The sequence below is a fragment of the Rhipicephalus microplus genome, chromosome 6 (genome assembly GCF_043290135.1).
Source record: "Rhipicephalus microplus isolate Deutch F79 chromosome 6, USDA_Rmic, whole genome shotgun sequence".
In the NCBI taxonomy this organism is placed as follows: domain Eukaryota; kingdom Metazoa; phylum Arthropoda; class Arachnida; order Ixodida; family Ixodidae; genus Rhipicephalus; species Rhipicephalus microplus.
Window position 1 is genome coordinate 121,000,382 of NC_134705.1, and position 288,358 is coordinate 121,288,739.

At 46.6% G+C, this 288,358-nt stretch overlaps 7 protein-coding genes across 10 annotated transcripts; 6 read left to right on the forward strand and 1 right to left on the reverse strand.

The window, feature by feature from the left end:
* The first annotated feature begins 4,701 nt into the window (after window positions 1–4,701).
* On the forward strand, window positions 4,702–6,874 carry LOC119168485 (E3 SUMO-protein ligase PIAS1). Its single transcript, XM_075865453.1, has one exon. It carries the CDS (start codon window positions 4,774–4,776, stop codon window positions 5,848–5,850), a length of 1,077 nt encoding a protein of 358 aa, XP_075721568.1. The 5' UTR covers window positions 4,702–4,773; the 3' UTR covers window positions 5,851–6,874.
* A 39,236-nt stretch (window positions 6,875–46,110) lies between these two features.
* LOC142765460 (uncharacterized) lies at window positions 46,111–51,537 on the forward strand. The gene is made up of 2 exons (XM_075866499.1): window positions 46,111–50,194; window positions 50,523–51,537. The coding sequence occupies exons 1-2, from the start codon at window positions 46,276–46,278 to the stop codon at window positions 50,849–50,851; spliced, it is 4,248 nt and encodes a 1,415-aa protein (XP_075722614.1). The 5' UTR covers window positions 46,111–46,275; the 3' UTR covers window positions 50,852–51,537.
* Window positions 51,538–54,166: 2,629 nt separating this feature from the next.
* On the forward strand, window positions 54,167–77,202 carry Rpt4 (Regulatory particle triple-A ATPase 4). 2 transcript variants are annotated; one of them, XM_075866501.1, is made up of 12 exons: window positions 54,167–54,290; window positions 56,525–56,604; window positions 57,494–57,533; window positions 57,660–57,780; window positions 58,685–58,799; window positions 60,048–60,197; window positions 64,229–64,352; window positions 66,960–67,021; window positions 67,435–67,555; window positions 68,161–68,241; window positions 72,203–72,274; window positions 76,998–77,202. In XM_075866501.1, the coding sequence occupies exons 1-12, from the start codon at window positions 54,182–54,184 to the stop codon at window positions 77,114–77,116; spliced, it is 1,194 nt and encodes a 397-aa protein (XP_075722616.1). In that variant the 5' UTR covers window positions 54,167–54,181; the 3' UTR covers window positions 77,117–77,202. The 2 variants fall into 2 exon arrangements, with proteins under 2 accessions (XP_075722616.1, XP_075722615.1); XM_075866500.1 differs by lacking the exon at window positions 54,167–54,290 and adding an exon at window positions 55,592–55,767.
* A 3,227-nt stretch (window positions 77,203–80,429) lies between these two features.
* Window positions 80,430–99,421, forward strand: LOC119168482 (uncharacterized). The gene is made up of 10 exons (XM_037419883.2): window positions 80,430–80,728; window positions 80,800–80,961; window positions 81,037–81,086; window positions 81,436–81,521; window positions 83,349–83,509; window positions 85,041–85,062; window positions 85,899–86,096; window positions 93,016–93,409; window positions 96,758–97,550; window positions 98,850–99,421. The coding sequence occupies exons 1-10, from the start codon at window positions 80,575–80,577 to the stop codon at window positions 98,978–98,980; spliced, it is 2,151 nt and encodes a 716-aa protein (XP_037275780.2). The 5' UTR covers window positions 80,430–80,574; the 3' UTR covers window positions 98,981–99,421.
* Window positions 99,422–101,603: 2,182 nt separating this feature from the next.
* Arp2 (Actin-related protein 2) lies at window positions 101,604–115,369 on the forward strand. 3 transcript variants are annotated; one of them, XM_037418866.2, is made up of 7 exons: window positions 101,604–101,761; window positions 101,940–102,050; window positions 104,691–104,979; window positions 108,774–108,910; window positions 110,092–110,241; window positions 111,150–111,428; window positions 114,897–115,369. In XM_037418866.2, the coding sequence occupies exons 1-7, from the start codon at window positions 101,714–101,716 to the stop codon at window positions 115,071–115,073; spliced, it is 1,191 nt and encodes a 396-aa protein (XP_037274763.1). In that variant the 5' UTR covers window positions 101,604–101,713; the 3' UTR covers window positions 115,074–115,369. The 3 variants fall into 3 exon arrangements, with proteins under 3 accessions (XP_037274763.1, XP_075722618.1, XP_075722617.1); XM_075866503.1 differs by lacking the exons at window positions 101,604–101,761; window positions 101,940–102,050 and adding an exon at window positions 102,267–102,380; XM_075866502.1 differs by lacking the exons at window positions 101,604–101,761; window positions 101,940–102,050 and adding an exon at window positions 103,894–104,022.
* Window positions 115,370–119,247: 3,878 nt separating this feature from the next.
* Window positions 119,248–141,249, reverse strand: LOC119167392 (protein FAM98A-like). The gene is made up of 10 exons (XM_037418865.2): window positions 141,094–141,249; window positions 137,244–137,389; window positions 136,631–136,687; window positions 136,421–136,498; window positions 135,022–135,101; window positions 132,597–132,707; window positions 124,826–125,023; window positions 124,015–124,114; window positions 122,351–122,524; window positions 119,248–120,129 (listed from the first exon to the last, which is right to left on the reverse strand). Exons 1-10 carry the CDS (start codon window positions 141,129–141,131, stop codon window positions 119,759–119,761), a joined length of 1,353 nt encoding a protein of 450 aa, XP_037274762.2. The 5' UTR covers window positions 141,132–141,249; the 3' UTR covers window positions 119,248–119,758.
* A 233-nt stretch (window positions 141,250–141,482) lies between these two features.
* Rpn12 (regulatory particle non-ATPase 12) lies at window positions 141,483–160,809 on the forward strand. Its single transcript, XM_037418864.2, has 7 exons — window positions 141,483–141,635; window positions 141,957–142,029; window positions 143,199–143,301; window positions 149,485–149,578; window positions 153,374–153,472; window positions 159,221–159,406; window positions 160,077–160,809. Exons 1-7 carry the CDS (start codon window positions 141,528–141,530, stop codon window positions 160,206–160,208), a joined length of 795 nt encoding a protein of 264 aa, XP_037274761.2. The 5' UTR covers window positions 141,483–141,527; the 3' UTR covers window positions 160,209–160,809.
* The last annotated feature ends 127,549 nt before the right edge of the window (window positions 160,810–288,358 follow it).

A 288,358-nucleotide genomic window follows, 5' to 3' on the forward strand; every position in this document is an offset into this window, starting at 1 on the left:
TCCAACATCAGGACCCCATGGACCTCGTTATCGTAAAACAATAATAAAGTGCTGTGATCTGCAACAGATGGTTAACCAGCGAAGCTGGATGATGATGCGGTTTGGGTGTTCGCGACGTAATCCTGATCGTTCATTAAATTCTTTCTAAATAACTATACTTATGGCTGCCCAGAAATGCTCACTGATGTTTGCAGCCTGTTTGTTGTCTCTATTTCATGCGCATCGGTCGTGAGTAGTGCGGCTTTCCCCAATTCTTCCGGCAGGTGCGTCCTGTTTCTGCGCGCACATGTAGGGCGGAAAAGCTTCGCTACAAATGAAGTATTTTACCAAGTACGCAAAGGGCCAGTAAGGTCAGTCATACAAGCGAAACGCGTGTATTTTATGGCACTACTATAAACAAACTTTCGCAAAAATTAATCGCAGTGGACTTGAACCTTAAGCCGTTAAGACGGTATATGTGCAGAATCATGGGTACCGCTTGTTTTTGTTATATCAAATAGGGCCTACAAAAGGGCATGATATATCAAGGTTTGAATGAATTGAGCCCCATACCTAATAGGTCTGCATACATTTAACTTCTCTTTGCAATGCACTTGTTGCATATGGTCACTTTGTTGAGGGCACTGCCACGTTCAACGAGTCGTTCGACGGGTCGCTTCCTGCGAGCTATTGGAGAAAAAGTGCAGTTTTTATTCGTTCAAAATGAACATAAACAAAAAAATTAATTCCCGCTATACTTCTGTACCGATATTTTATTCTATTTATGTCCAAACAGAGCATTAATTACTTCAGAATAAGTAGGCTTTTAATTGCATTTAGTTAGGATTACTTACCACTACACACACAAATTGACATCGGTGGGCTGCACATGACCCATGCGCTCGACGTCTATATCGGCTACATCCTAGATACAAAAAAACGATCACAGATGTGCGTGCATGTTTCGTGTTCATGAGCGAGTGAGCGCATAGCTTTCTGAAGTGGCTCCGTGCACCCTCTCAATATAGAGAGGGCGAGGCGCTGCGTCAGGAATTCATGCGCTGCAATGCGTGCGTGTGGACAGGCTTTAATGATGACTATTACGTCATCATGACGTGCTGCATCGGCTGAAGCGTGGTGACGGGAGGAAAATAAGAGGGTCATTGTCAAGTTACTTTCGAGAGTGTGAATGTCGTGAGGTGTGGCATTAACACTCGATCAATCGTGCTTGATTGCTCACGAGAACTTCAATACGTGTATAAAATACGTTCAAGCCGTATTCGCTGTTGGTATTTTGGAGATCATATACGCATACTCATGAGAGTCGATTCCACAGGCTACCTCGCCCAGGATATTTTGTGTCCGTGCCCCTTTAAAGGCAGTTTTCTTGTGAGCACCGGAACGGTTGCGCACTTGATGGAGCCGACAGCAACCGTGCCGCTTCTTTCAGTCGGACCTCCGATATGCAGCATGGGCAGTGCGACTGAGCCCAATGTTATTCCTAGGAATACACAAGGGCACCTGAATTGTGACGTGTGAGTGCCACTGCCAGGCGCCGACGTCAACTTGTGAGTGCTTAGAGCCTCTCAGAAAATTACCAGGTGGGAAGCTTTCGAAATTTCCCGCGTATGCATGCTCATTCCATATCTTCGTTTCGCCTATGTACAGAGCGTGGTCATGTAAGCGTTTTTGTTCCGAAAGAGAGAGAATAATGGACAGTATCAAGAAAGGAGGGTTTCCCTGCACACGGATGCTTCGAAGACATTATGCTTCCGGCAGGGATATGCGAAAGCAAGCGACTAAGATACTCCAACGTTTTCTACGAGATACAGGATTAAGCGATGTATGGTGAGTGAAACTACGTGAAAAGAGTCGCTCAAGCGGCAAAATCGCCTTCCAAGTGTGCCAGGCTAACCCCGCCTGGGGCAACATCACCCCCACCAACAGTGACAGTGCTGGACAGTATCAAAAATACGTTTATCTGAGATGCTATCTTAGATACTTTTTGGGTATCTTGTATCTCGATCTTGATACGTCGTGCGAGACAAGTATCTGTATCTGTATTTCCGTTACATTCGATAATGAATCGTGTACCTTAATATACTAGATACTGCCGTAGCAATGCTATACTATGCAAAACATTCGTCGCTGACGGAACTCTGGTGCTCAGGCTGGCACTAGGGGCACTAAACCACCTGAATAATGCTAAGGGCAATGACATCAATGTATATTTTCATCCGACTCCACCAGTCAGAGCAGGCGATGACGTGTGCGTGTCAATCAATCAATCAATGAAACTTTATTTTCATGAATAGATATATGCAATTACAGGGATTATTTGGACCGATAGCCTAAAGTGGCTAGTGGACGGTCCAATACAATGTGCAACATAAAAAAGTGTACAGGTCAGCTCTGAGTAACAACATCAAAAAAAAACAATTATATCATACAGATAACACAGTAATACATTTTTCCTGCAGATATGCATACTTATTAGCTTGCAGCTAGTTTCTATAGATAGGCACTTATTAAAAAATACAATGAAAATCGAATCAAACACACACATGCTTCCCTTTCAGTGAAGCAGAACAACACGACATAGCTCACGTGGTCTCGACAGAAACTACGTGTGCTTGCCCACTTGTCTTTTGTTTTCAAAATATATTCTTTCTTTACTTGTGTCAGAACTATGACACTTACCCTTAGACACTTGCAAGCGCTGCACCCCAGGATGCGTGCGGCGATGACCACACAAATTCTGATACCGCTCTCCAGTGTTGAACTAATCACACCCTGGTACTGATGCTGAATATAGTAGAACAAGCCCCTACCTATGAAACGATATCTCGGCATACCATGCCGCTTTCTTTCTGCTGTTTCTATTCAAAGAGCTGTTGAAATGATTATATGATTGTTATAACAAATGCTTTAGATTTGGGCAACTATGCTGGCATGCACTCTTGTTTTTTTGCCATGTTTCGATCGGGGCTAAATCACACACAAGAAATTTATGACCACTCGGCCCTAGCGGCCCTCAAAGCATTTTAAACTTTGAGATTGTTCTAGATTGCGCTGTTAAGATTACACGCAAATTGGTTTGCGGCAGCCGCTTGTCGATGGAGGTGAAACGCTAAAGGCACATGCAAGTACATAGATTTGATTACACGTTAAAGAACACCACATGGGTGAAATTTTCGGAGCCCTACAGTTCTTTGCTCTTAATAACTAAATCGTATACGCTTAGGACGTAAAAACTGAATAGTGATTAGTGCAATTACGCAGAGTACGCGTACTCTTGTTATTTCGCGAGATTACGCGTGCATCAGTTATAACGCTGCAAGGTGCGATCACTGCTTTAAATACAGGACTCTTCTGCCGATGATCAGATTAGCGAAGGCCAACGACACTTACTGCTGCTATCGTAATATTGAGTGTTTTGGTTGCACTTTGAGTTACTTGGTTTTCGCAGTAGATGTTGGCTAATTATAGAGTTTCACTTGTAGCAGAGGGGAAGTCACTTCCATCATGTGCACCAACACGAGACAATACAATAGGTATGAGGTTTTTCTGAGGTGCAATGCCACCTCGCTCAAAAAAATATATTACATGTCACGGGGTACATAAGTAACGAACGCTTTACGCTGGCCAATAAGGAGAATAAAAAAAATAATAGCAGCTTTGTGCGCTCCATAGGCTTGCCTATATACACAATGTTCCTCAAAAATGTCGGTACCAGCGTTGTCGCAACCCTACACCAGTGAATTCGGTATTGCAAAACAGTCGTTTATGAACAACCTGCAACAGCAGATCACTATTTTCGCCATCGGGCAAAGATTTTTATTCAAGTTCGTGTGAGCAACTCGCTAGCTGATCGGCAAGCTCAGAAGTGACTCCCATCAATAAAATAAATGACAAGCAAGGACCACGGCCGCCGAAGTTTCTCCAAAACAGTCCTGTTAAGAACCTAATAAGTTCTTTGGCAGTAAGCTAGTTTGCTTTGGGACAAACCTTTTGAAATACCAACAAACATTTCATCAAAATGAAATTAGGCACATTTCAGAATTTTTAAAGTCGTCATTTTTTTTGTACGGGCATTTGATACTAGATTATGGTCGTCTATATCAACAGTTTCGCTAATGTATCTAATTATCTTAAGATACAATTGGTACGTATCACATCGCATACAATTTTCCCAGCAGTATTTTGTATCTGTATCTCCAATACTTTTTTGTCTGAGTATCTTGTATCATATCGTGATACAATTTCAAGGTATCTTTATCTTGTCTTGTCGTCTAGAAGATCTTGACTCATACCTACAAGGCGAATTGCCCACACTGTACCTTATATTGTAAATTTTTTATACAATGCTTGCAAATAGAGAGAAATATCAGATAGTAACACATAAGGACAATATTAACGTTCATTTAAAAAAGAAATAAAACATGTGAAAATGGCAAAACTTTGAATAAACCAAAGTATATAAAACACCAATTGAGATGACGACAGCGACGATGTGGCACTGACACGCAGCAGAAGATTTTTAATGAATTAAGGTGGGTTTGATTCAATGTAATTAGCATAATAAAATAATCTAACTATTCTAAATTTATTAGTAACAAAGTTTTATGTGATCACTTTTACTGATAAATTATTCATTTGTTGGGCAACCCCGTCGAGTCGGTGTGAGCCACACATAGAGGCTATTACCATCATCACCATCGCTCTGTTTACCAATGCGATGAGCAGACTTGAGGGCCTTCCGCTACGTTGAATCACAGGACCGGGACGGCCAAGATGTCGCGCGCTCGGTCGTCCCCGGTAAGCAAGCCTGTGCGCTTCAAAAAGGAGCCCTTCTTCGACGTCCTGGCCACGCTCGTCGAGCCGAAGGGCCTGAAGACCTCCGGGCGCGAAGGCTGGCAGCAGGCGCACATCGCTTTTCGGTTCGAAACGCAGCACGTGCACCTTCTCCACTCTACGCAAGCGGACTCGAGTCAGGAGTGCAATGTGCAAGTGCACCTCCGGTTCGGTTCGCTGAATGCGAAGAGCGAGCAGGACGACCGCTACCCTTCGGATCTGGCTGTGGAGGTGAACGATCGGTTCGTTGCACTGCCAGAGCCGGTTACCTTCAAGATCACCGGTGGAGCGACTAAGCGGGTGCAGCTTCCGATCAACATCGTCTCATCGTGTTTCGTGAGCTCAACCGTAACTAACGTGCTGGGTGTGACCTGGCGACCCGTACGTGGCCACGAATTTGCCGTCGGCCTGTTCCTGGTTAAGAAGCGCAGCGTAGCGACGATTGTGAGCGCACTGCAACGGGAAAAGACGCAGCGCGTGGCTCTGACGACAGCCATGGTCAAGAAAAAAATGGAGCGCCGAGCCAGTAGCGACGAAGTCGTTGTAACGAGGCTTCACGTCTCCCTCACGTGCCCCCTGAGCCGGACACGGATGAAAGTTCCGTGTCGCGCGCGATCGTGCAAGCACCTGGACTGCTTCGACGCGTTCAATTATCTGCAGGTCAATGAGTGGAGGCCCGCTTGGATTTGTCCCGTGTGCGGCAATCGGGCCGCCTTGTCGTCGTTGGTCGTCGACCAGCTGTTCGTGGACATCATTGCTAGCGTTCCCGATGACTGCAAAAGCGTCATTTTCCGCGAAGACGGCTCCTGGACTCGATCGACGTCGCAGAGGGACTCCGAGAACGACACCACGAATTCCGTGACGCTGTCTTCGTCAACGGCTTCCACTTCAGCACCACTTTTGGAGCCCTCGTCCATCGAGCTGGTCGGGCGGCCCAGCAAGCGGCCTAGGCTTGAGGTCATTGACCTGACCGACTCCAGTAGCGATGACGAGCGGGACACTCATCGTCGAGTGTAGCGTCGCCTAAAGCTTGTGCGAAATACTCTAGAAGTATCACCTTGGGCCTGGTTTCATATAGGAACCTACCCGCGGAACTGGTGAATAAGTCCTGTCTTCCTTGCATCGTTCTAGACTACTCATGGGGTGTCAACTGAAGGGATTTCCTAAGTATACGCAACTGGAGAGATTGCCGAGTGGTTGAAGTAGCAACTAGTGTGACATATAACGTCAGATTATTATGAATGAGCAGACGCAACGCATTGTCTTCTAACTCAAATTTGTTATATAGCGCCGGCTCCAACAAATCGCAAGAACATTGTCGTGTCTTATCGTCTATACGATTCATTCGTATATTTTCTCAACGGAAAAATTTTAATATAAGTGCCTGGCAGCCATTTTTATAAACAAGACCTTTCTCACCACACGCGCAGTGCAGCACATTGCTTTTGTTTACCTCTAGGCTCTACGCAGTCTTTATTCCATTGATTTCATCATGTATGATGTTCAAAGCACTTTGCAATTTTTCAACAAAGTTGCAAATACTTTGCAACTTTGTTGGAAAAGGCTAAAATAAGATGTTGGCTGTAATCTAACTTATTGTATGATACCCTGCTGTTATTACGCAAAAACAAACCAAATGAAAAGCATAGGAAATACGTCTTTCACCTCTCATAAGCCAGAGAATTCAAAAGTATGGCGCATTTCATCCTTATCGATAGAAGAGCATGTGTGCATCATAGGAGACGTCAACATTGACCTTTTGCGTCCCACTGTAGGCCTCGTTGCTGATTATCTAGACAGCTTTTCTAAATGGGGCTTAGAGTGCCGAATAAATCAAGCGACTCGAGAGGAATTTTTGGCTGGCAAGCTCGTCGTGTCGTGCATTGACCACGTTTTCGTGCATGCGCAGAACCTGCTCACAAAAACCGCAATAGTACAGACGAAGATAGCTGACCATTACTTTGTTTGCAGCTCAATCAGCTGTCCACATATGACTACGATGCGAACCGATACAAAAAAACTAATTTCGGTGCTAGATTAAAAAAAATTGATAATCTGGTAGCTAATTATGACTGGAATTCTTTAATGTCAATAACGTCTCCTTGTGATCTCTACGATAAATTTGTAGAAGCATTCATAAGCTTAAAAGAAAGTGCGACGCGAACGATACACATTAAACAACGTAAATTGGATAATAAATGGATGTCAACAAATATACTCACTGCAATAAAAGAAAAGAACTTGCTTTGGACACAATGTAAGCGTTATCCTAGCTGTTCATACTTGCGAGCCAAATTTAAGCAAAGCAGAAACAAGGTTAATGCTATGATTCGCTCGGCTAAATGAACCCATTTCCGAGCCAAGTTTAAGGATGCCAGTAACAGCAGCAAAAAAAACCTGGGCGTTAATTAACACCTTTAGAGGCGCAAACACTCGCGTCAATATTTTGAATAACTTTTTTTCGAGTCAAGCCAATAACGCACAGGAGATTGCTGATGAATTTAACAACTTTTTCTCTAGAACAATTAAAAACACAAATTTCCAAGTAGGCCCGTGCAGTTTACGGCACAGTTAGCGAATCGGCTTATCTACCTTCAATATCACATGAGGACTTACGATCTATCATTTTCAGTTTTAAGTGTAACAAATCTGCTGGTATTGATGGTGTTTCTATAAATTTTTTGCACCGTACATTTGAATACACCCATGAAGTTCTGCTAGCACTAATAAATCGCATTATTTCTTGTGGAGAAATTCCCATAAACTTGAAAACATCAATAGTTACACCTCTACACAAATGCGGTGCGTGCGATAAACTTGAAAATTATCGTCCGATATCAATTCTGCCTTCTATAGCACAAATACTAGAAAAACGTTTGTTGTTAACGATGACAAGCTTTCTCGATAGTCATAACATCTTACCGCCTTGCCAGTATGGTTTTTGACAGGGGAAAAGCACTCAGACGCTATTGGAAGACTTCTTTGATCAGTTGAACGAGGCGTTCGATAACAACAAAGTTACCTGTGCGCTCTTTCTTGACTGCAGCAAGGCTTTCGACAGTGTCCATCATACCTTGTTTTGGGATAAACATTTTCAGTTAGGGTTTAGGGGTGCTTTCTGGTCTTTGTTGGCAAATTTCCTCCAAGGCAGGCGTCAACTTGTATCCGTTGAACAATCTCACAGCGCGTTCCAAATAATCAAAACCGGCGTTAAACAAGGATCAATTCTTAGTCCGCTGCTATTCAATATTTTTGTAAATGACCTTCACAGCGCGATACCGTTTTCTCTATATCAATACGCCGACGACACTGTGATCGTGACGACTGCAAACAACTTTTATGAGGCGATTACTCTTCTTCAGTCATCTGCCACTAAAGCCATGGATTGGTTTTGAGATAGCATTATTAATATAAATGTGACTAAAACTAATCTAATCTGCATCCACAATCCATTGAAGAAAGTAACCCTTGGTTATCCTTTCATTTTGCATTGCTCTGACTGTTCATCTTGCTCTTGTAGTCCATTACAATATTCATCTGTTGTAAAATACCTTGGCTTATGCATTGACAGTGACCTTTCCTGGAGTAGTCATCTCGCCTATGTTTGCAAAAGACTTCGCGCCGTGTCATGTCTGTTATATAACATAAGATACAACATGCCGTTTTCAGTACGTAAGATGATAGCACACGCTTTAGTTTACAGTATACTGCGTTACGGAATAACCATTTACGGACACTGTGCTGTCCGTTGGCACAGTAGAATAAACAGAATATTGCGTTCGATATTAAAAAATATATTTTATGACCTGAACATTAATTCTGAGAAAGACATTTTCAAAACGCTGTTTATGCCAAACTTAAATTATCTGTTGATTCACGCGGTTGTTTTAAAACATTTTTGCTCCAAAAAATGTTTGGTTCCGTATGTGACTTCTCGTTCTTTAAAGCCCAAAGTACGTTACTGGAGGCCGCGGTGTTCAACAAAGTATGGAACTAGAATACGAGCCCATTATGTACCAACCTATTTCAATGTACTTTCCCCCAGCATTTTTCGCACAAAAACGAAATACAAATTAAAGAAACTGCTACGGCGTATCTGTCTACAGTTGTAATGCATGTCGCGTGTTATTTCATATAGACTCATTCGCAAGCATGATGCTCCACAATTATCAAGTGTGTTACTTTGCTTAAGAAGCATTTGCTCTAATTATCTTTTTCTTCGATTACATCTTTTCACTTTCAATTGCTGTAACTATTGTATAATGCTTGTAACTATTGCTTATATGTCCTGTTGTTTCTAATCTCATATGCACGTTGTTTTTCGTCCTATCATCCCTCTTGGGCCATAATACACAGTCGTGTTACGCGTCCGGTTGTTTTGCTGACTGTCAGGCTCTGCTACTCAAGCCACCGATTGGCTTTGGCAGGCCTAGTCACATGTACTGTTTTATTTGAAGAAATAAAAGGTATTATTATTATTATTAATATTATTATTATTATTATTATTATTATTATTATTATTATTATTATTATTATTATTATTATTATTATTATTATTATTATTATTATTATTATTATTATTATTATTATTATTATTATTATTTACTGCAAAGCGCACGCTGTAGATTTCAATGTGGAACATGCCCATAGCAGCCGACTAGGGGGTCTCTTGGGTACGAATCTCGACCCAATTTTCGAGGGACCGTTAGCAAAGTTGAAATGTTGAAAAGAGAAAATATATCCAGGAAATTAGAAAAAAGGTTACCAAAATGTAGCCAACGTGAACTAAAGGCAATAAATGTTTACAAAAGTAGCCACGCTTGTGTGCAAACAAGTACGACGTTTTTGTTTGACTAAATGCTACAGCCTTTTGATGTAAATATTAGCAAGTACAGCGAGAACCTTTCGAAATCCTAATTGTAGGGAATAAAGCATAAGTTTTAGGGTGCTAAAATAGTGAAATTTAAAACCAAATTGACTATGTATTGCATTGTGGTCATAGTGAAACGAATTAAAATATGTGCCGAACACGGTTAAGACAGTGTTCGGACTGTAAGGCAAGCATTTAAAATTTGCAGAATGCGTCTAGAATTCTGCAACTTTTTATTTCAAACAAATATTGCCAGACTTTAGCATAGTGACATTACCGTTACGTTTAACCAGCGAAAATAGCACAATTAAGCTGGTATACAATAATGAGCATAGCCATAAGGTTTCTTTGTTGTAGAATGAATACAGCAGTGACTTAGGTACTCGAGGCGGTAGTTATCCACCAGCTTTTATATTTTACTAAGACCTAAAAGTGAGTGTGATGGTTACGGGACGTTCGTCACTATGTTTGCTTACAGCGGACGAGAAAGGATTAACATGAACTTTTTATTTCATGGCATGGGTGGAACGGCTGACGGCGCACGGATACGCTACCGTGTGCAGCGCCGTTGAGTCGGACGTCGCGGCCAACCCAGCAGTCCGGAGGTCCAGGATCAGGCCACGGCTCACGAGGACCACACCCGGGAGGCCTCGCCCACGAACCTGCTCCCGGCCACTGCAGCCAGGCAGGAGCCGTTCGGCAGGTCTCGGCCTTCGACATTGAACAGACACACCGGAGCTCGACCTGGCCGACACGTACGGGTCTCACGTCCGGCTCACGAACGCTGCCAGGAACTCGTCCTCTCGAGCGGTGCACCGCTTCCTCTGCCTTCGTGGCCTCAACCCTCGAGCTCTCTTTCCGCACGTTCCTTCTTCTTGGCCAGGGCACCGCCAGGTACCCTCGGGCGCACACTGCAGCTCATGAGCTCGTGGCCCACGTCCGAGTCTGGCGCATCACTCGGCACCGCTCGGTGATCCTAGATTCAGCCAGCAACTTCCCTGGCACCTGGATCCTCGGCCACCCTGGACCTCGCCCAGTTCCGTGCTCCTCTGTGCGCACTCCCGCATCTCGCCCGGCAGAACGTCTCGCTCGTCCCTTGCCGATGTGCGACGCTCTAGTGACACCGGCGCTTGATGGCATGGGTGCGACTGCGAAGCAGTCGACCCGCATCGGAGACGCGATGCTCCATGCGGGGAATGGCCAGCCCATCCAGCGATAAGCGTGTGCCGAGATGCGATGCTCGACGCAACCGTGACCATTAGCCAGGCCACGTCCATCGCTGTGTCGTACGGCTGACCACGGAGACGCCTCGCCGAGATCCGCGATGCCCTCAGCAAGGAAGAGAACAGCAGACCAGGCCGCGCCCCGAGATGCAGTACTCGTGCCGGCAATGCCGCCCAGCTGGTGGTTGGACGGCAGCAGCGTGGACGGCCGCGTTCCCTGGCCGGAACCTGGATCGCCGGCGTCAGACGCTTCGGCCCGCTGTCTCCCGTCTGCCGCTGCTTCGGCTCGTCCCCAGTCACAAAGCCCACTGCCACGTGATGGTCGCCCGTGGCCCAATCGTGGCACGCCACCTCTATGGGCCACCACAGGTCATCAGCTGATTCGCTGACACTCACGCGCACATTACACGCGCCTTGCCCCGCACTTCCGTCGTTGTCGTTTTCTTCACTCATCACAATAACCCCCCGCACAAGAAAGTTGTTTCAGTCAAACAACTTTTCTCACAATACACAGTGATGAGGAAGAACAGTCCCGTGGACTCACGACTCTCGAGCAGTGGTGGAGGAGATGCCTGGAACAGCGCGACCTCGGGCCTCGTTTCCGAGCTCTCTGGTCCCTCATTTTTTTTTCTAAGCGCTCACCCATGCCAGCAAAGCCTCTCCACTCAGCCCCATCTCCTTTCCTAGCTCAACTAGCTTTCTCTTGTCGTCCATTCTCGTCGGCCACACACAAACAACGTGAGGCTCTCAGATGTAACGCGAGAGCTTAATGCTGGCAGGCTCGCCATTTATTGTGATGGTTAAGGGACGTTCGTCACTATGTTTGCTTATAGCGGACGAGAAAGGATTAACATGAACTTTTTATTTCATGGCATGAGTGGAACGGCTGACGGCGCACGGATACGCTACCGTGTGCTGCGCCGTTGAGTCGGACGTCGCGGCCAACCCAGCAGTCAGGGTCGCAACTCCGGAGGTCCAGGATCAGGCCACGGCTCACGAGGACCACACCCGGGAGGCCTCGCCCACGAACCTGCTCCCGGCCACTGCACCCAGGCAGGAGCCGTTCGGCAGGTCTCGGCCTTGGACATTGAACAGACACACCGGAGCTCGACCTGGCCGACACGTACGGGTCTCACGTCCCGGCTCACGAACGCTGCCAGGAACTCGTCCTCTTGAGCGGCGCACCGCTTCCTCTGCCTTCGTGGCCTCAACCCTCGAGCTCTCTTTTCCGCACGTTCCTTCTTCTTGGCCAGGGCACCGCCGGTACCCTTGGGTGCACACTGCAGCTTATGAGCTCGTGGCCCACGTCCGAGTCTGGCGCACCACTCGGCACCGCTCGGGGATCCTAGATTCAGCCAGCAACTTCCCTAGCACCTGGATCCTCGGCCACCCTGGACTTCGCCCGGTTCCGTGCTCCTCTGTGCACACTCCCGCGTCTGGCCCTGCAGAACGTCTCGCTCGTCCCTTGCCGATGTGCGACGCTCTGGTGACACCAGCGCTTGATGGCATGAGTGCGACTGCGGAGCAGTCGACCCGCATCGGAGACGCGATGCTCCATGCGGGGAATGGCCAGCCCGTCCAGCGAAAAGCGTGCACCGAGACGCGATGCTCGACGCAACCGTGACCATTAGCCAGGCCACGTCCATCGCTGTGTCGAACGGGTGACCGCGGAGACGCCTCGCCGAGATCCGCGATGCCCTCGGCAAGGAAGAGAACAGCAGACCAGGCCGCGCCCCGAGATGCAGTACTCGTGCCGGCAATGCCGCCCAGCTGGTGGTTGGACGGCAGCAGCGTGGACGGCCGCGTTCCCTGGCCGGAACCTGGATCGCCTGCGTCCGACGCTTCGGCCCGCTGTCTCCCGTCTGCCGCTGCTTCGGAGAAATTCATTTTAATCATTATTTGGGAACATTGTATAATAGTACAGCCCAATAAATACGTGTACCAAGTTTTCACATTTATATACCTGAATTATTGAAAATACAGGTTTGTGCTAAATATGGCACACATTGCGGATCGGTGAGCGATGTGGCTGCCGTGGTTTGCAAACAAAGTCACGTAATTGTGACGATACAGCAAGCTTTCACGAAGTGCAAAGTGTTGGACTTGACGACGAAGGGTTCGTGAACGTAGGGTGCGGCCGTGTGGAGAGCCCGAACTGCGAACGTTGCCAAGTACGCGAAACGGCGGAGCATTTATTTTGTAATTGCCTTCTTTACGTGTCGCAACTAAAAACACTCGCTTCAACGCTGGCAGGAATAGTTGCGGCAATGCCTATTGAAAGTGTCATTTTATCAGCAATGCATAGTCAGACAACATCGGAAACTGCGATGAGGGCTGCGATAGGCTTCCGAAAAAGTACAGGACTGCAAACTAGTCCCTAGCAAAGTCGCAGTGCTGCCTGCTTATCGTATATACGCATAACTTGGTTGGTTGGTTGGTTCCTCGGCACCTTGGCGCAACCCATCTAGGGGGATAGGCCATGAATGGGACGGTGCCTTGCTTTTCAAATTAATTCACTTCTTGAAAGGGAGGTTGGATTAATTAGGTAATATAGGTAATAAACTTGTTTCTGTCCCCATCGTCCTCCTTCATCACTTTTTTTTCACCCTGTTGTTCTTCCCTTGCGCAGGGTAGCTAGCAGGTTTGAGTGAACTAGCTCAGGCTGACCTCACTGCCTTCGAATAAATCATCTCTCTCTCTCTCTCTCTCTCTCTCTCTGAAAGAATTTTTTTTTAAATAGCCTGATGAGTGGAATAAAACAGAGCAACTGGTTCGTGTGTTTTGGCATAATTAATCACGTTATGTGTGGTTTCACGTCCCCAAACTACAATATGATTCTGAAAGGTGCCGTAGTTAAGGGATCCGGAAATTTTAACCATCTGGTGTTATGTGCACTGACATTGCAGAGTACGGGCATTTACCACTTCGTCTCCTTCAAAATGCTGCTGCCGCAGCTGGATTCGAGCCCACGACCTTCGAGTCAGCATCATGGCATCGTAGCCTCTGATCCACTGTGACAGACATTAAACATGATCTTAGCGCATCTTACCGTCGACATATATGTGCACGATGGCTGCTTACGCCTTTCCCTGCTCGCCTGGTTCTTCATCGCTATACTTTCCTATGCGTATTACCAACCACTGACTTGTGGTTGGCCGAGTCAGTTGCCGAAAAAATTGAAAAAGAATCGAGAAAAACCCAACTTGCATTGGTTAGAACCCAGTCAGTCAAATAATTTATTAAAAGCTATTGGGGAGTTCAAGTTACTAGCAGCCACTAGTGTAGGGGACGCCCGAGTCGGGGCGGAACTTTGGCCGCGTTTCAACACTTTTTAGGCCTGCTGGACTGCTATTAGTTGGTGGTGGAGCTCGGGGCGCCTGTGTGGATCTTCACGGCAGAGTCAGAGGCTTCTGATGTAATGCGAGACTTTGCCAGAGCATGCAAGAGAGTAAGCAGTACGCTTCCGTGCAGTCAAGGCATTGTGAATTTATGTCCGAGTTGTAACGTCTGATTCGACCTCGTGATGGGTACGATCTCGCTTTACAGTGAACGCTGTTATGAGATCGCAACTCGGGTCATGCGCAGTTGTCCGCCGCCGTCACCGCCGCTGGTGTCCGTTACTTAGCACCAATGACACAGTGGGGCTTGAACCCAGGTCCGCTGAGTGCAAGCCCAGTATTTTAGCACTGAGCTACGCCGGTGCTTGTAACTTCTTGGCAAACTTGCCTTGGGCAGGATTGATGTCAAGAAAGCATTCGCGTTATTACGACGTATAAAGCGTTTTAAAAAAGCGAAAGAACAACCAGTCGTAGCACAGTGCGAATAACGTCTCGAGTGTGCCGTCCGATGCTCCAACCCATTACGAAAGCTTGTTCTTGTTCCCCTATTTTTTGTTTGTTTGTTTGTTTGTCCCTGTTATTCTGGCGCAACCCACCATGGGGGATTGGCCATGAAACGAACGCTGGCTTGCTATTTAAAAAAATGTTCATATTTCGAAATGTTAAATTTTTAATGTATATGCTTGATTTTGATAACTTTATTACCAATAAACTTAGCATTGAATCCCTCTCGTCTTCCAAAGGTCTGTGGCGCATACCCACTTCAGCCATAATTCTTCATCGTCGTCAGCCACTGCATGAACAAATGGCAAAAAATTCCTTACAAGCCCTCACCAGATACCACGCTTCTCAGAATAATGACGAAAAATCGCAAAGCTAATGCCGGCTAACTACCCAAAAAAATTATTAATAATGCCCTAGAGGGTATCAAGCAAGTGTGCTTGCCGTAGTTACTCTATGAGTGTTTTGAAAAGGCTCTGAAAGGCCGCTCTTCTAGCTTTCGCTATGACTGTGCTGTGCCTTCCGCGCAGGCCTGGCGTGTTATTTTCTTATATATATATATATATATATATATATATATAGCACGTGAAAGGCTACCTCTGGCTTGCGTTCGAGCTTTGTATGTGGTAAAAGGTATTGACTACTGTCACTTCGGTAATGATAGGTGACTTCGTGTAAGGTCGGTTAAGAGTCAATAAACTGTCTGGGCCCAGCTCTTTGGTGGCTGATTGGTCGTCACGGCAGTTCAGTTCTGCGAGCGTGCTAATCTCTATGCGATGCTAGAGCGAAGTTAAAATAATGCACCAATTTAATAGCATATTCTGACGCTGCTGGTTTCCTACATGGTTCAATTAGTGCGGCCCATCAAGTTTCATTAAGAAACTCTGGTGTGGCCCTACCCCCGCCTTCTTAGGGTATTCCTGTTTGTGGGCTTGAGCCATTGTACAGGTATCACCATCATCAGCCACAGCACCACGCGAACGCCTTGACCTCATATCTCTAGGCCCCGTTGCAGCGATTGTCATGATCACAAGGGCCAGCGATCGTTTAACATTGAGCGCAACGAGTGCTCAAACTATGAAGCGATCGCAGTCTGGTGCCAGGGAAACGGCACAGGATGACCGCTCGCGACGCAATAATGACGACCAGAAAAGAATTTCCGATCAATTTCCAGAACCTTCGACGAACGTGACTAGGCGATCTTTCGCTCAGGAAGGTACAATACGACCTGAATACTCACCCGACGAAGCAATCATCACGAGACATACGTCGGCTGAGACTTCTCGGGCGCTGCACTCCGTTCATCGCCTGGAGGAACCAAGGCATCCCCGATACGCACAACACAAGTTCACGTCTAGCATGGCCTCGTCACCACCTGCCCGCCCTTGTCCCTCCAATATGACTGAGGAGATCATCGTATGGTCTGGCATCGCAAAGCATCGCTTGACTTCACCGGAGAACGAAGTACGTCGTCGTTCATATGAAAAGACAAAGCAGGCTACTGCGCTTGCTGCGCCTGAGGACCTCGAACACTACCTTGAGGACGTCTACGATGAGTCGCAATCACGTAAGCTGCCAAAGCAAGAGACGCCCGGGAGGCTTTCAATGGCGTCTGAGAAGCGCGGAAGGTACAAGGGTTCACACCTAGTGCCTGGGACCGGGTGTCTGCGACAACAAGAAGTTGCAGCCGCTTGCGTGTACGAGCAGTCAAGACACAAGGATTCTTCGCAGATGCAAGCGCCGCTACTCACAGGAGCTCAGGCAGTAAGCATGACCAGCAAATCACCGACCACGTTGGATCACTTTCGAACTCGACGCCGACCTGCAGCAACCTCGCGATTGTCAATGGGACCACCTCGAGACGCCAAGGACAGCGCATCTTCAACTGCGGCGTTTATCTTACCCGGCACTCTGCAAGGCGATGGCAAAACGAGGGCTGTTAAGGCAATGGGAGACGTGGTATGCTACACGGCACGTAGTTCCAAAATACAAATGGAGTCCACGACGACCTCGAGCCGTTCCAGGCGTCGTAGCTCTTCAGCAACCCGTAGCTCCCAAGATCTGTCCTCGCAACACTTCCCTTTGGTTCGTATGAAGAACAAGCCCCCTGCGCAGTCTCCTTCGAGCATACCATCGAGTAGTTCATCGAGCGTACTGCCCAGTAGTTCATCTACGGAGGAAATTCCCAAGCCCCAAAAATCAACGCCGCCGAGCGTAGTCGTGGATAGATCTACACCCTCACTGACCGGAGGTCTGGAAGACCGGCGCTACGTACCCTCTACCGATGACGACAGGCGACAGCTGGAGGTAAAGTACCGGTCTGTTTACGAACCATTTGAACAGTACCGTACATTGACTGATTAGAGAAAATACACAGGGCTTTTTTGAACGGCGCGTTTTCATAGAGGTACCAATCGACTTAGTGTCAAAGAAGGGGCATCATTGTCAAGAATTGATAGGTGGTATGGGAACAATAATTGGTCAGTTACCACGTGCTAATAAATATAATCACGTACTACCTGACGCTAAACAAGTTATAGAGGTTGTTACACACTCACCACAATGGCAACAGGTGGCGTGGACTGACGCTCACGTGGTTAAATACACTTATATAAAATGTAAAGTCGACGGTGGACGAACGCCATCATAGCTGAATAGTAGAGCATAGAACGCATTACTTAAAGGTCACAAATTCGGATCCTGTTAGTAGCAAGTTCTCCTTTCGTCCACTTTTTTTTCTTCACACTCACATTACAATTATTTCTAATAGCATCCCCTATACATTCCCTGGCATTACTGTCTGCTTTTTCTCATTAAGTGTGGAGGGTTAGGCCGGGAGTGGAAGCAGGATGACGACGATTCCTCGGACTGCACTAGGCAGCTGCACACTTCCATGCTTCGATGACTTTTCTGTCCCAGCTTACCATCCGGAGATATAACCCCGGATGCGAGCTGCGCAGAGCAACCTGCCATGATTTCTGGTGTTCTGACCTTTGCCACGGGGGATTGGGTTTATTTGGGCAATTCTGAAGCTGTGCCTCTCTACCTTCAAGTCTTCCACCTCTGTTGAAAAAAAAATCACAGCATATCTTCGGAGTGAATGATGATGAGTGGGGCGAAGCGTCCGTCAGCCTGTCCATGCTTCCGTCCGTCCGTGTGTCCGTGCATCCGTCCACACATCCGTCCGTGAGTCCGTACATCCCTCTGTACGTCCGTGCGTCCATCCATCCATCCGTCCATATGCTAGTCTGTCTGTCCGTTCATCCGTCCGTCCATGCGTCCATCTGGGGAACCCTCCGAGTACCGCCATCTCCCATCTCTCAACCCCTGTGGAACATACCCACTCTAGAGCGGGTATGTGCCACCGGTGGCTACATACATACATACATACATACATACATACATACATACATACATACATACATACATACATACATACATACATACATACGCACACATACATACATACATACATACATACATACATACATACATACATACATACATACATACATACATACATACATACATACATACATACATACATACATACATACATACATACATACATACATACATACATACATACATACATACATACATACATACATACATACATACATACATACATACATACATACATACATACATACATACATACATACATACATACATACATACATACGAAGGAGTGATAGACCCACACCACAAAGCTTCGCCCCTAAATAAGAAATAGAACTGCAGGCGCATAGGCCACCAACAGACGCAGGCGCCCTCCTCTGATCGCAGATGCGCGCACTCCTTGCCTTTTCTCTTTCAAGCCGAGGAAGGGCCTTCAGAAAGGCTGACAGAGGAGCCAACGCACGCGTTCACCGAATACTCATGCACAACTGCAGCGCCACAACTTAAATTTTGCCCTCTTTGTGGTACACGAAGGGGCCTTTGACAATTGAAGGCAAAATGACATTGGTTTCTTTGCAATCATACATGCAAGACACAATTCGTTTCCATAAATAAAACCACAAAACTTGAATAGAAACCACGTGCTGTATGATAACACTCCTCTGAAATATAGAAAGACGCGTTGCCGGTAAAAATTAAGTCGCAGATGCTTTGCACATCGCCCAATGGCTTCAATTGTTGTAGAATGACCCTTCTCTCTCACTGTGTGTTCCCCGCTTTCATATAAAATATAGATTCATCTAGCAACTCACAAGTGCATTCTAAAACCACCATGGTAGAACACGGATATTATGGACACCAGAAGAACACCGTGAATGCAATGCTGCACCAAAAAAAAAAAACAAATTTGTCTAGGTAAACATGGTCACGATCCAGCGCGGTCTACTTCGGGGAACACAGAGATAATAATTATCGCACTCCGAACTTATATTACAGCAATTCTTAAACATAACCCGACTCGACATACAAGCGCGTGGTGTTTGATACAGCTTCGCAGCACATTACCGTTCTTAAGGCAGGATTGCGGCCAATTGTGGCAGTAGAAATGAAGCGAGCCGATATTTTGTGCATGTGTGTGTGCGTGTGCGTGTGTGTGTGTGTGTGTGTGTGTGTGTGTGTGTGTGTGTGTGTGTGTGTGTGTGTGTGTGTGTGTGTGTGTGTGTGTGCGCGCGCGTTTGGGTGCGTTTGTGTGTGACGAAGTAACTCGTACTGAACAACCCAAAACTAAACGGTCAGAAACTTGTTTTAAGGCGTGGTTTAGTTGGCGACTGTGTGACATATCGCGCGTCATAAATTCTGCATCAATATCTCTACTCTAATAAACTTTTGTAACGTATCGACATCATAGAATAAGGTATGTGTACCTTGCGCGTGGTATTAAATGCAAAGCCCATAAAGCCTTCTTAAGAGTTCACTGTTGGGCCAGTTAGTGCATCGCTTTGAAATCATTGAGCAATTTAACACACTGAACAGTAGCACCTGTCCACAAGGTTTCTTCCTGTGTTGTGTTATGTCACTCAACAACTTCGCCAAGCCTTTCTTGCTAATCCAAGGACCAGTAAACTGTTCGGGGGGTGGAAGTAGCTATCTTTGTCACCCCTAAAACAACTTCATTCTTTTTCAGGTCTTTGTAGACATCACGAGGAGGCATCGCGCTGCAATGGCGGAACCAACTTTGGCAACGTCGAGCCGCAGTGACAGTTGGCCAGCTTCTTTCGTTGAGCACATCTCTGCTGCGGTGAGAATTCGTCGCGGTGGAGTTACCTCACCCAGAGGGCCATTGAAGCAAAGCGACGACTCTCAGTCTACCGAGAAACGAAAAATGTCCTTCGCAGGACACCCGGTCGATTTTCGCCGCTTCTTGCCCGAGTCAGAAGAAGCTCTTCCCTACACCGAACTGCTACATTACCCTAAACGCCGTTCAGAAGAAGCCCCAAAAGCATTCAAAGAGAGGCTGCCCTCCGAACCGGAAGTGGACCTTGGGCACTTCCTTTTTTCCTCCAAGGAAGCACTTCCCTACACCGAACTCCTCGATTATCCGAAACCTCCTCCGGAGAAAGCTCCCGAATCAGCGGAAAATAAAAGAGATTCTGATCCTAAAGTGGACCTTGAAAAATTCATGCCTCACTCTAAAGAAGCTCTTGCTTACATTGAATTACTGCAGTACCCCGAACGTCGTCCGGAGAAAGCTCCCAAAGCTGCTATGAAGGAAATGGAATCTCATTCTGACGTAGACTTTGAGCGTTTCATGCCTCACTCCAAAGAAGTGCTCGCTTACACTGAGCTGCTCGAATACCCAAAACGTGGATCGAAGATTAAGGCTCTTCCAGGAAAGAAGCCCAGTCCGCCGACGTCCCGTCGCACTAGCCTTGCGCAAACCATAGGGCCAGCGAAGCGAGAGACTACACCTCCGAAGCCTCGGTCTCGCATCCCTGATCACCCAGTTGCCAGCAAGCCGGCTGGACCTCCACCACGACCACCACCACCTACTTCAAGAGGCCAGAAAATAGTTTCCCTTAGGCCATATGTGGCTAGTTTTCAAGGAGCCGACAAGGGTGGTGAAGAAGCAGATACCACTCCTGACTTACCGCCCGCGTCTGCATTAACGGTGTCGATGAAGCCGCCACCAGACGACAGTCATGGCTTTATCCGGCCTTTTTACATGACAGTACAAGGCAATTTAAATGAACAGCAGCCTGCCCATGAACGACCCAAAAAAGCACCAGTAGAGCCACCAAGGCAATTGGTAGAAAGGCCACCCGAGAAGCCACTCGTGAAGAGAATAGAGAAACTACCAGAAAAACCTCCGGTCCCAGAAACCAGAACAGCTTCCGGTGTTCGTCGACGCTTACCATTAAAACTTCGGCCATTCAGGGGTGCCGTACATGACACCAACGAAACGACATCACGAGCAAAGCCTTTGATCACCGAAAAAAAGGTCGCCCCACCCGTGGCGAGGACAGCCGCGGGTGCCCCAGCTACTAGATCATTTGCTATGAACGTCAAGAGTGCATCAGGTGGACTCGGCCCTCGGCGAGTCTCCGCTACGAGGGTACGGGCCACCTCCCGGGGTCCTGCGAAAACTGCACCGATACACATACACGACTCGTCCATCAATATAACTAGAAATCTATCTGACACATCGAAACTTGCAACCCCTTCAAAGCCTTTTCCACCAGTCCCTCCAGGCACGCGCATTATATCAATGTCGACCGGGCCTGCAAACTTCCGAGAGACGATGCTTTGGGACTTCAGCCCCACACCACCAATGAAGGTGCCTCAGCTTCACTCGAAGCGAGTCCCCATCACGCCGACTGAGACTCCGAAAATAGGAACAATTGTCGCGTCGAAATCATTGCCAAAGGATACTCCTGAAGTCACTAAACCAGCAGGTGTCAAACTTTACCAAGGTAAAGGCTCTACGACCACGACAACCCCTACACTTTCGACGGTGGCACCGCCAGTAAAAACACAAGCTGAACCAGCAAAGCTAGGCACGAAAACGACTCCTGCACCAGAACAAGGCAAGGCTGGAAAGGAACAGCAGAAAGCAGCGGACAACAAAAGCGCAATCTTTGCTCCATCAACCACAAGAGCTTCAAAGTACACAGTTGCTGTCCCGGTGAGACCACCAACGCGCACTGAAGTGAGCCCTAAGAAAGACGAAAAGCAAGCATCCGCGCATCAGCGAGGAAAGCCTTCTGAGGAGGCGGTTACCGAAAAAGTACCTTCCGTTACATCAGCTGCTAAGGCTTCAAAGGAAACGACTCTACCTCCAGCGAAGAGGGCTGGACATGCTGAAGCGAACACTGCTAAGGCTGGCCGACCCACCTCCACTTCCTCTACCCAGAAAGACTCAAAGGAGGCCGCAGCACCTGTTAAAACGGCAGTGCATGCTACAGCTAGCACTGCTAAAACTGAGGAGCCGCTATCCACCTCAACAGTGGCTCAAAAAACACCATCAACCTCTTCCGCCGCCACGAAGGATGCGCTCAAACCAGCGGTACACGTTGCACCAAACTCCTCGAAGGCTGAAAAAGCTGCTTCAGAGGTCCATTCCGCTAAATCTTCGGCACCAGCAATTACAGGGAGCGTTGTTCCACCGAGCGTACTTAAGGACGCCAGTGCAACAGTTCTGAAGTCACAACAGCAACCCGAACATAGCGTGGCGAAAGACATCGACAAGCCACCATTCGCCTCATCTTCAGCGAAGCATCCTCAAGAGGCGGTTCCCAAGCCGGCCACAACAACAGCTACACCAGATCACACAACAGCGGCTACAGGAGTGATCACAGCAGCCTCAGTGGTGCCCGCTCCGGCGGCGACCACTGCAGCCACCTCTGAAAAAAGCCAACTTGAATCTAGTGCCAACATGCCGTTTAGCGAGGTAGTCTTGGCGCACGCGAAGGTTGAACCACCGAAACCGGCAACTGCAGCTACGCCCGCCAAAGCACCGCTAGTGAAATCTATTTTACATAAGCCTCCGTCGCAAGAAATCGTTCCGAGACGACATTCGGTAGTCACGATAGCCCCACAGACTACTCCACAGGAGCACGATAATGCCATCAGGGATGCCAAGATAGCTTCCAACGTCAAGCCGTCTGACAGAAAAAGGCGCCCGTCTTCATCGCAAATTGCCATTCGTGCGGTTGTGCGCACCACCACTCAAGGAGAGTCAAAAGCTCTTGTCCCGAGGCCAGCAGCAACACCTGCAAAGCAACTTTCTGCTGACGCCGAGACTGGCATGAAGCTAGAGGTCGAACCGGCGCCCGAGACTAAGGCTCCCCTGCCAGCCCAACCACCGATTCTATGTCGTCCCTACAAAGCATGCATCCAGGGGACAGGCACCGATGAACTTCCCAAAGAACCACAAAGGGAGGTGCATCCACTTCGTGTTCCTGATTCGAAGGCTCTTATTCCGTTACACGTGAAAAAATCCCCTGTGGTACCAGTTGAACAGCCCCGCGCGCCTCCTGAAGAACCTAGACCACCCCCACCAGCTAAGAAAGAACCTCCGAAACCACCACATAAACCATGTAAGCCTCCCCCACAACCTAAGGAAGAATTACCTCCAAAGCCACCGCCTGAAGTACCTAAAGAAGAGCCGGTTTCGCATCCAGTGAGAAATTTCAGAGCGATGGTAAAGAGTGCAAGAAAGCGCAAGGCTCAAGGCAGGCATAAGTGCGCCAAGCACAAGGACGAAACGTCGTCGCAATACGAGCGAAGAAAAAGCAAGGTGATAGCCAAGCGTAAGGCGAAAGCGAAGGCGGATGCATTGAAAAAAGCCGAGAAGGAATCACTTGAGATAAAGTTGCTGCGAGAAAAACTAAATAAAATGCACAAGTGCCGATGTGCGCGAAAGGTGAAGCAGGAACGGAGTGAGAGCACAGCCCAAGGGGATGACCAAAAGTCCGATATGACCAACAGAAGGAAGAAAGGTGACAAGAATACCGTTATGCATCGAGTACCATCCGAGAATTATGCTGAGAGGAAAACGTCTCCGTTTATTCTGTGTTGTGTGTGCCTGATTGCCCTGATTATTGTTGGTCTGCTGACGGCTCTCATCTGGCACGAGAAAGAGGCCGTAACAACCACGACTGGCAGCACCTCGGTAACACTTACTCCATCGTATACAAAGATATACTATTGTTCCAGCGACGTCTGCAAAGCCGAAGCAGGGTACATTAAGTCGCTTCTCAGTGCCAACAAAAATCCCTGTGATAACTTTTACGAGTACGTTTGCGATGGATGGAATAAAATTCACCCGGTTCCGAGCATGGGAGCTGGTGGTGCCCAGTCCGTGGACACAATCCTGCAGGACAAACTTTTAATCAATCTGGAACCCCTGCTTTTAGGTGTTCCGGACCGGGACGTCAGGGTAGCTGCCGATCTTTACGAGAACTGCCTGAGACGAGACCAGGTCGGAAACGATGGCGACATCGTCATTGGAGTTGCGCGGCAATTTTTTCGCGACTGGGCAATCAAGGAGTGGCCGGTCCTCAAGCCCGATGCAATCACAACTTCGGTGGCGTGGACCTTTGCGGGAGAACTAGTGCGTGACCTCAACGTGGCCGCTTTGACGTCCGTAAGCATCGGTGTCAGCCTCAAGGCGCTAGAAAGGGTGTCGATCGAACTTGACAACCCTCGCCTCCTGTTCTCCTGTAACGACGCGTCTAGGCCTGTCGTGATGTATCTGTTCAGCAGCGCCCTCACGGAGCTGATGAGTAGGTTCTCTGCGTCGTCCAGCAAGAAGAACGTCGAAGAGGTCATGAGGGTGTTCGTGAGAGTCGGTTCGTCTCCCGCAATAGCAGCCAGACCGGACAGTGGTCCTCTGTCGTACACGCTGATCAAGCTCATTGACCTGGACCACGGTTACACGCTGCTCCTCGAACGCGTATTCGGGGGCATAATCTCGATCGACGGCATGACCGAAGTGGTGGTCAAGTCTACAGACTACGTGCGTAACTACCTGACACAAGCCATGCAGGAACTGCCCGCGCACGCCGTGGCCAACTACTTGGGCTTCCTGGCGCTCGCCAAGATGGCGCCTTTCTTCCCGGAAAAGTTCGCGAGCTTGCGTCAAATCTTCGCCAAGGACGTACTCGACCGCACACTGCCCGACGTGTCGCAGACCAAGACGCTTTGCCTGCTGGCGGTGCAGCAGCTTCTGCCTAGGTGCTTCTCCAAGGCGGCCACTCAGCTTCGCGGTATGTGGGGCGCCATGCTGCCCCTGTCCGACTGGCTCGCGAGATTGCAGTCTTCGTTTAGCCGACACCAAAATCTGGTGGCCTGGATAGACGAGCTGTCCGCGCTTATTGTGCGCTACCGTCTGAAGAGGAACCGCATGGTGTCTCTTTCTACTGGTTATTCGGAACCGTGCGCTCCAGCCCCGAGCGAGATACCTCGGCGAAGCGAGCACCCGCTCCGCTTCTTCCACCAGGTGTCCATGCTGCAGGAGCAGAAGCGCCTGCAGATGATTCTCAAGGACGGCCGCGACGTGCTTGCACAAAGCGGTGAGCCGCGCTCCGAGCTCATGACGGTTCCAGACTACGAGGTGATGCGGCAATTGGTGCACGTCTCCATGGTGCTGTTCAACACGTCTGTGCCGACCAACGCCACTCTGTTCTCATTCCACTTGTCCAGGTGAGCTCAGTGATAATCGCACGTAAAGACACGGCTTTTATGCTATATCACGCGAGACAAAGGATGCTACCCTTGTTTTTGCACATTCTGTGCGTCAAGGTGTTGCCGCTTTAGAGGTCCGTCACAAAGCAGTACGCAGGCACATCTTATAATCAGGTTGGGTTTAGAAGTTTTTAGAAGTAAATCTTAAATTATTGTCCAGCGCAAGCTTCATACCAGCTTGCGCGTGATCACTGCAGACTCTAAGTGTACTCAGCCACTCGAGAGGGATATTAAACATTTTATTTATTTATAGAATACTGCGGACAAAAAGTCCAAGCAGGGTGAGCATACATGAAACACACTAAATAACAGTATGAAACAAGGTTGCAAAGCGTTTTCTACACAATTTCTTTGCATATAAGACAGAGGGGTTATGACTTTTTTTAAAAAGTAACAATTGAACAACAAGGTGATAATACAATTCTAAGGAAGTGATTGAAGTATAGTATTTGCACGAATGGTCAAGGGCGTTGAGAAAATGATTCGGTTAGTGTTTCCAATCATCTATTGTTTGTGGGAAGAAGGAGTACCGAAAAGTATCAGTCCTTGCGAAGATTGTAGGGAATAAGGATAGTGGTGTCGAGTGGGTCTGCTTAACAAGGGGGATACGTATGCTGCTGTGTCTAAGGATAGCCTGTGGTTTACTATGTCTGAAAGAAACTGTAGCCGGCATTTTTTGCTTCGAATTTGTAATGGTTCTATACCATTTGCCGTTAGTAATGCAGTGGGGGATTCGGTTGACATAAGTTTACTATATATGAATCGTACTGCTTTTCTTTGAATTCTTTCTAGGTTTTGAACGTTAATTTTTGTGTGGGGATCCCAAACTATGGAGGCGTACTCAAGTTTAGGCCTGATTAAGGAAAAGTAGGAGAGGAGTTTAACACTAGGCGGAGCAGTCTTGAGCTTGTGGCGGAGAAGGCATAATTTACAAAAAGCGGCAGAGCAGATGTTATGTGCAAATTTCAGGATAAGGTACTTGTTAACGTTAAGCCTAAGTATTTATAGGAGGCTACTTTAAGTAAAGATGCTTCAGCTAAATTGTACGTGTAGTCTAATGGGACTTTTTTGCGCGTTATGGGGAGATACACACATTCGCTTGCATTAAGAAGCATTCCCCATTGTTCACACCATTTTGATACATTGCCTAAGTTAGTATTAAGGTCACATTGGTCACTAATGCAGGTTACATCTCTAAACACAATCGTCAGCAAATAGACGAATTAGTACCGGGGTGCTAATTACAATGACAATGTCATTAATGTAGACCAGAAACAGAAGGGGGCCTAGTACGCTCCCCTGCGGAACACCAGAAGTCACCGGAAGGCAGCTCGATTGTTTTTCTCCTACCTGAACATATTGGTTGCGATTGAGTAGATAAGCTGAGATCCAGGAGATAAATAATTCTGGTATGCCAACTAACCGAAGCTTTATAATTAGTTTATCGTGTGGAACTGTGTCGAATGCTTTACTGTAGTCTAAGAATATTACATCAATTTGACCGTTAGAATCAAGACAAGCTGCAAAGGTATGAATGACAGTAGCCAATTGTGTTGTAGTAGAAAATCCTTTTTGAAACCCATGTTGATGATTTGTTAAAACTGAGCGTTTTTCTAAGAATTCATTTAATTTATGAGCAATTATGTGTTCGATAAGCTTACAGGTTGATGATGTTAAGGAGATCGGTCGATAATCTTGTAGTACTAGACGGTCACCTTTCTTGAATATAGGAACTATTCGTGCCGACTTCCAGTCATCTGGCAATTCCGCTGACAACAGAGAGACTCGAAAAATGACGAGTAAGTATTTTGCAACAGGCTCTACAAAGCGACGCAGAAATATGTTGGGGATATTGTCGGGGCTGCAAGAAGTCTTAGTCTTTGAGTTCAACAACATACCAACGACACCACAATAAGAAATAAAGTTTACATTTGCAGCATTGTCCGCATTTATGACAGATGGGGGAGCACTATGAGTAGAAAATACACTACGAAAATACTCATTGAGGTGTTGAGCAATGGCAGCCTGATCAGATACCATTGAACCATTGACAAAAACCTGTGATATAGGTTTCTTTTTTTCGCTGATGTAGTTCCAGAACTTCTTTGGATCATTCTTTATGAAGTTTGCGAGTGACGTATTGAAGTATTATTTCTTCGAGGTGTGTACGGCATGTGCAAGCTTATCTAGAGCGTCAGCTATAACTTTGGGGTCAGCATGCTTTTTCCTTAATCTTTTAACTTTACGCTTGAGATGAATGATGCTTCTCGTCATCCAGGGCGTATGTTTATGCACCTTTTTACAATTAGACGGTATAAATTTTTCGATACAGTAGAAGCATATGCGTTTAAATTGGTCCCACATTCTACAAACATCGGTAGCTACAAAATCTATCAGACAGGTTTCTACGTGCTCGATAATGCAAGCATCATTGGCATGTGTATAGTCTTTCACACAATGAAAGAACGAGTTGGCAGTTTCCGCTGCTGAAATAAACGCTGCTGAAATATTTTTAATCTATTTCTGTTTGTCATTTGAACAAACATTCACTGTTGTTGGACAAAATGAAGTCAGAGCGAGCCTTACTGAAATTTCACTTCTAAACTTAGCTCAGGGGTGACCATGTGACGTCGCATAATTTATGTCATAGCATTTCTATAATAAAGCGATGCGATTTACCATAACCGGTGAATGTTTCGACTCCCGGATTCTGTAAATACCGACGTCATCACGGTCAGATATGCAGTTTATTCCAACGTCAAACTTGTGGTAGAATTCACGGATTACTTTCATTCTCCTTGCCGAAGGGTGGCCGTGCGTGTGTACCGTGCCCTGGTGCAGCTCCTGTTTCCAAACATCTACGAGCGGGACGCCCCAATAACGCTCGGCGATGACGCGAGACGGCAGCTCGAGCGCCTCCTGTCGTGCTTCGAGGACGACCTGCGCCAACTACCGACCACTGTGCGCGGCCCCGTGTCCACCGACTCTGCCAAATCCAGGGGTGCGCTACTCCAGCACGTGGCGGCCATCAAACTCGCCCTGCGCGCCTTCGACGACAACTTGAACGTGCGTCGCATCTGGCGGGTCGACTACCGGTTCCAGGACCTGCCGAACGTCAGCTCGGACGCCCTGTTCTTCATCTACTACGCGCTTGACAACTGCGAGTCCGCGGACACTGTCTACGCCGAACATCGTGGTCACTGGCTCCCCGCGCACTATCGCGTCAACGCGGCACTACGCCACGTCGATGAGTTCGCGCGAGAGTTCGGCTGCACACCCGCGACCGATATGGCGTCCGGGACGTCCATGTGCAATGTCCTGAAGCGGCACTGACGCCAGTGCTTGTGCCAAGCATGACGCAGGAGAGCGGTATTTTTAGTTAGATGTATAGTCAACCGTCATCGCGAATAGCCAGAAACACTGAACGGGATGAAATTGCGCGAATAACTTCATATGTATATAGATTTTTAGTGCGTCCGATAGATATAAGTTCATGACGAGATGCACCGTTTTGTGTACGCTTTGACTGACATGTTTCGTAACGAATTATGGGGTCCTGCCCTTCGCACATCTCCACGAGTGCATTATTTTGCTCGTTTGCGTGCTCCATCCAACAAATTGATTCTCTTTAAGCAAGGAAGCTGTACCACGTTGAGCTGATATGACAATATTTAGGCTGTGCGATTTCTGCGTTATCGTTACGATGATTCTTTTATTAGTAGCTACGTTGCACTACTATAATATGGCACACTGTGTAGATTCCACTTTATTGTGTAGATTTAAATATTGAAATAAATTAGGAAGAACAGAAGGGAGTACAACAAGTTGCCATTGTCGTTTTAGAACAGTGGGTACTTCCCCATTGTTGTTTTTTATGCACTGAACTCGGTAAGTATAAGACCAATTTATCGATCTTATGCTGTGCAAGATGGAGTTCACGGCACTGACAATAATACAAATATGAAAGCGTTGTACGCCCTGGCGCGAGCCATTATACGTTGAAAAAGTGCGTCAGAGATGGGCGACTGTCACACCTGTCCCGTTAATTAGGGAGGCTATCGCCGGGCTAATTCCAAAGGCCGAAGTATCGGCCCCCCGAACCGCACCACGAAAGCGTGGACAATTTAGAAGTGGTCCTTTTTGGCGTGCCAGCGGACGCCGGCTGTGGCCCAAAGAGTAAGTCAGAGCCGAGAGTTGATAAACAAAACAAATTATATTCTCAACAATGGCAGATCGAAAAACAATACAAAAGAATGCACACTCCACAATAGTTACATACAATACGTCTCCAATAAACAACGTACTACACAGTACAATCAGCCACACTCGAAACAACGGGCACAGACAACGATACGCACTACAATGCAGTCGCAGGCATTGAACAACCAAGACACTTAAAGACTAAAGAGATAGAAAACCTATCCAGTCCAAAGTTCTTGGAACCAAAGTCTAGATGATACTCTTCCGAGAATCACTCACTCAAAGTCCAGCATTGTCGTCGTTCCGCAGCTTTCGAAGTTTCTCTTCCAAGAAACCTCGCCGAAGTTTCTCTTCCAGGAAACCTGCCGTCTTCAATAGGCCACTCTCCAAGCTTCAAACTTCTTCGCCGGAACACGTCGGCTTCACACACCCAGCTGTCGCCACGCGTCTTCGCTCGATAGCGGTAAACACACACTCTTGCCTGTAGCTCGAGCCTTCACCCAGCAGGTGGAAATCCTCTTCTTTTCCTGCTTTGTCGCTACCGACAAAACCTTCGCCGACTACACGGCGGAATCCCTACGCGCTCTGGCGCTAACTCCGTCTTCTCCTGATCTCTCATCTCGCCTGCTCGGTTAAATACCTTGCGCGCGACATTCCAGACTGTTCTCGTCATTTCGTCGGCGCGATACGCAGCGAAGGCTGGGAAGAGGGCGAGACGGTTGGAAAGCCCTCCGCGGCCGATGACTCAACTCGGTATGACCACGCCCCTTTCGTTCTGAAACTTTCGCGGGCTATCTCGGCCGCCGATGTGGGGCGAGGAGGTTCGTCGGCGAAGCCACGCTTCCGAGGGGAGAGCGCGCGCCCCCGGGGAGCCTTTAGATGTTTGTTTTCTTTTTCTTTTGACCTCGCGGCGCCTCTTTCGCACGTTATCGCAAGAATTTGGCGGCGCGCCCATTTTTAGCGCTCGTTCTGTGACACTGCCCCCCACTTTAAGAATATTATCTCATAATATTCCAAACCACACAAACGAGCGCGAACAGTCAACACACACTCTGAAAGACAGTAACACAAACCGTCGCTCATGATACTTCACATTCACAATAGATCCTCAATACAACTGTACATGGTAATTCAATTCCACGACACATGAAATATAGCCACAGGTACATGACTACAACACTTCATCACACATTCCAAACAATACAAATGTGTAAAGTTCTCTCATTACAACAATTACTATACTCACATCATTACTATTCATCACATTACCGAAACAAACATTTTGACTCACTCAACATACAGTTGCGACACAGGACAACAAGGACGTTAACACAACATATGGCACTCAGCCCTCCCAAACACATTCAGATTCGACCTCGACACCTATCCGGTGCATTCCGAGCGGCGCTTGCGCCCTTTCTTGCGGTGCGCGCTCGATCTCTTCTTGTGTTTCCACGTTCTTTTCCGGCGAGCCCTTTCCAACGACGATATCTGAGGCGGCGTCTCAGCCATCGTTGTCGCTTCCGACACCGTTAACGGGTCATAACTTTCAACGGGTCCTGTCTGTTTATTTACCAGCTTGTTCATGTCTCGGCATTGGGCTTGGCTGACCAACTCCGTCACCATTACACTGTCGGTCTGTTGGGGTCGTGCCGACGTACGTCCAGCTGCCCAGCACGTGAACTCGTTCAAGTCGATCATCTTCTCATTCGCTGTCTCTTGTGCCGCGGCTTCACCTTGGGCTCTAGTGAGATCCGTCACGGGATGCTCCTCCACTGTATCTCGCGGTCGCTGGGTTGGCGAGGGCTCTACCTTAGGGTCTTCTCCCAAACATTCCGGATCATTCGGTCCTCGCGCCCCGTCGATGTTTCCGATGACAAGGTCGTACAGGGGGGTCGTCATGCATAAAGCAGTAACCTTCCCACTGAAGTACGGGGTTTCAACCTCGATTTCTGCTTCGGGAAGCATCCGAACTGTACGGTCAATCAGGCAAACCGGTTTCATTTTGCCTGTTAACTCACTTTCCCGTACCAAATTTTTCCGCACGATAACAGTGGAGCTGCCGGTATCCCTTAACACTGTAATCTTTTTGCCCGCAACTTTTCCAGGCAGCGTTGGCATTCCTTTTGTAACACCGGTTGGCTGTTTTGGCATTACAGCACCCACAATAGGAATTTTCTCCCCATTCTTCAACTCTACGAATCCATCGGTGACGGCATTATTATCAGATTTCGGTGCCACTTGCACACAGGATACCTGGTGAGTTTGACTCACTCCGTTCCGACAAGCGTCTGCTTTGTGCCCAGTCTGACCACACTTGAAACATTTTACTGCTGTAGGGCTCGTAGAGATCGTTCGACAGTTTTTCGCGCGATGACCCACTCGGTTGCACAGAAAACATCGTGGAATGCTCTCGGGTGCACGCTTCTTTTCTTCGGGAGCCAATTTCTTCGAATCATCGGGACAATCCTTCTTGATCTTGGCCAAATTAGTTCCACCTTGCGCTTCCAAGAATTGATCAGCCAATTCAAGCATTCCTTCAAGTGACTCAGCCTTCCTCTCTTTCAAATACAGCGACAGGCTTGGGTGGCAACTAGTAAGAAATTGTTCTCTAATTAGGAGCTCTCTAAGTTCATCGTACTCCTGCGCTGTCCCTGAAAGTTCAATCCATCTGTCGAAATAATGACTAAGTCGGGCGGCGTACTGTGTAGACGTCTCACCATCAGCTGGCTTTCCTGTCCGAAATCTGTCCCGGAATCCTTCTACAGTAAATCTAAATCGCTTCAGCAAAGCAGCTTTCACCTTTGCATAGTTGGCTGCATCGGTCGGCGTCAGCCTATCGTACACACTGAGCGCTTCACCACTCAAGCAAGTACTCAAAGCAGTTGCCCATTGATGTTCTGGCCAATTCTGGCTCTTCGCAATCGTCTCGAATCGGTGAAGGTACGCGTCAAGGTCGTCCTTCCTTTCATCAAACGCCACGAGCAGCTTGCTTGGGTTCAAGCGGAAGCCATGATCTTCCCGTTCGCTGCTTTCAACTCTAGGTTGGACGGGAGTTTCACTTCGCTGTTGCAACCGGAGCCGCTCCAGTTCCATCTCGTGCTGCCGCTGCCATTCCCTTTCAGCCATCTCCGCTTCTCTTTCTTCTCTCGCCCTCTCAGCGGCCAGCTTTTCTCGCTCCAGCTCCAACTTCAACTGCTGCTCTCTTTCTTCTTTCAGCTGTCACTCCTTTGCCTCTCTTTCTTCTTTCGCCCTTTCAGCTGCCAGCTTTTCTCTCTCCAACTCCATCTTCAATTGTTGCTCTCTTTCTTCCTTCGCCCTCTCAGCTGCCAACCTCTCTCGTTCCAGCTCAGCTGTTTTTTCTTCCTTGGCTCTCTCAGCTGCCAACCTCTCTCGTTCCAACTCAGCTTCTTTTTCCGCTTTGGCTCTTTCGACCGCCAGCCTTTCTTTTTCCAGCTCCGCTGCCTTTTCTTCTTTGGCCCTCTCTTTTTCTTCTTTTTCCTTCTGGGTGACCCACTTCCGTAGTTCGGCGCCAGAAAGACCCATCTTCTCACCAAGAGCTACTAACTTTTCGAGATCCATGGTGTCTCGCAAATAAAGTCTTACCGCGTGTAAAAAGTATCTGACTAAATCAGTCTATTAGAACACTCCCCTGCACTCGTTAGCGAGAACACTGAACAACACACAAAATCGCTCCGATAGCACTATCAACAACTCGAGGCTCTTTCTCACTTCTTTGGACACACTGTGCACCAAAAAGTCCTGTGTCGCGGACGCCAGATTAATTGTCACACCTGTCCCGTTAATTAGGAAGGCGATCGCCGGGCCAATTCCAAGGGCCAAAGTATCGGCCCCCCGAACCGCACCACGAAAGCGTGGACAATTTAGACGTGGTCCTTTTTGGCGCGCCAGCGGACGCCGGCTGTGGCCCAAAGAACAAGTCAGAGCCGAGAGTTGATAAACAAAACAAATTATATTCTCAATAATGGCAGATCGAAAAACAATACACAAGAATGCACACTCCACAATAGTTACATACAATACGTCTCCAATCAAACAACGTACTACACAGTACAATCAGCCACACTCGAAACAACGGGCACATACAACGATACGCACTACAATGCAGTCGCATGCATTGAACAACCAAGACACTTAAAGACTAAAGAGATAGAAAACCTATCCAGTCCAAAGTTCTTGGAACCAAAGTCTAGATGATACTCTTCCGAGAATCACTCACTCAAAGTCCAGCGTTGTTGTCGTTCCGCAGCTTTCGAAGTTTCTCTTCCAGGAAACCTCGCCGAAGTTTCTCTTCCAGGAAACCTCCCGTCTTCAATAGGCCACTCTCCAAGCTTCAAACTTCTTCGCCAGAACACGTCGGCTTCACACACGCAGCTGTCGCCACGCGTCTTCACTCGATAGCGGTAAACACACACTCTTGCCTGTAGCTCGAGCCTTCACCCAGCAGGTGGAAATCCTCTTCTTTTCCTGCTTTGTCGCTACCGACAAAACCTTCGCCGACTACACGGCGGAATCCCTACGCGCTCTGGCGCTAACTCCGTCTTCTCCTGATCTCTCATCTCGGCTGCTCGGTTAAATACCTTGCGCGCGACATTCCAGACGGTTCTCGTCGGCGCGATACGCAGCGAAGGCTGGGAAGAGGGCGAGACTGTTGGAAAGCCCTCCGCGGCCGATGACTCAACTCGGTATGACCACGCCCCTTTCGTTCTGGAACTTTCGCGGGCTATCTCGGCCGCCGATGTGGGGCGAGGAGGTTCGTAGGCGAAGCCACGCTTCCGAGGGGAGAGCGCGCGCCCCGGGGAGCCTTTAGATGTTTGTTTTCTTTTTCTTTTGACCTCGCGGCGCCTCTTTCGCACGTTATCGCAAGAATTTGGCGGCGCGCTCATTTTTAGCGCTAGTTCTGTGGCAGCGACTCAGTAAACACAATGTAATAATTACTTTGTCGTAGATGGTCGATATATATGAAAACTAGCGATAAAGTGCTACTCATATCAGATGAAGCGGAGTTCGGTGCAGGAATTGGTTTCAGTGTGCTTGGTATTGCTTATTTGGTATTGCTTGTAGGTCGAAAGCGTCATGTTCGTGCTTTCAACCGTGCCCAATTTCACCCCCTAGGTGCCCATAAAAATCGAAAAAAGAAATTTCTAAACATACGAAACGGTAGTAAAACAGTACTAGTAGGGCTATTGGAATATTCGAGTTTAGAATTCTTTGACTCGAATAATATTTAATCAAAACTTTCAAAAACAGGACTAGAAAAACTTCAACAAGGCGCTATCACGACTGGTTAAAGTTCCTTTATTGGCTCTATAGCATACCGTTAGTATATTAAGTTCTTCCATCCGCATAATAGCAGCGGCTGTGAGCCGCTTCACTCGGTCTCTTCACATTGAAAAGCTGACCAAGCTGAAGTTCAGAACAAAAATTTTACGTGCTTTTTTTTCAGAACAATCGTCGAGTGGAGAACGCCTTATTTTCTATTGCTATTGAGCATCTCAACATGGATTGTTTTCTGTAAGCAATCAGAAATGCTTCATTTTTTTTCATTTCATTTCACTTTATTTTCAATTCCAAAATGATAGATTAAAAAACTGTTTGGACCCATAGCCAAAGGCTAGAATAGGGTTCAATGATTCAATACAAAATGACACAGTATTCAAACAATAGCACAAGGCAACAATAGCACATGTAGCAAAACTATAGTACAATGCATTGAACCTGGATACAAGATGATAAACATTGCGGATATAGTAAAAAGGGTTAGGCATTGTAGAGAAATATATATTCAGATACACGAACTTGGATAAGATGACAGAAACAAGTAATTTTTATACACAAACAAAAGAAAGGCAATGAGTAATAACAACTACGCAGTAAACTTTCACTAAACGTAGTGGTACTTATATACAAGGATTGAACGATTTTGTTACTATTAAGGGGGTTACAGAGTAAGGGCCACTTTGTTTGAAGCATCCCTGTGATGAGTGAAGAAAACGACAACGACGGAAGTGCGGGGCAAGGCGCGTGTAATGTGCGCGTGAGTGTCGGCGAATCAGCTGATGACCTGTGGTGGCCCATAGAGGTGGCGTGCCACGATTGGGCCACGTGTGACCATTACATGGCGGTAAGCTTTGTGGCTGGGGACGAGCCGGAGCAGCGGCAGACGGGAGACAGCGGGCCGAAGCGTCGGACGCAGGCGATCCAGGTTCCGGCCAGGGAACGCGGCCGTCCACGCTGCTGCCGTCCAACCACCAGCTGGGGCGGCATTGCCGGCACGAGTACTGCATCTCGGGGCGCGGCCTGGCCTGCTGTTCTCTTCCTTGCCGAGGGCATCGCGGATTTTGGCGAGGCGTCTCCGTGGTCAGCCGTACGACACAGCGATGAACGTGGCCTGGCTAATGGTCACGGTTGCCTCGAGCATCGCGTCTCGGCGCACGCTCTTCGCTGGACGGGCTGGCCATTCCCCGCATGGAGCATCGCGTCTCCGATGCGGGTTGACTGCTCAGCAGTCGCACCCATGCCATCAAGCGCCGGTGTCACCAGAGCGTCGCACTTCGGCAAGGGACGAGCGAGATGTTCTGCCGGGCGAGACGCGGGCGTGTGTACGGAGGACCATGGAGCCGGGCGAGGTTCAGGATGGCCAAGGATTCAAATGCCAGGAGAGTTGCTGGCTGAATCGAGGATCGCCGAGCGGTGCCAAGCCGTACCGAGAAACGTGCGAAAAAGAGCTCGAGTGTGGAGGCCAGGAAGGCAGAGGAAGCGGTGCGCCGCTCGAGAAGACGAGTTCCTGGCAGCGTTCCTGAGCCGGACGTGAGACCCGTGCGTGTCGGCCAGGTCGAGCTCCGGTGTGTCTGTTCAAGGTCCAAGGCCGAGACCTGCTGAACGGCTCCTGCCTGGGTGCAGTGGCCGGGAGCAGGTTCGTGGGCGAGGCCTACCGGGTGTGGTCCTCGTGAGCCGTGGCCTGATCCTGGGCCTCCGGAGTTGCAACCCTGACTGCTGGGTTGGCCGCGACGTCCAACTCAACGGCGCTGCACACGGTAGCGTATCCGTGCACCGTCAGCCGTTCCACCCATGCCATGAAATAAAAAGTTCATGTTAATCCTTTCTCGTCCGCTATCAACAAACATAGTGACGAACGTTCCTTAACCATCACAATCCCGTAACGTCACCCGCTTGCTTGCTGTTGGTTTTCACTGGGCTAGTGTTCGAATAAATAGTTATAAGCTTTAATTTTATTTTATTTTTGTTAGTGACAGCTGTTCACGAAGTTCGCGTGCGCCATAGTTGTCCGCCGTCGCTGCTGGTGTCCGTAAACACTATCGCGCAAATTAAGAAAAAGATGCTGAATAAGTTAAAAACACCAAGCACACAAGTGTCACGCCAGTGCTTGAAACTCCGCTGCAAACTGTCCTTAGGCAGGCTTGATGTTGGAATAGAGTTCGCGTTGATATGAGTAATAAAGTGTTTTAGAACAGCAAAGAAACAACCAGATGTCACACAATACGAATTGCGAAATAAAGAGAGTCTCTGAATACCACAACCCATTACAAAGGCTTCAGGCATAATTTTCATCTTCGTCAGCCACTGCATTAAAAATGCACAAAAATTATTGCAAGTACGTAGCGCATGCAGGTACCATGCTTTTCCGAATAATAACGTAGGATGTCATAGTGGATAATTCCTAACCACTAAAAAATTACGATGATTTATGGCGTAGTAGGTATCCTGCAAGTGTGCTCTTTTAAACACCCAAAGGGTGTTTAACAAAGGCTCTGAAAGGCCGCCCCTCCAGCTGCTTTTGATGCGACTGTGTTGCGCGTTCAGCAGACCTGGCGGTTTTTAATTTTTTTCTCTTGTGGCTACTGTGCGGCCTTGCTGCAAAGCTCTCAAACCAAGAGGGCATCAAGTTCGCCATCTACAGGGACTACATCACCATATAGAGTGTCGGTGGCTCGGAGGGCTCTTTGGAGAACTCTCTTCAAGAGGCCATAGACTGTGTTGAAGTCTACATAAATGAAATGGGCCTCAAGCTCTCGCCAGCAAAGTCCGAACTTCTCTTATATCGACCCACGAGACGGGGACCCAAACCCAAAAACTGGCAACCACTGGCTGACATCGACATTAGGCTGCACACGGCATCGGGGCAGCGTATTTCAAGGGTGGACTTCATACGCGTTCTGGGCATGATTATCGAGGCTAATGGACAGAACGGCCGCACGATCGACCGTCTGACTTCCAAGGCGGAAGGGGTCATCCGACTAATCTCACGCATTTCCAACAGTCAGGGTGGTCTTCGAGAGCACAACCTTCTCAAACTATTCCACGCATTCTTGATGAGCCACATAAGCTATGTCGCATCTATGCACAGGTGGCAACTCCATGAAAGAAATAAATTGAACATCCTCATAAGGAAAAGTATCAAGAAAGTTCTTGGCATTCCTATGCGCACAAGCACTGAGAACCTTATGAAGCTTGGAGTCCACAACACGCTTGAAGAGGTTATCGATGCTCAACAAACAGCACAGGTTGCCAGGCTTTCGATCACACCAGCGGGGAGAAAGATTCTGATTGACACTGGAGTCAACCCCCTGACGCTCGAAGTGCAAAATACGCCACGCGATGATTATATACGCTCTCGCATCAAAGTATGCCCCCTTCCACGAAATATGCATCCACAGTACAACGCGGGCAGGCGTGTCGCTCGAGCCTCCTCTCTTTTAGCTCAAGCTCACAAACAATCGTCTGTTTCATGCTTTGTTGATGCCGCCCAGTATGGCGTTTCCGCTCGCTTTGCGGTAGTATCCGTAGATACTAAGGGTCAGATTTTATCCTCGGCGTCGGTTCGAACCCCTTCTTCTTGCAAAGCAGAACAGATGGCTATTGCACTAGCACTCCTTGATCCACAAAGGATTGATATTTATACGGACTCTAAATCCACTGCTAGGGACTTCGCTTCTGGTTCCGTTTGCAAGGGAGTTTTGAGAATTCTCGCTCACAAGGAACTCACCCACCACACAATTATTTGGTTCCCTGCTCACCTTGGCTTGAGGGTTGGAGGCCTTCCCAATGTCAACGACCTAGCCCACTCCAAGGCGCGAGGCTTCACTTACCGCGCCGGGACTTGTGCTTCTCAGACAGAGGAGTCAGCCACCAGCCTTCATTTTAGGGACATTTTGACTACCTTCAACGAGATCACGAAGCATTATCAATTAGGCCGTAGGTCATTTCCATTGCCACACGAAAAGTTGTCTAGGGCACAGGCAATCTCTCTTCGTATGCTTCAGACGGGAACATACCCTAGCCTCGTAACCTATAGCCATTGCTCCGATATTTCAGAACTTTGTCCAGACTGCCAGAATCGCAGTGATTTTAACCACATGCTCTGGAGGTGCCCCTCTTTACAAAGAAAAAATGAAGAATTTTCTGAGAACTCCTTTCATTTATTGCTCACCAGTCCGGTTCTCATACAACAACTCAAGGCTGTCCAGAAGGTCCACGATGCGGCGGTGAGGCTGGGCCTCCCCGTCCCAACGTGGGAGCGGCCCGCGATCCTACCCCTATAAAACGGGGGTGGAATCCTTCAGGACCCCAATGAAAGTTTTTCATCCATCCATCCATTGTGGCTACTATGGATGTAAGTACTGATTGACGGGAAGGGGGGGGGGTTCCCTTGTATATCTTACCAATATCACTGCTTCGCAGAATGTTACTTCTTTTTTTTCTTCATATGTGCAATGCTATGCAATATTTCAAGCCTGTATTGTGTCCTTGTGCTGTGAATTTATGCCCCCTCCTGCCTAAGAGCTTCTTTAAAGGGTGGTGGTATGTTACAAGTAAATAAATAATTGATAAATTTGAAATTGGCTATAGAAGTAGTCGAAGTTTAGGCTAATTCAACAAGACGAATACCCAGAATGCAAAAAAGGCAAAGGTGCGACTAGGTACTGGCGTGGCTAAAACTAACGCTAACGCTGTCGCATTAGGTCTTTCATTAAAGATATGTTAAGGATACCCTGCCTCAAAAACAAGCATATATTTATTTTATGCCATTACCTTTTGTAAAAAAATACGCGAGAAAATTGGCAAGACATTCACAACTTTGCTTCCAAGACGAATGCACGGACTCCTGCAGTTCAGTCCCGTATGCCAGTGCCCCTAAACTTTTTGACCTTGGCCCGCGAAACCTTCGGTGATCGACTTAACCGGTGAAAAGTTGTTCGAGCTTCAAAAATACTTGAACGAGTCCTCGATCCCAAGAAAGAACGAGTTTTTAAATACTGGAAACACCGTGGACTTTATCCAGGTATCGCCGAAAATTGATTTGCGACACCTTCTCAGCCTCACTGCTGCAGTACCCGTTGAGCCCTTATTTTGAGCGGCAGTAAACGCAGTAGCACCACGGTGATATGGCCTGAACCCGGGTCATGTGGAACATTTCGTGATAAATTGAGACAGATGGCACAATAAATAAGAAAAAATGATCATTACCAGGAATTCGAGACATATGAACGAGGCCCCATCTCTCGGCGGCAGGAATGGCAGCCAGCATGACTGAATGGGAAATAGGTGAGAGAAAATCATATCTCTTCAAAAAAGCTATTTATAAGAAACGGCCATGGGTTAAATGTAGCAGAGATACACTGGTAAATTTTGGTGAAATCGCAGTGTCGCACTACGTATCATGTGGCTTCCCAGGACAATACCGCCCATAGAAACAGATGGGATTCCATTAAACACTCTGGGAAGCCACGCAGTTTGTGGTGCGACGCCGCAACTTTGCCAGACTGTTATATATATATATATATATATATATATATATATATATATATATATATATATATATATATATATATATATATATATATATATATATATATATATATATATATATATATATATATATATATATATATATATATATATATATATATATATATATATATATATATATATATATATCGGTAATTTGCCATTCAGTTACGGCAGGCTGCCGCTTTGGCCAACGAGAGATGGCGTTACGTGCAGATGTCCCCGAATTCTGGTCATGCGAGCACGCAAGTGCACTGATCGGTACAACCGCGTGATTGTTGCACTGTGCTGCCTCTTGTGTCAACAAGCATGCATTTGTTGACAACCTGCCATCGAGTGCATTTTTGCCACCATGTCGAAGAGTCGACGAATCGGGCCGCAGCGACTTTGTGTGCTACGGCTGTGAAGAACATCGTGTCAACTACCGGTCGCACTCGTAGGCCAAGCTCCTCACTAGTCTTCACAAAGTATTATTAAAAATGCGAATTAAAGGGTGTTTTGATTTGGGAAAACCTTAATGAAGTCCAATACTCCCAGCTTTACATGCACGCATATACCCTAGCTCACAAAAGAGGGAAGAGAAATGGATTATTTAGGAAGAAAAACAGGCAATGTTTTGTAGAATAGAGTCGGATCAGAAGGGTTTAAAAACAATTGTTGCACTCCTGCCGTTTTACGAAGTTGCTTTTATTTTGATTATCGATATTCAATGCGTAAAATGTCTCACAAATTTGTGTAATCACTTCTCGGCCAGTCCCCCTAAGTGGGTGTGAGCCATGTCTCACGTTTCACAATTATCATCAGGGATTCTTGCGTGAGCAAGGGTCAGCGCTAGGCTGAATTGAAGAACAGAACAGAATCATTCACCCCTTTCAGTCTATGGCGCATACTCTTGACCTCCGTGCCCTCAACTACACTCAATCTATGCAAAATAAAAAAGCTCACGATAACAATAAATTTAAGTGGAAAACAAATCGTGCAGGGTTATTTTGAAAATGCTGAAACAAAATTATGAAGCACAATTTTGAATATTATTGATCATTAGGATGCTTCAATTTTTCTCGCTGTCCTTGTTTGCTGTCTTGCATGAAAGACATAGAAGAAATAAATGAAGATATTCTCATATTCACTCTGTAATCCCGAATTACTCTTAATTCTGAGAATATGTATTCCCTTTGGGCTCCTTTGGGATAGAACAACAAGGACCTCTGCATTGTCATCTGCGAATTTTTTAAAAACACACGTCAGAATCCTGAATTACTTTTAATCTCGAAAATATCATTTCCCTTGGGGCTACATATATATCTACATCTACATCCCTTATCTAATTTGTGAATGATTCGTTTCGTGAAGTTTTCGAGCAACAACAGCAAATATCACTGTCCTCGGCGTCTCCTTTCATCATTTCATTTAGAGCTTGGGGCTCGTAAGTTCTAGCGGCCGAGTTATTTACCTCACAGTGACTCCGCTGCACTTCTGATCACAGTGCGGAAAAACAACTTTCACGGCTCTGAAATTAATCACTCCGGCCGCGATATGAAATCAGTTACAAGCCGGAGCCATACCAGGGCACCGGAAGTGAATTGGCCGGGTCTCATTCTTGGAACGTCCAAGTGCTTTACCATCGGTGTTTCCAGCTACCATGCACCAGTATGTCGTGCAAATGGTGTGTGCTTCGCCTAAAATTTTATTCAAAGAGAGCCTCATATTGTGTATCTAGCCACAGAAACGTAGTCCACTACCTTTCGAGTGAGTCTTCCGCGAACGCGAACACAGACTGAGTTGTAGTTTGCCCTGAAGGCTGGCGTGGCCTGCCGAGTCTGATCTTCAGGGGCCAGACTGAGACCTCTCACTGACATTGGAAATGATCGTTCGTAGAGGCTTGTTGTGTTCGCGGGTGGTGGTGTAGTTGACCTCTTAGCCTCACCCTGTATCCTACACATTTTGACAGTATTTTATACATGTATACAAGCAACGCGTACACGCAAGACGTCCGTGGTTTGAATCCCGCTACCACGTAATCCCTCCGCTCCCCGGATTTTCTTTTGATTCGCGTGTTGATGGAATTACCCACAGAAGCCTGGGGTACGACTTCCAACCGGTGACCTCGGTTGGTAAAGCCTTTCTTCACCTGACAAACATTGGCCACCGTGGTGCAGTGCTTGTCCACCACATCAATGGAGAATCAAGAAAGTTTATTTTCAACAGTAGTTGTCGCGGATCATCCCCGGCGAAAAGCAGCGAAAGTGCAGCTTGAGTGTGCCTGAGGGCCCGTACACAAGGTAATCATTACATAAGTGTTTGGTCTACATACGAGTACATGGTGAACAAAGGTCAAGAGTGATATGAATTGAATGACACGAACGACTATAAATAAAAGAATGGTCGTGCACAACCCCCTCTAAGATCAGAAGTTCTGATTTCGCCCTATAGTATTTGCTCGCGTCACCGCTAAGATCTATAATGACTGTTTAAGCGGGTAACATAGCTAACTAAAGGCCACGACGCTGTTCATAAGGAACTGTCCAGAAATAGTCTAGCACGTTTGTCTCTCAACTACTAAGAGGCTCTGCCAGTTTTTTCTGCGTCATCTGTCACTTGCGGTGGCAATCAAGTAATGCAGCTTATAGCGGCATAAAAGAAGAATGGTCGCACACTTGCTGGTAGCACACTGCTAGGAAACGTGTATGTATTTTCACAAGGAAAATCTGCCAGTATGACAATGTTAGTTTGTTTGTTTCTTTGTATGTTTACTTAAGGCTTACAGAATATGGCAGTCGTAACCTTCATTTTCCTTGCCCTTCTTCCACCTACCGGGTTTCCGTAGAAGTAATCTGTCAAAGTGTAGTGCAGTGGGGCTCTTCTATGGTTGATCTATTTTCCTCTGGTATATGCAAAACTTTTTCTGTGTTTTTCTCACATGCCAATTATATGTAAAGCAGCTTTCTGTTGGTTCCTATTTTGTGTGACCAGGTGCCTTACCTTGAAGCCATGCGAAGTGGAAGGCCTAGGACGTGGCAATGAAGTGGACAAAGAGGAAGTGTCAAAAGTATCCAGAATGATGCAAGAGATTTCTCTTTAATTCATCAAACGTGTACAGATCAAGACATATTTCAATAAATACCGACTCCCCACATATGCATCGAGCTCACCCGTAATTTTTGAATTCATCCATAACACCACAATGGAGTTACACTCGTTCATACAGGGCTAATCTGGCGCAATTTGGTTTCTGCCGTTTGTGTTTACGAATTTGAGATAATTTATCGCTCGCGTTCATTGTTTTGGGGACACAAGAAAGAACATTTGGGTGTCTTTTCTCGTTCTAATCGGGAAAGCCATTCATAGGTACACGCTGATCGCGAATTGCAGAAAGGTAATCCGCAGATCTTATCATAGGTTTTGTCTAAGGAGTAGAGTGTTTCTGATATAAGAACGTAGGCCTGCCCATCAATTCATGCTCCCTTTTCTGTCACGCCAGTTACACGAGATGCGATACTCTATAGCAATGTGGTCTAGTTCATAACCAGTGCGCTGATTCAAGAACGGTTGGGTTGAAATACCGTCGACACATTCCCATTCCCGACTATAGCAGATAATATAAGTACATACTTAATACGTTTTTCGGCCAATTACACTTTTTTGTGCCCATGGAAACATTTTCGTGGGCCTAACCTGGTCATATTTTTGCCCGGTAATGGATAATACGACCGCGAAAGCACATATTAAACTATATATTTAGAAATTCTGCATTTATTCTTCGGCGTAGTAGCTCGAAACCTCATTCCAACACACCATGATCGGCGGGTTGCAGAACCGCTGAAGCCGCGGCAGCGTCGTTGGTCATGTGGCTAAATTGTCGCTGCCAGGCGACGGTTTCGCCCTGACAGCAAACAAATGTGGTGCGAATTGTCCTGCTACTTCATTGTTGCTCAATAAAAGTGAGTTGATGACGGAGTGTGTCCAATTTCTCGGTCTTTTTCAATTTCATTGGTTCTTATGGTTTTTCGACAACACGCTTTATTTTCCATTTCCCGTGAGAAACATCTCAACGAGGTTCCACTGTACACAGTTATAACACGAAGGATACAGGCCTGAATAGCAACGCAGCTCAAGAAGCATTTGAGAAACAGTCAGCGAATAATGAAACGAAAATGACAGGCGTAATGAGAGATCAGAAAGCAGCAGGTTTCAAAAAAATGATAAGCAAGGGTGGCCGATATCCTATCTAATATTAAAGGGACCATATGACACGGTCACCCAGCCATCTGGGATTTAAGGCGAACGCTAGAAGTATATAGAGGGCCTATTATACCTACACACAAAATGGGCCATTAAAAATAGATAAGTTCAAAACAGGCCCTACAAGTCACCGGCTGTAAATCACGCCCTAGCGGCACGGTTGTCACACGTCACCACTACAGTAGCTCTTCCTAACCTTGGTACATTTTTCCGCATGACACCAGATTACTGCGGCAAAAAACAGTTAAGAAGCACTTTGCACGTGATAGGTGAAGGTAAGAAAGTATCAGAACCACTGTCTCAAAAACTTGCACGTAATATGACGTATTCCTGACACGTTCACTAGAATGAGGACGGGCCAAAGCGCTGAAAGTGGTAGTGGCTTTTTTTTCCATCAAGTTGGAAGACTTCGTAACGAAGGGTGCGATGAGATTGCAATGATTGACTTCGCACTGAGCAGCTTTTGTGGGACCATGGTTGAACATGTCTGCTGAGTGTTCTGAGTAAGTTGAGTATACCCCGTATGTCGCACGTACCAAAGTTCAACATCTGACGGCAGCATAGTGACTGATTTCTAACATTTCTTCCATTATTTCAAGCTTGAAAAAAAGGCAGCAATGTAGGTCATTTAAATTACCTACTTGCCATATCTTAAATTAATTAGGTAATTTAAAATAACTGATTGCCGCCGACGCATCCAGCGTCCTCACTGGTCTGTTCATTCTTTCCTTTCGGCATTTTGTTTTTTATCACACTGGAGATTCCAGCGAGCGCGGCTCTTTGCGAACGCGTCCCAAGTTTCCAAACTCTGCTCGAGACCGAGTGTGTTTGTTTAAGTATGTGTGCTCGGCAACAACTTTCCTTGGCGCTGAAAGGAAAGCTACGGGGGCGGAGCTTCTGCACGTGTATCACTACGCGAAGTAGTGCGATTTGGCGCGCGTCTCGTAACGCCGTGGAAAGTCGACGTAGACGCCGCTCAGCATTTGGGGTACGCGAAAAAAAGGCGAGAGTTTCTCGCGCTTTCAGTACCGCGAAGTCACAAGGAATACGAATATCTTACTGCGTCCTGTCTCAAATAGCTCCACGTAGAAAATAGAGGAACTTTTATATTTCACGTTCAAAATACGAGCTTTATCGAGAAACTACAATTACTGGCGGTAAAGTGCACGTGATTTGGCTCCGTAGCCTTCGCTTCAGTGCCAGCAAAAGTTGTCGCCGAGTTTGGAGGTAAAAGAAGTGACGAAAGTTTGACCTTTTGCCACGCGCAAGCGCCCACTTGCTCGCGGTTTTTGTTCGAGGCCCGCGCTCACGCCATGCACGTTCTCTTCTTCGTCATTGTCGTCTTCAAACTCCAGCTTCAGAGACGGCAGCCAATCAAACTCTGCCCAGTGGCAGGCGTCAGCGAACGCGACGCACGAGCCCGCGTCCACGAGCCATTCGTTCGAAACGGGGCGGCCCAAGCTGAGCACCTGGAGGCTCAGTTCCTTCTCGGACGCCGACCGACCCGGAGGTAGAGAAGTTGTCCCGCCACCACCTTTGCAACCCAGTCCCTCGCGCTGACCATAGCCTACACCGCAGTCCCGGAGCCGGTATGCGGTACAGCGGGCCTTCAAAGCGACGCAGGGAGGCGGTCCCGGGTCGCGTTCCGCCAATGTGGACTGGGAGACCTATGGCGGGGGGCCCGCTGTGGCCACCCAGGTATCCACCCATGGGATCTCCTTACTTCGTGCCTTTCCTGGGAGGCTGTCCACCTGAGGCGCCGGGCGCGTGCCTGGCACCCAGCGCGCAGGCAGTGAAAAAGGGCAAGGCGAACATCGTACAGTTCGAGTGGAACGGCTGCACATTCTACCGCTACATACCCGAAGGGACCAAGGGACCAACCAGCCGCCACATGATACCAGGTGAGCCACCCATACCACTACCGCCGTTCGCTCGGCCCCCATTCGAGTGGCGCCAACGGACGTCACGCTCTCAAAGCCGTCGAAGGAAGCAGCACCAAGTCTTCCCCCCGAGGGCCCCGGCACCGCTGTGGACCCCGAGACCACTGCCACTAAACAGGTCCGGAGGCGGTCCAGAGAGCACCAAGCAGTTCGCTGCGGTGGCTGTCGCCATGGGCACCAGCGGTGGCGGATCGGTACCGTACCGGCCTCGTGAACCAAACCCAAGGATCCCGCGCAAGGAGAGCAAGACACCGGCGAGCCACATGCATCTACCCCCGTTTCTGGCAGCAGTGTCGAGCAAGCCACCCACCAAGTCACCGTCGCCGAACACCGCGACGCGCGTGCAGGGACCTCCGAGGGCCGCTGCCTTCAAGACCAAGGACTTCGCGTCGACAGTACCACTTCCGTTTCCGCTGAGAGCTGCTTTCGCAGCCAAAGAATGCTGTGCCTCCCCGGCCCTTCCAAAGAGAAATGAGGCACCCGGTACCAACTCCGGAACCGGTCAAGGTTCCAGTGGCGGCGGCGGAAAGTCCAAGCCAGGCGGAGGTGGAAATACGACTGCGCGTCGATCCAACGACGGCGGTGGCGTTCGCGAGTCTGACATGCTAGGGGCCAAGCCAAAGAAGCCGCCTCGCATGAATAACATGACCTTCACAAAGTCATCAGAACGGTCAAGTGGAAACTCGTCGTACAACAGCGGCAACAAGGCGTTCAGCCGAGCGCCGCCATTTAGGAACAGCCCGAGGGTGTACAGTTCCACAGTTCTCAAAGATTTCAACTCTCCTAGCAAGCAGGACAACGGCCGCGGTACGGCGACTGACTACAAGCCTATGCTTTCAGTACCCAGGGAGGCTCCGCCGAAGGAGCAACGAAGCGCACGAAAGGAGAGAAGAGTCAAGTACAAGGCTGAGATTGTAGGCACTAACATCATCGTCACTCAAGAAGAACCAAGCCCAGAGAAGCCCGACACGACAGCTACAACCACTTCGGTCAAAGAGCCAAAGACCTCTTCTCAGGCGTCAGGTGGAGCTGGAGATAAAAAAGCAGTTCGAGGAATGTCTTCTAAGGTTCCCGCTTACACCCCGAATGTTGAGCGTACAGGCTGGAAAGATCGTGACGAGTCGGCCTTCCAGAGTCGAATCCTGCACGCAGCTTTGCTTCATGGAACCAGCGTGGCCAGTGAGGGACGATCTTCAGTGACCGCCGACGCCTTCACCCAGTTAACCACTTTTGAAGTCAATGAGCAGTTTGACCGGTTTCTTGCACCGGGTCCTACATGCGTCAAGCAAGAGAACGCCGCGTTGGCGTCAAACCTCAAACCACCATCAGGCATTAAGTGGTGTGGCAAGTTTAGGAGCGTGCCTGCTCAAACGGATGAAATGCAGGCCAGAGCCTGCGAGCACAAAGACAAGCACCTTAAGGAGCATGGAGCTAAGATTACGGAAACGAAGCGTCAAGAGGAAGACGAAAAATCGGAACAAAAGCCCGATGTCGAAGACGAAAAAGAAGTCAGGGCCGTAGAACACGTACTGGAGCCTCTCTCTGAAGGTGAAGAGATAATTTCACCGGCATCCTACGCCGAGACGCTCACAAGCAGCTCCGATATACACCTCGGCAGTCTGGTCTCTGACGGTGTCTCTACGCCTTCGCCACGCGAAGACTCCTTTCACAAACCAGGCGGCGACAAGAACTTGACCCCGGAGAACTCGGCGGCTCTCCTCAATCAATTGGACAATTTCCTCAAAGAATGCAGTCCAATATTGGGAGCACAACAGTCTACCGAAAAAGCACAAGTGGTCCCAAAGAGCCGTGGATCCTCTACACCAATCTCTGAGGACGCTTCTAAGAACTCCTGCCCGGCGTCTACGGGACCAGACACTTCTTCGTCTCTTTCGAAAGGCGACGGTTTCTCCGACATTTCGGAACCGCACTCGCCGTTGGCCAAGGACTTGCAAGTACATGACGGCACGTCGATCGCAAGCGACATGATCCTCATCAACTTCGCCGAGGATACGACAACGCTGAAGGAGCATCTGGATGGTCTGGTGGCAGACTACAAGGCGAAGCACGAAAATGATCCCCCTGATGATACTGGTATGGCATTCTCTCCCAAAGGTGGCGGATGCCGACCACGGAGTACCAGCAGTGGTGCTGTCAACGTGCTCGAAAAGCACCCGGGCTCGTCACCAACTCGCTCAAGTGCACCGGTGCTTCTTCCGTCCGATGTGTCGACCCAGGATATGCTCAAAATGACGCCAGATGAGGCTTGCACAGCTGGGGGAGACTTCCGAAGTTCGCTGGCCGCCAAGGGTCCACTGCAGGTACGCAAGGACTGCATCGGAGACGCCTTGTCGGACAGAGGTGACTCTTCAGTTAAGATAACCCACGGGTCTGGTACTGGTACCACCGAAAACAGATGTCGACGATCGGTGGCCTCCTGCGACAGCTGTGGTGCGGTTTACTGCGGCTCCAACAGCGATAACTTCCCACGGGTGTGCTCGTGCAAAACTCGGCACGGGGCCCGTGCCAAAGGTAGCAAGCCTCTGATTGCAGTAGAAATCGACGAAGCTCTGAAGGAAGAGTACAGGGACCGGGAGATCGTGCCCTGCTTCGTCGAAGAGAACATAGAGTACCTGCTCGAGAGTGGGGACGAAGAGTACGGGCAGGCGGCGAAGCAGCGCTCCGGTCATCAAACGAGCTACCATGAGAGGTCCGGTCCCGGCAGCGAGGAGCACTCTGCGGCTGCCTCTAGGCAGTACCCCGAAAACAGCTCAAGCTGGAATAGGATCAAGGACGCTTGCGACGCTTCGACCACAGCGGTCGCTGGCACGGAGCTCTGCGGCGGCGACACAATGGGTGCCGCTTCCCGGGCTTTCATCTACGACTGTCCCTGGTGGACGTACGACCAGGGCGGTAATGAAGCTGCCAGTAAAGACACCTGCAGCAGCACGGCACTGCCCAGCAGTGACCAGGTGTCCGCTGACACTCCAGTGGCTGCTGCCGTCTCGGAAATAGCCTCCGACGCGACCGCCGCTACGCTGCACCCGTGGTCCACTACACTGAGGGCGGCAGCGGCTGCAGCTGAGACCGGCGTACATGGGGTCACCGCCGCCGGACCTGGGGCTGTCACCGAGCTGCCAGGTTCAGAGGCTACTGCGGGCGGAAATCCCTGGGGACCTTTCCTGGCGACCGCCCAGGCGATAGTGGGACCCAAGACGGAGGTGGTAATGTCCTCTGGGGACCATGAGACGGGTGACTCGTGCCGTGCAGCCCGCTCAGATGCAGACTTCACTACGCTGTACATGGAGGGGCAGCCTCGCAAGCCGGTGCTCAAGCAGCGCTGGCCGACCGAGACTGGCGCTGCCGGGGGACCTCCTGGTCAAGCGCAGCAGCGGATTGGAGGGGACAGGGATTCACTGTCCTTCTACGAGTTCCCGCTTAACGATCAGCATGAGGCGCTGCCACCCCAGCAGCATTCGCTGAGCATGGAGACCCTCGTCGGCTCTAACAGACTCGACGTCACTTCGACTACGTCTTCAGTTGGCGGCATCGAGCGACGGCTTGCTGAAGGTGAGCCGTTTACCACTTATTTCGATTCAGAACAGTACTCTTAATAAGTCACTCCTGTGGCTATCTTCATCTCGGCTGAGGATAACGAGGATGTTGCTGAATTTTTTGTGAGCATCTTAGTCAATGCGGCACGTGAACATAACACGCCGAAGCTGAATGATATCACTTTTTGTAGTATTTAGACAACTGTTCACCTCGTGTTTGCAGCTGTCAACTGTGCGGATAGAACTTGCGAGGCATCGTCAATTTTATTGTCATCGATGTCTCCTTAAATATCTAGGTCAGGTTAGGCTTGGCTGACAGTACCTACTGATACGTTTTTTGTCAGGTGAGCCTATGCCCCGGCCGGCCGATGCCTTGGACGGCAAGCCATCTGGCAGTGCAGCACAGTCTCCCGATGCCCAGTACTGCGAGCTGGAGCTGTACGCCCCAGTGAACAAGAGCGGACCGGCTGTGTGCGCCGTCGTCCTTCCCTCTGATTCCATGGCTGAAGGAGACTGCGCCAAGGGCGAAGCCCTCCTGCTGGACACGGGGCCACGGCCCGCCACTCCACCGGACGACTCTAGCCTGGACAAGAAAATAGCTGCCGAGACCTGCGCCAAGCCCATGGGCAAGATCCGTACACGCTTCCGCGACTTCTTCTGGAAGCACAAGTGATTGAGCTTCTGGTGCTGGTGACTCGCCCACCATCATATTGTGGTGCGTGCTCGAGTGACTGACACTAGGACATTAGGACCAGTCATTCGTGGCTCCTGGTATTGAGCCTACGGGCAGTGACGTGCCAGGCTACTCAACCACTTGCAGAGGAGTACTCGGCGATGACTCATCTCACTTCTCTTGGCTTGGTCTCTTTTTTGCGCCTCGGTTTCGCTTTCTGGCTTGTTTTTTGTATCTCTGGTGCAATGGGCAGTCAATTAATTGCACAGCACAGACTCTAGGAGCCCGCAATGTTTTTTTTTTTCAATTTTTTTTTCTTCTCCAGCTCCCAGGTCATGTGAACTGTTTTCTTCTTTATCTTTTTTTTTCATCGCTCTCCTTCGGGACGAGTATTCTTGCTTTTCTTTGTTAAGCGTTTTACATGTTTGTTGAAAGGTTCACATCAACTTTGTTGATGGCTGGGTTGCATTTGAGGCGGACAGAACACTGGGAGCAGCGAGTGGCATCGTTTGTTGGAGGAGGGGACATTGTTGTCTTTGTTGCTAAAGGTGCTCCTTTCGATGTTAAAGAGCACCTCTTGTTTATGTTAAACTTTGTTAATCTGATTTGCTGTTTACCCAGTGTTATGAAAAAGTGAACCTCGTCCATGTAAACGCGTTTTTGCTCAATAAAAGATGCAAAAATAACGCTTGCTTGTTAACTACTTCAAACTCGTTAGCGGCGTCGTGGATTACGCCAGCGTAACAGCCGCAACCAGTGCTCAGATTTAACAAGGAATATTTATAAATGCTCACGAGTCGTAGCACCAAAAGGCGGTTGCCATCAGCGTTTGATATTTATATACTCGTACACGTAAAAAAAAGGCGGGGCTTTCTCGCGCATTCAAAAATGCATAGTGACGACGAATAAAGTTTCCACTAGTGTGTGCTGCATCATGTCTCGAATAGCGCTTAGAGAATCTAGGGTGAAACCCAGAGTTAGTTGAAAATACGGACCCACTTGTGGAACAAGAAACTCGACGAGTACATGCATGAATTTAAAATCGGTGTTGCAGCAGTAATCGAACCCAAACCTGCGTGGCAGTCGAATATTTTACCGTAGAGAGACGGCTGGTTTTCAAATTGATCTGAAAAAAAAACTCAACTTTATTTTTTTTAAATCTGGTGAGTTGTTCAGGGACCTGGGCAGATATCCCCGCCTGGGTATCGGCCACGAGCCCTTGAGCTCTGGCGTCCTCGGCCCGCTGGACGGCCCACAGTTGGTCTACGAGAGCATGGCTGAGCAGAGCACTCTCCCAGCGCGTTCGGTTTGAGGCTGCGTCCCCATCTGGAGCCCCATCTCGGCCACACTCCCATAGCAAGTGTTCCAATATGATTATGATGATGATGATTATCCTTAATATTTTGGCGCACACCCACAATGGGGGATCGGCCAAAAATCCGGGTGGCAGCATCTTTAAAAAGGCACCTTCGTTACTGTGCCTTTTTTTCAAAAATATTTTGCGCTCACAATTGCTCGTGGTTTAGAGCATGCTATGGGCCATTACACAGAATGCAAAAATGCGTATGCGAAAGCTTCACAGACAAAAGCCATTATGAAATCAGTATTCACTAGGGCGAGGATACCGCTATCACGTCCAACCATTAAAGGCGAAGCTTAAGGTTCCCCCCAATTTTATTCTTATGTTCCAGCAAGCTACTAGCGTCCGCAAGCAAGCGTCCTTTTAGCGCCCACAAGCAAACCTCCGTCCCTTTGTTTGTTCGTTTGTTTGTTTGTTTGAAGCCTATAATCCATGGCTCATTCCCATTCTGGGGGATTGGCCAAGAGAACACATAGTCTCATATGGACGCACTAATGTTTACAACAAAAAAGAGAAAAAAGTTGTAAAATGAATGTCATATATTAAAAAAAAAGAAAACGAAGATTCAGAGAGTGAGAAAAAATCAACAAAAAATAGACACTAATAGCTATACCTTTATTTTGGGAGCAGACCAGGCAGCTGGTTTGTTGATGAAAAATTTAGCTCTATATTCTTTTAGTCTCACTGATAAATTCCATGGCGTAATAAACATCCCTGTGACTGTAGCCCAGAGTAGAGGCGCTGAATGATAGAACAACTGATTCGGATATTTCCAGACCCAAGTTTCGAAGAGGTGGTGCTATGAATCTTCTTCTCAATGACGTATACCGGTGACAGGATACAAAGTAATGACTGTTTGTTTCTTTCTTCCTCCTTACTGAAGATACACTGAGGAGACAACGCTTGACTTGCTCTATGCAGGTAAAAGTTAAGGGAGGTAACCTGGCAGCGAAGTATGGTTATGACCACTTCCATTGTTCTCGACCGCGATAACTCACTTTTCCAGGGAAATAATAGGTGCTTATATTCTGGAGGAGCTGTCAATGCAGGGTCTGATAAGCATTTTTTGAAAGTTAAGGTTTGGAATCGTTCAATTGTAATGTATGTTGTCAGTGACAAAGCCGGAATTATTGGCATCAAAAGCGCCATCTTTGCTAAAGAATCGGCGCTTTTTTTTAAAAGCAAACCCTTGTGTCCTGGTACCCAAATTAAGTGAAGACAATATAGGTGCGCGGGAACTAGTATTCTGAAAAGCTTTAGAAGAGGCATTTCACCAGATGCAGAGAGAGAAGAACACACAGATAATGAGCCAGTGATTATTGCTACTACTGTATCAAACCTGGGTAACTTTTGGAGAACTAATACTATGACCATAAATTCAGCTATAAAAAGTGGGATAAAATCCGGCAGTGTAACGAAAAATACCAGTCAAGTTGAGGGCAGAATATTCCTACGCCAATTTTTTTTTTTTTTCAGTTTGCGATGCATCTGTTGCAATAACCACGTTCGTTGGCAGATTATTTAGATGCTCTTGTAATAGTCCATTTAAAATTCCGTGGGGTAATGATTTCGCGTGGTTCGGAAAAATATCGTGGCAGGCAATGTCTGTGAATTTAGGTTTCATGGCCAAAGAACGCACATCAGGAATTTGTACATTCATGGAATCGAGTAATGTTTGTAAAAAGCCTTGTTTCTCAAGTTCATGACATAATTACCATGATGCTTCTGTTTTCTTTCCTCTTTTTCTAATTTTGGTGGGCTCATGAACAGAAAAAAAAAATTACAAGTGCGCGCGCCTAGCGCCAACAAGCGTTCGAGAATTCAATCTTGGCCGATCCCCCTTTGTGGGCGAGTGCCAGCAAACCTGAAGGTTCATCATCATCATCATCATCATCATCATCATCATCATCATCAATCGCGGCGGCGAGCACAACGACGGCGGTCGGTTCAGAGAACTCGGAGCAAACGGCATGCCGTCACCTGAGCCGCCCTTGTTGGACCCACAGTTAGAGAAACTTCGCATCGATTACCGGAAGAAGTTGACCGAGTGCAAGGAAATCGAGAGCAAACTCAAAGACGGTGAGTATATGAGCTTTAATTTACCCGTTTCCCACGCGTATCGATTGGGACAGAATGATAGATTCCAAAAAGGCGATAAGCATTGCGTTTTGGAGCGTTACATTGCTGCGGGAGCCTTGCGCACTAGTAGGACAACAACAACAAAAAAAAAGCGCAAGGCAGCGTACTAGCATGCCCTGTAGACGTGCCTATTTAAGTGCTATAACTATATGACGAAAAAAAAAAACTTATCCAAATGCGTAAATGGAAGTGCAATCTTATAGATGGATTTCTTTGGCGTGAGATGACGATGTTTTCTGTCGTACTGCTTGTGCGCAAGACATTCACAGAGCACTGCCATCTCGATCACTTTGTTCTTGCGTTTGTCAGAGCTGATTTTCATATAGTTGGTTCTCGTAGCTTTATTTTTGTGCGCGATAGCTTGCAGTTACGAAACGCCTCTGAGGCACGCTCAAAATTCGCTTCCGTATTTATACTCTCTCATTTTTATCATATATATTGCGTTGTTTAATTGTGTACCAAACGTGCGTTTGCAGCTAACTGCATGTGGAACACAGCTCGACCAAATAAGCTTCGATCTCCTACTCGGGTTACGTGTTTTGGCGTGATTGCCATTGGATATAGAAGTGGGATATCAATGATATTCGCGAACTGAAACAGTCCTGCTATTTCAATATCGCAACAAAGCCATAAAATCAACTCCGAAATACATGTGGCAGTATATACACAGGCGCTAGCACTTGTCTGATAGCACAACACTTGCGTGTTTTCATCGCAAGCGTTTGCAAAACGTTGGTTACGTTGATTATTGGATAACGTTCACTGCGAATCTTTCAAAACCTATTATAAATGAGACGTTCTTTTGTTTTCTTTCCTTCTCTTTTTCCTTTTTATAAACCTTTCTCATTCTCATAGACCCTTCTTTTCCTTCTCATAGACCCTGGCAGGTCCATCAAATCTGCATAAATGAAAGCTGCATAAACTCCCGAAGAAATGCAAACAGCGGAGTGCGTAGACGCCGTACTGCTCGTGTTTGTTTCAAAGAATAGATCTTTCCACACAGTGATTTGCTGGTGCACTTGCATTAGTAGTGTGTGATGATACGGGTCGCTTGAGCAGCACATGCTTTGGAAGTGCCTGTATCCAAGCTCTTTACCAAGTATTTACTAGCGCACACACGTAGTGGTACAAAGACCACTTCAACGAAACCCATGCCAAAACACCGAAACTACGATCATCATCGACGATTAGTCCCAAATCAAAGCGATCCAGCTGCGGTCGCATCGGAAGCGTAGCAGACAAAGCTTTGGCGAAGTCGCATCCGCATTTCAGGACGCAGCGAAAAGAGAAAACATGGCGGCGGCTGCAGTGAGCACTCCGCCGGTTGCTCCTGCGGGAGACCAGATTGAGAAATACCGCGAGGAGTACCGCAAGAAATTGACCGAGCACAAGGAAGTCGAAAGCAGGCTCAAGGAGAGTAAGTAATAAACGCCTCGCCTTTTCGCCCCGGTGCCTCATTTCGAAGCTGTAACAGCCACGCTTTCTCTGGGCTTTCGGTTTTGCAATTTACGCTGATTCACGTCAGTCGCAAGCGCTGGTATCCGGTGTTGAGCGCCTTTCGAGCGACACTCAGTACGTCACTTTTTGTACATTTGGGACCATCTGTGGCGTAATCTGATGTTTGTCAAGTCCGTGGCATCCTGATCGTTCTCTGATAACCTGCCTTGCCCGCGTATTCGCCATCGACTTACGGCGTACCCATGGCAATGAATGAATGCGTTGCTTTCGTATCCGCGTCGTTCGTAACGTTCTTGTAATGCGCTAGTACGTTACCTAAAAACAAACCTTATCCGCCTGGTTTGGTTACATTGCCGAACATTGCGCACGTTTTGCGAAAAAGCACCAGTTCTCTATCTCTGAGTGCTTGACACGTAAAAACTGGAGAACTGGAGATGAACGAGCGATGACATGTCGAAAGCGGTCCGTTGTGCTCCGTCTTAAGAATAGATGAAAAGTAAACTCTGTTTTTATCAACACGCCGTTTCTTTCAAAACAACTCGTGAACTTAGTAAGCTTAACGGGTTCGCCGTATTTTATCGTGAAATCGGTATAGCAACTTACAAGTGAGAACAACAGTTGCAACATTCGAGCTTTCTGATTGCAATAATGTAAAGCGTTTCATATCGTCGTGTAATCCATGTGATTTATGTTGTGATGTAATCATTCACTTGCAGTGCGCGAGCAGCTAAAGGAACTGAACAAGCAATACGAAAAGTCCGAGAATGACCTGAAGGCTCTTCAGAGCGTGGGCCAGGTGAGATCCCAGCTTACCTAAAGAGTTTATATGCTTTTTTTTTTCTTATCAATGTTTCATTTTTCTGTCATGCTTGCCTCATAATACTTCACACCTGGGCTCATCGATTGCAATACATTCTGTCAAATGTGGCCATTCGCACATTTGCTTGCTATCCATGAGCGCTTATCTTAAGCGGTCACTCTGGATTCCGCAAATACAAGTGTCGTGGCTGAAAAACTGACTCTTTCCAAGCTTCGTAACACAGAATGTCATTCCATGGTGCTTCTTCAAAGAAATGCCTCCCAACCCCTTCCAACTCTGCATTGGTAGTGTTTCTAATGTGTTTTGATCATCAGTGGCACTGCCATGGTTAGTTGCCAACATTATCAACCTAATTGTGTCATATTTTTAGGGAAACATGCCCATTTGTTGTAGAAAGAATTCCGCCATTAGTGCATGGCATGGCATTGCATGTGTTTTCCACATTCGACCTTGGTCACTCTGTAGGTCGTAAAAATACAAACTGCTTCATAATTCAGCTATTGATTACCGGCTGTGGTGCCCGGACTTCGCAGAAATTCAGCCATCTAACGAATCTTGCATCTTCAAAACTTGCTGTGGCCAACTGTAGTTAAAGCTGTGTGACAAAATATCATTTTCTTTAATTAACGCTCATAGTTTATCGCAGCACCATCGCAAACCTCCCACTGTAACCATGCAGAGCAAATTTGGTACTCCAGGATAGCCTGTTACAGGAGGGTTAGCAAACTAGTGTAATGAAAACCTAGTGTAACTCTTGCCACGAATGCAGCAAAATTTTAAAAGTGCTCCAGGAAGATCACTGGATTTCACTCGAATATTTACATTGTACAAAGCACACCACCTGAAAGTAGTGTTTCAATTTCAGATTGTTGGCGAAGTGCTAAAGCAGCTGACAGAAGAAAAATGTGAGTGCTCTGATCTCTTGTGTGTGCATTCTTCGTCACACTGTCCCAGCATAATGTCACAGTTTTTAGCATTACGTCCTTTCGTGTTACTTACACCGACTGTGCTCTCTCTGCGCCGTCCTGCAGTTATTGTAAAGGCAACCAACGGGCCGCGCTATGTGGTCGGGTGCCGACGGCAGCTGGACAAGGCCAAGCTCAAGTCTGGGACGCGTGTGGCTCTGGACATGACCACACTGACCATCATGAGGTGCGTTGCCAGAAGAAAAAAAAAAAAAAACGATCGCTCTTGCTGTTCTACTCCAGGCACCCTAAGGTTTTCACCATCTTGCAAGCTCCGAGACTCTATTCCAAGACGATTGGTTTAATAGTAGCATCACCACTTTGCACGATATTCTGTCTTGCAAAGGAAATGGTTGAAGTGGTTGGTATTTTTTGCTCTTTTTCCTCAGACAAGTAATCACCGGTTACTGAAAGTGTTATCTTTCTTTTAAACGTGATCGTATCTGAATGCGTCTGCTTGATTCATCAGATCAGTGCCCTCTCTAACAGGCTCAGTGCGCGAACCATGATTGTAATAGGCTGTTAAACTGGCTTATCAATTACCTTATCAAATTCAGCAAATACCCTTCCATAATCTCAATAATAGATGGTAGCACTGTATGGTCAATTTCAAAAGATGAAGCAATCGTATGCTTTTAAAGTTAAAAGGGAACTTCGCATCATGTTTATTGTTCTGCTTGTAGTATACAGGTTGCCTGTGCCCGACGTTTCTTTTGTGTGGTCCAAAGTTATAGTGGCCTTCTGAACTTTGATATTTTTATATGCAATCCCCTCGTGTATACATTTTTGTTTAAATGGTCTGCTTGTAATACCTGGTTGCTATGTATTTCTTTTTTCGACCTGTGTGAATTTTTTGGCATAGTGAACATAGATATTTGTCTATGTGGAAATGTAAGGCTGGGAAATAGGCGCTGCGTCAGGCTTTGCAAACGTTTATACCGGCACCCTAAGCAACTGCCTTCTAGTTGCAATATTGAAGATGGACAAACCGTATGACCAATCTTCAAACCTTCTAAAACTGCCCACATGGCATAGATGTTGGCTCCATAGAGCCTTCGCGTACTCATCTTTCTCACTCCTGTTGGCCGCAGGTACCTTCCCCGAGAGGTGGACCCTCTGGTGTACAATATGTCGCACGAGGACCCCGGCAACATCTCCTACTCCATGATTGGAGGTCTCGCCGAGCAGATCCGAGAGCTGAGAGAGGTGAGCAGGGACCAGACTGCGGTTTCAGGCTTTTCATTTTGCCCGAACAACTTGTCATTTCACGAGACAGCTGTCTAGACCTGAGATGATTGATGGGCTTCTGTTTTCACTGGTTCATGCGCTAGTTTCACGACAAATTGTGGATGGGTATTTGCAACTTCCAGGTACCGTGGCACCGCCGAGCGGTGGCAGCCAGAAGCTCTGTTGAGAATATTGAAGTTTTAAACCTGCTTCAAACAACAGACGCTGCTGCTTGTTTTCTCATGTTTGTGGTCGTTTTTCAGCGTTGTGAACAATCTCGATATTACCGTAACTTTTTGAGTTTCTCATGTTAAAAGGAAAGTAGAAAGAAAAGGCCGACTGATTTCACTGAGAGCCTCGATGCCCCGGGAGGACAATTGGGCGTCCCTTTCAAATTAGTGCCCCAAAAAGCCATCAGGGGTCAAGAGAGTTAAATTTAGCAGGCAAATAACCAAGGCCTGTGAATGTATGCTGCACCCATTTTCTGCAAGAGTACAGCAACTTCCAGGTTTGCAGTCCCCACGCTTAGTTCGTCTGTTGGATACGGCACAATTTTGTGCATATTTATCGTCCCAATATGCTACCCGGCATTTATTTACTTAACATAGTATGTTAGAGCTCTCCTAATTTCTCAAAAACATAAATCCAAGGGCCACCGAAGTGCGAAAAAGTGCAGTCTTCACCAAAACTGTACTTTCCGGTATCGTCTCTTGCGAAGCGATCATCTCAATGACTGCCATGTTGAATGTATAATCGCGCCACTAATAGGCCGTGAAAGTTGCCAATAGGAAAAAAACAGAGCTCTAGTGAAGATGCAAAGCGCATGTTCGTTCTGTCGAGTTTGTATCTATGTCCTTTTAACATTACGTAATGGAATCGTAAATCCTCATTCACGAGACAAGTCTCAAACATTGTTGCTTTTTTTGTTTTTGCTTTCGTTGCAGTAAGTGTTTTTGCCCATTCAGCACCCATTAGAGCTTATCTTAACCCCAAACGAAAAACAGCAATCGCTTGACCTGTATGTCGTCATTTCTCATGATAATGCTATGCACCCTTTATCTTCAGGTCATAAACGGTATGCAAGTTGTCAGCATGGCATAGTATTCTTGGGTCCACTCGCATTTATGTTTCTTCTAAGTACGTAGGGGGCTGTTGTTGCATGCTTATTTGTCTTTGGGTGCTGCTTGTGAAATTGCTGGCACAACATTCTGCGTCTTATCTCCTCAGGTGATCGAGCTGCCCCTGCTGAACCCCGAGCTGTTCCAGCGTGTGGGCATCACCCCTCCCAAAGGCTGCCTGCTGTACGGTCCCCCGGGAACTGGAAAGACTCTACTTGCCCGGGCCGTCGCAAGCCAAATCGAAGCCAATTTCCTCAAGGTGGGTTCCCCTGCTTTGCTCCTCCATACTACTTGCTTATTTTCGGCACCTAAGAATTAGAAGCGTCATCACAACTGAGCAAATGGGAATAGCATGCATCTACACTCAAATCTCATTATAAGAAAGGTGCATCTTACACATATAAGTTTGTTATATTCGAAAATTCGCTATAATGGTATATTCCCAACAATATGGCTATTGCAGGACTATTCCTAATTTATTTCGTTATAAGTGATATTTCGTTATATAAAGGTTTGTCATGTCAAGGTTCGAGTGTATTGCGAATTTGTTACAGGGCTTCCTAACATAGGAAACTTCATCTGTGATAGCCACGTGCGCTGATAAGATCGGCACGCTTGTGTTTCACCCCAAATAAGGGAGGCTCCATCATCCTGGCATTACGTGTCGTCTTTTGCTGCTGCAATTCATGCTACGCTTCGCTGTGGGCTAGCAAGCCTCTGAACAGCATTCCACTGAACAGCGTACAGTCGCTGACCGAGTTGACTCTCAAGGGGCCGAAAAAGCGTCTGAAAAAACTAATTCACACAAAAAACTAGGCTTGTGCGAATATTTAAATGCTTTGAATATGCGAACGAATAGTAGGGTATTTGAATTCACTTTGATTCGAATTTTAATTATTGATAATTTTGAAGTATTTGCAAGGAACGAATAGACACCTGTTAAACCGAATGTACCACTTGAAAAGGTTGTTTCACTGCAGTGTAGGGTTGCTGAACAGTGAAAGCACCTAATCAAGAGAAATCTGCTTTGCCGCAAAACCTCCTTTCAAATTTAAAGTGGCCTTGCAACACTTTTTGAGTACTGTCAGATCTATAGTTAGTCGAGGTTGCAGAGGACACGCAAACCAAATATTATAGCGCAGCACGCGGCGTGCGATTCACAATATAAATTCCCAAAGTCAGTTAAGAATTGCTCTCTTCTCTCGGCAAATGACTCCACAAGCTCCGAAAGCACACGTGACGTATTTTCATTCCTTGTGCCATCCCTCCCTGCTTAGCTTCCAGCGCTTTTGTCGGGACGAGGGAATGCACTTCATTGCAGCGTGCGCGAAATCTTTGCAACGCCGCGCATACTGGACGGATTCCAAAAATTTTTGCGGGATTGAATTTATGAGGCAATAAGCTTCTTTAGTGAATCCATTCCATGGCTACTTGAAAGTCGAATGGCTCCTTTAAAATTACTCCCAGATCAATTCATTTTATTAAGCCTAAAAGCTTGTTATGACGGCTTCTATGCTCTAAGTATAATAAATTTTAAAATGTTACGTATTTTAACGGTTATGGCTCACATCATGCTGAATGTCAAATTCTGCTACTACTCAAAGTGGTTTTGACTTCCTTTGACCGAAAAAAGAAATGGCATTCGCACAAAGACCTTATTTAAATTTTTAAAAAATATTGTGCAGTTAAGTTAATTCATGATAAATGTGAACATTTTTCTTTATATTTCATATATACTATTGGAATTCGATTCAAAATTATTCGACCAAAATCACTATTTCCTTCGAACCTAAAATTCAATATTTGCACAATCCTACAAAAAACAGTCACTTTATTTATTGAGTGGCTTGAAAAGGTGGTTGATATGTTTTAGCAGGGCGCTACGTTGCCGTACCAACAGGTCAGTTTGCACGTCACCGAGCGTGTTATTCTCGCTGTAAGCAGCGAAAAGCACCACGAGTGCTCCCGTTAGTTCAACACAAGTAGGTAGCACAGTCACTGGTTCCTCAGTGTCGAAGCTCGAGTCATCATCTTTGAGCACCTGGCGGACTACTATATTTCATCGTCGGTCAGATCAGCATAGGGCTCGATTTCGCCGTCGGCATTAGCAAAGTTCTCTAGTGTCACTTCTATGACGATGATGCCTGCAACGCGCAAATGTTCCATGACATCAGATTAACAGCGTTGATCACATTCACTACTCTTATCAGATGATGACGGCACTTCAACTCTGATCACGAAACCCGCATGTTGGAAACGATTGCGGATTGTGCTCTGAGTAACCGACTTCCATGCGTTCGAAAGAATGCTGAGTGCAGACAGCGAGTCAACTGAGTAGCTTTTGCCATTGTCCATGCATAGGACCATGCGACCAAGCGTGCGTGACCTGTTCGGAGAATTCCTCAATTCATGGCCTCTAGGAACGGTGTTTTGTTTGGCAGCAAGAATTTCATTTGCACGCCTTTGAGGTCCTTCACATGCCCATGTTCTGCGCAATTGTCCACCATCATTACAACTTTGTGCCCTTGTCTCTGAAACTTCTTGTCCAGCATGTGAATGCATTCTTTGAAAAGCTTCTGTGTTATCCAATCCTTCTTGTTGTCTTCGTACAACACTGGAAAGCCCTTGAAACATCTGAAAATCATTGATTTTCTGATAACCAGCATCGGAAACTTTTCGGTACCGAGCATGTTGCTGCCAACTAGGACTGGCCACGGTTCTTCTGCCTTGCCTCATACTACGCTTGGAAGCGATTCGGTTCACCCGTATTTGTGCCAAGGTGACATCGTCACCGCAAATGCTCGACAAAAACATCACCCCGGTGGGAATCTCCGCCGCCAACTGCTGCGGGCGATCATCGTCGTCATCATCCGAGCCCCTCTCCGTCTGCGGCACAACCTGGCGAAGAATTTCTTCGTCTGTGGGCTCTATGCACGAAACAATGTCATCGTCCGCATGGGCGAAGTCCTTAAATGTCATCGTGGCAGGCACATCCACTCCACCTCTGCGCAGGTCGCTCATTAGGTCCTCCCCGCCATCGGTGCCATTTGGATCGCCTGCGTCCAGGTCATCCGCCTCAGGCTCTCCGGCAGCAACGAACCCAGCATGTCTAAAGCAATGTGCAATGGTGTAAACTTTCACCGTCTTCCAAGCTACGGCGAACATATGGATGGTGGCCAGAATGTCGACCTTGTAGGCCTTCCCATTGTCAAGGCACAAGACGGTGCGGCTGCGCAGGCGGGCACGATAGTGTGCCTTGATGTTTCGGATCAGGCCTTGATCCATTGGCTGGAGCAGGCTTGTGGTGTTAGGCAGCGAAAATTCCAGCCGAATGGCCTCGAGGTTCTGGGCGCTACCGTGCGTGCCACAGTTGTCAACAAAAAATATGACTTGCCTGCCTTACCGCACAAACTTGCGGTCAAGTTTGCGTAGGTATTTTTCAAATAAAGACTGCGTGATCCGCGCTTTGGAGTTCCTGACGTAGTCCACAGGGAGGGTCTTCACCGCCTTAAAACATCTACGGTTTCTCGCCGTCCAGATACCGGTGGCGTTGGCACCTACAATTGCTGTTAAGCACTTTTTGCTAAGCTTCACATCAGGGCATGATTCTCCCGAAAATGCTAGCATACGGTCCGGGAGCATCTTGAAAAACAGTCCTGTCTCATCCCAGTTGAAGATGTCCGAAGGAGCGCATTCTTTAAGCCAGGATCTCAACTTTGTGACACGGTAATCGAACACAAGAGTCTGGTCGATCACTCCACTTTCACCGCTCACTTTCTTGAACGGAATTCCATACATCTTCTTGAAGCCGCGAAGCCATTCGTCAGTGAACTTAAAGTTAAAGTCCTCGATGCCAGCAGTTCTAATTATTATTTTTTTCTTCGTTCTTTGTTTCGATTTCTTGTACAGCGTTTGTATTCAACATTCGATTTGACATTCAATATTTCTGGCCACCATTCAGCTCTGTTCAGTTTGAATTCGGCAAGAGATGAAATTTCGCTATTCTCACAGCCCCAGTTTCAAGAACAAATGTTTCGTTGCCTAGAGGGCGCTTTGAACTTTGGGCACGGAAGCGAAGCTGTGTTGCACTGAATAATTTATGTAAAATTCGGGTGAGCGAGTGTCACTGTGGTTCTCTGGGTGGAGCTGAGATTTTTTTTTATGTTGTACCGAATATGGTCTCAATTACACTGGCAATAGTCGAGTGACCGGCTGGCTAGCCCTTTTGACAGAGTTTGTTAAGCATGCCCAGTTGCCTTCATGTGGTCTGTTTTATTTATACTTCTATAGGTGGTTTCAAGTGCCATCGTCGACAAGTACATCGGGGAAAGTGCCCGACTCATCCGCGAGATGTTCAACTACGCTCGTGACCATCAACCGTGTGTCATTTTCATGGACGAGATCGATGCCATTGGTGAGCGCTTTCTCAGGTGCTTACGGGGGGAGGTCACAATGTTGACATGATAAAGAATCCATTTCACTAAAATGCACAGTCAGCACCATGGTCTATGAATGAGGAACGCTAGTCACTGCTAACAAATAAAAGTCGGGGTTCGAGCTGCAATGCAACGCAACCCGCGTCTTTGAGTCGCGGGTACACTTAGTAGTGGGGCATGATCCGATGCTGCCACCTACCACCTTGTTTGGTATTCTGTGCTCCGAGCCACGGCTCTGTTAATAGTGTGGACATTTCCAGAGATTAGAGCATGCCGGTGATGAGTAAGCTTGATAATACTACTTCACGCTTAAAGGTGAAGGTATCAAAGTTCGTCAAGGTTCTTGGCGTCACACAAACATTGTCACTGAAACCCGAGTTCAGAGTTCTAAATGTCAATCTCTGACTGAGATTTTCTCTTTTAATGGTGAATTTCTGGATGTGGACGACGGTAATAGAGGTTTCAAAATGATAGCTTTACCAATCTAAACTGGTAACGTTATTTCTCTCGCTTAGCTGCAGCTAAAGATTCTGGTGCTTTCGTATGTTGAAACGGGTACCGTAATTACTCGAATCTAGCGCGCACATTTTTTCCGGTTAAGCGAGTTCACAAATTGCATGTGCGTTAGAATCGAGTACGAAAAAAAAAAATTAATACTGTTATTCTATTGCCATCGGCATTTTCAAAATGGCCGCCCCCTACGAGCGTCGGCATGGCACGTCGGCCATTTCTGCCTATGTGTTTGCCACCTGCGGCACTTCGTACGTGTACTGACGCTTTCGTCATCTTGTAGTGCATTAGCATCGACGACATGGAAGGGCCGACTCCAAAAACTCGAGTGCACTACGATGCCACTTTTAAAAGAAAAGTCATCGTGTGTGCAGAAACGGACGGAGATCGGGCCGCATCGCGGTTGTTTGGAGTTCCCGAAACGTGCATGCGGAACTGGCGGAAACAAAAGCAGAAGATCGTCGACAGCAAAGCTGCTTGCAAAGGCTTCAGTGGACCACAGCAGGGTCGGTTTCCGCAAATTGAAGAGCTGCTCGGCGAGTATGTGCTTGAGCAGCGAGCAGCTGAGCGGCCCGTGACGACAGAACTGCTCCAAGTGCAGGCTATGCAGTTCGCCTTAAAAAAAGGGCTAATGCAGAGCCAGTTTAAAGCAAGCAGGTGCTGGCTAACTAACTTCATGAAGAGGAAAGGCTTTTCCCTCCGAAGGCGAAAGGGCATATGCGAAAAGTTTCTGGAGGAGTACGATAAAAAGCTTCACAGTTTTCAGAGGTTCATTCCAAACTTGCGGCACAACAGCTACTTGCTTAGGCAAATCGGGAACGCCGATCAGACGCGTCTTTTCTTCGACATGCCTGGCACCACAACCGTCAAGAAGAATGGGGCAAAACAAGTTCGCGTGCTGACATCGGTTTACGGTAAAACTACAGTGACAGCAATGCTCTGTTACACGTCAGATGGGCACAAGCTTCCCCTGTACCTGAAATTTAAATGAAAGACGCTCCCGAAAGAAGTCGTTTTTTCGAGTGGTGTGATCGTGCGGGCCAACGAGAAAAATGGGTGCGCGTTGCAATCGATGTCTTACTTTTTTTTTTTTTTCATCGTGGAAACCGGGTGCGCATTACAATCGAGGGTGCGGTAGAATCGAGTATATACGGTACTTCATTAAGGAGGCACACCATCAAGGAGGGCTCGAGGTTAGATTTGGCCCACATGGGATTGTTCAATGTCCCTCTTATCCTGTCCGAACCCTTCACTTAAGGCAGTGTTCAATTTCACGTACATTAAGATATGTGCAATTGTGGCTGAGAATTCAACCTGAAATCTCATCCTTGAAATGGTAACGCCACAACTTTTGAACTACAGTGGTCACTGAGGCTGCAGCCAGTGTTGCGATGATGCAACAGTAGTGCTCAACGATTCTAGCTCTCACTGTAAAGAAGTGGAAATATTTTCTATTGTTAGTAGCCATCACAAGCTGCCGCCCAGTCTGCATGTCATAAAACGTCATTGTTGGGCTGAGTTAACCATTTTGTGACTGAAAAAATATGCCAAAATCAAAGAAAACTTCTTTTTTCTGCTCCATTTCTAGCGGTTTTTACTTTTTTGCTGAATGAAATGGTACCATTCTTTCAATTCAGTAGTGTTCCTTTACTTCACTAGTCATGTAGGAAGAGATAACTCTAAGGTGGGTTTGCTGTGTGGCAGCGCAATGAAAAATGTCATGAAGTGAAAGCTGAGACACTTGTTCTAACATACACAAGTGTGGCCATCTAGCGTCAACAAACACTAGTATGACAAGTGTTGTCATTATTGCTTTTGTGCAGGACTGATTTTTGTTGACGACCAGTGTAGCCATTGTCGATAATTTTGTTAGAAAATCTCACGGCTGCTAAGTATTCGAGTTGACGGTCTCTGAAGGGTTAAAAATGAGGCGACTTTCACAATGTGTCGTAAGTTGTCTGCTCATCCTACAGACCTCATCAGCACGCCCGTTTGTGATAATGTGGGGCCTCGTTAAACAACTAGAAAGGCATGACTGGCCATCTGATCTCGTTAAATCTTTTCCTCTCGTCCAGGTGGTCGTAGGTTTTCAGAAGGAACGTCTGCTGATCGAGAGATCCAGAGGACCCTCATGGAGGTGAGATCCGTTTCCCTCTCCCAAACATATTTGCCTCCTTTTTTACCCTTCTGGCAGGATTGGGTACTTGCAGCGTGCTTTTTCAACATGTCGAGCGTTTCGGCTAAACACACTTTGGGAACGAATGTGAGGGTGACAAAATGCAGTGTAGGCTTCCATCTCACTGTTTCCTACAGCCCCACCAACCTTATGCTAGGTCTTTGTTTCGTCATCCAGCGGTAGTGCAACGCTTCTTTAATTTATAGTGTGCTTGATGGATAATGCACCATCAAGTGTCATCATTTCACTTGAACGATAGTTCATCGATGACGATCTATTTTTGTTGTTCCGCTTAAAACGCTTCAAGTTACTTCGTAGATGAAGATTTCGTGATTGCTTTCTTTGCCACATCTTTTGGTCACCCCTCGATGCAGCTCCTGAACCAGATGGACGGTTTCGACTCCCTGGGACAGGTCAAGATCATCATGGCCACAAACAGGCCCGACACCCTCGACCCTGCACTGCTGCGTCCTGGTCGCCTTGACCGCAAGATCGGCATGTTGCCCCTTTTTTCTTTAAAGATGAATAGTCTTTCTTGGGATACTTGAATGCAGAAATTTCGGCCTGTCTGTCTGTCGCACAATTCACCCACCCTGCCTAAGTTTCAGCATTTGCTGAATGCCCAGCCATCTTCGACTGGTGGCTGCATTCATACTTGTGAACATTGTCGATCGAAAAGCAAATAATGGGCATATCTTAGGCGCAACATCAATACGTAAGTACTAGGTAGTGCGGCCCTTTACTAGAAACTACTACATACAATATACGTAATTTCAAAGACCCCAGTGTTTCTTATGCTGCGCTGAAAATGCGACGCTATGCCCGAAAAAGCCCTCTGCCAAGGATATGGTGCTGCCACTTGATAGGACGGAAATACAGCACCGCTATACAGCTATATATATATATATATATATATATATATATATATATTATTTTATTTTTTTTTTTGCCTAGAGGTTTTTTGTTTCACTTCATGTGTTGTTCTTCGCAGCACGTTGTTCTTCGCAGCACAAAGCATTGCAAGTGACAGTCTAGCTAATGGCTAACCTATACTTGAAGAAGTACAGGTTTTCATGTGACCTTTATTTTCGCCCTTTCAGAGATCCCACTGCCCAACGAACAAGCCCGGCTTGACATTGTCAAGATTCATGCCCAACCCATCACGAAGCACGGCGAAGTCGGTGAGAGACCAATGTTCCGTTTCGATGCAAATAGACTCGCAAGATCCTCCGCTGCATACGTGTTAGGCACAACACTCCCGAACAACGTTTACCCTTTTGATGCGGTAGCATTAGTTACTAAGTGGGGACCGCTTATAATGTAACCTCTTACAGTACAGGATTGGCTACAACACTGTCATTTTCGACACCCGTTTACCTTTCTATAGTACCTCATGTATATGCATACCACCTATTGTGCAGTCTCTCCAATATGAAGAATCAGTTACAGTGCGGTTGCTGGAGAACCTTTGACAAACACAGTAGCGAGTGCGCTTTTCAAAAGATGTTTCTGTTGGGGAAAGAGCAACGAAGTCGTTATGAAGGACAAGAAGACATGGAGTGAATGAACAGAAGACAAGGGGAAAAAGAAAGGAAAGAAAGACCGCAGCGGAGCTGCTCTGGTTTGCTAAGTGCAAAAGAAGGGCGATGGAGAAGCCTTTGAACCAATGCAGTTCGCCACTTGCCGGTGCCACATGTGCTCTTCGTGGAACGTTCGATCGTGTCCTCAAGAGTACTTTGAGTTTCCCATTCTCGCGTCGTCGTTATCACGCTTGCTAATTATCACATTGGCTACCTTGTCTGCCAGTTTGAAAGCTTTATGGCTTTATGACGCGAGCCTTCACCTTTGCTGCCAGTGCAATGACCTAGACAAGCTTTGCGGGCTTTTGTCACTGTTGATCTCTCAGCGGTGAACCCCAACTTCGTTTCACGCGTGCTGCTCTTGAGTCGGCACTCGAGCGCGATTTTTTCCACACCCGATCTTCATGTTATCTGGGACATACTTTCTGCTACCACATGTCATACTGCAGGCTAGGGTTAATTAACATTGGTCACTTTGCATTAACGTTTAGGGGGCAATAAAAATTGTGCTTTATTACGGAGTCAGCGAAGCTATTTGTGGTGGCTCCTCTTGAAGAAAAGGTAATCGCATCGTTAATGAAAACTGGGGCATGGATGGTACGTACCGTATTTACACGATTGTAAGACGACTCGAATGTAAGACGACCCCCCCAAAATCGCATCTAAAAAAAAAAAAAAAAACACTCACGTAGGCCGCAAGCTTCGCCTCTAGTTCCGGAAAGCGGCCAGACTTCGGCCCGCGAAAGCCACGGCGCTTGGAGTCGCACGAGAAAATTTCCTCGCGCTGAAGCTGCCACTTCCGCACCACACATTCACCGATTCCGAACTTTCGTCCTCATGTCACGGCACTCATGTCAGACAGAAGTGACTCGAGAGAGCCGGTCGTGGACACAAGCGACAGGAGCACGCGGCGACGCGCCTGCTTAGAAAATTGTATCACAAAGAGGAGCTCTTCCGTCAACTACCAATACCCCCCTACAGCGGCTCTTCCATCGATTACCAGTGCTCCCTCAAGAGCCGTGCGCTCGTCATAAAGGCACTCGTAATGCGCGCAGTAGATGCTAAAAAAAGAAAAGCTTTTGTATAAGCACGCAGAAAACTATGCGCTTTTGGTTGAGTGGGAAACTATTCGAGATGACAATACATGGGTTTCGATTCTAAGACGACCCCCCAACATTGGATTGTCAAATTTGAAAAAAAGGGTCGTCTTACAATCGTGTAAATACGGTATAACACTCGAATGGTTTGTAACAATTCGACCGGAATGCTTTGGACATCAGGAGAACACCTGTGACTGAACGATCATTGCCATTCAGTGCAAGAAGTTTCAGTTGTCATTCAATGTAGTTTCTACGTGATACGCATGATCGATGTCTTCTGGCGTAGTCGTACCTTTACTCTGCTGTACTGCACCTGTACTATGTTCACATAAAGCTTTGCGCTTCGGGCAGATAGGCAACCATTTCTCATATCTCAAGCACTAATTTAATCTGATACTTAAAGCGTGTATTCATTGATCAGCTGATATCAGGGAGGTGCAGTTTAGATTCACTTTGTTATGCTATTTAATTAATTAGGTACATCTGCATTTGCTATAACCTGCTTGAACTGCAAGTTCAATCCGTCAAGTTGCCCGGATTTTCCGGGAGACTCCCAGATTTTGACCGTTTCTTCCATTTGTACGGTCGTCATGAAAATCTTTTGGAAATCAACATTTCTGAGTATGATCTGGCCACATTTACAAAAATGCAGGTTATTCTGCTCCAGCTTTTTTGCATACTCACCACATTTTATTATAAACCAGTTTATGAGGGGTACATCTAAACATACCGTAGAATGTCAGTGATGCAAAGCCGCAATAAATCAAGGAAAAATATTGCATCAAACAAACTTTCTAAGAACTACGTAAAAACAAAATTGACAACATTAATACCGGACATCTTAATCTTAATTGAATACCCTGGTATAATAAACCTACTGCAAAATAGAACCTCCCCAACTCAATTCAGAAAGCAAGTGAAAGAATTATTGTGTTTTCAGTTTCAAGGTGTTGTACTCAGTTATGTAGTGAACTGTTGTTAAATGCTGTGCAATGTATATCGTTGAATCCTTTTTTTTTCTTTAACATATACTGCCACATTTGTACAATTGTCTTGTTGATTTTTGTTTTCCTCTCAAAGCTACAAGAGCAGAATTTTTTTATTTTACTATTGTACTATTCAAGTGCTATTGCAGTTATGTAAATTGTGAATGACACAAGGCACTGCTGCAACTGCTGTCTGGGTGATGTAGCCTAGTCAGGCCATTTTTGGGCTTTTTGGTGCGTCTCTTAAGGCAATTGTAAATTGTCTTGAATTAAGTCCGAGTAAAATAATGAGAGACGCGTATTCATGAAATTATCCAGCCAGACCATTGGGCTAAAATTCAAATGTTCCGAAAACTTTTTCTAATTGCGGCGGGTGGTATGGACTTTAGTACCGAAACCATCGAACGAAGGACGAGAGCAGTGTGCTCGAAGCTTCGGAAGTATGCGTGCAACCAGTGCACGCACTGTGGTCTACAGTGCGTGTGGTTGTCGTTGCCACAATTGCTGTGGACGGAACCACAGTCGTTTTAGACAAGATCATCTATATATGAGGACATGACTGACAGAACTCCGAAAGTGCGGGCGTATCTAACACTCAACAAGTCAAAGCAACGCTGCCTTCCACAAACTTTGGGGACAAAACCGCGGCAGATGCAATCATAGATAACATAAAACAACTGCGTTTTGAAGAGACGTGCCGATCCAGTGCACGGGGATTGAAACAGGGACTACAGTTTGCCGCAATCACCGAGCGAGAAATCGCGATTGCGGTGATGCGAAAGCGATCTACGAGCTCCAAGGGCACATGGCTAACGCAGCGGTAGATTAAAGGCAATAATGATGTAAAGAAGGCTAGAAGCGTTTTGGCGTTCCTGTACAAAGATTCTAGTGTACAGAGCAAAGCTTCGACCCGTGTTTTCATGGCAGCCAGCTGCGCCACTTCGTCCGTTCACGTGTGTGCCAGAAAACATACGCAAGTTGTTTTGACGCAAATAGATTTTGCTAGTGGTTTTGATGATGCTAAATTTCGGGAGTATTTGCACTCCGCTCCCTCTTTGAGACTTTCTTCCAAGTTTGAAACCCTACCCTCGTGCGTTCGGCCATTCAGCCACTCCAAGCCATTATAGGACCCCAACCCTAATGTTTGCGCTCGTGATTGGGACACCTCCTCTTGCTTTTTGGGATATTTTTTGTTTTCTTTTGGTGCCAAGGAAAATGGGGGCAAATAATTTGGTGCAACCCCCTCCTTCCTATTGCCGAAATCTGCCGGATTCAGAATCATTGAACTTGGCAGGTATGCTGCACAAAATGTGGTGGCTGCAACTGCTCGCTTCAAACTTTTTACAGTTTTATGAACACTTCACAATTCTACACGACTTCAGTGTAACTTCAATATCGTACACTTGTTAGTACATGTTTCATTAGGTGTATTAAACAGAGATACAATATTCAGTGTGCATTCCTCACTCTATGCAGACTGGGAGGCCGTGGTGAAGCTTTCAGACGGATTCAACGGTGCAGATCTTCGCAACGTCTGCACTGAAGCTGGTAAGTGTGCTCGTCAAGTTTTTTTACACGGCTCCCAAAATTGCTTGCTCATTGCATAAGCCGTCTAAATTATCCATGAAAAGATGTGAAAAAGTGGAACCTCACCATTTTTTTTTTCCACCTTCAGAGGGAAAAGAAAAGTATTGCTGAGTGTGAAAAAAAAAAATTGTTTCCATAGAGCCAATGTTCATTTTCTGAAACTAGTTGTAGCTCCCAGTTTTTCTGCACCACGCTTCATGGGAGTGCCATAAAAAAAGGGGCAACCGGTCTTGCCACTCGTGCACCATTCAACTTCTTGCGAATAATAATTCTCAGTCGTCATTGCTTGCGAACAGTTAGAGAATACACTGTAGCAGCATTGCATCTGGGGTGCCGACACTGCACGTAGCTATCTCTGTGCTGCGTGTAATTAGTGAGAGTACACAGTGAGGGTAAAACCTAGTTGGGAAAGGGTACGAAAGCGTAGCGAGAAGGCTTGGGCTCATAGGCATTCACCAAATGCCTTTGACTGTACCATTACGGCAGCATTTGATGACAAAACGTTTGTGACCACGTTTGTTGTGGACTGATACTCAGCTGCCGCTGTAACTGAAAATTTGGTGGCCCAGAGTGGTTAAAAGGGCCATTAAAACGTCTCTGACTTTTTTAAACTCCTCCCAGACTGGCTCGCTCATTTGTGCAGAAGGCCCTGGCGATCACATTTTGCAGATACTCTCAAACTCTTTTATCAAAGACACTGATAATATAAGAGACAAATGTGTATAAGAGACACCAATGTGCCTACATTAAAATAAGAAAAAGCATATGAGGTATCGTGCTTATAAGAGGCATCTCATATAAAATACAAGAATTGTTGCCCGGAGCATGCCTCTTATACAGTTGGACCGCTTTATAAGAGGCATTCTCCGGGCAGCAATCCTTGTCATTTATATAGATGTCTCTTACAAGTATGGTACCATGTATGCATTTTCTTACCAACCCGTATTTTACTGCAGGCACGCTGGGGTCGCTTATACCCATTTTTCTTTTATATCAATGTCTCTTATAAAGGGGTTCGACTGTAAATGGGTTCAACTCTATCGCAGCGCTGCAGCGCCTGTGCAATCCTTGTACGCAAAGTGACACAAAAGCCTCCAAGATTAGGAGGCATCTGGCACCTTTACTGCTATGGGAACAGTGCTACCTACGCTGGTGCCTCGTAACCCTTATACCGTATTTATCCCCACGCCACCATGATACGAGCAACACGAGAAGGAAGCCTTGCTCGGTCATTGGTTGCGCACCGATAACATAAACCCTCTCATAACTGCTGACAAGGATCTGAGCTGAGAATACAAAACTCGACAAAGCTGGTTGTTTAATGTCCTGTAACTTCCTTATGACAGCACTTTCTTGCAAAATTTTTGTGGCAGCAAGTTCACATACTGAACGTGCACAGTTGTTTCTCAGTCAGAAATTTCGGACTGGAAGGTTGTTTACTGACCCTTGAACGGCTGTAGAAATTTGGAAACTCTGTACCTTTCTTCTGCGTTGCATCCAACCATTTTAGGAGGGGTAAGATACATGCAAACGTTACGTTACATCAGAAAAGATCTCCAGCAGAAATTCTCCGTGCAAGTTGTGCTAGAGTCATGCTGTGACACTGGTGGCTATGTAACGATGGTGTAACATAACTCTGTATATCAGCCGCATGATGAGATTCCATCGAAAGTGCTTGTGTGCATGCATTGCTAATGAGTGTTCTACGCAGATTTTAGTGGTCTTGGAAACAATAAAAGAAGCATAAGCACTGCTGCCTTGATGCTGGGACAATAGTTGCATGCTGAGTGCAGCTGTTTGGGTGTTGTTGCCTCTGGTGTTGGCGGTGTTGAGCCTCTGCTTGGCCAGCTCGTTTACCAGCAACGGCAGGTGACTCACTTACAGCTGTTGCATTACTCATTGTTCAGAAAGAACTGGCTGAGACTATCGTGTGTGTAGGTAGTCGGTTTGCACTAGGAAGGGAACGCCGTGAGTCATGTGACTGGCACGGATCAATCGTCAACAAAGCATAGCACAACAGCCTCGCTAACTGGGAGACCATGGAAGGCAGCACATGGGCGTTTTTCACTATGGTTGATGCACGATGGCGCGCACTTTCGTGGTGCTGCAGATGTACCCCGGGGAACCTGTCAGTCTCGTCCCTGTAATTCTCTTTATGCTCTCTTCACGATCACACTCTTCCATCTGCCACTGCACTTTGTGTTCACTCTCTTTCATCCCGATTCGTATTGCCAGTTACACTGACGTTGCCCCGCCGCGGTGGTCTAGTGGCTAAGGTACTCGGCTGCTGACCCACAGGTCGCGGGTTCGAATCCCGGCTGCGGCGGCTGCATTTCCGATGGAGGCGGAAATGTTGTAGGCCCATGTGCTCAGATTTGGGTGCACGTTAAAGAACCCCAGGTGGTCGAAATTTCCGGAGCTCTCCACTACAGCGTCTCTCATAATCAAATGGTGGTTTTGGGTCGTTAAACCCCACATACAGTAAGAGCTTGTTAATTCGACACTCGGAAATTCGGATAATTCGGACGGCTCTATTGGTCCCGGCCAAAGTGCATGTTAATCTATGGGGCCAAACCTTCGTTATTTCGTCAGAATTTGGCTCCGCACCGCTTAATTCGGACAAATTCTGGTGGCTGCTGCTACACAAAAGTGTGATAAAGCAGCGCTGGCACCACTGGAGTGAAACCGAAACCTGAGTGGCATCGCCATCATCATCAACTAGTGGGGGCGATCGCCGCGTCACCAAACATCGGCGTCTTCTTTCTTCTCCACTCAGCGCCTCCGATGCCATTTTCCCTTGTGTTGTCGTGTCGGAACCATCTCTTCTTGCGGCGTTCTCTTTTTCTTTCATTGTGACCGTATTTGCATGCCACCACCATCGTGCGCTACAGTGATGGCAGCGCCGAAAAAGCGGCAGAACTACGACGCGAAGAATTTGGCGACTAAAGTGGAAATTTTGGAAGCACTGAAGAACGGCGAATCGCGACAGTATGTTATGACCAAGTACGTGAAGCGGAGCACGTTGGGAGCGTACGTGAAAAATGAACAACAGATTCGACAAGCCTTCGAAAGCGAGAAGTTTCATGCCTCTAGAAAGCGGTTGCGAACCGCAGCTCATCCCCAGCTCGAAGAAGCTTTGCTCCGGTGGTTTACTGACTGTCGCAACGCGCATCTGCCTTTGAGCCGACCTCTAATCATGGCGCAAGGTGAGAAGTACGCTGCAATGATGAACATTGAATCGTTCAAAGCGTCAGAAGGGTGGTTTGCGAGGTTTCGAGAGAGACACGAACTTGTCTTCAGGAGTGTGTGCGGCGAAAAGGCCAGTGTTGACGAAAGCGTGACCACCGAGTGGAGAAATGTGAAGCTGCTGGAGCACATCGTCGCATATGAACCACGTGACGTGTTCAATGCAGATGAAACTGCTCTGTTTTTCAGAGCTCTCCCGACAAGATGGTGACTTTCAAAGGGGACGCGTGCGTTGGTGTCAAGAAGTGCAAGCAACGGATAACTGTGCTTCTTGCCGCCAATATGACTGGCACGGAGCGCTTGCCACTACTTGTCGTCGGGAAGGCGCCCAAGCCACGTTGTTTTAAGAACGTCAAAAGCCTTCCTGTCGAGTACACAGCGAACAGGAAGGCATGGATGACATCGGACATTTTTCGCGGCTGGCTGCAGCAGTTGGACCGGCACTTCACGTCAAAGGACCGCAAGATAACTATGGTTGTTGACAACTGCAGTGCCCATAACTGTACAGTCGAACTGAAGAGCACCAAAGTAGTTTTTTTGCCGCCCAACACTACGTCTGCTCTTCAGCCGATGGACCAGGGTATCATTCACTACTAGAAGTCGAAGTACCACAAGCACCTACTAGAGCGAATGATCCTATGTTCAGAAGCTGGAAAGTTGTATCAAGTGGACTTACTCGGCGCAGTGCACATCATCGCCCACGTGTGGAAAAACACTCCGCCGCAAGTCATCAACTGTTTTCGGCACAGCGGTTTTGTGAGGCCCGAGCATGCAGCAGTAGCTGACGATGGCATCGAGGAGGTGTCAGCCGAGTCCACCGACGATGACTGCCCGACTTTCGATGCTGTCCTTCCCACAGATGTGACTTTTCAGGACTACATCGCGATTGATCATGGCGTCGCGCCGAGTGATCTCCTGACCGATCAAGAGATTATTAATGATGCCATGGGCGCCCATGAAGACCACGATTCCGACGAAGAATCATGCGAGGAGATACAGCCGCGACCTCATCGCACCTCACGGGAAGTCTCGGAGGCGCTGTTAATATTAGAGGACGCTTGCCTGAACACTCCCGACAGCTTGCGTGCTGTTGGCTATTTGGAACAGTTAAGAAAAATTGTGATGTCAGCCGGAATCTGCGCGAAAACGCAGACGACAATTACAAAATACTTCAACAAATAAAGGTATGCTTCTGCAGCTTGATTTTAAATGTTGTTTTCCTTGTTCATTCGTTAATTCGGCATTCGGTTAATTTGGACAGTTTTTCCGGTCCCGTGAAATCCGAATTAACGAGCTTTTACTGCTATCAGTTACACTGACGTCGCCCAACGCAGAAATTGGCGCCAAAAAGCTCCTAAAAGCCACATGAATGGATCACAATGCCAGTAAGTGTAATTCATAAATTTCGTAATCTTTTTTTTCCTTTCTTTTCATCCAGGCATGTTTGCCATCCGTGCCGACCGGGAGTTTGTCATCGAGGAAGACTTCATGAAGGCAGTGCGCAAGGTGGCCGACAACAAGAAGCTAGAGTCGAAGCTGGACTACAAGCCAGTATAAACATGCACACTTCACCTGGCTACGCTGTGCACTAGATCGAGTGTTTGGTGTTTCAATTAAACAACTTTTTTTTCTAACCCTGAAAATGTTTGTGCCTTTTATTTGTCATAGATATCTGATTGCCATTAATTAATGGGTCATGATTTCAGTAGGGGAGACAGATAGGTCGTCCAATAAGATGAAAAAGTTCGCAGGTATAACGTGGCAGCAGAAAGCACAAGACCAGGTTTATTGGCGGATAATAGGAGAAGCCTTTGCCCTGCAGTGGACGTAGTCAGGCTGATCATAATGATGCTTTCAGTAGTACGCTAAGCAGAATTGCTGTGTTTTACAAATTATAGATGTGCTTGGATCAAGAACTGGAGTGTCGAGCAGCATATATCCAGCTTATTAGGGGCATTCTACATAAATTACAAGAAGTTTAAAACTAGTGTAATACTGCACACTCTTCCATGGAGCTAACACATCTGCAACATTCCACAAAAGTGTCTGTCGTGTTATTTCTTTATACCCAGCAAACCCTCATTACAAGAGTGAATAAGAAGGCAAGAGGCTTTTATATAAGCTGTAATCCGATAACAGCTGATCTGCCACAGAAAGTTGCGATGATAGCATCCCAGCTGTTTGCAGGACATGTACTATCTGTGTCAAACGAAACCCGAACAGCAGCAAGCCTTCGCGACAGTATAGCGTGTGCTGTTGACTTATCGCCATGGACAGGCACGCATATATGCGCACTGAACAGGATGCACGCGCCTGTCGATCGTGTTAACTGAACGGCGTGCACTATACCATCGCAAACGCTTGCAGCTGTTCGGATTTCATTTGATGTAGATAGTACAGAAAGTTATACTGAAGCTCTCTAACCTGGACTGCCATCCTTGTTTCACATACAGATAGAAGGTCAAACTGAAATACGCTGCCAGGTGCAAGGAGTGGCACTTGGTTTAGTGTACTTTCAATCGGAATCAATCGATGCACTTATGGCCCATTATGAAAGTAACTCATCGAGACGATCAAGTATAGCACAATAATGACTGCTTTTGACGCTAGGTCCCGTGGAGGTCGTCGAGAATGCAAGATAAAATTTCATGCTTCCCCCTTCCTGCTGTCTTAGATGACTGTACAGCACAAAGAAAAGCATGACTGTTACCGAGGCCACAGTATGATGGAATGATAGCTAGGCCGTTGCCCTTATGCATGTGAACGCAGGCAACACAGCTTGTAGTACACTTCATGCAATAACTGCATGTGCTCGAGAGGAGGTTTGACTCCGAATTCATTAAGGAGTACGCCCTTTTGACTCCTGCCATCTGGGCTACTTGGACATCCGGCGCATGCATGCCCCGACGACATGCCCATTCTGGGTTGCCCCCGTCACGAAAGCAATATTAGATTGCAGTGGACTTGTGCAGTCCTTCACAAGCCTTGCACCCGCCACATGCGCGGCCATGATCACTGCCACAACTATTGACCACCTGACCTAACATACTCAACGCACAGTCGTTTGCATCGACCACTCCGGAATTTTGTCTGGGAAATACCGAACAATATTCCGTTTTATTTATAGGGGTCCTGCAACGCTTCAAGCAACCATGGAATTAATTCAGTGAAGAAGCATATTGCCTCGCAAATTGACCGCCGCAAAATGTTTTTCAATATCTGTTAAGCAAGAACGGATTGAGTTACAAATCTTTGTCGCACGCCGCAATTGCTTTCTCTTTCCTCTCGTCCCGACGAAAGCACTGGAATCTAATCAGAGTGGGACAGCACAGGAGAAGAAGGTACGTGACGTGCGCCTCGTGACCTTCAGTACTTTCTCTCTCTCTTTTTTTCATTGATCGCGTAACTTTCAGTGCGATCTTGCATGCACGTGCGGACAGGTTGCGGCCTCCCGTGGTGGTCTCTGTAACACCCGAGCGCGGCATGCTCAAATCAGCCAATGGCTAATACTTGGCCCGTGACGCACTGATTTTTGAGCCTGTAGCGTCACTTGTCGAAAGAATGGAAAGCGAGTTTTCGCTGACTGAAAATTTATGGTGATTTCCCGGCGGCGTGCTGCACTGCAATCTTTGGCTAGCGCTTTCTCGGAAGCCTCCACTACGAATTGGCAGCGTTTTCTGACCATGCTCAAAAAATGTTGCAAGGCCCTTAAAAAAAAAAAAAAAAACTGGGGCACTTTTTGACGGAGCTATGCCTAGTTTTCGAAGACGGGCGACTGCCGCTCCGTAGAAAGAAGCTGATCCGCGACAGTTACCAAGTTTACGTCTTCACATCTGCACTCGTTAAATGAATAACGGCACGTGCACAACACGAACATACAGATAGGGCCCCTTCTAGCCACCCTAGTACAGAAGCGCGGGGGGCACGAGTGAAGAACCCGACGGATCACGCACGTGATCCACACAAATTCGGCAAGCTAAAGAGCGACAAGGCGCGTGCTTTGAAAGCAGCCGAATGTTGCAGTGCTGGCCCTCACTACAACCAAAAGTTAACGTCATTTCTCAACAACTTTTTACCGTGATAGACAGCCGAAAAATATGCATACCTCGAGCAAGGAGTGCCATATACATAGAGTTAATATACAGTATACTAACTCTATGGCCATATATCAGTGAACTCTGCGGTCGTTTCAATCGAACCACCAATTTTTATGTTTTCACTTAATTTCTATTTGAATTTCTCACACGCGCTTAAGTCGTTCAGTCAACCGATCAAGCATGGTTGCGCATTTATCTTGAAGAGCGATCCAGCCACGAAATTCTAAGCGTCGTTTCAAAACAAAAAAATCAAGCAGCGCGTTGTTTTGACTAAAGAAAGGCTTCGTGGTTCTGTAACTGACTTTCTAAAAAAGTAATAACGCTATTGCTATTATTTCTGGCTTGCTCAGTCAGGGGAACATATGACACTTTAAAACTGGAAGAATAAGTTTTGCTGAGTCTATTTTTTCATGAATAGCTGTCACGTGCTTCAAAAAATTACTTCATATTAGTAAAAAAAGCATTGTCCGAACAACGCGTTTTTTTGTATTGTAAACGGACGAAATCATTTATTATTTATCGGTTTTAATAGTTTGCATGAGTTACTGTCTTTGCAACAATCTGACAGCTGATACATGAGTATCAAAACTTGCATAAATATGACCATAGTATAGCGCGAGAACAGAACGACGATGCAGAGACAAGAAGGACACGAGCGCTCGTGTCCTTCTTGTCTCTGCGTTGTCGTTCGGCTATCGTTATGTCATACCAACCAACGTTTCTCCTACCAGTTTGTACCACATAGCCCAAGCTGCCACACTTGCATAGAAACTCGGTGCTCGTTGTTTCACCCGCATCGCCATCGACGACGCGTTGTAGTTGCATATGGCGGAAAAAAGAGAAAATGATGCGCCAAGTGCCGTGGCCGAGCCGACCAAGCTGGTTCCGCAGTTTGCTTAGTGTTTCCTACTCCTTGTCATGTCATCGCACGTACAAATAACCGAGTGCTTCAAGATGAAAAAGCCGAAGAGCTCGCCAGCAAAGGCGGGGCCGGCCTCTACGCCGAAGCGACGCTGTGGCACTTCAAGCAGGTCAACTCCGAGGAAACTTGGACGCTCGACGCCGCCAAATAGTAAGACATTAAAGCGCGAGCTCTGAAAAATTAACATCGTCGCTTACGAATTGTTGTTTCAATCTCTTCAGGCTCCAACGAAAGCAGTCCCCAAAACGTCCACGACGAATCGTGCAGCCAGGCCCCGGTAGATCTCGACAACTTGATCGTCGACGAGTTGCTCTGCTCCCAAGACGTCGTCAACAGCGATGTCATATGGGACTGCAGTTCGCCGCGTAGCCGGCTTGTATCGGGTAATGCGTTGCATTGATTGCTTCGATTCTTTCGAGTTGTGATTGCATTATTCTCATGTCCGATCCTACTCGCAGCGCCTGGAGGATCGGACGTGGAGAGCTTGGTCAAGTTATTCCGAACAAAGGTAAACAAATGCTCGAGGCGAAATTTATTTTTTTTTGACTGGCATAGTAATCGCAGTTGCAACTTTTCTTTCAGTCGAGCCTGAACTTGTTTGTAGCTTCATACGGAGGATGGTTGTTTCGTAGTGAAACTGATACTGCACAGATCTTAACAAGTATTCGCGTAAACTTGATCGCGTGACTGGTGCTAGTCGTTGTTGTGAACATTTTCATGGCTTTCCTATTTACTCTTTCATACTTTTGTAATAAAGCGCAATTCTTTAGTTCATGTTTCCGAGCACTGTTATTAGGTTTTTTTTTTTTTGAACTGTAGTACTTTTACTGGTGTTTATGACCCGTCTTTCATTTTAGCCTAAAGAAATCAAACCAGAGCCATGTCCATTCAGCATCATTGGCATGAACTTTTCAAAGACCCCTGGAAATGCTCCATCACCAAGGTATGGCCAGTTTTGTAATTGTTTAGTACTCCTTAGTGCAGGACTGTAGCATTGAGTTTCATAATAGCTTTGATGTTTCAACGAAGATGTTTGCCTGCGACATTCGTACTAATAAGTTCTGTCATTTCGAAGGCTATAGTTTAGTTCATAGACCTACTTCTAGGTCCTGAGCACTCCCAGTGAACCTGAGGTAATGTCATTGTCAGACTAAAGACTGGGTCAGGATGAGACTAAAAACTCACTTTGTTTTGTTAGAAATTGCTGCTGCTTCTGACTTATTTATTACCGAGTGATTAACATTGGAAGTATGTGCTATTGTGAGGCTCTGACAGCATTTTGTTGATTTAGCGAAATTTTCTTGTTTTAGTTGATTAATACTGCCACTGTGATGTTGGTTCACAGCTTTAAAGCCATGGATTGCACAATGCATCATAGACATGTTGACTGACGTGACCTTATGCTAAGGGTACAAACCATGGCTCGATGTAGAACACCCATTGAGACTTGAACTCAGTCTTTGGCCAGGTTATTATTTTTGTTCAATCGAAACATTGAGGCGTTGTTGTCATAATGGGAACCTTCTGAGTGTGTTTCACTGAGATCTTTTACCGATCAGCTCAGCTTCCTGGCTTTTCATGTTTTAAAACAGCCATTTGGACTAGTTAGGAATCATTCATCCTTAAAGGGCCCCTAAACCCCTTTCGATATTTTCCCAAACATTTCAAGTAAACAAGCGCATCGCTTGCGAAATGCCATCACGATCAACGATGCCACACGCCGCAGCGCTACAGGTAGTGGGCGCGCCACAATTTCGAAAAAACAATAGCTTCTCCTTTCTAGACCCCGCCATTGCCACCGCTAACATGTGTGACATCACCAGTGCAACTCGATGATGTTACCATTTTTTATGCTTGCGATCGGCCGAACGACAACTGACGACTTCGGTTACTCTGCAAACAGCTGTTCACGTGCACCTTGTTGTTCTTGGTCGTCTTGCCACTTGCGAATCGACATCTGGGGCCCGTAACGCAACGCAGGATCCATACCGGCATGATTCGTAGGGGCACGGGCCGGCACAACAGCAACAGCGGCTAGTCAACGATCAGTGCACCCAGATGACACACACAACACAGTTGACAGCGAGCTGGGTCGTCGGAGTGGCGGATCGTGGCAACCGGAAGTAGACGCTGTCTCGAACAGCGCGACAGCGGTGACGTATGGTATGTGAGATGAGGAGGGGCACTCAGCTGGCTCAGCGAAGAGGGGCCAAGCAGTTTTGGAAGAGGGTAGCGTAGGAAAGAGAGCAAGAAGCGATAGTCGCGTTTCCATCATCAAACGCGTGTAACTCCGCTATTACGGCACTGTTTCGAAAAATTCTCACAGCTAAGTGTTCTTTGTAAACATGAGCACAACTTCCTCACCTCAGGTAAATTTCGAGCGCTGGGTGGTTTAGGGGCCCTTTAATGCAAAAAGCGGGAACATTATGCAACACGGACAAGTGTTCTCGTGTTGCCATTCTTTTATCTTATCTCTGTTTTATACTGCGCCTCAATTTTTGCATTTAGAATAATTGTCATGTGTTTTTGCAGTCTGTTGAGTGCGTTGTGTGTTTTAATGTATTCGTGTGTCTTCAAAAGAGATCATCTTTAAACATTCTTCTATGTGTTCTTATGCAAACTTAGGTCTGTCACTAATACAGCCTTAGTAGTTCACTTAAGTGCCACTGAAGCTATGGCAGCATAGCTTCAGCAGCACTTACTGAAGTACGAGCCCATGACAGTGCTGGGCGGGGTATGCTGACCTAAATCCGTCCGTGAATTATTGTAGGAGGAAGAAGGGAAACGGGAGGAAGGCAGCCAGCGCAGCCAGTGCCAAGGCGGTCATGGACCAGATGCAGGAATTGTGGGACATAGTACAGCAGTCCAAGAAGAATGGCTTTGGTCCAGTGGCCGCTGCCGGCGTTTCTCAAGTCTCCGAGGACACTGAAGGTCAGACTGCCCACTTGCCTTTCTTTTTGTACATTTGTCAATAGTGACTCAGTAAAAATCGAGTCTACTACGTGTTTGATATTGCTTGCTCCCACACACTTAAGTTAACTCTGAAAGACTTTTTAAAAGTTTTATTAGTATTTAGGCGAAGACATGGTCAAATAATTCACATCGTAGGTAGAGCAACTCGCTTTGTATCAAGGCAGCTACGGGCAATTACCCACTTATTGTCCTTCTGAATTCTGCCTTTCGTTCTCAATTCGTTACACCCAGCCGTCGCTGGGTTTCTCGAAGTAGTTTAGTTTTACTCTGGTATGTGCCGAAACTCTACTACACATTTTTATTTCGCGAAGAGAGTGGTGCAGGAATACAAGATTCTCATTGCGATTCAGCAAATGCATCAATTAGGTGGCTTTGAAAAGAGCAGGAAGAAAGAAAAGAAAAAAAATCCATGTCGCCGGCACTGTCGAATTCGTAAACACTTAGGGGGGGGGGGGAGATCTTTATTTTCGTTTGCACGGCGTTCCGCTTGCCCGCGATGATGTCTTTCTCAATTTCAGTTAACATGATGCTGTTGCTGTACACCAATGACAGTGTAAGTGCTCGCATCAATTTGGAGCTCGTTGGCTGTCAGATTCCTCCGTAATTTGACCAATAATTTTGTCATCAGTCAATTCTGCACAGAGCTCGAGGTCTTTGTCAGTGTCGGCAAAGCCCTCAAGAATTATCCCGGCTAGAATCGAAACACTGGCAACTTGCTGAAAGTCGAAGGCAACGTCCACTGGTGGAAGTTCATCGCACACGCTGTCGACTGTAGGCAAGACGGCCATCTCAGCGTCCAGTATGAAGCTCGCGTGGCGAAAACAGTTTCGGGGGGTTTATTGTATAACCGCCTTCCACGAGTCTGAAAATGTGGCAATGGCAGACCAGAGGTCAACAGCGAAGCTTTTACCACTGCACAGCACCATGCGGCCTCAGCTGTGACCAGAGGCTAGGCTGGCAACTGATTGGCATGCGCTGGATCGTGGAATTTTCGGTTTCGAAGGTACGACAGCTGCGGCGCGGCGGGTTCTACGGTCCGAAAATAACCAAAATGGTGGTGTCAATAGTGACTTCAAGTCTGCGATTAGCGGTAAAGAGTTCAGAAAATCGGATTGTGAAAGCTATAAATGTCCAGAATTTCGGACTTTGTTGCATTGACTCTATGGGGAAGTTGACGGTGCCACAGATGAGTCCGGGAAATCGGGAATGTCCGCAATTTCGGGTGTCCGAGAAATCGGATGTCGGCTGTATTTGTGAAGTTACCATTGGAACAACATTATACGAACAAGTTTAGCTGTGAGCCATCAAAACGCTCACAAAGAACTCACCAAACCCAAATAGCTATTTGAGGCCCTTTTAGTTGTGACATGTTTATTAGTAGCTCACAGGGTGTCATTTATCCATCTGACTTTATTTCGAGTGTAGCAGTGTCTCTACAAAATGCTACTCATGTTATTGGGTTAAAACTTTGTTCTTGTCTACTTTGCAGATGCTGCTAGCTCAAAGTCACTGTAAGTATGGCCTTGCGTCTTTTTTTTTTTTCACTTTTTAGTCTGATAGTACGAGCAATCAGCCAATTACCCTTTTCATTCAGAAAATAATGCTTCAACGGTGGGGAAGCTTTTCACTGCAAGTAATATTCTGTGTTCACACAAGTGAAATCGGGCAAGTGTAAGCACTGGCCTGCATATTTTGTCTGCTATACCTAAAAAAATGCAGTGGTGATAAATACAGCTATACTCTAATATTACATTATAATAATATATTACATTATTATACACTGTTATTATGGCATTTATATGTTCTGAAATATCAGGCCCATTTCAGGCAATCATTGTGAGTGTTCAAGTTTTCCCTGATCATAGCTTTTTTTGTGGTCCCTTCACAAATGTAATGTTGTGAAATGGGGTCCTGCTCTCTGCCTTTCCCTCTTAATGTTGCTTACCACTGGTGCAAAAGACGATAGTTTAAGTGGATTGCTTCTTCGTTAGGTCTAATTGACCGCTCAAACAATTAGGCCATGATAAGTACAGAAGACAGTACTAACTTCTCTCTTTTTAACTGTATTGTAGGAAGCATGATATAAATTAAAACCAATTATAGGGACAAAGAAGCGTCATCTACATTGATGGGGCTCAAACCCGCAATCTTCAGATTACACATGCAGTGCTTGACCGATTGAGCTACAATGGAAGTCATTTACCTGGCCACTTTGTTGGGTGTTTATCTATGTGCAATCCCTGGGAGGATTAGTCAGTGCCACCCGCAACTGATACGATGAATGTGGAACACACTTTTTATTGTGATTGATTTAATTGCGGTTACTGATTGTTTTGGTGTCTTTTAGTGATGACCCTGCCACAAAAGTGGAAGCGGACACGGTGCCGGAGAGGGACACTAGCACCATTGCAGCGGCAAAAGCTCCAGCAGAGGACCCGGCGGTTATTGTTATTGAAGAAGAAGAAGACTACGACATGCTGTTGATGGGTGACGACAGCATCCTAGTGGCTGCAACGCAAGAAGTCGATGTGTCATCACCAGCCAGGTAATGCTGGAAGGGGCAGGGCCAAGGATTGTTCATTTTGGCGGTTTTGCTTGAAACCTTGTTTCATCCCTGCTGTGACGTATACCTATAGAAAATACATTGTCTGTGCCGTATCCCATTTTCTATGGCCTGACAACCTGCCGAAGAAAAATTTGTACAAAATTTGGGCAGAAATCATTGGTTAGCTTCTACTAGTTACCAATGGGGCTATGTGTGTGCTTTGACTTGTTACTGGCTTGATAACAGAGGCTTTAGAAGTCTGCTTCAAGTGTATGTGTGTGTGTTTTTGCATGTGCGCATTCATGCTGGTCATATAGGGTATTGTTCCCAGGAGATAAGATACCGTATTTACTCCTGTAACGGACGCACTCGCAAGTGAATGCACCCCCAACTTCAGTCGTCAAAATTTGGATTTTTTCCCCCTAAATAGTCCTCTACATTAATCTGCTGCAGTTCCGCTAAACTACACCTGGCACCTCCTTACTCTTTGGATGTCTGCTTTATTTTATTACTATGCCGACCCCCCTTGGCTCGCTCCTTTCCCCCCTTTCGCTCTTTGCCGTGTGCCGTATTGTTTTTTCTTTTTATCTGTGTGCGGCACGTCCCCCATCTTTTTTATTTGTGCGCCACAACAGGGTTCACGAACGGTGAAAGTGTAAAGACGTCGCAGCTGGTAAACACCCAGCGAGCGAAGGTCACGAAACTGCCTACGCCAACCAACGGTCGCTTCCTGAAAGTACGAAACTTTAAGGCTCAACAAGGCGCACACGATTTTCCAGTGTCGATGACAGAATTTGCTGTCACAAAGGGTCATTCATCGCTATCGTGTCGCAGGTTTCTGAAAAACCAGAAAAAATCGCTTGTCACCCAGAAATGATCATGACGATTTCCGCAACATGGTAGCACCCCCAATTCATGCTTTGCTTGTTCTCCGCTCGAACAAGAGCTTCTCATGTGAAAGCGAGGCAACGGTCGTATTTCGTCTTTGATCTTGCTATCGACGGCTTGTTTTTATGCCTCGGGGGTAGCTTGCAGCAATGTTGGTTACTTGCTACAATGTCAACTGCAGCGTCACAGCCGTCATGCGAGCTTTCCGCGAAGTTGGCAAAGTGCGTCGTAGCTTGATAGCTCACGCTTCTGGGTGCCCCTCGAGGTCACAGCAGATACCACTGTAGCAGTAAACGATTGCGAGAAAGGATAGCCACAAAATGCTTCTATGACGTGCGCGGGCGATGTAGGGACAGCTTGCAGAAGATAGCGGCATCAACCACTGAAGTTGAGAAAAGTGCAACAGAGAAGGTGATTCCAAACAGTGTGTGCGTATCTCAATTGCAAAAGGCTAAGCGATCTAAATTTTTTTTTTCATTGCTGCATTTGTTGCTCATCCCGAAAAAGTTTTCATAAAATTTGCCCCGCATAATAAATGCACCCCAAATTTGCTGCGATTTTTCTAGAAAAAAAGTGTGTTCATTACGTGAGTAAATACAGTACTTCAAGATCCAAAACGTCATAATGACAAAAGATCTGGTGGCAGTGCTCGAGCTTTGGTGTGTAATTTTTTGTTTACAAAAAGAGAGAATATAGAAAGTTAAATGTTACAGGTAGTATAATGATATAGTAGATTCTTGTTAAACAGAACTTAAGAAACTGGGAAAGTACTGTTCTATCAAAACATTGATTTCCTAAGAAATATGTACCATAGAGGGGTGCTTCAGTCAAATACAAAACCAAGCGAACTACAGGCAGTTGTCCCACTTACATGATTTTCGTTTAAAAGGGTTCTACTGTTGTCACACAGGTCCCGTTAATTAGGGAGGCGATCGCCGGGCTAATTCCAAGGGTCGAAGTATCGGCCCCCCGAACCGCACCACGAAAGCGTGGACAATTTAAAAGTGGTCCTTTTTGGCGCGCCAGCGGACGCCGGCTGTGGCCCAAAGAACAAGTCAGAGCCGAGAGTTGATAAACAAACAAAATTATATTCTCAATAATGGCAGACCGAAAACAATACACTAAAATGCACACTCCACAATAGTTGCATACAATATGTCACCAATCAAACCAATCGAACAACGTACTACCCAGTACAATCAGCCACACTCAAAACAACGGACACAGATAACAATACACACTACAATGCAGTCGCATGCATTTAACATCTAAGACACTTAAAGACTAAAGAGATAGAAAACCTATTCAGTCCAAAGTCCTTGGAACAAAAGTCTGAATGATACTCTTCCGATTATCACTCACTCAAAGTCCAGCGTTGTTGTCGTTCCGCTGCCCCGAAGTTTCTCTTCCAGGAAACCTCACGTCTTCAATAGGCCACTCTCCGGGCTTCAAACTTCTTCGCCGGAAACACGTCGGCTTCACACACGCAGCTGTTGCCACGCGTCCTCGCTCGATGGCGGTAAACACACGCTCTTGCCTGTAGCTCGAGCCTTCACCCCTCAGGTGGAAATCTTCTTCATCTCCTGCTTCGTCCCTACGGACAAAACCTTCGCCGACTACACGGCGGGATCCCTACGCACTCTGGCGCTCAATTCCGTCTTCTCCTGATCTCTCATCTCGGCTGCTCGGTTAAATACCTTGCGCGCGACATTCCAGACGGTTCTCGTCATTTCGTCGGCGCGATACGCAGCGAAGGCTGGGAAGAGGGCGAGACGGTTGGAATGCCCTCCGCGGCCGATGACTCAACTCGGTATGACCACGCCCCTTTCGTTCTAGAACTTTCGCGGGCTATCTCGGCCGCCGATGTGGGGTGAGGAGGTTCGTCGGCGAAGCCACGCTTCCAAGGGGAGAGCGCGCGCCCGGGGAGCCTTGGATGTTTGTTTTCTTTTTTTTTTTTCTTTTGACCTCCCGGCGTCTCTTCCCCGCGTTACCGCAAGAATTTGGCGGCGCGCCCATTTTTAGCGCTCGTTCTGTGACACTGCCCCCCACTTTAAGAATATTATCTCATAATATTCAAAACCACACAAACGAGCGCGAACAGTCACCACACACTCTCACAGACTGTAACATAGTCCGTCGCTCATGACACGTCACATTCACAATATATCACTCAATACAATTGGACATTACAATGCAATCTCACACACGTGAAATATAACCGCAGGTACATGAGTACAACGCTTCATCACACATTCCAAACAATACAAACGTACAAGGTTCTGTCTTTACAACAATTATACCACACTATACATCACAGCACAAACACTTCGACACTTGTGACACAGGATAACACAACATTAACACAACACATGGCACTCAACACTGCCAAACACGTTCTGATTCGACTTCAGCACTTATCCTATGCATTCCGAGCGGCGCTTGCGCCCCTTTTTGCGGTGCTCGCTCGATCTCTTCTTGTGTTTCCTCGTTCTTTTTCGGCGAGCCTTTTCCAACGACGTGGTCTGAGGCGGCGTCTCAGCCATCGCTATCACTTCTGACACTGTTAACGGGTGATAACGCTCAACTGATCCTGTCACCCGCTTGTTCATGTCACGACATTGGACCTGGCTGGCCGACTCCGTCACCTTTACACTGTCGCTCGGTTGAGGTCGTGCCGACGTAAGTTCAGCTGCCCGGCCCGTGAACTCATTCAACACGATCGTCTTCTCCTTCGCTGTCTTTTGCGCCGCGGCTTCACCTTGGGCTCTAGTGAGATCCGTCACGGGATGCTCCTCCACTGTATCTCGCGGTCGCTGGGTTGGCGAGGGCTCTACCTTAGGGTCTTCTCCCAAACATTCCGGATCATTCGGTCCTCGTGCTCCGGCGATGTTTCCTATGACAAGGTCGTAAAGAGGGGACGTCATGCATAAAGCAGTAACCTTCCCGCTGAAGTACGGGGTTTCCACCTCAATCTCTGCTTCGGGAAGCAGCCGAACCGTACGGTCAATTAGGCAAACCGGTTTCGTTCTGCCTGTCAACTCACTTTCCCGTACCAAATTTCTCCGCACGATAACCGTGGAGCTACCGGTGTCTCTTAACACTGTAATCTTTTTGTCGGCAACTTTTCCAGGCAGCGTTGGCATTCCTTTCGTAACACCGGTTGGCTGTTTTGACATTACAGCACCCACAATAGGAATTTTATCCCCATTCTTCAACTCTACGAATCCATCGGTGACGGCATTATTATCAGATTTCGGTGCCGCTTGCACACAGGATACCTGGTGAGTTAGACTCGCTCCGTTTCGACATGCATCTGCTTTGTGCCCAGTCTGACCACATTTGAAACATTTTACTGCCGTAGGGCTCGTAAAGATTGTTCGACAGTTTTTCGCGCGATGACCCACTCGGTTGCACAGAAAACATCGCGGAATGCTCTCTGGTGCACGCTTCTTTTCTTCGGGAGCCAATTTCTTCGAATCATCGGGACAATCCTTCTTGACCTTGGCCAAATTAGTTCCACCTTGCACTTCCAAGAATTGATCAGCCAATTCAAGCATTCCTTCAAGTGACTCAGCCTTCCTCTCTTTCAAGTACAGCGACAGACTTGGGTGGCAACTAGTAAGAAATTGTTCTTTAATTAGGAGCTCTCTAAGCTCATCGTACTCCTGCGCTGTCCCTGAAAGTTCAATCCATCTGTCGAAATAATGACAAAGTCGGGCGGCATACTGCGTAGCCGTCTCACCATCAGCTGGCTTTCCTGCCCGAAATCTGTCCCGGAATCCTTCTACAGTAAATCTAAATCGCTTCAGCAAAGCAGCTTTCACCTTTGTATAGTTGGCCGCATCGGTCGGCGTCAGCCTACCGTACACACTGAGCGCTTTACCACTCAAGCAAGTACTCAAAGCAGTTGCCCATTGATGCTCCGGCCAATTCTGGCTCCTCGCAATCGTCTCAAATCGGTGAAGGTATGCGTCAAAGTCGTCCTTCCTTTCATCAAACGCTACGAGCAGCGTGCTTGGGTTCAAGCGGAAGCCATGATCTTCCCGTTCGCTGCTTTCAACTCTAGGTTGGACGGGAGTTTCACTTCGCTGTTGCAACCGGAGCCGCTCGAGTTCCATCTCGTGCTGCCGCTGCCGTTCCCTTTCCTCTCTTTCTTCTTTCAGCTGTCGCTCCTTTGCCTCTCTTTCTTCTCTCGCCCTCTCAGCGGCCAGCTTTTCTCTCTCCAGCTCCAACTTCAATTGCTGCTCTCTTTCTTCTTTCAGCTGTCGCTCCTTTGCCTCTCTTTCTTCTTTCAGCTGTTGCTCCTTTGCTTCTCTTTCTTCTCTCGCCCTTTCGGCTGCCAACTTTTCTCTCTCCAACTCCAACTTCAATTGCTGCTCCCTTTCTTCTTTCAGCTGTCGCTCCTTTGCCTCTCTTTCTTCTTTCAGCTGTCGCTCCTTTGCTTCTCTTTCTTCTCTCGCCATTTCAGCGGCCAGCCTTTCTCTCTCCAACTCAGCTGCCAACCTATCTCTCTCCACCGCCTCTTTCTCCTTCTGGCTTACCCACTTCCGTAGTTCGGCACCAGAAAGACCCATCTTCTCACCAAGAGCTACTAACTTTTTTCGATCCATGGTGTCTCGCAAATAAAACCTTGCCGCGTGCAAAAAAGTATCTGCCTAAATCACTCTATCGGAACTCTCTCCTGCACTCGTTAACGAGAACACTGAACAATACACAAAATCGTTCCGATAGCACTATCAACAACTCGAGGCTCTTTCTCACTTCTTTGGACACACTGTGCACCAAAAGGTCCTGTGTCGCGGACGCCAGATTAATTGTCACACAGGTCCTGTTAATTAGGGAGGCGATCGCCGGGCTAATTCCAAGGGTCGAAGTATCGGCCCCCCGAACCGCACCACGAAAGCGTGGACAATTTAGAAGTGGTCCTTTTTGGCGGGCCAGCGGACGCCGGCTGTGGCCCAAAGAACAAGTCAGAGCCGAGAGTTGATAAACAAACAAAATTATATTCTCAATAATGGCAGACCGAAAACAATACACTAAAATGCACACTCCACAATAGTTGCATACAATATGTCACCAATCAAACCAATCGAACAACGTACTACCCAGTACAATCAGCCACACTCAAAACAACGGACACAGATAACAATACACACTACAATGCAGTCGCATGCATTTAACATCCAAGACACTTAAAGACTAAAGAGATAGAAAACCTATTCAGTCCAAAGTCCTTGGAACAAAAGTCTGAATGATACTCTTCCGATTATCACTCACTCAAAGTCCAGCGTTGTTGTCGTTCCGCTGCCCCGAAGTTTCTCTTCCAGGAAACCTCGCGTCTTCAATAGGCCACTCTCCGGGCTTCAAACTTCTTCGCCCGAACACGTCGGCTTCACACACGCAGCTGTTGCCACGCGTCCTCACTCGATAGCGGTAAACACACGCTCTTGCCTGTAGCTCGAGCCTTCACCCCTCAGGTGGAAATCTTCTTCATCTCCTGCTTCGTCCCTACGGACAAAACCTTCGCCGACTACACGGCGGGATCCCTACGCACTCTGGCGCTAAATTCCGTCTTCTCCTGATCTCTCATCTCGGCTGCTCGGTTAAATACCTTGCGCGCGACATTCCAGACGGTTCTCGTCATTTCGTCGGCGCGATACGCAGCGAAGGCTGGGAAGAGGGCGAGACGGTTGGAATGCCCTCCGCGGCCGATGACTCAACTCGGTATGACCACGCCCCTTTCGTTCTAGAACTTTCGCGGGCTATCTCGGCCGCCGATGTGGGGTGAGGAGGTTCGTCGGCGAAGCCACGCTTCCAAGGGGAGAGCGCGCGCCCGGGGAGCCTTGGATGTTTGTTTTCTTTTTTTTTTCTTTTGACCTCCCGGCGTCTCTTCCCCGCGTTACCGCAAGAATTTGGCGGCGCGCCCATTTTTAGTGCTCGTTCTGTGACAACTGTATGTAGTAGGAGTTTAAGTTTGTTGGATTTTAACCGCAGAGTTTAATGACTTATGGTGTTGTGATGCATACTGCAGAAAGTACTCCAAGACGCCAACGGGAGCAAACAAAGGACAGTTGTCAAGTCTGGGCCGCAGCACGGTTTCTATTCTCGATGTCGGCTCACCCACAACGCTCAAGACGCCACCCTTGGCGTCGCCAGTGCACCGTAAGGAAGGTCGTTCCACTCCAAACTGGAACATGGGGGCCACCCGCAGGTCACCACGTCTCTCGATACTCTCTAGCAAACGTACGCCTTCTCCCATGCGGGTTTCATCGGCGAAGACCAAGAAGCCAGCTGAACTGGTGACCCGTGCCGTACCTGCGAATCCCGGTGAAGTTTCGAAGCGTGTCGAACCTGCCAAGACTGCTGCAACTGTCGAGACTGCTGCATCTGGCAAGACTGTTGAGCTGGAGAAGACCGTCGAACTGGTGAGTTGGAACATTTAGATAGATGGACGTGATGGACCGAGTTTTCAATTGCTTCTGTGGATGAATGAAGTCTGGCTCAGTGACACCAGACGTGTTGCTCGTGGTTGAAGTGTAGACGGCACGCCTGCGTGTTGTGCAATTAGTTGTGTTTGAATCAGCTTGCTCTGATTTGCTTAGTGAACAAAGCATTTTCATCATTTTGAAGCTAGTTTTTCTGCAATGCAGTTAGCCCAACTAATGGCACCTAATCACTCTGCAAGAAGTGTGTTCAAGCACGCAGATTGCGTGTACTACAATGCGGAAAATGTAGATTCGTCTCTTTTGATATAAATGCGCATGATAGGTAAGCCCCACCAAGTGCTACTAGGACTTCATTTCCAACGGAAGCACAACAGCTACCACCATTAGTTCTCTGTGCATCGCAGGGAAACACACTTCAATGTCCTGAAAAGGGTTTATCATCAATTTAGTCTGTTGTCGGAATGCGCGTTTGAACCATTTACGTAAGCATCAACACTTATGTATCGGCACCAAGCCTACAATACCGAGCATGCATCACTATGCATACATCTAGAGCGTTCTCTGCCACTTTTGATATGTTGAACACCTTGCCACAATACACCGCGGCATGTGCGCTCTTGCTCATGAGACTGGATCGCTTGTCACATACATACGAAAGTATGCACATCTGCCAAAATCTTTGACTATCTTGTGCGAGCGCCGACTTTTTTGTGTGTCAGCGCTGTACGACGGAGCCAAGTTGAAAACGGGTTGAGCATAAGTGCATGCCCACGAAGCACGCTCAGGGGGGCCCATTGTCTGCTTGGCTCTTCCTTTGTGACAATATCGCCCTGCATTAACTCACTTAGGACGATCTACATTTGTCAGCTTATCTCATGCGAGGGGGCGTGTGACATCTCATTTTCTCGGTTGCTTGCAGATCTTCGGAATATAAGATTCAAGCAAGATGTGCAGCCTGTTCGTCTGAAGTGAGTTAGTGCAGGGCGATGTTCTCTTGAAGGAATAGCCTAGCAGACGACGGGCCCTGCAGAGCACAATTCGCGGATTTGCGCTTACTGTCGCCCCGTTTGCAACTTGGCTTTGTCGTACGGCGCTGACGCACAAAAAAGTCGGCGCTCGCGCTCAATAGCTGAAGATTTGGGCAGCTGTACTTGTATGTATGCCAATAAAATGGCATTGTTTTGAGAATTGTCAAACGGGACGTTAGACTTACAAGGCAGACTGCGTGCTGTGGGGAAAAATAAGAGGTAATGTGTGTCTTATGATGTGTGCGATTCACGCAGCAGTTGTTCTGCCTGCACAGCGTCTTGAGCAATGAAGCTGTAGTGTACATTGCTGGATTTACAAGAATGCACGCATTGATGTGAATCTTGCCCTGGTATGGTGCAGCTCGATTATCCGAGACACTATGACCAACTGTCTCTTGCCACGATGACAGATTTGCTTTGGTAAGCTCCTTCACAGTATGTTTATATAATGCAGTGAAGAGTATGGGCAGCAGATATATAGTAGACTCCCTTTAGGACGAACTTCAAGGGACCACGGTCATTTGTTCGTCTTATCAAAGGTGCCCCAAAAACCAAATGCTAACATACCAAGTATGCCCAAATATATTGCTGGAAAACATTGGATGAAGTATACTTACAATTGGGACGAAAGAAACAAGAAAAAGCACTTATTTGGCTCAGCTGGATAAAAACTATGCTTTCAAGTAGAGTACTTGATTTCACGTTTATATTGTAAATACTATGCTCATGAATAAATTGCTACAACATTTTAATAATAAAACTGTTGCACAATCCTATTTTGATGATTAGAAAAAGATAAAAAGAAAGGGACAAGCACAATTTTCCTTCAAAGAATGAAAAATTCATTCTTCTGACTGTTCACCTTCTGAGAGGCTGTGTTACCGGCTTTGCTATCACTTTTGAATACTCCTCCACTGCATACCGCTACCTTGACAAAGCAAATATATGCCAAGTTGCTTATGAAAGTCTGCAAGCTTTTCTTTGAGGTTTGGATATATTCTGAATTTCTGCTCTCGGTAAACTTTCTGGAACGACATGTAGCTGAGGATTACCGTTAACGCTCCTCACAATCGCAAGCCTTGGGCACACAAAAAAAGACAGGATGCAGCTATATTTAGTGTACAAACTCACCTTCCATTGTCGTGCGCTTTCATAATGAAAGTGGCGCATCACAATTTGCTGCATTTCACTAGGAACAGATATGACGTGCAGAGGCCCTACGCAAAACAATGCAAACTGACCACATGTGCTCAGGCACCGACAATGCATCTGACTCCTCTGATGGGAGCGCTGGTGCCGCATATGTGGTTTTGGTTTCTTGCGATTATAACGCACACACAATCTTTGTTCTCATTTTCACTTTCATTTGGCTTTTTTTCGCTCCCCCCCCCCCCTTTCTCTTGAATTTTCCCCTCTAGCGAAGCTTTTGTGTTCTTCTGTTCTCTGCTGTACTCCAGTTCGAGAACTGAAGATTGCGAGGGGAATACTAAAGGACAAACGCCTTTTGTTGCTTTCTTACCTGATAAAGCCGCCCTTTTCTCCACCTTGTAGGGATTCGAGGCTGAGGCTAGCCGAAGAATCCCTCAGGGAAGAGGCGTGCGCCGACAGGAACCATGTTTGCTCCTCTAAGCCTGGGCCACAACTGCCCGCAGCCAGCGGCTGCTGCATGTCCTGCGCGCACTCGTGGCTGTCGCTCCCATAACCTACATGCTAGGGGTTGGGGAGATACCAGCTTTATGCGCTGACCTTTCTTTTCCACTCAACTTGCTTTCTCCCACCACTTCGCACTTTGCTTACTATTTGCTTTGAGTCTTTGCGCAAGGAAGTCTCTTTTATTTATTTTGCTTTCTCTTGTTCGCCTGAATGCTCTCATTAAGGCTCTTAATGTTCCTTGCACCGGATTCCCATCATTGTCGATCGCTGTGATAGCTCGTCTTAACAGAAGAGGCCTGGTACATGGTTTGTCTTAAGCAGATTTTTTTTGCATATAGTCTATGGGACACCAAAGAAACACTCCTGTGTTGTTTGTGTTAAGCGAAAATTCGTCATAACAGAGTTCATGTTAACAGTAGTTTACTGTAATTGTTGTCTAGTGACATGTGCTGCCGCGAGGGTAAACGTCTTGTGTTAAATTAGTACCACTATTTCCAACTGTTGCGTGATCCCCTTGAGATTCAATATAACCTTGTTTGGCTGTCACAGTTGCTGTCATTCATGAGGTTGTTCTTTCACATTCTGTGTTATGCGGATTGTGTCCGGCAGCTAAGGAAAGGTGTTTGCTTTTCTTATTTTTTCTTAGGCTCCAGCCATCCAAGCAAGCTCGAGGACATCATCAACAGACTTGCTCTTCGAGGATGATGACGAAGACGAGCTTCTCGACCAGATATGTTGCACCTATGAGCAGCAACAACAGTTGGATGCCAAAATGGCAGCTGCTGCTTCGGCGTCTTTGTCGAAAATGTCGACATCGTCTCCAGTTACAACCTCTCGCAGTACGACATTGACATTTCAGTCTGCAACAGTTGTTCCTTCTGTTGCCTCGAAGACCACTGCCTTGCTCATTTCGGAAGCTGAAGCTCCCAAAGCAACGGTAATTAAGAGCTCCGTCAGCACGACTTCTGTGAGGCAAATCGACCAGTCGAATGGTGGGCTTAAAAATGTTGCTGCTCCCACACGCCCCCTATCTCTTCGTGCAACTGTGTCGAAGTCTGCCATTAAGCAGAGCACGGGCTCTACTTCTAAGCCTGGACTCTTACCTTTGTCGAACACCACAAACCAGCCAAAACAGGTAAGCGCACATACGTGCTCATTTCAGCAGGCAAGAGTGATTCTCGAGCAGTGTGTCGCGGCGTCAGCAAAAGCGCCACCGCTCGGCAAGGAACAGTCACCTTCATCAGCTCTTGTCTCCACTGCACCGAAGCTGCGCCTGAGCACAAAGTCCCCTTTGGAGAAATCTTCTCTTGGCACGTCACCTCCTCAAAGCACAATTGTCAAGACTTCATCAAAGAGTGTGGATGCTGCCCTGGACTTCGATGATGACGATTTGGACCTCGCGACACCAGAGGTCATGTCGTGGTTGGAAGAGGTTGAATGTGAGTAATATGATTTCGCTGTAATTTTAAAGTACCTGTAAATATTCTTTCGGATGTCTGACACATTGATTCAGGCTTATAATTAGCAACTCATACTTTTGGTTGCTAGTATATTGCCGACTTCAAAGACAACACACAGGGATATGAAAGGTGCATGCACAATCGTTGAAGTAATGTTTAATGTCATTTTTTAATTATGTGTAGAGGAAAGGAAAGAAATAAGCTTTACTTTTAATAGTACCAGTTATAAACTGCCATCACCATCAATGTTATCAGCTGTTGTCAAGAAAATCCAATTTTTTCTGCAGATGAGAAAAGAGATGACAAATTGTCATGTGCGAAGCCATCACTGTTCATTGCTGCTGTCTCCACAACCTCGCACTTGCTCTCAACTTTAACTCTGGATTCAACAACAGTGTTATGAAAATGAAATTACAGTGTTAACAACAGTGCTAACGACTGGTGCAAGTCGCCGCGACTCTCCATCACCCAATGTGGAGAACATTGAGATCTGTTACACTCAGTGTTTTTGTAATGTATTTGTAATGAAGCATAGCCACCATCCCAGCATCATTACTTTAAGTGCTCTTGTCATGTTCCTGTTGTGCATCCGTAGCCGCTCATTTGGGCATAACTCCATCTGTCCTACGGCACATCATGTTCTAACAAGCAGAAGTGCTTTTCCATATAAGCGCATACAATACTCTCATCAGGATTCTCGCATGCCATCGCTGGGTAATAATTGTTTTGAAAGACGCCTGTAATGTTGCCTTTGTGTGATTTGATGCAGGATGTGTCATCAGAACAAAGCCGACAACTTTCTTGAAATTATGCACTGATAGCAAGCTTGTGGTGGTGCTGAACCATTTTTAAGATAATGCGTTTATTACGTAGCATGGTTGCATATGAGGCATATTCTTTACTCATTCTGCATGAGAGACTAAACATCAACTCAACTTGGCTTCCTGCGTAATTTTGTTGCAGGGTCACGATTTCATGCGAAGGTTTAGCTCCATCGAGCCTATAGTAGAAACAGAAGAGGCATTTATGTCAGTTTTCAAATATTGGGGCAGAATTCAGTGTGCTTAGGTGGCAATTTGTTATGCTTTATTGTACGTTAGTCTGATCGTCCACCAACCATTATTGAATTATCCTGTTGAGAATGTGGGCGGTCCACTCTTCTAACCACTGCCAAAGCACATATAATGGCATTAATATAAAAAAAAAGTTTCACAATAATATGTTGCTGCGTATCTTATGCGCTTTATCTGTACAATCATTTCTCGCATTATGCTGCAGCTCAGCCCGTACTAGTCAAGCGCTGCACACCGGAGGAGATTGCCAAAAAGCGAGCAGAAGCACTTCGGCGACGCCGTCTCAGGGAACAAGAGTCGAACATGTGGAAAGGTCGCCTGCGCATGTCGAAGTGAAAGTCTGTCACGGAATGCGCGATGCGCTCAAGCAGATGCCGACCAACGTTGAAGAACCAGCAGACGTGCAGCTACCTTGCCCCAGTCGATGCATCTGGGACTGCTCCAGTGGCATTGTGGCTACAGGGTGTTCTACAAGACCATTAGGAGCAGCGGAGTTACCTAGGTTCTGTGCCTACTTGGAGGGTCTCTGAAAGTGCATTGCCAAATGTGCGTCGTACTTCGGTGAATGTTGGCCAACGTTGAAGAACCTAAATAGGTGCAGCTGCATTGCACAAGTCGTAGTGCCACTACTTGTTCTAGTGGCATTGAAAACAGCATGCTGTACAAGGCCATTAGAAGCAACCGAAGTGACTCAGTTTCTGAGTCTACCTGGAGAGTGTCTCACAGGGAAAACAATGGCATTGAGGCGATAAGTCACGTTTGCGGCAGTGTGAGTGACGCTGAAAGTGCTTTGAGTAGAGAGAACATGTGTCGTATACTGTGCGAGTTGCACTTTTGTATAATGCTACCATTTTATTGGTGGTACATTCCTGTTTTGTTGGGCTGCCTGAAAGGTTGTGCTGTTCGGACCACATTGCGTGGTGTTTCAGTGACTTGCATAGGAGGGCCGGGGTGAATGCCTCGAGCATTTTCATCGGCGTAGTTCACGAGCCTAGTGTTACGTGAACAGCACTTGGCACCCGTGAACACACATTGCGAATAGCTTTCGAGGAGTTGGGATGAAGAGTGTTTCGACTGGACATCGAAGGAAGCCTGCCTTTACTGCCTCCTTGAACGATAACTGCAGCTGATGAGATAACAAGTGACACTTTCCATATTGTGCTCCGCGAAACATCGCGCCCTGTTCTCTGTGGGTCTTGCTGGTGCTAAGAGATGATTGTGTCTGATTGATTTTCTTTCTATTTTCGGTGCGAGGGCAAGTGTTGCTCTGCCGTTTTTCTTCCAGAACTGTACCGATCAATTTGTTCAAGCGTGTTGTGCCATTGCAGGATTGTACAAGAAAGGCATGATGGCCACCTGTGTTTCACCCAGAGGTTAAATTCCCATGGGAACCTCATCTATCACAACTTTTTTGCTGTAAAGATCGACACTTACGCAGAGTCTAGTAATTAGCTTGTGATGTGTATCATTAAGAACTTAGTGCTGTTGCTAAGAGCTTTGTGTCACATGCCATAGGCTTCAAATGCCATTAAGATAAATTTTTTACAGAATGTGCTTTGCAAAGAAGTGTCTGCTAGGCAGACATGTTCTTTTTGGACTTCCAAAAGAGTTGTGAGGTGCCTTTGAGTTCTGCTATTTGAGGCGGTCAAAAGTACGTGCTGGTGACCCAGCCAGAAGGTGTCTGTTGCCGTGGTTTTTGACTGGCCCTGTTTATCAAAACAGGGTGATACCCTAGTCTTATTGTCGCATACAGCAGGAGTCGCTCACTGTGATTCTGCTTTTGCTCTTGCGTACGTTGGGTCACATCAATAAGTTTTCAGCGAACATAACAAGGTTTTTGAACAAGTTTTCAAGGGAGCCCCCTACAGTTATAACAACCATCTCTCTAATGCTCGGCACGTTGTCATACTACGTGTTATTTAAGTGGTTTAGACAGTCTGTTATTGCATGTGGTTGTATTTTCTTTACCTTGAGCAGCTGAACTTAAAACTTTAGAGTGGTTTAATTTCATACAAGAGGTTTGTCAGTAAATGGTGTTGTTTTTGTACCTTTAGTTCTCAGTTCAGTCTCTACACTTCCACTATTGTGTACAGTGCCCTAGATTGAAATACGATACTTGAAGCCCATGCTGGGCCAGCACTTGTGACAAAAGTGAGTGATGGTGTTCTATGGACAATAATCGCGCTTTAAAAATGTTATCACCCTCATCATAGTACTATTCCATATTTGCAGTGTGTAGCTCTCCACGGCACCAAGTGGTGTAACAGGCATCATTGTTAGTAGCCACGTCACGTACCCGAAATGTCACATTTGAAATCGCACGAACACTGGAAAGACAATATAGGCAAGCAGTAAGTTTCTGTACACCCATGTAAATTCTAGCACTCATTATTTTTGTAACATAATTTTGTACTATAAACTTCACCGCAAGTGTGTCACAGTTTTCTGTTGACCAGATAGCATCCTCCGTTCGCTCTGGTCTTTTTGCTATGAAACAATAAAACCAGCTTGGTCATTTACTTTTTCATTGTTCTGCTTTGTGTCAACACTCGTTTTGTCTGGGTAAATGCTACCCTACTTCGTTAACTTTAGTAGCTCTTCCTATTATACTCCCTTTCCTGATCAACATATGTTTCTTTTGTGTTGGGCATGATGTTCTTGTTCTGACTTTGTTGGCTGTTGTCTTTCGTGAGAGAGAAAGACTCTGTATTAGGAAAACGGGGATTTTTACCGTGCAACTTGATGGGCAAATCACTGTGGAAATGAGAATGAAGTGAGAACCTTTACTGTAAATTGTTCGATGCGCTAATGCTTGCAGCTAAGGACGTGTGACCCCAAAGACGTGCAAAAAGAAACACAAAAGAAAACGCGATTTTAAAGCAACCCGTGGCGCCATCTACGAATGAATGCAATTGACAAGCATCGCCCTTCCCCCCCCACCTCTCGCATACTCGGCACAAAACTTCCGGTAGCCACTTCGTCAACTTCCGGTAATGCTAGGGCGGTGATTGTGTCGGTGGCTGGATGTGTAGTTAGTGGTTAAAAGTTTTTCCATCCCCATTTATCGTAATGGATAGCCAAGGTAAAAAAGTCATTGTGTGCGACAACGGAACGGGGGTAAGTGCTCTACGCATCCGTGCCATTATTTCGGCTTCCGAGACGGCGATCGCTCGCCGATGGCTTCTCGGAATTTTGTGTACGGGCCGGTGTACCCCGAGCCCGTCTTCAAGATGGTGACCCCCCGTCACCGCTCTCACACCGGCTCTGCCTTGTCGTTGGTGTTTGCGGTTTGCAGTTTGTCAAATGTGGTTACGCGGGGTCCAACTTTCCGGCCTTCCGATTCCCGTCGCTCGTAGGGAGGCCCATTCTACGAGCCGCTCACAAAATAGGAGACATCGAAATAAAGGTGAGTCACTTTTCGAGTGACGCCAGTTTCATAGAAGAGCGTTAATAAGCAAACCCTTGTTGGCCGGGGCCTTTATAATGTCCCGATGTTATTCAGTGTCGCGAAAGTCTAATCGCTTCGGTAATTTCGCTGCAAACGCGGTTATCAAACTTTGGGGAGCGGTCTTTCGACCGGTAGTTTCCGGTGATGTCATTTTCGCTTCCCGGGGGGGTTGCTATGCGGTGGTTTCAACTTCGAGCACTCTGATACCGTAGATCGGCGCTTGCCATTTAACCTCATAAATCTCCATCTCACATTCACGCTGCGAAGGATGCAACGACGGAAGCGTACGTAAGTACGGGTTCCAGCACTGTTATCGTCCCGCCCCGATAAACCATCGCATGTGTTTCCTTTCCGCACATCGACCTGTTTCACATCTCGGAACTTGATTAGTGCTTGTGACTTTGCTAACGTTTGTCGATGAATATTGCTGTCTAGTTTTCAACTTAAGCGTCAGTGCTCCTAACGTTAAGAAGCCCGTTGCTTGTGCTTGCTGCTGATTTCGAAGCGGTGTATCCATTCTGCCTGACCGCTTTCGAAGTTCTTATATCAGCGCGTCCTGACGCGGAACGTAATTTGCATACGCCCTCACGCATCACTCGATCGCTTGTATTGTCATTGTTAAAATGCACTGGACCTTGACTTCCCAATCGCTGTTTGCGTGAGCTGGCTTCGGCTTGCAGTTATTTACTGCCCGTCCTTTTGCCTTACACTAGCATGTGCCACAGGAACGTGCGTGTAGTCATTAAATGTGGCTGTTTGTTGTGTATGCATGCCTACGTGTTAGTAAACAAACCTTTTGTTTGCGGTACCCTGCCAGGCTATTGCATTTCAAAGAATATTTGTGTCTACTTATGCATTGCACCATTATTGCTGCAGCATTGTTACGTTTGCGTTCGTTATATGCCGTGTGTAATAGATTTACTAATCAAAATCCATAGCAGTACAATCATCTTGCTCGAACATGCCAGATCTCGAGGTCTACATAATCACCAGGTTTTGTTGGTATTGAGTGGTTGTATGATAAGAACAGTTAGATTGAACATTAGAAACATGAACGATTTTTAAAATTACGCACCATGTTTCTCAGTTGCCTCTTGAATGTTCAGGTGTGTTAGTTTTTCCGAGTTAACGTGGCAATGTCTATTATTTTATATGTTTCTGCCTTCTTTGAGCAGAATTCAGAGCAGCATTGTTTCAAATGTACATGAGAATGTTTCATTTCTTGCCTTCGAAATTTTCTTATACCTTTATTAGGTTTACTGTTGGAGTAACTAGCTGTGTTTTCTGCCAACAGCATTGCATCAACTTGACAAAGCCAGCTAGGGCACCATTTTGTATGCATTTAAGACAGAATACAATCAAATGTCATGAGAGGAAGCAAACAGCTAATAGTCAAGCTAAGGAAATTCAAAAATATCTTAAACACATGAATAAATAAAGAATTATACCTGAACATTTATGTTCCCAGGCATTGTTTTTCAAAGCTTGAAATTTAAAAGTGTAGTGACTTTAACAATTAGGGTTAATGCCTTGATCGGGTACTGCGTGGTGTTTCAATTTCAAGTGAGGTTCGGTGATGGTGAGTTGCGATGTCATGAGAATTTAGGAGTCACGATTTGAGCAATCTGTCAGCACGAGTTTTTGATAAGCCACAGCCCAATTCGATTTTGTCACGCTAGCGCTAATGTTTTTATCGAATCCAAGTCATCCGGAGACCGTTATATATTTGTTCTATTGGACCAAACGGTGCCTTCATCTGCTCTGTGCCAAAACGATTGATAGCATTGGCCTTTCCAGTTGCTGTTCCCACTTCTGACTGTCAGACAAGCGTTGACCAATCTCATGCGACCCCCTCTCATCCTCTCATGATTTTTTGTTGCATTTTATCACAGGACACATGCAAAGTAGCCTTCTGATGTTTTATGCAATGGTGTACCATTTATTGTGTCTATTGTGTTTATATAGACGGGAGATGTGCTTTTATTATTATGAGCTTTTGCTTTAGCCGAACAAGTAATTGAAAGTGATTCTAGCAGTGTATAAAAGCCATGATCAATAAGTGGAATGACACACTCATATAAGCAGTGTTGTCGCTCTCGCTTTTTCTCTATATTCTACTGGTGTGTGCCTGCTACCATGTATCAGAGGATTTTAAATGCACCCAAATAGCATTTTATCACAGCTCTGCAAGTGAAGACTTGTGTTTCCACATATATTACCTCTTAATCTGCATTAGTTTTCGCTTTGGTTATTCTTTTAAGGCGCAAATTTTTCCCTTTAGGAGTTTCATAATGCCTTCTAGAGTTCGTCTTTTCTCCAACTTTCAAATCCAGCTAGTTAACATTGTCGTATACTTGCCTTTACATAGCTTGATTCTATGAGCTCAGTTCAACGCACATATTGCTGGCACAATGTTCAGCTGCCAATCGTAACATAGTTGGCATTTATTATTCCAGAAATTCCTTATTGGCAGACAATCGGGAGTGTACCCTATATTTAGGCAACGGTGACAATCTCCATGTGATGCTAATTAATCTGGGGTCACCATTACACCGTGTCATGCAACCGTATCGTGGTTTTTACCACCTAACCTTACAGGATGTGATGGTTGGTGACGAGGCGTCCAAACTGCGCTCCATGCTGGAGGTGGAGTACCCCATGGAGAACGGCATCGTGCGCAACTGGGACGACATGTGCCTGGTGTGGGACTACACGTTTGGCGAGCACAAGCTGGCCATCGACCCACACGAGTGCAAGGTGCTCCTCACTGAGCCGCCCATGAACCCGCTCAAGAACCGGGAGCGCATGATTGAGGTCATGTTCGAGAAGTACGGTTTCGACAGCGCCTACATTGCCATACAAGCTGTGCTGACGCTCTACGCCCAGGGTGCGCACTTACATTCACTTCTTGACAGTGTCCTCTCCATAGAGTTTCCTAGAGGGAGATCTGGAGCTGCAGTCGTTCGGAAACCACAGGAATTGTGGGTAGTGCACAAATTTGCCTGGTCTTCGTGCTTGCCGCTTTGAATGCTCTTGTGGCTTCATTTACCCTTCTGTTTTCGTGTTTTCTTAGATAAAAGCATGAGTAATTGTGAACTTCGTGACCTGATTTGAATTGGTGAGCTTAAAAGACCAAGGTTGGTGAAGAGTAACTACTAAACAATTGCTGATTGTCATCTCATGACAAAGCAGCCCCCGGCCATGCCAAGTCAAACTGAACTGAAAGTACGAAGATTAGACAGATTTGTACACTACCGGTCATTCTCATGCTCATTGAAGATTGTGCGACGCAGCTCTCATAAACACTGGCACTAGAGTTTTCTCTAGTGTATTCATGGGAAGATCTATCGCGTTCTGCTTGCTTTTTTCTTAAGTGCATAGCAGTATAGGGGCCAAGCTTGTTATCCATTCACTGTCTAATGTCCATACCTGCATAGTCTCCTGAATTTGGACCATTTGTTCTGTTGGTGCGGTTGTAAGAAAAATTTTCTGGAAATCTAAATATCTGTTCGCGATCTGGCCACATTGACAAAATGCAGGTCAATCTGCTCCAGGCTTTTTGATAACCCACTGCATTTTATTATAAACAAATTTAGAAAGCATTCATTTAAATGTACAGTATAATCTCAGTGATACGAAAATGCGGCAGATACGAATTTGTAAAATTCCCCAGCCAAATTCCACTTTGTTCATTGGGCCAAAATTCGAATGTTTTGAACAGTTTTCCCAATCGTGGCAGGTTATATAAACTGAAACGGTCTGAATGAAGGCAGCATGCTCGAAGCTTCGCAAGTACACATGCAACCCACACATGCACAGTCTTCTACAGTGCATGTTGTCGTTGCCACAACAGCTGTGGACGAAACCGTGGTCGTTCTTGACACAATCATGTATGGCGACAGGGTTAATGACAGAATTATCTGCTGTAGGCCCATGTGCTCAGATTTGGGTGCACGTTAAAGAACTCCAGGTGGTCAAAAATTTCTGGAGTCCTCCACCACGGCGTCTTTCATAATCATATGGTGGTTTTGGGACGTTAAACCCCACGTATCAATGACAGAATTTTCAAAGTGTGCGTGCATGCAATGCTCGACCAGTCAAAGCAACGCTTCTTTCTGCAAACTCTTCGGATAAAACCGTGGCAGATGCGATTATAGACAGCATAAAACGACTTAGTTTTGAAGGCGTAGCCAGTGCACGTGAATGGATTACGAAACTACCATTTGCCTCAACCGCTGCGCACAAAACCGCGGTCGAGCCGGCGCGATAGTGATCTGCAAGCTCTGAGGGCATGCCGCTAGCGGTAGATTAAAGGCAGGAAAGACGTAACAAAGGCTAGAAGCTATTTGGCGTTCCTGTCAAAAGAATATAGCAGCTAGCAAAGCTTTGACCTGTGCTTTCACAACAACCAGCGGCGGCGTCCCGTTCGTTCACGTGTGTCCTAGGAAGACGCGCGAGTTTGTTTTGGCTGAAATAGATTTTGCTAGTTGTTTTGATGACGCGAAATTTCGGGAGTATTCGCACTCCCCCTTTGAGACTCACCTTTGTGAGAAACCCTACACCCGTGTGTTCAGCCACTCCAAGCCATTATAACACCGCAATGCCAGAGATGCCCCCCCCCCCCCCCCCATCTTTTCGGAAGGTTCTTGGGAGTTGTTTTTCTCTTGTGTGCCCAAAAAGTGGGAGGTAAAAAATTCAACACGAGCCCCCCGCCCCCCCTCGTTGCGATTATCTCCTGGATTCAGAATCCTTGAACTTGGCAGATATTCATGTCGCATGGTCATGCAGTTGTTAATACAGGTCTGAAACAGTGCTTACAATGCTCTAAAACAGTGCAGGACAAACTAGCAAGGTCTAAAATAATCTGAACTACAAAAATAACGAAGAATTACCCAAGTTTTCCCAAAATCATGGAAAAGCACTCCTGAAGGCGTCATGCAAGAAAGGGCACTATTCCCTTCGCAAATGCGGAAGCCGAGGAAATCATTGGGATGCCCGTGCTATCAACTTCCTTAGGTTCCACGGTAGCGGAGCTACGTCAAAGGGGTACTGACAGAAAATTTCACGGCCGAGATAGCCTGTGAGATCAATTCCTGTGTACATTCGTATGTCTGTAAAATGTTAACAGCAAATGTAGCTGGGATGATATTTTAAATTTGTTATAAAAGTTTGATTGATATGAGGGATTTAACGTCCCAAAACCATCATATGATTATGAGAGTTGCCGTAGTAGAGGGCTCCGGAAATTTTGACCACCTGGGGTTCTTGAAAGTGCACCCAAATCTGAGCACACCAGCCAACAACATTTCCGCCTCCACCAGAAATGCAGCCGCCGCAGCTGGGATTCGATCCCGTGACCTGCGGGTCAGCGGCCGAGTACTTTAGCCACTAGACCACCGTGGCGGGGCAATTTTGAAGTTTTCGTGAGCGCTCGACTCCATCGTGCCATTGACACCTTCGAAGGGGACTCTTTGGGGACTTCTTGCGTCCCTGACGTCACCGTCCTGCAGTCAATAAAACAAGTTATGATGACGTCATAGCCGCCATTTTTCTTTTGCCGCATTGTGCCCGCAATCTATACTCCACGGCCGGTCACGAGTGCATGGTCGTGGCGCACGCTTCGAAAGTTTTGTGTTTGGTGACACTGCAGTCCCGTTTCCTGTTCGAAAGTAATTCTTGATGCGGACCGTGCGGAAGTATGTCACAGTTTTGTGTGCTGACGTGGGGGGGGGCTGGCTATGCACACTAGATAGCGATAGTTGCACCCTGTGTCTTCTTGTTTTTAGAGCTCTCCCAAACCGAAACTGAAATTGATTGATAATGAGAGGCCTGTAATTAATTATCTGTTGCATGCTGCAGCATACGATGTGTCGTGTTTTGACTAACAGGTCCCCAGCAACGCATTGCAGTGGAAAAACACGGCCAAAGTTTTTGTGTGAGTACCCCTTAAGTGCAGCATTTGAAATTGCACCAGGGCCTACACAAGATTGACATTAGTGTAGCGTTTTTCATAAACCAGTCTCAACGGATAATTCGCCATATAATACAAGGTTATTTTTTTTCTTATTGGTATTAGTAGGTACAATTTCCTTCTGATAGAGATGAATGCCGCTGCAGTGACAGCAAAGGATTTGTTATACCATGGCCGTACTGCAAGCATTACGGTGCGCAAACTTTACAGTGAAGTCAAATAAACGAAATATATTCCGGAGATTTGGAGCCCTTCATTGCTGAGGCATGTGCTTGACACTGACATCATATGGGTACTTTTGAGCACATACAGAGCCGATCCAGACCGCATTGCTTGGATTGCAATAAATGATGGTCACTGCCATGCAGCCCAAAGTAATCAGGAGTTTGTCATTTATGTCAGCAAAATTGCAATTTGGGGACGATGTCTTGATCCAAATAAAAGTGACCATGTAGCAGCAGCTGCTTCTGACTGGCCTTGCTCATGATCAAAAGGACCTGTGTGACACTGTTGTCTTGTTCGTCCTATTTCTATCTGCTGCGAAGGCAGCATGACAATAGTAATACAGGTTGTATATTTGTTCCCACTGTGTGGTGTCATTGTTGTCATATCTGAATTTAAAAATCTGAGCATTCGTTCTGCTCCACACAGTGTTGTGACGTAGTGTCCACAAGAAAAGCAATTCAGTTCAGCTCTATCGTTCTTTGCAGGTCTTTACACTGGTGTGGTCGTAGACTCAGGCGATGGCGTCACCCACATCTGCCCAGTGTTTGAAGGCTTTGCCCTGAATCATTTGACTCGGAGATTGGACATTGCGGGCCGGGACATCACGCGGTATCTAATCAAGGTACGCTTTCTGGCTGTCTCTGTTTTTGGGAGGTGACAGAAAGATGCAGTGTCTATGCAGGATTTTCTCATTGAGAGCCGTAGTTAGGGGTCTCTCTTACTTATATTGTCACGTGGTCGTGACGTCGACAAAGGCAACAGTCTGTGCGTCAAAGGAGAAACTCTTCATTTGGCCGAACTTGTGGCTGGTAATGGAAACTCAGATTACAAAGATACACACACTGGCACTGGTAGCGGCGAACAGAACGTCAACCCTCAATCAACTGACAAGCGGCGAAGTCCGTCAGCATTTATACATGTGCTGTCAAGTGTTCCAGCGCTGTCTCTAGCAGCAACATATGTTCCAGAAGAATCTGTAATATTCGCATTTTGCGCATAATGGCATCGAAGGCTTTAAGATTATCTCGGTGGTTCTTAGTCCATCGGCGCTGTTTGCGCAAGGCAGCATTCACATGTGTAATTGGGCGATAAGAAAACCTGACAAAGGGGTGTGGCAATATCCTTGGCCAGCCGTGGTTGGTTTACATAAGGTGTCACGCTGCTGACCTTGAGGCTGCGCACATGATTCCGTGCCGTGGTAGTCACATTTTGATAGGGGTAGAGTGCAAAGAAAATCCTTGTGTTTGAATGTAGGTGTTTGTTTAAGAATGCCAGATGTTTAAAATTAATGTGATGGTTCTTCAATATTGCAGGCCTCATAAATATATCACAGTTCTGGCATGTCAAGCTTTTGGTTGTTTATATTTTAAAAATTTGTAGTCTGAGGGTCCAAATGTCTGTTGCTTAAGTTACCAGTTATTACAAAATATAGCCAGCTTTGAACAGTAATGAACGTTGTGTTTTTTAACTTTGATAATGTATATGGCCTTGTAACTTGTTTTTAAAAAGTCATTCGAGGCTACTAAATAAAGAGAGTATTTAGCCTTTGTACTGGGCTCCCGCATCTGTTGGAGCTTTCACCAAGCATGAATGCTGCACTTATTTGATGAGTTACCATTTGACAATTCACGAATTTTCTGTGTATGTTGTCAGTTACTACACTTAGTTCGCTCAGACAAAAAATCTACCATGCAAGCTATTCATGCTTATATTATTCCATTATTCTTTACAGGTGCTGTAGCTTTTGTGATGGTCATGTGACTGAGCATCAGGCTTGACTGACCTGATGACACTCCTTTGCAGCTGCTGCTGTTGCGTGGCTACGTATTCAACCATTCGGCCGACTTCGAGACGGTGCGCATGATCAAGGAGAAGCTCTGTTACGTCAGCTACAACGTGGAGCAGGAGCAGAAGCTGGCCCTGGAGACCACATTCCTGGTGGAGTCTTACACTGTGAGTGTCTCGTATTGTGTGCAACCACCTACCTAGTGGAGTCATACACAGCAAGTTTCTCGTATTGTGCGCAACCACCTTCCTGGTGGAGTCATACGCTGTGAGTGTCTCGTATTGCGTGCGACCACCTTCCTGGTGGAGTCATACTCTGTGAGTTTCTCGTATTGTGTGCGACCACATTCCTGGGGGAGCCTTACACTGTGAAGAAGAATGGCGATTTGGGCTAGTTGGTTTGAATTCATAGTAATAAGGGCTGCAGCGCGAGCACGAATGTGCTAGAAGAAACAGACTCTCGTATTGTGAGTCTCTCGTATTGTGTGCAACCACCTTACTGGTGGCGACTACCTTCCTGGGGGAATCATACACTGCGTCTCGTATTGTGTGTAATATGAGACACATAACGAGACATTGATGACCCACCGGGGTCATCAATGCAGTCTCTGCCATGGTAGAGTGGATCCGTGCTGGAAGATATTAGCGGTGAAAGAGGTGGCGGTTTATTGTTGTGGCCATTGTTTGCCTTGCTGGGCAATGTAACATAGCTGAAGCGGCCCATTGTGGGGAACTGCTGCTCAAGTTTTCTTGCGATTGATAATTTGCCATCTGTAGAAGAATTTGTCGTTTTCTTTTCTTTGAGCTATGAGTCCTTTAGCTTTGGATAATTACAAATGGAAGATGGAAAAACGTTCAGGACGGCAAAGGGCTAATGTTTGAAGGTTGAGAGAGTGTATTGGAAAACTTCAGGGCAACGTACGAGACCATTTCTGACCAAGCCAACTAAAGCAACTTCGTGTTTTCCCTCTTTTTGGACATATTTCCTTGTTAGCATTTTCACATTCGTCCGCGATACTGTGTGTGTCTTATCGCGTGCATTGCACATTTCTTTGTGTTCCCGCGCACGCGTGCAGCTTCCAGACGGTCGCACCATCAAGCTGGGCGGCGAGCGGTTCGAGGCGCCCGAGGCCCTCTTCCAGCCACACCTCATCAACGTGGAGGGGCTGGGCATCGCGGAGCTGCTTTTCCAGACTATCCAGAGTGCAGCGATGGACGTGCGACCGAAGCTGTACAAGTACATCATTCTGTCGGGGGGCTCGACCATGTACCCGGGTCTGCCGAGCCGTCTTGAGCGCGAGATCAAGCAGCTCTACCTGGAGCGCGTGCTCCGGGGGGACACGGAGAAGCTCATGGTATGCATTTTCGAGATCGGCGCATGGCATCTACAAGCACGTTGGGTTCATTGCATGGGTTGATAATTTTCAAGATCCAGTGCAACAGAAGGCTACACTACACAAAAAGCCTGGTTCTCCGTATTGTGGATACAGTAAAATCTCGGTATAACGAACTTTAGGGGACCGCGGTATTGAGTTCGTTATATTAAAAGGTCGTTATAGTGAAAGCCCAAGAATTAATCATAAACACTTAATTTCCACCAACCAAAGCAACTTAGCTTTATAACGGTGGTTCCTTGAACTCGTGTTTCACACACACACACAAACAAAACAAATGCGCAAGTGAACACCGAAAAATGCACGTTTTCCTAAAAAAGTCTGATTTTTTTTTTTTTTTTGTCGCGTGCAGCACAGATTTCCCAGCTTGACAGCCTCCAGCTCATCTACATTCTCCACTTTCTCTTAGTGTAAACTGCTGTCGCAAGCAGAGATGAACTCATTGTAGGAGCACTGCAGCGCGAACGCCAACTTGCTTTGCTGATGCGATACCGTATATACTCGTGTAAGGGCCGCACTTTTTTTTCGAAAATTTTGCTAGGTGCGGCCCTTACACGAATCAGGCCGATTTAGTACAGGCAGTACAGGCCAAAGGTCTGTACTGTTTATGCAACAGTAGCAGAGTGCAAGAGTCACAAATGACATGCCAGAAATGTTTTTATTCGGATTCCATTTCGCTGTCCTCGTTCTCGGAGGAGCTCGCCTCGGCGTCCGCGTCTTCCCAGAGACGGTCATCTTCGGTGCCGTTCATGGAGTTCGAAATTCCCGTTACCTTGAAGCTTTTAGCAACTACTTCTACTGACATGGCACGCCACGCATTCAAAATCCATTCACACACCTGTTGGAGCGACGCCCGCTTCAGCCGTCCTGTAGGGGTCTTCTCGTGGACGCCTCCAGCCATCCATTCAGAGTAACATCGGCGAAATTCCACTTTGAATGGTCTGTTGACGCATACGTCGAGCGGCTGCAGCACACTCGTCAGGCCACCGGGAATGACGGCCAAGTCCGTACGAGTTGCGGCAACTCGGTTCTTGACGCGGTCGGTCAAGTGGCCCCTAAAGCTGTCCAAAACAAGGAGGGCTTTCCGTTGTAACAGCCCTCCAGGTCTGTTTGCCCAGACGGTCTTAATCCAGTCAACGACCAGTTCCTCGGACATCCAGCCCTTCTCTTGCGCACGTACGACGATTCCCTGAGGGAACTTCTCTTTTGGGAGAGTCTTCCTTTTAAATACGACGTACGGCGGAAGCCTCCTGCCGTCTGCCGTGATGCACAACATCACAGTGCACCTTTGGCGTTCTGCACCAGTCGTGCGCACAGACACACTTTTCGCACCTTTTAAATCCACTGTGGTGCTTTCCGGTGCATCGAACCACACAGGTGTCTGGTCCGCATTCCCAATTTGGGACAGGTCGTATTCATGCTCCCTCCTGAGAGCATTCACGAAGCGATGAAACTTAATGACGTGGTCTTCGTACTCGCGCGGCAGTTTTTGGCAAATCGTCGTTCGGCGCCGAATAGAAAGCTGGTTACGGTTCATAAACCGCGTAGCCCAGCCCCGACTTGCCTTGAATTGTGCCGGGGGTATTTCCATGTGGCGAGCGATGCTGAGGGCTTTGACGCGTATCATGTCAGTCGATACGGCGTAGCCGTCCCTTCGTGTGTCGACGACGTAGTTGACGAGCTCGCTTTCGAGTTGCGGGTACTTGCACTTTTTCCCGCGAAACGCCTTTCGGCTCCTGTTAGTAGCGGCGAGGGCATCTTTCTGATTCATCCAGTAACGCACGCGCTTCTCATCGACGTCGTACTTTCGTCCAGCTTCCCGCTTCCCGTGCTCCTCGGCATAGTCAATCACTTGCAGCTTAAATGCTGCAGTGAATGATCTCAGATGCCGGCCCATCGTCCGTCACGTGCGCTGGCTTCTGCAGGGTTCACTACAACCAACAAAGTGACACCGACGACACCGATCTGAAGTCGCGCTGCCAACGTATCGACACGATGCTAGGAACGATGCCAACAAAGAGGCCGCACAAGGCAAATATGGCGGCGCGCTGTCAACAGCGTGGTCGGCGCGTCGGCGGAAGTAGAATAAAAGCGGAAAAGCGTGCAGCGCCATCTGGCTGTAAATGAACTAACTACACTTTTCTGGCGGGACATTTTGAACTTTTGTTTTTTTTTTTTTCGAAATATCCGCTTTCAAAGTTGGGGTGCGGCCCTTACACGAGGGCGGCCCTTACACGAGTATATACGGTAAGTAATCATTGAAAAGATGAACACTGCTGAAAAGGCCTCCTTAGAGAACACCTATACCCCTTTGGCCTCCTAGATCACATGCAGAAGTGACAAAGATATGAAAAACCCGAAATGTCGCGACTGTCATCGCCTCTTTTGAAGGAAAAAAAAGAGCTAAAAAAGAAAATGGCTTGCGTTTTGTTTTCTGCTCCCTCACTGTCTCAGGTTTTCCGCGCACATGCTTGCTCCGCAACTTCCACTCTGCCCTCTGCCTTGCTGACTTTGCCCTCCCGTGTTGCCCTTGCCTCTGCGCTTGTAAACCTGCAGCGTTGGCGTTTCAGTAAAAAAAAAGAAAAAAAAAAGTCGTCCTTTCGTTTCCTTTTTTCTTTTCCTCCACACCATCGCGCATCTTGCGAGAAGCAAGGCGTTCGCTCGCTGTGTCATCTGCTTGGGTACCGCTCCGGTGGTTGCGACAAATTTCAGAACATAAGTTCGTAGTGCTGAGGCGTTGTTAATGTAACGCGGAACTAAATTATGGCTCGTTATTCTGAAAAGTTCGGTATTCTGAAGTACGTAGTAGTAAAATAGTTTGACATTGAAACTATTAGCAGCTGGCGCGGGATTTTTTAAAAGTTCATTAATCTGAAAAGTTCGTTAAAGTGGTCTTCGTTCTATCGAGATTTTACTGTATTAGGAAACACCCTTACAGAACTTCAGAGCGAGTTACAAACGGAGGTGTCAAAGGAAACCTCATTAAAGTGGCACATCTTATAGGACTACTGGGGAACAAAATGCAGTCATGGCATTTTCTTGGAAGTGATGCTTGGCAAAGGCTTCCTAAAATAGATATAGTTGAACCTTATAATAAAGAGACATGCACTAGTGAGCAATTCTTGTATTTTATATGAGGTGTCTCTTATACTCGTTTTATATGAGGTGTCTCTTATACCCGTTTGTTGCATCAGTGTCTCTTATAAAGGGGTTTGACTTTAATTGTCTAAAACGATGCCTTTCTAGCACTGATATTGCTTTCTGCGAATGGAGCATAGGCTTCAGGATGTTGGTTTTGCATGCAGATGAATCCAATACTGGCGGCGCCGCTTATTGGCAATTCTTAAGGCAAATTAAGTTCCTAAGTCAAGAATGTTACAAGTTGTGCAACTTTATCTTTCTCCCTCTCCTCACCACCTGTCCGAGCAGAAGTTCAAGATCCGTATCGAGGACCCTCCCCGACGCAAGGACATGGTTTTCATCGGCGGCTCCGTCTTGGCCGAAGTGATGAAGGACAATGACAAGTTCTGGATGAGCCGCCGGGAGTACGAGGAGAAGGGCGTGCGCGTCCTGGACAAGCTGCTGCCCGGCGCTGCCGTCATGTAACCGGCACCACAGTCACGTTGCCGTTACTTCCACACGCACCATGTGCCATTCGGGGATCCTTGACGCGGAAACTGCGGCATAGATTCAGGTGCGACGTTAATGCTGTCGAACAGCAAACGTGGTGCACTTATCGGCCCTGCGGCGGATCCATGCAATGTGCGCACTTCGATGCGCCGTGTTCATGTATGGTTGCGACTTCTAGTGAGCATGGCAGGGACCGCTCGTAGTGTTGTAGAGGCACCCTCCAATGCTTTCCTATGCGACAAGTTTTCGGGAAGGTTTGCAGTATTTCGAAAGGTCTGCTTTGCAGAAGCACTGGCGGGAACTCAAGCGTTCTCGCAGAGTTTGCGGAGGCTGTCTGCTGTGGCGGTCATCTTGCCCCACTGAAGTCATTCCTAAACCACGAGGAGGTTGTAGCGAAGTGTGGCGTTGTGGCACTGTCGGCCGGTATTTCGAGAACATGACGACGAGCAACTTGCGCCCGTCTACACGCGCGGGTGCGCGTCTATTCGCTTCCTCTCAGACAATTGTTGCTTTCTTACACTTTCCAATCCATTAGGCCTTTCCGATCACTGCCTGTACTGTTGTTTTTAAGTCTTGTTCTAATCACCAATCCGTTCGCATAGCTTGTACTATCTTCTATTCTAGATCTACTTTCATCGCTCTCCATTTAGTTGACGATGTAGCTAACTTTTTAGACTAGTGAGTACGCATTGTTAGCACGTTGCTTTGAAGAAGCGTGCAGTTCATTCTTCAAGCTGTGTACATAATCAGGTTGTTCTGCCCCCCGAGAATCGTTTCGAACACTACGGGTGTGTGTGAGTAGGTGTTGGTCACATTTGCTGGCAAATGAGCTTGTTAATTCCCTCATTATTACCCGTGATACTTATTCGTGGGGCAAATTAGTGCGCGACTTGTAAATATTGTGTACGATAATCTAAGTAAACCGGCGTTATTGTGGTGAGAGGATATGTTGGGATTACTTTGTCGACCCTTCTTGTTTGTCTGGTCATTTCATTCCCATGGTCGGCTTTCTCGTTCGGTGGCTTTTGCGAAGACCAGTGCCACGTCGTATTTTTCTGTTGTGATTCAGCGGCGAGTGCTTCAAACCGTTCGCACAATATAATACTTTTCCAATTTTTTATTTGAGAGCACCAACTAGTTGTTCTCCTGAAAAACACTTTTGTCGGAATGATTGCGTCGTTGTCATTTTTATTTTATAATAAACATTCACTTCCTGATCAACGAATGTCATTGGTTTAATTTTACGTCAGTGTTGTGGAACACACACGCCACCCCTTTAACCGGAAAATTGAACAATAAAGCTATGGGTTTCACGCCCCGACTGCACGGTTGTCGTTGGTGGCTATTTGGGTGCCAAATTGGCTACCTTATGGCCCCAACCAGCAGGCTGGTGCACATCAAGGCACACCAGCGTGATGTGCCTGCCAATACAAATTTGTGTATGGTGGCAGAAATGTAACTAACCCCTGTATTCAGAAACGCTTCTCGACTTGACTTGGCACCGCCTTCAATGAAACATGTTTTCGCTGCATTGGAGGTGCTGGCAAGTTGTGGAGCATCTCTGAATACAGGGGTTAGACTAGTCTATCCACCACCCATGTTGATACTGTACACAAATTACCAATTTTGATGCGCAGTGTGTGTTCTTGTGTGAACTTGACAATAAGCGGAGAACCACGACAAAACGAATCTCGACTGGTGTTGGTAAACTTTATTAATAAAGTTCTGTCTCCCAATTTCAGACAAAACTGCCTAAACATTTAACGTACTGACTTGTTAGCTGAAATGAAATAGTTTATGCTAGACACTCTTTGTCTGGAATAAACAATTTATTCGACATAAGCTATACTTGTGGTGCACTGAATTAATTACAAGTTTATGGAGGGTAGTGCCAGGTCCACCGGCCCCCTGTGGTCCTGTCGGGCCGTTTCGCGAAGGCTCCTGAACTCCAGGCAGCAGCATAGATCATGCTACCGGCCGCACCCGGAAGGGACTGAAGAATGTGTTCCCTTCCACAGGAGTTCCATTTACTGAAAGCAGAACTGGAGTGCAGTATGCAGGGATGAAATTAATCACATCAGAGGCAGCTGTTTCTTCCATTTAAGCAGCAGTTCCGTTTTAACAGATTTTAGTTTACTGAGAGTCCACTGTATTAGCAATGGCTTGAAGACCAAGCAAATAGGTATAACTGATCTTATTTCTATCTTCTCCCTGACCCGAAACATTATCTATTCTTCAATAATAAAACTGCTACTACTAATAACGTATCCGTTTAATTTTGCTACAAACTCTATAATAAAATGAAATGACATGGCAACTAGCTTGAATTCTGGCTACTTTTCAAATGCACCCCATGGCAGCCCTGTCCAAGTGGCCTCTGTTAACAGATTACTTCTGCACAACTACATTTTTTAATATTACTAATAAGTGCCAGTTATGTTACTAATAAGTTACTAATAATAAGTTACTAATAAGTGCCAGTTATGCAGTTGCATGTTGTCCGCAGCCGCCGCTGTCTGTAACTAAATCGCGCGAAATTAGAAGAAAAACCTTGCACCAATGACACAGTGGGGCTTGAACCCGGGTTCGCTGGGTACCAGCCCAAAGTTCTACCACTGAGTTATGCCGGTGCTTGTAACTTGTCAAACTTGCCTTAGGCAGGCTTGATGTCGGGAAAGCAATCGTATTAATATGACTTATAAAGCGTTTTACAACAGCGAAAGAACAACCAGTCGTCGCACAATGCGAATAGCGTAATGAGTAGGCCGTCCAGTGCTCCAATCCACTACAAAATCTTGTTCTTGTTTCCCTATTCACTGTGGCTCGTACACACTTCAGCCTTAATTCCTCATCGTTGTCAGCCACTGCATGGACAATTGGCGCAAAATTCCTTGCGAATGTTTAGCGGATACCACGCTTCTCAGAAGAATGATGAAAAATAGCTTAGCGAATGCCAGCCTACTACCCAATAGTTTATTATTAAATGCCCTAAAGGGTACCAAGCAAGTGTGCTTGCAGTAGTTACTCAAAGAGTGGTTTAAAAAGGCTCTGAAAGCTGCTCTTCTAGCTTTTGCTGAGACTGTGCTGCGCCTACTGCGCAGGCCTGGCGTTTTTTACTTACCGAGTTTGTTTCCTCAATCCGTGCGATAGTAGCTCACAAGAATGATGAAAAATAGCATAGCGAATGCCAGCCTACTACTCTAAAGTTTATTATTAAATGCCCTAAAGAGTACCAAGCAAGTTTGCTCGCATTAGTTACTCAAAGAGTGGTTTAAAAAGGCTCTGAAAGCTGCTCTTCTAGCTTTCGCTGAGACTGTGCTGCGCCTACTGCGCAGGCCTGGCGTTTTTTATTTACCGAGTTTGTTTCCTCATTTCGTGCGATAGTAGTTATAGAGACCGGCTGCGGTGCACAACTACAGTGCCACGCATGACTCTGGTTGTGATCTCACAACAGCTTTCGCTGTAAAAAATAGCTATAGCCTGTTCACTGGCCTTTTAATGTTCAAATAGATAAATTTTGTTATAAAAAGTCTAATGTCGTAGCCTTATCAGACGAGAAAATCAAAGTTTCACGTTCATATTTTGAGCCGAAACTTTCATGCGTGATATCATTGGTTTCAATGAGTGTTTTTCGAGTTTTGGCGACATAGGCTCTATGGAATTTCCTGGAGCTTTGTATGTCTAGTCTATGGCCCTAATAACAGGTAATTTACTTCGGTTTTACAAACTTGTTGGGCCTAGTAGATGCCCTTAAAAGGTATGGAGTTTGGTGCGGGAACTTCAATGTGGCAGCGTCACCCACATTTTCTTGTTGCGCATTTCCCGGCTAAGAAGCGTTTTCTTATGGTAACAGTGAGGATTTTGTAATTGTGAAGTAATTGACTGATATGATAAATATGCTCTTTTTCTTTCCTGTCTTTTTATTAGAAACAACGAACTCTTGACATTTCATTCAAGGCGCCTGTCATAGCACGTGTCTGCGTGCTCGGAGAAGCGTGGCAGTTCTTTTGATGAGTACTCTTTGATCCTAGCTCGTCATATGTTCGCCATAAAATGCTGTGCATTCCAAAATAGTGATGCATACAGAGATGTGCAAGGTACTGATATAATTCCTGCAAATTCTCATTTAAGTGTAGTCAACACATTACAGTTTGCAATGCACACTGTTCTCTTTATTTCATTCACACGCTTCAGACAAAAACGGGCTTTGGCTGCAGAGCAAAAACACAAAACATGCACTCTATTCAATAATTTACACGAGTGGTAGGCACTGTCTCACATGCACACTTTTCCCCAGTCATGCTTTCTATTTCTGCTGGCTGAGTGATGAAAATGCATTATGCCAGCAACCCTCATTTCCCCCTCTACGAAAAAGAAATTCTAATCCATTTCGTCAATGGCTTGGCTAGGCTGTTTCACAGTATTCAGCAAACACACACTTTGAAACTGTCCTTCCAAATGTGCGTACAGCTCGGAATCTGGGTGCGGTACGTCGACAATTCACAGGGTTAACACATGATTTTTTTTCCTTTGTTTTCGCTTTCGGTTTCATCGGCACCCTTGCGAGAAATTCGCTCCCGCATTCTCCCATAAAGGCAGAAATAAAGCATAAATTTGATCACTCCCACCCATTGCTCTGTTCAATCGGAAGGGTTGCGTGATCATCTATCGTACTGCCTGCCTCCTCCCCGGCCTCCGCCCCTTCCTCCTCGGTAGCCCCCTCTACCTCCACCCCCGCGCCCTTCTCTCTGGTTGTAGCCATCTTGCTTGTAGCCGCCACCACCTCCGTAGCCACCATGGCCACCTCCGTAGCTGTCTTGCTGCCTGTAGCCACCCCCACCGCCTTGGTAGCCTCCATCCCGACCATGTCCTCCCCTGGATTCTCGCTGGTCCCTTTGGCCATAGCCTCCACCACCACCGTAGCCACCACCTCCATAGCCTCCGTCACCCCGTCCGTCCCCGCCTCTCCTTTGGTCATCCCAGCCGGCATTTTGAACACGGCCGGTCGAGTAGCTCGTTCCTCCTCCGCGACCTGCGTGAATGCAGCAGTCCACCATTACAGGCAATACGAGAAGTGACCGTTTCATTGTCTGCACATTTGAATGACATGTGAAAGCTCATGGGCTTTCTTATGCATTTTTCCGAGATGAACCGAAGGCAAAAGCTATCACTCAGTCGATGTATTGATTCCCCATCTGAAAGCTTCTCGCACCAAACGTAATTTTGCACTGCCTGCATGATTGGCCTACCTCTGACCAAGCAATGATGTCATGTGATGGTGTTATCGTGAGACGTCTGTCTTCATGACATATCAAATTTAAGTGATGCGCGACATCACGATGACGTCATCACATAATGCTATTTTTTCCATCACTTGTGCTGATGGCAACAGTCACTTTTCGCATTTGACGAGGCATCTAAACCACCCATATTCTAGAAGGTCCCTTCACTCAACGCTTTACCTTGACCTGAGATGGTCAATGGGACGGCCATCTCTAGGCAGAACAAGCCATTGCATCAGCGATAACCTGCAGCAATTTTCGAGAATTCAGCATCATTTTTAGCCAAGCAGCGGCACTCCGCTCAGCTTGGTGAAATGAGAGACTCAATTCGAGTCAAGGCTTGCTAGAGAATACTGGGATAAGGCTTTCAATCTGATAATTCGGGACAAGAGGCCATCTCGCAAAATGTGTTGAGCACACGCATAGAGTATGTAGATGTAAACCTATGTGCTCTCGCTGTCATGGCAATTTGGGGTGGTTACGCACATACTGCTGGTAATTTTCGCACTGCAAAACAATTGCAAAAAGTTTCATAACTATTTCCTGGCGACTTCAGCACACTTCTGACACCAGTATCTGTGGTTTCAGCGGCATCCACACAAAGTACACAACATGGAAAAGCTTTCGCAAATTTAAATGCCACAATTTAAGGCTATGTAATGCACATGCCAGTGCTTTCATTTCCAGTGTCTCCAGTTTTTTTACATATCTGCGAAATTTTAACTTGGAACACTTGCAGCATAGACAACACCACTTCAGCGGCCAGATCTACAACGACATGACAGAGTTATCATGAACAATCGCACATAGCAGCCGTTATATTGAGAAAACAATGCCATGTTTCAATATATGAAAACTGTATATAAATAATAGCAAACCTGAAAAATTAGCATTCACAACAGGAGCAGGAAACTCGGTGAATTTGAGTTTTCAGTAGATGCATGCTAATTTTTTGTGTGTGTGGAGAATAAAGTCATCTTATAAATTATCATCAATATTTAGACATTAGTACACAAGAACTCTTAAACCTAGAACAGCAGACAAGACAATACACCTCTAAATTAGTGGATCTACTAATGCTAAACACAGTAAGCAAGCTCTTTAGAAACGGAACAAGCTAATTTTCGCACTGCAAGGCAACAGGGATCAGCACCACATTTCTTGAATCTATTGAAACAGGTGCCTCGTATCTAAGGATTTTAATTAAAATTGGTGAATACGAGAACCCTCGTGCTCGACTTCCGAGAAACAGTGAAAACCACCCATGCGAAGCAAGGCTTGCCAAGAAAACAAATTAGGCTTGCTAGAAGCCTCAACGAAAGCCAACAGCAAAAAAAACTAAGGAAAGTAGAGGTGACGTCATTTATAGTCTTCAAGTGTAGTTAGTGCAGTAAATGTGATACAAATGTGAATAAACTGAAGCAGACAAAAAGACAAGTTGCTGCGGCACCTACGACCTTTGAATAACCCGCTCGATGCCCTAACATTCAAGATACAGCAGCGGTCGAGGGCTTGTGGTGCCAGCTGGCAAGAAAAAGTGTTCCACATTCGCTGTCATGGCTATGAGCGGCACTGGCTAACATTCCCAGGTTAGCATTCCCAGGAATAATATCCAATAAAGCAAGCGCGGGAGAAAGACTGCCGCTGCAGCTCAGTCGGTAGAGCAATAGCACGCTTATTGGGAGGTTAAAGGTCCGGTCCCTGTCAGCGGCAACTTGTCTTTCCATACTTGTTAATTTCTTCACATTTATATCGTAACTAGTACAACGCAGTAAAGAGACTACGAATGATTACCCCTACAGCTTGCCTGGCCTCACTGTCCTAATGAAGAAAACCAGGCCTTGATCAATTCTGCCAGAAACCTAGCGTTATGCTTCAGGAATGCCCAGAAATGTTACTGGCATGGCGTGTTTCTATGGACATGCTACTCTGCCCTCTTTAAACTCTTGACTTGACCGGACTAGCACTCACCGCCCTGCGGTCCGTCGGAGCGCTTCTGCCAGCTGGGCATCTCGGGAGGAGGCGGCTGCTGCTCCTCGGGACGTCCGCCCCGATCGGGCACCATCCCAATCAGCACCCGGTTCACGGCGCTCTTGGTGTTTTTGCGCACGCCCGTGCCGCTCGTTTTCTCCAGCATCGTCAGGTCTGTGGGAGGGATCCACATTTTAGCCGAAAAACCAAGTATAGTATTCACCTAGGATCTCTTTTGGACAGTGCCGAAGGATTGGGTTAAAACCACGATGTAGTTATGAAGGGCGCCGTAATGAAGGGCTCTGAAAATTTCGACCACATGAGGTTCTTTATCGTCTGCCTTACTCTAAGCACGTGGGGCCTTTAGCACTTCACGTCCACCTAAATGCGGCCACGGCAGCCAGGATTCGATCCCGCGACATTCTGGCCAGCAGTCAAGTATGCCAACCACTAGACTACCGTGCCGAGTTTTTCGGGTGGCATCAATCTTTTTTTTCCTTACTAGCATTCACTAGTTTCTTAAACAAGCCCTAAGAAGGAGCATGCTACAATAACTGAAACGAGTGCTTAGCGTCATGTTTTTGCCAAGTCGGAATTTTCGTAGTGTGCAAAACCTTCACTATCACCTTTACATGTTGCCGTAGAGAGGGCTTTTACAGTCAAATTATGTTATAGCAAACATTTCACAGCTATGAATTTCAAGATACAGAATATTTCAGAATAATGTACAAAATTTCATCACCCTTGCATCTCAACAACATTTCAATGTAATGAATTATGAACTTGAGAAGTTCCCCATGGCAATGTAAAAACAATGCCCAGCACTGAACCATTCATTGTCGAGTAAAATTTCAACAGCACGAAGAAAACAAGAACGGACAAAAAGGTGCCAATCCGCACTTCAAAGGATGCATGTTACATGGGGGACACTTGTTATCCCAGTGAAAACTTCAACTGGCATGACAATTTTTCTTAAAGCTTGTGTGGATATCTCATTTTTGCTTTGTATCAAAATTAAAGCCCTCTCTCTGGCAACATGTAAAGGTGATAGTGAAGGTTTTGCACACTACGAAAATGCTGCGATTTGCATAGAACTGTGGCACAAGTGGCATGTGTTGAAGAATTTTTAGAAGTTGCTTCTTTTCTTGTTAACATGTGAACAGTTTTAGTTTCAGAGTTAGCTTATTTTCAAATATTTATTATTGCAGTAAACATTTGCTTACAGTTACTTCTGCAGCTTATATATGAGGATTAGCAGCAGTAAAATTCAGTTATATTTTAATGCTATTCACCACAGTTTGCATGTATCATATGCACTACAAGTTTGTTTTTTTCTGCCAGCAACAAGTTTCACTGAACAGTAAATATTGGCTGAATCATAATATATGTCTGAATGTTCGGAAACACAAAATGTACACATAAGCATACTAGCATTCTCGTCACTTTTTCTGATTTTAAAGTTTAGGAAATATTCAGCAATGCATTGTCAACAAAGAACATTTGGAATTAAAGCTCGCAGATGTATTACATCCAATGCATTGTCAACTAACAACACTTGGAAGCAAAGCTCGCTGATGAATTACTTAGAAACTGAATTTGTCCCACTCTGTAAATTACAAGTCACGTGATTAAATCGAAGATTACACAGTCCGATTGGATCTCACCTTCCCGAGCAGCAAGCACGTGACCCACGCTGACATTGGGCTCGGTCTCCATGAGTTTTCGCCTCGGCTGGTATGCCGTCATGATTTTGTCCTCCATGCCCTGCGTGGATTCATCGACAGCACTGTGGGCGACACTGCATTTACAAACACATTTGCAAACATGCCGTGATAATTGTTTCACTAGCCTTGGCCTGGTCAGACAGAAAGATAGGATCACCGCCTTTACTCATTTGTAACACACGCGCTCTGCTGCAACGTGCACTTGGTTTTCATGATTAGCGACAAAAAATAAAATGCACGTGAATTTTAAAGCATACCCTAATATTCATACTTCCTGGCAGCTATAAGCAGAATGTTCTCGATAGTTCAGTCACTGTATTTGACAGAAACTTAAAAAGTCTACAGCATTTCCCATTCAAAGGCAGACGCTTCCAAGCCCGCAATGCGCAAACAGTGTAAAATGATGTAAATGATGTAAAATAATGTCTGGAGACTGTCACAGTCTGGCTCGTGACAGTCTCCGGAGAGTGCTACTGCAGAGTGCACGAGTAAAAAAAGAGGCGGTTGTTGCTACTCAGGCAAAAGAGAGAAATCTATAGCTGGTTACAACGTAACAATAAAAATAAAAAACAATCAAAATTCGGGGTGGAACACGTACGGTAGTAGGTGGAGCTTAGATTTATTCTTGGGTAGTAAACAACTATAGAAACTTTACACCACTCTGTAAGCAAGATTGTCGAGATTCTCTAAGTCAGAGTTCCAGTGGAAATATTGAATGAAATCTTCACATCACATTGCAAAGTGTGCACACCTTGAGGCGCTCGGCCCAGAGGAAGGACTGGATGGTGACGTCGAGACGCTTGATGAGCGTCTCCCGTCGCACGCGGTACTCGCCCTGCATCTGCTCCTGCAGCTTGGCCAGCGCGAACCACTGCTTCTCCGTGAGGCCGCCCGCAAACAGCGGCTTGCTCATGACCGCGGGGCCTGCCTTCGGGACCAGCTCGCGCACCTGCGTGCAGGAGGTAAGTACAGGGTTAGGAACTTCTTCTCAGAGAACAATGAACGTAACATACAGGTGAGAAAACCAGAAAAAAAAACACAATTCAAGACCATTCTATTACTATGACAGGTGCGCGGCCAGCCAAGTAGTCTGGTGCAATGCATTGTCATCGCAGCAAGTTTCTCACCATCACATATAAAAGCATCACACCCTGTAGAGGCCCGCAGTTCTTGTTAGACACAAGCCCACAGCAGATGTACAAAAATAAAAGACTATCCTTGCTCAGAGCACCATACGGTGATATCTTGGCAATCTTCCCGAAATAGGTGGCGTCTCTGTGAAATACAGTAAAACCTCGTTAATTCGAAATCACTGGGGCCGCGAGAAATCTTCTAATTAAGCAGGTTGACGAATTAACAGAACATACAAAAAGTGGGATGCAAAGAACTTCGAAATATTCAAAGTAATCAGTCCTCATTGTTTGCTGTGCCGGCTAGCTTGCAGCTCCAAGGGTTGTGTTTTCCAGCAATACATGGTCTCAATTTCGCCGCCAATATGGAGGAATGGTGGGCCTCACTGCTGCCACAAAAAAATAAACGCCGTCGAGAGCGATTGAAATGTGTGCCCGCGGAAAACAAGACACTTTCACTGCAACAAAGCAGTGACACGTGTGCATCATGTCGCCTGCTCCTCGCTGCGTCAGCCCGTCATGATGCGAACATTCGTGCATTATTTCTGTTGTAATTAGGAATTTAATAATTGCCCAGACAACGAAACACGCGATGTATTTTGGCTGGAAAAAATGTTCTTAGAAACTTTTGAATTTAGTTTTCGAAGTAGGTGTTGCTGGCCAAAACTCCGCCAGCAGTGCAAGGACGCGAATTGCTGAAGCAACCGGCAATCGGGGGTTCGCATACATCCCGATTTCCGCCAAACTGTCCTTTATAAATTTCTTAAGGATCTCGGAAAGAATAGGTAAACCATGACCCGCTGACAGTGCAAGAAACATGCAATAAGCTGCCCGCGTGTCATCGCTGTGTTGCAGTGAAGCACATTTCGATTGACCACGGACTAGTACCAGCCACTGCTTCAAATTATCCAGTCAAACTTACATTGCAAAATAACCGAGTTCGAACTAATGCGGTTTTACAGTATGTAATAGTGCAACAAGGTTAGAATAAAGACAAAAAGAAGAAAAAGGACGCGATGCTGAAACAAAGAAGAAAATGATAGAGTGCTGTATCCAGAGGAAACAATGCCGTATTCTAACTCTGTTGTGCTGTTAATTATTCTGCAATAAACATCCACTAGTTAGCCCAAGTAACGATTACGCTTCAGGCCGTTCCGTGGCATAGCGGCCCGCGCTGAAGTGAAACCATCATTTTCAGGAAGGTTACATGCAGTAAATTATACACCTCCATTTGATTGTTTCAAGCTGCTTCGAAATTTTGGAAAATTTACCTTCATGCCGATGAAATTTGAGTGCTGCACTATTTTTTCTATTGTTCCAAGTGCTCAAATATTCACACAAGCTTGTAAGTTAGGCATGACCCACCCTAACCACTTTGCTGCTGAGATGCTGCACTGCTGATTTTGAGAAGTACAAATTTGATTAAAAACATTAAGGTGAAGTTGCACACTTTGTGAGATTTCAAGTTTTTCTAAAAAGGTCAAGCAGTTACCTGGACTTAGGATCATCCTCGGCTCTCATTTTTTTCCAAACTCTTTCTTTCCAACAAGTCCTTTTTTAACCACCTTTCAGTTCAAAGACATGTCTATATACACAAACTTTTACCTAGTGTACCTTTTCAGAACTGATTCGATTCCTTCCCCATTATGCATTTGCGATATTGTCACGTCGCTTCAGGGGGTGTCGGCAAGATTTATTGACGTCTGAGCAACAGGGCTCTAACCAAGCGCGTCGGTTGGGCTTGCTTGCCAGAGCAGGGGGGGGCCCACGCGCACTTCTTTCTTATCTGTGGTGTGAGCCTTCACCTTGGCATACGACCCACTACTAGAAGTAGGTGGCAATATTCCTCCTCAACAAAAAAAGAGCATCGTCCCGATGCTGTACAGTTATTGAAAAAAAACCAAAACAAGGTAGCTTAAACAATAAAAAAGGGCACCAATAATCAAATGTTAGACGCGATAAGTTCACCAATGATGAGGCAATTGTCGGAGCACAAATAAAAAAAACACAGGAAAAGTGGTCTTTTAGGAACGCGCAAAATAAGGCTTCATGCGCACCACGTGAACTATGTCAGAGGTCGGTTGTTTTCGTTGTACCCATCGTGACGACGTAGCGTCCGGAACCACTTCGTAGTTTACGTCGCTCACGCGGCGTAATACTTTAAATGGACCAAAGTATCTGCTCAGCAACTTTTCGGAGAGGCCACGGCGTCGAACAGGGGTCCAAACCCAAACTTGGTCTCCCGGACTGTAAGATACGTCATTGTGACGCATATTGTAACGTCAGGCATCAACCTGTTGCTGCTGATCAATCTGTAGCCGGGCGAGCTGGCGAGTTTCCTCGGCACGCTCTGCAAATTCTTCTGCGTCAGTTGTTAATTCATCGTCGCCTTCACAAGGAAGCATCGCATCCAGCATCGTCTGAACTTCGCGGCCGTAGAGAAGGCGAAACGGTGTAAATCGGGTTGTTTCTTGAACGGCGGTGTTATAAGCAAACGTCACATAAGGCAAATTGCGATCCCACGTTTTGTGTTGGACGTCGATGTACATGGAGATCATGTTTGTGACTGTCTTATTTAGTCGCTCGGTTAAGCCGTTGCTCTGCGGATGGTAAGCAGTCGTCGTTCGATGCCTAGTGTTACTTAGTCGAAAAACTTCATCAATAAGCTGTGCAGTGAACGCTGTTCCTCTGTCGGTTATCACTGTAGATGGAGCACCGTGGCGCAAAACAATGTGGCACATGAACTGTGCTACCTCAGAAGCCGTGGCTCGTGGTATCGCCTGTGTCTCAGCATAGCGGGTCAAATAGTCAGTTGCAACAATGACCCATTTGTTGCCGTCGAACGATAAAGGAAATGGGCCGAGAATGTCCATGCCGACTTGGTCAAATGGCTTGTGGGGTGGATCAATTGGCTGAAGTAATCCAGCCGGCTTGCTTGGTGGCGACTTTCGACGCTGGCATTCACGACAGCTTTTGACGTACTGCTTCATGCTTGCCGAAAGTCCGGGCCAGTAGTACACCTCACTTACTCTGGCGAGCGTTCGCGAGTAACCTAGATGACCAGATGTGGGCTTGTCATGACACGCGGAGAGGACTTCATCCCGCATGTCTTTCGGAACGACGAGGAGGTAAGCGCAGCTCGTAGAGCGGGCATTTTTTTTGTACAGTACATTATCTCGGAGGCAGAAAGATGTCACGACGCGAGATAGATGGCGAGGTATAACAGCGCTATGACCCTCCAGATAGTCGATGAGCGGTCGAATCTCTTCATCTTCTCGCTGGCGTCTGCTCAAGTCAGATGAGCTAAGGGCGCCCAGGAAACCGTCATCGTCCTCTTCGTCGTGATTGACTAAAGGTATGGGTGCAAGCGACAGTGTATCAGCGTCTTCATGCTTACGTCCAGACTTATATACGATGGTAACATCAAATTCCTGTAGACGCAAGCTCCATCGGGCCAGTCGTCCAGAGAGATCACGAATGTTTACCAACCAGCAGAGGGCATGGTGGTCCGTCACCACTTTAAATGGACGACCACAGAGGTACGGGCGAAACTTGATCGCCCACACTACTGCGAGACACTCTCTCTCTGTGGTCGTGTAATTCACCTTGGTACGGGACAGTGAGTGGCTGGCATAGGCTATGACTTGTTCTTTGCCGTGTTGATGCTGGACGAGCACTGCACCGAGGCCGATGTTACTGGCGTCAGTGTGCACCTCTGTGTCGGCATCATCGTCAAAATGCGCAAGAACAGGGGCTGACTGCATCCGCTGTCGTAGCTCGGCAAAAGCAGCCTGTTGTTCGGTAGCCCATACAAACGATGTGTCGTCGCGTGTAAGGCGAGTCAAGGGTTCCGCTATCTTCGAAAACCCTCTAATAAATCGTCGATAGTAGGTGCACAAGCCCAGAAAGCGCCGAACAGTCTTTTTGTCAGTAGGATGCGGAAACGCGGCTACAGCGGCAAGTTTGTCGGGGTCGGGTCGTACTCTATTCGCATTGACTACATGGCCAAGGAATTTGAGCTCTTCATAACCAAAGTGACACTTCTGCGGTTTGAGTGTAAGATCTGCTGATTGAATAGCCTGTAGCACACTCCTGAGGCGGTCCCAAGATGTTGCTGGAAGGTTTCAGAAAAAACGACATCATCAAGGTATACGACACAAGTTTGCCACTTCAGACCAGTAAGCACAGTGTCCATCATTCGCTGGAAGGTTGCGGGCGCTGAGCACAAACCAAAAGGAAGGACTCGAAATTCATACAGGCCATCAGGGGTAACAAAAGCCGTTTTCTCGCGGTCTCGCTCGTCAACCTCAATCTGCCAGTACCCGCTTTTTAAATCCAAAGAGGAAAAATAGTGGGCACGGCGTAATCTGTCTAACGAGTCGTCGAGTTAGTTTGCGTTAGTTTTCCCGGCGGGGACTGGGGGACCGTGCGCCAGCATGGCGCTGTGGCGAAGATGAAAAGCGCCTCGGCGACGGTGAGCGCGGCTGCCGTCCAGAAGGCGGTGGCATGCGCTGTTGAGCCAGGTAGTCCTCAATGTCCCGGGGTCGCTGGCCATACCGAGGAGGCGCTGAATATACTGAAAAGCCGCGCAGCCCGAGGCGGCGGTATGGACAGTGGCGGTACAAATGGTCCGCTTCACCGCAGTGGAAGCACAAAGGTCGGCGATCAGCAGTGCGCCAAACATCAGATTTCCGAGGCGAAGCACGTCTGTCGTCAACGTAGTGTGCTGGTTGTTCCGCAAGATGCACAGGACTGGCGTAAACGAGGGGTGGGGGCGTGCGTGTGTTCTCGTAGTACCGTACAGGCTGCGCCGACTGAAGTGAAACCGTAGGAGGTGCTTGAACAAACAGCGGGGAAGAGGAAGCTGGGCGCTTCAAGGCTTCCGCATAGGTCGCACGGTGGTAGTCAGCCGGGGCGTGTGTGGCGTTATCCAGACTCACAGGGTCACGAAGGGCATGATGCAGCTCGTCCTTGACGATGCTTGCAATGGAACTCACCGTAGGTAGTGGTGGTGTGGCAGCCTTTTGCAGCTCCTCGCGTACTATGGAGCGGATAAGGTCGCGCAGACACTCGGTGTTGCTCCCAAAAGCCGTGAGAAGTTGAGCAGTGGGCGTGTTCACTTGCCGCTCATACAGGGTAAATCGATGCTGAAGCATCTTTTCCATTGTGACGGCTTCGGACAAAAACTCGGCGACCGTGTTCGGAGGGCTCCGTACAAGGCCAGCGAAAAGCTGCCCTTTAACTCCCCGCATCAGGTGACGCACCTTCTTTTCTTCTGTCATACTCGGATCAGCCCGTCGGAACAGGCGCGTCATATCTTCCACATAGGTCATGACAGTTTCATTGGGCATTTGGATGCGGGCCTGGATCGCTCGCTCCGCTCGTTCGTGGCGATCAGCACTTCTGTAAGTATCCAACAGCCGGCGGTGGAATTCGGGCCACGATGTCATCTGTTCCTCGTGATTCATGTATCAGGTACGTGCTCCATCCTCCAAATAGAAATACACACGCCGTAGTTTGGCCGCTTCGTTCCAGTCATTCAAAGCAGCCATGCATTCGAAGTCGACCAACCAGTCCTCGACGTCTTCGAGCTCGGTGCCATGAAACGGTGTCGGAACCTGTGGACTTTCGAGGGTGTACCGAGTCACCGGGGGGTTTTCCGTACCTGTTAAAGTGGTTTGAACGGACGTGCTCATCATACTGGGGTGAACTGTAGGGTCAGCTTCAGGTGGCAATCCCCTGATCCTGCGGCTTGTCCGATGAACGGGAGTGTTGACTCGCACTGGGCTTGTGGTGTCGCTTCCAGGGGGGGCCTGAAACATCCGTGAGGGGCTACCCAGGACCTCCACCAATTGCCACGTCGCTTCAGGGGGTGTCGGCAAGATTTATTGACGTCTGAGCGACAGGGCTCTAACCAAGCGCGTCGGTTGGACTTGCTTGCCAGAGCAGGCGGGGGGCCCACGCGCACTTCTCTCTTCTCTGTGGTGTGAGCCTTCACCTTGGCATACGACCCACTACTAGAAGTAGGTGGCAATATTAAACGGAGTGCCTTCAACCAGCACCCCCCCCCCCCCAACTTGACAAATCTGATTTATTATAACAGCAGCGGCCACCTTTCAACTGACAAGAAAATGGCAAAACCTCTCTGCACTTAGGCTTAGGTGCACATAAAATAGTCCTATCAATTTGCAGACCCCATTATGTTGTGCCACGTAATCTATCATGGGTTCAGCATGGGACAAACAAGAACATTTCTTAAATTTCTCAGTAAGGAACATGCTTAGCATCATTTCACAGCTCTAGGAGAGAGCTGTCACCTCGTGAAAAGTAAGCTTGTGAGAATACTGAATTTTAGGCTCGAAGCGAATAGTGATTTTGGTCGAATAATTTCGAATCGAATTCGAATAGTACATATGACATGTGAAGAAAAGTGGGCATATTTATTATGCCCTAACTAGCTTGCACAATATCTTTTAAAAATTGAAATAGAGCCTCTATGCAAATGCCATTTTTTTCCGTTCAAAAGAAGCCAAACAACTTTGAGTAGTAGCAGGATTTGACTTTCGGCAGGATGCGAGTCATAACCCTTATAATATGTAACATTTTAAAGTTTATTATACTCAGAGTGTACAAGCCGTCATAACAAGCTTAATAAAATCGGCAGCTTAATAAAATGAATTGATTTGAGCGTAGTATTCTGATTTAAAGAAGCCGTGCGACACTTTTTCAAGGGACGATGGAATGGATTTACTAAAGAAGCTCGTTGTCTCATGAATTCACTGCCCCAAAAATTTTTAGAATTTTTCCAGTACGCACAGAGCAGCAAAGATTTGTTGCACGCTGCATGTGAATTCTTTCTTCTCATTCCAACGAAAGTGCGCTGGAAGCTAAGCCCGAAGGGGTAGCACGAGGAGAGAAAATACGTCACGCGTGCTTTCTGAGCTTGTGGAGTCATTTGCCGAGAGAAGAGAGCAATTTTCAGCTGACTTTGAAAATTTGTTGTGAATCGCACGCCGCGTGCTGCACTACAATGTTTGGCTTGCGTGTCCTCGGTAGCCTTGACTACGGATCGGCAGCGTTTTCTTACAATGCTCAAAAAGTGTTACCGGGACTCTTTATGCAGGGGAGCTTCGCGGCAAAGCGGATTTCTCCTGGATAGGTGCTTTGACGGTTTAGCACCCCTACACCTCAATGAAAGCACCTTTACAGGTGGTACATTCGTATTAATGTGCATCTATTCGTTCTTTGCGGATACTTCGAAATTTTCAATAATTTAAATTCGAATCGAAGTAAATTTGAATACCCTACTATTCATTCGAATATTTGAAGCATTCTAATATTCACAAGAGCCTGATCAAAAGGTCACAATGTGCTGCCGCTTCCAGTGCTTACCTTAGATTCCGCCTTTGAGAAGAGCTGTGCGGGTGTGATGTTTGGCGGTGGCTTGCCAAAGCCTAGAGTAATCAGCATGCCCTTCATAGCCTTGGCCACGGGCGACTCGTCCTGCAAGAAGTGAGCGAGATAGACAGTCAACAATCAATTGTTTTCACATGCCTGACAATTCCAATCTTTCCAGCACCACCCTGTATCCTAAAGATAATGTCTTCATCTCGAACGCTGAGAGCCTCTACAGTACAGTTTTTCCAATCTTCTGCCATGACAGCAGATTTGAAATGGCGGCGTTATTCAAAGACACTGTTTCCACCATACTGATTATCTCGCAGCCTCAAGTCAGTGTCGAACGCAGAACTAGCAGCCATAGCGGTTCCAAAAAGTTAGCTAGCAATCTGGCATACACAGCATTGTTGGACTGAAGCATACAATGGCAGTTATTCTGCAATGATGCTGCTTCCAATATGAATATCTCGAAGTACTTCAACAGCAGTCAGGACGACGATTTGCCGACATTAGCAACGTGATTAGCTGGTCATTAGCAGTGTATAATAAGGCCAATACACAACCGAGCATAACACGTTGCTGCAATGTAAGAGCCCAGGAGTGGAAAATAGCCACGGATGTGAGACATAGCACCTGTGTTCCTTAATTATGCATGCTCGCACCACTTCCCAGTTGTCACCGTGCAAGCACTGAAATGCATAACAAGTCCTTCAGAACTGAGGGCTTCCGGACCATTTCAAACACAGCTGCCGTGATGCAAGCCCTTGATGGCTTTAAAAAGGAATTATTCAGACTATTACGATATTTTTCTTATGTTGCAGTTCCTACAGAGTCCTAAAGCTTCAATGCTGACTGCAGTAGCATAGCAGTCACACTGAAGTTCGCATGGTTGGAAACATGGAGTGCTGTTTTGCAAATATCTCTAGTAACTACCTAAGAATGAAAACGCATCTTTTTCCACTTATAGATCTGTTACGTTGAAGTAAAAAGCATCTTCGGGAAAATTCCTTGAGCGAACTATTTCGCTAAGAATGGTATCGAAACACCTTTCTTTCCAGCAGCACTAGAGTGTCCAGCACTGACATATTGAAACGAGATGTCAAAGCTTTTCAGTGCAACGACTAGCACGTGCAACTGCTCAAGATAACGAGGGTATGGGGTGATAAATCTGGTCTGTAGAGATAATGTGGGCACTGACCTTCCCATTCGAGTCAAAATTACGCTGATATGAACCAAACTAAGGAAAGTATGTGCTTTACTGCACCCCGAATTGATCTGTTTCCACCTGTAGCTACTTTACATAACCCCACAACATGTGGTACAAAAAGAACCAGTCATTGAAACCAATGTCTTGCACCCACCCATAAATCTTAGCCTCTCTAAGGTCATCTAAAAGAAAGACTCTACGGGGTTTTTTATGCTTTATCAATGAATAAAGAAAAAAGAGCTGTCGCAGTTTCTCAAAGTCAGCTATGATAAAGGTGCCTAAAGACACTACGTCAGTATATAAAACCCTCCACTGTATTTTTATCTCTTAAAGCTGTACTAATCTTATCAATTTTCGTTCTAGCACACACTGCATTGTTCGCGACTTCTCTAGTTTCATTGGTATCCTCCAAGTTTCTGCCCTGTAAGTTAGAACTGGCAAAATACAATGGTTGTACACGATTCTCGATAAGTCACAACGGTAGGTTGCCAGTCACAAGATGAGAATGAGTACTGCATCTACAGAAGCCCATTTTTACTCTTTGATGCATCTCTGTTAGGTGAGTAGGCTCCCCAGTCAATACTTGACCGAGCTGCACAGGGCGGTCCATTGTTAAACGGAACATCGGGGCATGCGGAGGGCGTTTGGCGCCACTATCGGCGACCACAACGGGTTTCGCACGGCACAGCGAGCACTGTGCACAGTGATTTTTAGTTGCGCAAACGCTTCACTTCGCACCGGTTCAAAACCCGGCAGCAGGTGGTAGCGCATGACGATAGAGCACCATACAGACGCACACTGCGCCTGTGTCCAACTCGTTGTGGCCCCTGGCAGGCAATGGCACCGAGCGACCACCATGCCTTTCTATGTTTCTTTTAACAATAGACTGCAGTGTACATAGCACTCCTGCTATGAGTCCGGTATGCTATAGAGCCCGGTAGTCTATCACCAACTCTGGCTCTTTTACTATACGAGCGATTTCTCTTCCTCGTAGATGAACAATTAATCCTGTCCAAAATTAGAACACTTCACTTTCTGAGAAATTGATGCAAATTTCCTTATAGCTTTGTGCTACAGACAAGCAGATGTGAATTTTCCTTTTCCATCAGTCACGTTCAAGAGTTCCTCGACCAGACCGATTCCAGATGAATTTTCAGCTTGAAGCCATTCGTACGCATGTACATAAAAAAGTGTCCCAAAGTGAACACTCACCATCTGAACCTGAAGGGCACCACTGTCGGGACGCAACACTTTGATCATGCGAGCTGCCTCTAGCTCGTCGCACAGAAAGCCTGAAAGGAGATGGAGCGTAAGTTGAGTCGACAGGCAGGCCAGTACAAATTGCAGGCAATGAAAAAATTACAGATGGTCCTAAGTACGCACACCACAGCAATTACAACAGCGCAAACTAGCCAAGCACGGAACCAACTCGTTTGTACAGAAGGCAATTACCATAAAAGCTGCCCTACGGTGTGCTAGGAAGGTGCACAATGACAATGCTGAAGATACTGTTTTCATAAAATTTCATTGCATGCCAGTTTATACAGCAGTATTGCAGGCTAGAATGCGATCTTCTCCTTTACTTTTTCAAGGTATTACACTGAATTATGCACACAAAGTGGAAGAAGTCACAAAATAGCATAACGCAGGAATGAATGTAACAAGTAAATTTGTCTCCCCATTCAGCATGATTATAACGAGTCACGAATGTACATAAAAAAATTATTTTCACTTGTTTAGGTGCACTAAATGAACGAGAATGAAAAAAATAGTGCGGACACTGTGCAGTGTCAATGTCATTTCTTCATCCTTGTTTGTTTAGTGCGCTAAAAAAAGTGAACATGAATTACCAACACCCCTGAGCCACCACGCTTAGGAAAAATGAGCTTGGTCACAGTATCACCATGTCTACAGTTGCCGCTATACTAACAACAGTTTATATATAATTGGCAGGACGTCCCGAAACCACGACATGATTATGAGAGACGTTGTAGCGGCATGCTCCGAAAATTTCAACCACCTGAGGTTCTTTAACATGCACCTAAATCAAAGCACATGGGCTTCAAACATTTTCGCCTCCAATGAAAATGTGGCCGCTGCAGCTGGAATTCGATTGACCTTCTTGTCAGCAGCTGAGCACAATATCCACTAGACCACCGTAGCGGGTGTGGCGCTAACGATAGTAAATTATATTAAGCTACCACGTAATACAACCTCAAACAAAAATGGTTCATTTTCTAGTCAGCACCTCGTCCACTGTTGGTGATCCTCATTTTTTTTTCACTCTTCTATTCTCTAACCTGATCGGCATTTTTTCTGTCAACATAGCTATGTCAGACTGAAATGAGCATGTCACTTGGAACCTGCGAATACCAGGCAAGCTGCACTAAAGAAAGTTAGAATATGAGATAGATGATGATTAGGTATATATATGTTTGGGACAAGACACAGGACACAAAGTATGTCGGCACTGAACTCAGAACTTATGAGTGTTAAGTCTGTATCCCTGCTGATAACGATTGCACTTATTGAGAAGCCGTCGGTGAAAAAGCACATCTATGCAAGTGTTTATTGTTGAAACTGAACTGGACCGTAAAGGTGACAGGCTCACCTAGAAGAAGCAGTCTATTCTCCTTTGAGACAAGCCGCTGGCTCACAGGCCCTTCTGTCAATACAGTTAATGGACATTCTGCAAGAAAAAAAAAACAAAACAAACAATACAGTTAAAATAAATGATGGAACAACATTAGCTCCTTTTATTTAAAAGTTGGAATACCGTTGTCCCAAGAAACGAAGAACATGAGGCCAATTCGGTACTTACGCATCTCCTTTAGGAAACCACTCAGCTCGAGCAAGAACGTGTTCCAGTCATCGAGGTCTGTAACGAGAGCAACCACTAGTAGTTGTTTTCGTGGTTAAATGTGCTGACTCATACCACAGTCAAAGGGGTGCTAACAAACTCCTTTGAACTCCATGAACAAGCTACACAGCAACATCAGTGAGGACATATCACGGCACACTATTCCGAGCACTGCACAGAAGCTACAAAATGTTGCTATGCTATGCTATGGTACAAAAATCTTGAAACTGATCGTACTGAGAACACTCAATGTGATAGCCACATTTAATAAAACTCCTAGCTTACGGCGAAGAAGGTTCAAACATAACGGTGGTGGCTCTAATGACCTCACCTTCGAGAAAAAGCCTAGTACCGTTTTGAAACTTTGGAATTTATTTATTTCTATTTATCTATTATAAATACCTACAGCACCCGAGTTGGGCATGATTATAGGTGGCTGAAAAACACCAAGTTCTAAAGACCTTCACGTTGGTGTGAAACCTCGATTCTCTCATTCAAGCCCTGTGCGATCCCACAGTTAACAGAGGAAAACTTGGAAAAGAGCAAGGCAGGGCTATAGTATTTGAATTTAGACCTGTGATGGCATTCACGTGATCCTCCATGTTGCAGAGGGACTTGATCTGGGTTGACAGCCATGCCACGAGGCCTGTGAACTTGATTGACTTGGCTTCTTCAATCTCCTTTGCAAACAGCTCTTCGTTAACCAAGGGGCCATCATACCTGAATTGCAAATACCAGAGAGAAAAAAACACGTTCAAGCGTTATACTTCTCCGGAAGGACGCCACCTTCATCAGACGAAAGGTGCAAGCCTATGCTCGAGCTGAATCATAAGCAATGGTTCTCCAGTGCTACTGATATTGGTTACCATAATGCGACAACTTTCATGTCATTTACAAAGATTCTTACAGTGACATAAGATAAACAATATTAAGTCGAGATTGATTTGTGGGGTTCAACGCCCCAAAACCACCATATGATTATGAGAGACGCCGTAGTGGAGGGCTCCGAAAATTTTGACCACCTGTGGTTCTTTAACGTGAACCCAAATCTGAGTACATGGGCCTACAACGTTTCCGCCTCCATCGGAAATGCAGCCGCCACAGCCGGGATTTGATCCCGCGACCTGCGGGTCAGCAGCTGAGTACCTTAGCCACTAGACCACCGTGGCGGGGCAAGTCGATATTGATGTGAAGAGTAAGATTAATCGAAATCAGAAACTTAGCCTCTTAGCCTTTTGCGAATAAACTTCAACTTTCCCTAATGGCAGTGGTATTGTCAGAAATTTATTGCAGGCAGGGGAGGAGACAGGGCCCACCTCACACTTTTTGTATATTTGCGTGCGTGCTTGGTTACATACATAACACACAAAATGCAAAATATTTGAGGGCGGGAGACGTCATTTTGCTGTACAGCCAGCACAGTGAGAGGCGCGCTGCTTAACTCCAAAACAGCAAAACCGTAAATAATACAACAAAATGGTGTGCGGTGATGTTACATGAATACCTGTCGCAGTGTACTAAACCTGGAGCATTAAAAGTGCACTCGAGAAACATGTCTTGTTTCGCATCTTCATTCGCAAGCTCTGTTTGCTGGTTTCTGTACTCTTGCAGAGCAGACAACTATTGTGAAGCGGTGATTAAGTGACGCTTTTGCGGTAACATTTTTGTGCCAACCCAACAGCGAGTAGATTCCAAAAAAAAAAAATCCCGATAGTAAAATTTATGTTGTCCGAGTAGAAAAGTCTTTAGGTTGGTATTTTTCTTGCACTGAGTGTTTTTGTAGACAAACTGATTTCAGGTTGCATAAAAAAAGGAATTGTTAATGGAAGATTCAATTCAGCATACTTGCACAGTATCAAGTACCGGCCCTATTGGTGTGCCATGTAAGGAAGCCAGGCGAGAACCGTAGAGAAGCACCAATACAAAAAATATTACTAAAACAAGAGAGCGCGAGACGAGATGGGCGTACAGTGTAGATTATCCCAAAACACCGAAATAGACAGGAAAAGTAAGAATTGATCAAACAGCTTAATTAATTAGCATCAGGTCAATATATGTGACCTTTCGCAAAGATCTCCAGGCTGGCTTTCCCGCAAGAACATTTTTTCCAAATGAAACTCTCACTCAGCAACAGCTTTTTGCCTCGCTAAGCGTGTTGACGCTTAAACAATCGAGCGAATGTGCGGGAAAACCGCAGAGTCCTTTACAAGAAAGTCACAGTTTCGGCACAAGGTCGAAGCAATGAATGCGATAGCAAGAGAACGGGCAGTTAAACGACGTAACGACGCAAGTGCCACTACAACTAATCTGGGGCAGCAAGTTGAGTTAGTCTGTTCACAGTTAAAGTGGCGGTGCGAATTTCGATGGGAACCAAATTCATACGCATGACAGGACCAGTAACTTCCTGAAAACTTCTGGACTTGATGCAAGCAACTTTTTCTGTTGCCTCAGAGTCAAAGTGGAGCCAGAGACATTTTCGAATGCATTTTCATCCAACTGTATGTGCTTCAGTGAACCCACCTCTCCACTGATCAAGCCATTGGACATGTCAATGTTTAGGGAAAGCTTCTATGGCTTGTAAAAATGAAGTACATGCTTTGTTCAAGAATGTATCTTATAAGTTCACTGACAGCAAGCCCGTGGCGAATGGTGAATATACATAGCTCGCCGTTAGTGAGACGGGCGGTATAAGCGGTGTGGCCTAGTTGGTTAATGCAGTGCGCAGAGAAGCGAGAGGTTGCTGGTTCGAATCTCTGGTGAGTGCCTTAGAATTTTCTTCCTCTGAATTATTTTTCTTTGAGCCTTTTATAAATATATACTAAATACATATCCAGGACATGACGGCGACAGCAAAAGTCAGCCGAGAACGTCCACATAATTGTTTTTGCAATAAAATTAGAATGTGAATGTCATGCCCCTTACGGTCTACGGTGTACAGTGAGAAAAGAAACCAAAGAAAGAAAAGGCAGGGTTGGGCATTGAATAAACAAAGGCTTGTTGTTCTGCTAGATTGCAGTCAAGGTTGTTAATTTTTTTTTATCTATATATACTTGCTCACTAGCATGTGCAGTACATATGTTGCAAAGTGTCAATTACAATCAAACCTCCCTGTAACGTACAATGATATACAAAATACCAGTTATATCAATATGAATTTTGGTGCGTCACTCTTAATTTCAGCAACGTTTATCCTATATTTAGGACAAAACCAAGAACACAAGAGCGGCCATAATATCTGCTGTAACGATCAAACATGTCGTTTGCACGAGGCTCGAAACTCAGAAGGTGGCATAAAAGCGGTATGAATACTGAAAGACAATTCGCAACATTCCTTTTAATGTGACTATGCCATCAAAAACTTAGTCAATGCACAACCATTCTTTTTAATGTAGCTGTGAAGATGAAAATATGGTTAAAAGATAGCGGAAGTGAAGTCACCAAACACGGTCACATCCTTCAAGTCACTGTGAACACAAGCCTGTTTTGTCTAATGAACTTTTTTCTGTTGCAATTTCAGTTTCTCATGTGTTCGTCTGTTTAGTTTGAAATGCCATAAAAAGTGAAAGATGGGCTTGAAATCCACAATAGCGCGTTTTCGTAATAGGGCTTCTACGCGAGCCAGGTGGTCAATTTGTAAAGCCGACTGCTATCTCTACTGTTACAACGGATATCGGATATGACGAACTAACTTACAGTCCCTATGCTACTTAGCGATAAGCAGGTTCCAAGGAAGCTGATATCCGCAGAGCTGGAGCGCGCCCGTATCTAGCGACGCAAAGGTAAGAGATAGTGCGTCAGACGCGATTGGTTGAACTGGGGCTAACCTAAGCCGTGTCTCAAGAGGTGTGGCTCACCAGCGTGCGTCGTGTGGTGCGGGTCCCACGCTTGCTTACCAAAAACAACAAAACACTTTTTTTTTTTTAAATAGAAACCGACTTCTGGTTCACACGCAGCCATGATCGATGAGCAGAATCGCGTGCGCTTAAGACGGTCCATAAAGCTTTTTATTCTTGTGCTCAACACCTTGCTGTAACGCAAGCACAATCGCTGAAACATGTGCTTCAGCGATTGTTGGCGCGTCGCAACTCGGGCGGTGAACTACGTTTTCAGGTATGCGCAAAGCAAACGCCGAGAAAAGCACGTTGCTCGCTTAAGCAAGCTACCACTTTGGCGTGATCGGATCTCCTGGCCTTAATGACTGTACCTGCGCACGATTAAAAAACAAGGCGAGTAAAGACATAATTGTACGGAACTGATTTCTCTTCCACTACAATCACGAGGCAGCTCGAAGGGAAGATACGGCAATCGGCGTCAGCCGAATGCAACGTGTGGGGTGCCGGGCCGGCAACGTAACGGGAGTCTCAAAGCGTGGTGTGTGAGATAGACAATGCCGGGATAGCGTCGCACGAATAAACGATGCTCGCCTGAGATCTTCCAGCGCCGTCAGAACATGGTCATCCATATCAGACGTGGAGAAAAACCTCCGAAAGCAGAAACTGTTGTCAGAAAACCTTGCCTTGCCGAGTTGACAGGCAACGGCGTGCTCGGCTTGGATTAGAACGGATGCCACTAATTATGGAGGCCATAACATTTATGAGACAAAACTTGAGGCTCGCAATGCGCAAAAGCATGACCTTTGAGATTACAACGCCGTCACAGAAAACTACTGTTTTGCAACAAAAACCGTGCACTCGTTTTACTACTTTTATGAGTCCTCAACGCTTTTGTGAAATAAAAATTTGAGCGCAAATTTACGTTTAAAGTTAATAAAATTGCGCAATTGTAAGATCACTGCAGCTACGGAGCTGTTGTCGTTGCAGCGACGTGCGTGCGGGCCGAATCTGTTGTAGCAGCAGACATGGCGCTGTTGGATGGAGTGCTCGCAAATTACCAGCTCCTCTCCAAGGAATGGAGCAGGAAACCGCCCGATCTGAAGAAATGCGGCGAGTTGTTGGGCAATTTGAAAGTAAGTGCCTCAGGTCCCGTGTGCGCTCGTTGGTTGCCGTCGTGGGGTGCCGTTAACGATGGTTACGCCGGCAATTAAGCCTAGGCGCTCCGTGAACCCGGCGAAAATGCCATGTCACGGCTGCGGGTGAAGCAACCGTGCTCGTTCTGTATTGGGAAACAAATTTGGCGAAAAACAGTGGATCTGAAAAGACGCCACGTCGTGATACGAAGTGGCCCCGTTCGCATGTGACACCGCTGAATGCTTCGCATCGTGCTTTTCGGAAGGAGGTTCTGTGCGTGCGCTAATGCTTGTGCTTTTTGTTCTCTCCTTTCACTCTAGGTTACATTGACGCAGTTGCCATTCTTGCCCACTTCAGACACGTCAGTATCAAAGAGGGAGCTCCTTCTAGCACGTAAGTATTGTGCGTTTTTTTTTTTGTTTCAAGTTTAACTGATTTGTGCTCCGTTTGTACCACTCGGAAACCGGCTGTCTTGACTCGTTCTCTGCGAACTAGCGCGTTTGTCGAGAGCGGTCTCACTATTAACAGCGCGAGCTGTTTTTCCTTTCTAAAAGCCGCTTTCGTTGGGAGTGGCCGCGCGTATCGCGAGTCATCGTGGCCTTCGGTTGTCAAGTAGACGACCGCGGTCAACTACCCCCCGTACCCTCCCTCGTTACCCTTCTTGACGCTAAGCTGTGTATACCAAGCAGGAAGAGAAACGTGGAGTTCTGTTAACGCTGTTACAAGCTACATCTAAGAGTCTCCTCGCTTGTACCAGCTTATGTTGAGCTTTTGGTTAGCATATATAGCTAGGGATAATACCAGAGAGAGCACAAATCGCTGCATATAAAATCCTTCAGGTGTTGCCAATGTCCTTTCGGCTAGCGTCACCAGACACACATGGCGAAGCTCGCGTACCTCAACTGCACTAATAGTGGTGAAAAGCTACAAAAGTAAGCTTCAATAGATCTGGGCTCGTGACGAACACCAAAGCCACGCGTTTCAGCTGTTCGGTTAAGCATTTGTGTGCTGTGCTTAGTTGCTCTTTTTTTTTTTTTCGCTGTGCAGGCAGAATCACACTTGTCTAGAGTATCCAGCCAGCTGCCGTTTTCTGCAAAAATAATCAGCCGTCTGCTTAATGATGACAGACAGTCATACCGCATGCTAAGTCCACGTGCTATAATTCCAGCATGAACGGAAGCTTGTTGCTAATGTGAAGTAAGAATCCCGGCTGCGGCGGCTGCATTTCCGATGGAGGCGGAAATGTCGAGGCCCGTGTGCTCAGATTTGGGTGCACGTTAAAGAACCCCAGATGGTCAAAATTTCCGGAGCCCTCCACTACGGCGTCTCTCATAATCATATGGTGGTTTTGGGACGTTAAACCCCACAAATCAATCAATGTGAAGTAAGAGCAGCCAACGACAACAGCGTACGTAGGCACACGCATGAGTGCGATTCTGTCTGTCCTCTTCCAGCGTCCTTTACCAGTTGACCATGTCACGGTTGCTTCCGAGAATATGTGCTGCCCTGCGTGTGAACTCACCCAGATGCCCCCCCCCCCCCCCCCCTTTTTTTTGTCGCAGGTGACATACTCGAAATTGGCGCCCAGTGGAGCATCAAGACTCGCGACATACCGTCCTTCGAGCGTTACCTGGCTCAGCTGAAGTGCTACTACCTCGACTATCAGTAAGTGGATCCGGGTCACCAATGGTGCTTGCCACCATCAGCACAGCTGGAGTGAATGCTGAGTGCTAGAAAACTGTATGGAAATGGAAGAGCAGAGTCATTCATTATGAAACAACAAGCAGCGTTATTGACGAAGCACTGTGCACATTTGTGCAGGTTTTGTATAGCATGATGATTGCAGTTGAGACGTCCCCCGCTACGCCACCGATCGCCAAAGAGAGGGAAGAACACTCAACCCCTTTTCTATCTGATTCCCTCTTGGCTACGTGTCTCAATCATTTCTCACATACAGGGATTCGTGCTGGGGCCGAGAAGTAAGAGACGCTACGACTTGTTTCTGTTTACTGATTCATTAAATTTAATACTAACGTAAAACATCGTATACCGCGTACATCAACCACTACAATAAATTATAACACATGATTTGGACATTTGCGACATGCGACGCCGGATACATAAGGGAAATAACGGTGCCAATACAAAGGTGCCTCAATACAAAGTAAACACACGACGATACAAATGATAAAGCCACAAATTAACAAAACCGCGCAATGTCTCAATTCGCCACCTCCCTTCCCGCAAAGTTACTCTAAATAAGGTGCATAAAGTCCGTCTCACGAAAGGTCCATGTTGACGGGGGCCTCGGAGCTGGTTGTTCAAATCGGGACCGAAGGTTGGTTCTTTCCGTCGCGGTCTGATCTGTCTCCTTCCGTCGCCGTCTTCATCGTCTTCGTCATCGTCGCCTACGTCGTCCCTCTTAGTGGTTTCCATCTTAGCTTCTCTACCATTTCGACCTCATCGCATCATCTCTCTGACTCCCTTCGACTCTTCACATCGTATCTCTCCGGACTCCCAAGCTCGTCTCGTAGTCCCCTTTTTGTAGGACCCGACTCCGCCCTACCGGGGCACCAAACCAGTCCGCCACTCCACGCGGCATATTTTTTTTTCTCAGTCCGAGTGTATCCTCTTCGGCGGCCGCCCCCGCGGCCTACACCAGTAGAAAACCCTCTGCCAAACAAAGCCGAGCAAGTAACGAGGTACAAACTCAAGCCTCAGGGAGAGTGATGAGCGAACCGTCCGATGACACTTTAATTACGGGCGAACAATGGTCCCGATGTTTTCGGTACTTGGCGAGCCGTTTCAACGTTTCTATGCAGCTCAGTGTCTCCCACGAAATTCTCCGTAGCCGCCGCTTCTTCGTCGTTCACCGTCACGGGCGGCCATCCGCGCAGAACGCAGTAAGAGCCCTGGCGCCACGGAGACTGGCTGAAAGGCATAATGGACCCGGCACAGGCGCTTGCCGCAAAGGTCGCTTTCCCCGAACCAACAAAAGGTGTTCTGCTGCTCCCCCATGCCACAGATCTGAAGGGTGCGTGCCGATTATTGTACTCTGTCACACCATCTGTAGACGACAAGGCGCCGCCCGGTCCACGACTTTGCGTGGGGGAGCCCGTGAGAATAGTAGACATAATCCTTCTGGTACTTAACTCCGGAATGCCCTTTATGCGTGGGTTTGAAAACGAGCGCACACATCTCGAAAGGAGCGGGGTTCAGTCCGTGTTTGCGGGGACGTCACAATCCCTTCATCTTGCAGAAGAATTTTCCCAGCGGGGAAATTCAAACGAGAGAAATGCGGGCGCATAACGCCTTCGGGTTGCGCAGCGAAATCGAGACACTGCGGCAGTCTTAGGAATACGATACACGAACGCAGTACACTTGTGATTCAGCCGTGGCGGTGGCGCGTCGCTGAGAGGAACCAAGGTGTGGTTGTCGCTGAATCATCACCCACCACGAAGCAGTTTGATTCCGTATTTCTACCGCGCACAACACACTTGAAACCTTCAGAATCACTGCAGAAACTCGTGGATGACGCGTGGACAAACCGCACACTGGTCGCAGCTGCTAGTCCGATGGTTTGGCACGCAGCGTTCAGTCATGAGTGCGGAAGGTTCACTACCATGCGAGCACAACATACACTTCGCCCGCACTGTCCACTCTCGGCACAACCAAACAGAGTATACACACATTTCATTACGCTTTCATTCGACGCATGCACAAACTTTTAAGATCTTATCTAACATTTCAAACCAAACGAAAAGCGGGATGGCGGGACAACATTGGTCATACACACAGCAACACCGAATTACCCTCGCGTACCATCTCCTGCCTGGCCTCATTTCAAAACATAATCAACAAAATAAAACAAGTGTACAAGCCAAAGCTAAACAAAATAAAAGAAAACTTAAACTCGACACAAGGCCTCCACTAAAATAACAAGCACAATGACCAAACAAAATTTACAGAACAAAAATGACATACAACATTGCGGAATCTTCTGACCCTTGCCGATCCCCGAGCGCTCAGCGTCTACCCGTAGGCAGACCTCTTCCTCGACTCCGAGTCCCGGACCCTCATTAGATGGTCCGAACTTCAACCTACTCAACTCAGTCGCGGAGTGCGAAGCTATCTGACAAGACGACCGCTGCGCATGCCCGGGTTTGGTGCGGTGTACATCCAGTATGCTGCAGTTCCCCTTTGGCCCCACAAAAACCACCCCTTTGCAATCTAGGCATTCCTCAATCTCATCTACTCTCTTCAACGTTCGGTCTACCACCGTGTCGACCAGGACTCCGACAACTGCATCCTTAGAAAACCCATTCTCATCCAACTCCATATCTGCTACTCCTAGTGGTAATGCCTCATCGTCTTGTGGGACCTTCGTGGTAGAAACCGCAGTTAAACCGTCTGCACACGCTCCAGCGACCTCGACAACCTTTCTTTCACCCAGTGGCACCGGGGTGTCAGCTTTCCTCTCAAACACACACTCGCTCAATGGCGGAACATCCTCCTCGATCACGGAAATTACATTAACCACCTCCGCACACGCTGAACCGTGACTCATTTTTAGGGAGCTTATTTCCTCGCGGATATTTACGACTGCGATTGACCTCTGCGCGTCAACGTCATGAGAAGGGGTTGCGTCTAGGTTTCCAGATTCGACTTTTCCCGTCCTCTCCTTGCCTTTGTGAATGCGGCCGCCACCCGTCGAATTCCAATTTCGTCGCCGGTACCGGTGGCATTCTCGCCGAAAGTGACCAATTCTGCCACAGTTATAGTACCCGCCGGGATAAGGGAGTTGCTTCGGTAATTCCTGCCGATTTTGTTCCGCCTTATTGCGTACTGCCAAGCTCTCCACAAGTTTTTCGAGGCGGTCAAGGCGGCTATGCATCTCATCAACATCCGTGTCCTCTTCTACGTTTCGAATGGGTAACGAGTGGTTGCTCGACACTTTCTCATTCTGTTCCTCCTTGACCGCTATGGCAATGGCCTCGCCAAACATTTTTGGGTCTCGAGAGAGAACAAATCTGCGGACCGGATCCCTCAGGCCTAATAAAAATTGCAAGAGCAATTGTTCGTCTAGAATTTCGCGGCGCAGTGAAGCTTTCACCGGATCTTGACTATCGGAGCTCGCCAGGGTGGCGGTCCCGAGGATGCGCAAGCGACTTGCAAATGACCGCACCTCCTCCTCTGCCCCCTGCCTCGCGTTTAAAAACCGCTCCGTTTTAAAGATAAGTGGCTCTGTATCGAACCTCTTGAGGGCCAAATATTTGAATTCAGAAAAATTTGAAGCCGCAGCGACGCCGTCATCCCAACACGCAAAATCGTGCACCGCGTCTACCATCTTGCATCGTGCTATGCAGATCAGCTCATTATCCCGCCATCCACCCAAGCGACCAACCTGCTCCAAAATTTCAAAGAAGACCCCAACATCCGGACCCGTATCACCTCCCGTAAACGACGGAACCATATCCGCTAACATTAACGCACTCATTTCGAGTAGGTCGTCTCTGTCGGTCATCTTATTAGCTTCCTCGTTCATTTTGCCGCCTCTCCTTCCCTAGTACGAGGGTGAAATCTCGCACCGTTGCCCCAGCAGTAATCCCACCGCTGCCACCACTTGAGACGTCCCCCGCTACGCCACCGATCGCCAAAGAGAGGGAAGAACACTCAACCCCTTTTCTATCCGGTTCCCTCTTGGCTACGTGTCTCAATCATTTCTCACATACAGGGATTCGTGCTGGGGCCGAGAAGTAAGAGACGCTACGACTTGTTTCTGTTTACTGATTAATTAAATTTAATACTAACTTAAAACATCGTATGCCGCGTACACCAACCACTACAATAAATTATAACACATGATTTGGACATTTGCGACATGCGACGCCGGATACATAAGGGAAATAACGGTGCCAATACAAAGGTGCCTTAATACAAAGTAAACACACGACAATACAAATGATAAAGCCATAAATTAACAAAACCGCGCAATGTCTCAATTCGCCACCTCCCTTCCCGCAAAGTTACTCTAAATAAGGTGCATAAAGTCCGTCTCACGAAAGGTCCATGTTGACGGGGGCCTGGGAGCTGGTTGTTCAAATCGGGGCCGAAGGTTGGTTCTTTCCGTCGCGGTCTGATCTGTCTCCTTCCGTCGCCGTCTTCATCGTCTTCGTCATCGTCGCTTACGTCGTCCCTCTTAGTGGTTTCCATCTTAGCTTCTCTACCATTTCGAGCTCATCGCATCATCTCTCTGACTCCCTTCGACTCTTCACATCGTATCTCTCCGGACTCCCAAGCTCGTCTCGTAGTCCCCTTTTTGTAGGACCCGACTCCGCCCTACCGGGGCACCAAACCAGTCCGCCACTCCACGCGGCCTATCTTTTTTTCTCAGTCCGAGTGTATCCTTTTCGGCGGCCGCCCCCGCGGCCTACACCAGTAGAAAACCCTCTCCCAAACAAAGCCGAGCAAGTAACGAGGTACAAACTCAAGCCTCAGGGAGAGTGATGAGCGAACCGTCCGATGACACTTTAATTACGGGCGAACAATGGTCCCGATGTTTTCGGTACTTGGCGAGCCGATGTCCAGACCGTTTCAACGTTTCTATGCAGCTCAGTGTCTTCCACAAAATTCTCCGTAGCCGCCTCTTCATCGTTCACCGTCGCGGGCGGCCATCCGCGCAGAACGCAGTAAGAGCCCTGGCGCCACGGAGACTGACGGAAAGGCATAATGGACCCGGCACAGGCGCTTGCCGCAAAGGTCGCTTTCCCCGAACCAACAAAAGGTGTTCTGCTGCTCCCCCATGCCACAGATCTGAAGGGTGCGCGCCGATTATTGTACTTTGTCACACCATCTGTAGACGACAAGGCGCCGCCCGGTCCACGACTTTGCGTGGGGGAGCCCGTGAGAATAGTAGACATAATCCTTCTGGTACTTAACTCCGGAATGCCCTTTATGCGTGGGTTTGAAAACGAGCGCACACATCTCGAAAGGAGCGGGGTTCAGTCTGTGTTTGCGGGGACGTCACACAGTAGAGCTGTAGCAAATGAACTGCATTGATGTTTCCGTGTCACTGTCCGTATGCAGTGTAAAAAGCGACTTCAATAGATTTCTTCTGTCAATCCCTAGAGGGAATCATGGTTTAATCAGCTTAATGCTTGCATTGTGTATCTTAAACTGTGGACTCTTAAAACTGTAGAGTGGAAAATGTGAGGCATTAAATGAAAAAAATTTAGGCAGGTTTGCATAAGTGGTGCCCGAACTTAACGAACAGCGTAGTTGGGCGGCCTTGCTTGTTTTTCTGTTACTTCCTCTTTTATTCTGTTATTGTATCTTCTCATTTCTGTTTTTCTATTTTTTCTTCCCTTTGTCTGCCTGTTTCTCTCCTATCTCTTTCATTTATTTCCTCTGCATTTCTCTTATTCGCGTTTGTCTGGACACATGCATTGTAGAAACACTTACATTGCACATTCAGTGTGACAACCTCAATGGGTCTGCTTGCCGCCGGTCTTAATATCTGCAATATTACTAAGGGATACTCAAAGAGATACTCATCTGCAAGGTGGATACACACAACCCTGCACCAACAGGCGCGCACACCGGGCTGACTTAGTGGGCTGGATGGAGAACATGGCCGAGCGCATGGCGCGAGACGATTTTGCTGGTCGTGAAGGCAAATGGCTGCTGCGCTTCAGTCGTCGAGATGAGGCCTCCGCGGGCTTCTTCAGCTGTATTCAATTGTTGTTGTGTTGCTGCCTGGTTCAGTGCAGAGATTAAGTGTCAACATGGGGCAGAGCTCACGCGAAAGTCATCCTCATTGCAAGTTGTGTGTTGATGTTGCGCCCGCAGGAACGACTTGCCCGAGTCCGCACAGAAGTACGAGCTGCTGGGTCTCAACCTCCTCTGCCTCCTGGCTCAAAACAGGGTTGCTGAATTCCACACGGTGAGATCATTTCAGATTCGTTGAGACTGTCCTTGTGAACCATACTTCACATTCAGGCAGCATCCTTATCTTTGCCTAAAGAGGTACTACACACCATCTCTCAATGTAAACCGTTAAAGTTGTTGGGTGCCCGATGAAGAACGTTTTGCCACGAAAATTTTTCGAATCGGTTCATTGCGAGCGGAGAAAACGGGTTATTTGAAGCGGCATGAAATGAGGGTGAGAGGAGGCGATCTCGAAATCTTTGCCGCTCCTCCGCGTAGCCTTCACAAGCCAAATCTCTTCCCCACACTCTCCGGCATATGACCAAGAGGTGACGTGCGCATGACGTGCCCGAACAAGCCCAGCCCCGTGTACGCAAGCGGCGTTGCTTTGTTGACCAGCGTTATTTATTGGTCTTCTGCCTGTTTCTACGGGCTTGTTTGGAAACGCTGGCTTAGACGCGGTAGAGTACATGAGCACAATCAGTGCGCGAACGCGTAGGAGCGTTCCACGGCGGTCGTCTGCTCAATGCGCTGACCGTGGGGACCCGACAGCATGCGAAATGCTGGCACATTAGCCCCGCATCTCGTAGCACTTCACGGGAAAAAGTGCAAGAAAAACGCGCACAATTTTTTATTGCGTCTCATTATTTATTTCAAGTTTTATTCATCTCTTAAACCAACAAATACATAACTACGCATGTTGTGTTAAATAATTTTTGCCATGTCACGTATACTGTTGACAACGTCAGAGCAGAGTTGTCTACGTAGAGGACCAACGTCACTGCATTGCCATGTACGTAGGGCCATTCCTACGCCTACGTCATGCCTTCATTCTCTACGCGTGTGCCGGCACAGGGAAGAGGGAACAGCTGTCATCTTGAAATTTGACCCCTTTCCGTGGCGCGTAGCGTTGCATAGTTTGGCAGACATGATCATGAACGCCTCGTCTACGCATTGCGCTTGTCAGCTCAAAATTGTCAAACCTGGTGAGTGGCCCTTTAAAGGGACATTATATAGGCAAATATTAAGTCAATGTGAGTTGTTCCAGTATTGTTCCAAAAGCATCATACTGCTTGTTTTCTGCAGAGCTACTTAGCTTGAAAAAAACAAAAAAAAACATGGATTACTTTTTTTGGTTGCTGTGGGATTGTAGTGAGACCACCCACCTCTAAAAGCGGGTTTGTGATGTAGCAATTTCTACACAGCCAGCACGGCATGGCAAAACAAAACTTTTGAACGACCCGTGTCGTTCTCACAATGTTCATTTTTTTTCGTTATGAGTAATCATACTGGAATGTGCAAGCTGCATTTGATTCAGTCTTGTCATGCACTGAGGTGTCTAATTTTATCATGGATAATTTGAATACTACAGGTTATAATTGTACCGAGGGCCTTCTACCTCATTGGGCTACTGGCCTTTTCTAGGTGTCAGTAGTAGAAGCAAGCATTGTACCGCAAAAAATTTCGGTTCATATTATTTATCATCTAAAATTGAAGTGGAAACCATGTTTCTAAGTTGTCTTAGGGTATGTAAAATCTTTTTGCATTTTTGGATGAAAGCAAGATGCATGGGATTAACAGAAATTTCTCATCTTGTGTATGATTTTGAAAAACAGTCATACCTTATTGTAACAAACTTGAATCTTGCACAAAAGTAAGTTTGTTATATCTGAAAATTTGTTATAAAGTTATATTCTTAACACAGAACTATATATTTTTTTCCTTATCTTTAATCATACTGGAATACACAAGCTGCATTTAATTCAGTTCTGTCATGCACTGAGATGTTCTATTTTATCGTGGACAATTTGAATACTATCCCTGTTTATTCACACAGTGTGTCAATGCTACGACAACAAATCTGGAGTCATGAGTTCGAAGCGTGTGGTTTTAGCAGGCCAAGTCACCACTGCTAGTTCTTTTACAGCAAAAGCTCTTATAAGAATACTTTTCGGGTCACACATAGTTTTCCGTTGCCGCCGCCGCCGGTGTCCGTAACCACATCGCGCAAAATTAGAAAAACAACCTTGCACTAATGACACAGTGGGGCTCGAACCCGAGTCTGCTGGGTGCCAGCTCAATATTCTACCACTGAGCTACACCGTTGCTTGTGACTTGCTGTCACACTTGCCTTAAGCTGGCTTGATGTCGGGAAAGCAATCGCATTGATTAGACTTATGAAGCGTTTTACAGCAGCAAAAGAACAACCAGTCGTTGCACAATGCAAATAGCGTAACAAGTGGGCCGTCCAATGCTCCAAACCATCACAAAAGCTTGTTCTTGTTCCCCCATCAACTGTGGCGCATACCCCATTCAGCCATAATTCCTCATCATAACATCAGCCACTGTATGGACAATTGGCTCAAAATTTCTCGCAAATGTTTAGAGGATACCACACTTCTCAGAAGAATGACAAACAATAGCATAGTGAATGCCGGCCTACTACCCAAAAGGTAATTAATAATTCCCTGGTGGGTACCAAGCAAGTGTGCTTGCAGTTGTTACCCAATGAGTGTTTTGAAAAGGCTCTGAAAGGCCGCTCTTCTAGCTTTTCTTGCGACTACTGTGCTGCGCCTACCGCGCAGGCATGGTGTCTTTTTCCTTGCATTTACTATGAATAAAGGGACACTGAAGAGCATGCACTGAGGAGCAGTTCTTGTCTTTTATATGAGGTTTCTTATAAGCAGGGTACAACGTTTGCATTTTATCAGCCCTTGTTTTAATGTAAGCACCAGAGTGTCTCTTGTAACCATTTGTCTCTTACTTCGGTATCTCCTATAAATGGGTTCGTTATATCGAGGTTTGAGTTTATTGATTTGAGGGATTTGGCTAAACACAGAGAAGAAAGTGTCGAAAGTTTGAGGAATACTCACCAAGTCTCGTAATCTTCACCGCTGCTAGTATCCTGCATTGGTGAACAAAACTGGAAACCGCCAGGAGTCTGTTTGTATACAGCAAAGAGGTCGATGTACCCAAATGTCCCACAGGTGTTCTGTACTTTCTGGATCACTAAATTTCCTACGTTCATAGTATCGACATTTTTTAAGCATTCTGAAGCATTCGTTCTTTACTCAAACAAATTGGTTAATTCGAGAGACCTACAGAAATGGAGATAAAAAACATCTGTCACACTGCAAACTCCACTGTTTTAAGGTTTGGCTTCGTAGCGCATCTTGATCAGGTATTATTGCGAGTAAGATTGTGACTTCAGTTCTTGACTGTTGTTATCATTGGTCAGCTGTCGTTCATATCAGGGCAGCTTTGAAATGCATCCCCCTAGTTACTCGGGGAAAGCATGCGCGTTTTGTTTGTTTCGTAATTTTTTTTAGCACAACCCGAAACTTTGTTCCTGATTAATCGAGCTAGCAGCCTTCGTAGCTCTGCGCTGTAATCACCAGCAAAATGTTACACTACGCCATCGCAACATGGTAACTTATGCACAATCATATTTCCGAAGAACTTATTAGTGGCGTTCCCTGCCTGCATTATGAACAAGCATCACCGACTCCATTCAGTTTAAGATTGACTTTATACCTGAATACATCCTTTATGTTTTGTTCAGCAAGTGATTTATTTTGCTTGTGCCGGTCAATAAAGTTATTGTTCACCGTTTGCTTTATTATGTCATAAATTGTTAGCATTATTAATCATTGTGCCTGAATCATTTGGTGTATTTGTATGAAACATGCCTTTTTTCCCTTTTTTCTTGTGTGTTGGTGTTGCCCTCTATAATGTTAGCCTGTAGGTGAAGTTAATAAATGTACAGACTCAACAAGTGTAGAAAAAAACTGATGTTGACGATGGCACCCAGGAGCTCGAGCTTCTTCCTGCGAAGGAGATCCAGAGCAACGTGTACATTAACCATCCAGTCCGCCTTGAGCAGTTCCTCATGGAGGGCAGCTACAACAAGGTATGACTGGGGCAGGGGCCTATCTGTGTGCCTCCTTCGCTTCATCATAGAATTCAGGGCTTAGCTTTCCACAACGTAGAGTTGTGCATGGGTTTACGCTACTTTAATAAAAATGTGGAATTTTCGTAAATGTTGATGTAAACGAAGCCACCCAACTGATGCCCACCACTTGTGGGTTTTGAAATATTGCTCTGTACAGACGCAGAAAAAAGCAGAGCTAGCTAGTGAGTGTCTGATGAAGAAAACGTCATTAGCAACATCGGGATGGGCCGACGGAGGCTCACTCGTTGCAGAGCCAAACACCTAAATCCATGCGAGGTGACGAGCGGGGCGGGTCGGCTTCGACGGGGTTAGTGACAGCTTGGACGGCTGTCGAGGAATATTAATTAAGCCTTGTTGACGTGAAGTGTTGAAGGCGAAAAACTTTGAGGGAACACTAAAGTGAAATGAGTATAAATAAAACACTGGGCTGAGAGTAGTGGTTGCGTCCAAACTGTGGCAGCAAGAGCTGGACAGGTGCAGGGGCACCGTTGCAGCATCCATAGGCTAGGCAGCTCTAGCCTGTGTCTCGTGCAGTGCTGGTGATGTGGCTGCAGCGCTGGCCATTCCTTTTCACGACACAGTCAATTTCAGACTGGTAAAGATCTAAAAACACTGTTGTCAATTTCACCCCCATATGTTTGTTAATACTATAAGAGAAAATTAGCATCAGAGTTACATTTTTAAATGTCACTCCAAATTCTCCGCAGGTCACATCAAGAATTTCAAACCTCTTTTCCCGTATTTTGGCAGCATCTGTTTAGTGAAATACCCTGAAACATGATGTGCTACATGTTTTGTGCCTGCAGAGGCTACTGTGCTGCATACTCACCTGTTTGGAATAACCTAGGCTCTAGTAGGCAGCGTTAAAATCTCTGACGTCATGGTGATCGCTCGTGGAACCTCAAGGTGGTGGCGGCAATTTCGTTTTTGTGCGTCTTCTCGCAGCATGCATGATGATTCAGGCATTCTAAAACCTTAATTTACTTATACGAGAAAAGTTGTTTTTTGCAGAATGCGCTTTTAACCCTTTACTGCTTAGTGTCTCGTATTCACAACATACCGAAAAACTTTGGGCAGGCAAGTCACGTAATGTGTGCCGCCTTTAATGCTGGCTGTCAATTGCACACAGGGAGCGTATTTTTCACCTTGTGAAATCTAGCACTGTTTCGTGTTATGTATTTTATAGGTTTGTGCGAATAGTGAATTTTAGGTTTGAAGCGAACAGTCATCTTGATCGAATAATTTTGAATTAAATCCGAATGGTATGTATGACATATAAAAAAGAGGGAATATTTATTATGATTTAACTAACCTGCACAATATTTCTTTTAAATTGAAATAGATGTTCTATGCAAATTTCATTTTTTTTTTGTTCAAAGTAAGTCTAAACATCCTTGAGTAGTAGTTTCAATAGGCTGCGAGTGATAACCTGTAAGATACTTAACGTTTTAAAATTTATTATACTTGGAGCGTATAAGCCGTCATAAAAGCGTAATAAAGGCCCGCTGTGGTGGTCTAGTGGCTAAGGTGCGCGGCTGCTGACACGCCGGTCGCGGGATGGAATCCCAGCTGTAGCCTCTGTACTTTCGATAGAGGCAAAAATGCTGAGGCCCGTATCTTCAGATTTGTGTGCACAGTAACCCCAGGTGGTTGAAATTTCCAGAGCCCTCCACTACGGCGTCTCTCATTATCGTATGGTGGTTTTGAAACGTTCAACCCCACATATAAATCAACTAGCTTAATAAAATGAATTGATTTGAGGGTAATATGTCTGCAGCACTTTTTCAAGTAGCCATGGAGCCAGTAAACATGTTTGTTGCCTCGCAAATTTACTGCCACAAAGTTTCTAGAATCAGTCTAGTACGAGCGGAGTTAAAAAAATTTGTCGCATGCTGCAATTACATTCTCCCTTCTCGTCCCGACGAAATAGCTGGAAGCTGAGCAGGGAGGAACGGCACGGCGAAAGAAAGTACGTCACACGCCCCTCGTGACCTTGAGCACCTTTTTTTTTTTTCTTCGAATACGCGGCTTTTTAGTGCAATCACGCACACCTTGTGGACAAGCGGCGGCCCCGGTAACGACGAACGTGCCATGCTCATATCAGCCAATGGCTGCCACCAGAGCCATATATTCCTTCTTGGCTGTGACAAGTCATTTTTGAGCTTGTATAGTGTCATTTGCCGAGGGAAGAAAGCAATTTTTAGCTTCCAAAATGTTATTGTGAATTAAAGGCCGTATGCTGCGCTATAATATTTGCCTCGTGTGTTCTCGGTAGTCTCGACTACCGAAGGGCAGCGTTTTTTGACCATGCTCAGTTGAGTGCTGCAGGGCCCCTTTAAATTTCAAGGTGGGCTTCGTGGCAAAGCAAAATTTTTCTTTAGGATAGATGCTTTCACAGCTCAGCATCCCTATATCGCAGTGAAACCATGTTTACAGGTGGACTAATATACACGTATTCGTTTATTGTGAATATTTCGAAAATATTCGATAATTCAAATTTGAAGCGATTTCGAATACGCAGCTATTCGTTCAAATATTCAAAGCATTCAAATGTTTGCACAAGCCTAGTATTTTATGCTCGAACCAATTGTTCTGTAGCTGATGGTGGAGGGTGCGAAGTGCGTGCAAGAGCACCGATTGCTTGGTTCTTTTTTGCCTGGCTGACACAAGTTCTATCTTCTATAGTTTTGTTTATTTGGTGTGTACACACTCAAAGCATGGCACATGATGTGTTGTGTAGTTCTGAAGTGTGTTTTTCATTGCAAGGCTTTTGCTTGTGTGGCTTGTGGAAAATTCGTGACAATGCATAAAAGTGTACATTAAAGTTGCATTTTAGATAATCCAACTGTAGAATGATTTAAAGCTTGAAAATAAAAAGAATCTTTATTTTCTTCACAAGTTTTATAATTCAGGCACTAAATGGTTCATGGCCACGGTAATCTTGTAGCTTAAGCTCGTGAGCTGTGCCGTAAAGCTTTAAGACTCGGGCTTGTCAAATTTCTCCATGCTGTAATGACAGAATAGGGTCTCTGCCCTCCCCTCTCAGCGATTTTGGGGTGTCTGTCGCTTTCCTTAAGGGGGGACGCGGCTTTGGGATCGCGAAAAATGGCAAAAAAAATCGATTTTTTGAAACTCAAGTTTTCAGTTTCTGGAACCCTTTTTCTATCTGGTTCCAAAATATCTACACTGAAAACCGCGCAGAAGTGCTTCGGAAAATTCGTTTCACCCACCTAGGTAGCAAAAATATTTCTGGAAATGGCGAGAAAACGGCGATTTTCAAAAAATAATAGCTTCGCTATGCTTGGGCCGGGAGCCGGCTTCTTGGGCTCATCGGAAAGAGCATTTTTCCGTGTTTAACTTTCCCGCCTCAGCTGGCTCCTCCCTTTAACAACAAGCGAGCAAAAAGCAAATGTTTGAAGGTCGTTTTGAGGCCCTTGATTGGCCGTGGCCGCCTTGTTGCCTCAGCTCGCCTCGCCATTGGCCCGATGCTCGCTCCGGGAGATCGTCGTCTGCTGCTTGTGCGTCGCGAGGACATGGCTCTCGAAAATCGCCACTTCGTGACGTGTTCACGGCTTGATAATCACTTAAGATATAACTACGCTTTAGTTACGAGCAGTAAGCGGATGCGCGATCAGGTTACTACGAGCGTCAGCGCGGTCTACGAGCGCCGCGCGTCATTGAAGTCGTCTTTAGCCCTAACTCCGCCGACTGCGGGCAGAAACGACCTGCTAGCGCATTCGTGGCGACGTGTTTCTTCGCAAGCAACGAAGCTGTAAGCGGCGGCACGATCTGATTACTACGAGTGGCCGCACCGGATGCACGATCAGATTACGAGCGGGCGCGCGGCGGTCTACGAGTGCGTCGCGTCATCGGAGTCGGCTTTAGGCCTAACTCCGCTGACAGCGAGACTGCGGGCAGGAACGACGCGCAAGCGCACTCTTGGTGACGTGCTTCTTCGCAAGGAATGTACCACATCACTCGCTGGCTCCTCCGAATATTGTACGGGCATTTTACGCATCGGCAGCGGACAACACAGTCAAGCTCGTCACCCCTCCCCCCCCCCCCCTTCAAGGATCGCTCGGAACAGCGGCTAGCAGTTTCGCGCGTCGTCATTCGAAAATGCGATGCCAAGTGCAGTGCGTGCCGATTTTTTGTCTTCGTAGTTACTCATTTCGCGGATCGTCATCGAACGCCGCCGGCAAGTGCATTGCGCGCCGGCTGCACTGTCCTCCACGTGGCCACGCACCCCACGGTCACATGAAGTGCCGTCAGTAAGCTTTTGTGATGCGATTCAGACGTGCTTGGAGCCGTGCTTGATATCTCCACGAACGTCTATGAATGTTCCGAGGTTAATGAATTGCTGTAGATTAGAATTTCCGCGACCGGCTGTATGATGATGCGTTTCACGGCTAGAGCGGCGAAAGAGCATGTGTGAATCAGGGGCACGAATTTTTATATGCCCGTTTCGTGTCATTAATTATACTGCTAGAAATTCCCGTGCCACCAGTCTTCTGCCCATAACTTTGTTATTTGGAAAGAAGGCATAGGCCGTCATGGTGTGATCCATTTTTCTGATGCAATAAACTTCTCTCCAAATAAAAAAAAGTTCAGTGAATACTTGTAATCAAGTACTTAATTACGCTAATTACAACTTCAGCACAAAAAAGTATGTTTAATAATTTCAGTATATGGTTTTATTCAATCACAATCTTTTCTGTCATACTTATCACACCACTCCTTCATACAAAGAACTTGGTTTGAAATTCATACTTGTTCTTTGTAACTCATGAAAAGGAGTCAAATATCACAAGACAAACCTGAGATCACAATTTTTAGGTGTCTTAGAGACGTAAAGAAAAGTTGAAACTTTAAACGCAGCTTTCTCAATACTGTTTTTTTTTTTGACATTATGCTCAGCCCCTCCACATGGCTCAGTGAAGAAATAATTTGTTTCTCGTAACGTATTTGTGGTATCACTTCAAAATTTTTATGAAAGCACTGTGAGGTTATTCTTAGTGTCTGTGCCAATTTTCATCAATATCCAACAAGAAACAAAAAAGTTCATTGAAAAAAAGCCTGTCGAAAACTTCGACAGGCTTTTTCTCACAAGTGTATTTTGGACATTGTGCATTGCTCGTGGAAAGAGTAGCACGAGAATGACTGGACCGATTTTGATTCTGTTTTTTTTCCCTGAATCACTGAACACTGCTTGTGGGTACAGCAATCTTCAATTTCTGTTTTGTGGCCCTGTTATTTTTCTAGACGATGATTTGTCCGTGCAATTGTTTCTGACAATGTGTGTTGGCAGCCATGATGATCTCTAAAAAAAAACGAGAACTTATTAAAAAATTCCGAGAGTGTCATACCCTGTAGCTTTCTTTTGAGTAAAGATCAACATCATTCGCAGCTTCCTGGCATGTTTTGTTGCAGCGCTAGGCTTTCCACGAGCAGACCATGTAATTGGATCGTGTAGCATTATGTAACTTGAGAACTACTGAAGCTATCATGATGAAACTGCATATTTCCCTATTCTAGACACTTATGAGTATGCATGCCAAATTTCATTGCTGTAGGTCAACAAATAAAAAAGTTTTTTTTCAAAGCCACGTCCCCCCTTAAACAACCCGGCATGCTCCAATAGTCGGTCGACTACCTCTGTGGTGGCAGGCCTGTGTGGTAAGCAGTCGCGTTGCATCCCTCTGACAGGTGTTCAAGTCCAAAGACAACGTTCCGGCGGCCAACTACAGCTTCTTCATGGACATTCTGCTGGACACTGTGCGGGACGAGATAGCACGTTGCATCGAGAAGGCCTACGACCGCATCTCCAGCCACGAGGCCACGCGCATGCTCTTCCTGGACTCGCCGCAGCAGACCGACGTCTACGCCAGCAAAGTGAGCTCCTCTGCTTTTGTTAGACACTGCCCGGCTCTTCGTTTGTCCATCCCTGGAAGTCTCCCGGACTGTTAGATGCGGTGCCTTCAGCCATTGGAATGTTTCACACGTAGGAAAACATGAAAAACGGAAGCTGATGTGTGTGCAGCTACGAGAATTTAATGGCACCAATGTTTTCAGAGTGTAAGAGCCGAGGCTCTGATGTGTGTACTTACAGAAAGCCAAGTTCGTAAAATTCTGAATGCGCACCTTCTCCCTTTTTCGAGATATTTAAAATATGCATCAATGATGCAACAAGTGCCCCCTCACCACTCCCGTCATTTTCGCTGTGTCATTCGCCAATTTTACTCGCTTGGCAAGCACAAACAAGAACAGTGGATAAATGCATATTCAAGTAAGTATTTTATTAAATGCGGGTGTGCATTCTTCATTCTCACTGCCTTTTCCGCTGCCATTTTGAATCTCAATCCGCAACTAAGCAACAGCCCCCTCCAAGTCTCATTTCATTATCAGTCACCAAAGGGGAGGTCCTGCTCGGGCTTTTGCGGTAGGCAGAATGAAATTTCATGCCATTTGGCCCTCTCTTCAGTCTTGATTTATTAGGTGTGTCATGAGGCACACTGCGTGTAATCTAATGCCCGCCTCTTTTTGTTTTCTTCCTTTTAATTAGCGAGGGTGGACGGCGACGCACAACGTGTACCAGTTCAGCACGGAAGTGAAGCACACGGAAGACGTCATCTCCACGGAAGACCTAGCGAGCCAAGCCATAGGCTATGCACGGGAACTCGAAATGATTGTCTAGCAGCCCCCACAATTCATTCAGCAGTGCTTGTCTGTCCCTTGCTTTTTTTTTTAATTAAGTGTATAAAATCACTTCCCTTGGTCTTGTGCTTCTCCATTATGGCTCTGATGCCTGCAGGACTGCTTTGGAGTAGGTGAGTATATACAGCAGTGTTGTCAGATGCTCCCTAGCAAACAAACAAGTACTCATCACAAAAGAAGCGGAAACGTAATAAAATCAAGGCATTCTGAAAATTGTTTTGAAGATTAAAATATACATCTCAAGTACAAATGAAAGTTGGTATTGAAGTGATATATAAGCTGTCTAATTGTATTGCACAGCCAAAATATGCAAAACTGTAAGCAAAAACCACTTTTCAATGTTCTCACTGCATTCTTTATTCAGTTGACGGCACGTTTGTCAGTGCACGATTGACATTACTTGTTGATTTTCTGACCATATGTTTGACTTGAACTCTCAACTGGAGGGGTGTGCACAGGGGATGAAGGTCATTGGAGGTCACTCAACTACTCAGTCATTGACAAACATGCCTTTGGCGAATGAGAAAGGCGCATGGGTGAATGTGATGATCAATAAAATAACTATGCATCTGCTGTGAAAATGTGAAAATAAGCTAGGCTTTGTGTTCTGGCACTGCAGTCAGATTGAAAAGCTTGACTGTATGGTGCCTATACCAGTGGTGCTTATGAGCCACGTGCCTTAGAACTGCAAGTACTGGTTATACATGCGTTATGCTCGTCCTAGCTGTTTTCTATGTGTACTTTTTCTGGCGTGGCGTAATGTCTATGAGCCCATGTCAGTTTCTTTTAAGTTCTTAACAAACACGCAGTTCTGCGATGTAAGTCTGAGCAAGCAGTGGAGCTTCTGTGTCACAGCTCCCAATAGACGCTTGCTCTATGGAGTTAACGCCATGGCAGACAATATAACTAGTTGTTGCAGTTCCATCTTGCATCACGTCTCACGCATTCGCAAATAACGCACTGAATTTGGACAAAGCGAGCAAGAAGAAACGCATCGCAAGGGGCTACTCGTGCATCTCGGCTCGCTGCGGCATGTGCGTCGCTTCCGCGATTAGCTTCGGCAACGATACACTAGGGAGTTGTCGATTAGCGTATACGCAAAGCATTGCATTGCGCATGCCTTGTATGTTCACCTTTTGCGAACTGCCGTTGAGTGACTCTCGCTAACGCTATGCCCGCAACGCCCGCTAACTTAGCTTACCCTGTTTGAAAACTCCCTCGCAATGTTCACATACTGTCGCGCCTTTTAGTGAAATTCAAGAGCGTCTTCTCGAGAATGATCAGTGGGCAGACGCTCTCTTGTTCGGCTGTGCTATCATCAGCGTTATCGCGTTCGGAAGAAACGAGCACTAACCACTTTGTATGTTTCGTGCATCAATGAATATAAGGGACCGTCTGTTACGCGATAAATCCTAATTGTTCTTGTGAGACGTGAAGTTTTCGTGAATATACGTGACAACTCGTGCGTTCGATTTATAGGCCGCAGAGTACACATATCAGCTTCGCAAAATTTTCTGTCGCCACATCGGATAAGTAAATGTTATCGTCTGACTTTTGCAGTTGAAACACTTTTTGTTTTACGTGCGCGCAGCATTCGCCAGTGCTTTTGATTGATATGTGGGGCTTAACGTCCCAAAACCACCGTATGATTATTGGAGACGCCGTAGTGTAGGGCTCCGGAAATATCGACCACGCGGGGCTCTTTAACGTGCACCGAAATCTGAGCACACGGGCCTATAACATTTCTGCCTCCATTGGAAATGCAGCCGCCGCAGCCGGGACTTGATCCCGCGACCTGCAAGTCAGCAGCCGAGTATTTTAGCCACTAGACCACCGTGGCGGGGCACCGCCATTGCTTTTGCAGTACGTGAATTTCACAACTTTCATTATACGCGGAAAGTAGCGCAGGCTCGTGATTTGCTCTTCCGAACCTTGGACAACGCTGTGCTGCTTGATATTTACGTCCGTTGATAGACGGCAGCACACTGCAAGCGTTTCGCTCACTTCCTCGATGGATTCGCTTCTTGCCGGGTGTTTTCCGTGCCCAGATAAACGTGGTGAGTGCGCTGTGTTGGTGTTGTGTGGGGTTAGTGGCGCGTTGTTGATGTTATTAAAGTCGTTCGGTGGAGAGAATTCCTCACATTACTTTCAGCAGTGGTGTTGAAAGAAACCGTCTTGACGTCGACAATTTGTCACTGGACGTAGAACGCACCGAGAGTGACAGCGACGATGAACGATCAGCTGTTAGCTAGCTCCCGAGCAGTGAGTTGCACTTGACGTCCCTTCGTAAGTCACTTCGATTGTATTTATTGTATATTATCCTTCAGCGAGCTCAAAATAAAAGCATGGTGTTTCTTCTCCATTTCATGTAGACCAGTTACAGTGGATATTAACGAACTGCCAACATGCTCGAGCTCGACCTGCGAAGCGAAATGATTAGAGCAATGAAACACGCAGTTACAACTGCAATCCACGCCTCCCTGCTATCTTCTCCCGCACTTCACCGGTACCGTCCGAACGACGTTGTGGTTCGGAGAATTTTCACAATTTCAACGTTGCGAAAAGCGTACGCGTGTATTCGTTTCGATATTCGTGTTGCGATCGCGTTGGTGGAACATAACACCTGAGTGCAGTTAGTTGTGCACAATTGGTCTGTGAGACTGTGACACAAGCGCTACTTAAGGGGAAGTTATAAATGCTTGTGTTCTGTGAAGAAGCAACTCCATAGTGCTTACAGTGCAAGTACTGATGAGGGCTTTATATGTTTGCACATCATCAGCACGTTAAACATTCGGTCCCGTGCAATAATGACGGCACTTTCTAGTGGCTCACTACAGCGGTAAATTCGTCAAGCAGGCTCGGCACAAATTATCTCAGAGTGCCGTTGAGTTCATACATCGATTCGATTTCGCGCAGTTTTCCACAGCACGCGCAGGATTACACGAAGTGTCGTTGGTGCACGGTCGATCAGCTGACACTATTGTCAGCTGCACTCGCGTTCACAACGGCCGAGTTCACCAGCAGCATCTCGGCATCCGCACAGGAAACGTCCCACGAGCCCAGAACGCGTCTTCTCGGCGGTAGTTCTAGCGCGAGAACAGAACGACCACAAAGAGACAAGAAGTGCTGTCTCTTTGTCGTCGTTTTGTTCTCGCGCGATAACCATCATGTCATATCAACTATAGCCCAAGCCGCCACACTTCTTGGTGCTGTTGCCATGCGGCGTTGATTCAACAAACACAAAAGAACAATAGCAGTCTCGTGAGCAGGGAACGCATGACAACGCATCTCCTGAGAGGGAGAGAGCGAGCTGAGACATGAGTGGTGTCGGACGCATCCGAGCGAGCGCCTGCGCCGAACCGCGTTTCTTTCTATATGCAGCGACTGTGGGTTCACTTGTATCTTTAATATATATTATAGTTTCCTTTTAAATCGAACCTTGCCTCGATCCATCATTTCGGACATCGCTGACACTAAAGCACCCTTCACACTGCAGCAATAAATTAAGTAGCGGATGTTTAGCAGTTCTTATCGTTTGGTAAGGTACTTTGGTACGATATAGTACATTCATATCTGAGACGATCAAGAGTTGATCCGGTGAAGAGTTCGTCCACCTCTGCTTGTGAATACAGTGAAAATAGCTGCTTCTGCTTGGAAATGCAGTGAAAATAACTTTCATGCTTTGCAAACGCATGCGTTACAACGTAACATACGCGTGATAATGCATGGCACATTGTAATTGGGTGTCAGAACTGTGAGACACTGTACGAGCCAGCGCGCAAACACGAGGACGTGTCGGTGGCCGATAACAAAAGAACATTTACTGAATCACTATATGGCCGAGGACGAGAAATGGCGCTAGTGGCGCTAACAATGTCTGTGACGAACGCAGCGACGCCATAGGCCGCACATTCCTTTCTTTATTGAAAGAAGACCGCTTGACTCTGCACTCGACAAAGCGTCGTGGCTTTTGGTGTTTGCTGGTACTACGCCTTAGTGGTTAGGGTTGTGGTCCCGGGGGCTGTGGTGATGTAGTTGCTGTTAAGCTGTGGGCTCGTATGTGCTCTCAGTTGCGGTGTAATTCTTCCCCATATTTGTTGGCAACGATGTATGATCTCGGTGTTGGGTTTTCGGAGTCTACAATTGCTGAATGCCACCCGGAAATTCGATTGTCAAACAATGACTTCGGATTCAAAATGTAAACGTGCTAGGTCTCTTGTGCTTTTGTTGTAGCATGTCTTCTGTCGCTGGTGGATCTCCTTGAGTCTTGCCTTCACCTAGCTGCTTGAAAGGCACCGTCTTAGGCTCTAGTAGCTTGGTCTGAACAGGCAGCTGTTTCCTTGTTCTTTTTCCCATCAGTCGCTGGACTGGGGACGGCAACAGCTTGTCTCTTGGAGTATTTCTCCACCCTAGTAGGGCATTGTAAAACCCTGCGGACCCACATGCAATCTTTTCAAGAAGTTTCTTCGCCTCTTGAACGGCTCTTTCCGCCATCCCATTGAACCGTGCATAGTGCGGACTTGATGTGGTGTGCTCGCTGTATCACTGACTCATGTATTCAGCGAATTTGTGGCTGTTAAATGGTGTTTTGTTGTCGCTGATAAGCTTACGAGGTAGAGCATGAGTAGCGACGACTACTTGGCAACACATAATGACGGCTTCAGTGGTCGTGTGTTTCAAGCGTCGCATCTCAAAGAAGAACGAGTAGAAGTCGGCAATGACTCCATATTCCTCTCCTTTGTGGCAGAAGAAATCGATGCCAACTGTTTGCCAAGGTAGTTCGGGTATTTCGTGGCTCATCATCCGCACTCGTAGGTTCCTGGTCTTATGTTTTTTGCAGGGTGCACATCGATCTGCTTTCTATTATTGAATGTCTGCTGACAAGCCAGGCCATAACATCTCTGGCGCGTTGCTTCATCTTTTCTCCTACTCCATGGGCTGCATGCAGGGCATCTATGACATGGTTCCTCATGTTGCTGGGAATGATCAGTCGGTTGTATCGAAAGACGATATCATCTTCGACATGAATCTGGGCACGGCACGGCCAGCAAGCTTAAATTTGTTCAGAGATTGACCTTTTGTCCTCTGGCCTTGTGGTACTCGCATATTCTTTCGGGGTACATAGATTGTTGTCGTGATTTGTCTCACGCTTGATCTGCTGCAGTTTTTCGATGGAGACTGACAACTCTTTCTCGACATTTACTTGGAAGTTTTTTTCTTCCGGTACCTCCTCTTTTGACGGAAACCGAGACAAGGCATCTGCTATAAACATCTCAATTCCTGGTTTATATATTATCCGAAGCGAATGCTTTTGGAGTGTCAGTCGAATCCTTTGCAGACGTAATGGACACTGGTGAAGCGGCTTTTTGAAGATCACCTCGAGTAGGCAGTGGTCACTTTCCACCGAGATGCTTGGTTGTGCAGACATAGCCGTGAAATCTGGTGCATTCGTGTACAATTGCTAACACATCCTTTTCAATTTCTGCATACTTCTCTAGTGCTTCTGTTAGTGAGCGAGAATAGTAAGTCAAGGGTGTCCGTTCTGCAGGATGACTGCTCCTACGCCATGTTGGCTGGCATCTACTTGTAGCACAATGTGCAGTGTCTTGTCGTAGTATGCCAGGACTGATGCTTGTGACAAGGCTTTTCGCAGGCTCTCAAAGCTTTGTTGCTGTGCGTCTGTCCACACCCATGCGTTGTCCTTCAGTAGGTCACGCAGTGTGCACTTATCTCCGACATGTTTGGGATAAATCTGGCTACAAAGCTTACCATGCCCAGGAATATCTTGAGTTGCCTAGTGCTCTCTGGGACTTTAACGGCGAGAATCGCTTCTGCTCTTTTCGGACTAATCGAGAGTTCTTGGTCGGTCAGCCTCAACTTTAGATAGCGTACATCGGTTATGCAGTACTGACACTTGAACTCATTCAGCTTCAGGTTTACTTCTTGGCATCGTTGCAAAACATTTTGCAGACGTCTGTAGTGCTCCTCTTTAGTTGAACCCCATACCAGTATGTCATTCACGACTATGTCGATGCCATAAAAGCTTTGAAGTATTTGATGCATTGCTTTCTGGGAGACTTCCGGTGCTGTGGAAACTCCAAATGGCATCCGTAAAAATTGGTATCTTTTGCACGACGTGCTTTGCTTGTAGCTTGTAATGTAACCCTTCCCATCGCTTTTTTATTCTGCCTGAAAAACGTCTTAAGCAACGAGTTGCTTGCTTCCAGTTGCGTGCTTGTACCTGCTTTCAGCTGCTTGAGCGAAATCACTGAACAGTTCGCTCCAGTATCAAAGTTGCAGAGCACTGGCTTGCCCTCAATCTTGAACTCGGTCTTCCAAACTCTACTCGTTTGCATTTGGGTGTGCGAGACAGCATGAAGAAAGTAATTTTCTTCGCATTCAAGGCTATCAACGTTTCAGGTTTTATCTGGGTCGCGTTCCTCTTGTTGGGCTTCTTTGACCGACAGACGCTCACGAAGTGGTTGCGTTTCCTGCACTGCTTGCATGTCTTGCCTTCTATGGGGCAGGATTGATTTTTGTGGAACGCGTATCCACATTTCGTGCATGTTTTGTCGTTTTGGACGAGATTGATTTCTTTAAGGCAGTCCGGGTGTTTGTCAGCGTTGCCGTGACTTCCTTGGGTCGTTTTCTGTATCACTTCTATTTGCTCCTTGCTTCGTTCTCTCGTGGGACAAAGTTGGATGAGCTTGTGAAAATCTGGGTTGTCGTCGATTAACTGGCTCTGTAGACGCTTGTCTTTTATACCGAGGTTGATGCAACTCTTCAACAATCTCTCTTCCAGTAGCCCATACTAGCAGTTGCGAACGAGCGTTTGGAGTTCTGTGAGCCATTCAACAAAACGCTCTCCCGGCTTTTGATCTCTCGTGCCAAAAATGAAGTCGTGATACGCGAAATTGACGATCGGCTTACAACGTTCTTCAAAATTTTTTAACAGCTTGCCTACGTCATTACGATTCACTTTGAATTCGGCTTCAAAGTTAAACGTGTGGCAAATCCTCCGTCCCTCTTCTCCAATTATGACGAGAAATGTCGCCGCTTGGACTTCTTGGCTTACCGGAGAGTCCTGTCGCAGTGGCGTAGAGCTTGTAGTCGCTTCACCAAAGTTTTCACGCTACCCAAAAATTTTGCGTCATATCCAGGGGCTTCGGTGCTGGGGGCAAAGACGTAACAGTTCCTGTAGCCATGGCAAGGCTGCACGGGTGCGTATCTGTTAGGTGAAGGCTTCTGGTTTGGCTGACAGAGCTGTGCCTACTTCGTCGGGTCTTTTGACACTATGTGAGACACTGTGCGAGCCAGCGCGCAAACAACAGGACGCGTCGATGGCCGATAACAAAAGAACATTTATTGAATCACTATAAGTCCGAGGAGTTCGCCCTGCCGCGGTGGTCTAGTGGCTAAGGTACTCGGCTGCTGACCCGCAGGTCGCGGGTTCGTATCCCGGCTGCGGCGGCTGCATTTCCGATGGAGGCGGAAATGTTGTAGGCCCGTGTGCTCAGATTTGAGTGCACGTTAAGGAACCCCAGGTGGTGGAAATTTCCGGAGCTCTTCACTACGGCGTCTCTCATAATCATATAGTGGTTTTGGGACGTTAAACCCCACATATCAATCAAATCAATCAAGGCCGAGGAGCAGAAATAGCGCTAGTGGCGCTAACGATGTCTGCGACGCACGCAGCGACGCCATAGGCCACAAGAACATGGGATTATCATGACTTCATTGTTTGAAGCCCATTGCATATGCATGCCCCCCCCCTCCCCGGCTCTCTCTCCTCTCCTACACTCCCCCTCTCTCGCCTCGCAACGCTGAAACGGGCAGCGTATGCTAGCGCGTTTCTCGATTGAAAAAAAAAAAAAAAAAACGACTGCTCGCGCTGCACAACCATTGACTGGCCAGCTCCTATATATAGACACTGGATCCTGACCTCTAAAGTATTCTCCCACCGGCATTATAGTGCTGGTGGGAGATTTCTCCTGTGCGTTGTTGGTCGAATATGATGATATATGGTGTTTTTTGGCGCAAGAGCCATTTGATGGCCAAAGAGCGCCAGTTCATGAGACAGGAATGTGGACAATGATTGTGATTAGCGGCTGTATAAGGGCCATAAAATTCCTCGCAGTAAAGCAGGTAAAAACATACAATTAAAATCATGACTATGCCGTGAAAGGTGTGTGTGGTGCGAATAGATGGCAAAAGTTAATGACAATAAAAACGACGGTGGGCATGTATGGCATTAGCACAAGTGCCTCACTCGTTCATACCCTTGCGTCCAAGGGCCGTGAGGCAAGTGCTTTATTGTGTAGCCACCGCAGCGAAAACCTCTCTGGAGAGGTCATGCTACGGTATGCCCGGGTATATGACATGAAAGCTATGAATTTCTTTTAAAAACGCTAACAATGATTTGTGACTAAAAAGCGGTTCCCTACCGACGAACATTGCAGGGTGTAAAGGTATATGTTGTCGGTAGGGTGAAGGAAAGTGTCGTTTTCTTAGAGTGTCCAACTGTTTGCACTGAATTAAAATGTGAAGAACTGTTAGTGCTTCACCACATCTGTCACACAATGGTGGATCGCCACCGGAGAAAAGATACGAGTGTGTCGTGTATGTGTGTCCTATCCTGAGCCTCGTTAATGTTACCTCTGTGTGACGTGATTTTGATACTGGTGGCCAATGGCCAAGGTGTGGCTTGATAACGTGTAGTTTGTTTTGTGTGTGTGTATCCCACTTGCTCTGCCAGTAGTCCCTGAGTTTTCGTTTGAGAGACGGCTCAAGATCAAGGGCCGGGATTGATAAAGGTGTAATGGCGGTGCTTTCGTGGGCGGATGCAGCAAGCTGATCCGCCATCATGTTGCCTTGAATCTCATGGTGCCCTGGCACCCAGCACACAACATGTCGGTTGAGTGTGTAGAGTGTGCATAAAATGGAGTAAAGTGAAACGAGGACAGGGTTTTTTTTGTTTTTTAAGACTGTGCAGAGCCGTTACCACACTGAGGGAGTCTGTATAAATTACTGCTTTTGTATTTATGATTGTTTGATGTGTTTAGCTGCCACAAGTATCGCTTAAGCTTCCGCTGTGAAGATACTTGTGCCTGGATGTAGAGGGCCAGCATCCGAAAAGGAAGGGCCAACAGCAGCGTAGGACACAGAGGAGTTAGACTTAGAGGCATCTGTAAAAAACTCAGGACGTGTGTATTTGCGTTGAAGTTCCAAGAAGTATGTTCGAATATGGGCTATAGGCGCATGTTTAGTAACTTCTAGGAAAGACACATCGCAATCTATAGTCTGCCACTGCCACGGTGGCGGGTATGCTACAGGAGCCATCAAACTGTGTTCGAGTGACACTCCAGTGTCCTCAGCTAGACCCTTCAGGCGAACTGAGAAGGGCTGCCTCATTGAAGGCCTGTTTTCAAAAAGAATGGAGCTCGACAAGTCATTAATAGTAGAGTATGAGGGGTGCCTCTTGTCTGCTTTCACCTTAAGGAAATATACAAAGGACATGTAGGTTCTTTGCAGATGAAGCGACCACTCATTTGACTCAACGTAAAGGCTTTCTACGGGGCTGGTGCGAAAAGCACCCGTAGAAAGGCGTTGTTGGTCGAAGCGAGTGCGTTAACTGAAAGCGGACTGTGGGTCTGTGAGTCCAATCGCAGTCTTCTGTCTTTCATTGCCAATCAGCAGTGATTGGCATGTTCTAGTAGGAAACATTGGTCTTTCAGTTTGTGCTGTGTGCCTCCCCAGGTTTGATTTTGTTGATGAACGGAGACGAGAAGGAGTCGATGAGGCCGTGCCGTGGTCGCAGCTTTTTATTTGGGACGCGAGCGTAGACGAGGTCACACCTGCAGCATCCAGCCAGGCCAGGAGGTCAGCCGTTCTTTTCCGCGTGGCTCGCACATCACGTGCCACGTGGCTCACTTATTTTTCTGCGCTGCCAGCTGGCCAAGACTGGCGCGACGCTACATCGGCTCTCCCCTAGCGCTTAGCGCGATTTGAAACATGTAAAAGAAAAGCAAAGCGAGAGTGAGACTATACATGAACGACAGAGCTAAATGTCCGTAAATAAATCCGAGTCATGATCTTAAAAGGCATAGGCTCCGTGTGTAGCTCGTGTGAGTGGCACTGGGAGCAGCGGAGCGGGCAAGGATGGTGGAAGATGGACACTGCCAGTAGATATACGATGGTGATCGGCCGTATGTGTGGGCTGCGCAAGTCTTGTGCCCCTGACGTAGGCGCGAGAATCGGTGACGGCCTGACGCCAACAAACGCGTTGCACGGCGTCCATGGTGGTGGAAGGAGCCCACAGGTCGGCGGGTGCTGGAACGTGCCGTCATGTCCGCACGACGCGTACCGTCGGTGGTGAACTGCACCGGAATCGAAGGGTGGCCGTTGACGGTGCTGACGATGTAAATTGTGTCGTCTTTGGCGCATTTGAGCCTTTCTGTAGTGGATGCTTGAACACTGTGGCAGATTGGGACGGCGGGTGCAAAGCTGCCTTGGTCTTTGGCTTTGGGCACGATGACTTCGTCGTCTTGAAAACGCAAGCGTGTGACATGCGTTATCCCTATCAGGTGTCAGCGTGCATAGGACATGGGCACTCGCATTTTCGGTGCTCGGCCTTCGGTGTCGTTAAGAAGGATTTCGCGCAAAGGAGGCGCATACAGCGCGATAGGATCGGACTTTGAACCAGTGGTCGTGGGATTCCCTTGAAGGTCCGGTGACGAGCAGCGCGTGTACTGGGCAGTGCACCGATTGACTGCTTGCGTGTCTGTCGTAGTAGATTGCAGGAGATAGCTATCCTAGGAGGCTGGCTCGGTGCGTTGTACACGGTCGACACCGTCCTACTGGGAAACCTGTGCTCGTGGGATTCTCTTGAAGGCCTGGTGACGAGCAGCACGCGTGCTGGGCAGTATATGGGCTGATTGAGTGCTTGCGTGTCTGTCGTAGCATATGCGGGTGGTCGCAATAGTGGCTGACTCGGCGTGTCGTACGTGGTCGTCACCATCCTGTTGGGAGGTTCAGCGGTTGCGGTTGTGCCCAAGAAGTTATTAAGTTGATAAGCTGGCTCGTCTGTCATCGGTGAATCGGCTGGGGTAGTCTGCACAGCAGAACACGCCTCTGCAATTAATCCGATGGTGTGCGATGCCGTAACCTGTGTTGAATCTGTCATTGAAGGGGTGGAAGTGGCCCTGGTGGCGGAACTAATAACTCGGAGACAGGAAGCGGAAACACCGGGGCGATGGGCCTTTCGGTCGACGGGCGACACATGGTGCGATTTGGCATCCGATACGGCGCATGACACCGCACGTCGCGTACGATGGTTCAAGACACATGAGGCGAACAGCCATCAGCGCTGAGGCATAGATTTTTCTATGGCTCAGGCTCCGCCCACATACGACCCCTCCGCTCGCACGGTCGGAAGACATCATATGCTTTTTATTAGGCGCAAAATGAAGAAGCTCACGCAGCCATGCTTTGTTGTCTGATAAGATCGCCAACAAAGGTACCCCTTCGCAAGCGACAAACATCGACACAGCCCACATTCATTATCGACTCCGAGCGTAGGCCTAGCAAGGCCGACGTTCTCGATAGTGCCGCTCTCTTTCCGACTTGAGCTCATTGTCCAGAGCTTGTTTTTACTAACACGTACGATAAAACATCGTACATTTATATGACGCTTTCGCCCGTGCTACTGGTTTATTCAACAGCGTCGATGTAAAAAGCAAACGTGGGAACGAAGTGGGCTGGTTCGCCGAGACCACCGCTACCACTGTTTGTTTGTATACCTGCGAAATGGACTTCCATCACGGCTCGACATCTCGTCGTTGGTTCGGAAACCGACGTTGCTTTGCAGAAATAGTACGCTTCAAGCATCACTTTATTCAATCATGAGTTATTTCACGTCAGAAACAGTCTATCCAATGTTTTTGATGCCACTGGCAACGGCGATGTTCACAAATACGAGGGCGATCGGAGTGGCGAGGCAGAAACTTGCGATGGCGCCCACCTGTGGCACCCCTTGTCACATTCCGGCGCTGCCATTGGCTGCGGCCGCCAAACCAGCACGGCTGCCGTGCGGCTACATCCAGCAAGTTGGATGCACGCGCGGCGTGCGAATCATCACCGCATCCTGTCGGACGCCTATCGGATGCGGCTGTTGGCACAAACAGCCGTACAGCAAATCGCATCCGGATTCGCATCATGTGTCTCCCGCTTCGTCACATGTGTAGCCGAGGGTTGTTATCAGGGCGATAGTCTGGACTGGCCATGGAGCGGAAAACGTAGTCGACGGGGTGGTGTCGCTTTTGGAAAGTTGATGTTTGATGCCGTAATACTGTAGCACGGCGTCGCGCAGGTGATCGTAAGGGTGAGAGCTCCATGCGAAGTACGAGAGGTGGCGTTTGAGGTTCCGCGGAATGTGGTATTCCAGTACCTCAAACGTGAATTATTAGAGTCAGATGCTGTTGAGCTCCACGGCTGCCTCGAGCTTTTGGAACCATAGCTTGATGCAGGAGGTCCGGAAAGGAGGTAGAGGTGGGTCGAAGTTCAGTTGCAAGGCTTGAGCTGGCTGGAACATGGCCGTGAAGCTTAGTGGCAGCGGCGCAGCGCCGGTCGCTTGTCGGTTGTTCCGTGGTCACCAAATACTGAGGGACAAGATACGAGATGGCGGCGATGAGGCCGTGCCGTAGTCGCAGCTTCGACCTTGTCTACGCAAGCGTAGACGAGGTCACAGCTGCAGCATTCAGCCAGGCCAGGAGCTCAGCCGTTCCGTTCCGCGTGGCTCGCACATCACGTGCCATGTGGCTCACTTCTTTTCCTGCGTGGCCAGCTGGCTAAGGCTGGCGCGACGCCACAGTTTTCTCCTGCATAACGCCTGCGTCAATGCCACCACCAGCGTAAGCCTTAGCGCCCGCATGATCATTTTAGCGGGAGATCGCACAATTTTATTTTTTTTAAGTGTACGGGAAATTTAGTGGCCGTACCACAAGGAAAAGGAGCGTACAAAGAAAAAGGAGGGCGTCAAGAAGCTTTTATCTATCCCTGGACTATTTTCTGCTCCAATTTCTTTCACGCAACATTGCTACATGTAACAGCTTACAGTGCGTTGTTGGAAACTCATGTAATAATGAATGGAATAAATTCGTCATCTTCGCTATATAACCCATGGGAATTGCGATGCAGGTAAATAAGACAGAAACAAGGCATCCACAACTGCCCTGTGATGGCTAGTCGATATTGCGAGAGAGATGAACTTTATTTAAAAGTAAGCGATTTTAATGGGGAGGGGAAACTGCTCAGTAGCAGAGACGTATAAGAAGAATGATGGTGCTACATCGCATACGAAAACCAACTGCTTTATTTCGAAGTCCAAGCGCTCAAACTGCGCGCTCAACCGCCGACCTCATTGTCGTCGCTGCTCCGGCACGTCAGCTCTCGACAAGTCGAAGGCCCCACGTTTTGCCTTCCGTTCAACCTGGGTTATAAGCGCCTGCTGGTAGGCTCGCTCCGAGCCGAACAGTCACGTCTCCTACTGCTCCAACGTGTCTTTTGGTGTCATTTCTGAGTGTGTCAGGTGCGAGGGGAGGTTTGAGGAGCCGCAGCTAATGCGATAAGTGGTCGGTATTCCTCCGTACTTATGGCAGGAACTTCGATAGGATGCTGGGCTCATGGCATGTAATCTTTTTAGGTGGGGATGAACTCGACTTTAATTTCTTTTTCAACCTAAGGCCTCCTCTCCTGTTAGGTGTTTTCGGGGGGGGGGGGCGTATACCTGTCGGATTAAACATGGATGGGCAAGCACGTGTTCTGCGATTGTAGCGCTGTAAATTTTGGAGGCATCGGGACTCGGAAGTCTGCTCAGGAGGCCAGTATCGCCGCTTGAAATGTCAGTCCACGAGCCGTGGCATCCCTCTAAACCTTGTTGAGCCGGCCGCCAGAACACTAGGTGGTATAGCTATGAAGGCGTTATTTAATTACACCACTGCATCCTCTGGGAATTCTGCCTAGTAATAAGAGACGACAGGCGGTCTGTTAGTTCCCTGACGATGGCGCCGTCATGTACTCTGCACTCAGCCTTATGTATAGCGAGCTCGATAGTCCTGTTTTTCGGCCTCAGTCACTGATTACTCTCTGAAGAAAAGTGCACTTAGTGTGACACCATGTTTGTTAAGCACCACTGCGGCAAAACTTCGGTCACGAATTTTTCCTTAATGGTTTGCTTGCTTGTACAAAGTGACGTCCGCGCAGTAGATCTTCTTTCTGTTCAAACAGCGCAGTAGGGCTCGGAGCCACGCTGCTTGAACGCTACGTTTCCCCTTGTGGCACTCTTGGTGATTGTTCCTCGACGAGGGGTCACGTACGTATGATCCCTGTCCAAAGGATCTGTTCAAACTGGGTGATGAGCACCTTGAGTTCCTTGCCGACGCATTGTAGGCCTAAATCGAAGAAATAATACAGAACTGAACCCGATGTTCTTTGTTTGTCGGAGCCTTGAGTCAGTAGTGTTTGAATGGGAAGAATATTGCATGTCCATGACCGGCGTTCCCGAGGAAAATTCCCGTGCTGGGCCTGTATGTGTTCGTGCGAGAAACTGCACCAAATTGTATTTTCGCAAACACAGCATTTTGCCTATGTTGCTTTCGCACGTGAAGTCCATTCTGTCGTTCTGCGTTGACCCGCAACGCCAATAAATACTTTTCGATGTCGTGAATCCCGGGCTTGACCTTTTCAGAGCCGCGTAAGAGATGGGATGCCCTATTTAGTCGTCCTCGCCTAACCCTTGATTGGCCCGCCGACGTGGCACACTGCAGCTTCCGTTCACAGCTCGCTCCGTCAAATGTCTTTATTTTACGCGTATTGGTACCTTACACTGCAACTGAGCGAGATAGCTAAGAGTGGTCTGACTTCCGCCATCGCTGAGTGAGTGGCAAGGGTAAGCTGGGTCAAGCTGTACGAACACGAGAAGGCAACCGCCTCCCACGCTTCCTGCAGGTTAAGGTTAACAAAACAAGTAAAAAAAAGAAAAAAAATAATCAAGGACTTTTTTCATCATTTACTGAAAAATATGTTTGTATGCGCTTGCAAAAGAAATTTTATGCAAACATTCACATCATTCTCATTTTGTACCACCACATCTCTGCATTGCACAGCAACCGCTGCGAACTGGCAAGCCTCTTGAAACCGAAAGTGTCATTCAGTTTCCTCGGCTGATCTAAGCTCGTAGTTGCTGCTCTAGCGACACATCCTTCTTCCTCCAATCCGTGCAATGGCGTAGACTACATACAGGCAACTTCCCACACTGCCTCTTATACAGCACAATTTTTCCGAAACAGATAGTGCCAAAGTGCCAATTAGATTGCTCATCTCCAGCCACACTCATCCATATGGTGTGGCCTTGCACGCCCGTCCTTAAATATCCCCGTGAAGTGCCCTTTGCGGGTGTCGACCTGGAACCGAGACCAGAACCAATTGGCCCGATGCCACATCATCCTCCCTTAGAACAACCACAAATTGACCGAGAAGTTTTGTAGTTGACTATATTTGACAAGTACACAGTGATGGTCAGCAAATGACTAAAATATACGAAAAATGGAGTAAATTGCAAATTATATTTAAAAAATAAATAAAATAATAATACTAGAGATTAATCAGTAAAAGTAAACACATGCTAATATCTTATGGAAGGACAAAAATTTTGAGCTGACCAGACAGTTGAGTTTTCCTCACCCGATCAAAATCGAATGTATGTCCTACATTTATTTCACTAAATAATTATATCGCCAGCATTCTCGAATATATATTAAAGCAGACGCAATGTTAAAACAAATTTTGTTTCTCAAAATACAAGTTGCATCAATTGCGTTTCTGTGGTAATGCGCCAAGACGGAGGTACGGAAACTTAGAACATTTTCTGCGGTTGAACTTAGACCTACAGTCGAAAACGGATTAACAAAAAGTATTTTTTAATTAGTAAATAGTTTCGAAATGATACAACGCAATGCTCAATAGTTTCTGTTTCTTCGCATAATCGGCACAAGGTAAATACCGCCAGACGAGCTCTGAGTTGTTTAATAGGGGGACTTTGTTTAGTGGCGATTTCGGTTCTCGAATGCTCGCCTTCGATTTCAATTTCGATTTCGGTGTTTAGAGAATTCTACCTTCTTCCCAACGTTTGACTTTACCTAAACCACATGATTCCGCCTCTTTCCTGTGTAGTGGTTCGGGGCCTTCTGACACGGACAACCAAGACAAGGACAAGAAACATTAATCGACTTGACACACAATTACATGCACTGTGGACGGCCAAACAATACAAGTATGCTTTAGGTCCTACGTACACCCTTAATTCTACACACACGAGAGAATTGGTGCTTCCCGAAGTAAAAATTCGTCGGACGTCACTCATTTCTTCATCGCACATTCATTGGGAAGATGTTTTCATTCCTTTCGCAAAAGGTCTCTGGAGCAGGTACTACAGTGTCGATTACCAAATACGTAACTTATTTGAAAGCAGACATGCCACAACCAAAATAAGCACAAAGGATACACTTAGCCTGTCGCAAGAGGTGCACTACACAAAATCATCTCACGCTCAGTCACAGAATGTGAAAGCCACCACAGTAAAGTGGTCAGAAGTTGCACGTTATATAGGTGACAGTAGTTCTGCACTTATTGTTCGAAGAGAGAAGGATATGTACTAAAAAGGCAACAAGGAAAATTTACTAACCTGCGCCACGAAGTGGACATTCGGTGGCCTTGGGTTGCGAAGGAGAGGGGCCACAGAAGATGTCGGTGGCAGATGCGTCTTCTGGAAAGAGGAGGAGCCTCCCACTGAGGAAGACTGCGGTGACACGTGGAATCGAGGGCGACCATTAGCCAGGCCCTCAGATCCAATAGACACCTGGATCATGAGATCCAGTAATAACATACGGCAAGGACAGCAGACTCTTGGCAAACCGAGATTTCTTAAATGGAGTTGCTGCTTAAATATTACAACTGCCTCTATGATTGGCCTCACACCTGTATGCTGCAGCTCATTTATCAGCAAATGACCCCTGTTAAACAGGGCATATTTTTGGTCCTTTAAGGCTACATTTAGGAGGGCCTACTGAACAGAGGCTACTTAAACTGTGGGCGAGGCAGTTGCGGCGGGGAGCCGTGGCAGACTCTAGCGCGCGTGGAACTCCAAGAGTCGACTCGATGACAAACCCTCACATCCTCGGAGCCATCGGAAGCGTGGAGTTTTGGGATTGTTGAAGAGCAGGTTGCACCTGTATACATTTTGAGGAATTCTGGCTTGTGTAGTGGGCTCTAATTTGGTTAGCATGCATTAATCGCGCCGCCTGCGATACTTTCACCAGATAGGTTACAGGACTGTGTCACAACATCGCACTTCGCTTTTTTGACATGGCAGAGTCCTTACCCACACATCTTCCCCACAGCACAGACAGCCCTACGGACGTGGTGAGCTCGCCGGAGTGTGCGATGGCAGAGGTGGCATGGTTGGTGCGTCTGGAGTGGTCGTCGGCACACAAATACATTACCATCTACGGCGTCGTTAAATCATATGTCATGGCCAACCGGGCACGCTGGGCACCAAATGTGGAGGTTCAGGTCTAGAAACATTCCACAGAGTAGCCCTCATCCTTGAACAGGCCACTGGAACTGGACGTTGGTCAGGCCACGTCCTGGGCGAACGCCCGCCTCAGGAATGCTGGCAGAAGCTTGTCGTCTGGAACAGCGTACTGCTTCGTATGTCCTCGTAGCTGCCACCCGTGAGCTACCCGCACGTTTGACCGTAGCTTGTTCCTTCGTTTTCCGCTTCTTTCGTTGTTTGGTGCTGCCTCCGTTCTACCTGCCCTCTGCCCGTCGTCGTCAGTTTCGGTTCCAATTATGTTCAAACTTTGGAGTCTCTTGTATTCACTAAACACGCCCTGCAATCGTCCCTTTTGCGTCCTTCTCTCACAATATCCACTTGCTCAAAAAAGTTATTCGAGGAAAAAAAGAACAAATTCTAACGATTGCACTAGGTGGACTATACGATAAAAAGATTGCCCGCAGCTTCCCTCGGGGGAACACTGAGGAGGAGGCGGAGCATATAATTGGTTAACGGGGTGTTAAAGTGCGACTTACTTGGGTCGATGGCTAAATTGGTTAACGTGGTTGTGAAATGGGGTGTTAAATTGCGACTTACTTGGGTCGATGGCTAAATTGGTTAACGTGGTTGTAGGAGGGGGTGTTAAATGAGTGAACACGTACACACGTATGCGAAAGGGCGGCGCTGGTCGAAGGGACGTCGATCATTGTGTTTGTGGATTCGTTGGCATTCATTTCACTGCGACCTTGGACGTCGACGCGCGGTACAAACCAACCGACGAGCGGCAACTGAGCGAGCGAGCGCCGACCTTGAGTATATATACAGCGCGACGGCGCATGCACTGTCAGCTGTTGAATGTTCTCGAAGCGCGACGGCGCATGCGCGTCCACTGGAAAATCAGGAGAATTGTAGAATGTTCTCGAAGGGGAGAAGCGCGCGTGGGACAGATGGAGGGTGACGGTGCATGCGCGCGTCAGCTGTCGAATGTTCGAGAAGGGGGAGAAGCGCAACGGCGCATGCGCGCGCGTCAGCTGCCGATGTTCTCGAAGCGCGACGGCGCATGCGCGCGCGTCAGCTGCCGATGTTCTCGAAGCGTGACGGCGAATGCGCGCTACATTATACACCTAGCGAATGTTCGTGAAGAGGAGAAGCGCACGCGGTGTGTAGAGGAGGAAGGGTGCACAGATGGTGGAGGAGTGAAGCGCGCGCGGTGTGTAGAGGAGGAAGGGATGCACAGATGGTGGAAGGAGGAGGAGGAAGCTTGCGGACGGCGCCACACTACAAGCCTCGAGTATTAGATGCTCCGCATCTAAAACAACATTATTGGGTAGTTTTAGAAAAGCGCACCGCGAGCCCTTGCGGTGTGGTGGCTGCCACTGCGCATGCGTCGTAACGCGAGTCGGCGTTCACGTTCGCGAACCGCACGCAGAAAATCTGAAATTGCGTGCGGCTATCGCGGCCCGCATGTGGCCTGCAAGCTCTGGTTTCGAGACTATGGTGTCGCTGAAATCGTGCGTTGTGGTGTGCAGCAGGGCAAACGCTATTCTAAAGCTCATTTGGCGCCCGCAGCGCCCGCAGAGCTTGCAAATGGTATCCTAAAACTCCCTATTTACAGGTGCTCAGTCGGTTAGTGAAAAAATGAACTTAAAATAAAGAAGAAAATTTAGCGCCATTAAACTCTAATAAGGGAAGGCGAATGCGGCTGAGGTAGTCGTCACCTACGTTATCGGCGCCCTTATTGTAGTCAACTACGCAGTCGCACCCAGCAAGGAAAAGACTGCAGCGAAGCATTCTGCTGTTAATTTTTTTCGCGCTGTTTATGTAAGTCAGTAGCTGGTAGTCATTTAATAAAACAAACCGATTGCCGAAGAAACTTTTGAGTAGCCCACACTAGAGCCAACGCCTCTTTCAATGGCTGAGTACCGCGACTCTCGTTCATGGAGTTTGGAGGTTGCGTTGGTAACTGGATGCAGCATGCCACCGTGACGCTACAGTAAAACGGCCCCAATTCTGAATGAACATACATACGTACGTCTTCAAAATGAATGGGTCTCGCATCCGGTGACCACAGTACCAGACCAGGTGATAGTAGATCCTGCAGTGTTGTAAACGCTCGTTCGCCACACTCTTCCCAGATTACCTTATTAGGAGATATCTTCCCTGTGAGTTCCTGAGGAAGTGTTACGACAGCGGAGTAATTCGCAACAAAATCTTGGTAATAACCAGTCAAACCAAGAGCAAACTTATTTCTTCGTCTGCGTCCGCTTTGTCGACAGAATCTTCTCCAACGTCTTAAACTAGGGCCGGAGAAAATTTTTCCCGACGATGTGTGCCAAGAATTTCACTTGAAGAAACGTCATTTTATTTTTCGTGGATTATTGTCAGATTAACTGTGGGCCCGCGGGAGAACGTGAGGCGTTGATCCCATATACCTGCCTTGACTGGTGTGGCGGCAGGCGAGTCCTGGGCAGCTGGTGTCTCAAGATTTGTGGGCAGCAGGACTTCGCTGCTTGCGTTGGGGCGCAACTGTTCCGCAAGACGTCCGCGTGACTGGGCAGTCACTCAGGTTATGCTGCACCGAGTCGCTAAAAATCCGACAAAAACAGCGAAGGTGGCGGAGCTTGTTGATACGGTGGAAATAAGAGTGGAAACGACCATGCGCCACAAGGAGCGTTACCAATGTCTGGTTCGGCGGAAAGTAGTCGGGAAACTCCCGTGGGCCCGGCACCCACTTGCACAGCACGGTGTTGATGTATTCGTGGGACCATTGAAGTACCCAGCGCCTGTGAAATTCCATCCCGAGGACAGCGCGGACGTTCCTCCACGACCACTGTATGGTTCTGGGATGACCTGCAGCGCGGTCGTCCTAGTAGTTCTCCGACAGGTGGAGCAGGTGGAGCAGTGCTGCAAGATCACCCGAGACTTCAACCTGCAGTCGTGGCAGAGCTTTTGCCTTTATATAGGCGAGGCATACGTGATCGCCGGAAGGATGATGCTCCGATATAGCTGCACCTTTTGCGCCGGGTGCAGGCGTCTGCCTTGCACATGAGCCAGGGTGCTCACGCACGCCATCAAAGACTCGACCTTGTCCATGAGCGTGTCGGCATGCACACTGAAGGAAAGCCTGTGGTCAAACTTAATGCCTAGTATATGGAAGAATTCTGTAAACGTTAAGCTCTTATGCCTTTGTTGGCCCGAATGATAAGGTGGCTCTTTTTGCCAATGGTCGCCCCTTGACCGTGATAAAACAGGACACAGTGCGTTTTTTCCTCGCTGACCATAACTTTTGCGGAACATGCCCAGGCCAGCACCTTTATGAGCCCCTAAGCGCCTAGTTCTTCGACCTTGTTTGAGTCCGCAGAGATGACAATAAGAGTGTCATCCGCATACGCTTGCGTTGCGACAGCGTTCGGCATAGGCAGGCGGAAAAGGTCGCGCAGAATAATGTTCCAGACCATGGGCGACAGAGGCGAACTTCCCGCCAGGCCTGGACTTGACGTGTCGCAAGTTTCGTTTAAGGTGGCCGCTGTACCGCTTGAAAAATTCTACCAATACATGTTCTAAGGCTACCGAAGACCTAAGCTCGGCGCCCACCATCCGGTCAAAGCAGTCGTCTCTTGCAAGCGCCTTGATGAGCTTTGCTCAAGCAAAGCGCGCCAGCCACCTCTTGGCCTGAGACTCCTCAGCTCTAATGCACGATGTTCGGAATGAGTAACATGCTCTCAGAATTCCCACGTATATCCTGTTGTCACAGCTGACGGCGTGGCCAATGTAACGTCGATTCAGCTGGTGGTGTAACTAGTCTCATACGTGGGCCTATGTACAGATCTAGTCGTTCCACACGATCAATCCGTTGGCCGCAGCAGGCTCCAGCAGCCGCGCACCCCTATCATCTCCCGTGTTTTGCCCCCGAACACCAAGTGCATCCATACGTCCGAAATTGACCCAACTATTGCAGAATCTACTTACACATGGCTTTATCAACGGACTTCCGCCACAGGTCACAGAACTGTACGATAGGAGGTGTAAACTGAACAATAAGTGTCACCGAAACATCAGTAACCGCCCCTAACATGACCACACCCGAACGATAAAGCTACGCTATAGACTCAAGCTAGGCTAATGCGGGAGCTGACTTTAGGCGATGTCAATGGCGAGTGGTCATCCGTCGATCGTTTGGTGTTTTGGTATGTGCGACGTTTTGGTTTCACGTTTAACGCTGAGTGTTGCCTAAGCTTCGTTTCTGTCCGTTTTACGGCCCGGAAATTTGGACTAATTATTACAACTGCGCGAAAAGAAACATAAAACCGTTTTTTCAAAATTTGGCCGTTTTGTTGGCGCTTGAAATTTCAAGTGACAACACGTCAGTTTGGATACTTGAGATAACGTCAACTGACACACATGTGCAATGGGGACGATCCGCGGTTAGAGCCACCCTGTCGACCATGAACTGGTAAGGTCAAAGACCTTGACGGGCTCTACCCAGTGCATTGGCCTCTCTTGCGCAGTGGCATTATATTAAATACACTGACCGTTAACAGTGGTGTTAACGAGCGTAAGAGAGTGTACGTCAGGATCATAGAGTGCTGAATTCGTGCGCGTGTGACGTAGGGTTGGATGTCCATAGCTCTACATGAGCGGGATTTATCATTAGTAGTCATTTCATATCAATGCGTTTATTTGGTGCTTAATTTCTTATTTCTATTTTCGAGGGTATTATTATACCTCATGGGTGACACAGTGACTGATGCACACTAGATGCACTGGAAGACGCAGCGTTTTTTGTGTGCATATATTGAATTATTATTTTAACTGTACATGGTTTTTTAACCTTCGGATATGTTGTTTTTAATGTTTTGTCCATTTCGGCTTGAATTTCATCTCCTTTCTTTATGTTGATCTAAAAAATTTTCATGGCATGGCGATGTCAACAAAGTGGCTGTCATTCTTTCAGAAACTCCGTGCGGGTCTTCTGTTCTCGATCCTTCTACCCTTTAAATACTTTGCCTTATCGTTGCTCAAATATTTTTGCTAAGTCGCTTTTTCACAAGAATGCGAACTAAAAGCATTACTAAAAATCTGTATTCTTTTATAGTTTATTGTTTTAAATCTGGTAATTCTGTAGGTACAGTTCTTTCCTGTACTCAAACTTTCGGTTTTATTTCTCCTGAATGTACGATTGAAATCATGTGGGCCAGTGTGAGTTTCAGTCTGATATAGTTGCTTCTTTGGTATGTGTGACAGGTTTGGTTAATAGAGTAAGCTGAATCTGAACTGAAACCCCATTCAAGAACGAGAGAAGGAGACGAGTGTTTAATTTTCAGAAAAAACAATGATGGAATATAGGCTTGCTACAGAAAAACGAAAAGAATGCACAAATAATAAAATCAAGAAACGGTAGTTAACAGGCATGAGCCTGAACGAACATTTATGTAGTTCTCGTAAACAAAGAAAGACCAATAAAAGTTTAAATGGTCACACAAGTTCGCACCTTAAAGTTGTCGGGAGTATCCTGACAAGTGTGATGAGCGAGACAGAGAACAAGAGTCAACACCCGATCCTGGGCCAGCTGTTCTTATTCTGTCCTCGTTCTTCTCTTCCTTCTCTAGTCGCGTATGCGCCCATGCCTGAGCACTGCACTTGTCATCATTACACTCAGCCACGCTGCGAGCATGCAGTCCTGCTAAGCTTGCCCTTCACTGGCACAGGCCCTTTTCTTGAAAGGTCAAAACATTCAGAGGGCCTAGGCTATGAACCACTATAGATAAAACTAATGCCTCTGGTGGGCGGCATTGACTGCCTCGCATAGGCCGGTCATGGCCACGGTGCATTCTGCGTTGAAAGTAAGGTGATGATGTCTCTGGTGGACGCCATTGACTTTGTCGTGCCGGTTTTTTGTGTCTTGCTTTGAAAGTCGGGCGACGATGGCTCTAGTTGACGCCATTGAGTGTTTCGCAATGGTCGTCTTCGGCCCGCAGGTCCGGAGCCCTGAGTTGCCAATACCGTCTCTGGCGGGCGGTATTGGCTGTGTCTCTGGGGTCTCTCTCGTGGACGCCATGACTTGCCTTGCGGTGTTGTCGAACACTCTGGTGGGCGACCTTAGCTGTCTCGAGGCGGCCGCAGCAGCAGGCAATTCAGTTGGCGCAGTTCGGGGCACTGGTCTTTATTCCCGTCGGCGTTCTGGACAGGGGTGGACGACTCCACGTGCCCAGGAGGTGTCGGGTTCGAAGGCCGTAATGCCAATTGCTCAGGTTCGAGGGTGGTCTTGTTGCCTGTTGTCAGACTGAAGGACTGTGATGATATATCGAGCTGCCACCCCACTTGAGCTCGATATATGGTAGTGGGCGCGTTGACAAGGGGTTCAGCTACCCTGTGCCCCTCTCTATCTCGGGGTGGCCGATGGCTGACACAAATTTAGGCCCGGTACCAGCGACGAGTCTGGAAGCTCATGTGTAGAGCTGGAGTGCTCAGCTGGAGCCTCGAGATGGAACCCTTCTTGAACTCTATCCTCGGTACCAGTCAGGTTGGACGGGGTGGTGGTGGAGAGGTGGTAAAGATTACGACGAAAAGCAGCTATGAGCTTGCAGCTCTACTCCGCCCATGACTGCTGCTTCCAGCCTTCATACCGGTGCCACGCTGCTGCACCTTCCCGAAGACGGTCTACAGCCAAGGTCCATTTCTGAGATACCGTCCAGGCCTCGCGCATTGCTATCGCGTTGACGGTTGCCACCCAGCTGTTGGCGTCGTTCCGGACCCCGTGGAATTCCGGTAGTTCGCAGACGGCTGGTGATTGTGAGGTGGCAAGTGGCAACGCAGAGATCGCCGACGCGAAGCAGTCGAGCTGGTGTGAGAGCTCGATCAGAGAAGACCAAAGCTCCCTGCGTTGCTCCGGTGTGCTTGCCTTAAGGTCGTATGACGCAGCTACATCCAACACTGTGTTTCATTGGAACGATCCTCGGATTTTGCAGCTTTTACTGCGGGCCCCTGTCATCATGTACACAATGATGATGAAATAAACGTATTATTATTATTATTATTATTATTATTATTATTATTATTATTATTATTATTATTATTATTATTATAATGTCACACAATGATGGCAACATTGCAGGAGCTCTCTCGGCGATCAACGTTGTCAGTTTGTTAGTGTCGGCGCGGAGTAGTGCGATGGTACGCCACAGTTCCACGGCACTGTCGCACGAGGCTTCTGAACCATGCACTTTGGTTCACGTCAGTGAAGTACGTGGTTCTAGTAGTACTCACGGTGGTGACACGCACGTCCAAGGAAGCATGAACAGCGTTTCTTGGCGGCTCGTATGTTGGAAGAGTACCGGACAGGGAATGCAGGCCGTGGGAAGCTTGAACAGCATTCCCAAAGGACAGGAGCCCATGCGTATTACAGCCGCGAAGTGGTAGCATAGTGTTCATTGGGTGATGCCCTGGTACCACAGAGGAGGCATGGACACCGTCCACTGATGGTCTGATGGGCAGCTGAAGCGGCGGCCGGGTTGTTGACTCCATCGCCAAAGAAGCGTGAACGGCGTTCCTGGATGGAGAAGCCCGCACTGCCGACGAACACGAATACACGTACCGGTGGCTTCCCGCTTAGGGTTCACTTGTCGGCTTGCGCTGACGGCAGAATCTATAGCCAAGGATGCGTGGACGGCGTCCCTTTGGAAATGATACCGGTAACGTGTACTGCAGCCGCCGAGGAGGCCTTGACGCCGTTCCCCAACGGTGGTGGCAGTGGCGGCAGGTGAACAGCCACCAAGGAGGCCTTGACGCCGTGCTCAAGTGGCGCTTATCGCGGCTGTCCTGGATGATGAAGCCGGGACGTAAGACTTCTTCTTTGTCGACTGCGCCATTGTGATGAGCGAGACAAAGAACAAGAGACATCACCCGATCCTGGGCCAGCTGTTCTTATTCTGTCCTCGTTTTTCTCTTCCTTCTTTAGTCGCGTATGCGTCCATGCCTGAGCACTGCACTTGTCATCATTACACAAGTAATAAGTGCTGCTCACTAGCGGGTAATCGCCATTGTAGGCGACTGCGGGTGCAGGATTTCCAGACGTGCACCGAGAACACCCAAAGATGAATAGGCACCAATTTATGGACATATGACAGACATGGAACCACATGAATACACAGACATATGGACGTTCGCGCCTCACGCGGCAAGTTAAAGTTAACGTTTTGACTGACAACGCCTAGTCTCAGAGCATCATGGGTGTGGTCGACCGGGGCGCTCTTTGTCTGCACCTGTACCTGCACGCGCTTCTTTCCTTACGGACTTCTCACCTGCCACGAATACAATGGGAGAGTTTCTGAGTATCTTGCGCGACCCGTCGGCAGTAGGGGCGCAGCGACCCTGACATAGCAACTTCTGCGCCGCGCACACGGCACAAGGGCGTTTGTTGATGCGAAACCGTGAAATAAGGGTTCTTGACGAACAGGGGGAGGGGGTTATTAAAAAAAACCGAGGATAGAGGGAGGATAATCAACTACAAGAAAACTAATTTACCAGACGGCTTGCTGCTTAATGCAGGTATGTATGTGCTCGTGGATAATACAAGTTAAAACTCAGTGAAAATGTGGAAGAATCGGCTAATAACAGGCATAATTCAGAAGGCATAAAGCGCTGGTAACGATCAGAGAGATAGAAGAACAATGCTGCGCCTGTTCTGCAAGCATGGAGCACCAAATATCTTTGGCCCTTGGCTTCGTTGAACAATGACGTCGCAATTAGAAGAGGCCGCTCACAGAATGACGAGCGCGCCTTCCTTTTTCTAGCTATTTTCTATTTTTCTTTATTTTTGCAAATACATTTGGAGTGTTTTCAGGACTAATAGCTGCTCTTTGCAGCCTGACAACTCCTTCAAAGAGGTGCATGTGTTCTATATCTAATAACAAAAAAACTGCGTATAAGGATAAAGAAAAAAAGAGAGGGTCCTCGCTGCTGAATAATGTCTTCGGACGGCAAGCACAGAGAGTGGTGGTGTGCATTGTGAAGGTGTTAACACCACCTAGAAATAATGATTCCTGGTACCCCGAGCTCTTGTGCATTCCTAAAACTTTAGTGCAAATGAGCTCTGCGCGATTTTTCTAGTTCGTGGAAAAACATGTTTAAAAATAGAAATTTACAACATTACAACTTTTCGACAAGTAAGCAGCCGTTGTTCTGAAAAATCTGTAAAAAATTTCTTGTGGCTTATTGCTACTACCTGATTGTTGTGAATTGCCTTTTATCTCTAGTGTGGCTTGCTTTATTCTGGTATTTGGCCACCACGGCTGCATTTCATTCAGTGCTTTTTCAGTGTTTAGTTGACAGTATTCTTTGAGTCGAGAAGGCAGTCGCACAACCCTCAGGTCGCGCATTACGAACATGGATATATATTAGGTGCGTGAAGGTGTATTGTTGTGTTCCGTCATGGCCGCTCGATCACCGTGGTTCCATATTGCAAAACCCGTTCGGAAAAAACACCCGCTGCTCCTTCTCACCGATTCCCAAACAATACTGAGCTTTGTGGCAAGTGAAAAAAGAATATTACGAGAGACAACCCCATCATCAACGGCAAGTGCGCATCGACAGTCGTATGCAGAGGACACTTCCGCGATGAAGACTATGTGCCTGCGTTCCACATCAGAAAGTTATTTCTGACGGCGTGCGCGCCTACTCTTTTCGAGAACTATCTTCCCTACATGATTTAAAGTGCATAAAAAACTCGCAAAAATCCTGCTTCGCAAGTTTGGCACCTACATAAGATATCAAGGAAGCGAAAAGCAGAGACAAACAAAACAGATCTGGATGTTTCAACTTCAAAAGATGCTTTAACTGAACAAGAAGCAGCAAGTGTTTGCACGCAAACAATAAACAGCGACGCTCATCGGTTGGGTCGATACCAGACTATAAAAGGACGATTGCGCTCCCAAGTGTCGCACCACCACTCAAAATGCGAGAGAGTGCAGCGATTGCTGAAAGAAGAAAAAAAATGCGTCCCAATATTATCGCGAAAGCAAGCACGACGCATGCGTTAAGGAAATCTCAACAGATGCACAGAAAGGAGAGAGGAAGGCCGTGTTTTTTTTGCATCAAATAGAATGTGACGAAAGAAAGCATTCAGCATACCCGGACGATTTTGTAAGGTATGTGTGGTATGCCGCTTTCTATCCCAAAGAGGCCACAATCATGCGCGCACTTTGGGGCTTGTGACATTGTCAGGAAAGTGCACTTTTTAGAAATGTTTAGGTTCAAGTCCAGCATCGACAGGTGTGAGCAATGCTATAAAGTGATTGTGCGTCTTCAATGATTAAGCAACTTCTTTTTTAACACGCGGTGAGGGGAGAAGCGCGCTGTACGGAGCGGCGGCGGAAGATGGCAGGGTCGGAGCGCTCCCCTCATAGGAGTGGTGAGAGGCATGTGCTACACCCGCTGTGAAGGTCGCAACAAGGGAGCGCGCAGGTGCACTCTAGCCTGGCCGTGGCCCGGCTTAGTAGATAACCGCCAGAGGGATCCCAGTACAGTAGTCGATGCCTGGACTCACCTGGGCTCACGCCGGTAACAGCGTCACGACAGCTGCCACGAACAGACCAGGGACAGCAGCCAGCTGTCAAGAACGTCGCTCCAGACCAACCCAGGAAGAAGTGGGGGGATGCCCAGCCCCGAACAAGCCCGAGGACTTCGCCAATCAGCACACTTCCCTACCACACTGCAATGTTGAATCGGTCGTAGGAACGCATACACTTTACGTAAATATTGTTCATTTGCAATGTTTCTCAAGCGTTACTAAAACTTTTTCAATACCATCACTTGTACTCATACCCTACACTCGTACTGCGCAATACTCCACGTCTTGTTTAACTTTGTCGAATTTGTTCGGTGTGATCGTCCAACATTTTGCATACGACCTGACAAATCATTTCACATGGCTTCGCATGCCCGGCTAACAGAACTATTCTGCAAATATTCTAGCCATCCTTGTCCCTTCTTTATGGTCCTTGCTTCCAGTGCATGTGCCCGATCGACAATTGCCCTTCGCATATCCAACGACACAACCAGTTGCGGCTTTTCTACTTTACTTTTGCCGTTGACTAATCGGTAGCGCAGTCCTTCAATCTTGAAAAACTTGTTTTTCCGTTGGCTCTTTTTACAATAAATCCGCTTCCCTTGCGCATTGAAAGACCACTGCAAGGTACTGTCCGCTTCTTCTATTTGTCTTATCTCGTCGGCCGTTACGATGTATAAAGTATCTGCGTTATCCATTTTACAGTCTTCTTTTTTTTCATTCCTTGCAAGTTCCTCTGCTGAATGCACGGCGGCTACACTTGTTAATAGCTCCCATCTTTTCTTGTCGTTTTTATTGGTGACCTCACTCTCTTCTGTCTTCCATTTATTCGTAATTTTTGTAGTGGGGATGCTCCACAGGGGATCTGGATTGTTCACTCCTCTAACAGTTGGCATATTTCCTAAAATGACGTCATACGTTGGGTTCTTAGCACACCAAGCCTCGACCTACCGGCAGTAATATGGGGTCGAGTTAAGGACGACGACTCGTTCCACAGGCGTTTTTTGCATAGACCCATCCGCCAATCGGACCGGCGTTTCTTTACCTTGCAGATCTTTCTCAGACAAGGAATTCTCTTACCGGCACAATGTCCAATCCCGTATCTCTGAGTACAGTTACTGGTCATCTCTGCATAATTCACTCCATCACTGGCCTAGCACTTTTTCTATGTCTTGGCTGTAGTGCCATTGTGGAAGTACATGTCTCGTCCAGGTCCTCTTGCGGGCAATTGAGCTCTCGTTCGCAACAACGCAAACTGTCTCATTTGCTTGTCAGTCTCTGCAGCTTTCTGTAGAATGTCCGCGACGTCCACATCGTTCGCTCTGCAACGAAGAGCTGCGCGTATTCCCTGCTGACAACTTGGAGCTCGATGCCCCGTGTGACCACAGAAAAAGCATTCACTAATACCCCGAGTCTTTTCTTTCTTCTGTTTCTCTTCCTTTCTTTTTTCTGAGCTTTCTAGCCTACAGCTTCTAGGTAGTGGTCTGGATGTTCTGCCAGCTCAGCCACGGTCTTCAGGCGACGCTGTTTGAGAAACACAATGACTCCCCCATCACAAGCAGCCAAAAACTGTTCCGCTAATATGTGGTTCCTGAGGTCATCGAATGTCGTATTCACTTTTCCCATCTCCAGCCAGCGGTCGAAATAGTTCACGATGCAGCCGGCAAATTGTGGACTGGTTTCATTTTCCAGGGGCTTGGAAGTCCTGAACTTCTTCCGGAAACCTTCCAGAGTAAGATCAACCTTGAGCTTGTCGTTGTAGAGTGCGTCGGCTGCTGGCGTCCAACTGAAGACCACCAACGCTTCCCCCACCAGACACATACTCAGCCCCGGTTGTCCAATCGCTCTTCAGCCACCCTTGCGTGGTTGCGATTCTTTCAAAGCTCTGGATGTAGACATCCAAGTCGTCCCACCTCACATCAAACTGCGCAATGAACTTTTGAGGACACACTTTGTCTAGCCTCCGGGAAGAATTAGAGGCTAACGTTGCTACCCCTTCGCCACTGTTCGATGCCCGCAGGTGCAGTTTCTTTTCAGTCAACTACTTCTCTCATCAAAATTCTATAGGCACACTCATCTGTGGCCTTTGCTATTTATTCATGTTGGCAGCCTGTGAAACGTCTACTCACTCGTTCCTCTATCTCTTCTTCTCGTATTCATAAAACTACATAACATTCTTTTCCGATAAACCCACAGCATGACCCGCTGCAAGTAACCGTTCAAGGCTCATCCCGCTGCTCACAACAGTGCAGGGCACGGGATAAAATTAAATGAGTCCTGGTAGGCTCGCCAATGTTTTCACGTAAGATGCTGGCTGGCTCGGTTTGTTGGAGTCAACGGGATAGACGCAAAAAGGAGGGGGGGGGCACGGCGTGTGGTAGAAAAACACGAGCTTCATTGCATACACACGCGAACGTAAATAATTGCACACAAAAAATAAATCTAACAGCAAACGTGTAGTTCCCCAGAACAAAATACTGTATACGTCTTATCACGCGCAGCTTAGTCCTACACGCATTCCCAATCTGTCCTCGCCCGTGCGTCAGCTACCGACCAAACTCTACTCCAATTGTCGATCGCCTATGGTGAAATATGGTTTCGCGCACAGACTACCATCCCTCACCTTGTCCGTCCGTACTGCCACGTACGCTGGTACTGGCGTCTCCGCTGGTGTAAGACGGCACTTCGAGGTGCGAAACACGGGCGTTCCTCGGTGTTGGGAATGGTGCCAGCAGGTACTCCAGACACTTCCCACGTTCTTCTGGCTCGTGCGCCGTCGACATGGCAGATGGATGTCTGCGAGCCCGGGCTCGTTTACGCTGACTTGTCCCGGCCGCTCGCTACACCACCAAATAGAAAACTCGGGTGACTCTCGACGCGCTTGTTGTCTTAGGGCAGAACCCAGGGTGCCTCGAACATCCTCCTCTTCGTCGTCCACGCCCGCTTTCTTCCATGCGTGCGCTCTTGCAATCTGCTGGCCTGCCCACGCGCACTTCTTTTTTTCCCTCTTCTCCTGCTCTTGCCACTCCTGACAGTGCTGTGTATCGCATGTCAGATTGCCCCACGTTAGGTGCCAAATGTAGGGGCTTCGTGCTGCGACCACCCCAGATTCCCTGAAGGAATATGTGGCGACCAACGAAGAACCATGCTTAATGCTCAGAACCCTTGCCGCCACTGCGCGCTATCATCGGCTGCCGCGTGTCACAAGCCACCCGCGATCGTCCTCATCTTCTACAAGTGCTACCAGCCGCTGAGAGCTCCCATTACTTCAAACAACATTAATCAGAGAAAGGTCTAATAATGTACGATACGCGTGAAGATGCACGGAGATAAGCACACTTAGAAGGCACTAGAAACCCTAACAATTGAGTGTGCGGTCTATATCTTACGACGTGAAGACCACGTTGTTTTCAGCAGGTACCAGTCGACGTGCAGCCACGGCCATATTAAAGGCGAGGGGAGACATGCAAGTGGCACACGTCCCGCGTGCGGTCTTGATAGGAAAACAAGGCCTTCGAAAATTTTTGTGTATGAACACGGCCTTGCGTCGTCCCAGGTGGTGGTGGCGATTAGGAACTGGTTGTCTCTCTCCCGCATGCCGACACAGCAGGAGCCCCGCCAGGTACCCGTAGCCCCAGACAGGTGCCTCTTCGCCAGGAAGATGCAGGGGAAGCTTCACGGATGGCGCGCTGGTATGGCGTGTCCTACCCAGAGCCACCACCGACGCCTGGACGACCAGGCCCTCACCAAGAACGTTCGAGGCAATCTCCAGGGACAGCATGTACTTTAGCTAGCTTCGGTTCAGTCCTCCTTACGTTCCGCACGCACTTCTCTTCCTTGTCTTCTCTTTTTCTCGGCTTTCTTTGTTACCTTCTCGTGGTGCCGCCGCGCATAATACTTGAGCCTACGCGCCTTCTGGTCACTCATATGACCTCACAAACACCTGAAAATTTCTTTCAAAGTACACATACACACACGAATTTTCTTTACAATTCATATTTTGGCTACACTAGGATTACATATGCAAAGCAATGTTAACTTTTCACATCCGATTACACCTCCATTCCTCGTCTTGGGCGTGGTTTCTTGGGAGGTTAAGCCAGCCTCGGTTTGAAGCTGCAGGTTTAGGGCACCGACCGGTAGTGCATTGCCACCAAGGCCCCTGAGAGGTGGCTCTGTCTAAGGTTGGATATCTTCGGGGGCGAGGCGTAGAAGCAACGCCACCCGCTGGGTGTCCGTACTATCAATGTTCATCAGCAAAGAACCTCTTTTCACACATAAGTCATTGCAGGAATTTTCAAAAGATGGGCGTACTTTTAATTAACACAAAAAACAGCGCCAATAACGAGGGACAAGAGTAAGAAGAAGACGGACAGCGGCACTGACTTAAAACAAGATTTATTTGCTAGAACCGCACAATATATACTTGGGCAGTATCTGACAAAGAACCACGTTAGGTACTTTTAGCCCAAGCAACGAAGTTAGGTACTTTTAATGCCATATACCCAAACGCTGCATAGCACGACCTCTGAAGGGAGGTCGCTGCTGTGGTGGCTACATTTCCATCATTGCCTAACTATAAGGACGTTTCGCTATTCACTTTCACTGCACATATTTCACGTCAATGTCATAATTTTAATGCTTCTACGTTTTTTACCCGCGTTAGCACGAGCAATTTCAAAGTCCTTATAAAGCCACATATTATAATCATTGTTCGTATCACTTGTATCATGTCCTGTCGTTCTTTGGTGATCTAATGCCATCAAATTGCCCTTTCGCTATGAAACACCACACATCATCATCAAACCGACAGCAGCTTCCATTGCACCGTTTTTTGTAGTTCGGTAGGGAGGCTCTATTCAAACAAAAATCATTGTTCACATTTTTAAAAGAAGCCACTGTATTCCGAGGCAACCCGTACCATGACGTTTCACTGCTGCGTTGGCCGCATAGACAGCTCCCTGCCTCGCGGCCTTTGCGTTCAAGCGCACTGATGAGGCAAATTCACTCAAGTCCATGTCAGCACCAAAGTTTTTTAAAAGACGATAGTCTTTTTCGGGGACCTTCGACGGAAAATTTTTGGTCTGTCTGTCTGTCTTTCTGTCTGTCTGTCTGTCTGTACATTTGTCTGGTTGTCTGCCCTAACAATATTTCAAACGGCACCAAACGGCCAACCCCATCCGCAGCGCCCACCAATATCGCTCAAGGTTTAGCGTTCATAGTTGTGCGATTCTCAATTAAAAAAAGCAAATAATGCGCTTATCTAAGGCGCCATAACAACACATCAATATTTTGTATGTCTGCCTTTTTACTAGAAGAGGCACACACAAGTAACTATAAAGACTGTAGCGTTTATCGTGCTGCGCTGACAATGCAATGCGATGCCCCAGAAGGTTTTTCCAACGCTATGCTACGACGACACAGTGGTGGCACCTGCCCGTTGCTTTGCATTCTACGCCTTATCATTTCCGAGGCTGGCGGGCATCTTTCTCCGCAGTCGCATGCCTTCATTCTCGAAGATAACTGCCAGATGGCGCTCGTGTCTAACGTGCCTAGATGCGCTTGTTCGCCTCTGCTACACGCTCGAGGCACTCTAACGCAGTGCCTTCAGAATGCCATTCACCGATTTTCTTGCGCAGAACATCAAATAAACGTGTTGTTCAGTCTCTCCAGACGCAAGACTATCGTCTTTCGACCACATTTACAGTGTAACGTGTAGATTCGGGCCAATTTTTTATTTTGTTTTTTACTACGAGTATTGCCATTAGTTTTTAGTTAAATATTTCACCTCACTCACATGTTATTAATGTGTTATCTGTTTTACCCGCCCTAAGGCGAGGAGTTTTAGGCCCTTATACAGCCATGTAGCACGACCGTAGTGGACATACTTTACATTCCATCGTTAAATCGCAAATCATCGCAACTCTTTCATCTTTTCCATGGCACTCTTTAGCCAAACATGACCCTTGCGCCATTAAAACCTACATGTAATCACACTTGTGTCACAGAACCCCATTATTTATAATCATCAACCACCATATGATTATTAAAGACGCTGTAGTGGAGGGGTCCGGAAATCTCGACCAACTGGGGTTCTTTAACGTGCACTCAAGTCTGAGCACACAGGCCTACATCATTTTCGCCTCCGTCTAAAATACAGCTGCCACAGATGGGGTTAGGTTCCGCGACCTGCGTGTCCGCAGCCGAGTAACTTAGCCACTATAGACCACCGTGGCGGGGTGGCCAATAATAAATTGTAACCTATGGATGATAACTGCACTACTACTGACTGATGCATTGCTGGCACCCACGCTGTTCTAGTGGCTGAAGGCACTCGGCTGCTCAGCCGCAGGTCGCGGGATCGAATCCCGGCCGTAGCTGCTGCGTTTTAGATTGAGGCGAAAATGCTTGAGGCCCGTGTGTAAGATTTAGGTCCATGGTAAAAAACCCCAGGTAGTCCAAATTTTCGATACCCTCCAGTACGACGTCTTTGATAAATATATGGTAGTTTGGGGACGTTAAAACTTAACAATAATAATATGATTCCTATTGTTAAAATCACTATTATGTTTCTAAAACAAAAAAAGTAAAATACAGAGAGAGAATGAGAAAAAAGTGAAGCAAATAAGAGCTCGTATGATAACAGGTTCTGAAATAGGGCGTAGTCCACACAAGTGTGCTTACCTGACCCGAGCCATTTGAATGTGTCTTATATATCAACACATTAAAACAACTTATTGAGAGTTTATTACTCGGGGAAAAAGAGCTTATTAAAAGAAGTTTCATCCCCGTTCCACACGGGTAGAGAAAGTGGCATTTACCTCCTAATGCCTTCAGTTTGAATTTCATTCGCGCGGTGCCTCACGAATGAATGAAATGGCATTCGCCCAAATGCCATTTGTCACCTAATGCCATCGCCAGAACTCATTCTACTGAGAAATGCGTACTCTCGACGGCACAGCTCATGAAGTAATTGTATAAAGCGACATTTTATTCGACAAGGAAACTTTTCGCGTCCTTTATTTACACTTATCACTTAAACAAGTGCTTCAAAACTTTTCTTCAGCTGGTAGACGCTGTAATATAAATGAGAAAGGCGCAATTTTCTTTTTTACTCTGTGGATCTGACTAGCTTTGGCTTAAGTTGCTACACGGTCGGTTGCAACGTTGGGAAACAAAGAAACGAACTAAATCTAACAGCAGCGTAATATGCTTATTTGTACATTTATTATTATCTGATGTGTATGAAGCTTGTAAACGCGTGTTTATTTTTTTATTGCTACGCACCCAACGCTCATGAGGAAGGGTCTGCGGTTGACATAATCAAGTCAAATGTCTTTTGATTTGAACGTGTAGCAGCGCTGCCGAAAAAAATGACATTCGGAAATTGAATGCCTTGGCTACCGAATGTCCTTTCCTATGCCCATGTGGCACGGATGTAAGCCCTCAACTACTCAGTGCCTCGTGGACGTCTCGCCGTTGAAAGATGGCCGCCGCGCATTGCCGCAAAGACTGTCAAGCGGGTGCAATGTCAGTTCTGGCTCGCTCCTGGGTTACGCAACAGGGCCCTCTGATTGTGCACAGGGTTGCTGTTGGATATGTCATGCTTGGCAAAATTGATTAGATAGTAAGGTAGAAACAGAAACAGATGACAGCTGTACTCAGGAAGAGTGGTTGCACTCAGAAGTATTTTCAGTTGTTCCGTGACCGTCGCAGCTGCAGTGCCGTGAACTCAATTATTGTTGTCATTATTGCCGTTATTTTATAATGTTTTAATTGCTGCAAGTGTACCCGTATTCTCCTTTATTCCTCTTTTGAGGGTTTTAATTCGGTGGATGAGGTATAATTCTGGTTTTTCACGTTCTTAGTTTGATTTGAATGCCGTTTCTAAGGGTATAACTGATATTTTGTCGAATGCATGGTCGGGAAAATGAAGATGTTTTCATAGAGGTAGATTTGGGGCTGATTTCGTATGGGCTTTGTGATTATTGAAATGAATTCTGCATGGTGTTTCTGTTTGTCCAATGTACTGCATACGGCAGACGTTGCATTCGAGTAGGTACACTACATTAGAGGAATCGCATGTTAGGTTTCCTCGTATGTTAACCGAAAACTTGGATTGTGTGCTGGTTGCTTTGACTGTTTCTCGCATCGCTTTACATACAAGAAATTGTGACTTTAAACAGGGTTGGAATGAATTAGTAGGGGGTCAAGTATGGATTTGAGAGTGGACAATTGTGTCGTTAAGGTTGCTTGGTCGTTGGTAAACGACGCCAGGAGTGGAGGGGAATGCGCGTTTCAGACGTTTACGTTGTTTCAAAATGTTGTAGTGTTGTTTAAGATTTTGTTTACAATGGGAAGTTCGTGCTGTAAGTTAAGCATAGGTTTGTCTGTTGAGGGTCTTCTTGCGGTGGTCGCATCACAAGTAAGTCATCACGCTTAAGTTTTCTAGCTTTCTGAACGGTGTCATCAATTAAATGTGGGTAATAGGTTTGTTTATTGAGCATAAGTTTTAGCCTCTGCGAGCTCGTGTCAAAATCAGCGTCTCTTCAGCAGATTCACTTAAAATGGTGAGCCTGGATGTAGGGAATATTGTTCTTACAGTGGCGGGGGTGATCGCTTCGGTAATGGAGGTATTGTTGTCGATCCGTTGGTTTGCGATATAGGGTTGTAGAAAGCTTGTCTTCTTCTATTGCTATGGTACAGCGTTGTAAGTGTTGATAAAGCTGAGGCGTTCACCCTTGCTGTGAGTTCTATGTATATATATATATATATATATATATATATATAGTGAGCAGTATTTATTCGTCCCATCTTTTCATCTGTACATACTCATCATCACCAGTCAAGTTTAGGTTGTGGGGCACATACTCCAGTCAATAAAGGAGAGTCTTGAGTGTACTCGACGCCATCTTACAAGAGGTGGAGAGTGCTGCCCGGTTCCTGCGTCCTCTCGCGTTCTCGGACACCCCAGCGTCTTCTAGAACACATCCCTGGAGCTCCGTTCAGGCCGCCGCTTAAACGACCTGGGTCCGGTAATGTCGCAAGCCGCCCAGTCCAGCGTGCCAGCTTCGCCACCGCTCCCACCGCCAAGAAACCCTTCTCACCTGGTCACCAGCCCTCAAAAGGATCCTCCGCTGTTCGCAGTGCTTCCGGGTGAATACGTTGAAGACTGGCTCGAGGAGTATGACCGCGTGAGTGTTATCAACAACTGGGATGAGCCTGCGAAACTCACCCACGTTGCATTCTACTTGAGCGGCGTCGCAAAAACGTGGTTTTTTAACCACGCCACAGATTTTCCGACATGGCCCGCCTTTACACGTCAGCTCCGCCAGATTTTCGCCAACCCGTCAGTGCGCTCGGATATCGCCAAAAAGAGGCTTGGTGCATGTGTTCAAAGCCCTGGCGAGTCTCACACTTCCTACATCGAAGATGTTCTCGCCCTTTGCCGCCGCATCGACAACGATATGGCGGAAAACGACCGTGTGCGCCACCTGCTAAAAGGATTTGTGACTGTCGCTTTTAATGCGCTTGTGGTGCAAAATCCCCAAACCGTAGCCGATGTTGTCGCTACCTGTCAGCGCCTTGAGGAGCTTCAGACCACTCGGGTACAACCTGATAAGTCTGATCTGAGTTCAAGTCATGATACAACAGAGCTGCGTGCACTGATCCGCTCTATCATCCGCGAGGAACTTCATGCACAGGCTTCACCTCGCCACCTCGATATCCGAACGACGCCACCCGCTACAAGTTTACGCGACGTCGTGAGGGAGGAACTGGCCTTGATGACTAGTACACCAGCTCCGAGTTCACATCCCATGCCCAATTATGCTCACGTTGCTGCAACGACACCTACGCCTCACCAGAGCCTGGCCTCGATGACGGTCACACCTGTCCCGAGCTCATATCCTGTGGCCATGCCAACGTATGCTCAAGTTGCTGCTAGGACACCTGCACCCCAGCAAAGCCCAATGCAGCTACCAGCGCCCGAAGTGCATGGTTTGCTCAACTCACTCACACCACGACCATCTTCCCAGCCTTACAACGCCTGGCGCTGTTCGCGGCCGACTTGCTTCTATTGCGGCATCCGTGGTCCTATTTCAAGGTTTTGCCGACGCCGTCAGCAAGACGAACGACGAAGCTACGATAACCTTGAACGGGACGACTTCTACGCGACTGGACCACCCTATCGTCGGCTGTATCCGAACAGCACACGTCGGTCGCCGTCTCCGCAGAACTTTGACCCAGTTGGCAGTTCCCGGTTCTCACATCGTCGCTCACCTTCACCGATGCGGCGTTCTTCTTCTCTCCGACCATCTACTTCGATTCCCGACCGCCAACTGGAAAACTGAACAGTGCAGCTTCGGGAGGGAAAGCTGCATCTTTCGAACTGCGTCAAACTCCTCCGGACCGCCCATGGAATGTTTTATTGGTGTATGTTGAAGGTATACAGACAGAGGCACTGGTGGACACAGGCGCATCACTTTCCGTCATTCGTGCAGACTTTTGTGCCCGCTTGAAAAAAGTTAGGATGCCCTACGATGGTCCTCCCCTTCGTTGCGCAGATGGAGTCCCTATTCAGCCTTCAAGCGTTTGTACAGTCCGCGTTTTCATAGATTGCATCCTTCACCACATTCAGTTTCTTGTACTTCCTTTGTGCACTCACACAGTAATTTTAGGATGGGACTTCCTTTTTTCGGCATCAGCTTTCATATCGTGTCGTCAGCGAGTCATTCAAATGTCAGCTACTGAGAGTTCATCGGATGTCGATCCATACAGCTTCCGTTTTATTGCTACCACTGATTGTTTCATTTCGCCAGGAGATGAACAACTTCTAACGATCGCTTCGGATACGATAGTTAATGGTGACGTGTTCATAGCCCCATTAGTTCGCTCCAAACTTGCGGGGCTTACCATAGCACCCGGCCTTGTGCGGTTTAACGACGGTAAAGCATTGGTCACCGCATAAATACTGCTCACAATATATATATATTATATGATATATATATAGTGGGAGTAATAATTCAATGGGCCAGTTAGTCTTCGTGAAGGTATGGGATATGGCACAACGGGAGCGTTGTCAACAGGGATAAATATATTTATTTCCCAACAGTTTCGGGAGGGGTCCTTCCTTCATCAGGGGATGAGGGGATGAGTTAATAACTCATCCCCTGACGAAGGGAGGACCCCTCTCGAAACGGTCGGGAAATAAATACGTTTATCCTTGTTGACAACGCTCCCGTTGTGCCATATCCCACATATATATATATATATATATATATATATATATATATATATATATATATATATATATATATATATGTATATATATATATATATATATATATATATATATATAAGGAAAAGAAGTGTATACCTAAGGGCTCGTTTTTCCGTGTTTTAACACAATATTATTCAGATCTAACAGACAGTAATGCCAAGGAATGTACATGGGAAGTTATTAGAACCAATGGAATGTAAATAAGAAGAAATAAAAGTGGATGAAAAAATAACCAGCCGTGGGCAGGAATTGAACCTACAACCTTCGAATAACGCGCTCAATGCTCTAACCACTGAGCTACCAAGGCGGCCTTCCCTCTATGCACTGTTTTTTGGGTTTATATGTGAATTTACAAGTAGGAGTGACAGTCAGCGCCATCTATAAGCCAAATGGCGAGTGTGAAAACACTCTTATGCGCATGTTTGGCGTCACGTAGCACGTGAACTTATTATGAGCGGGCAGCTGATTAATTGTCCCTCTTATACAACCTAAACACACCTAGTCTGCCAGTACGAGACCCTCGTTCAATGAAATAAGGGAAAAGAGTGTATACCTAAGGGCTCGTTTTTCCGTGTTTTAACACAATATTAATGAGATCTAACAGACAGCAATGCCAAGGAATGTACAGGAGAAGTTATTAGAACCAATGGAATGTAAATAAGAAGGTCGTAGGTTCGATTCCTGCCCACGGCTGGTTATTTTTTCATCCACTTTTCTTTCTTCTTATTTACATTCCATTGGTTCTAATATCTTCCCATGTACATTCCTTGTCATCACTGTCTGTTAGATCTCATTCATATATATATATATATATATATATATATATATATATATATATTTAAATATATATATATCGTTTAGACAAAGTTTTCACGTGTATTTCTAATGCTGGACTTCAGCTAAACACAAAGACATGCCACTTCGCCAACAAGAACATCAAGGTGTTGGGCTACCTTGTCAGCAAAGACGGCGTTCGCCCGGATCCTGACAAGCTTGCTGCCGTGATACGCTTCCCTTGGCCAGAAAATCAGAAACACCTACGAAGTTTCCTGGGCTTGGCGTCCTACTTCCACCGCTTCATTAGCCATTTTGCTGCCATCGCGTCGCCACTGCGTAAGCTGCTGACATCCGGATCAACTTTCGCTTGGAACGATGACTGCGAGCGTGCCTTTCAAGCCCTCAAGCATGCTTTAACATCCGACCCTGTTCTGTGTCATTTCGACGAGAACGCACGTACATGTCTTCACACCAACGCGAGTGGCCAAGGCATTGGTGCAGTTCTTTTACAGCGGGATGCCACTTCACGGGAAAGAGTTATTGCGTATGCTAGTCGTGCTCTTACGGCTGCTGAACAATACTACTCCATAACTGAGCAGGAGTGCCTTGCTGTCGTCTGGGCCATACAAAAATTTCGACTATATCTTTACGGACGCCACTTCACAGTTATTACAGACCATCACGCCTTGTGCTGGTTATCGTCACTGAAAAACTTGTCCGGTCACCTCGGTCATTGGGTGCTCCGCCTACAAGAGTACAATTTTGACGTCATCTATAAGCCTGGCAAAAGACATTAATATGCAGACGCTCTCTCTCGCTGCCCGCTTCCACTGTCACCATCGGGTACGTCAGGTGATTGCTCGTCTGGTGAGCGAAACACTGCGTCACGCCTCACTTTATCACAACTTGCGGTTATCGACATGCCAGCTTCAAATCGCTACAATTAGTTCGCCACACGCCAGCGTGATGATCCATATTGCAATAGCATTATTCAACGCCTAAATGGTATATCACCTACTCCCAATGCTAGATTGCGCCGACAACTACGACAATTTAAGCGTGATAACAATGTGCTCCATCGTTACGTTTACACTACTGATGGACACCGCTGGGTTCCAGTACTTCCGCGTTCTCTACGTCACCAAGTCGTCGAAGCCTTTCACGACGATCTATGTGCAGGCCACATGGGATTTCACAAAACACTAAGCCGCATCAGGAAACGTTTCTTTTGGCCTGGCATCTCTACTTTTGGGGCCAAGTACGTTGCATCGTGTCATCTGTGCCAACGGCGGAAGCAACCAACTTCGTCTCCTGCTGGCCTTCTGCAACCCATCCAGTGTCCCGAGACACTATTCGCCATCGTTGGCATAGACCTACTAGGACCTCTCCCCATCACGCCAGCAGGTAATCGTTGGATTGTGACTGCTGTCGATCACCAGACCCGGTACGCAGAGACTGCTGCACTACGCACAAGTTCTGCTTCAGATGTCGCAGACTTCTTTCTCAACGCCTTTGTATTGCGTCATGGTGCACCTCGCGTCCTCCTGGGTGATCACGGCAAGACGCTCCTGTCCACCATAATCGAAACCCTGCTCACAACCTGTGGTACAGTACATAAGACGACGTCAGCCTACCACCCCCCAAACTAAGGGCTGACAGAAAGATTTCATCGGACACTAACAGACATGCTATCGATGTACATCGCACCCAACCACGACAGCTGGGATACGATTTTGCCTTTTGTGACGTTTGCCCATAACACCGCTGTTCAAAGAACTACTGGCTACTCGCCTTTCTACCTCGTGTACGGCCATACACCAACATTCACCATCAACGTCTCTTTCCTAAATGTGCCAACCGACGCCTCGGCAACCGTATCAGAGCAGTTCATCACAAGGCTCGAGGAATGTCGGCAACGGGCTCGCTTTAACAGAGAAGCCACTCAGCAAGATCGCAAGCAATGCTACGACAGCTCCCATCGCGACGTCTCCTTCAGTCCGGGGGATGAAGTGTTGCTTTGGACGCCCGTTCGTACTCCAGGATTGTGCGATAAATTTCAGTGACGCTTCATTGGACCCTATACAATCAACGAACAAACATCACCAGTGAACTACCGTATCACTCCCAGCGACCTTTTTTCGGATCGTCGCTGTCGTGGTTCGGAGATTGTCCACGTATCGCGGCTGAAACCATTCGTTCGACGTTCCGTTTCCGTCTAAGACGCGTCCGGGCTGGCCGCTCAAGCGTGGGGGGGAAATAAGTGTGAGCATTATTCATGTTCGTCATCTTGTCATATGTACATACTCATCATCATCAGTCTGACCTGTGTTGTGAAGCGGACGCTCGGCGAGTAAAAGAAATGTCTGCAGCAAAAACGTTGCCTTACTATATATATATATATATGTATATATATATATATATATATATATATATATATATATATATATATATATATATATATATATATATATATATATATATATATATATATATATATATATATATATATATTGATACGCAACAGCCGGCACAGCCGGTCTGGAAGAAAGAGGAAGACGACGTTGGTGGCTGGTTGTTTATGAACTGTCGCCATCTTGTTCGCCGAGCACAGTGCCTCGTATTTAATTTATTAAATAAGTTACCCGTAACATTATTGGTGGAGGTGGACGACTCCCGTACCTCGATGGAGACGCGCAGTGGTCGCAACACCGGGGACTCTTCGGCTACTTAAACTGCCAGTGCCTCATCCCCACCCGTCTCCCGATCCGAGTCGACAACCTACGTCACCCTGCCACCCCTGCGGGATCCTGGAACTTTCTCCGCTGACGGCACCATCGACGTTGACTCCTGGCTGCACCGGTACGAGCGAGTCAGTGCTACCCACCGCTGGGATCCCACGCTCATGCTCGCCAATGTTGTGTTCTACCTCGACGGCACGCCGCGGACATGGTTCGAAACCAACGAAGCCGAAATCACAAGCTGGGATCTTTTCAAATCTAAGATCCGTGATCTTTTCGGCGATTCATCTGGTCGTCAGCTCGCTGCCAAGAAGACTCTCGCCACTCGCGCCCAGACGTCTACTGAATCGTACGTATCATACATTCTTGACGTCTTGGCGCTTTGTAGCAAGGTCGACCAGCGCATGTCAGAAGAAGAAAAAGTTAACCATGTCCTCAAAGGGATTGCTGATGATGCCTTCAACCTGCTGGTTTTTAATAATGTCACGAGAATCGACACGATCCTGACAGAGTGCCGCCGTCTAGAACAGGCTAAAGCCCGCCGCGTCACCCACGGCATCACGCGCCTGCCGAACACAGCTGCTACTTCCTCTTGTGATGACTCCGTCCGCCCAGTTCCCCGATGTGACAACCTCACCCGCATCATTCGTCGTGAGGTCGAGGCAGCCCAACCAGTAGCTACTCCATTTCCAATGCCTGATCCTTCACCGACCACGATCTCACTGATACAAGCCGTCGTTCGTCAAGAATTATCGAACGTCGGCCTACACCCCATTCAAGCAGTCTACTCTGCCGAGCCTTTTTATCGTCGTCCATCCGCTCCTCGATTTGGGTCCAACTACTCTCGACAGCGCAATTTGTCTGAATGGCGTACACCGGACGACAAACCCATCTGCTTCAACTGCCGACGTGTCGGTCATATTGCTCGCCACTGCCGCAATCACTGGGCTCCACCGGCACGCTATGGGCCTCCTACCCAAGCCACTTCTGACCACCAGTCGTCCACAACATTTGATTTTGGTTCCCCTATGCCGACCACATCTTCTGATTCTGCCGCACCTCTGACGAGACCTCGCTACGCCCGCTCACCATCCCCTGCTCGCCGTCAATCTCGTTCGCCCCCACAACGCCGTTTTGCATCTCCGACCTATTCGCAGCGCCCCCGACCGGAAAACTAGGCAGTGCAGCTTCTGGAGGTGAAGCTGCATTGACGACGACCTCTGCAAGAAATCCTCGTGTAACATTACCGACGACCCGGAATCTGTTGAACGTTACATTAGACAATGTACCTGTGCGCGCATTGATCGATACCGGCGCGCATGTGTCCATAATGAGTGCTGCTCTTCGTCGCCGCCTAAAGAAAGTTGTCACACCCGCCTTGAACCGAGCCGTTCGAGTCGCCGACGGGGGAACTGCCGCGATTATTGGCATGTGCTCTGCCCGTGTGACTATCGCCGATAGAAGCACTGCTGTTATTTTCACCGTTATAGAAAATTGCCCACATGAAGTAATTCTAGGCATGGATTTTCTAATCGCTCACTCGGCCCGTATAGATTGTTCAGCCGGCTGTCTTGACCTTGAAATGCCTCTACTTGCTGATCTGACCAACCCACCTCAAAGTCGCCTTTGCTGCATTGATTTCGCACGCCTTCCGCCTAACTGTGTCACACATATCGACCTCTTCTCTACACCACCTGTACCTGACGGCGATTACATGGTGGCACCAATTCATGCCGTGATGCTTACGCATGGCGTCGCTGTTCCGCACACCATTTTGACAATCGTTGGAAACCGCACATGCCTTCCTATTGTCAATTTTGCCCTCACTGCCCAAATTCTTCCACAAGGTATCTCCCTGGCCGAAATTACTGCTCTACAAGACCATACGGTCGAACCCTTCAGAGTGAATGATTGCTGCACCTCAGACAATGAACCAACTCTAACACGTTCATCGGGCGTCGACGTTGACCACATGGTACCATCAGACCTCGCTCCTGATCAAGCCGAAGCCCTTCGTCACGTCCTGGAGTCCTATAGTGACATTTTCGACTTCGCCAGCACGGCTTTAAGCCGAACGAGTGTTGTTACTCATCGCATCAATACCGGTGACGCGAGTCCCATTCACCGACGGCCATACCGTGTTTCCGCGTCCGAGCGCACAGTCATACAACAGGAAGTCGAAAAGATGCTTACAAAGGACATAATCGAACCGTCTTGTAGCCCCTGGGCTTCCCCTGTCGTCCTGATTAGAAAGAAGGATGGAACATGGCGCTTTTGTGTAGATTATAGGCATCTCAACAAAATTACGAAGAAAGATGTTTATCCGTTGCCTAGAATTGACGATGCCTTAGACTGCCTTTACGGTGCTAAGTATTTTTCCACTATCGACCTTCGATCTGGCTATTGGCAGATCGCTGTGGATGAGATGGACCGTGAGAAGACCGCATTCGTCACTCCTTACGGGCTTTATCACTTCAAAGTTATGCCCTTTAATCTCTGTAATGCGCCGGCCACATTCGAAAGAATGATGGACTCGTTGCTCCAAGGGTTTAAATGGTCAACCTGCTTATGTTATTTAGACGACGTTATCGTTTTCTCGCCCACATTCGACTCCCATCTCAAGCGTTTATCGGCGATTCTTGAAGTTTTTCGTCGAGCCGGACTTCAACTGAACTCGTCGAAATGCCACTTTGCTCGTCGTCAAATAACCGTACTTGGCCACATCGTTGATGCCGCAGGAGTCCGCCCGGATCCCGAGAAAATTCACGCCGTCACGGACTTTCCTGTTCCGAAGTCAACAAAGGACGTTCGCAGTTTTGTGGGCTTGTGCTCTTACTTTAGACGGTTTGTTAAGGACTTCGCCATCATTGCACGCCCACTCACAAACCTCCTGAAGAAGGACACCCCGTTTTTCTGGGGCACTGATCAAGCCTCATCTTTTTCCCAGCTCACGACGCTCCTTACAACACCGCCGATTTTAGCCAATTTTGATCCATCAGCTCCAACCGAGGTTCGCACTGACGCTAGTGGGCATGGCATCGGGGCAATGCTAATGCAACGTCAACGCGGACATGACCGTGTTATAGCATATGCAAGCCGCCTACTATCTACAGCCGAGCGCAACTATTCAATCACGGAACGTGAGTGTCTCGCTCTCGTGTGGGCAGTCGCCAAGTTTCGCCCATACTTATACGGGCGTCCATTCCTGGTAGTCACCGACCATCACGCACTCTGCTGGCTGGCCTCACTCAAGGATCCCACAGGACGCCTCGCTCGTTGGTCCCTACGATTACAAGAATACACGTTCACCGTAACGTACAAAACAGGGCGCTCACACCAAGATGCTGATTGCTTATCACGCTACCCCGTGGAAGAGGCTGCCCATACTGACACCTTTCCAGACCTTCTGTCTGTGACGCAGCTACTCAACCTTGGGCACGAACAACGCCTGGATGCTTCCCTGCAAACCATCATTGGCAAACTTGAGTCAAGGCCTCGCGACGCATCTCTACAAATGTTCCTGGTAAAAGACAGCATCCTGTATCGCCGTAACCTCGATCCATATGGCCATGACTTGCTCCCCGTCATACCAGCACATCTTCGTGCGACTATTCTCAACCAACTTCATGACGCTCCTTTGGCGGGCCACTTGGGCGTCTCTCGCACATACGACGACCGTGTACGTCGTCGTTTCTTTTGGCCTGGTCTTGCCCGCTCTGTTCGACGCTACGTCGCCGCTTGTGAACCCTGCCAGCGCCGCAAAAAGCCATCTTCCCTACCAGCTGGATTCCTTCAGCCAATCGACATTCCCATCGAACCTTTTTTTCGAGTTGGCCTCGACCTGCTTGGCCCATTCCCGATCTCCAGCTCAGGCAACAAATGGATCGCTGTCGCCACTGACTATGCGACACGGTACGCTATCACACGAGCACTTCCGACGAGTTGCGCAACCGATGTGGCGGACTTTCTGGTATATGATATTATTTTAGTACACGGAGCTCCACGCCAACTTCTCACTGACCGGGGCCGCACCTTCCTATCAGCTGTCGTTGATGAAATCCTGCGCTCTTGCTCTGCCAAGCACAAGTTTGCCACTTCGTACCATCCACAAACGAACGGTCTTACGGAGCGCCTCAACCGCACCATAACCGACATGCTTTCTAAATACGTAGCGGCCGACCACCGGGACTGGGACGTTCATTTGCCATTTGTGACGTTCGCATATAATTCGTCACGTCACGACACTGCCGGCTATTCCCCATTCCATCTTCTATACGGCCGAGAACCCGCCCTACCATTTGACACCTTGCTGCCCTCGGTCACTGAGTATGTCGGCGAAGCCATCGCGCGAGCCGACCACGCACGCCAACTCGCCCGCAGCCGCCTGCAGGCTTCACAGGAGCGCCAAAGACAGCTCTACGATTCCCATCATCGAAACGTGCACTTTTCACCGGGTTCCCTTGTCCTCCTCTGGTCCCCCACTCGCCGTGTAGGGCTTTCTGAAAAACTGCTGTCACACTGGACCATACCGCGTCGTTCGCCAGGTGACTGACGTTACATACGAGATCGTTCCAGTTGATTCAACGTCATCATCGTCACCTTCGAGTGACATCGTGCACATAGCTCGACTCAAGCCCTATCACCCTCCTGCTACCGCATCCGAGTCGATCAAGCACCGAGACGGTGCTTTTACCACCGGGGGGTTATGATACGCAACAGCCGGCACAGCCGGTCTGGAAGAAAGAGGAAGACGACGTTGGTGGCTGGTTGTTTATGAACTGTCGCCATCTTGTTCGCCGAGCACAGTGCCTCGTATTTAATTTATTAAATAAGTTACCCGTAACAATATATATATATATATATATATATATATATATATTGTGACGAAGGAACGCGTTTATTTACAGGAAAATGGTTGAGATCGGTACAGCTCAGAGCCAGAAACCGGCGACCGAGCTGCTCGTGAGCCAGACCGCTTCTACCTCTTCCTCTTCATGCGCCCATCGAGGTGTGTCATTTCCCCCGTTCGCAGACGATGCCCACTGGGCGAGTCAATAGGAAGGTTGGTGGTGATATGGCTTGAGGCGCGCGACGTGTGTCAGCTGTGTCTTGCTAGAGCGCCGACCATTGCTTGTGACGCCGGAGATGACGTATGTGACGTCACTGAGACGGTCAATGACTACAAATGGTCCGGAGTAGTGGGCCAGAAACTTTTGGCATAAACCACGTTTGCGGACAGGTGTCCACAACCACACCAGGTCACCCTTTGTGTAGGCAACGGAGTGATGGTGGGCGTCGTACCGGGTCTTGGAGCGCTGTTGAGATGCAATGGTTCGAAGGCGTGCGACGCGACGGGCTTCTTCAGCGCGGCATAGTGACTCGGCAACCGATGTTTCCACATCTAACGTAAAAGGCAGAATGGTGTCGAGGCAACTGCGAGGGGAGCGGGCGTAGAGCAGGAAAAAGGGCGCGTACCCTGTTGTCTCGTGTTTCGCGGTGTTGTAGGCGTATGTGATATAGGGCAGTACTTCGTCCCAGTTTTTGTGCTTGGCATCAACATAAATTGACAACATGTTCGTTAGCGTCCTGTTGGTCCGCTCTACGAGGCCATTCGTCTGGGGGTGATACGGGGTTGCGTGGCGGAATTGGCTGGCAGACAGGCGTAGGATCTCTTCAACGACGTCAGCGACGAACTGACGTCCCCGGTCGCTAATGACGACTCGTGGAGGGCCATGACGGAGAATGATATGCCGAAGCATAAACTGCGACACGTGAAAGGCTGTTGCAGTAGGTATAGCCGCAGTTTCTGCGTAGCGCGTCAGGTGGTCGACGCACACGATGACCCATCGATTGGCACTGGCTGACCGCGGAAACGGACCTAGAAGGTCGACACCAACAATCTCGAAGGGAGAGCTAGGAGGTGGTACGGGATGGAGAGGTCCGGGTGATGTAGTCGTGGGACGCTTGTGACGTTGACATTGTTCGCAACCCGCTACGTATTTTTCTGTGTCGCGTCGCATCTTGGGCCAGTAAAACCTTTGCTGGATGCGATGAAACGTTCTGGCGAAGCCCATGTGCCCACTGGTTGCGTTGTCATGGCAGAACCGAAAAATTTGGGGACGTAGAGCGCGTGGAACTACCAGAAGCAGACGGGCGCCTTGGCCAGAATAATTCTTCTTGTAAAGGACGGCGTCATGGACTACAAAAGAGCTTGAACTGGCCGGGTCATTCGCGGAGGCAAACAGGTGATCTAAGCAATGATCCTCGTGCTGTGCTGTCCGGAAAGCCGCGATGTCAGGAAAATGAGAGTCAATAGCTGTGATAAAATCGTCAAAATTATCAGCTTCACACTCGGTCGTTGGTAGAGGAAGCCGTGACAGGCAGTCAGCGTCTGCGTGGCGATTACCGCTCTTGTAGCGGACCGTGAAGTCAAATTCTTGTAACCGTATGGCCCATCGCGCAAGTCGACCAGATGGATCACGTAGGCTCACCAACCAGCAAAGAGAGTGATGATCGGTGATGACTGAGAAACGACGACCGTAGATGTAGGGGCGAAACTTGTGTACGGCGAAAACGACGGCGAGGCACTCCAATTCGGTAACCGTATAATTACGCTCTGCCTTGCTCAGGGACCGGCTTGCATAGGCGACGACGTGTTCAGCATTGTTGTGTCGTTGAATAAGCACCGCGCCGAGACCAACTCCACTGGCATCGGTGTGGATTTCCGTGGAAGCAGAGGGATCGAAGTGGCATAGTATTGGCCCGGAAGTGAGAGCGAACTTTAGTTGCTTAAACGCTGACTCACAATTTGGTGTCCAGTGGAAAGGGACGTCCTTGCGCAGCAAGTCAGTCAGTGGCTGGGCCTTTTCAGCAAAATTAGGTACAAAGCGGCGAAAATAAGAGCATAGGCCCAGAAAGCTTCGTAGCTCGCGGATAGACTGTGGCTGCTTAAACTTGCTGACGGCGTCCACTTTCTGCGGGTCCGGCCTAACACCAGCTTTGTCCACAAGGTGTCCTAAAACCAGTGTTTGCCGTTCACCGAAACGACATTTTTTTGAGTTCAGTGTCAAGGCGGCTTTCTCCAAACATGTTAGAACAACGTCAAGGCGATGATTATGTTCTTCAAAAGTTCGTCCAAAAATAACCACATCGTCCAGGTAACATAAACAAATTTCCCATTTAAGGCCTCTCAAGACGGTATCCATATAGCGTTCAAATGTTGCCGGAGCATTACACAAGCCGAACGGCATAACATTAAATTCAAATAGACCGTCTGGCGTTACAAAAGCCGTCTTCTCTTTATCAACTGGATCCATGGGAATCTGCCAATACCCGGATCGCAAGTCTACCGAAGAAAAGTAGGAAGCTGAATGAAGGCAGTCAATTACGTCATCAATGCGGGGGAGGGGGTACACGTCCTTCTTGGTTATAGAATTGAGACGCCGATAATCAACACAGAACCTCCAGGACCCGTCTTTTTTCTTTACCAAAATAACAGGTGCAGCCCACGGACTTGACGATTCTTGAATTACACCAGTGGCTAGCATCTCGCCAACTTGTTCAGCAATAACTTTGCGTTCGGACACGGACACGCGATAGGGCTTTTGTCGGAGAGGATGAGCAGAGCCAGTATCGATCTTGTGACGAGCGCGCGTGGTCGGTATCTGAGCCCTAGGCACCGTCCGTGCAAAATCAAATACTTTAGCATGTCTCGCCAGCAGTGCAACCAGGTCTTTGCGCTTCTGTGAGGAAATGGACTTGCTAACCATTTTTGAAAATTCAGCTTCCATACCAGAAGTTTCCGGACCCGCCCTTTCAAGATCGCTTAAAGCTCCAATGCAGGTGCTGCTCTGCTTTTCGAACAGGGCAAGGCGCATACCAGCCGGTAGTACAACCGACTCGGGTGAGCTGTTTATCACCCATAATTGAGCCGTCTCGTCTGCGAGAGATACAATGCACCGTGGTACAAAGATGTTTTTCTTGAGACAAGCTACAGGCAATGGCTCAATCACTATGTCACGTGAATTCAAACTCGAGTTGGTTTCCGAAGTGGTCACTTGTACGCTGGCCGTGGACCACGCTGGCAGAAGTACATCTTTAGCTACAGTGAGGTTACCTTTCTCACAATCAGGCTGCTGGGCGAGAGTAGACAACAGAACCTCACCTGCTCCACAATCCACGGTCGCACGACACTCTCGCAAAAAGTCTATGCCAAGTATAACGTCATGCGTTGATTGAGCCAGTACTGTGAATTCCGCCTTGAACGTTTTACCGGCAACACTAACAGACGCAGTGCAGACGCCGACAGGACGCAAGAATGCGCCGCTCACTGCCCGAAATGTGGCAGGTTTGTCCCAGTGAAACATAACCTTACGGCCCAGTCGTTGCTTAAAAACTAAACTCATCACGGAAACACTTGCGCCAGTGTCTATCAATGCCATCGTGGGAACGTCGTCAACAAGTACCTGAACCTTATTCTGAAGCATAGAAACTGGTGGAGGCATTCTTTGATGAAAATCGGTACGTCCAGCGACCTCACCTCCGTCGGCCGCGCTGGCTAGTTTCCCGGTGGCGGAGACGACATTCGTGACCGGCGCCGTGGAGATGGTGACCGAGGTGGACGGGTGGTGGGCGGCGTTAAGCTGCGCACAGATCCGGGCGAATCACTCCGGTTGATCGGCTGGTAGGCGTGCCGCTCGTCAGTTGGGTTGGGGGGCCAGTAGGTGTAGTCAGGCCGTTGGCTTCGTTGTGCAAACGTCGCGGATCTCTGAGGGAATGTCGAACGTGGATTACGTCGCATTGGGCAAAATCGGGCGATATGTCCACGAACACCGCACTGGTAGCAGACGGGCCGTTCACGGGGCATAGGGAACGTCGCTGGATGTCGAGGGTACGCGGCGCTCTGTTCCCACTGAGACGCAAAAGGAGGTGGATGGCTGTTGTAGCCGTAACGACTGTGGGGAGCATGAGGCGGCTCTACATAAGAAGACGCCGGTGGTGGAGCCCTTAGCTGAGGGCCGCGGTTGGAATAGCTGCGCTCCTCGAAACTCGTAGCATTGATACTTGTGGACGGTGTATCGCACGGTGGTTCTCGGGCGTTCAAGGGCGCGTAAAGGTGACGACGAAGTTCCTCACGTACAATGAGGCGAATCGTTGACGAAAGGTCGGTAGGCACGGAGTCTTGGCACACATCGACAGTGGCGACGGTCGTAACATTGGCAAGGCGTCCGAACTTCGTAGTGATGCGGCGAGTCTTCAGGGCCTCAAACGTTCGGCAGTGCCCAATCACATCGGCCACAGACTCAAGACTCTCCTTGCCGATAAGGAAGTGGTAGACGTCTTCCGCAATTCCTTTGAGAATGTGGCCCACCTTGTCCTCTTCCGTCATGTTGGTGTCCACACATTTGCACAGTTTCAGTACCTCCTCAATGTAGGTTCTGCATGTCTCACCACAAGCTTGAGCTCTCTGCGACAACATTTGCTCTGCACGTTTCTTCTTCGTCGCAGGGTCGCCAAAGCACTTCTTGATCTCCTCCATAAACTGGTCCCATGTTGTCAAGGTGTCTTCGTGATTCTCGAACCACACTAAAGCACTGCCATCGAGAAATAGACCCACGTGGGACAACTGGCTGGCCGCATTCCAGCCATTGGCTCGGCTCACCCGTTGATAGTGGCTGAGCCATTCTTCAACGTCATCGCCAGGTTTTCCTGTAAATGTGCGTGGCTCTCGGTAGTGGAAAGACGGCGCCCTCGCGACCGGCTGCTGGATGTCTCCGTCCAAGTTCATATCTTGAGGTAGTGGTGGCAAGCCCGCTAGTCGACGGCTGCGGCGAAGCTCGTGCTCTTGCGGTTCCGTCGTTAGTAGACGGCTGCTCTCCGGTCTCGCTTGACAGTAGCTGGCTTACCCAGCACCTTCCACCACAACTGTGACGAAGGAACGCGTTTATTTACAGGAAAATGGTTGAGATCGGTACAGCTCAGAGCCAGAAACCGGCGACCGAGCTGCTCGTGAGCCAGACCGCTTCTACCTCTTCCTCTTCATGAGCCCATCGAGGTGTGTCAATATATATATATATATATATATATATATATATATATATATATATATATATGTGGACGACTTGACAGGTATTCTTCAATTTCGAAGGGACGCTCACCATTTCGTGATCGAGGTGCATTGACAGGAAAAAATGTAGTCCAGCCTCGCGGTAGTGGCACGTTCGGTAGAGGTGACCAGGCTCCCTCCTCACAGTGGTAACAAAGCGGTATTCTGTCGGGAGTGCGCCAGACATCGCTCTTCCTTAGTTTCCTCTCTGGCGTTGGCTGCAGGGTGCTCGGCGGCATCGGGTACTGCATAGGTGTAGCCGCCGCGACGTCCGCACGTCCTGGATATCTTCGCAGTAGCACATCGGCATGCGTAATTCTCGTCTGCTGTTGTAGTGGTGGTTCTGGCTGTGCGTTGCTCGAAGGCTCGCGCACCACCTGCCTGACCTCCTCACTTATCACGTCGGCCAGAGACGAAAGCAATGGAGCGTTGTAGTCAAGGCGCTGCTTCTGGAGCTCTTCTCGCACAACAGACCACACCAGCTCGCTTAGTGCTTCCATGCCGTTACCGAAGACTGGTGGCAACATTTCCAAGGACGTGATGATCGTATCCCGGTTTAAAACCTTGCTCGCTGTTGTGGCATCCTTTCCATCGTAGTCGCCTCGGAACGAAACTGTGGGACGGTGCGCGGTGGGCTTCAAAATAACCCAGCAGAGTTCTTGCTTCACGCCTCGCCTTAGATGACGCAACTTCCTGTCTTCGCTCATATTTGGATCTGTTGGGCGGAATAGGTAAGCCATGTCTTTCACATACATGGCGACACTATCGTTATTTTTGCTGATTTCTTATCTGGAGGGCAGCTTCAGCTCTCTCTTTGCGGTATGTGTTCGGGAAAGCAGCGAGCAGCTTCCGTCGAAAGTCATCCCACGACTGGAAGGCAGCTTCGTGATTTTCATACCACGTCCGTGCGCGATCTTCCAGCGCAAAGCAAACACTCCCAAGTTTGTGCTCTTCCCCATATTCGTTAGCCTTTGCGACACCTTCAAAGTGTTCAAGCTAGTCCTCTGCGTCCTCGTAAACTCCGCCGTGGAAAGGCTTTGGTAGCATTGGCTGCTTCCCTACAATGCTGGATGGAGTGACCTGAGCTGTCATGCCGGTTGCGTACCCATTCACAGTGGCTGAGGTTCAAAGGGAAGTCGATAAACGTGAAGATTCAGGACTCTCACCACGCAGGCGTCAACTGCAGCGCTGATGAACAGGCGTCAGCTCGTTGGGTCCATATTGTTGTGGTTCTGGACTGTGCTACGTCACTCGAGAGGGGCTTGGCATCGCACCCAGCACATCTACTTTATTTGTAACACACAGTTCAATGAACACTTTAATAGACTAACGTAGGCAAGGCGAAATTGTGCCCGAGAATAACAACACAGCTAGAACGAAATCTAGTTGTTCGGAGATATCACTTCTGCCTCTTCCTCCACGTTCTTCTTTTTTTCCAACATGAGCTGCGCCCTGTAGGCTCGTGCGTCGGAAACCATCCGGCCATCCGGAGGGCATAAGCATCGGCTAGCACGCGTAACTTGAAGTCACATTATATATATATATATATATATATATATATATATATATATATATATATATATATATATATATATATATATATATATATATATGACGAAGGCTCTGACGAAGGCCGTGCCACGGCCGAAACGTTCGTAAATACGATCCTTTTCTTACGTGCTATCTTCAAGTTAATTCAATATAGAAAATACCCGGACCTGTCGTGCCTTCCCTTCAAGTTCTATATATATATATATATATATATATATATATATATATATATATATATATATATATATATATATATATATATATATATATATATATATATAGTCTAGTAGATCCTCCATGAGCGGTCACAACGTGGTTTATTTCGACGTTTCGGCCTAGAGTCTGGCCTTCATCAGGATAAAGGCCAGACTCTAGGCCGAAACGTCGAAATAAACCACGTTGTGACCGCTCACGGAGGATCTACTAGACTATATGCAACGCTACGGCCACTAAACCACCATGCCTGCCTATATATATTGACACGTGTTTATATGAAAAAGAACGGTGATAGGAATGTTTTGTAGATTCTAGCTAGTGGGTCAGGTGGTTTTTCGGGACGACAACGAGGCAGGCATCTTGCTGTACAGCTGATCCTGAATACGCTCTTTTCGCTGCCGTAAGCTGCTGTCATCTTTTGTTCGCGTTGCACTGTGACACTGGTGGAGGTGCTGGGTAACCTCGCTCCTCTGGTGTCGGCAAAAGTGCGGCGCTGCAACGAAGGTGACTGGGCAGGAGAAGGAGAGCGTGGTCGATGTCGGAAGACCGGCTCGTAATCAGTTATAGCCTCGTCATCATTGTTATGGCGGCCGTCGAATGGGTGTCGAGGTACCGGAGGTCCTTGAGAGCCGACATCTCCACGGCGGGATACGTACTCGTTGGCATGTCGAATGTCATACCGTGGCCTGAGAGGGCGAGACGGATCGGCGCGGTGCCAGCAATAGCGGGCTATGTGGCCTACACCTCCGCAGTTGAAACAAAGTGGATGCCTGTCGGCAGTGCGCCAGGTGTCTGTTCGGCGAAGCTGTGGTTGCCGTAATGACTCCTCACGCGACGAAGGCCATGGCAAGCCAGAAGACGACTGGTCGTATGGGGGCTGGATGGATGGGCGCCACGATGTCTCCCCCTGTGGTGGTGACCAAAGAACAGTTGCAGGGGGGGGGGTAGTATGAAGGCGGAGCGGGTGGGGAGCTTCGAAGGGCGGCGGTGTACGTCATGGGACGTTGTTCGGGGGCAGAATCAGCTGTCGAGAATGCTTGGCGGATTTCGTCACGGACGACTTGAGCGACAGATGCCATGGGTGTGTCCACTACCGGAGTCCGCAGCCTTTGCAATTCTTCACGAACAATCTCTCTAATCATGTCACGTAAGGAGCTATGACTGTCAAACGTCACAGCGGCGGCCTGAGTTTGGGGACTGCTGCACAAGCGGTCTTATTGATGGCAGCGTTGGTGAAGGGCCCGCTCGATAGCCGACGCTTCTTTGATGAAGTTCTCTACAGTGCTTGGCGGGTTGCGCAGAAGTCCGGCGAACAGCTGCTCTTTCACGCCACGCATGAGGTAGCGCAACTTCCTATCTTCAGTCATCTGCGGGTCAGCCCTCCGAAATAAACGTGTCATGTCTTCGGCGAACATGGCGACCGTTTCATTGGGTTTTTGGACCCTTAACTCTAGTAGTTGGTGGGCGCGGTCACGTCTGTCGACATTGGCAAAAGTTTCAACCATCTTCTGGTGAAAGTCGGTCCATGTGGACAGGTTGCCTTCTCTGTTCTCGTACCAAGTACGAGCGCTGTCATCGAGATAGAAGTAGGCCCGGCCGAGCTTTTCCTGAGCAGACCAGTGGTTGATCTTCGCAACACGGTCATAATGGTCTAACCAGTCTTCTACATCTTCGTGTGCGCCACCATCAAAGCGTTTAGGCTCCAGTGATTGAAAAAACGTTACCTGGGATGGAGCGGGATGACTGGTGCCGAGAAGTACAGGCTGGGGGCTGGTGTTAGCCATTTCTAGATGTACGGTAGAGGTTTTCTGCGAGGGGTTGCAGTCTGGAGGAATACCTCGTAGCCAACGACTGAATCGATGAACAGGGGTTGCAGTAGGCACGTCCGGGCTGGATGAACGGCTCCCACTAGGAGTGTGAAGCATCGGGTAGTGTCACGGCCCAGCTCCTCCACCAGTGTCGCAGTGCAACGCGAACAAAAGATGACAGCAGCTTACGGATGACGATGTGGTCGTCCCGCCACGATCGTGTACGCTTGTTTCGGTCGCAGGGGATGAGCCGTTTGACGGCGACGGCATTGCTGACCAAATAAGCTCACTGATATTTAGCCACGGTATTTCAGTTGCTCGAGGTCTTGTCACTGTCACTGCTGGACGCACAAACTTGCTGCTCACTAACTTCAGCACTGAGCGCCGACATCTCCCGAAGGGTACAGCCGTCGCTTACTTTGACTCTACTGCAGAAATCCAAGGCAGTTTATCGGCCCTAGACGAAGCACCTCAAGAAGAATCACTACCTAATCTTGACGTTGGTACTACGTTGTCAAGGGACGAACGAACGAGACTTCTTGAGCTGCTAGCCGAATTCAAGAACTGCTTTTCATCGACATCATGGGTCGGTCGAACGCCGCTGACAAAGCATCGAATAATTACCCACGACGCAGCAAGGCCTATACACCAGAATCCTTATCGTGTGGCTCCAAAGGAACGGGAAGTGATACAGCAACAAGTCGCTAAAATGCTTGAAGATGATGTGATTCAGCCATCACAGAGCCCGTGGGCATCGCCTGTAGTATTAGTTAAGAAAAAAGGACGGTACCCTGCGTTTTTGCGTGGATTACAGGAAGCTGAATCAAGTGACTAAGAGAGATGTGTATCCGCTACCACGTATTGATGACTCCCTCGATAGGCTTCGAAACGCTCGCTACTTTTCTTCAATGGACCTCAGAAGTGGATATTGGCAGATCGAGGTAGACCCAAGAGATCGGGAGAAAACCGCTTTTGTGGCGCCGGATGGTTTATATGAATTTAAAGTTCTACCGTTCGGTCTTTGCTCAGCGCCCGCTACTTTTCAAAGGCTCATGGACACTGTACTTTCAGGGTTAAAATGAAAGACCTGTTTAGTTTATTGAGACGACGTCATAGTGTTTTCCCCAACATTTGACGAGCATCTCAAGAGGCTAGAAGTTGTTTTACGAGCCATAAGCTCCGCAGGCCTCACATTGAAACCAGAGAAATGCCACTTTTGTTTTGAAGAACTGCTGTTTCTTGGTCATGTCGTCAGCTATACCGGCGTTCGGCCTGATCCCGAAAAACTTGCGGCCGTGGCACAGTTCCCAGTACCGTCCGATAAGAAAGCTGTCAGGCGCTTTCTGGGCCTATGCGCCTACTATCGCCGGTTCATCGCCGACTTCGCACGGATTGCGTCGCCGTTAACTCGCCTCACTAGAGACGACGCCACCTTTGAGTGGAATCACGAACAGCAAGCAGCGTTTAATGACCTCCGCCAACGTCTTCAAACACCTCCAGTGCTTGCTCACTTCGACGAACAAGCGCCAACAATGCTTCACACTGACGCAAGCAATGTAGGCCTCGGAGCTGTGCTTGCGCAGTGGCAAGAAGACACGGAACGAGTGATCGCCTACGCAAGCAGGACGCTAACACGTGCTGAGGCCAATTATTCAACAACTGAGAAAGAATGCCTCGCCGTGGTCTGTGCAGTTATGAAATTTCGCCCGTACTTGTATGGCCGCCCTTTCAAAGTTAAAAGTGACCATCATTCCCTCTGTTGGTTGACTAATTTAAGAGATCCAACCAGCCGATTAGCACGGTGGAGTCTGAAGTTACAAGAGTTTGATATGACGGTCATACACAAGTCTGGGAAGCGCCATACGGACGCAGACTGCCTGTCTCGATCACCAGTAGAGTCAGCTTCTCTTTCTGACGACGACGATATGGCCTTCCTTGGTGTTCTCGACGCGTCCACGATTGCTCAACAACAACGAAGTGACCCTGAATTGCTTGATTTGATTAATTACGTGGACGGACGTTCTTCGAGGGCACCTAGAGTCTTTGCAAGGACATTCTCGTCGTTTTGTTTACGCAATGGCGTCCTCTACAAGAGAAACTTTTCGTCCATCGGAGCTCCCTATTTCCTCGTTATTCCTGCACCCCTTCGAACTGAAGTGCTCCAAGCATGTCACAATGAGCCGACGTCTGGCCATTTAGGCTACACTCGCACATTGGCAAGAGTACAGCAGGGATACTACTGGCCACGACTCACAACAGCCGTCAAGCACCACGTTCACACTTGCATCGACTGCCAGCGACGCAAGTTACCTCCAAAGAGACCCGCCGGTCAGCTGCAACCAGTTCAGGTTCCACGTACACCGTTTGAACAGGTAGGAATGGATATTTTAGGACCCCTTCCTACTTCTACTGCAGGGAATCGCTGGGTTATAGTCGCAACAGACTACCTAACCAGGTATGCCAAAACAAAAGCTATCCAAAAGAGCACCGCCGTGGAAGTGGTGAGATTTTTCATGGAAAATATTGTGCTACGCCACGGTGCTCCGACTATCGTGATCACGGACCGCGGAACAGCATTTACGGCAGCTATTTTAGACCACGTCTTGATGCTTAGTGGAACGACTCACCGTAAGACCACTGCGTACCACCTGCAAACAAATGGACTAACGGAGCGCCTCAACAAGACGATTGAAGACATGCTGTCGATGTACGTGGATGTCCAACATAAGAATTGGGACGTGATTTCACCCTATATCACGTTAGCATACAATACGGCTAAACAAGAGACGACTCGCATGACTCCATTCAGCTTGGTTCACGGACGGGAGGTACGGACTATGCTGGATGCGATGTTGCCACATGAATGGGACGCTACCGACACAGGCGCTGACGTGTTCACTGAACGCGCGGAAGAAGCTAGACAGCTCGCCCGCTTACGGATCCGCCAGCGACAAGACTACGACGCAGGCCGCTACAATGCTCGCCATAGAACTGTAACGTACAAAATCGGTGACAGAGTGTGGGTTTGGACACCCGTACGAAAACGTGGACTGTCCGAGAAGCTGCTAAGGCGATATTTCGGGCCATACCGAGTATCGCGTCAGCTAAGTGACGTCACCTACGAGGTTGTCTCCGACAGTCCCCAATGCCCGAGGCGTCGCCAGCACCAGCCTGAACTTGTTCATGTAGTGCGTATGAAGCCGTATGTGAGTGACTGACTGCACGTTAAAAAAGTACTGTGCGTCTGAATCAGCATCGGGGCGATGCTCTTATAAGGAGGGGCAAGTGACACGTGTTTATATGAAAAAGAACGGTGATAGGAATGTTTTGTAGATTCTAGCTAGTGGGTCAGGTGGTTTTTCGGGACGACAACGAGGCAGGCATCTTGCTGTACAGCTGAACCTGAATACGCTCTTTTCGCTGCCGTAGGCTGCTGTCATCTTTTGTTCGCGTTGCACTGCGACAATATATATATATATATATATATATATATATATATATATATATATATATATATATATATATATATATATATATATATATATCATCAGCCTGATTACGTCCACTGCAGGACAAAGGCCTCTCCCATGTTCCGCCAGTTAACCCGGTCCTGTGCTTGCTGCGGCCAATTTATACCCGCAAACTTCTTAATCTCATCTGCCCACCTAACCTTCTGTCTCCCCCTAACCCGCTTTCCTTCTCTGGGAATCCAGTTTTTTACCCTTAACGACCAGCGGTTATCCTGTCTACGCGCTACAAGCCCGGCCTATGTCCATTTCTTCTTCTTGATTTCAGCTATGTTATCCTTAACCCACGTTTGTTCCCTAATCCACTCTGCTCTCTTCTTGTCCCTTAAGGTTACACCTACCATTTTTTTCCATTGCTCGGTGCGTCATCCTCAATTTAAGCTGAAACCTCTTTGTAAGTCTCCGGGTTTGTGCTCCGTAGCTAAGTACCGGCAAGATACAGCTGTTATATACCTTTCTCTTGAAGGATAGTGGCAATCTACCTGTCATAATTTGAGAGTGCTTGCCAAATGTGCTCCAGCTCATTATTATTCTTCTAGTTACTTCAATCTCGTGGTTCGGCTCCGCGGTTGTTACCTGCCCTAAGTAGGGTCTTTTACAACTTGAAGTGCACTATTATCTATCTCGAAGCGCTGCTCTTTTCCAAGGTTGTTGTACAATATTTTCGTTTTCTGTAGATTCATTTTAAGACCTACCTTTCTGCTCTCCTTGTCTAACTCCGTAATCATGAGTTGCAATTCGTCCCCTGAGTTACTCAGCAATGCAATGTCATCGGTGAAGCGCAGGTTACTAAGGTACTCTCCATTAATTCTTATCCCGAACTGTTCCCACTCTAAGCTTCTGAAAACCTCCTGTAAGCACGCGGTAAATAGCATTGGGGAGATTGTGCCCCCCTGCCTTACATCCTTCTTGATTGGTATTCTGTTGCTTTCTTTATGATGCACTATGGTAGCAGTTGATCCCCTGTAGATTTCTTCCAGGATGTTTATATATACTTCATCGACGCCCTGATTCCGCAGTGTCTGCATGACGGCTGATATTTCTACTGAATCAAATGCCTTCTCGTAATCTATGAAGCCTATGTATAGTGGTTGGTTATATTCTGAGCTTTCTCTATTACTTGATTGATAGCATGAATGTGGTCGATTGTTGAGTAGCCTGTTCGAAATCCTGCTTGTTCCTTTTGTTGATTGAATTCTAATGTTTTCTTTACTCTGTTAGCAATTACTTTTGTAAATAGCTTGTATACTACAAAGAGCAAGCTAATCGGCCTGTAATTCTTCAAGTCCTTGTTATCTCCTTTCTTATGTATTAAGATGATGTTAGCGTTCTTCCAAGACTCTGGTACTCTTCCCGTCAGGAGACACCTCGCAAGCAGGGTAGCTAGATTTTCTAACACAATCTGTCCTTCATCTTTCAGCAGATCTGATGTTACCTGATCCTCACCAGCAGCTTTGCCTCTTTTCATGCTCTCCAAAGCTTTTCTGACTTCTATCATTACTGGTGAGGTGTCATCTGGGTTACTGCTAGTTCTTATAGTATTAAAGTCGTGGTTGTCACGGCTACTGTACAGATCTCTGTAAAACTCCTCCGCTATTTTAACAATCCTATCCATATTCGTAGTTATTTTGCCTTCTTTGTCCCTTAGTGCATACATCCGATTTTTGCCTATCCCAAGTTTCCTCTTCACTGCTTTGACGCTTCCTCCGTTTTTCAGAGCGTGTTCAATTCTTTCCATGTTATACCTTCCTACGTCGGATACTTTACGCCTATTAATTAACTTCGATAGCTCTGCCAGTTCTATTTTGTCTGTTGTACTTGAGAATTTCATGATTTGACGCTTCTTAATGAGATTCTTCGTTTTCTGGGAAAGCTTGCAAGTGTCCTGCTTAACTACCCTTCCTCCAACTTCCACTGCACACTCCGTAATGATACTCGTCCGATTATCATTCATTGTATCTATGCTAAGGTTGGTTTCCTCATTAAGAGCCGAGTACCTGTTCTGAAGTGAGAGTCTGAATTCCTGTACTTTCCCTCTCAGTGCTAGCTCATTGATTGGCTTCTTGCGTATCAGTTTCTGTCGTTCCTTTCTCAAATCTAGGCGAATTCGAGACCATACCATTCTACGGTCACTGCATCGTACCTTGCCAAACACTTCCACATCCTGTACGATGCCGGGATGTGCACTCATTATGAAGTCTGTTTCGTTCTTATTTTCGCCATTAGGGCTCCTACATATCCACTTGCGGTTTCCTCATTTTCGGTAGAAGGTATTCAAAATCCGTAAATTATTGCGTTCTGCAAATTCTACTAGTAGCTCTCCTCTGGCGTTTCTAGTACCGATGCCATAATCTCCTACTGCCTGGTCTCTTCCCTACATTTTTTTCTTCTTATTTACACTCCATTGGTTCTAATAACTTCCCCTGTACATTCCTTGGCATTACTGTCTGTTAGATCTCATTAATATTGTGTCAAAACGCAGAAAAAAAGGAGCCCTTAGGTATACACTTCTTTCCCTTATTCATTAACGAGGGTCTCGTACTGGCAGACTTGGTGTGATTAGGTTGTATACGAGGCACTATTAATCAGCTGCCCACTCGTAATAAGTTCGCGTGCTACGAGACGATAAACATGCACATAAAAGAGTGACACTCTTCGCTTGGCTTATAGATGGCGCTGACTGACACTCCTACTTCTAAATTCACATATAAGCCCCAAAAAGTGGATGGAGGGAAGGCCGCTGTGATAGCTCAGTGGTTAGAGCATCGAACGCGTTATTCGAAAGTCGTAAGTTCGATTCCTGCTCGCGGCTGGTTATTTTTTCAGCCACTTTTTTCTTCTTATTTACATTCCATTGGTTCTAATAACTCCCCCTGTACATTCTTGGCATTACTGTCTGTTAGATCTCATTATTATTGTGTCAAAACGCAGAAAAAAAGGAGCCCTTAGGTATACACTTCTTTCCCTTATTCATTAACGAGGGTCTCGTACTGGCAGACTTTGTGTGATTAGGTTGTATACGAGGCACTATTAATCAGCTGCCCACTCGTAATAAGTTCGCGTGCTACGAGACGATAAACATGCACATAAAAGAGTGACACTCGTCGCTTGGCTTATAGATGGCGCTGACTGACACTCCTACTTCTAAATTCACATATAAGCCCCAAATAGTGGATAGCTCAGTGGTTAGCTCAGTGGCTGTGATAGCTCAGTGGTTAGAGCATCGAACGCGTTATTCGAAAGTTGTAGGTTCAATTCCTGCCCACGGCTGGTTATTTTTTCATCCACTTTTATTTCTTCTTATTTACATTCCATTGGTTCTAATAACTTCCCATGTACATTCCTTGGCATTACTGTCTGTTAGATCTGAATAATATTGTGTTAAAACACGGAAAAACGAGCCCTTAGGTATACACTTCTTTTCCTTATATATATATATATATATATATATATATATATATATATATATATATATATATATAAGGGAAAGAAGTGTATACATAAGGGCTCGTTTTTTCCGTGTTTTGACACAATAATAATGAGATCTAACAGACAGTAATGCCAAGAATGTACAGGGGAAGTTATTAGAACCAATGGAATGTAAATAAGAAGAAAGAAGAAAGAATTGTGGATGAAATATATATATATATATATATATATATATATATATATATATATATATATATATAAGATCAAACAGACAATATTGCCAAGAAAGTTATAGGGGAAGTTATTAGTTATTAGACGTAATTGTAATGTTAATGGGGGGAAACAAATCTGGGTGAAAAGATAACTTGCCGTGAACAGAAACCGAACCTGCAACCTTCGAATAACGTGTTCGATGCTGTACCACTGAGCTACCAGGGTGGCTATCTCCCCAGCCACTGTATTGTGTTTATAGCTGAATTAAAACGTGGAATTGTCAGTCAGTGCCACCTGTAGCCTTGGTAGTGAGTTTGGCACACTCTTTATGACCCTGTTTGGCATCGCGTAGCACGTGAACTTAATACGAGCTATCAGCTGATCAATAGTCCCTCGTATACAACCTAACGGCACCAAGTCTGCCAGTACGAGACCCTCGTTATTGAATAAGGGAAAGGAGTGTATACACAAGGGCTCGTTTTCCGTGTTTCGACACAAAATTAATGAGATCCAACAGACTATATTGCCGAGGAAATCACAGGGGACGTTGTTACCGCCAATTGTAATGTTGATGTGGAGAAAAATGTGGGTGAAAAGATAACTTGCCGTGAAGAGATAAGTTGCCGGTTCCTGTTCACGACAAGTTATCTTTTCACCCACATTTATTTCTCTACATTAACATTACTATTGGGTCTAATCACTTCCTCTATACATTCCTCGGCAGTATTGTCTGTTCGATCTCATTAATATTCTGTCAAAACATGGAAAACGAGCCCTTGTGTACACACTTCTTTCCCATATATATATATATATATATATATATATATATATATATATATATATATATATATATATATATATATATATATATATATATATATATATATATATATATGTTTAGCCGATGATTATGCCCTCCGGATGGTTTGCGAAGCATGAGCCTGCGGGCCGTTGCTGCGCGCAACCCGTGTTGGAAAAAAAAAAAAAAACGTGGAGGTAGGGGCAGAAGTGAATTCTCGGGACAACTAGGAGGTTTCGTTCTAGCTGTGTTGTTATTCTCGGGCACAATATCGCCCTGCCTACGTTAGTCTATTTAAAGTGTACATTGAACTGTGCATTACAAATTCGGTGGATGAGCTGGGTGCGATGCCAAGCCCCTCTCGAATGACGTAGCACAGTCAAGAACCACAACAATATGGACCCAACGAGCTTACGCCTGTTCATCAGCACTGCAGTCGAAGCCTACGTGGTGAGGGTCCTGAATTTTCACCTTTATCGACTTCCCTCAGAACCTCAACGACTGTGAACGGGTACGCAACCGACATGGCAGCCCAGGTCACTCTAGCCAACATTGTAGAAAACCAGTCAATGCTACCAAAGGCTTTCCACGGCGAAAGCTGCGAGGACGCAGAGGACTGGCTTGAACACTTTGAACGCGTCTAAAAGTCTAATGGATATGGAGAATAGCGCAAACTTGGAATTATTTACTTTACACTGGAGGAGGATGAGTAAAATTTTTTTTATCCCAAGAGGGAAAGATGCTGTGGTGGAGTGTCAGAGGAGCCTATCCTGTGTAGGTCTCCGCTACCCTCTTGGCTCAATCCAAGATCAGGTCCTGGGCCTCGGGCGCCGAGCTGCACATAGCAGCCTCCCACTGCTCCTTACTATTAATGTGTAAAGAATTGGGTGGTGGGTTTCAAGTACACCCCCACATGATATGGTCTATGTTAGCTCTTTGTTGACAGAAAATGCACAAAGGAGAGGGGTATATCGCAGGGTGTAGCGAGAAGATGGGTAGGAAACTTACGCGTCTGTAACTGGCGCCGTAGTATTTCATGGTAGCGCGAAGCTCCAGGGTGTAAGGGGGGATATATAGTGCACTGTAGGCGGTAGTGATTTGTTATATCGTGAAAGGTCAAAAGACGATCTCACGCGCTGAAAAAGGCCGCGTATTTTAAGGGGCCATCAGAGGCCTGCGCTCGGCTGGTCATTCCTCGAGCACAGGTATGAACCGCCTCATTGCCACTCAACCCCGCATGCGCGGGCGTTCATATGAGAGCAACGTCTTGCGTGGGAGGATGTTTTTTAAGAATTGAAAGGGCAGTTTATGAGGTGCGACATGCCCTGAAGTTTTGTATGGCAGTTTTGGAGTCACTTGCTATCATAGTGATATTGGGTATGGATAGACCTAAAGCGATGGCAGCCTCCTCTGTCTCCTCCGAAGAGTTGACAGTGATGGATGCCGTTGTGAGTACCTTGCCGTTATAATCGACAGCAGAAAGGGCATAAGATAAGGAGGATGGGTATTCTGCCGCATCGGCATAGAGCACGTTATTGGCTCCATGCAATTTTCCTCCGAAGAACTTCTGCTCTTTGTATTCGGCGCCTAGTATGATATGTTGAATGCATGTTTTTAGGAAGGGGTGGTATGAGTAATTGTTTGTGTATGTGATGAGGAATGTTGCATTTAGCATTGGTGGGAAAGGTGAAGTTAAATCGGGTAGATGATAAAATGTGGCTACCTGCGCTAGTCGTCACGAGCATTGCGTATTGAGCTGTTAAATGGGCTTCACTGATTTCACATAGGGTATTTATGAATCCTGTCTAGTGGAGTCGTGCCTTAGAGCTATTGATTGCAATACCGAGCGCGTATATTTATTTATTTATTTATTTATTTATTTATTTATTTATTTATTAAAGATACCTTACAGACCCAACAGGGCATTGTGTAAGGGGAGCATAAAAGGAATACATACATGAATTGGTACAATTTCCATACAAACAATAACATGAACTAAACGTCAATTATTATACAAGTTCTAACAGAAATTGGTAGCGCGGATATGAAACTCTGCGGAGGAGGGTGTAAACCAATTCATCCTCTGCTAATTGAGGATGAAAATAAGGGAGATTATATGTGATTTTACTAATCACAAAAGCTTTTATTACACGAAATAGCTCTGAATGTCAGAGCCCTTCATTTTTCCCTGAGATTCTTTCTCTCATTATTAGGGTGCTTTCAACGGTATTGCGTAAAGTTTCGAGAGTGTGCGTATTAAGTCGGTTGTTTCGGATAAATAAACCTAGCACACGAATGCATGATACTCTAGGAATGAGGCATCTATTTATGTGAACTTCGATCATTGGAACGGGTTTGTTCCGACAATGGGTTGGTAGAAGGAGTAACTCTGATTTACTCGCTGTGCAATAGAGATTCATTTGAGATGTTAGTGCTGCTATTATATCTGCAGCTGTTTGTAGGGTGTGTTGAATGCGTCCATCTCAGCCTCCTTTGATGATGATGATATGTTGGGTTTATCGTCCCAAAACCACTATATGATTATGAGAGACGCCGTAGTGGAGGGCTCCGGAAATTTAGACCACCTGGGGTCCTTTAACGTGCACCCATCTCAGCCTCCTTTCACACATAAGGTGATATCATCGGCATAGATGGAGAAGGTGAAGTCAGGGATACGTTAAAGAGCGTTGGGTATAGGTTGCATAGCCAGATTAAAAAAGATTTGAGAGAGCACCGACGTAAGAAAACGGAAGAAAACGTATATGGCCTTTGTATTTGCAGATGATGGCGTCATGGTGCCGCCAAGATTGAGCATATCTGTCGCAGTAACCAACATAGCATTCAGTGAATTCGAAGAATTGTATGACAACAACACTGCTTTATTATTCCAAAAAGGGATCTGTATGGCACGACGACTTGTCAGGCTACGTGAAGGATGTACGAATGTTCTACTTACAAACTTTGGAAATGAGGTGCAGCACGCTGCGAAGGGAACCGTCATTGCCAGTCTGAATGATCTCGTCCAGGTTACGAAGCTGCACACTTTTGAAACCAATGAGTCTGATTTGCAAGACGTGGAGTGTGTCCTTGCAGTCATAAACATCGAGCCAGGTCTACTACCAGATCAAAAAGAGCAGATAGAAGGTCTTGTAAGAGAATTAGCCGAATGTTTCTCGTTGTCATCTAAAGGTTGACGCACTCCTATCGCCAAACCTCACGTCATTGTAGACGAGTCAAGGAGGCCAGTATACCAGCATCCCTACCGAGTGTCACCAAGAAAAAGAGAAGCTATTGGTAAACAAGGTGAAGAAATGCTTAAGGACGACGTAACACAGCCTTCATCAAGTCCATGGGCGTCACCTGTTGTTCTTGTGAAGAAAAAAGACCAAACCTTACGTTTCTGCATTGATTACCGGAAGCTCAAAGCCGTCACCAAACGGGATGTTGATCCTCTTCCAAGAATAGATGACATTCTGGACAGGCTGCGAAATGCCAGGTATTTTTCCTCACTGGATCTTAAAAGTGGATATAGGCAGATGGAAGTTGTCGAAAGAGATCGCGAAAAGACAGTGTTTGTAACACCGTACGGTTTATATGAGTTCAGGGCACTCATTTTTGGCATTTCTTCAGCACCCACAACATTCCAACTCATGATGGACACAGTGCTTTGTGGTCGGAAATGGCAGTCATGCCTGGTATATCTCGACGATGTTGTAGTCTTCTCTGCTACCTTCGAGCAACATTTGGAAAGGCTCCGGGCTGCGCTCACTTCTATCAAGTCAGAGGACTTGACGATAAAACCGCAGAAATGTCATTTTGGCTTCCGTGAGCCCCTTTTTCTCGGCCATGTCATCAGTGCAGAAGGCGTCCACCCAGACCCTGCAAAAACTGAAGCCGTAGCAAAATTTCCGATGCCAACAAACAAAAAGGATGTTAGGCGATTTTTAGGTCTCTGCACCTATTATCGATGGTTCGTTAAAATTTTTTCACGAATAGCTGTACCACTGACGCGGCTGACGAAAGAGGAAGTGTCTTTCATATGGCTTGCTGAACAAGAGGATGCCTTCAATAAACTACGAAAGTGTCTTCAAAGCCATCCTGTTCCTGCGCATTTTGACGAGGAAGCGGAAACCGATATCCACACGGATGAAAGCAATTTAGGTCGTGGGGCCGTGCTCATCCAATGGCAAAAAGGACAAGAACGAGTCATTGCGTATGCCAGTCGCACTATTTTGAAAGCTGAGGTGAACTACTGAGCGACCGAGAAAGAATGCCTTGCCGTGGTATGGGCTATTGTCAAGTTTCGACCATGTTTATATGGTAGGCCTTTTCGAGCTGTAAGCGACCATCATTCGCTATGCTGGCAGGCCAATCTCAAGGACCCATGTGGACGGCTTGCATGATGAAGCCTGTGATTACAGCAGTACAATATCACGCTTGTGTTTAAGTCAGGTCACAAGCACAGTGATGCGGATTGCTTGTCACGTGCTCCGATTCAACCTGCTGCTTCTGCTTCCACCGATGACAGTGAAGATTCTGTTTTGTTGGGAGCTGTGACACCATCAGAGATGGCACATCATCAGCGATCTGACCCTGAGCTACTCCTCTTGATCAAGTACCTACAAGGACAATCTGTCGATGTTCCACGACCATGCCCATTGCCCATGGCTTGTCAGCGTTCGTCCTACGAAACAACCTGCTGTAGAAAAGGAACTTTGAAAACAATACAGTGACATTCCTGCTTGTCATCCCTTCCCTTCTGTGACCAGAGATTCTGGAGGCTTGCCACAACGATCCATCAGCTGGACATTTAGGAGTAAACAGAACGTTACCCAGCATCCGCGCTAAGTACTACTGGTCGAAGTTGCTTAGCTCTGTACGACACTATGTCAGAAGCTGCCGGGACTGCCAAATGCGTGAAACCCCACCTCTAAAACCAGCAGGTCTCCTTTAAACCAGCAGGTCTCCTTTGAAACCGCCATCGCCTTTCGTCGGCTCAAAAAGCAGTCAAAGCTGTCTTGTGCTTTTTGAGGACTACAGGCCTACGTGACCACCTTTAACTTTTGTGTAGTGCCACCGCTGCATACGCGTCAGCCCATTGACTGACAATCTTTTTTCCCCTCTTGCTCTTCTCTTTCTCTCTCTCATCTTTATGCCCCCTTCCTATTCCCCCAGCGTAGGGTAGCAAACCGGGCATGTGCCTGGTTAACTTCCCTGCCTTCCCTCTTGTTGTTTACCCTCCTCCCCCTCTCTCCTTTAAAAGATAGAACTACCAGAGGCCTCTTTCACGCAAGTGGGAATGGACTTACTGGGCCCATTTCCTACGTCGTCATCGAAAAACGGTGGATAATAGTTGCGACCGACTATTTAACCCGATATGCCGAGACAGCGACGCTTGTTAAAAAATCAGCCGTTGAAGTAGCTGAATTCTTCGTCTCCAACATCGTACTGTGGCGTGGAGCTTCAAGAGCGTTGATCATGGACCGAGGAACTGCATTTACAGCTGACCTGATAAAATTTATTATGAAATAGACGCACACCAGTTATCGGAAAGCTACGGCATATCATTCTCAAGCGAATGGTCTTACCGAACGACTGAACAGAACGCTGGCTGATATGCTGTCAATGTACGTGGATGTAGAACACCGTACTTGAAATAAAACATTACCCTATGCAACGTTCGCCAATAACACTGCGATGCAAGAGACAACACGCATGACGCAATTCCAACTTCCTTTCGGCCGTACAGTAACGACACCTTTAGATGCAATTTTACCTATTGACGAGACGTCCAAGAATGATTATGACGTCCACGACTACATACAAAGCAGAAGAGGCAAGACAGCTGGCATCATATCGCATTCTCCAATAGTAGAAAAAAGACACGCACCGATACAATCTGCGAAGAAAGGACGTTCAGTACGCACCAAAAAACAGACTATGGGTGTAGATTCCTGTACGAATACGTGGCCTATCGAAAAAAATGGCAGCATATCCACGGAGTGAATGATGGAGAGTGGGGCGAAGCATTCGTCTGTCCATGCATCCGTCTGTGTGACCGTCCATGCGCCTGTTCGTGCGCCCGTCCCTGCGTTCGTTCATGCATCCGCCCCTGCGTCCGTTCATGCGTCTATCCATGCATCTGTTTGTGTGTCCGTTCGTCCATCTATTCAACACTCCAAGTCCCACCATCTCGCATCTTTTTATCATATATTCCGCATATAGAAGCACCACCATTCAGTGGACATTCCAAGGACTAAACGAGAGGTGGCACACGCACACTTTCTTACTGCTTGCGCTTCGGGTCTACTTCCCACCTTCAACCACCTTGAGTTCATGGTATATACTAGTTCACTGTATTCATGGCACTGCGGCCCAATGCTCGCTAAACCTTTCTAAAACCAAGGAGGTTACGCCCAGCGAGTATAACGTAGCAACCTTTTCCTGTCAGATAGTGCTCAATGTACATGCCAGTGGCTGCTAATGTGAAATGAGAGACAGGAGGATTCAGCTTTTAATTTCTTACGGCTTGCGCTTCCCCCCTTTAACCACCTCGAATTCATTCATGGTATATACTAGTTCATTGTATTCATGGCCCTGCGGCTCAACACTCGCTAAACCTTTCTAAAACTAAGGAGGTTACACCCAGCGAGTATAATGTAGCAACCCTTTCTTGTCCGATAGTGCTCAATGTACATGCCAATGGCTGCTAATGGGGATTGCAGCGTGCGCGTTGACTAAAAGCCGAACGCTCCTGTCTCTCATTGCCAATTAGCAGCCATTGGCATGTACATTGAGAACTATTTTTTATTGTTAAACAACGCACACAAGAAATGTCTCACCGGCACCACCTTGGAGGTTAAATGTTGTACCTGTTTCGGGTATGTGCCACTGGTGGTTACGTACTACGAGGGATGCACAAGCCACGACATAAGGAGCTTCGCCCCTGAAACTGCTTCGCCGCTATTTCGGTCCGTACAGAGTGCTCCGCCACGTCGGCTCGCTCAACTACGAAGTTATGCCAGAGGGACAGGATATTTCATCATGACGGTGGCATCGCACAGAAACTGTGCATGTTGTCAGGATGAAACCTTATCACGAAAGGCAATAAAACGTCGAGGACACAATGTTATTTGACGTTAAGTGCATCCACGACAAGGTGTTATGAATTACCGCCATGCCGCCAGTTCGACACAAGCATCTGGACGATGCAGTCTGGAAAGCGAGGCAATGACACAATGTGATTTCAAGTTACACGCGCTAGCCAATACTTATGCCCTCCGGATAGTTTGGACGCACGAGCCTGTGGGGCGCAGCTGCGCACGACCCGTTTTAGAAAAAAAGAAGAACGTGAAAGAAGAGGCAGAAGTGAATTCTCGGGACAACTAGGAGATTTCTTTCTAGCTGTGTTGTTATTCTCGGGCACGATTTCACCCTGTCTACGTTAGTCTATTAAAGTTTTCATTGAACTGTGCGTTACTATATAGATAAATATATTGTCTACAATATAGATAAGATATTGTCTAAGAATACAATACCAAATAACCAAACACCATGTCTTCAATGGCAGTTTTGACGTTGGCATGAGTAATTGTTGCGCGATGGAGGCAGGAAGGTGGCTCCATTCTTCGCTGGTCTGGAGAATAAAAAAGGGGCTGTATAGTTTAGTACGGCATAGTGATTGATTGATTGATATGTGGGGTTTAACGTCCCAAAACCACCATATGATTATGAGAGACGCCGTAGTGGAGGGCTCCGGAAATTTCGACCACCTGGGGAGTACGGCATAGTGGGTCACCAACCTTAAAGCTGTGTCCACGCGTAATAAAATACACTCAGGTTTAGAATAAGATGTTTTGTTTTCATGTTTTCTCTAGTTACGATAAGTTAATTTTTTTCTTGATGAAAATTTCTTTGTGTTGTTTTTTCAGGTTTGCCTAGACTGACAGAAAAACTAGAAGCTATTTCTGAATTCTAATTAACGACTAAGGGGGCATCGTTCCAAAGAATGTTCAATAGTTTCTGGTTCTTTCCTCAAAGAACAAAGAGCGATATCGCTGGACCTAAATATTAGTTTATTGGAAGCATACGGCATCAAAACCTCGTAATCATAACTACAAGTGTCTTTTTTGACTTCAGTCAGGTCTCCATAAAAATTTGAAGTGCTGATGTTCCGTATGTTTTATTGTTGCTATCGTATGTGTACTCAGTCCTGATATTTTGTTTGTGATTGCATCACTCTGAACTACGACTAAGTACAGGGATTATCGGAAAATCAAGCGATGTTATTTTCCCGTTCATACAACGGTAGTCAGCAGTAACCTGGTACCCACAATAATTTTGGGATCTCCAGCTGTGGCCATAGGTCGGCGAATAGACTGTTCAAAATGACTGAAGGTTCTGAAGCTGAAGGAGCCGTACACACCGAAAATGAATCTGTTATGATGGTCGCACTTATTTTGTTCGAAAGAAGTTTTTGCAGCACCGAAGTAAGAACCCGAAGAACAGAAATAACATGTGGCAACCTCCCTAAAAAAATGACCCTTCCACGATCAACGTGCCATACTGTGTCTTTTTCATCACACTGCGTGTTTTAGACTGGCACTTGGTACATGTGCCGAATGTTTGTCTTCATGACATCTGCAACTTTTTGGATGTGTGCACACCGAAAAATTTTGGTAGAAATTTTAACTTTGTGCACCCAGGCGAAAAAGAATGAAGAAGTGGGAGTTGTTGCACGTGCTTTGTGTGCTTTGCCATCAGCTACGAAACATTTGGTTCTATCTCAGAACAACTTACACGAGACAGCGCTAGATGTCTCTTGCTGAAAGATGCGTACCCCGAGAATACATGATAGCAGGCACTTAAAGCAGCACACCTTTCGTGAATTGCTTGGTCGGCGTTTTTTCCGTATCTTGCAAATTCGCGACACGCTTCATTAAAGGGCTAAGAAATAATAAACAAAACCGCAGAGAAGTTTTCATTTTCGTCACCCCCGTTGTTTACTGTTTTACGAAACCCCGAAATCAGCAAGTCTCCAGCGAGGCAGATTCCCATTTAAACTGGCAGAGTATGTTAGATTATTTGACTGGCGCTACAAATGTCCAATGAACTTCATTACTGCTTGCACATAGGGGTGGCTCAAAATACTACCTTTATTGAAACAGCGGAGCTTACGAGCACTACGCATGTTTTATGAGATGTTCAATGGTATGGTATGTAGAACTTTATTGATGGGATGTTCAATGGCTTGTACATATTTTGTTCACTAGAATAAGCCGTTTTTATAGTGCTCACAATATGCGATTTTGTGATAATATAATGTTTTTTGTCGTATCCTGCTCCAAATGTGGATTTTAGTTCTGCAAAAGAAAAATTTTGTTAATCTGAAAATTTCTGCAAATCTATTGCAGATCTTTCACCCCTGAAAATACTACGTCATATAGCAATGTACACTTCTTCAGTAATTCCTCGCACAATCTGGGAACCACTTTGCCATAGGCAGTTTGTAGTTCACAGTATCGCATGCTGCAATGTTGGGCAGACTTCCTGTATTAGGTTTTTTTTTGTGTAAGCGTTTATCCTACTATTTTAAAAAAACGTTTTCTTATATTGCCAAAACCAGTTTACGGCAACGGTCTTGACCAACACAGTTAAGAACTGAATACTACGTACGTCGTGCTCCAGCCATAAAGGTTATCGCTTGGGGGCACCAAAACCCAATGTTTCATTTTTCAAATGACATTAGACCCTGAACATCATAAGCCTGATTCAATTTCCGTATTTCCACGCTTACCACTGACGTAGAATGCGCGTTGTAATTAAAGTAGGATGCGCGTGTTAGTCGCGTGTTCGAATGACGCCCGAGTCACCAACTAGTGCGAACGAAAGGCTAAAGAAACAGTTATTACTTTGGTGACTGAGCTGATGTCTCTGGCATGCAATCAAGTCAACTTCTTTGAAGATGTGGCGCGTACCCACGCTGGGGTATTGGCCAAGAACCGGATAGTTTTCATCAAATACTTTTTTATAACAAGTTACGATTGATTTACTTGCGAGCAAAAAAAAGAAAGATGAAACAGGATGAACTTGATAGTGCAATAGTAAATAAACTGCAGCGTAATGCAATGAAGCACCACATTTGAATTAGAAATGAATTTGTAAAAGTAAGAAGATCTACTGGAGAATGATTTCAACACTTAAACCTCTTTGAACATTTGACAAACTCCTGCAATGCATCAGCAATCTTCCCGTTGGTGTGGCGAAAATACAAAGCCCCGAAAGAAAGCACATTTTCTTCGTTTAGGTCTATTCTGAGAAGGCGGAAAACGGCACCTAAAATGTTTTGACGCAAAGCAGAGAATCAAATAGAGGAAATGAGGTAATGTTCAGATGACGCATTTACTCCGCAAAAAGAACAATGAGGGGAGGGCGCCAGACCAGCTCTCTGTAAATATAAATTTAGCTGCGGAATTCGACAACGCAGTCTAGTGATTGCGACTTTTGTTCCTCTAGTTTGACATATTTTACTATTTCAATGATATATGAAGTGCTTGAATTCTGATGCGGCCGGGAGTGAAGGTGCCGATAGTTGCTCTAAAAGCAGTTTCCTTTTTAATCTAGCGCGTATAAAGAATTTGAATGCCGGTAACACCTCAATAACAGACTCATATAAAGATGACTTTGCCAGCGCATCTGCCATTTTATTCATAAATAGGCCCTTATGCCCTAGAACCCAGACCAATTCAATCAAGTTGAGGTGTGGGAGAACTAATGCTTTGAAAGCACTCTGGGCATGCGAATTCTCATTTGCAGTAAGAGAGGCACATACCGAAAGTGAATCTGTCAAAATTGCTGCCAAGCTTACTGCTGCCGTTATTTTACGGAGAGCTAGAATCAATGAAAAAACTTCTGCTTCAAAAATGGGAACAAAGTCTGGAAGGTAAAAAAAAAAGGACCAATATAGAGTAGGAGAAAAAATACATACCAATTCAACTTTTTTCTTCACTTTCTGGCGCATCAGTCACAATGAATGCTTGTATAGACGTATAGCTTGTATAGCTTCTAAAAATGAGCAGCATCTATTTTCAATTTCTGGGAAAGATATTGTCAAACTGTACTTTAACAGCATTGTTAGCGGTAACAGCATTATTTAAGTAACAGTATTAGTTTTAAGGTCTAATTCATCCAGAAAGCTCTGTATAACTAGAATTTGAGGCGTATGAAATCTCGGCCAGTATTGCCCAAAAAAACAGGTCAAAAAGGGCAACAAAAACTGTTTCTAAGTGCTTTACCGGTGATTCATACAGCTTCAGAAATGACTGTGTAGCTAATAATTTATTACGAGTAGCAAGTGAGGGGAAGCCTTTTGGACGACGTTCCTCCGCTCGTTCACGAGCGTCGTCCGCAAAGAACGTGCTGCGACTATCTTGGAGACGCATGTGCAACTCCCCAATGAGAACGTCGGAAATTTGGTCGAGGAGATGACCTGGTTGTTCCGCCATGCTGACTCCGCCATGACGGAGGAAAAGAAGGTCCATGTTCCTTATGCGAGGTGTTAAAGAGGAGTTGTTTGCGGGGCTTGTGAGCAACCCGCCGAAGACAGTCGAAGAATTGCTCACCGAGGCCACCACAATCGAAAAGACATTGGAAATGCGCACAAGGCAGTATGGCCACCACTATTCAGCAGTGCACTACTCTGAGGCTCATGCCCCCAGCAACGATGACATGCACAAGACAATCCAAGCGATTATGCGGGAAGAGCTGCGCAGGCTATTACCTTCGCCGCAGATTCAAGTTAATTCGATCACCGACATTGTGTTAGAAGAAGTTCAGCAATCGCTTCAAATTCCCCAAGGACTACTGCCCGAGGCGGCAGCTATGAGCTACGCTACTGCAGTGCGCGGGAAGGCTCCTACGCGCCCACGTCAGGACGCTGCCCCACCACATTAATACCGTCAGACACGGCCACCACCGCCCCCATCGACGTCCTATCGGCCTCCCGTAGGCCAGCGCTACGCTCCTTGGAAGACTGATTTCTGGCGCGCCCCTGACCACCGCCCACTGTGCTACCACTGTAGTGAAGCTTGGCGCACGTACCGCCGTTGCAAGTACCGCCACATGGGTCTATGGGGTTTCGCCATCGACGCGCCGCGTCCATAGTGGGGTGAAAGATCACATGACATTACCGACTATCTCGCCGGAACGCAAAGGACACCTCGAGGATCTCGTTCACCTTCACCCGGCCGTTACGTGTCACCGCACCGTCGTCGGTACACTGTCCCAAGCCGGGGCCGGTCGCCTAGCCCGTATCAGGAAAAGTAAAGGCACCGATGGAGGTGCGGTTGCTGCACGACGAACTGCCGAAGATCTTCCACTGACGATGACGACGCCATGATGAAACTTCAAGGACCCGTCGTCACCTCAACTCAATCCCGACGTGGAAAATTCGCAGCCAGAAAAAGTCTTGATTACGCAACGTTGAAACAGTGGTGCAAAGCGCCGTAGCCGTGATCTGACGCCGCGACCCAACAGAAACGCCAAGCGATGAACTAGTGGCCTCGTCATTCTCATCGACGGCCACAGCGTTACTGCTCTTGTCGACACCGGAGCCGACTATTCCGTCATCAGTGGAATATTTGCCGTGAAGTTGAAGAAGGTTAGGACCACTTGGGAAGGCCCGGAAATCCGTACAGCTGGAGGCCACCTAGTAACACCAGCAGAAATCTGCGCCGCCAAAGTGACCATTAACAGCCGCACTTATCCCGCAAGCTTCGTCGTGCTGCAGCATTGCTCGAGAGATGTCATTTTCGTAATGTACTTCCTGAGCCTCCACGATGCGCTCATCGACCTGAGAACAAAGTCGATAACACTCTCCACACAAAAAGCACTACCACCACGCACGCCATCAGGAAGCCGTGCCCTGAATGTGCTGGAAGAAGTCACCGTCCCTCCTCGCTCAGCGTCAGCATTCTGTCGGCACCCCAAAACCGGAAGACTTCGAAGGCGTCGTTGAAGGCAATCAATATTTATGGCCCAAATGCAATATTTGTGTTGCAAGAGGAATCGCTGAGCTACGGGGAGGAAAAGCAACAGTTATGCTCACGAATTTCAGCAACGAGTACAAACACGTGAACAAATGTCGGCCATAGACAAACATACTTACGTAAAGAGCGGACACTCCCATAGAGGCCCCGTGGCCGAGGTGGCTTGTCAGACCCGGTAATGTCTTCAACATAAATAAAATAACAAAATAATTCTTATCTGATGCTGGGATCTGAACCCGTACGCTTATTTCATTTCATTTCATTTCATTTTTATTTCCTTAAGGACCCCACTGGGGGTATTACAAAAGGGGTGGATACACAGGAAAAGAGAACATTTGAACACGTTAATTTTCGCAGCCCAGGTGATTTGTAACATTAGTCGCGAAGGATGATGGGCAGGTGGTTGAAACAATGGAGCAGGGAAGGTCGTTCCAATCCTTGACGGTGCGGGGGAAAAAAGAAGCGGAAATAGTAGCAGTTCTGTTGCGATAACGGGACATCTGAAGTGGATGGCTTGTGGGTGTGAAATGTATGTCGGGGGGAGGATGTAAGGAGCTGCATTGAGAGGAGAATGAAAAAAAATTATGAAGGAGAGAAAGGGTGGCGATACGGCGGCGAACAGAGAGGGGTGATAAACCGGATTGTGCTTTCAAGGATGAAATGCTGATGTCGTATGAGTACTGGGAGTGAATGAATCGAACGGCGCGAGTTTGGACAGATTCGAGGTCGTTAACGAGGTATGTTTGGGGTGGGTTCCATATGAGGGAGGCATATTTGGGTGTCGATCTGATGAGAAACGGATATGCCAGCAACTTCACATGTTTTGGTGCATGACGTGGGTGGTGCTTCAAGAAGCCCAGAGTTTTATTTGCCGATGAAATGACGTTAGTAATATGCGCATTCCAAGTGAGATCGCGATACAATGCTCCGAAAGCGAGTGTCTTTACCACTAGGCTACACACCCGTGGCTCCGCAAAGTGATTAAATGTACAGTGCATCGAAACCATATGAATTCGCACCCTTCGAGCAAAACAAATGCAGAAAGACAACACTTTCTAGTCAGAGTTTACGCATATTTGTGGCAAAGCACTAAACGTCTTGCGCGGGACACGATGTACAGCAGATATGAAAAAGTTGCACAAATAAATGAAATTTATTTTTTGCAGAAATTTGATGCTAAACTTGTAATTTATTTGTAATTGCGAAGTGGCTATTACATGTCGTGAAAAAGGAGTAAAAGCGAGCATGGGTACGCCATCTATTGGTTGGTCAGACCTTTTCTTGCTGGGCCGTGAAAAGGCTCGAGTGGCCACTCTTTATATAGTATCTTTCTGTATTGGTCGGTTACATCGACGGAATTATGAAAGCCACCCATGCTTTCGCCCTCGCCGATTCTACAGAGCCTACTCCGTGAAACGAAGCTCTTCACCGAGCTTGCAACGTCAATTTGAGCCTTCCGAAGCATAAGCAAGAACAACTCGAGGCCCTGCTCCTGCAATACAAGGACTGTTTTTCGTCATCGTCGAAAATTCGCCAGACTGCAGTCGCGCAACATCTCATACCAACAAAGGAAAACGCCAAACCACTACTACAGAGCCGTTACAGAGTTTCGACGCGAGAACGTGAGGCCGTTAAAAGGCAAGTCACAAAAATGCTACGCGACGACATCATCCAACCATCTAAGGACTCGTTCTCACAGCCGTCAAACGACCCGTCCCGTCACCATGACGTCAATGGTTTTTGTCAAGGGACAGGATGTCTAGCCAGTTTTCTCTTCAAAAATGGGGTGACGGTGACGTAGAGCGATGCTCTAAGTTTCCGTCGACGGCGTGGGGACGGAGCCCCACTTTTTATTGTATTGAGGCTGGTTCTCCCTCGGTGCACTTGACGAACAGAAGAAATCGCGGGGAGCACAAAACAACGTGGGGATAGAACGACTAGGTGTTTGCATCGTCATGAAGAAAGGGATTATCGTGTACAAAAGTGTGCTCCTTGCAACCACCACCGTCTGTCCGTACACAGCTCCGTCACGTAATCTCTTTGTCTTTTTCACGTCATATAACGCGACAGGTCATTTGACGGCTGTGACAACAAGGCCTATAAGTGTGTGGGCGTCACCCACGGTGTTAGTGAAGAAGAAGCACGCAACCCTCTCTTCTGCGTCTATTATCGTCGCCTCAACAGAATCACACAAAAAAGATGTTTATTGTCTCTCACGAATAGACGACGCCCTGGATCAACTCCACAACACGAAGTACTTTTCGTTGATGCTGGCAAATCGAAGTCGACGAGAGAGATGAAAAAAATGGCGTTTATAACATCAGACAGCCTTTTCGAGTTCAAGGTAACGCCTCTCGGTCTTTGCTTGGCCCCTGCGACTTTTGCACCCGTTATGGGCACAGTTCTAACAGGATTGAAGAGGCAGACTTGGCTCGTTTACTTGGACGATGTCGTCGTGTTTTCCTCAAGTTTTGATGAACATCTTCGGCGCCTTCAAACTGTACTTCAAGCCATCAAGACTTCCGCACTCACCCTGAAGCCAGAAAAATGCCGCTTCACGTAAAAGGAACTCTTGTTCTTAGGCCACGTGATAAGCAAGTCCGGAGTAAGACCCGGTTCGCGAAGGACAGCCGCCATCACTGCATTTACGCCCCCCGCCGACAAGAAGGCCGTGCGTCGATTTCTCGGCCTGTGCGCCTATTCTAGGCTCTTTGTAAGAAACTTTGCCCGCATCACCGAGCCCCTCACTAAGCTTACGAGGACTTACGTCGAGTTCAATTGGGAAACCCAACAGGAGGAAGCATTTGGGGAAATAATAGGACGCCTGCAGATGCCTCCGATACTCACGCATTTCGACGAAAACGCCGAAACAGAAGTGCACACTGACGCAAGCAGTGTAGGACTCGGCGCTGTCCTTGTGTAGAAGACTGATGGACTCTAAAGGGTTTTTAGTTACGCTAGCCAATCGCTATCCAAGGCTGAAAGCAATTATTACACAACAGAAAAAGAGTGTCTTGCCATCGTCTGGGCGACATCGAAGTTTCGTCCTTACCTCTGCGGCAGGCCTTTCAAATTTGTTAGCGACCAGCACGCCTTACGTTGGCTAGCTAACTTGAAAGAACCTTTAGGTCGCCTTGTGTGATGGAGCCTGAGACTTCCAGAATCCAACATTACCGTCGTTTACAAGTCCCGCAGAAAACACTCCGACGCCGACTGCCTGTCGCGAGCTCCCGTAGACCCACCGCCGCTCGAAGATCTAGATGACGATTACTTCTTGGGAACGATAACTGCCGACGACTTCACTGTACGCCATCGGGCTAATTAGGGGCCTAATCGAATACCTTGAGGGAAGGACCTCCGTTGTTCCGAAGGTATTCAAACGGGCACTTTCATTTTTTTTCACTGTGAAACGTCCTTCCCAAAAGAAGAGCTTCTCGCCGCTTCGAGGCAAGTACCTTCTTGTGGTTCCTTCTACTCTGCGGCCAGAACTCTTCCAAGCCCTGCACATGATCAAACAGCAGGACACCTTGGTATATCGCGCACACTCGCGGGGATACAAGAAATGTACTACTGGCCGCACCTTACGGCCGACTTCGCGCGTTACGTGTGAACATGCCGAGACTGTCAGCGACGCTAAACACCACCGACAAGGCCAGGAGGCTTTCTCCAGGTGATCGAATCAACTTGTCGACTATTCGAACAAATAGGGATGGGCCTACTGGGGCCGCTTCCGGCGTTGAATTCGGGAAACAAATGGATCGTCGTAGCTTCTGACTACCTCACCCGCTACGCCGAAACAAAGGCCCTACCCAAATGTAGCGCTGAAAAGGTAGCCAAATTCTTCTTTGAGAATATCGTCCTTCGCTATGGCGCCCCACAGGTTGCCATCACCGATAGAGGTACGGTCTTTACTGCTGATTTGACCCAAGCGATCTTGAGACATAGCAAGACAAGCCATCGGCGCACCATCGCCTACCACTGACAGACAAATGGTCTCACTGAACGGCTAAACAAGACAATTGCCAACATGCCGGCCATGTTGGCGATTGGTGTCGCCAACATGGATGCGGTATCAAGCCGGCCAGCGGCTCGACACCGCATCGAGAATGTCTTGTTTACGACCTATGTTTTTGCAGGTTGCTCTCACCGGGGCGTTCTGTTCTGGTCTGCCCGGCAATTTCTGATCTGCAGCTAATTCCCCATCTTTCGACGAGCCATTTCTGTCATCATTCCTGCTAGGTGTGAATAACACGGTCCACTTCAGCGAGAAGCCAACGTCTACTACAGCCACCTGGCCCTTGTGTCTCGACGGGATTGGCTCTGGCCGACAAACTACCGTTTCACTCGAGCTGAAAGAGCGGCCTCGAAAGTGACCAATGCCAAATCTGGGTTCTACAGGCTACTTCGTCTGGCGTCGAAAATCGACAACAGCGACGGTGGAAGTGCACGTAATGGGATATAAATGCAAGTCTGCTGCCTCACACTTTGGGCACGACAACGCATCGAGAACGTCTCGTTTACGACCCATGTTTTTGCAGGTTGCTCTCACCTGGGCATTCTGTTCTGGTCTGCCCGGCAATTTCCGATCTGCAGCTGATTCACCATCTTTCGACGAGCCATTTCGGTCATCATTCCTGCTAGGTGTGAATAACACGGTCCACTTCAGCGAGAAGCCAACGTCTACTACAGCCACCTGGCCCTTTTGTCTCGACGGGATTGGCTCTGGCCGACAATATACCGTTTCACTCGAGCAGAAATAGCCGCCTCAAGAGCAAGCAATGCCAAATCTAGGTGCTACAAGCTACTTTGTCTGGCAACGAAAATCGATAACAGCGACGGTGGAAGTGCGCACCACGGGTATAAATGCCAGTCTGCTGCCTGACACTTCGGGCTTGACACCGCATCGAGAATGTCTCGTTTACGACCCATGTTTTTGCAGGTCAGTTATCTCAATCGTGCTACCAGTATAAAAAGCAGCAATTATTGTCTTCTCGCGGTGTCGTGCCCACCTGAGTGTAGTGATCTACTGAAACGGGCGTCAGTTTGTCTGTGTTTTGCATGTTGTACTTGGTCCAACCTTTTGTTGTTACTTGCGGGTGACATTGAGGTAAATCCAGGGCCTATGTCGAAGGCAGAGGCTGACGCATTCGCGCAGGCACTGGAAACTGTACGGCAACTCAAAGATGAATACCCTGCTTTGGTAACGCAACATAATACAGTTCTCGATGAAATGAAGCAACTAAGACTAAAGGTCGATGCGTTAGAAAAGGTTCAGGCCACCGGACTTACGGCTAGGGACAGTACAGAATCAGCTCTTCACAATATGTCTGAAAAGCTGAAGTCATCTGAACATGAGATTAAGCGCCTAAGTACAAAAGTGGTATCACTTGAAGAGGCACAGTCTTCGGCAGGTATCAGTTCTAAGGCCACACCTGCAGACACACTGCGAGGATTTACGGATCAGCTTACATCAATATCTTCACAATGTCATGAAGCGGAAAATAGGATGCGTCGATCTAACCTACTCTTTTTCGGTTTGGAAGACAATGCTAAGGAGGATTGGGCAGCTTCTGAACAGAAAATTATTAAGTTTTGTTCTGAAAAATTGCAGCTTACACTCACTGGTACTCAGTTTGAAAGGGTTCATGGATTGGGTAAACATGATAAAGAAAAGTGTCGACCTATCATTGCCAAACTTACAATTTTTAAGGATATATAAGGACCAAATATTGTCGCGTGCCCGAAATCTGAAGGGCCCTACGTTTTCAATACGCGAAGATTTTTCATTAAAAACGTAACAGACCCGCAGAAAGCTAATAAAGTTCGCCGGAACTCAAAATAAGCCATTTAGGCTTGTAGTAGACAAGCTGCGCATTGAAAACGTTACTTACGTCTATGACGCCGTCACTAAGTCAGTTATACGCTCAAGCAGATAGCTGGAAGGAAACGTACAAACGTTTAGGAAGCCGGAGCTGCACATGCCTTGCACTCCTCTATCGCTAACAGTATGATTCACTAAAATTAGAAGCATCTTGTCCAAACGTGAAATAGTCTCACCTTATATCGATGATAGCCTTTCTGATATTCTTGTCTTCAGTGAGACATGACTTAACGCTGGCATCATTGACAATGAGATTTTTACGCATGCTAACAGATACAACGTCTATCGAAGTGATCGTCCAGACAGAAGGGGTGGTGGTGTTCTTATAGCTGTTAAGAAAATCATCACGTCTTATGTCGTCGCTTCCCATTATAAGATTGAAATTATATGGGTGGTTTGCACAATTTATTCCACAAGGATATTCCTCGGCAGCTGTTATTGTCCACCCGATATTCATCATTCTTTCTTAGAAGAGTTGCGCAGGAGCATGAATTCTGCCATCGAAATCTGTGAAGCTCGCATCGTTTATCTATTCGGTGATTTTAATCTACCATTTATTGACTGAGAGCAGCTGTAATCTTCTTGTAAATACTCAACTGACTTCATTAACTTAACTTTAGACCTTGATTTGGCTCAGGTTGTCACTCACTTAACTCGTGGTTCAAATACACTTGACCTCGTTCTTACAACTGCACCTGAAACTATAGGCCACATAAAATAATTGAATGGCTTTAGTGACCACAAACTGCTGCAAGTTGATATTTATATATTGCCACCTTTTGCAGGAACCGAATCAAAGAAAATTAGAGATTATAATAAAGCCGATTATGAAGCCATTAACAGGAAACTTGAGTCTTTCCTTGCCAATGTGCTACTGCATTCTTTTTACAGTCGCTCAGTTGAGGAAAACTGGGTTCTTTTCAAGAATGAGATTTCAGCCTTAATAGGAAAACAAGTGCCATTGATATGCGATTACGAATGATAAAACTAATCCGTGGTTAAACAAGTCTTTGCACAGACTTAGAAACAAAAAGAAGTGCCTTTATCGGTGTGCGAAAAATTCGCGTTCACACACGTCTTGGGATAGTTACGAGGAATGCCTAACGAAATATTGCCATGAAATTACAACTGCGAAAAATAAATACCATTCCCAGGATTTGCCTTCACTCCTAAAATCTAATGCGAAAAAACTCTGGAAAGTAATAAGTCCTGATCGCGACAATAACTCCATTTCATTACACGATGGAAATAACACTCCTTTTGCAGACACTGATTGCCCTCATGTTTTTAATTCATTCTTTTTATCCGTGTTTACTAGCGAGCATGATCATCTTCCAGAAATTGTTTAACGCGATTACTCATTCATGTCACCTATAAATGTCACAATTGAAGGCATAGTCAAAACTATTGAAAATCTGAAGACGTCATCATTTTCTGGTATTGACAATATCAATTCAAAAATATTAAACAACACTGTTTATGTGTCTGACACTATCCTTTTTCACATTTTTCGGCATTTGCTCACTACAGGAATGTTGCCTTCTGACTGGAAGATAGCGAGGGTAGTGCCAGTCCATAAAAGTGGTAGTAAGAGTTCACCTGGAATTGATCGCCCCATTTCCTTGACGTGCATATGTTGCAAGATGCTTGAGCATATCATAGCTTCTAACATTTATGCGCATCAAGAATCTAATCATTTCTTTTTCTCTAACCAGCACGGGTTCCGAAAGGGTCGTTCTTGTGAGACTCAACTCTTTGAGTTCCCCACCGACCTACATTCTAACATGAACAGTAATCTACAGACAGATTGTTCATTTCTTGATTTTGCAAAGGCATTCGATCGTGTTGCTCATTGTCGCTTGATAATAAAACTGTCATCCCTAAAACTTGACTGACTCACGCTAACATGGCTCAGAAACTTCCTAACTAACCACCGACAATTCACTATCACCAACAATCACTCTTCATCACTTTGTTACGTTTCCTCTGGTGTACCACAGGGCAGTGTTCTTGGTTCCTTACTTTTCCTCATCTACATTAATGACCTGCCTGACAACTTATCCTCATGTATGCATATATTTGCCAATGACAGCATTATCTATCGTCCAATCTGCAACAATAGCGATCATCTAACTCTTCGAAAAAACCTCGAGCATATTAATGAGTGGTGAAAAACATGGCAGATGACACCTAATGTTTCCAAATGCAATCTAATCACCTTCAGTCACAAACGTCATAACTTTAATAGTGAATACATATTTGATAATAGCATTGTAGAACGCACTGATCATTACAAATAACTAGGCATAAACTTAACTTCTACACTTTCTTGGTCCACATATATCACTTCTATCTTTGCCAACAAATCAAGATCATTAGGTTTTCTGCGCTGAAATTTATACAGTGCTTCCTCCGATGTACGCAAACTGGCTTATCTTGCTCTAATCCGTCCTCAACTGGAGTTCGCATCCTCCATTTGGTCACCATATCAACAATACCTCATAGATAAGCTAGAATGTATACAGAACAGAGCTAGTCGATTCATAGCGTGTAATCACAGCTACCCGTCCTGCGTAACACAGATTAAACATAGCCTTGCACTCGAGCCACTGAAAATTCGCCGCGACATCTCACTTTTATCACTATTTCACAAACTCATCCACACCAGCATGATGCCATCTGTTCACCTTAATGTAGCACATCGAACTTCGAGCAGACTACATAACACCTTTAGCTTATCACGTATGTATGGCAATACTAACGCTTTCAACCAGTCGGCTCTTCCACGAGCTATTCGTTTGTGAAATGATTTGCCAGATGATCTTGCGTCAGAACAAGACCACACAAAGTTCTATCATACTCTTAAAAAATACTTATGCACCAAAAACTGCTCTATCGCATCTTCGTAATCATCTGTGTTTATAGGACTGTTGCTGATGTTTTTGCACTATTGCTAGGTTGTAGTTACTGTCATAATATTTTTGTATTTCACCTTAACCTACTGTAACTCACTTTTCTAGTATGTATTTCCCTTACATGTTTATAAGTTGAACTGCACTTCCTATTATATTCAATATTTGCCTTTGTATGTGTAGATATATATGTATATATATTTTTCTAACATATTATCTGTACCGCCCCCCTTACACAATGCCCCTCGAGGGCTCTGTAATGTACTGTAGATAAAAAAATAAATGTACGCGGACGTCGAACACGAGACGTGGGATGCCATCCTTTCGTGCGTAACCTTCGCATACAGCACCGCCGTACAAGAAACGACGCAGATGACGCCGTACAAGTTGTTCTACGGAAGAAACCCTACAACGACGCTCGACGCCATGCTGCCAAACGTCACTGATGAAGAAAACCTCGACGTCACCGCCTACTTTCTGTGGGCGGAAAAAGCTCGTCAACTCGCCCGCCAGCGCATTAGGAGTCAACAGGTGGCCCACAGCCACCGTTACAATCTTCGATGAAGCTTTGTGGACTACTAGCCCGGTGACCGCGTCTGGGTATGGACGCCGATAGGTCGACGTAGACTCAGAGAAAAACTTCTACGACTTCTTCGAAACTTCTTCTCAGAGAAAAACTTCTTCGGACCGTACAGAGTAGTTTGACGTCTTGGTCCACTCGACTACGAGGTCGTTCGCGACGGCATTACGAACTCTCAATGGCGCCGTGCTCGACCTGAAGTCGTCCTGAAGTCATTTCATGTGCGAACCTGAGGACTGCATTTTGTTGTTGTTGCTCTATCTATTGTTTATTATCTTTATTGTTGTACCTTCGTCTGGTGTTAAAGCATCGGGACGATGCCTTTTTCAGAGGACGGCAATAGCCCGTACCTTTACTCAAGTTTTGTTATCACCCCGTTACACCACGCTCAGCGCGAACCGCGCCCACGATGTTCAAAAAGCTTTGAGGCTGCAGTAGATCATTGTGTTAAGATTACGCTCACATTGCAAACAACACAGAATATTCTGGAACCTACGCCACCGCTAGTGATAACGCTATAACATTCGATGGCAAGTGTATAAACGCCGACGCGCTTCGCCGCTTGTCACTTGATCGCTGCCGACGCTCTGCGCACCGCTATCAGTGCCAGTGCCTCGCTGTAATCTAACTTTTCATTTGTTGGCCACAAGTTCAGCCCGAGTAAACCATTTACTGTTCGACCTACTGTCAGATCCTTTCGTCGTTGTGATGACCTTGTGGCAATATGCTCAACGCTGTCGTATGGTTTTGCAATATCGAGAGTGAAAAGCGCAGCATATTCTTTTTTACGTTTAGCTAACTTTATTCGACTTTCATGTCCTATATGGGCCTGCCATATGGAGCATCCGGATCTGAACCCAAGTTGGCATAGATTAAGAATTTTAAATGCGAAGCATTTCTTAGCGAACTTAGGCGACTTTGAGCGTATCTATCTATCTATCTATCTATCTATCTATCTATCTATCTATCTATCTATCTATCTATCTATCTATCTATCTATCTATCTATCTATCTATCTATCTATCTATCTATCTATCTATCTATCTATCTATCTATCTATCTATCTATCTATCTATCTATCTATCTATCTATCTATCTATCTATCTATCTATCTATCTATCTATCTATCTATCTATCTATCTATCTATCTATCTATCTATCTATCTATCTATCTATCTATCTATCTATCTATCTATCTATCTATCTATCTATCTATCTATCTATCTATCTATCTATCTATCTATCTATCCGCCTATGACTTTTAGCTCTCCAGGCAATTTCGATAATGGTATAAATGCCAAATTTGGTATGGCATAACACGAGTGTATGAAGAACGTATTTGACTATTCATAACATGAAAATCACAAAATGTATGTCATGAATGTCATGATTTACACTTCATGGTCCTGCAGCTCTCTCGGTGGTTTCATTCATGTGGCATGTTGCAAAACTGGTATGGTGTGGCATGGTTGCACGGCGAGCACAAGCGACAGACCCCAACATGAAAATCATGACATGCGTGTCATGTAACAACATGACTACATTCCACACTCATGATGTGCTCGTGGCCATTCCACTAGCTTAACATAAGCCAAATAGGGTATTACGTAACGCCATTGGATGACGAAGGTATGTAACTGGTGCAAACATGGTACTCGTTAGATGCGTGTCATGTGAGAACATGGCTACATGCCACAGTCAAGGCGCCAATATATTTCGACGTGTCGTGGTGCGCGTGCTCGCTGGCGTTCATTTCGCCGCGTCACGCCTGCGTTACCACGCCAGGTGCCGGTCCTGCCATATACTCGGAGGCGCGCACCACGCTGCGTTTTTTTGACGCATGCGCGTTTCAGCGCGTCTGGCGTCCCTCTGTCAAGAGAAGAGGGAGACTCAATGTTGTCTGGGTAACACATCGTCGTGAAATGCAGCATGTCGTATTTCACAACGGTTGCCGTCGGGCCACGCCGACGAACGCTGGTCGCGCCTAGCGTCTGACTATAGAGTGTTCGCGTTCTGCTAACGTAGCGTCGCTGTGCCCAGCGTGCGCACGCGTCAACGCTACATTGGAGTATATAGGGCTCTCTATGATGCGCTCGCGGCCGTTTTGCTAACTCCAAATATATCAAGTTTGGTGTTACGTGACGTCGATGGTTGACAAAATATATGACTGGTGCAAACATTATAATCCTGACACGCCTGTCATGTGAGAAGATAACAACATACCATACTCATAGCGTGCTAGCGGCCATTTCGTTTGCTTCATATAAACTAAATTTTGTATCACGCGACTCGAATATATGACGAAGGTAAACGACACATGCAAACATGATAATCATGACACGGAAGTCATGTACGGCATCATTTACTTCCATTTTGTGACGTTGTGCTGATTTTAAAGTAACATAATATTTTTGATTTGTGCTTCAGATGTCATTGATTCCCACTGTACGTGGGATCTGACAAGTTTTTCTGATTGATGAAATTTGGTATTTGAACGTTTAGGATTCTCTCAATTTTACAAAGTTTGAGGCTAGCGTGATTGACCCAATGTTATAAAAAACGTATCATATACCCGTAACTTTCAGTAATGGTATTATTTATGCTATTTTCCAATCCAATGGGAGCCTTGCTATTCGTAATAAATAGTCCATAACGTTGAGCAGATATTCTTGGGACTCCTTGTACATTATCTTCAACATGCCCGACGGGACATTGTCAGGGCCAGGAGCCGCTGATGAAAGGTGAGCTAATACCTGCGACAATTTAAAGCTGGAAACTTCTGTGGAGTCACCATCTCTTACTGCATGTGTTAAAGGTGGTGATAGTTGGCCAGAAAAACGTTGCTGCAACCTCTTACCCATTATTTCCAGTGAAGCTTTTATTTCCTCTGCTGACAAAACGATAGAGTCTGCATTAATTGACCACAGAAATATTTTCTCTTACGTAGCAATTTATGTCACGCCTTTTTATTATTGGATTAAAAATTTATTGAACTTCCGCCTGTCGTAATTTTATTTTGACTTGGCAACTCTTTGTTTAAAAGCACCTGCATAGAACTGGTAATTTTTCAAATTTGGAGGGCACTGATTGTACAAAAGCTTTTTCAATGCTGCTTTCCTGCGTCTATAGTCTCTCGAGCAATCATAGTTCTACCAAGGACAGTTCGAGTTGTGATTAGCTAGCAATACCCCGAGTTCAGATTTTACGCGGGAATTCTTCAAGAATGAACATATGCTCTTAGCTTTCGACTTCGTGCTTATATCCGATAAGAAAGCAAGCAAAGAAAGGAAAGAATTCTCTTGAATTTCAAATAATTTAAATGTGTACGAGTGAAAGAGATTGATGATGCTATCTGAGTTTTCATTTTGAAAGTTATCGTTAAGTGGTTGCTATTTGTTGCGCAATCAACGACTGACCGAGACGAGACGTTAAGGCTGGAGCTTGTAAAAAGTAAGTCCAGTGCTGAAGAAGATTGACAGCACACGTATGTAGGGCTTACCGAATACAGGCATGAACAATGATTATCTTGGGCCCATTGCCAGAACCTTCTGCCACACGTATCAGTTTTTACTCCCCATGTAGTGCGTTGGGAGTTGAATTCACCTGTTAATATAACATTTCCTCCACACGTGGATATTACAGTATATAGTGGCCTAAACTAGTATCTAGATTCCTTCAGGTACGCCTGAAGGAAAGCAAGCATTTACTACTGACAACACCTGCCCAGTCGGGAAAGCTAAGTCTAGAACCAATATTTCGCATACAGGGGAGAGGAGCTTTACCGTCCGTTTGGCTGTATGACAAAGTTTGATCAAAATCACTGTGACTATTCCACCACCATTCATAGGACTGTATGGTCTGAACAAACGGCAATTCTTGAAGTAAACATCCACATCTGGAGCAATCAAAGATTCTTGAAATAAGAATTATGGGGATTCAATTTATCACGCAGGCATTGTAAGCCAGTAATAGTAGCAAATAGAGAGCAACAATCCACTGCAGAACTCTCAGGGAGGCTATTTTGGTGTAAGAATCGTTGCAGAGACAACTTTCTGAAAAATACTTTAAGTACTTTATCGGGCAGTGCCTTTTTTAGTTTAGACGGAAGGGAAGTAGAAACATTGTGGTTCCACAGGGACCGGCTGCGTTGTTGTGCCCGAGCATTAAGCTCGACATCAGTAGGCACATTTAGGCTCAACACTTGTTCTTGGCCAACATTCGACATGCACTCTGAGGAACTCTGGATGTTATCCGCAATAATCACCTCATCATCACATACTGCATTAGCATCAGGGGCAGTCGGTATTTTACTGGGCTCAGAATTACCAAGAGCAGTTGTGATGAACAGCTTGGTAATTTTATTACTGACCACTTGTGCTATGCATTCGGAGATGCTTGCTACCAATTCCTCCATTACTGCATCCATATCTCTTCCTACTGCTACCTCAACTCCCTGCCTGATGTCGGTAGCATGATATTATTGACGTGCTGTAACGCCAGCATCGCCATGGGCTCTCTCCTTCAAAGCTGCAATGGCTTCCTTTCTCGAGCATCTCCTTTTGCCTAGGATTTCTAGAATTTGTACTTCATGGCGCATCGGGCACTCTGCAAAGTCAGCTGCGCGATGTCCACCGCACAAGCAACACAAGTCATCTTGGGCCGTACAAACTCGATCTGAGTGGCCTGCACCACATCTATGACACCGCCCATCTGATTTGCAGCATCTGATTGCATCTGATTGCAGTTTTGGCATTGCAATGGGCGTGACGCTAGCTGATCAACTCTAAATACTAATGGCCTAGCTTTAATTTCTGAAGGGCATGACGTAATGGCAAAAGCCGCAATCACTGACTTTGTGGGAACTCGTTTGTTGTCAATCAGTCGATTACACCAGTAAACTGCCACCACACCTGCTACAGAAAGCTTCACGAGTGTCTCCACAGAGCTTCATTGTGCATGTACACCACGTACAATGCCTTTTGTGCATGCGAGGTGGTGCGATATGTACGCACTCACCAGGATCGAAGAAAAGGAAGAACGCTTAAGGAGATCCTTCAGGCATTGCTGATCTGGTGTTCGACATACAATGCTACCACGAACAAACTGCCGCACGTTGGTTTTGCTCTGGTAATTTGGAGTCATGGCATGGAGATGTTCTTGAATAGCCTTGGGATTTATTCAGATTAATGGAGTGCCCACCCAAAGGTACCAGAGCGGCCGGAATACTGCTCACACCACTGTGGAGAAACAAGTCAACAGGTAAACAATCATTGCGTAGATAGGCCGTCCACAGGAAAGGATCCTGATCCAGAGAATTCAGATACATCATTGCAGCCTCAAGCCTAGATCAAGAAAATGAAAAATGATCCTGCGTCTGATATTGAAAAGCACAGCAAATACTAGTCTAGATAAATATAAAAAGTCACAGATTTGCCGCAAAGCCAAAGCAATGAACGTGATAGCAACAAATTGAAAGATCATGCGCAGGATTGCAAGCAGATGGAAATGTGTCCAGCGTTTCTCACTCACAAATGACGCACGAAACGTGCTCGCAGGTACAGATGAACGCGAACAAGCGTCTCAGTTGTTATTTCGCTCTGTCTGAAAAGCGCACCCTTTCAGCAAATGGAGGCTGTGCACCGATTGCAGTGAGCTTTGTGCACCCGGTAACATAAACAGAATCGTTCGGGTGGAACCCAAAGGTTCCCCAAGACGTACGATCCTCCCAACTGCAAGATAAGGGCGCTCGATCGAGCGTACACCCCATTCTTTCCATGGGCCAAAGAACGTGTGACAGATGAGAGCCGCCGCGCGCTCACTGCGCCATCTTGCTGATAATGCTGAAAACACGATAGCCCCCCCCCCCCTTCCCCCGAGATGCCCACCATCAGCGGTAAGTGGTAGATATAAATAGTTTGCCTTTTGAACGTCCAAGGTGGTACCCCCCAGTAGCTCAGTGGTTAACGCTTCGTATTCACAACGCGCAGGTCCCACGTTTGGTTCCGCGCGCCTGAGTCTTTTTTTCTGCACTTTTTTTCTTTCTCGCGTTTTCTTATATGTAGGTACGTATACATACACGGGGCATGGCATTGACGCCGATGTCGACGCCGACGCCGGCGGCTAAATCCAGCCGAGAGTGTCGATATAATTGCTGTTGCAATAGAACTATTCGGTACTTAGCCACCAAACCAGCACCGAGCACCACCTAACCAGCAGAGAAGCACCAGCAATCAACAACCACGCAGAATCAACTGGGGCAGCCCAAGTTTGTTTGTGTGTTTGTTTCTCTAGATAAATGGCACGTACCCACTTTGGGGGGATCGGCCAAGAATGGAAAGTTGAGACTGTTCAATGTTGTTTCAGGTTGCCCCGCCGCGGTGGTCTAGTGGCTAAGGTACTCGGCTGCTAACCCGCAGGTCGCGGGATCGAATCCCGGCTGCGGCGGCTGCATTTCCGATGGAGGCGGAAACGTTGTAGGCCCGTGTGCTCAGATTTGGCTGCACGTTAAAGAACCCCAGGTGGTCAAAATTTCCGGAGCCCTCCACTACGGCGTCTCTCATAATCATATGGTGGTTTTGGGACGTTAAACCCCACAAATTATTATTATTAATGTTGTTTCAGGTAAGCTGTGTAATTAAAAACCAAAAGTAAATAAAATAATTGCGATAGGACGTAAAATATTCAATTTAACTACAAGTAATATTGTCGGGGGGTCCTGACATGGTTGAAGGCAGGAGGCTGGATGGTCAGATAAAACTTTTTAATTGGGCGAACTAGTGCCCGGTAAACAGAAAGTCGGCTTAAAGTAGCACACATGCACATAATAGCGGCGATTGTAGCGTCGGCCGTTGATCAACTGACAAGCGGCGAAGCGTGTCGGCATTTACACACTCGCCATCGAACATTCCAGCGTTATCGCTAGCGGCGATGTCGATTCCAGAATAATCCTAAAGGTTCACGAAGGGGGCTTAATCTTGACTAAACGATGTACTATAGCCTCGAAGCTTTTCTAACCCCATAGGCACGGTTTGAGCTGAACATAGTGTAACGGGGTGATAAATAAACTTGAGGAAAGGAACGTTGCAATATGCTTTCCAGCTTGCATTCCAGATTGATTGATATGTGGGTTTAAACGTGTGGGGTTCAACGAAGAATCTGGTTTGAGTTATCAGATATAATTACCTCACTAATGTTCACATATATACTTGCTAATTTCTTGTGTACATAAATTATCTGCGGTGTATAAAAACGAGGCCAATCAACGAGAAAGAACGAATCTGGGTCACTAATCAAAATATATTCAGCTCTTCTCACTGGTAAGCTGTAAAATTTTAGAAACGTCTGTACAGTTAACAAGCGGAATCGACTGAGCAATGTAAGCAGACACGCTTCTTGATAAATAACATAAATTGCTGCAAACCTAGGGAGCCCAATACACAAGCTAAGAGCTTCCAGCTTCAAGAGAATCCACGGCTTTGTTTTGTACGCAGGTCCTCCTAAAAACAAAACACATCAAAAATTCAATATTGAGCGCATATACATTTTGAATAAAATTAACATGGTGTCTCTACGTACACAGAATTCGCGATTACACTTTCTTCGTAGTTAGTCTAAAGCCCGTTGAGCCTTAGTCGTGATATGTGGGCTCCAGTTAAGCTTTTCATTGTACAACACACCCAGATATTTAAGGGAGTCTACTTTCAGAAGAAGTTCCTGAGAATATGCAATGGCGAGTGAAATAGAACCGGCTATGGAAAACGCTAAAAGAGCACTCTTATCTACATTTAAAGCAAGTGACATTGACTGCAGCAATCTTTCTGGCATGTTAAAGTATATTTATAATTTTTCCTATAGAGCATAAATATCATTGTCAGCAGAAAAGAAGGTGATGTCATCGGCATACACATAGACATAGATATTCTGGCAGGTTGGTATGAAACTCATTAGTATTTAAATAGAAGAGGTGATAGAACTGCTCCTTGGGGAACTCCATGACTCTGTATATAAATGACGAGCATCCATCCTTGCACAAAAAAATTACCATGAGATCAAAAGCTCTGCTAAACCCGCCGTAATGTACTGTGGGAAGTTTGAAGTCATTCGTGTGTTCAAAAAAATTGAATGATCAACACTATCATAAGCTTTTGCTATGTCAAGAGTCACTAGTGCCCTGTATTGTCTTCTTTCTTTAGCAAGCTGTATTTGGCTCTGCATGGGCACACCAGATTGAGCAATCTAATCTAAATCCAATTTGTTAAGGTTTTAGTATTGACTTGCTTTCTATCCAACTAGTGATTTTGCCGTGCAGAACCCTCTCCATAATTTTATCATGTTAGAAGTCAAAGATATAGGTCTTATATTTTCTATGTTCAATCCCATTTCCTGTTTATTTAGGTATTGGAAATACCTTCGCTATTTCATAATCATAAGGAGTCCATGCATGCTTTAAGAGTAATTTACAACATTAATAATTTCACAGGGAGGTTTCTTAAATAATATTTGGATCATAGGCACTGTAATTCCATCCGGGCTCGGAGCTGAAAGGGGTAGCTGCCTTATCACGCAGGATAGTTCCGACATTGTAACTTCCTCGAAATCAGCCTGGTTTGTACAATTCTGCCAGTTGATAGGTACAGTTGATGTAAACCTACCCTCTAAGGTTGTAGCGAATAAATAAAGAGCTTTAGTCATTTGCGCTGATGACAGAAGTTCATAATCTGAATTTACTGGTGATGGCAGGATCTTCCTTCTTCTCATGTATCAAAACAGTGCTTTCTTATTTTTCGGTTTTCATCAGAGGAAGTCGTAATGTTTGCGGTCATAGTCCTCTTTTGCTTTAGCGACTGTGCGTTTAAGATTAGCTTCTGAATGAGCGGCTTATAAGCTGCTCGGTGACGGCGGTGATCTCGTGTGCAATCGTCATTCCACCAAGGACTAGAGGGCACCCTTTCGGCCGATTAAACAGCAAATTAGGCCGGTTTATAGGCTCTTTTAATAAATGGGTTTAACTTCATCGATTTGCAATTGTTACTCTGGTCGAAAGAATCAGGTAAAGCTGATGTTAGGTTATCCCTTAATTTTTTGTAATTCACAAAGACTCTGACTTGAGAGCAAGGAGGGGTTTTCGGGCAAGAAATTTCCAAACCTATAGGAAAATGATCACTATTTCTGGCCCAGTCCAGCGCTGACCAGGACGAACTAGAAATACTCAAACTTACAAAAAATAAATCTAAGGGTGATCGACATGAATTGCGAATAAAGGCTCGTGCACACCGGTGACTAGCAGCGGTCGCGCGACCTTTTGCGGCTGGTCGTAAATGGTCGCAAGGCGACTGACTGCTTTGGCTAATCGCTTCCTGACCGATTTTTCAGTGGCGCGACTGTGGTCGTTAAGCTGCTGGAACCAATCAGCGATGCTTAATTTTCGTTGTTTGTTTTTTCATTGCGCTGGCGAGAACGGATAAAAACAAGAAATGCGGCGCACTCGGTTTGCTCCGCTCACTCAGCTGGCGGCGATCAGCGGATTGGCGCCGGTCTCCTGAGGTTTCGCTGATAACGAGATCCGGACGTGACTCTCCGGTATTGCGACTTCCGGTCGCTCGCATGCAGCTGCTGTCGTTGTGAACATCAGTCGCTTTTTGGTCGCCAGTCGCAAATGGTCGCGTGACTGCTGCTTGTCGCCGGTGTGCACCAGCCTTTAATGTGGGGTTCTAGCGTTTAAGCACGATAGATTATTATCTGTTGCCCACTTCCATAAACGTTTACCACACTGAGCAGTTTTAAAACCCCAACACGTGTGATGTGACTTAAAATCGCTGACTACAATTTTCTCCTTTCACCATGATCTGATTGCTATATCCAATCATCTAGTGTCTTGTACGCCATCCGAAAAGTACACATCACCTACGGACAAATGTTGGTTGGTTGGTTCCACAACACCTTGGCTCAACCCACCTAGGGGGATAGGCCATGAATGGGATGATGCCTTCCTCTTTAAATTATTTGACTTCATGAAAGGGAGGGTGGGAATAATTAGGTAATATAGGTAATAATATAAAGGTGTTAGATTTCTAATTAAACAAAAAAAGCTTGAAAAAAAAAACCTATTAAACACACACAAAAAAGAAAAAAAATATACATAAAACAACTGAAGTAATTTATTTTTAGCATTCCATTCTTTTAAATTCCCGTAAGAAATTTGTAGCAGCGGTAAATTGCTCCTGTGGCTCAATCCAAATGCGACAGCGCCAAATGAAAGAATCACCGGAAGTGTCAAGTTTAAGCCCAACTTTAGTAGGGGTTCTTCCAGTAGATTTTTCCTTTGACTTTTGAATTTTCGGCATGACAAAAAAAAGAAGTGCTCCAAAGATTCCCTCTCATTACAATAAAGGCACAAAGGCGACTGTGCCAGACCCGACCTGTGAAGGTAAAAGTTCAATGAAGGGACTTGGCAACGCAGCTTGGTAATATCTATTTCTTCCTTTCTTGATGAACACCACTTGTTCTTCCAAGGGAACTTTAGCTGTGGGTAGTCTGATACAAAGGAGACTTTTCGAAGTTATTGGCCGTTGTGCGTTTTTCAAAGCGTGCTGCTGTGATATATTCTGAAGTAGGCAAAATAGGTAAAACTGGACAATCAAGGGAAGATACAGCTAGTGCATCTGCATGCTCATTCAGAGCTGAAATTCTATGGCCTGGTAGCCAAACTAGTCGAGCGAGTCGCACATGTCTGGGAATGAGCTAGTAGAAAGTTTCTAAGGTACGCGAAAAAGTTGGTGAGCTTAAGGCAGTACAGACCGAGAGACAGTCTGTTAGAATAATCACAACTGATAGATCTTAGGGCACTTTACGCAACGCTAGGACTATTGCCAGTAGCTCAGCTTGGTAAATAGGTGGAATGTTGGGTAATTAAATTGAGAATGCCCAATCTAGAGAGGATGATACGATTCCTACACCAGCCTTCTCTTCATAAACAGAAGCGTCAGTCGCTATCACAATGGATGTTTCTAGGTTGGACAAATGATCTTCCAAAATGCCATTTATGTACTGATATGGTGATTTTTTTTGCATTCTTGGATACATATTGTCAAATTCAATCCTAATTGCATCTACAATGTTGAGTACAAGTATTTCCCAAAGTTTAACTCTTAATGGCTCCAAAAGTTTCTCTGTAAATATTACTTGAGGGCACCGTAATTTAGACCATTGGTTGTTGAAAAATTAGGTCTGCTGGTTAATGAACACATACTTTGACCTCCGCTGAGGTGATGCATAAATTTTAAGGAATGTACGTACTGTAAGAATATGAAATATTTTGATAAGAGAAGGCAGGCGGGATTCTTCGTATATGATATTGATCGCAACGTATTTAGGTAGCCCTAAGCATAAGCGTAAAGATTCGCGTTCGAACAGAATCCTTAGTCGAACTTTGTAGGCCGTAGCGCCAGAAAACAAAACACAGCTGAATTCTAATATCGGTCAAATGTACATGCAATATACCATTACGAGCATGTCTCTATGCAAACCGGCACGATAATTACTGAGCCTGCATAGCATCCCTATGGCACGTGTTCCTTTAGCAGCTACGTTTTTTATGTGGGAACTCCAGTTAAGTGTTTCGGTGTAGGTTACCCCCAAGTACCTAACTGACTCGACCTGAGGTATGGCGTCTTGTCGGTACATTAGTGAAATTCGCACTTGGGCATTTTGTGTGAAAGCTGTGATTGTACTTTTGTTTGTATTGAGGCATAGGTTGATATCCTCCAGCCACGTTTCCAGGCTATTCATGTATGTCTGCAGAATCAGATACAGTGTGTGAATGTCCACTGACGCAGCGAAAAATGCGATATCATCGGTATACACATAGACCTGTACATCTTGTCGTATGGTAATGGTACATAGTAGTGCATTAAATAATAAGGGCGATAGTACTGACCCTTGCGGTATACCTCTCGGTTGCCTATATATTGAACAGTTGACACCAGATTGCGAGCAGCGAAATTCTCCATCACCTAAAAAAGCATGGATACAGGCCACAAAGTATTCAGGCAGTCTTAACTTCTGAAGCGAATCTAGGAGTTTCACATGCTCCACGCTATCATAGGCTTTTGCGATATCTAAGGTTACCAAAGCGTAGCATTGTTTCTGATATCGAGCAAGTTGAATTCTCCTTTCGAGATCCACGTGCGCACACGAAATGGAGCAGCCACGACTGAATTCAATTTGACATTGGCTCAGTGTCAATTTTGCCAACATCCATCTATCTATACGTCTATATGAAATTCTTTCAACGAGTTTGACTAGGTTCGATGTAAGTGCAATAGGCCTGATAATATCCAAGGTAAACCCAGTGTCTTGCTGTTTTAATAATGGAACCGCTTTTGTCATTCTCCAATCAGGTGGATTCCAAGAGCTTCTCAGTGAGTGAATAATAATTTCGAGTAGGCGAAGTGGGTATATTTTATGTACTGATTTCACACCGACGTCGTCATGCCATCAGGACCAAGAGCAGAATGGGGTAGTGTTCTGACTACGTTTGCTAGTTCTGCAGGCGTGACTTCTTTAAAATCCTCAGCCCTATGGGGGGACTAGGCTTGCTATGAGAGAATTATCGTAAAGCAACTTTTAGGCCCTGAGCTATATCTTCTAGAAAGGCCTTCACTTCAACTGGTGATGATACTACAGATTCTATATTTCTTAGTACCGGAAGAACTTTCTTAATTCTCAAAAAGCGAAAAAGTGCTTTTCTATTGACCGGATTATACAGGAACTCACATCGGTTGTTGATAAATTTGTCCTTCGCATTAGCGATGGCTCTTTTAAAAATAGCGGCCGCATACTTATAATCACTCCAGTTCCTGGGAAACTGGTTGAGAATTAGTTTTTTTCCTTGCAGCTCTTCTTAGTCTATAGGTCCGCGAACAGTCTGCATTCCACCAAGGGTTGGTAGATGATTTAAAGCTTTCAATGGTGAGTTTTTAATTGTTTAACGACTCTTTTAAAATGTCGCTTATTCTGATGGCCTCTAGTTCCGCATAATTTCTTTGGTTAGATAAAGCACCTTGTAATGACTTCTCGATTCTGTTAAAGTTTACATGCGTAACCGAAGATCTATTCTTGGAGGTTATTGGACATACCACCTCGAACAAAATCGGCATATGGTCACTACTTGTTCCCGAGTTAATCGCAGACCATGATAAGATGAGCAAATTAGCGTTAGAAAAAGTTAGATAAAGCACCGCGGTGGACTGATTACACCTAAAAGTATGAGTTTTTGTGTTTATTTCTATGAAGGTATTCTTGTTCACCCAATCCCATAAACGTTTGCCATTCAAATCAGTTTTAGAACCACACGAAATATGATGAGAATTGAAGTCACCTACTAATACAATATATTTTTGGCTATATTGAACAGCAGTATCTATAACGAAAAAATTCAGAACACCTGCAGGAAAATAAGCATTAATGAATGAGAATGGGAGGGACCCAGGAATAGTAATGCCTAATGCGAAAATCTCGCTTTCTGAAGTCATTGATTGATAGATAACTTTAGCTCTATGGGCGATTTTGGATGAGATAAACATTGCCGAACCTCCTTCCCGAGTTGGGTGGTGTAGACGAAATGTGCGGTAATTTTCAATCCTAAAATACTTATTTTCTGCAAGCCAAGTTCCTTGTAAAGCAACAATATCAGGGGAATAATTATCGCAAAGTTGAAGTAAGTTTGTAGCTGCTAAAAATGGAGGGGCAATTCCATTGTTGTACTTTTAAATTCCCTAGTTTGAAGAAATACCAGCAGCACTCACTGCTTTCATTAAGATGCTATCCTTTAAGAAATCCTTTTTTGATAGATTATTTTTTTGATATCTCTTATTTCTTGATTTAGGACTAACTGAGGAGCGTTGTACTTCAAGAGAAGCACGTCTTTTCATATTTCTTGAGTCAGAGTCCATTTGTTCTGGTTGTGAGACCTGAGAATCAGAGTCCAAGCTCCAGTCCAAGTCCTGTACAAGAGGCATAATTATTCTACGGCCTGAGTTCGGCATGTCTGGCTTTGACTGCAAAGAGCCTGGTTCCGATGGAATATCAGTAACGTTAACTGGTGAAGGTAGAGAAGGGGGCACGGTAGGTTGGTTACCCCCCTGCAAGATTTGTGTCAACTGAGTGCTCACTATTTGTGCCAATGACTCCGTTAGGCTCATGAATAGAGATTCAATAAGCTTCGTCATGGCCCTTTCCACCGTTGATGTTATTAAATCAGGCAACGACGTCTCAAGCATCTGGTTTGCCCGGTTGGCAACGGTGGCGTAGCCACGTGAGAGCTCAGAGAGAATAGATCGGGCCTCACGCTGGAAGCATCGTGTTGTTCGATGATCTCTAGAAGTTGCAACTCACGTGTCCTCATGGGGCAACTTCCATCGTCAGCCACGCGATTTCCTCTGCATAGATAGGATCTCACATCTTGGGTTGAACATTTATCGGGTTTATGTTGGTCAGTACATGTGCGACAACTCACATCCGATCTGCATCCCTTGAGGGTATGCCCATACCTTCAGCATTTTTTGCACTGCAGTGGGCGAGGGGATAGTGGATCTACGCGATAAATTAGTGGCCATGCCTTAATTTCAGTTGGTCGAGCCTTGCCGGCAAAAATCACGATCACTGATTCTGTGGGGACCTTTTTGTTCTCAACGTTTCGCAACCATCGAAATACAGAGACTGCTCCTGCCGCCGCATATATTTCAAGTATTTCGGGTGGTGTAAGGCTTAAGTCCACTCCTCGAACTAGTCCCTTCACACAGGCCAAACGGACAGGTACGAAACAGCTCACTGGATTTGAGGCAAAGGTTGTGCATTTTAAGAGATCTGTGATGCAGGCCTGGTCCGGCGAGCAGCACAGGATGCCTACACGTCCAAATTGATGCACCTAAGTAATCATTTTGTAATAATCGTAAATCTTCCAGAGTTCTTGCTGAATTAGTTTCGGACTTTTCATGAGAATAGACTCGCCGTTGGTTGGAATCAGGGCCACAGGAACGGTCTTCAGACCACTGCGCAAAAAGAGATCGATTGGCAAATCACTGTTAGGAAGGGAAGCCGACCAGGCAGAATATGCCTGGCCGGGAGAGGAGAGAGACATCAGGCTGATAGGCTTAACAGCACCGCCCGATCCGGCCGCACCCTCACAGGAGAAAGTGCGAAAGTGCCCTTGAAGTAGCAGCAGAGGTAGATCCCGAATTGAAACCGAACGCTCAGGCCTCAGGAAGCACAGGCAGAAACCTCAAGGACAGCGGGGACAGTGAAGTGCTAGCACAGCAGCCTAGTTCGGCTGCCCGCGTTTATTCGTAGGTGTGAGACAAAGGTTGGCAACCGGGTAAAGACATACTTTGTATTTTGCGGGTGTGATGTACGCTGTCCACTACACAACCAACATATTCAGTGGCACCTTAATAATGAATGAAATTTCTGTCAAATGAAAAATTGCGTTGTGTTCCTACATCATACTTTTATATTGTTCCAGCACCTCAATGGAGACCTTATAAATAACTGTTTGTGTAAATATACACAATAAGAGGAGGCGTTTTTAAAAAGGGGTCGAAGTCGTGCACAGCAGAAAATATTGAAATGTGACACAAGGTACAAGAAAGTCTGTAGGCGCACCGAATGGGCGAATAATTGCTGTTCAAAAATGCAAGTCTACTTTAATGCACACGTTTTCACACTCTAAATCAAAAGCTGGCAACCTGCGACACGGAACTGCGGGCAGAACGCGGCAAGGCATTATGCAGGCCTCGTACCGAAGACAGAACCTCCTCTTCCCTAAGAAACCTATGAACTCTTCCCGACTAACAGATGGCAATCTTCAAGACTCAACAAGACTGTTTATTGTCGTTGTTGGTACTGCACGAGTTTCTGCATTGGTCGGTCAGCAATTTGGACGTAGTTATTTTGCTATTTGGCTAAGAATGGGCTGTATGAAAATCGGAATGAAATACTTTTTTGTTTGTAAAATTTTTGATAAAGTGCAACCTGTGACATGTGGGCTAAATAATAACATGAGTTACATTGTAGTTCTGTACGTCCTTGTTGTCAATTTACAGAATTTATTTCTCCTTTTCGGTAAAGGCCCCTTCTCCTCCTTAAAAAATTGCGTGCCTCTATAATGGAGGATATTTTTACCACACAGACAGCTTTCCTTCGATTCCCACTTCGAACCGAAGGTTTAAGTAATTTATTTTTATGTGCGTGTTTCTCTATTGCTTGGTCACAGACAATAAGGTTTTCGTTCACAACAATGGACAACTACTAAGGAAGGTTGTAGGATCACATAGATAGAAAAGAATGCAGGGACAAGCTACAGCGTCAACCAATCGCTTGTTCAAGCGTGGTACGTGACATATTGCTTGAAAAAAAAAAAGGATTGGTTGACGCTCTATTCTGTCGTTTTCCTATTTCGACGACGCATGCTGCGTTCTTTCTTCAGCTAAACCCACTAGCCAAACAGCATGTTCTAGGAAACAACGCCAACACCGAAATTTCTGCGAAAGAGAACTCTTGAACGTCATAGCGTCGTTAAGCCACGATCGCGTTCTCATCAGGCCAAGCACGCTTATCGATGCGCTTCAACCGCCACCGTGTTAGCCTTTCGCATTCCTTCCCCCTGAGTCAAGACAGTTGTTCGCATCCTTCACACCGTAGTGAGTACGATTGCTTTTAAATGGCTCCCATTTTAGTTGAATTTCACTGCAAGCAGAGCGTCCGTATTGTGAGAGATAAATAATACTCTTAGCCAAGAATAAGGTCCACCAAAACAGACATCGCTAAAATGTAGATTTCAGTTATATTTGACAGCATTATGCTAGCTAACTAAAAAGTATGTACTTCAAAATTATAGAGCTCCTCGGAATGTCTTTGGTACTCCGCATGACTCACCACATGTAACCTAACATGTAATAACGTAGCCGTTACTTCAACGTCATCATCCGTGGTGGAAGGGTTTCGATCTCCTTCCACGCCTAGCCGTGCGTGGATGAGCCGTGTCCCGGAAAAAAGAGATCCTCGGGGTTGAGCCTACGCCGGGTGATTGGACTTTTAAGCCCCCCCCCCCCTCTCCGGCAGAGGCAACACGCCCCTTCAGCCCCGGCTTCACGTAGGCGGCACCCCTAGGCTGACCCAGCCAGGGGAAATCGGCAGTCGCCTTTTCCTATTTGTCTCTCTCTTTACATCTTCAACTTTTATCCTCTTCAAATTTATCCCGTCTCCTTCTCTTTTCTACTGACTTCATTGTTTTCTGACGGTAAGGGTTAACCCTGTGCCAATAGCCTATCATGGTCTGAACGCATCGGGTTATGTTAGCGTTGTATGACTGGCGCCCGTGAGCTTTTAGTGTCCACAAAATTTAATGCTAAACTCTCCTTCATCCATCACATGAAACAAATGAAGCTCAAATGTCTCAAGACCATAAAAGTTTAAAAATTTTACCAAATCAGTCGTGAGGGACAGACAGCACTGTCAGATATCTTTGTTTAGAAGCCTGGTTTTGTCACTTATAGACAACGGGTGCACAGTATATCAGTCAGCTCGAAGGACAGCACACAAACTATTGGACCTTGTTTACCACTCAGATATCTGGACGGCACTTGGTGCTTTTCGTGATAGTCCTGTACATAGTCTTATGCAGAGTCAGATCAGTGGCCACTGTGCTATCAGCGCGCGTATCTAGGCATCACTTATGCAGTTAGAATCATGTCCCTGAAGCAGCTCTCATACAAAGCACCCATGAATGATGTATAATCTACTCATTTATACCTGAATCGTCTTTCTAACTCCCCACCGTTTCTATTGGCAATAAGACCTGGAGTAGAAAAAGTTGGAATTTGTTTCTATGATTTACGGAAATTGACCACGCCGAACACATTCCTTCCTGGCAGCCATGTCCGGTCACTTGTGAGTGGAACTTCAAAGAACTCAGTAAAAAAAATTGTTCAAGTACGTTAATTTAGCAAGATTTCTTGACCCTTCAATATAATTATTCTTCAGCCTCATTTTTCTCTGATGGTTGAAAGTCTCAAGCATTTGAAGCCTGCGCAGCCTACGGACAAAACTTCTCCGACACCAAAACCATGCAAACATAACAGCATTTTGTCGGCTGAAGCCAACGGTATTCTGCTTAATATATACATGTACAGCAAGAACCCCACTTTCGACAAGCTTCCTAATGAAATCTATGCAGCCTGTAACGTAAACCTTTCTGTTGTTATTTGCTGGGTGCCTGGTCATTTTGGTATTGCGGACAATGAAAGACTGGATAAAAATGCAAGAGAAGCCGCTGGTCGGCCAAATGTAGATATAACCTTTGTTTCGGGTGTAGATCTAAAACCTGTTGAAGCTTAAATTTTGATGAAAGCTCGTCTGGTCGAGATGATACATGATTGAAGGTAAAAAACCTGGAGGCACTGCGCCGAGCAAAGTAAAATTTAAAAAACACAGAAAAAAGACGTTTCGGCTCCCACACGGAAGCCTTGTTCACAGTGAAATAAAAACATGTGTAAAGTAGTTTGCCTTATGTATGTTTCAATATATCACGCAGGCAGCGCACATATACGGACGGCAGACTACCATCGTTCCTATTTAAAGTGCGCGCAGTGGTTTGTATCATGAGTGACCCAAGATGAAAACGATGTTGTCGCCAGAGAAAAATGACTGTTACGGCGTCTTTATCGATGCGATCTAAGAGCAACAGACAAGTGCCCGAGGTCAGTGCTAATGAAAACTTTACGATTCCCGACGTATCCCTAATGCCGTAGAGAACAATCGTGACTGGGTCGTGGAAGTACAAATTGGCAGCAAACACATAAAGCTGAAAGTGGATACCGGTGCACAAGCCAACCTTTTGCCGTATAGTTAGTACCACACACTACATCCAGTGGCACAAATAAGAGAAAGTTGCTCAGTTCTGCGCTTTTATGGGGGTGAAATCATCAAGCATTTGGGAGTAGTCAGACTGAAGTTCACAGTCGTAAAGATGACGATTGAAGTCGACTTCTTCCTTGTAAAAAAGAAACTTGCCATTGTTGGTCTCGAAGCAAGTGAACGCCTGAGACTCTTCGTCAGGTCAGTCGATGCAATAACAATAGGTTCTAGCAAACTCATGCAAGAATACAATGACGTCTTCACCGGCACCGGATACCTTCAGCGGCTGCACAAAATGGTCTTGCGATAAGACGCCATTCATATTGTCTAGATGACTAGACAAGTACCCCTGGCCCTGTTGAAACCACTGAGGGTGGACTCGACTGGATTCTGAAGGCTGCCATCTTTGCCAAGGTTGAAGACCTGATGGACTGGGTGAGTCCATTAGTTATTGTCCAGAAAAGAAGATGGTCAACTTTGAATATGCAATGATCCTAGAAAAAATAATGAAGGTCTTAAAGGGCCAGTCAACAGGCTCTGAAACTCACAGAAAAAGCTCACGCATTTTTTCTGCGCGTGACAAACTTCCTTGATTGCGCAGTGACGTCAACTCGGCGATCGGTGACGCTGAATTCATTACTGATTGTTGAGACCTGGTTTAGAACAATCGACGAGCTGCGTGTTGCGTCACGTTGCCAATCACTGAGTTGACGTCGCTGGGCGTAGGCGGAGGTCGGTCACGCACAGGAAAAATACGCGAGCTTTTCCTGCGCGTTTTGGAGCCTGTTGACTGGCCCTTTGAGCGGGAGAACTTGCATATGCCTCGTCGCGATGGTATCGAAGCCGAGCTTGCGAACGCGTGATTTTTTTTTCACGACTAGATGCAAAACCCGGTTTTCATCAAATACCGTTGCACGAATAAACGTCCGGAATCTGCACGTTTTCAACCCCGTTTGGTCGTTAGCGCTTCCTCAGGCTTCCTTTCGGCAACGCCTCAGCGTCTTAAATGTTTCAAAGGCACGTGAACGAGATCTTTGATGGTACACCTGGCGTGTGCCTGTATGTCGACGACACCCTAGTGTGGAACTCTTCAAGAAAAGAGCATGACGAAAGGCTAAGAGCAGTTCTTCCGTCTGCGCGGAATTCAAAATTAACATTCAATGCTTCAAAATGCGAAATGGATGTGACAGAAATTTCTCTTCTTGGCAACGCCATTTCCAAAAGCTGCGCACGAACAAGCCCTGGTTCAGTTGAATCAGTTTTACGTCTAACACTACCGAAAGACAAGAAAGGGGTTCACGAAATGCTAGGTGACAACTATTTCGCAAAGTTCGTGCCAGCACTTGCAGAAAAAACTAAGTTGCTCCAAACATGATCACGAAAGACTGTTTTTGAATAGACTGTTAACTATGCCACCAGGTGGGACCACATCTGTGCCACTTTAGGCAGCTAATTTGTTCTGGCTATTCTCAATCTGATGCGTGGCACTAAAATAGCTTCAGATGCATCGCGAAATGGCATTGGTTCAGCGTTGCTACAGCGTTGCGGACACGCTTGAAAACCTGTAGCATTTGCCTCGAGTGTACTGTCTGAACCCCAAAAATGCGATTTGCTGCATGAAAGAGAGGCAATGGCTTTGAAATACGGCTTCCAGAAATTTCACGATTTTGCGTATGAGCGCAGAGTCATCCTTCAAACAGACCACCGCCCCCTGATCAATATTTCGAAAAAGGCAATCGCTGACATGCCACAAAGACTACAGGACTTATTTCTACGTTTGCTAAAGTACGATTTTCAACTGCCTTTTGTTCCAGAAAAGCATTTCGTGTTGCCAGACCTGCTGTCGCGTGCCTCTTTTGGAAAGGCGCAAAAAGATGAAGCCGATGAAGACATTGAAGTTCACGCTGTAAGTTTGCATATTTGTTATTATGTTAATAATAAGCGAATTCTAAATATCAATTTTAAACGAGTTCAAAATTACTGCAATTTCGATTCGAGATATATATTATTCTGTCTGGTCGAAATGACAAAAAAATATTGCACTCTTTCTCTATTTACGCGTGTTGTATCCTCCTCCTGTTAGGATTAGGTATCATTCAAGGGGCTTTGAATTCTATATCCTCAATTCTTGGCCAATCCTCTTGAGTGGGCAAGAGCCATAGTAGAGGCATCATCACCATCATCAAATGTGGTATCGTCCCTTGTGAGCCATGCTACGTTACAGCGGCTATCAAGAGAGACTCGAAACAACAGCCACTTGCGAAGTGTCGTTACTTGCCTGCAGAATAACTGACGTGTGCAGGGACAGTTTAGGCAGTTCGAAAGTGAATTATCGATTGTGAGAGCTGTGCCTCACAATGGTGCGAGGTGGTGGTGCCACACTGTATGCGTCAAGAAACGTTGCAAAGAATCAATGATGGCCGTATGGGACTAAACAAGTGCAAGGAACGAGTGTGCCGTTTGGTTTTCTGGCCCGGTATGAACACTGATATTGAGAATCTGATTGAAACATGTTCAGTGTGCCAGCAGCACGCATACAAGCAACACAGTCGACCCCTTCTTATCCGCCCAGTGCCGGCGCATGCATGGTGTTGGATAGGTGTTGATATCTTCCAGTCTGCTGGGAAGTCTTATCTTTGCACGTATGGTGTCTTATCTAGTTTTACGGAGGTAGATCACCTTCAGCACATGTCAGTGGCTACCGTAATTGATAACCTAAGCGCAATAGTTGCAAAATACGGCATACCTCTGCAGGTGTGCACTGACAAAGGAATGCAATTTTCAAGCCGCGATTTCGTGCTCTTCTCAAAAACATACGATTTCTAGCACGTTACTTCAAGCCCGTGGTTTCCACGCTCAAATGCCTTGGTGGAAAAAAGGATTCGGGTGGTTAAAAGAATCTAATAAAACAACTGAGGGGAGAGATTGCTTTTGGCTTGAATTTCTCTGTAACAGATCCTGTCCTTCGGAAGACAGTTGGTCACCAGGTGAACTGCTGTTTGGCTGACGACCTCGAACACCATTGCCAAATATCGCAAGGGCTTCCTGAACATCTGTGTGAAAGCATTGACAGACAAAACAACCGAGACGTCCTCTTGATTCCAGTCAGGCCGATGTCATTCCTGACCGATGCCAGTTGGTCTACTCCCACGTTGCCTAACTACGGCTACGAGGAAGAGCTTGAGGTCGCGGAAGAGTATGACTGAAGAGTCTTTTACGCCGTGTCCTGAGCGCGATTCTTCTTCCGAGAGATCGCAAACAAGGTGACAGTAACGAGTCCTGTGAGGTTGGAGGCTACATCTCCCAACGCCGACGCTGGTGGTGCCAGCACCACAGCCCAGAGTCAGGTCAGTGACTCTGCTCGAGTAGCCAATGTGATTGCCAGTCAAGGAGCGATGCCGCGTTATCGCATGGTGGTCGTGCCGAAACTACAGATGCTGACGTTTTCCGGCGCACATCACGATTGGCAGTCATTCTGGGACCGTTTCAGTGCCACAATTCACTTGAATGAAGACCTTTTACAGATCGAGAAGTTCAAGTACCTTCAGTCCTATTTGAGTGGTGCAGCAAAGAGCGCAATCGAAGGCATCTGACTAACCGAGGACACTTGCGACATCGCGATCAAGACCTCGGCAGAGCGATTTGGTCGACACGATTTGCTTGTCAACGAGCACGTTGACCACTTGCTCGCCTTAGCGCCAATCAAGTCGTCGGCAGACGTAGAGAAACTTCGCCTGCTCTACGACAACGTCAACATTTGAGTCTCCGCGTTGACAGGTTTGGGTGTTTCACCGAACCACTACGACGTGGTCTTCAACCGCGTTCTGATGAAGTGTCTGCCGTGTGATCTCGCAATTTTCTGCCGCCCGAAGATGCAGGAAGCGCCACCGGAAACGTCGGGCATCGCAACACCTGAACAGAGAGCCCGCCAGGCTGCCGAATCGCTCACTTTTCCGCGCATTCAGATTAAGGTTCGAGGGAAAAGCAGGCCAGAACAAACGGTGTCTGGTTTCTCGTGGTTGCGGCCTGAAGAGGTCAAACCTCCGTCGGCACCAATGGGATATTTGCCTACAATGTCCGTACTTGCTGCCAAGTTTGTTACAGTTGCGGAAGAGGTGTGCTCTTTATGCAGCAGTTGTCAGCACACCATCGCGGACTGTAACGTTCAACTCTCGGCTGAGGAAGAACGAGCTCGGTTGCGCACTGCTCGCTGCTGCTACCATTGCTGCTTGCAAAACCACATGGCGCCTTTTTCCTGACGTACATGCAGCATCACCTCTAGAAAGTGCAACCGACGACACCTCACTATCCTCTGTAAATTTTTCACACCGGCAGCCCCAACCCGTACAAATGCGACAACAGTGAACCAAGACGACCCGCTCATCACCAGGCGAGGCACTAACACGCCTTCAGTGACATCGGCCCCAAGCGCCCTGAGCGGAATCAACGCCGTTCTCCTTGACAGCGGCAGCCAGCACACATTCATCCAAGTGGATGTCTCGAAGGACCTCAGATTCCCGGTCATCGGAACCGAAGAATTTTCTTTGGTTATGTTCAGCCACTCGAAGCCCCGCGAAGTAACACGCAGTCGACGGGTAGCTTTACTCTACGAGGCCAACGTAGGGACATGGCGATAACCGTTGGTTCCAACGTCTACCGGAAGGTAGCAACTGGAAGGTAGCAACTGGAAGGATAGATCGCTTGTCCAGTTATCTTAAAGGCCATGGAAATCGAGTTAGGCTGGACCGTTCAGGGCACCATAGAACGCGAGAGAAGTTCAGCATACACAGGCCCTCTATTTCTGTACTGTAGTACGATATTTGTTCCTAACGATAATATTTCTGCAATGCAGCGTCTCGGCGCCATGGGGATCAAGACGCCTGCTTAGAAAAGAAGCAAGGCTCCTCCAGAACTTGAGGCATCTGGACAGGGTGTCATCAAGTTGAACGACTGCTACAAGGTTCCGCTAAAACCACAAGTTTTGGGTAGACATTCGGGCAGCGATCATCGAAGATAAAGAGAAGGCTATCCACAAGTGCAATTAAACTGGTTCAAAAAACATTCCGAACTGTATAGACACCGTGGCAAGGCAATCACAGTGGCATTTAGCAAAAAAAAAAAACAGACAAGGCGATTGGAAATACCACAGCCATAAGACGATGGATATTATTCGCCTCATCATGCAGTCATTCATGAAAATGCTGTCACATCAAGGTTTTCGTGCTTTGGCGGCCGCCTAAACGCACGCGCTTGGCTATGCCTGCCACAACGATGCCCTGCTGAAGGGTTCAGAGCTCAACGCTTATGTTATGCAGTTGCTGCTGGTCTTCCAGAGCCACCCAGTCGTCCAGTGGAAGTTTGGGGGAGATCTTTGTTGGGAAGACCGGTCATACCGGATCACCCGCTTGACAGGAAACACATCGAAACGGTCATTCGTGCTTGAACGCTGAAGGCCTCACTGTTAGGAGCTACGATTTGTGCTCCTGTGTTGACTGTAGCACACGTTCAGTGCTACAATACTTGAATGGGGTGGTCAGCACACCCAAGAGCGCGCATGCTTTAGCATTGCACGCATGCTTTAGGGTGACTAGCTTCTGGAAAGGCAAGGAAAGCGACTGCTCCAGTAAGCATATGTTCTGAAGGAAAGTCCGCGAGACTGCCTCGTGATCATCTTGGCCCCTTGGGAGTATGTTGCGGATGATTGTGGCCTCGAGAAAACAAGCCGGAAAACTAAGGAGAAAGAAGAAGGGGGGGGGGGGGAACGAGCAGTAGAAATGAACACAGACGTTCTTGGTGTAGGGCTTGGGTCTTGAATACGCGACAACCACTTGCATAATGCCGTGAAAAATTCACACTGTTCTGTAGTTTTTACTGAAAGGAAGATGTATCAGGCTGAATAAAAATAAGCGATTTGTGCTAATATGCTTCTGATTCAGCGGTATTGCGCATGCTCACCAACGATACAAACAGCAAATGCGCCCTCGGAAGACTATTTCCTATATATTCCCTTCGCTACCTTAATCGTATAAATAGCTGCACAAATAAAGTAACCTTGTTCTTTTTTGTCTGAAACTTGGCAACTTTGATCGATTGTATTCCTTGTTCAAAGCTCACAAGACGGGCGACCTAAATTGGGGTATGACAAAAGTGTTTTCGCCTCAGTTTGAGCAAACCATCGACATTTTATGGAGATGTTCACGTATTGTTGAGCCGCTAGTGACCTATTGACCACGAGTGATTTCCTACATTTAATAAACCAGCGCTACTAGAGAGCTTTACACAACTTTGCTCTATAGGTCCAATAGATGTGTTGTATACAAAGAATAAGTGCTTTAGCGACATGCAGCCTTGTTGAAAGATTACGGATCGAGAAGGCGCATTTTTTTCAGGCGTGAAGCTCCTTAAGGTCGAGATCAGACCAACGTCCTTCGATGACAATGATGTTGACGACAACGAAGAGCACGCTCGTTTCTGACAAGAGCGTGTACCATACAATAAAAACTTTCGTAACAACGGCGAGGCAGATGTTCCGTAGAATTTATAGAGCCACCTATCAACGTAAAGGTTTCACGGAAGCTGAGACGTTCCGGCCTGTTCAGGGTTTTGGTCTCAGTCGGCTAACATATAGTCTTCAATTCCAGGACATCAATAAAGAAACGACAGGCCTGCGCGTAGGGCGCAGCAAAGTCACAGCGAAAGCTAGCTGAGAGGCTATTCAGAGCCTTTTATAGACACTGATTAGTTAACTACTGCAAACACATTAGCTTGATGCCCAATACGGCATTATTAAAATTTCTTTTCGGTAGAACGCCGGCATTCGCTATGCCATTTTTTGTCACTTCTTGTCATTCTTCTGAGAAGTGCGGTATCCGCTAAACACTTGCAAAGAATTTTGTGCCAATCGCTTATGCAGTGGCTGGCGACGATGAGGTATAAGAAGGAATCCCTCACGTCCTGGCGAGCGGCCTTCAGCGAAAGCTGAGTGAGCCCTCAAGGGTTTTCTCTAAGGTCGGGTGGATCTAAATAATCGAGGTAGTTAGACGATTTACAGTTTGTTTTGTTTTGTTTGTTTTTTCTGTCTCCGCTTTGGTCACCCTCTCCCACCTGATAAAATGCCACAAAAAGTAATTCTGTAGCTCTACTGCCCCTGCATGGAAGATCCATTCGGCTTACCGACCCGAAAGTGCTACAAGCTGAGCTCCAGTCGGCGACGCGCCACTATCTTTATATTACTAGTGTTGGGCTGTTTGGAAAACGTGGGATAATTTGTATATCGCCTGACCAAGCTTGTGTGCATGATCTCCTGAAATGCTCAACATTTCAGAAGATCATGCAGAAGACCGGGTCATTTCATAAGACCGACATTTCAGAAGACCGACATTTCAGACCGACATTTCAGACCGACATTTCAGAAGACCGGGTCCGCAGGGTCCGACGGGTCCACTGGACAAGGCGGACTCGGCACGACCATGGCACTTACGCCTATGTTCTGCCTCATGCAGGGCATTCTCAAATTCGCCATAGTCCCAACAGCCGGCCGTCTGCGAATCAGCAAACTGAGTATCAGCGATGCGGACCAACGGATGCCAATGCGTCATCGCATGGAGCCATTATCACTAAATGACACGGCAAGCACGACAGCGCAATTTACTGCGCACAGCACAGGAGGCCGCCTATGGGTAGCTACCGGTGCATAACGCAGAGCCACTTCATCGCTGGACATCGCTATAAAAGGATCACCGCAAGCCTTCGACGCTCGTAGGCACGGCGGACCCGGCATGACCATGGCACTTACGCCAATTTTCTGCTTCATGCAGGGCATTCTCGGATTCGCCATATTCCCAACAGCCGGCCGTATGCGAATCAGCAAACTGAGTATCAGCGATGCGGACCAACGGATGCCAATGCGTCATCGCATGGAGCCATTATCACAGTATGACACGGCAAGCACGGCAGCGCAATTTACTGCGCACAGCACAGGAGGCCGCCTATGTGTAGCTACCGGTGCACAGCGCAGAGCCACTTCATCGCTGGACATCGCTATAAAAGGATCACCGCAAGCCTTTGATCCTCGTGGGCACGGTGGACCCGGCGCGACCATGGCACTTACGCCTATGTTCTGCCTCATGCAGGTTAGTTCCAACGTGAGTACGTTTCGTAGTGATTATCGCTGTATTTTCGTGCCCTCGGCGTTGTCAGAATACAGCATATGAGTGTTTTAGTGCTTCTCGGTTGATTTTATGCGGTGACGTAGAAACAAACCCTGGACCTACCCAGAATGAACTATATGAAGAAGTGCTCAACGGCCAAGCGAAAATTCACGATGAAGTGCTTGAACTAAAGAAACAGTTTATTGAATGGAAAAATATGGTACATGATTTCATTATGGCACAAAAGGATTCCCAAGAACGCAGCATTCCCAGTGAAAAGGTGGGAAATACGGTACAATCACTCGAACATATTGTAAACTTTCAAAACAAAAAGCTTACCGACCTCGAAGACCATTCCAGACGGTTGAATTTGATTATTCACGGTATTCCCGAGTGCCCTAATGAAGCTGATGCAGCCCTGAGGGAAAAAGTAGTTAAGTAATTATTCACATGAAAGCTTGGTGTGAAATGTGATTCCATCGGACGCATACACCGACTAGGACAACAAACTGGTAAAAGGCCTATCATCCTCCACGTTCACTATTTTAATGAAAAGAAAGTAATATTAGACAATGCCAAAAAACTCAAAGGATCGACGGTATCTATTCAGAATGATTATTCGCAGTTGACACTTAAGAAACGAAAAATGCTGTGGGACAGTGCTGAGAACGAAAAGCGACAAGGAAAAAAAGTATTCTTAGTACACGACAGGCTTATAGTAGATAAAGATACATTTTATTGGGATGAATTGCGAAACAGGCGAGCAAAAGCAGGAGACCGTCAATCTTCCAAGCCGCACTCGTGACCTATTCCAGCACTATGTAACACACAGTTAAGGCTACTAAATATTAATACCCAAAGCATTGTGAATAAAACTGAAGCGTTCGAAGTGCTTCTGCTGCAACATGATCCACATATTACGGTTGTTACCGAGACTTGGCTACATGAGCATTTGCCTAATGACAACGTATTCCCCCCCTTTCATACAGTTTTTCGTGAAGACAGACGCACTATGGGAGGAGGGCTGGCTATATTGGTAAAACAGTGTATCGATGCTCTTTTGTTGGATGTTCTTGTTGACATAGAATGCTTATGTATTAGGGCTACATGCTGGGGTCATTGTCTCGTTGTAATTGGGTTGTACAGACCCCCAGACGTTACTCCAGAATACCTTAGCACACTGAAAAATTATATGACCAAATTTGAGAGTAAAAAGGTCTTACTGATTGGTGACCTGAACCTACCTGGAGTAGACTGGGAGCGCCTTGACGCTGGCATTAACACTTCAAAACATGTTAACGTAGTGTTTGACATCATGCTTATACATCACCTATTGCAGGTAGTTCAGGTACGTACGCGTGTACAGAAGGATTCCACCTCAATATTAGATCTTGTGTTTTTGAACCGCAATTTCTCCAAATATATAGTAGAGGTACGACAAGGTCTTTCTGATCATAGCTATGTCTTCACTTCCTTTCCTCTTGTTCCACTAACTGGCCATAAAAACCCGGTATTTCGCTGCTTTAAAGACTTTTCCAGGGCTAATGATGCAGACATAATTGAACACCTAGAAACATGTCTTACAAACTTTGATGACGTAAATGTTAGCGTGCTTTGGACACAATTCAAACAAATGTGTAATTTTTGTTTAGATAATTTTGTGTCTTCCAAGCACAAAAAAGTTAACAAACACCATAGATAAATCGATACATCATTCATATGAAGCGCAAAGTTAAGCGACTGAAAAAAAGGTGGGCGACGGCTGATTTGATACATGATGCGCACAACCGTCTCGCTCAAACTTTCCGCAGCTCTAGATAGTGTTACTTTAATACCTCATTACCTAACTTTATTGCAAATGACCCCAGTCAATTCTGAAATTTTATCAGTGAAAAGAAAAGACCTGTGTCCCAAATATCAATTGATGGAACCAACGTCACCGATCAGAGAGACATTGCCCGGCATATTAATCAATATTTCCAGAGTGTGTTCAACACTTCGGATTTAAACTGTATTCCTAATGCTACAGCCTTTCTTTATGCTGAAGCATTGTTTATTTCTTATCCAGGCGTGGTGTCTATATTGCTAAATTTAAAAACTAAGACATCCTGTGGTCCAATAACATACCAAACGTATTTCTACGACGATATGCTTCATCTCTAGCAAAGTTCTTGGTTATTATTTTTCGCTGTTCCTTGTTGTCTTCCCAGCTGCCCAGTGACTGGAGGACAGCCTGCGTTGTACGCATCTTTAAAAAGGGGGACCGCTTAGCACTAGGAAATTACCGTCCAATCTCACTAACTTCACAATGTTGTAAAAATATTGAACACACCATAGCTACTAGTATAAACAAGTATATCGAAGAACGCTCTATATTAATCATGTATCAACATGGTTTTCGGAAAGGATTATCCACCGTAACTCAACTCGTCACACCGTTTCACTCTCTTGCATTAAACATGGATAGACACGGTAGGACAGATATGCTCTTCTTAGATTTCTGCAAAGCCTTCAATAATGTTCCCCATAGTAAACTCACTTCCAAACTTAGAACCATAGGTATATTCGAAATACTCGTTTGTTGGATTTCTGCGTATTTAAATAATCCCGAACAGTACGTTGATGTAGGGGGACAATATTCGAACTGTCTTCCGGTCACATCGGGCGTACCACAGGGCAGCGTGTTAGGCCCTTTGCTTTATATATTGTATATCAATAATATTGTTGATGTTGTTCACCCTAGTGTGGAAATAAGATTGTTTGCAGATGATTGTGTTTTGTTCAAAGAAATACGTTCCACTAACGATTTCAACGATCTGAGCACGTCTTTCCAATATGTAAGAATGGTGGAACAAATGGGGAATGTGTCTCAACGCGAACAAATGTATGTGCCTTCCAGTGACTCGCCAAAAGAATCCACAATCGTATACATACATATTAGGGTCTTCACCACTTCAACAAGTAAACTGCTACAGATACCTTGGTGTGGCACTCACTTCCAACTTATCTTGGAATCTCCATATTGATAATGTTTGTTCATCTGCCTTTCGTAAACTATGTCTTCTTAAACATCACCTTCAAAGTGCTCCCACGAATGTTAAACTACTTTGTTACAAAGCCCTTGTGTGGCCATAACTAGAGTACACGAGCATAGTATGGGATCCTTATACACAACGTAATGTATATACACTTTTGAGCGTATTCAAAGAAAAGTTGTTAGATTTATATTCAACAAGTACTTCAAGTTAGACTCACTCTCAGATTTAATGCTAGCCAACAACGTTCCCTTACTGCAGATGCGAAGACAAAAAGCTAGATTAGAATTCCTTGATCATCTTTTGAACAAAAAAATAGCTCTAGACCCATCCCTGTATTTGACACCCCTTAGTAGCCGGCCCACCCAACACCACCACCCAAAGGCCTTCATCCCATATTTTGCTCGCACAGACCTACTGAAGTATTCATACTTTCCAGGAACCATATGTGAATAGAACTGTCTTAATAATACATGTGGTGAATGAACTAACCTACCAAACAACCATCTAACCTTCTTCGCCATTTATTGTTTCGTTTCGCTATTATTTTTGTATGTGTATTACCACCCTGCTTGGACCTCGAGTCTGCATTGAATAAATAAATAAATAAATAAATTTGGATCGATGAAAGTGAGTGCTTTCACTCCGCCACATCTTGCATGCATCAAGGGGATAGATAGTAGCTAGATAGATACAACAGCGCACATACTAGCTTAAGCCCAGAAGAGGCAATCGAGAAGCTTTCCGCGGCTGGTGCAATAGCTTTATACCGGTGCAACAAAACAGCCGGCCACAAATGGCTCTCGACTGAGTCGGTGATAGCCACATTTGCCAGTATGTGAAGTTCTTCGGAAATCAAAGTATGGCCATTGGTGTTTAGAGTAGACCCGCTTGCCTCACGTTCAATGCAATGTCGCAACTGGTAGTGCTATGGCCATAGTATAGGAGGTTGCAAGTCTGCTTTGCGCTGTTGTCGTGGTGAGGGTCACTACCCGGACGACTGCTCTGCTCAAGTCCTCAAGTGCTGCTTGTGCGTAGGTACACACAAGGCTGATAACTCTACGTACACAGCTAGTAAAACCAAGAGATACAATTCTTAGTGATAATGGACAAAAGACTATGCTCACGCAGGGAGGCTGTTTCAGCGATAAAAAAAAGAGAACATGGTTATGCTAGCGTAACTGCACGTCACCAGGCAATGACTGAGGCGAATATTTTGCAAGTGATTGCAGAATGGGTCGATAAAGCTATCGCGAAACTGATGGAACGTGTCGTAGAGACGGTGTCCGAAGGCTTTAGTGGGTTATTAGCGTCTCAAATGGGGCTATTGCGGCAAGTGGATAGTATTCCGACAGTAGGTCATAGCTAAGGAAATGTTTCCACACAGGTAGACGGTGTTAAGATTATGTCCGCAAATGAGGGTCCTAGTTCCAGCTTGTCTGCAAAGAGTGGTAGCTCTTCAGACTCGCAAGTATACCATGCGGATTTACAGGAACGTGCAAGCATGGATGTTGACCCGCGTGCGCCGAAACGAAGAGGGCCTCCGCTAAAGGTTTCCGATGCCCGTACTAACTATAAATCAAAGTTCTGTCCCAGGTCAAGGGTACAGCTAACGTTTTGAAAGAGCCTCTACGACGCGTTTGTCACCAAAAGATATTCAGTCACTAGCTTTAGTTCTTCTAAACTGTACAAAAAAAAACTGTGCTTGCTGGAGACCTCAACTCTCATCATATATCATGAGGATTTACAATGGATCTCAATAAAAAAACGTCTAGGGAACTAGGCGGCATCAAAAAATTTCACCTGTCACAACACTTACTGGGCCAGTCCTTATCGGTGCTAAATCTTATGTTTCCAGGCCCAGGACTTTTTCTGTTGCCCTTGGAGACTGTTGACACTGGTTCGATTAGTGACCACATTCCCGTGATATTTGTGATCCACGGGTCACAGTATACTGCACAGTGTCTGGTTCGTTCATTCATTGATCACAATAGGTTTAAAATGAATTTTCTAGGAATTTTTACATCTTTGGTTGAAAATTCATGCAGCGCAGGTAATGTTTGCGGTATTCTTTACTCTGCTCGTAAAAGGTCGAAAGTCGAGATACAAAAAAGGAAAGACCCTACACCTAATATTTGGTGAAATGACGACTGCTTGAGGGACTATAAGAGCCGAAAAGCAGCGTGAAAGCAGCTCGTATATAATCAGTCTTCTAGTAACTGAAACACACTATAAGTTTATTGCAGCGAGTTGCAAGCGTACTGTTGCGAAAGCAAGAGAAGAGTATAACGTTCGCCATTTTAAGTTATTTCCAAAATTAAACATAAAAGGTGCAATTTTTCGGTATCTCTGATCCATCAAATTATTTCCACGTTCCTTAAATGCAGAAGAAATAGTGCATACTAACCAAGAAATAGAACATTCACTGGGCGCAATGCCCAGAGGTTTGAAGGCTAGATTTTCTACCTGCAATAATTCACCTCTTGTGAGACAAGGCACTTTCGAAAATACTGAAGATATATCAGTATCGGTCCTCTCATCAGTTGTAGTGCGTTTACCAGTGGCAGCACTAGGTTTTGATTTCATCACTACGAAGATGCTGAAAACCTCCTTGGATGTTGGTCCGCATTTGTTATTAGATGCTGTAAATTATGCTATAAAACACTCTTGGATTTTGTCTGTGCAGAAAGTAGCTAAAGTGATAGCCCTGCTTCAAGATAAGAACATAAGACTTACTCTATACAACATTTGACCGATTTCGTTAACATCCAATTTCGTTAAATTGTTTGACACTATTACATGCTCAGATAACTAATTTTGTTACTGTTCATAAATTATTAAGTCCCTGCCCAATTGGTTTTAGAACAGGAATGTCTATCTGATGTGCTCACATTAATTCGGAGAGTAGAATCCATCTAGCACCGCGACAGAAACAGTATGAACATTAGTGACAATAGATACCTCTAAAGCCTACGATAGTGTAGAATTTTCAATTTTACTAAGCAGGATGACAGAGATTGGCTTGCGTGACTTTTTTATTTCATGGACGACTGAGTTTTTGCCGGACAGAGAGTTTTACTGTGTACAGGGTGGGATATCAACGGAGAAGTTCTGACAGACGCGAGGTGTTCCCCAAGGAGCGGTTTTGTCTGTGCTCATATTTAATATTTTGCTTAGCTCCATTTCTTCTCATCAAACAGTGAACACGTATCTTTGCGCAGATGAGATAGCATTCTTGGCATCTGCGGATGACATTCAATCGCTTTATATCCTTTTACAAAGATACTTATTTACCTCGGAAGTTTGGCTAGACAGCATTTGTTTGACTCTTAATGTACAGCAATTTGCTGTTCTAACGCTCTCCCCACAAGACAATATAAATATATCGCTCTCATTCCATTAATCAGATATTCCCCAAGAGCAAACACTCAAGCACCTCGGAATCATCTATGATGGAAAGCTCCACTGGCGTATGCATATTGAGCATACAGGGACCAAAGCGTCACGTGCGTTAGGGCTACTACGAAGGATTAGTAATCGTCGATGGGGCATGCGGTAATAATGATTTACCGAATGTACCTACGCCCTATACTGGAGTTTGAGTCTGCCCTATTTTCTGGAGTACGAGCATGAAAGATACGTCCATTAGTTCTACACGAGCGCCAAGCACTTCGCTGGTTCCTGGGGTTACCCAAATTTGTACCAAACTCTGTTCTAGAGAAGGAATCACGAATTCCTTTTTTACCTGTTACATTCAAATTATTATTTCAAACGTTCTTAAGAGTTTGACTCGCCGATAAGACGATAAGAATATATATTTATTAGTGATCTAGCTCTGTTTTTAATATACCATGGTCTCGCTTTCATACGCTTCAGGTAATTGTTTCCCAGAAGCTGTTGGAGCCATTTGGGATAAGACTTCATCATATAATGCCTATCAGTTGCAGCTTCAGTGAATTAGCCATACCTTATGACAATATGGTCCGTAAGAATGCGAAATTACTACATAGTAATCTTCCAATTGGCATTTTTTCAAGAGCACTTGAATAAAATTGATTCGATGGATGTGATAGCAACTGATGCTTAGGAATGAAAAGGCCAGGGTGGGAATTTTTCCTACACAACCAGACTGGTCGTTTTCTGTTAGGCTTCCTAACTACAACGAAATAATTTTGACCGGGTTCTAAGCTGTTATATTAGTCCTACGGAATTTTTTTACTATAATTTCTGTGGCTTTAGTTAGAGGTTCAATGTCGTTGTGTTCGGCACTAACTGCTTCAAGAGATTCTGATATTATAAGATTCTTGCGATTATTTTTTCCTTATCTTTGAAACCTGGGATTATTTTGTGTGTCAGGACACAAAGAAATTGTATTCAATAAAGCTTTGGGTTCTCTGGCAAATTCAATTCTCTCTCTACTCCCTGTTACGGGGTTTGTGGCTGCGGCAGTGTTCAGAAAGTATGCGTTATCGGTGTTTACTCCAAGTCTCAATTCATAACTGGACTTTCTGCTCCTACAGTTTTCTCTGAGCAGGAAATGGTGTGCAGCAAGACGGGATGATGTTGTAATAACCAGAATGGGTTGTAGAAATTCATATCTAAATTTTTACATGCACAGAGCGGGTACGGTGATCTCCCCTTTTTATTGTATCGAACTCAAAACTATCGAACACTTCTTGTTGAGCTGCCGACGTTTTTGCGTACACAGAAAACGTAGTATAGAATTTATATTGTGGCAATGTGGTCTACCGGTTACGTCAGGCATTCTGGTATCATATGAAGCCTCTGTGCTAGGATACTTGGACAGGAATATTTTAAAAGCTGTCCAAAAGTTTACATGCGGCTCGAATAAATTTGGTAAATGTATCAACTGCAAATAATTCTTTATTCAGCCTTCTTAGTCAAAAGATCTTCAGACTTTGGGAGATTACACAAAATAGTGCAACTTAAAACTACAATAATTTATAACAAACGTTACATTCAGAAATCGTCTCATAATTATTTTAGCTCTTACGCCATAAATGTAGTATCTACGATTCGCCCGACTCATGCCTGATCCCCCAAAATGGGTAGGTGCCAATGAACCAATCATCATCATCATCACCATCATTATTGTAAGGAAAGGACTTAAAGACGCCGAGGAACGTCAAACCTGAACTGAAGAAGATGAGCGGAGGCAGGTGGCACGAAGGCGACAACAAGAAATGAAGAAGAAGAGAAGAAGGCACGTGCGATTACGAGGCAACTGTGCGCCAATCAGCTGATGACCAGTGGTGGCCCATAGAGGTGGCGTGCCACGATTGGGCCACGTGCGACCATTACGTGGCAGTAGGCTGTGTGGCTGAGGACGAGCCGCAGCAGCGGCAGACGGCAGACAGCGGGCCGAAGCGTCGGACGCAGGCGATCCAGGTTCCGGCCAGGGAACGCGGCCGTCCACGCTGCTGCCGTCCAAACACCAGCTGGGGCGGCATTGCCGCCACGAGTACTGCATCTCGGGGCGCGGCCTGGCCTGCTGTTCTTTTCCTTGCTGAGGGCATCGCGGATCTCGGCGAGGCGTCTCCACGGTCAGCCGTTCGGCACAGCGATGAACGTGGGCTGGCTAATGGTCACGGTTGCGCCGAGCATCGCGTCTCGACGCAAGCTGTTCGCTGGACGGGCTGGCCCATTCCCCACATGAAGCATTGCGTGTCCGATGCGGGTTGATTGCTCCGTAGTTGAACCCATGCCATCAAGCGCCGGTGTCACCAGAGCGTCGCATATCGGGGGCGAGCGAGACGTTCTGCCGGGCGAGAAGCGGGCGTGTGTACGGGAGGCCACGAAGGCAAAGGAAGCGGTGCGCCGCTCGAGAGGACAAGTTCTTGGCAGCGTTCCTGAGCCGGACGTGGGACCCGTACGTGTCGGCCAGGTCGAGCTCCGGTGTGTCTGTTCGAGGTCGAGTCCGTCGGCTTGTACAAGGTCCAAGGACGGGACCTGCTGAACGGCTCCTGCCTGGGTGCAGTGGCCGGGAGCAGGTTCGTGGACGAGGCCTACCGGGTGTGGTCCTCGTGAGCCGCGGCCTGATCCTGGACCTCAGGAGTTGCGACCCTGACTGCTGGGTTGGCCGCGACGTCCGACTCAACGGCGCTGCACACGGTAGCGCATCCGAGTGCCGTCAGCCGTTCCAGCCGTGCCACCTCTGCCCTAGCGCACGTCGACGACCGCATCATGTCGGGACGACGGGGACCCAAACTGTGAGGCAGCGGTTTCCTCTTGCGAACCGAGAACTATACGCGCTGGACACTGAGTAAGCGTAGCCGCGAGCACTCCGCATATTAGAGGTCTCACTCTCGTACATGTTGCGTGATGCTTGGCGTGTAGGGTTGGACATATAGTTTTATTTTCACCTGCCACTTCGTTCTCTAGTGTACAATATAACGCTTCTTTTGTTCGCATCAATTGTTGATGTTAATCCTTTCTCGTCCGCTATCAACAAACATAGTGACGAACGTCCTTAACCATCACAATCATCATCATCAACACCACAACCACCACCACCACCACCATCATCATCATCATCCTAGTCATCAGTTATTAGGTGAATAAAAGGAAGCTTTTTCAATGGGTTGGAGCATTGGACGACCCACTTGTTACACTATTCACACTGTACGATGACTGGTTGTTCTTTCGCTGCTTTAAAACGCTTTATAGGTCGTATTAACGCGATTTCTTTATTGACATCACGCCCGCCTAAGGAAAGTTTGCCCAAAAAAAAGCACCAGCGTAGCTTCAAAATCTAAAAATTTCAAAACCTCTATGAATTTGAGCGTGAGGCCCCTGATCGCTATACAGCCGAAATCGCTAACGCCAAAAACGCGCTCCAGAGGTATGACGTTTTACGTTACAGAGGTGCCCGTGCTTGATCCCGCAGTACTCGTAGTTTGCATTCAGAGGAGCCAAAACCTCAAGCCTTAATCGATGATTATCGGAACGCTAAAATCAAGTTTATACCACATTCACTCTGGAGCATTGCTGGTCAATAATGCCAGTAAAATTATGTCAGAATTTGAAGCCTAATAAAAACCATTGTTCAGGGCCTCTTCTGAAAACGGCACTGAAGATCTGTTGACGCTGTTTTTGTCATTTGTGACTCCTGTAACTGCCAAAGAATGAAATATATTAGTGGGCTATTCACTATACAAAAAATAGAACTTGTTGTTAAACAGTTGCTATTGTCAGAAACGCCAGTACCCGATGGAATAACGGGCGAGTTTTACAAAGCATTTAAATCCATGCTGTGCCCTGTACAGCTCGACGTTTTCACGCTAAGTTTAAATCTGAAGACGCTTCCTTCCTTTTTTACTAAAAGCCACACTTTTAATTCCAAAATGCTCAGATAGAGAAAAGCTTCGTCATTTTGGTGGCTACAGACCAATTATATTGTGCAACGTTGACTTGGAAATTTCTGCAACGGTACTTTCAGACATGCTTCCATTTGCAATGTCAATACTTATTGGTGCCCATCAGACGTGTGGTCTAAAAGGTCGCTAAATACGAACTAATATATTCATTGCTCGCACAGTATTGGAACATTGGTCACATTCACATGAACAGCTGACAATACTACAAGTAGATTTAGCAAAAGCCTTTGATCGGCTTCGCCATTTTTGTCTATTTTCTCTTCTCGAACATGCCAACGTTGGCTCCACTATATTTAATGTTGTAAAACATGTTACAATGAACGTTCAATTTATTTAATTGTTAATGGCTATCTTTCAAAAACCGTGTTTCTTAGCTCGTCTCTGAAACAGAGTGTTCGTTGTCGCCAATGCTTCTTGCTCTTTACTTGGAGCCCCTATGCTTAAGTGTAACTTGATCTAGTAACGCCCGCGGTTTCAGTGCTTATCGAAATGAGGTAAAGGCGTTGGCGTATGCGGATCTAGCGTTCTTTTGCACAGATCTTTTTAGTGTAAAAATGATGGTGTCAACAATGAAAAAATTTGGAAATTTTCAGATGCACGAATGAACTTTGCTAAAAGCTTGGGACTGTGGCTTGGCCCATAGACATATAAACCAACCCATTTTCAGGGTATAGAATGGTCTTGTGTTCCACCTAATTACCTAGGTGTTCTATTATATGCCTATCGCTGAAGTGCAAATTATTAGAAAGAACGTGCACCCATCACAAAGCGCTATGCCCAGACGTGTATTACTCATAACCTCTCCATCTTTGGCAAAGCTAATGCGTGCAACCTGCTTTTGGCAACAAAATATTTTACGTTCTGCAAATAATTTGTTGTTCGAGGGTTTACATAGAGAAAATTCACCTCATATTTGCTACCTTTATTTGGTCGTCAACGTGGGAACTGATGAGGCGAGATAAAGGTTTTAGACCTGTCTGCGCAGGTGGTCTTAGGTTGGTACACCGGTTGAATAAACAAATGGTGTGGCGCTTTTCCTATTTTCGTGACTGCTCATTCACTGCTTCGAACATTCTCGCAAGTGAATTTCGCAGATGTTTTACCGAATTCAGCGGTATCTACTAATGTTGCATCACTTACCTATCATTCAGCGGTATCTACTAATGTTGCATCACTTACCTATCTGCAAGGGTTCATGCGTGAAGTATTCGAATCAGTGCGTTTCCGGACAGCCAGATTATCTATTGAGTACTTGTTGTCTAGCTCAAAAAAGACCTACAATATGCTGAGTTGGAGGCGCTCTTTCTGGCCTCACTTTACCGCTCATTATATATTGAATTTTTTGGTCATGACGAGCTGTTACGTGTAACAAAAATGCCTAGTTCACCGATAGCCAAGGCACTTTTTACAAAGTTCATACAGAAACAATGCCTGTGAAAAGCTGGCTAAACACCAAAGACATATTTGTATCCTCATTTAACTGCCACTTCTGTGAAGTTCCAGAAACAATCAAACATTGCTTTACTAGTTGTAAGTACGCCATACTTTTCTGGGACGTCCTGCAGAGTGCTTAAAACATCTGGATTTAAATTCTCATAGCATTCATTATCTTGTACCACCCATATGCAACGAAATGCCAGTTGACATGCTGTTGTTAATGGGCATGCATAGTTTTCGCCATTTAGACAGGCATGTGGAATCAATGGTGTCTTCGCAAAGCATCTTTATGCAAATGACTGTGCGGCTAAGGCACATTTATGGCCAACTGTAATTTCAGCTGGACTGGTATGCTGAGTTCATGAAGTGTGCTATTCAAATACGCCTTTAGTATTGTGTTGTACGAGATTTACTTTGTTACATCCATTGTACATTTGTCGACTTGACCATATGTTCGTTGTACGCTTTGTATACACGCACGCCGCATTTGTTATAAATACTACGTAAAAAAAAGCGCCGGCGTAGCTCTGCGGTAGAATACTGGGCTCGCACTCAGCGGACCAGGCTTTGAGCCCCACTGTGTCGTTGGCACTAGGTCTTTTTTTTTTCTAATTTTTTTGGGATGTGGTTATGGACACTGGCGGCGGTGGCAGCGGTGGCGGACAACTACAGTGGCGCCTGGCCTGAGCTGTGATCTCATAACATCTTTCGCTGTAAACCAGATCTGAAGGCCCTAGGCACGTTGGTCTAAACATCGTACATTGCGGCTCCCAGGTTACCACTTGGAGCCTCCACAGAACGACTCAAAGCCGTCGTATTGACAATAATTACGAGAAGTTATGCGCAGCTTTGCTCATTGCTCAAAAGAAAAGGCTTACCTTAACCACACCTGGAAGAAAACTGCTATGCCATGTTGGTTACCGAGTTCGTCCTCAGTATGCAGGAGAATAACTAAAGTGCATGGCTAAACAGCGACGTGAAAAGGTTATAGTAGCCCTTTTTAAATTAGCATGTTCCCGCAATATCACAAAGGTCGTAAAAGTGCATGAGCTCGCAAGTTACAGCAGCTATTCAGCAGCAAGCCGGACACGGATTGTCGCCCGATGCCACACTAACAAGTACGCGCCCGCAGTCGTAGGAGCACCTTCTGAATTGCGCCACGGAATGAGCCATGTCCGCGAATATCACTGTAGCTTAGGCCATTGCGCTTCCTTATTGAAACTAAGGATAACATGGCACAATCGTCGCTTATTCCTGCTAATTCCATTGTCGCTTGTAGACTATTTCTCAGGGCAAGACGATTACTCAACACCATTCGTTCATTAGCTAGCTAGGTCAGGAACAGATGCAGCATTATGCAGGACTATGTGATTATCTGGTACTGGGGTCACGCAGGGCTCCATGGCAATGAGCGAGTGGACGGCGTAGCCCGAGTGGTCGAGATCTCAGACGGTATCCTCTGCTTACGGCAAGGCATCCTTGAGCGGCAATGGCTTGAGCGACGAAACTACAGTGCACCACACCCTGCTTTAAGCAGGCGGGTGGCACAGTACACAAACACACTCATCTCCCAATATTTCGTTGAAACATTCCATTCACCCGACAGCATATAGCGATAGCTGTCCGTGGTGCGAAAGCAGGTCCACACTCGCCCACATAACGTGGGATTGCCAGAACAGGCCCAACAAAATGAACCGCTGCCAATAGCCTGTAAAATTTCTGGAAAAGAGCAGTGGGAGACTTTGATCGCCAGTAAGAATTTCGGGGCGTAACTTACGCTTCTTGAAGAGCTGCAGTGGGCGGCTCAAACAAGTGGAACCCTAGAAAAAAAGCCCCACTCACCAACTTCTCGTACTTTTCCCCAATGAACGTTTTGATATACATATCCCGGTTTGCGTGTTGACTTTTTGTTGAATCTTGCGCTGGCGCATTGCGAATTATGTACAGCAAACAAGCCCGCCAATGACACCTTCACAAGGTTGTCGCATTACGTCGCCTTCATCCGAATGCTGATGATTACCTGTTAAGTATATTTGTTAAAGCCTTCTAGTTGTACATTGAGCCACTCGTGATGGCTTGTTCATTATTTGTTCTCGCTTAGCTCACTGGAAGGCCATACCGAAAGTGTGCTGAATTTCTGCAATGGTGAACTAGTATTTTTATT

Coding starts and splice junctions, on each gene's coding strand:
- LOC119168485 (XM_075865453.1), top strand. CDS start 4,774: ATGTCGCGCGCTCGGTCGTCCCCGGTAAGCAAGCCTGTGCGCTTCAAA.
- LOC142765460 (XM_075866499.1), top strand. CDS start 46,276: ATGCGGTACAGCGGGCCTTCAAAGCGACGCAGGGAGGCGGTCCCGGGT. Junction 50,195..50,522: donor CGAGCGACGGCTTGCTGAAG/GTGAGCCGTTTA, acceptor GTTTTTTGTCAG/GTGAGCCTATGCCCCGGCCG.
- Rpt4 (XM_075866500.1), top strand. CDS start 55,644: ATGGCGGCGGCTGCAGTGAGCACTCCGCCGGTTGCTCCTGCGGGAGAC. Junction 64,353..66,959: donor GGACGAGATCGATGCCATTG/GTGAGCGCTTTC, acceptor CCTCTCGTCCAG/GTGGTCGTAGGTTTTCAGAA. Junction 72,275..76,997: donor CAACGTCTGCACTGAAGCTG/GTAAGTGTGCTC, acceptor CTTTTCATCCAG/GCATGTTTGCCATCCGTGCC.
- LOC119168482 (XM_037419883.2), top strand. CDS start 80,575: ATGTCATCGCACGTACAAATAACCGAGTGCTTCAAGATGAAAAAGCCG. Junction 83,510..85,040: donor AGTCTCCGAGGACACTGAAG/GTCAGACTGCCC, acceptor TCTACTTTGCAG/ATGCTGCTAGCTCAAAGTCA. Junction 86,097..93,015: donor GATGTGTCATCACCAGCCAG/GTAATGCTGGAA, acceptor TGCATACTGCAG/AAAGTACTCCAAGACGCCAA.
- Arp2 (XM_037418866.2), top strand. CDS start 101,714: ATGGATAGCCAAGGTAAAAAAGTCATTGTGTGCGACAACGGAACGGGG. Junction 102,051..104,690: donor TAGGAGACATCGAAATAAAG/GTGAGTCACTTT, acceptor CTAACCTTACAG/GATGTGATGGTTGGTGACGA. Junction 111,429..114,896: donor GGGACACGGAGAAGCTCATG/GTATGCATTTTC, acceptor CTGTCCGAGCAG/AAGTTCAAGATCCGTATCGA.
- LOC119167392 (XM_037418865.2), bottom strand. CDS start 141,131: ATGGATGACCATGTTCTGACGGCGCTGGAAGATCTCAG. Junction 137,390..141,093: donor ACGGCGCTGGAAGATCTCAG/GCGAGCATCGTT, acceptor TTTGCAATTCAG/GTATGATGGCCCCTTGGTTA. Junction 125,024..132,596: donor TCTCAAAGGCGGAATCTAAG/GTAAGCACTGGA, acceptor TCCTGCACGCAG/GTGCGCGAGCTGGTCCCGAA.
- Rpn12 (XM_037418864.2), top strand. CDS start 141,528: ATGGCGCTGTTGGATGGAGTGCTCGCAAATTACCAGCTCCTCTCCAAG. Junction 142,030..143,198: donor GAGGGAGCTCCTTCTAGCAC/GTAAGTATTGTG, acceptor TTTTTGTCGCAG/GTGACATACTCGAAATTGGC. Junction 149,579..153,373: donor GGGTTGCTGAATTCCACACG/GTGAGATCATTT, acceptor GATGGCACCCAG/GAGCTCGAGCTTCTTCCTGC.